The 288,358-nt window shown below is 42.8% G+C and overlaps 1 long non-coding RNA gene and 1 other non-coding gene across 2 annotated transcripts; one reads left to right on the forward strand and one right to left on the reverse strand.

Annotated features, from left to right (window-relative positions):
• The first annotated feature begins 26,839 nt into the window (after positions 1-26,839).
• On the forward strand, positions 26,840-26,946 carry LOC128575659 (U6 spliceosomal RNA). The gene has a single exon (XR_008377080.1). It is a non-coding gene; the product is annotated as a U6 spliceosomal RNA (small nuclear RNA).
• A 19,074-nt stretch (positions 26,947-46,020) lies between these two features.
• Positions 46,021-202,862, reverse strand: LOC128575221 (uncharacterized). Its single transcript, XR_008376953.1, has 5 exons — positions 202,753-202,862; positions 140,358-140,470; positions 60,954-61,079; positions 57,039-57,344; positions 46,021-46,225 (listed from the first exon to the last, which is right to left on the reverse strand). It is a non-coding gene; the product is annotated as an uncharacterized LOC128575221 (long non-coding RNA).
• Between the last annotated feature and the right edge of the window lie 85,496 nt (positions 202,863-288,358).

Here is a 288,358-nt window from a genome sequence, read left to right on the forward strand (position 1 = left end):
ATCTAAAGAGAACTCAAATTATTCAACAAAGAAAGAGCTAATAATCCCATCTATCACTGGCAAAGGGACATGAAGAGTGGTCAACAAACATTTGAAAAAAATGCTAATTGTCCCTAAGCATTAGAGAAATGCAAATCAAAACCATCCTGAGATATTACCGAACCCCAGTAAGATCAGCCCCTATCACAAAGTCCTAGAGCTGCCGTTCCTGGCAGGGATTTGGAGAGAGGGGAACACTTTCATACCATTGGTAGGACTGCAAACTAATACAGCCTCTTTGGAAAGAAATATGGAGAATCCTCAAAGAACTCAAATTAGACCTCCCATTTGACCCTGCAATCATCCCTAAATTTTTAGTAAAAGTCTACAACTTATACAAAGCTGCTGTCACTGGTGCTTTAGAGAATGAAAAAAATCCCTGTCAACAGATGGGACCAGGGAGAGAGCCAGGAGGAGAACTACCAGAAGCAGAAGGACAAGCTGGTTGATCAAGAAGTCAAAATTCACACCGCAGAACTACAGGAGAAAGCCATAAATTCACGTGAAAGCTATAACCCAGTTATAACCCAAGAATGGGGGAAGGGGGAAAGGGAGGGGAAGGAGGGCGATTGGTGGGATTACACCTGCGGTGCATCTTACAAGGGTATATGTGAAACTTAGTAAATGTAGAATGTAAATGTCTTAACACAATAACTAAGAAAATGCCAGGACGGCCATGTTAACCAGTGTGATGGAAATGTGTCATATGGTCTATAAAACCAGTGCATGGTGCCCCATGATCGCATTAATGTACACAGCTATGATTTAATAAAAAAAAAAAAGAGAGACCTATAGGAGAGTGTGAACAGCTATCTCCGAATCCCCCTAACTCTTCAGGCGTGCACTGGCCTGCCCACCGTAGACAGGCCAGGGGCTCTGAGCCATGTTATCTGGACATTGAATTAAAAAGTGGCCTGTAGAAGGCCAAAGCACATGAGATCGTCGAGGTCCCCTTCACAGACAGCCAGCTAGATCCTGCCAACATCAAACCCGTGTAATTTCAGGCAGGTATGAAGAGGAGACGTGGTGACTTGGTCTGGTGATAGCACTGGCGTCCTCCCAGCACAGCACAGGGCAGTGAGGAATGCCCGGCCTCTTCTCTCCCTCCCTTCTCTTACTCCCAGATGTGCACATGCTTGGTAGGTTACAGGTTGTTCTTTCATGTTTTTCTACTAAAAAATGAAAAACTGCATCTTGAAAAGCAGCCACAGGGCTTTTCTGTAATTACCAAGAAACCTATCCGTTTTTTAGACAACCCAACGAATAACATACAGACAGACCAAAACTGTTTGGTGGGTTTTTTGTGTGGATTTTTTTATTGTTGTGGTGATTTGTTGGTTTTATTTTTGAGCACTTTTTTTCTTTTTGATCTCTGAAACCAGCAAGATTTGGAGTGATATTTTAATTTATTATTATGAAAAGGATAGCAACTGGTTTTTAATGGTTACAGAATGGTGACTGGCAACCCCAGCCCAGCTGCTGTCACTACCGTGCCTCGAGCAAACTCAGAGCATCTTGTCTCAGGCACACATCAGTGCCCCTGCCTGCTGCCTGCCTCCCTCCTGGGGGACAGGCCACCGCCTGCTGCTGGCACAGTGCCGGCCCTTCAGGGAACAAACGTTCTCTTGCTACTGGGCGATAGGACAGGACAGACACTGGATTTTGAAAGAACCAGGCAAAGGCACCCTGGAGCCGGCCGCCCCTACTCCCGGCCCATCTGCCTCCCCTGCTTAGCAGAGATCTCACTCATCAGGGCCACAGGAGAGTGGCTGTTTTGATCAGACTGCAGTCTCAATTGTTTTGTCTCCTTGTCCCTACCAGTCTTGCTCAAGGCTGTAGTAGCCATTTATTTATTCAGGCCACAAGCATTTATTGAGCCTCTGTTATGTGCCAGGCAATTTGCTAAGTGCTAGGAATACACACATGAATACCTCATTCCCCATCCTTGAGAAAGTCACAGTTTAGTGGGGTAGACAAGACATGCCAGCCAATATATTATAATCAATACTGAGAACATAATCACAGATTTAAAAACAAAAATGCACAGAAAAGGGGTGTTAAATTATCACCAGGCATACACAAAACAAGTGGGCTTTGGAGACTGTCACTCTCAGTGGAAACCCCAGATTTGCTTCTTGCTACCTGTTTGACTTTGGATAATTGATTTAAATTATCCACAGTGACTCATCAGTAAAGGATTATGTGAGATAATCCCATGAGGTACTTTACCATGGTACACGTGACACTCAATAGATGTGGGCTGTTAGTACCCAATGCAATTTATATCCAAATACCTCCCCTAGAGAGAGGGAGTCCCAGCCACTGCACCCAGGCAGGGGTTCTGGAAGCCCAGAAAGGCTTAAAGGGTTAGCTAATGGGCATCTGAGTTTTGAGCCAAAAAATGCCCAAACATCTGTGCTCAAGGACAAAACTGGAGTGAAAAGTCAAGTAAAAAAAACCTACCTAGGTTGTAACTGGTAGGTTTTTTTACTTGACTTTTCACTCCAGTTTTGTCCTTGAGCACAGATGTTTGGGTAGGGAGAAGGGGGAAAGGGACGGGAGGGAGGGGGGAGGGAGGTGGAGGGAGGGGGATTAATGGGATTACACCTGCAGTGCATCTTACAAGGGTATATGTGAATCCTAGTAAATGTGGAATGTAAAGGTCTTAGCAAAATCACTAAGAAAATGCTACAAACGCTATGTTAACTAGTATGATGAAAATGTGTCAAACGATCTATGAACCAAGTGTATGGTGCCCCATGATCATACTAATGTACACAGCTATGATTTAATAAAAATAAAAATAAAAAAAAAAACCTACCGAGACTGTCAGACAGGAGAGGCCAGTCACAATGGAAGGAATTAAATACAGGGATTGGAGGTATCAGGCACAACCCGCTCAGAAGGAAGCATACAAGCAGAGGTGAAAATCTGGAGCATCAGAGATATCAGGAGACTAGAAAAACCTTCTCTGAGGATGTGGCATTTGACCTGGGTCCTAAAAGATGAGTAGGAGCTTGCCAGGAGGATGATTTAGGAAAGGGAAGTTCCTCAAGGGGAAAAGCCTGGACAGAGTCACAGGGGTGCTCAGGGGAAGCGCAAGGATGTCACAGTGGCTGGAGTGTGTGCCGTGAAGGGTATGGAGGTGAGGCTGGAACCGGGCAGAGGCTGAGACCCGGAGGAGTTTGTGTGCCAGGCCAAAGGAGCAGGCTGACTCTGCAGGCCAATGTGGCCACATATCAGAGTCACCTGCCAAGTTCTTACAGTGCCCCCAGTACTCAGGGGTCAAGAATCTGAGTTTAACTGGTCTGGGGCAAGGCCGAGCCACTGGTATTTTTTTAAATCTCCCCAGGCAATGCTACTGTGCATCCCAGGTTGCAAACCACTGCTATGGCAACCAATGAAGATTCTACTCATGTGCCCAGAATGCTGTGAAACTAAGATCTTCATTTAATCTCAGCAAGCATTATTAAGACTGACTCAGTGCAGCCCTGTCCTAGGCCTTGTTTAAATATGGAGATGAGAAGACACAGCCCACTGATCTCTGTTCACCTCTTCAAGGTCCATGAATCACGTTCACCTTCACTGTCTTACCCTGTCCGAGAATCAAGAGGGAATGTAGTTACAGTCCTTCAGGGGAAGTGGTGCCCATAATAAACTCAGCCATCGCGGGGCCTACCCTGAGATCTGGCATTGGGCTGCGGCGGAGAAAATGAATTGAGCAATCTTTTATAGAAAAAAATCAATATGGTGCATCTTACAAGGGTATATGTGAAACTTAGTAAATGTAGAATGTAAATGTCTTAACACAATAACTAAGAAAATGCCAGGAAGGCTATGTTAACCAATGTGATGAAAATGGGTCAAACGGTCTATAAAACCACTGTCTGGTGCCCCATGATTGCATTAATGTACACAGCTATGATTTAATTAAAAAAAAAAAAGAAAAGAAAAAAATCAATAGCATGAGAGCAGTCAAGAAAGCCAGTAGCAGGGGTGTCAGGAGGAGGGGAGAGGTGAGGGGGGCTGCAGGGAACACCAGGACAGTGCAATGCAAAGCAGCAGCAAAGGTAGGAGGAAGGGGGCCCGGTGGGGTGGGCTGGGCAATGAGGTGGGAGTTCCTGAGACATTTGGGAAAAACCACTAGATCCTTTGTGTCTAAGCCCCCTCCACTGCTCAGAGCCTGACTGTAGAGGTGGGTGTGTGACGGTATAAGGGAGAAACCAGCCCTTAGCTGGTTCCTGCCCCTTTGCTGGGAGTTTGCACACAGCAGTATAATACGACCTTCACCAATTACTGATTTTACAAATGTTTCCAGTTTCTACCAGAAATCCTAAGGTCACTAGGTGCCTACACTTACGTGTAGTAGGGACCTTCATCCCTCGTAGGCTTAGAGAGAAAGGTATGTGGGAGCAGCTTTGTAAAAGAACAGGCACTTCTGACAGAAATTTTCCACCTTTAGCCCCTGTGTAACACCAGGATAAGGTTCCTCATGGGATGGGACCTCACAGGTACCTGGTGTAGATGTGAGTGAACCCTGAACTGGGACCTCATTGACCCCCAGCTCCAGACAAGACCTTCAGCCTGGTTGAAATGCTGTTGTTCAGGTTAGCTGCGGCAGAGGAGACAGATGGGAACAGTCAACATGCAACCACAACATCAGCTGTTACGGGTCCTCAGGCACAATATCCCTCCCCCCCAAAGGGAGTTCTACAGGAGTGACTGTGGCTGTCCCCACGGGGGCTGAGGAGGCCTACGGGGTGCAGAATGAGCTCTCAGAAACCCAGAAGAGTAAGACACAAGCCCTGTGCGAAGGCTTTCCTGAGAGCAGCAGAGTCCAACTTGGTCGCTCTACACTGCAGAAGTGCATGACTGGGTCTGTCGTGACTGCCTTAGACACACACCCAGCTCTGACCAGGTCAGGCAATGGGGGAACTTAGTGGAAGGATACTGTGGAAGTGTTTGCTATGGCTGGAGTGTTTGTGCCCCACACCCAACATTCATAGCTGAAATCACAACCTCCCAGGTGATGGTATTAGGGAGGTAGAGCCTTGGGGAGGTGATGAGATCCTAAGGCCCAAGCCTTTGTGAACGGGATTAGAGCCCCTGGAAGAGGCCTTCTCCCTTCCACTATGTGAGGACATAGCAGGATGGCATCATCAGTGAACACAAAAGTGGAGCTTCCCCAGATACTGAACCTGGCAGCACCTTGATCTTGGACTTCCCAGCCTCCAGAACTGGGAGAAACAAATTTCTGTGGTTTATAAGCCTCGTAGTCTGAGGTATTTTGTTACAGCCATTTAAACAGATAAAGACAGTATTGAGCAACCAAAGTTCAGGGAGGGGGGTTGTAGTTGGGCCCTGGAGCCAAGAGAATCTGGATCATAAGCCATCAAGACTTGCCCCAGACCTTCTCTGCCCTTCTCTGCAGGTGCCCTGGTCTATCCTACAGACCGCCTTCTGCACAGAGGAGGGAGGAAGGCCACTGGCAGCTCCCAACCCTCACGTTGCAGATTCCACCTCCGGAGAGCTCTAAGTTTATTTCCGTAGTTATAGCTTGAAAAATCCCAGAGAAGTCATCTATGAAGGATTTTTACTTGGTCAGCTTGGGGTGGTGCCTTTCCTGGCACCAATCGGCTGCATCTGGAGAAGCAAGGTCACGTTCACACTGCCGCAGCCCTGACCACGTCCGTGCACATGGAGATGGAGACAGGTCCACCACACAGCACAGCTCATATGCAGAAACGATGTGCATGGCAGAGGGATGAGTGGGACCTGACCCAAGTCCTCCAGGTGCTCCCAGAAGCAATGTGGTAGCTTTTCACACACCCCTTTTTTTTTTTTTTTTTTTTTGCAGTTTTTTGGCTGGGACCAGGCTTGAACCCGCCACCCCTGGTATATGGGGCTAACACCCTACTCCTTGAGCCACAGATGCCACCCCCCACTTTCTTTTTTTTCTTTTTTTTTTTTTTTTGCAGTGTTTGGCCTAGGCTGGGTTTGAACCCACCACCTCCAGCATATGGGGCCAGCGCCCCACTCCTTTGAGCCACAGGCGCCGCCCGACACACCCCTTTCTTTCCCCAGCACCCAGTAGAGTACCTTTCCTGCCCACTTGTGGTTAGAACAGTGACGTGACTGTTCACCACTGACATGTGTGAGTTGTTTCTAGACCTGTTCCTTGCAACTGTTCCTCAAGCAACCCCCTAGAGCCACGATTTTCAACCAACGTGCGCCCTGAGAGGACCTTAAGTGTCCTGAAAAAAATTTTAAAGATTATTAATTGAATTATTTTTAAAAGAAGTTCAAAGAACAATAAGTATATTCCTGTTTTTTACTCTTTATTTTGATCAATGTAATTTAAGTGTGCTGTAGAAGTTTAACTACAGATTCAAGTGTGCTGTGAGATAAAAAAAAAAAAAAAAAAGGTTGAAAAACACTGATCTAGATGCTTCTCCTTTTCCAGCCTAGTGGAATGGAGATGACAGCCAGGTGACCTGGGAGTGCCACATATTTAAGATCGGAGAACTCCGGATGGAGGGAGCCTGCCTCCCTGAGTCACTGCACAGGGAAGAGACCCACTAGCCACACGCGGGCACATTAGGTTCTTTCATTAGCAAGAAAAAAATGTACAGTGTTAAGCATTAAGGTTTAGAGATCATTTATTGCAGCTGCTGGCTCTGCCTCCATTAATAATACAGTCAGTAAACCTTGCAGTACCCGGAACTAACTGCTTTGAGCTCTACCTCTGTGCAAATGTGCCAGGTGACATGGAGAAAGTCACTTCCCTTCTCTGAGTCTCCCCATCGAATACATCCACATTGCGGGACTTTTCAGTAATGAATACAAATAATAAATGAGAACAAACATGGAAACAAACAATTTCAGGATGGGATTTTAGAAACTTGTTCTGCATTGGCACTTGTCAAGTACATCAAAATACAATTTTAGTGGCTTAGTGGCTTGAGTATCTTGTTGAAAATCTCCCATTGAATAAAGGAGGCAATATAGGTTGTAAGAATGTAAGTTTTCACAGAGAACTTAATAAAGTTATTTTCATTTCAATCTTTTTTTTTTCTTTTTTTTTTTTTATTGTTGGGGATTCATTGAGGGTACAATAAGCCAGTTACACTGATTGCAATTGTTAGGTAAAGTCCCTCTTATTTCAATATTTTTTTAATAACTGGCACCTAAACATCTTTTTATTCTTATTTCTTGCATTAGCATTAGGAGAAAAAAGCTTGCTCACCACGGATATTATCAAGCTTCATTAAGAGCATGAAGAAATCCAGTCTGAATTTGGGGGAGATTTACAACTTTGAGGTTAGTAATTGACACTGCTCAACCTCAAACTTGGAACTTGGAGCTCCAAGTTGCATTCCTCCCCATTCGCCCTCTAATTCCTCTCGGCCAGGGGCTCAGAACTGCCCTGGTTGTGGGAAAGGGCTCAGTCCCAACTGGTGCTTTCCTTTCCCCTTAGCAGAAGGCTCTGAGTAGATTCATGCACCCTGCTCCATCAGCTATCTTTAAACTGTGTTCCTCTGAGCTCCCAGGAGCCATTTGTGTTTGTGTTTGGGGAGCAGAATCTCCACCTCCACTTTACCCACAGCAGTGCTGACTTGATCCGTTTTACACACCAAACTCCTGGATAAGATTTCCTTTGAACAAAAGGAAAACATTCTAAAACAGAGAACATGGAAAACCACTGAACCAGAAAACTGAACTTTGGGGTCATCATAGGGTGGCAAACAAAGGAGACAAGTCCCATACTCACTTTATGACTTTTTAGCCTCAGTTTCCTTGTCTGTAAAATGGAAAATTTAGCAACAAGGCTGCATAGAGGTGGAAGGAGGGAGGTGACTCACTGTGAGAGGAGGAGTAAAAGCCCAGAGAAAGAGATTTCAACTCGATTTAAAAACACGCCTGAGCTACAGCGATGTGCCAGGCCTTGGGAAGGCATTTGGGGATGTAACACTGAACCAAACAGATGCCGCACTTAGAGTGCCATATGCAACTGTGAAGGATGTCAACACCAAAGGGCTGCCGGGGAGAGAGGGGAGAGCACGGGGGAATGGAGGCGTTTTGTTTGTCTGGATTGTTTTCACGGTCTTCTTTACCAAATCCTAACTCTCTCTTTCACCCTTTTAGCCAATTCTGCTGAATCATGGTGGAGGCTGGAAAAAAAAATCAAGTCCTTCCTTTAATCATTTATTCCCTCCATCATGGGTCATTCATGCAATGCACACTTACTGAACAACTCCCCATCCACTATCCCACACCCGGCCCTGAGGATCAGAGATGAGTTGGTGAAGTTCATGTGATAGTACACTTCACAATGCTCATATCGATTGCAGACCCTTGCAAAGCAATGTACTAAGAGCCTGGATGGAGGGTTGGGCGGGAGGGTGAGGGAATCATGGGTGGTCCTTCCTTATTCTTCAAGAGACTTCAGATTCCTGCCCCCCACCTATCTGTCCCTCACCTGTGCCTTTGGGATGCACCCCCTTTGTGCTAAATCAACAAGACAAGGCACCCACATCTGCAGTGAGAAAGTAATGAGGCCACCAGAAGGTCACTGCAAATAGGAGGCAGTTATGTTGCTTCATGATTTAAAGTACTGAATGGTACATTTATTTCCATTAACTGCAGGGAGATGGTGTTCACGCAGTTGATAACAGTGGGATTTTCACGACATCACTTTAGCCTATCCGGTTGGAGAACATACTAGGTTTTCTGAGTATTGAACATTCCTGAAACATCGAGGAATAAAGGATAATCAGTACTTTATCTTCCTCACTCTCCTCGACCTGATCTTTTTTAGTGGTAGACAAAGTCATCCCTATTTTTCAATCTTTCCATTAAGAAATACTTAACGAGCCCAAGTGCATTCCAGACACTCTGTGTTTCACAGGTATATAAATGAAAAAAGAAACGGTCCCGATCCCAAACACGTAACAATCTCATGGGAAAAAGAACAAAGATGATTAAATTCAACGTGACTGGTGCTTCATTAGCAGTAAGGCCAGTGTGAGGAATTGCAGGAGGGGGCAGACCTCCAGATGGGCAGGCCATGCAGGCTTTCTGGAAGAGAAACCCAATCTGGAGACTCACAGCTAATAAGTATGTGGCGCTTGCAAAGGTGTCTAAGCAGAAGGAGTTTGAATTGCCCAAAGTGGACATGCTGGTGGCTCCAGAGACTCAGCTTGCCCCATGGACTTGGGAGGCAGAGACTTTATTCTCACTTTGGGTCTGTCTCTTCACCTACTGTGAGGCAGGATTTCAAGGTGAATAAGAATATAAAGCAGGCTGTATGCTAGTACCAGTCTGCCCTCATAAATGATGTGAGGGACACATACGGGTATGTGAGCCTATGGATTGGAGAGCAGAACCTGGGCATGTCTCTGTGGAACTCAAGGCTTGCATTATCCACTATGCTTGTGTCTGTTTTGCATTTGTTCCCTCAGATCCCCTCCTGAGCCCTGGTCACCAGCTCTGTGCCCTTGGAGCTTGGCGAGTTTGACTCCATCAAAGGCTTCCTCCCTGACTTCCAGCTGAGTGCAGCAATGGACAGCACTGTAGGGAGCAGAGGGAAGGAGTGAGGTTAACCTTGGTCCTGCACGGTCATTGCAGGCTGCCACATCCCTGCATGGGTTACAACTTCTGCCGGAGGACCTTCTCCATACCTTTTTCTATGTCAACTACGGTCAACTACTCCCTCTCTCTATCTCTCTGACACAAGATTGAAAACAAGCAGCCGTCACTAGCCACAACCATTGCACTATCTTTGTGGCTTCCCTGCAATGCCGCCCATACCTTTGTAAATGAACCCTTTATTCAGTTCTCTAATCACTTAGTTTGAGTGTGACATCTATTTTCTTCCAGACCCCGGAAAGACACATATTCTGTAAGTCCTGCGAAGGGACCCCAAATAAATATGTGAACACGGGAATTCATGAAGAGGGCACGACTGCCTTACTCTTTCCTCTAGGCTAGCATGTACAGTGTTAGGGACAGACTGAGGACCTAATCAGCTGAGGGCCAACCCAGCAACAGGGGAGGCTCTCCTTCCTATCTCTCTTCCCCCCCTGAGCTGAATAAATTAAGAACACTACCCAAGCTTTAATCCGCTTTTAATCTGTATCCCTAATATCTAGCTTAGGTCCTGACACACGGAATCCATTTTTGATATAGTATGTATGTGTGTTGAGTGGAGTGGGTTTCTACTCCAGGGTAATAGAAAAGATGAGGGAGGTAAGAAACATTAAATGATATAGCTATATCTGTTCTTTCTGCACGCACACAGGCATGCACACTCATACCACAAGTATGACTTTTTGCTTTCAATATTTTAAGAAAACTTGTCTTGGTCACTCCAATCCTGATTAAAATAACACCTCTGGAGGTCCATGGGAAAAACTCTTCCTCGCCTGTGGTAGTGGGATCCCAAACTGCAATACTTATTCAACAAGGAGTAGAAACCCCATCAAGGACCTCAGTGCCATTAGACAAAAAATGGAAACTCCATCACTGAATCAAGGACCTCGGTACCATTGGACAAAAAATGGACACTCTACCACTGAATCAAGGACCTCGGTACCATTGGACAAAAAATGGAAACTCCATCACTGAATCAAGGACCTCGGTGCCATTGGACAAAAAATGGAAACTCCATCACTGAATCAAAGACCTCAGTACCATTGTACAAAAAATGGAAACTCCATCACTGAATCAAGGATCTCGGTGCCATTGGACAAGGAGCGGAAACTCCACCACTGAATCAAGGACCTCGGTGCCATTGGACAAGAAATGGAAACTTCACCACTGAATCAAGGACCTAGGTGCCATTAGACAAGGAATGGAAACTCTACCACTGAATCAAGGATCTCAGTGCCAGGAGGAAGCTGGAAGGCTCTGTGGCTCAGCCTGCACGCTGCTGACTGCTCTGCTGGGCAGTCAAGGGCAGCTTTGCTTCCTCCTCACAGTGCAAGCTCCTCAGTGGTTGATCAACCTTTGCTGATAGGATGGGCTGCCTTGAAGTAATTCAAACTCTGTGGCTTCTCTCTCTAAGAAGCAGACATTCTCCTGACAGACACCATCGGCTATATCAGGGTCTGGAGTTGATGGCTTCAGACAAACTTCCTTATGGCTTAAGTGGTGTGATTTGGAGAGAACCAGGAGGACCATGCATCTGAGGGGACTTCTCCGTGCCTCAAGCCCGTGCCTCACCACATTAGATATCTCCAGTTGTGTTCACAGCTGCAGAGAGAGACTGCATCCAGGGGCCCCTCTAAACAGACACGGCTCATCGTAACTTTCTCCAGGGACGGGCTGCGTCTTCTGTGTGTTCTACTGTGCTCAGACGTTGAGGAGTGCAGAGCTGAGAGAGGGTCGGACGAGGCAGAATCCCATAGAAGGAGGAGGTCCCCCAGGCCATCCTGTAAGTGGGTGTCCTGACATAACCACCAGCACATGCAGAAGCACGGGAAAGGACACGGTCTCAGGACCCTCGAGGGCCACAGCTATTGGTGAGATTGTGGGAGGTCTGCCGAGAGATCTGTGCCACGGTGGGCAGAGAGGAAGCAAGGCCAGCCCTGCCACCCGTGAGCGATGACCTTGGGTGAGTCACTTTCCTCTCTGTGAAATGAGAAAGTGGGTGGTTGCTACATCATTTCTAAAGGCCTTCCTATTCTATAAATCAGAGATTCTAAAAACACCTCACATTCTGTAGCTCTTCACAGTTCATAAAGTACATTACCTCATTTCACTCTGCAGCACTGAAGGCAAACTTGGCAAAATTCAGAGCTGACCTTACTCTGTTCTGTGACTTTTCAGCTGGAATGCAGAACTCGGGGCCTCCCCACATTTTTGCCTCTGAACCACTCACTCAAGTACCTGTCATCTCCTTTGCTTAACACACACACACACACACACACACACACACACACGAGTTTCTTAAGGACAAAATAATTAATTCTTAAAAGAATCACCATGATTAAATTTCAAAAAGTGGCCTGCTACCCCCAAACCCAACTCCAATTAAAATGCTAAACGGGAAATGTCACTTCCAGTGCCTGGAGGCCAGACAGGTCAAAATCCTGAGTGATTTGGGAATTCAGTAGCATTTCTGACCACACAGTCTCAGAGTAGCAAGGAAGGGATTTCTAATGGTGTAGATGAGGAGAATGGGGTCAGAGAGCACTTAGCTTCTTCAGTCTAGAATTTAAAACTGTACAGCTGATCTAAAAGGGAGATAAGAGCTGAGACTCTGTGGTCATGGGAGAGCCGGGAAAGCTACTGTTAGCCTGTTCTCTGATGCTGCCCAGCTGGGAGAGCTGGAGCAGGTTAACTAACTTCTTTGGGCCTCAGTTTTCTCAGTGTAAAAGTAGGGCTTGGGTTAAATTATCAGTCAAATGCTTTTCAGTTTATCATTTCTTCATTTATTCGGGGCACATTCGTTGAGCATCTGCCCTATGTCAGACATTGTGAGAGGTGCTGGAATAGAGCAGAAAATGTTAATTGAAATTAAGTGGGGTGTGTGTGTGTATGTCAGAAAGAGAATGAGCCCACTCCACGCCCTCAGAGCTCACGTTCTGCTTGGGGAGAGAGTTGTGGGCAAACACACAAATGTAGTAAAGGATCTTTCCATGAAAGGATAATCACCCACACTTAGGAGGACAGGAAGGGAAGAATTCTTCCTGGAGGAAGAGTTGGGGACTCTTCGGAGAGAGTCATTTTTAAGCTGACTCCGAAGGTGAATAAGGCAGAGGGAGGCACTCCGTCACCAAGGAGCAGAGCTAGTGGGGACAGAAGGAACTGTATTTAGAGTATGGGGCGATGAGAAGGGAGACAGGCAGCTGGAGACCCAAGCAGGAGGCAGACCATGAAAAGCCAAGTTGGTCCCCCTGACATTATGAAGACAAAGCTTCAAAGCTGTAGACAAGGGAGCAGCTCTGCACCGGGTAAATGTCACTGTGGCCGCCATAGACAGTGTGGACCAGAGGAGTGCAAGGCTGGAGGCAGGACCTCACTGAGAATGGAAAGCGGTGTGTTATTCCAGAGGAGACAGAAGCTGAGCTAAGGCAGCATCCATGGGCATGAAGATAGTTATGGGGATTGAATAGCTTTTCTGGGAACATGTACGTAATTCAGCTATTCACCAAGCATTTACATAGCTTCACTGTGTGTGAGGCACTGTGCAAAGCACTTAGAAATATTAACTCATTTAATCATCACACCATACGTTTGAAGTTGGGACTTGTGTCATCCCCACATTGTGGAAGAGAGAAATGATACTTGGGGAGGTTGGGCCACGTCCCCAGGGTCCCACAGCTACTGACAGGTAGTCTTTTCTCCCGCGTCTGAGTCCTTCACCCTAACACCAGGTGTGAGGCCACGTGTGACTTCCAGCCCTCTGGCTTAGTTGCCAGCTGGCTGGATGGTTGTGTAACTTACTTCCTGCCGGGAAAGAATCAAGTTCAAAGGTGGGGGATGGGGAAAATGTTACCCAAGTGACATGTGACATCGTGATGAAAAAGCCTGGAGGAATTGGTCACATGGGAGTGGAAAGGTGAAGAGAGCTTTAGGCTGGAGAAGTAGATTGGGAAGTCATCTGTGCACAGTTGGCAGCGATCACCAGTGGCCACCACTGTGACCACTGCTGCTGACCGGCCTAAGAGTGCAGGCCGGCCAGCCTTCCTCGTGCTGCTCATCTGGCTCTGCCCACATGTCAGGAAGGGTCCACACTTCCTAGGAAAGCTTTGTTGTTCTACTGGTTGTAAACTAACTCTCATCAAAGAACGTGGCTATTTTCACTCCATGGCCATGTGTAAAATATTTCAACATACACAGAAATAATAAGCAACTGACTTGTTGACAGGAAGCAGGACTTTGACAGAGAACCTGTAATAGGAATTTGAAGTCTTGCAAGCCTGGATTTCATAAGGTCCCGCTTAGTAATCCCACTCTTTAATATTTTAGAACCTAAATGTAATAATGGGTACAGAACATTGGACTTGTAATTTGGTCATGCTGGTTCTGTACTTACATTTCTTTCATTAAAAATTTAGTGAAAATGAATAATTAAAAGAGCAGAGCTTAACGAATTTTGCACTACAAGTTAAAGGTTGAAAACTGGTCTACTGAAAAATGACTCTACCCATTTAAAAATTCAGAGCATTTTGTTTTATTTTTGAAGCTCAAAGAATTCTGATAGGACATTATAGGAAAGAAAGAGCAGACTCACGGGCTGTGGGCAAGTACCTCATTCACAAGTACCAGGTCCTTGCTGTGTCTTAAGCACGGGGCTGTGAGCTTTCCACCCATTGTCTCGTTAAGATCTCACAACTCTGGGCAAGGGCAAAGTTATGCCTTCATCTTAAAGATGAGGAGACCAGAGGCTAGAGAGGGGAATTCAGTTGTCATAACTCTTTCAGTGAATAAATGACAGACCTGAGAATTCCTCCATTGTACGAAGTCTGCACTAAGATCAGGCAACCAAGTGTCCCAGACTCCGGATCACAGCCATTTCCTCAGTGCCAGCACTCTCTGCAAGGCTTGCCGGTGTTCTTCAACAACCCACTTTATCCATCCTTCCAGACAACATATCAGCACCCCTATCCCCCCCAACTGCAGCTCATACTAACTCCTTTTTGGCCTTTCCTCAGCCTGACTGCACCACCCATGTTGTCATGTGGAGCCGTGGCCCTGCTGTGATTAAGTCCTGACCCCTTCACAGCACTTCCTACCCTTTTGACCTAGAATTACAAGCCCCTTGCAATGTGTGTCTTGCTCGTGTTGTTCAATAAATATTGCCAAATTAACTGAAAACTGCTTTGGGGGGTCTGTGCTGGAGCGCACAATACACTGCACCCCCTTGCTGTCCTGAGTGCTGAACAACTTGGAAAAGAAGCAAAATGGCAGCAGATGTAAGTCAAAGGTCAAGTTCACAACATCAGCACCCGGGCTGCGAGGAGGAGGCTGCGCACCAGGGTGAGCGTCACATCAAGACAGGAAGTACAGACCCAGCAGCACACGCCCAGTCACAGCAGGCACAGCCAGGGGAGGCCTGTGGGACACTCGCTTGTGGGGAGGCTGAGCAGGGGCTAAACCAGCTGCAGGAGAGTGGTCCAGCTCCTTCCTAAGGGGCAGAGGCAGAGCATGCCCAGTTATTCTTGCCAAACTTTTCATAACTTCTTGCCATGTCTCCTGGGGCAGAGCAAATCATTCAGAGTGAAGCCAAGGCACAGGAGAGAGGAAAAGTTGTCCCTTCCAACAGTGTTGAGTAGGTCACCACCGAGCTCCCATCCCATTCTGTGTTTACCAAGTATACACAAATGAAGAATGACAGTGTCCTGCCTACGAGACTCCTCAGAGTAACTGAAAAAGCATTAAAGGTTCAATAATTATAATCATAATTATAATTATATTGAGCACACTAGGAATTACACTTCTACTCCTTAAAATTGCCATATTTTTATTCCCGTTCTACGGATGAGAATAATCAAAATTAAATAAAACTTCCAAGGTCACACATCAATTACATGATTGGAAGCAAGATTCAAATTCACTTTTTCTAATTCTACAGGCTTATACTGAAGAAAGCACGTAAGTAGCCGTGCTCATTTTTGCTTATAACACAAATAACTCCAATGCTCTTATATATAACATATTACCTCTGTTAAAATATGGTTCTCATGGGCAGCAACTGTGGCTCAAAGAAGTAGGGCACTGGCCCCATATGCTGGAAGTGGTGGGTCCAAACCTAGCCCCAGCCAAAAACTGCAAAAAGAAAGAAAGAAAAGAAAGAAAAATATGGTTCGCAGAAGAGAACGTTTACTGACAATGCTCTTATATATAGCATATTACCTCTGTTAAAATATGGTTCTCAGAAGCTGTTATCCTTTTATTTTTAACTTCTAGTAAAGGGATGATCAGTGTCAAGAGCAAATATAATGCACGCTGGGGAGAGGCATCGTCAAGCCATGTTGGTACAATGCACTTGGAGACCACAGACCCCAGCGTGAAAGGCAACACTGGCCATGCCAGGCTGTTTTGTGTGTCACACGTTATGGGGGCAAGACATGATTGCAAGAGGGACTTTACCTAACAATTGCAATCAGTGTAACCTGGCTTATTGTACCCTCAATGAATCCCCAACAATAAATAACTATATATATATATATATATATATCTCATACCTATTTTTTAATGGGATAATAAAACTTAACCATGCTGGACTAAATTAGATAGTCCATTTAAAGTGCATAGCAATATACCAACAATAGTCAAGTTGAAAAAACAGTTAAGGACTCTATCCCATTCACAGTAGTGCCAAAGAAGATGAAATACTTGGGAGTTTATCTAACAAAGGACGTGAAAGATCTATATAAAGAAAACTATGAAACTCTAAGAAAAGAGATAGCTGAGAATGTTAACAAATGGAAAACTATACCATGCTCATGGTTGGGAAGAATCAACATTGTTAAAATGTCCATACTACCCAAAGCAATATATAATTTCAATGCAATCCCCATTAAAGCTCCACTGTCATACTTTAAAGATCTTGAAAAAATAATACTTCGTTTTATATGGAATCAGAAAAAACCTCTAATAGCCAAGACATTACTCAAAAATAAAAACAAAGCAGGAGGAATCACGCTACCAGACCTCAGACTATACTACAAATCAATAGTGATCAAAACAGCATGGTACTGGCACAAAAACAGAGAAGTAGATGTCTGGAACAGAATAGAGAACCAAGAGATGAATCCAGCTACTTACCGTTATTTAATCTTTGACAAGCCAATTAAAAACATTCAGTGGGGAAAAGATTCCCTATTTAACAAATGGTGCTGGGTGAACTGGCTGGCAACCTGTAGAAGACTGAAACTGGACACACACCTCTCACCGTTAACCAAGATAGACTCTCACTGGATTAAAGATTTAAACCTAAGACATGAAACTATAAAAATACTAGAAGAGAGTGTAGGGAAAACCTTTGAAGAAATTGGGTTGGGCGAGTTTTTTATGAGAAGGACCCCCGGGCAATTGAAGCTGCTTCAAAAATACACTATTGGGACTTGATCAAACTAAAAAGCTTCTGCACAGCCAAGAACACAGTAAGTAAAGCAAGAAAACAGCCCTCAGAATGGGAGAAGATATTTGCAGGTTATGTCTCCGACAAAGGTTTAATAACCAGAATCCACAGAGAACTCAAACGCATTAGCAAGAAAAGAACAAGGGATCCCATCGCAGGCTGGGCAAGGACTTGAAGAGAAACTTCTCTGAAGAAGACAGGCGCATGGCCTTCAGACATATGAAAAAATGCTCATCATCTTTAATCATCAGAGAAATGCAAATCAAAACTACTTTGAGATATCATCTAACTCCAGTGAGATTAGCCTATATCACAAAATCCCAAGACCAGAGATGTTGGCATGGATGTGGAGAAAAGGGAACACTTTTGCACTGCTGGTGGGAATGCAAATTAATGCATTCCTTTTGGAAAGAGATTTGGAGAACACTCAGAGATCTAAAAATAGATCTTCCATTCAATCCTGTAATCCCCCTACTCGGCATATACCCAGAAGACCAAAAATCACACCATAACAAAGATATTTGTATCAGAATATTTATTGCAGCCCTATTCATAATTGCTAAGTCATGGAAAAAGCCCAAGTGCCCATCGATCCACGAATGGATTAATAAATTGTGGTATATGTACACCATGGAATATTATGCAGCCTTAAAGAAAGATGGAGACTTTACCTCTTTCATGTTTACATGGATGGAGCTGGAACATATTCTTCTTAGTAAAGTGTCTCAAGAATGGAAGAAAAAGTACCCAATGTACTCACCCTTATTATGAAACTAATGTAGGACCTTCACATGAAAGCTATAACCCAGTTACAACCGAAAAATAGGGAGAAAGGGGAAAGGGAGGGGAGGGAGGGGGGAGGGAGGGGGAAGGAGAGGAATTAATGGGATTACACCTGCGGTGCATCTTACAAGGGTATATGTGAATCCTAGTAAATGTGGAATGTAAAGGTCTTAGCAAAATAACTAAGAAAATGCTATAAAAGCTATGTTAACTAATGTGATGAAAATGTGTCAAACAATCTATGAACCAAGTGTATGGTGCCCCACGATCATACTAATGTACACAGCTATGGTTTAATAAAAATAAATAAATATTACATAAATAAATAAATAAATAAATAAATAAATAAATAAATAAAAAATAAAAAAATAAAGTGCATAGCAGAAATTCCAGCATAGTCAATATAAATCTATAAGAAATTCCTGCTAAGAGGAAGCCAGAGGGAGAGAATGGGAGAGAAGAGGAAGGGGCACCCAGGCTCTATCTTGGTGGTGTTTTTACTGGCTGAGAATTGAGGGGAGAACAGAAGGTGGGAGGGGAAAGGGACTAAAAGCTACAGCAAGAAGGTGCAAGTGTAAACTGTTGACGTGAGAGCTAAGGGTAGCTAAGGGCAGCTCAGCAGTGGGAGACACGTGTTACTGGTTGGTCTCCAGGGGCAGTGGAATGTGCACTTAGATCAGAGCTCCATAAATGCCCAGTCAGACTAGGCCCGGGGTATTTATCAAGCAGTTCTCTGCTGAGATCTGCCTCGATTCTCCGTCTGACCTAATTGTGGCACCTTTCTTTCACCAGTGATGTTACCAAAGGACACAATCCTCTCCCCGTCGCCACAGCCTAACGCCAGTAGTTCTCTCCCTGCGGATCTGCCCGCAACTGCTGTGGACACAGTACTTAAGCTTCTGGTCTCAGCCGTCTGGACTGTGAAACACAGGGCTTCCCATGGCTGCGCCTCCAGAATGTGGTAGGACCGTGATGATCATCATGTTTAAGCCGTGCCTGACCGACTCTAGGGCCTCCCTTTCATGCGCGTTCAGTCCCTCCTCACACTTCCCACTCATTCTTTACCCCTCCTGGAAGGGAGAAGTCGAGTTTAGGTAAAGTGACAACCTCTTGTTATTTTGCACTACAGTTAACTTTCCCCCATACTTCTTGGTTCGGAAGAATTTGTCATATTATTGGTGAGTTAGGTTAATGTACCATGTTTTCTTCTCAGTTTGCAAACAATATAGGGCTCAAGTGTATATTTAAATACAGTAGTACCTCGATAGCTGACCATCTCCCTACACTGACCACCTCCTTAAGTTGACCTAATCTTCATAGAGCTGACATGCACCACGCATACGGCAGGCCTGGTTCCTTATGTTGACCACCTGTGTGTTGGCTGGTTTGTTATATTGTTACAGTCCCTTCCATGGTCCACTTACAAAGATTCACAAAGATTCTACTTGGGCATGTGTGCGCGCACGAGTGTACGGATTGTATTAACACCTGGCCTTGTGTAGTGCTTTCTGGCTGTGCCATCTGTATCATCCTTTTTCATTTGTCCTTTTCATCAGATCACCATTTTGCAGGTGAACAATAAGCCAGGTTACACTGATTGCAATTGTTAGGTAAAGTCCCTCTTGCAATCGTGTCTTGCCCCCATAAAGTGTGACACACACCAAGGCCCCACCCCCCTCCCTCCGTCCCTCTTTCTGCTTCCCCCCCAAAACCTTAATTGTCATTAATTGTCCTCATATCAAAATTGAGTACATAGGATTCATGCTTCTCCATTCTTGTGATGCTTTACTAAGAATAATGTCTTCCACTTCCATCCAGGTTAATACGAAGGATGTAAAGTCTCCATTTTTTTTAATGGCTGAATAGTATTCCATGGTATACATATACCACAGCTTGTTAATCCATTCCTGGGTTGGTGGGCATTTAGGCTGTTTCCACATTTTGGCGATTGTAAATTGAGCTGCAATAAACAGTCTAGTACAAGTGTCCTTATGATAAAAGGATTTCTTTCCTTCTGGGTAGATGCCCAGTAATGGGATTGCAGGATCAAATGGGAGGTCTAGCTTGAGTGCTTTGAGGTTTCTCCATACTTCCTTCCAGAAAGGTTGTACTAGTTTGCAGTCCCACCAGCAGTGTAAAAGTGTTCCCTTCTCTCCACATCCACGCCAGCATCTGCAGTTTTGAGATTTTGTGATGTGGGCCATTCTCACTGGGGTTAGATGATATCTCAGGGTTGTTTTGATTTGCATTTCTCTAATATATAGAGATGATGAACATTTTTTCATGTGTTTGTTAGCCATTCATCTGTCATCTTTAGAGAAAGTTCTATTCATGTCTCTTGCCCATTGATATATGGGATTGTTGGCTTTTTTCATGTGGATTAATTTGAGTGCTCTATAGATCCTAGTTATCAAGCTTTTGTCTGATTGAAAATATGCAAATATCCTTTCCCATTGTGTAGGTTGTCTCTTTGCTTTGGTTATTGTCTACTTAGCTGTACAGAAGCTTTTCAGTTTAATGAAGTCCCATTTGTTTATTTTTGTTGTTGTTACAATTGCCATCGCAGTCTTCTTCATGAAGTCTTTCCCCAGGCCAATATCTTCCAGTGTTTTTCCTATGCTTTCTTTGAAACAATAAAACAATTTTTATTGTTTCATGCCTTAAATTTAAGTCCTTTATCCATCTTGAATCAATTTTTGTGAGTGGGGAAAGGTGTGGGTCCAGTTTCAGTCTTTTACATGTAGACATCCAGTTCTCCAAACATCATTTATTGAATAGGGAGTCTTTCCCCCAAGGTATGTTCTTGTTTGGTTTATCAAAGATTACGTGGTTGTAAAATGTTAGTTTCATTTCTTGGTTTTCAATTCAATTCTAAGTGTCTATGTCTCTGTTTTTGTTCCAGTACCATGCTGTCTTGAGCACTATGGCTTTGTAGAACAGACTAAAATCTGGTATACTGATGCCCCCAGCTTTATTTTTGTTACAGAGAACTGCCTTAGCTATACGGGGTTTTTTCTGGTTCCATACAAAACGCAGAATCATTTTTTCCAAATCTTGAAAGTACAATGTTGGTATTTTGATAGGAATGGCATTGAATAGGTAGATTGCTTTGGGAAGTATAGACATTTTAACAATGTTGATACTTCCCATCCACGAGCATGGTGTGTTCTTCCATTTGTTAATATCCTCTGCTATTTCCTTTCTGAGGATTTCACAGTTTTCTTTATAGAGGTCTTTTACCTCCTTCGTTAGGTATATTCCTAGGTATTTCATTTTCTTTGAAACTGTGGTGAAGGGAGTTGTGTCCTTAATTAGCTTCTCATCTTGACTGTTTTGGTGTACACAAAGGCTACTGACTTGTGGACATTGATTTTATATCCTGAAACATTACTGTATTTTTTGATGACTTCTAGGAGTTTTGCGGTTGAGTCTTTGGGGTTCTCTAAGTATAAGATCATGTCGTCAGCAAAGAGGGAGAGTTTGACCTCCTCTGCTCCCATTTGGATTCCCTTTATTTCCTTGTCTTGCCTAATTGTATTGGCTAGAACTTCCAGCACTACGTTGAATAGTAAAGGTGACAGAGGACAACCTTGTCTGGTTCCAGTTGTAAGAGGAAAAGCTTTGAGTTTTACTCCATTCAGTAAAATATTGGCTGTGGGTTTGTCATAGATAGCTTCAATCAGTTTTAGAAATGTGCCACCTATGCCTATACTCTTCAGTGTTCTAATTAGAAAAGCATGCTGGATTTTATCAAATGCTTTTTCTGCATCTATTGAGAGGATCATGTGATCTTTATTTTTGCCTCTGTTAATATGGTGGATAACATTTATGGACTTGCGTATGTTAAACCAGCCTTGCATCCCTGGGATGAAGCCTACTTGATCATGATGAATGACTTTTTTGATGATAAGCTGTAATCTATTTGTTGAGAATTTTTGCATCTATATTCATGAGTGAGATTGGTCTGAAATTCTCCTTTTTGTTTGGGTCTTTTCCTGGTTTTGGTATCAGGTTGATGTTTGCTTCATAGAATGTGTTGGGGAAGATTCCTACTTCCTCAATTTTTTGGAATAATTTCTGCAGTACAGGAATAAGCTCTTCCTTGAAGGTTTGCTAGAATTCTGGAGTGAAGCCATCTGGACCAGGGCATTTTTTGGTTGGAAGATTTTTTTATTGTTTCTTTGATCTCAGTGCTTGAAATTGGTCTGTTCAGGAGCTCTATTTCTTCCTGGCTGAGTCTAGGGAGAGGGTGTGATTCCAAATATTGATCCATTTCTTTCGCATTGTCAAATATCTGGGCATAGAGTTTCTGGTAGTATTAAGAGATGATCTCTTGTATCTCTGTGGGATCAGTTGTTATTTCCCCTTTATCATTTCTGATTGAGGTTACTAAAGATTTTACTTTTCTATTTCTTGTTAGTCTGGCCAATGGTTTATCTATTTTATTTATTTTTTCGAAAAACCAACTCCTTGTTTCATTAATTTTCTGAATGATACTTTTGTTTTCAATTTCATTGATCTCTGATTTGATTCTGGATATTTCTTTTCTTCTACTGAGTTTAGGCTTAGATTGTTCTTCTTATTCCAATTCCATAAGATGGCTTGTGAGATTGTTGATGTGCTCTCTTTCTGTTTTTCAAATGTAGGCATCTAAAGCGATGAATTTTCCTCTCAAAACTGCTTTTGCAGTATCCCACAGGTTTTGGTAGCTTGTGTCTTCATTGTTGTTATGCTCAAGGAAGTTAATGATTTCCTGTTTTATTTCTTCCTGCACCCATCTGTTATTCAACAGAAGATTGTTTAATTTCCATGCCTTTTGGTGGGGTCGAGCATTTTTTTTAGAGTTGAGTTCCACCTTTACTGCCTTATGGTCTGAGAAGATACAAGGTAAAATTTCAATTCTTTTGATTCTGTTGATATTTGTTTTGTGTCCCAGGATATGATCAATTTTGGAGAATGTTCCATGGGGTGATGAGAAGAATGTATATTCTTTGTCTTTGGGGTGGAGTGTTCTACATGTGTCTATCAAGCACAGTTGTTCTAGGGTCTCATTTAAATCTCTTATATCTTTGTTTAATTTCTGTTTAGAGGATCTGTCCAGCTCTGTAAGAGGAGTGTTAAAGTCCCCTGTTATTATGGTATTATCAGATATCATATTGCTCAGACTGAGTAAGGTCTGTTTCAAGAATCTGGGAGCATTTAAATTGGGTGCATAAATATTTAGAATTGAAATGTCTTCTTGTTGTATTTTTCCCTTGACCAATATAAAGTGACCATCTTTGTCTTTTTTGACTTTAATTGCTTTAAATCCACATGTATCTGAAAATAAGATTGCAACTCCTCTTTTCTTCTGAATTCCATTTGCCTGAAAAATTGTCTTCCAACCCTTGACTCGGAGCTTTAATTTGTCTTTTGAAGCCAGGTGTGTTTCTTGCAGACAGCAAATGGATGGCTTGTGTTTTTTAATCCAGTCAGTCAATCTATGTCTCTTCAGTGGGGAATTCAAGCCATTAACATTTATTGAGATAATTGATAAGTGTGGTAGTATTCTATTCGTCTTATTTTGTGAGAGTCCATTGCTTAGTTTTATCTTTAGCATCAGTGTGGAGGTTAGGTTCTATCCTTTTATTTCTGAGTTCTTACTTTGCTGCTGATCCATTGTGGTGGTCAGTGTGCAGAACAGGTTGAAGTATTTCCTGTAGAGCTGGTCTTGTTGTGGCGAATTTCCTCAATGTTTGTATATCTGTAAATGATTTGATTTCTCCGTCAATTTTTAAGCTTAGCTTAGCAGGGTACAGAATTTTGGGCTGGAAATTGTTCTGTTTAAGTAGATTAAAGGTAGATGACCATTGTCTTCTTGCTTGGAAAGTTTCATTAGAGAAGTCTGCGGTCACTCTGATGGATTTGCCCCTGTATGTCAACTGGCACTTACTCCTGGCAGCTTGCAGAATCTTTTCTTTTGTCTTGACTTTGGACAGGTTCATCACGATGTGTCTTGGAGAAGCTCGGTTAGAGTTGAGGCGACCTGGGGTCTGATATCCCTCTGAAAGCAGTGTGTCAGAATCTTTGGTGATATTTGGGAAATTTTCTTTTATAATATTCTCTAGTATGGCTTCCATTCCTCTGGAGCATTCTTCTTCTCCTTCTGGGATTCCTATAACTCGTATGTTGGAACGCTTCATAAAGTCCCATAATTCTGACAGTGAACGTTCTGCTTTCTCTCTCTTCTTTTCTCCCTCTTTTACTGAGTTATCTCAAGAACTTTGTCTTCTACCTCTGAAATTCTTTCTTCTGCATGGTCTAACCTGTTGCTGATACTTTCCATTGCATCTTTAAGTTCCGCAATTGACTGTTTCAGTTCCTTCAGGTCTGCTATATCCTTTTTATATTCTTCATATTGTTCATCTCTTATTTGATTCTGTTTTTGGATTTCCTTTTGGTTATTTTCCACTTTATTAGCAGTTTCCTTCATTGTTTCCATCATTTCTTTCACTGTTTTCAACATGTGTATTCTAAATTCCCTTTCTGTCATTCCTAAAATTTCTTTATAGGTGGAATCATCTGCAGTAGCTACCTCATGGTCCCTTGGCGGGGTTGTTCTGGACTGGTTCTTCATGTTGCCTGGAGTTTTCTGCTGATTCTTCCTCATGAGTGATTTCTTCTCTTTTTTTTTTTTTTTTGTAGAGACAGAGTCTCACTTTATTGCCCTTGGTAGAGTGCTGTGGCATCACACAGCTCACAGTAACCTCCAACTCCTAGGCTTAGGCAATTCTCTTGCCTCAGCCTCCCAAGAAGCTGGAATTACAGGTGCCCGCCACAATGCCTGGCTATTTTTTTGTTGCAGTTTGGCTGGGGCCAGGTTTGAACCCACCAGCATATGGGGCCAGCGCCCTACCCGCTGAGCCACAGGCGCCACCATGAGTGATTTCTTTTATCTGTTTCCTTGCCCTAATTTTTCTTTCACTTCCTCTTGCTCTTTAAGTTCTCGTGCCTGTGGACTAAGGGTTATAGGACCAGAAGGGTGAGAAGGTTGAAGAACAAAAAAGGGATGAAAGAAAGGAGGACCGAGTGATAAGAAAAAAAAAAAGAAAAATAGAGAAAGGAGAGGGGGTGGGTAAAAGGAATATTGACAAAAAAAGAGAGGCACAGAAAGAGGGAGACAGGGCAATATAGGTGTACAGTAGGGTACTTTGACACAACCTTAAAAAAAACCCACCTTCTGGGGGTGCCCAGTTGGGTGGTTCCCTTGAGGTCAGCAGCTCTTTGCTAACCTGATCAGACACAGTACCCCACCTCCACCAAGTAGAGAGGGAAGACAAAAATGCTATAAATCAAACCAAAAAAAGCAAACAGAAAACTTTACGAGATAAAATTGGGTGAAAAACCAAATAATAGCGGTAGAAACACTAGCAAAAATGAAGTTCTAGTTATTGAAACAGGCAGCAGTGGGAAATTATAATTAAACTAGAAAAATTGAGAAAGAAAAAGGATCTGTATGGAAAAGGTTGAAATTAAAAAACAAAACAACATCAACAACATCAAAGTAAACAAACAAAAAAAAACAACCAAACCAAAAAAAAAAAAAGACACAACCAAAAACAAAGCAGTATGTATATGTTATTGAATATTGTCTGGGCAACACGTGGTCTGCTGGGGTATGAGATGTTAATCACAGTTCTGATACGACTGGAGGCTGCTGATTTCTCAAACCCCAGCTGGTAGACACCCTAAATCTCTCTTCAGCCCACTTAAAAGGCACTTTGAACTTGTAAACTTGCTGAGCAGAAGCTTTCCCAGTAAAGTGCTTGTCGCTGGAATCACTGCTGAAGTGGCTATCCACTTACCCAGTGTGCCAAAACTGGTCTCACTCTGCCCCTGAGGGTTAGGGCTGCAAGGTGGCTCAGACCCCACCCTTAGACTACTTGGTCGCTGGGTTACCAGCTCCCACCCAATTCCAGCTCTGCGACCCTGAGGGCGGAGCTTGCCGGGGCAGATCGCTCACAATGGCTCCCTGTGACCCACAGCCAAACACTATTAGCTCCGTCTGGCTCAGCAGCTCCGACTGGGGCCCTAGACAACGGCCAAAGTTCTCCGCACTCCCGCTCAGGCTCTCCCCAAGGCAGTTCAACTGAGTGTCAAGTCCAAAGACACCAAAACAGTTCACAGGTAAGGCCTTTCTGGTTTGCAGTCTCGCTGCTACTGAACTTACAGTTGCGGGCGGGTTTAGACGGATTGAACACACACGACGACTTGCCGTTTTTCCACTGTTTTAGTCCTCCTCTTGGGATCCAGAAGTCTCTCGCTGACTCCTTGTATCCTCACAGGGGTGATGATAGGCAGATACCACCAGCCAGAGATGCCTGGAGTCCTATCTCCCCAGACTCACTGTGCCCAGATGCAAGGAAGCTGTTACTCGGCTGCCATCTTGCTCTGCCTCCGTTCATCATATTTTTTTATGGCCAAGTAGCACACCATGGCAAACAGGGGTGTCCACAACCTTTTTATTTTTCTGCCACACATTGGAAAAATAAGAGTTTTTCTGGGCACTCACATTAAATACACAAACACTAACTAGAGCTGAAGAGCCAAATAAAGGGTCCATGCATAATTTTCTCGATGTCCAACACCACAGATAAGCAAAATAGGCCTCAAATAATCTCCATGTGGCCCATAATCCACAGGTTGGACACCCCTGCATGAGGACTGGGGGGCACAGTAAATATAAACCTATAAGAAATTGCCACTAAGAGGAAGGCCAAGGGTGAGAGAGAATGAGAGAGATGAGGAAGGGGCGTCCAGGCTCTACCTTGGCAGTGTTTTCACTGCCTGAGAATTGAGGAGAGAAGAGGAGGAGGGAGGGGAAGGGGACTAAAAGCTACAGCAAGAAGGAGCAAGCATACACTGTTTACGCAAGAACTGGGGGCAGTGCTCACTTTGGCAGGACATATACTAAAATTGGAACGATACGGCAAAGATTAGCACGGCCCCCTCACAAGGATGACACGCACTTTCATGAAGCATTCCATATTAAGAAAGAAGAACAACAACAACAACTAAGGGCAGTGTAATAACGGGAGGCATGTGTTACTGGCTGAAATCGCACCTAATAGGTACAGTGCACACTGTCCGGGTGATGGGCACACTTACAACTTTGACTCAAACTGCACAAAAGCAATTCTTGTAGCCAAAACGTTCATACTCCCACTGATTCTCAAACATTGGTGTGCACCTGAGAGTTAGAAATCCGGATTTCTGGGTTCCAATTTAGAAATCCTGATTCAGTAGATCTGTGGTGGGGCTCGAGAATCTGCAGCCTTAACATCCATCCTCCTTTCCAACAATTTTGGGCTGATGGTGTTTGGAGTCCCCTTGGAAAGCACTACTTTGACTCATCCTCACAGGTGCTTTTGATTTGCAGCTCCCTCTGGGGTTCCTTGTGTGTGGGGTTGGAGGCCCCAAGTTCATTACATTGCACTGATTCCTCTACAACAGTGAACATTTGTGTGATGTGGGAAGAAAAATAAATAAACAAAAGAAGTATGGACTTTGGAGAGAAGAAGACTTGTGTTCAAAACCAAGCAAACATGGTAATTCTCTGAGTTTGAATACGTCATCTGTAAAGTAGGCCACGTTCCTGCCTGGGTCGTTGTGACCATTAAGCTAAGGTATGTCCATGGCCACACAGCATCTGGCTAACACAAGGTTTCCAGTGTATGTTAAGTCCCCCCAGGTCATTCCTCCATTCTCCCAGCTTATGCACATATCTAGGGAACCTGATCCTTTTAAAATGTTGCTGGCCTTTTACCCCTGTCTTTCTCTTAGCAAATGGAGCTCAACAAGATGTGTGTACAGGAATCCCCTGGGGAGAATTTTAAAAGTGCAGATGCTGAGGGCTTGTGCCAGATCTTTGGGTGAAAAAAGCACCTCTAGAAGTCAAGGCTGGGAAGTAAAGAGCTCCCCAGATGATTCTGATGTGGACCCTGATTTTTAAAAAATCACTGATCTAGGTAATTGGTAATACTGTGGTTCACTATATATCAAAACCCATAAAATGTGCAGACCAGACCCTTTAAGCCATAAATATTCACTTTTAGAAATGGACACTAAGAAAATAATCCTGGATGAGTTAGAAGATGTGTTTACAAGGATGCTTAATACATAGCTCTTTCTAACTAGAAAAGGGCAGAGGAGGGGAAGGAGTTGAAGGAGAAGGAAGAAAAGAAAGGAAAGAAACTGCCCAAAAGCCAGACATTGGGCACCATAAAAAGTAAAAAACAGAATGCGGCACTGCTCACCACACGGTAATATTATACAGCCCTAAAACAAACCACTTTACAATGGCTACAAAAGAGTATGAGAGGTATGATCACACTTTTGTGATTTAAAAATATAACTATGAACTACTTTGAGATATCATCTAACTCCAATGAGACTAGCCTATATCACAAAATCTCAGGACCAGAGATGTTGGTGTGGATGCGGAGAAAAGGGAACACTTCTGCACTGCTGGTGGGAATGCAAATTAATACATTCCTTTTGGAAAGATATATGGAGAACACTCAGAGATCTAAAAATAGATCTGCCATTCAATCCTGTAATTCCTCTGCTGGGCATATACCCAGAAGACCAAAAATCACAACATAACAAAGATATTTGTACCAGAATGTTTATTGCAGCCCAATTCATAATAGCTAAGTCATGGAAAAAGCCCAAGTGCCCATCGATCCACGAATGGATTAAGAAATTGTGGTATATGTATACCATGGAATACTATGCAGCCTTAAAGAAAGATGGAGACTTTACCTCTTTCATGTTTACATGGATGGAGCTGGAACATATTCTTCTTAGTAAAGTATCCCAAGAATGGAAGAAAAAATACCCAATGTACACAGCCCTACTATGAAACTAATTTGGGACTCTCACATGAAAGCTATAATCCAGCTACAACTTAACAATAGGGGGAAGTGGGAAAGGGGTGGGGGTGGGTAGAGGGAGGGGAATCGGAGGGATCACACCTGTGGTGCATCTTACAGGGGTATTTGCGAAACTTGGTAAATGTAGAATGTAAATGTTTTGGCACAGTAACTGAGATAACGCCGGAAAGGCTATGTTAACCACTGTGATAAAAATGTGTCAAATGGTTTATGAAGTGAGTGTATGATGCCCCATAATCATATCATTGTATACAGTTATGATTTAATAAAAAAATTAAAAAAAATAAAAAATAAATAAATAAAAATAAAAATATAACTATGGAAGACAGACAATAAAACATTAGCAATAATTTTAACTAGGTGTTAGGGTTATAGGCTATTGTATAGGCATAGCATGTTTTATTGTACTTTGCTTTACTGTTTTACGGATACTCGTTTTTGGTTTGGGTTTGCTTTTTTGTTTGTTTGTTTGTTTTTTGCTCTATTATCTTTTTTTAATTTTTATTTCAGTTTAGTATAAGGGTACAGATGATTTGGTTACACTGTTTGCGTTTGTTAGGTAAAGTCCCTGTTGTAGCTGTGCCCTTCACCCAGGAAGTGTGCCATATACCCCTACATAGTGCCCGTTAGGTGAAAGCTCACCACTACTCCTCCCTCCTCCTCCTTCCCCCTCCTTCCTCCCCTTGACCCCTAACTTGAGTTCAATTCTGTGTTTCTCTCGTGTGGGTGTATGGAGAATCCTCAAAGAACTCAAAGTAGACCTTCCATTGCTCCTGCAATCCTGTTACTAGGTATCTATCCAGAAGAAAAATAATCCTTTTTCCATGAAGACATAGGTACTAGAATGTCTATCACAGCTCAGTTCACAATTGCCAAGATATGAAATCAACACAGACACTCAGTTCTTTACAAATCATAGGTTGGAGCAACCCTGTGTTGACCAAATCTGTCAGCACCATCTTTCCAACAGAGTGTGCTCACATTGTGTCTCTGGGTCACATTTAGTAATTCTCACAATATTTCAAATTTTTCACTATTGTTTTATCTCTTGTGGTAATCTGTGATCACTGATGTCACTATTGTAATTATTTGGGGGGCACCGTGAACCACATCCAAGTAAGACAGCAATCTCAGTCAATAAATGCTTTATGTATCATCCTTTCCTGTCCCCTGGGACATAACAATATTGAATGAAGTCAATTAACAACCCCACAATGGTCCCTACATGTTCCAGGCAAAGGTAGAGTCACACGTCCCTCACTTAACTCAAAGCTACAATGATGAAGCTTAGTGAGAAAATTGAGTAGAAACCTGAGATAGGCTCAAACCTAGGCCACTTGTGCTGGGTTAGTCAAGGCGTGAACATAAAGGAAAAGTTCTTGAAGGAACATTTATCACTCCAGTGAACACAGGAAAGATAAGAAAGCATAACAATTTTATTGGTGATTAGAGAAAGTTTGAGTGGCCTGGATAGAAGATCGGAGCATCAACAATATTCCCTTTTGCCAAAGCCTAAGCCAGAGCCAGGCCCTGACTCTCCTCAATTCTATGAAGCCTGAGAGAGGTGAGGAAGCTGCAGAAGAAAAGTATGAATCCAGCAGAGGTTGGTTCCTAATGTTTAAAGCTAGGAGCCATCTCCATTAAAAAAAAAAAAAAAAAATGCAAGTGCTGATGTGGAAGCTGCAGCAAGTTATCCAGAAGATCTAGCTAGGATCACTGATGAAAGCGCCTACACTCAACAGCAGATTTTCAATGTAGACCAAGCAACCATCTGGTGGAAAAAGATGCCACCTAGGACTTCATAGCTAGAAAGAAGACAATTCCCGGCTTCACAGCTTCAAAAGACAGGCTGACTCTCTTATTAGGTACCAATGTGGCTGGTGTCTTTAAGTTGAAGCCAATGCTCATTTACCACTCAAAATAACCTGAGGCCCTTGAGAATTATGCCAAGTCTACCCTGCCTATGGATCAACAAAGCCTGGATTATAGCACACTTATGTATGGTATGGTTTATAGACTATTCTCAGCCCAATATTGAGATTGATACAATCTAAAGAGAAATCAGAGTACACAGCCCAATATTGAGAACAACTGATCAGAAAAAAAGATTCCCAAAATGTTGCTGTTCATTGACAATGTGCCTAATTACTTAAGAACTCTGCTGGAGAGTAATTTAGTTTTCATCCCTGCAAATGCACAATCCATTCTGCAGCCCATGGATCAAGGATTAATTCCAATTTGCAAATCTTATTGTTTATGAAAGACATTTTATAAGTCTATAGATGCCCTAGTCATTCTTCTGATGGATCTGGGCAGTTAATTGAAAACTTTCTGGAAAGGATTCACCATTCTAGAGGCCATTAAGAATATCTGTGATTCATGGGAGGTCAAAATATTAGTATTAGCCCAGGCATGGTGGCTCATGGCTGTAAACCTTGCAGTTTAGGAGGCTGAGGCAGGAGGATTGCTTGAGGCCAGGAGTTTAAGACCAGTTCTGGCAACACAGTGACAGTCCATCTCTACAGAAGAATTCAACAAATAGCACAAACAGGAGTTTAGAAGAAGTTGATGCCAGCCTTCATGAATGATTTTGAAGGGTTCATGGTTTCAGTGGGAAAAGTGACTGTAGATGAGACGGAAATAGCAGAAGAACTAGAATTTGCTACATATGTGACTGAATTGCTGCGATTCCATCATGAAATTTTAACAGATGAGGATTTGCTTCTTATGAATGGATGAGCAAAGAAAATGGTTTCTTTTCATTTCTTTCTTTTTTCTTCAAATTAAAATGAAGGTACAAATTTTTGGTTACAATATTCTCACTTCCAGACTAAAGTTCCATTCATAAAAGAGTCCCTCACCCTGGGAACATGTTATACACTCTCACAATGTGCACGTCAGGCGAGATGCCACCTCATGCACTCCCTAATTCTGCCAATTTCCATCATCCCCCACCTCCCTCTACTCCTGTACTAGACTAAATTTGTGTTTTATTGTTCTTATGAACATGTAATTGTTTATATATTGGTTCATATTAGTATGGAGTAAATTAGATATTTATTTTTCTGTTCTTGCGATACTTTACTGAGAAGAATGTATTTCAACTCCATCCAGGTAAATGTAAAAGATGTAAAGTCTCCCTCTTTTTTAATGGCTGAATAGTATTCCATTGCATACATATACCACAATTTGTTGACCCATTCATGGGTTGAAAGGCCTTAGGTTGCTTCCACGAGTTGGAAGTTATGAACTGAGCCACAATAAATAATCTGGTTCAAAATCTTTGTGGTAGTATGATTTTTGTTCTTCTACGTAGATACCTAGTAATGGGATTGCAGGATCAAATGGAAGGTCTATGTTTAGATCTTTGAGGATTCTCCATACTTCTCTCCAAAAAGGCTGTACTAGTTTGCAATCCCACCAGCAGTGGAGAAGTGCTCCCTTCTCTCCACATCCCCATCACCATCTGGTGTTTTGGGACTTTGTGATGTGGGCTAATCTTGCTGCAGTTAAGTAATATCTTAGAGTGGTTTTGATTTGCATTTCTCTGATGATTAAAGACAATGAGCATTTTTTCATGTTTTTTGGCCATTCATCTGTCATCCTCGCAGAAGTTTCTGTTCAAATCTCTTGCCCACTCATAGAGGGGGTTGTTTATACTTTTCTTATGCTTTAATTTGAGTTCTCTGTAGAGTCTAATATGTGAGGCGTTTGTCAGATTCATAACATGCAAAAATATTCTCCCATTCCAAAGGCTGTCTGTTCTATTTTTTGTGAAAGCTTTAGCTGTGCAAAAGCTTTTTAGCTTGATCAAATCCCAGTTATTTATTTTTGATGTTGCTGCAATTGCTGGGGCGGTGGGGGTGGGGGGGCAGCAGGCTTCCTCATAAAGTGTTTTCCCAGGCCAATATGTTCAAGATTTTCCCCCATACTCTCTTCTAGAATTTTTATTGTTTCATGTCCTAAATTTAAATCTTTTATCCAATGAGAATCAATTTTTGTCAGTAGTGAGAGGTGTGGGTCCAGTTTCAGTTTTCTACATGAGGATAACCTGTATTCCCAGTACCACTTGTTAAATAAGAATTATTTTCCTAGTGCATGTTTTTGTTAGGCTTATCAAAGATCAAATGACCATATGTGGCTGGGTTCATCTCTAGATTCTCTATCCTATTCCATAGATCTATGTCTCTATTTTTGTGCCAGTACCCTCTGTGCTGTTTTGATCACTATAGCCTTGTAGTATAACTTGAAATCTGGCAATGAGGTGCCTCCAGAATTTTTTTTATTATTTCTAAGAACTGTATTTGCTGTTTGGGTTTTTTCTGGTCCATATGAATCTAAGTACTATTTTTTTTCAAGATCTTTTAAGTATGACATTTATGGTTTGATGGGGATTGCATTAAATCTGTAGATTGCTTTGGGTAATATGGACATTTTAACAATGTTTATTCTTTCCAGCCATGAGCATGGTATATTCTTCCATTTGTTGACATCTTCTGCTATTTCCTCTCTCAAAGTTTCATAATTCTCTTCATAGAGATCTTTCACATCTTTTGTTGGATATATTCCCAGGCATTTCATCTTCTTTGTTGCTATTGTAAAGGGAATAGAGTCTTTGATTTTATTAGATCTTTGAGGATTGACAATTGTTGGCATATATGAAGGCTACTAATTTGTGGGTATTGATTTTGTATCCTGAAATGCTGCTATATTCCTTGATCACTTCTAAGAGCTTTGTAATTGAGTCCCTGGGATTTTCCAGGCATAAGATCATGTCATATGCAAAGAGGGAGAATTTTACCTCCTCTGTCCCCCATGGTATTCCTTTGATCTCCTTCTCTTGCCGATTGCAATGTCTAGGACTTCCAACACTGTGTTAAATAGCAGTGGAGACAATGGGTATCCTTGTCTAGCTCCAGATTTGAGTGGAAATGCTTTAAGATTTACTCCACTTAATATGATATTGGATGTGGGCTACCTGTAGATAGCTTCTATCACTTTAAGAATATTCCATCTAAGCCTATTTTCTTAAGTGCTTTTATCATGAAAGGATGCTGGATATTATCAAACGCCTTTTCTGTATCAATTGAAAGAATCATATGGCCTTTGCTTGTCATTCAATTTATGTGGTGTATTATATTTATGGATTTGCATATGTTGAACCAACCTTGAGACTCTGGGATAAAACCTACTTGGTCATGGTGTATGACCTTTTTGATGTGTCATTTTATTATGTTTGCTAGTATCTTATTGAATATTTTTCCATCAATATTCATTAATGATATTGCTCTATAGTTTTTTTGTTGGGTCCTTTCCTGGTGTGGGGAATCAGGGTGATATTTATGTGTTGGGGGAGGATTCCTTCCTTCTCTATATTTAGGAAAAGTTTGAAATTATTTCCTCTTTAAAGGTGTGATAGAATTCTGGCATGAAACCTTCTGGTCCAGGGCTTTTCTTTTCTGGGAGAGTTTGTATAATTGATGTTATTTCAGTGCTTGATATTGGTCTGTTCAAGATATCTAAATATTTCTGGCTGAGTTTTGGAAGGTATTGTGCTTCCAGATCGTGGTGCATCTCCTTTACATTTTCATATTTCTGGGAATAGAGTTTTTTGCAGTAATTGTTGAGAATTTTTTTATTTCTGTGGGATCTGTTGTTATTTCCCCTTTATCACTTCTGATTACAGTTATTAGAGATCTTATTTTCCTGTTTCTGGTTAGTCTAGCCAAGGGTTTATCAATTTTATTCATCTTTTCAAAGAAGAAACTTTGTTTTGCTGATCTTCCAAATAATTCTTTTATTCTCAATTCATTTAATTCTGTTCTAATTTTGGTTATTTCTTTTCTTCTGCTCGGTTTGGGATTACATTGTTCTTCCTTTTCCAGTTACTTGAGATGGCACATTAGGTTGTTGACTCACTCTCTTTTTTCTTGATGAAGGCATCTAATGCTATAAAGTTCCCCGTAAGGACTGCCTTGGCAGTATCCCACAGGTTTTGATAGTTTGTGGCTTCATTATCATTTTGTTCCAGAAATCTAATGATCTCCTTCTTGATCTCATCTATGACCCAGCTATCATTCAGCATTAGATTATTTAGTTTGCATGATTTTATTTGAGTATGAAGATTTCTGTTGCTCTTGAGTGCAACTTTTATTCCATGATGGTCTCAGAAGATACAGGGGATAATCTCTATTCTTTTGAATTTGTTGATATTAGCCTTATGTCCTAAGATATGATCAATTTTGGAAGATGATCTATGGGCTGATGAGAAGACCATGCGTTCAGTTTTGTTAGGATAAAATGTTCTATGAATTTCTGTTAAATCCACTTGTTCTAGGGTCTTATTTAAGTCCATTATTTCTTTGTTTATTTTCTGTTTAAAGGATCTGTCCAGTTTGCCAATGGTGTTTTAAAATCTCCAACTATTATAGTGCAGAAAGATAGCATATTGTTCAGATCAGTTAAGGTTTGTTTTATATATCAAGGAGCATTCAGATAGGGTGCATAGATGTTAATTATTGAAATGTCTTCATGTTGTATATTTCCCTTGACAACTATGTAGTGTCCTTCTTTGTCTTTCATTATTTTGCATGGTTTGAATCCCATTGTATCTATAAACAAGACTGTAACTTAGCTGCTTTCTGCTTTCCCTTGGCCTAGAATACCATCACTCATCCCTTCACCCTGAGTCTTGTTTTATCCTTTAAGGTAAGGTGAGTTTCTTGTAGGCATCAAATATCTGGCCTACATTTTTGCATACAGTCAGCCAGCCTATGCCTCTTTAAAGGAGAGTTAAAACCATTCACATTAATTGAGAGAACTGATAGATATGGCAGAATTCTGGTCATCTTGTTTTTCAGAGGTTCAGAGCTTATTTTTATCACTTTCATCATTATGGAAGCTAGGCTTTGTTCTTTAATTTCTGGGTAGGTTTACTCTGGTATTGTACCTTCTTGTTGCTTGTTATCAAGAATGGGTCTGAGTATTTCCTGTAGAGCTGGTCTAGTCATAGCAAATTTCCTCAGCATGTGGATGTCAGTGAAGTATTTGATTTCTCCATCACAAATGAAACTCAATTTAGCAGGATATAGGATCCTGGGCTGGAAATTGTTTTGTTTAAGAAAGTTGGCTCAGCACCTGTGGCTCAAGTGGCTAAGGCACCACTCACATACACCTGAGCTGCTGGGTTCACATCCAGCCCTGGCCTGCCAAACAACAATGACTGCTGCAACCAACAAATAGCCAGGCATTGTGGCAGGTGCCTGTAGTCCCAGCTATTTGGGAGGCAGAAGCAGGAGAATTGCTTGAGCCCAGGAGTTGGAGGTTGCCGTGAGCTGTGATGCCATAGCACTCTACCCAGGCTGACAGCTTGAGGCTCTGTCTCAAAAAAAAAAGAAAGTTTAAGGTTGATGACCATCCTCTTCTGGCTTGGAAAGTTTCAGCTGAAAGATGTGAGGTCATTCTGATACTTCTCCCTTTGTAAGTAATACTTTTCTTATGCCAGGCTACTTGTAGAAATTTCTCCTTTATATTAACATTGGCAAAATTAATTATAATGTGACTAGGAGATGCTTTATTAGTGGTGCTGGGGTTCTGAAACTATCTACTATTTGAATTTCTGTGTCTTTTGCAGTGCTTGAGAAGTTTTCTGCCATAATATCTTGAAGCAGAGAATTTGTTCCCATGGGACCATCCTCTTCTCCTTCAGAAATCCCTATAATTCAGATGTTTCATTTCTTGGAATGATCCCATAACTCTCTCAGGGGATATTCTGCTCTTTTTCTCCATTTTTCTGCCTCTTTGCTTGGGATAGTTCAAAAGCTTTGTCTTCTTTATCTGAGATTCTTTCTTTGCAGTGCTCAACTCTATTTCTGAGGGACTCTACTATATTTTGTAGCTCCTCAAATACCTGTATCAATTCCTTAAGCTCTGCTATATCTTTCTTCATTATATTCATATCCTTGGTGACTTTGTCTTTGAATTTATTAATTTCTTGAGACAACTTCTGAACTATTTTTTGGTTCTCTGCTTCCATCTTTTTCTCTATTCCAATTATCTTATTTGCCATCCATATTCTGAATTCTATTACTGACATTTCAGCAATTTCTCTGTGGATGAAATTTTCTGTTTTTTTTTTTTGTTTGTTTGTTTGTTTTTGGGGAGGGGTTTGATCTGCTCTGATTTTTCAGGTTGCCAGAGTTCTTCTGTTGATTCTTCTGCATAAGTATTTTCAGCTTCCTCCTCTCTTTCTTTTTGTTTAATATGTTAATTATACTTTTTTAAATGAATTAATAGGTTGTCCCTTATGAGTCCACTCCTCACTGTTGCCGTGTCACTGCCATACTAACAAAAGCAGACAAGTAGTGAATCTGCAGCCCCAGACACTGTTTCCAGGGGGACAAGAATCAGTAGATATCACTGGCCCAGAGTTCCAGTCAAAGTCACTCTACCAGCACTGGCTCCACCCACCAACTCAAGCTCACAGGGCTGCACAGCTGACAGCACTGGCCCAGTGTTCAGGAGAGATACTTATGCACTGGGCACCATCCAGCCAATTGATTTCACAGGGCTGCAGCTCTGTGGAGAGCATAAGGCCCAACACTCAGACAAAGATGCTCAGGAACTAGGCACTGCCCACACAGTCAAGCTCAAGGGGGCTGGCCCCAGTGCAGGGCACAGTTCTAAAGTTCAGATAAGAGTTGCTCAGGCACAAGGCACAGCCTACCCAATTGAGCACAGACAGCCTGCACCCAGTGGAGAGTGTAATCCAAAGTCCAGTCCAAAGTCTTTAAACACCAGGAAGCCCACCCAATCAAGCTCAAAGAGCCCGTGTGGGTGGAGGGGGCAGGTCCAAAGCTCAGTCAAAACTCAAAGTCATTTAAGCACCACTTGCCCACCCAGTTGAGTTCAGAGGTTGTCCTGGAGGTCAGAAAACAGATCTGCCTGAGAATTCTTAAGGAGCTGGAGATGGATAGTTCACCTTCTCCCTGCCAAAGTTAGAACTACCATGATACTGTTCTCATGCTGCAGCTCAATTGAAGGCAGACTTCCAGAGCTTCTCAATGAACTCACCAAATACTCCAGCCTCATCAGAGGGCCATCCTTCCAGCAACTATGATGGAGGAAGGGTGAACTGGGTCCTCAAGATTGTAGGACAATATTAGTCTTTTGTACCAGGCAGGATGGGACCTAGGCTCAGTCATGGGACTTCAATAATAAAGGAGGACTGGGATTTAGTGACTGCTCTCCCATACAATAAGGTGAGCAGACTTTTGACCTCTGTTTGCTGGTGGGCTGGTCACCCACTGCTCGGAGGTCCCATTTGGGGGAAGGGGTTTCCCTTCCTCAGGGAGCTGGGCTCATACCTGTTGTTTTTCTTCCACTTTCTTGTTTCTGTGCTTGACTCAGCCTGGGTGATGTGAATCTCACACAGTCCTCTCAGTGAGCAGCTCCTCACATTCAGCTTCCATCCACTTCAATCCAATATCTCTCCATTTGGACATGAGCTTCCAGCAAAAGCTGCTTCTAGTCACCCATCTTCCCACAATTCAAGAAAGTGGTTTCTTGAGATGGAATCTATCCTGGGTGAAAATGCCACTGACATTGTTCACTAGACAAAAAAGGATTTAGAATATTATATAACCTCACTTTATAAAGCATCAGCAGGGCTTGAGAGGACTGACTGCCTCTGATTTTGAAAGAAAGTACTAGTGTGTGCAAAATGCTATCAAACAGCATTGCATACTACAGAGGAATCCTTCATGAAAAGAAAAATCAATCAATGTCGCAAATTTTATTATTATCTTATTTTAAGAAATTGCTATAGCAACCACCACCCTGACCAGTCAGCAGCCAAGAATATCAAGGCAAGACCCTCCACCAGCAAAAAGATTATGACTCATACGAAGGGTCAGATGACTACGAGCATTTTCTGGCAATAAAGTATTTTTATTTAAAGCATGTACATTGTTTTCTAAACCTAATGCTATATTGTAAACTTAGTAGATTCTACATATAGTCTAAATATAACATATACATTCACTGGAAAACCAAATTGTGTGTGGCTTGCTTATTGTGATATTGGCTATATTGTGGTGATCTGGAAGCAAACCTGTAGTATCTCCTGGCCTGTATTTTATGCTTCTCTATGTTTATATCAAACATAGCACCATATTTATATCAAACGTATATCTGGAAAACACTAGGGATTCTACTACAAAACTTTTAGAAGTGATCAAGGAATACAGAAATGTCTCAGGCTACAAAATCAACACCCATAAATCTGTAGCCTTTATACATACCTACAATAGCCAAGCTGAAAAAACAGTCATGGACTCTATTCCTTTCACAGTAGTGCCAAAGAAGATGAAATATTTGAGAGTATACCTAATAAAGGATGTGAAAGATCTCTACAAAACGAACTATGAAACTTTAAGAAAAGAAAATAGCTGAAGATGCTAACAGGTGGAAAAACATACCATGCTCATGGCTGGGAAGAATCAACATTGTTAAAATGTCCATACTACCCAAAGCAATATATAATTTTAATGCAATTCCTATTAAAGCTCCATTGTCATATTTTAAAGATTTTGAAAAAATAATACTTCGTTTTATATGGAATCAGAAAAAAACCTCGAATAGCCAAAACATTACTCAGCAATAAAAACAAAGCAGGAGGAATCACGCTACCAGACCTGAGACTGTACTATAAATCCATACTGATCAAAACAGCATGGTAGTGGCACAAAAGCAGAGAAGTAGATGTCTGGAACAGAATAGAGAACCAAAAGATGAATCCAGCTACTTACTGTTATTTTATCTTTGACAAGCCAATTAAAAACATTCAGTGGGGAAAAGATTCCCTATTTAACAAATGGTGCTGGGTAAACTGGCTGGCAACCTGTAGAAGATTGAAACTGGACCCACACCTTTCACCATTAACTAAGATAGACTCTCACTGGATAAAAGATTTAAACTTAAGACATGAAACTATAAAAATACTTGAAGAAAGTGCAGGGAAAACTCTTGAAGGAATCGGCCTCGGTGAATATTTTATGAGTAGGACTCCCCAGGCAATTGAAGCAGTATCAAAAATACACTACTGGGACCTGATCAAACTAAAACACTTCTGCACAGCCAAGAACATGGGAAATAAAGCAAGCAGACATCCCTCAGAATGGGAGAAAATATTTGCAGGCTATACCTCTGATAAAGGTCTAATAACCAGAATCCACAGAGAACTCAAACATATTAGCAAGAAAAGAACATGTGATCCCATCTCAGGGTGGGAAAGGGACTTGAAGAGAAACTTCTCTAAAAAAGACAGACGCAAAATCTACAAACACATGAAAAAAAGCTCATCATCCTTAATCATCAGAGAAATGCAAATCAAAACTACTTTGAGATATCACCTAACCCCAGTAAGAGTAGCCCACATAACAAAATCCCAAAACCAGAGATGTTGGCGTGGATGTGGAGAAAAGGGCACACTTCTACACTGCTGGTGGGAATGCACACTAATACGCTCCTTCTGGAAGGATGTTTGGAGAATTCTTAGAGACCTAAAAATACACCTGCCATTCAATCCTATAATTCCTTTACTCGGTTTATACCCAGGAGACCAAAACTCACAATATAACAAAGACATCCGTACCAGAATGTTTATTGCAGCCCAATTCATAATCACTAAGTCATGGAAGAAACCCAAGTGCCCATCGACCCACGAATGGACTAGCAAATTGTGGTACATGTATACCATGGAATATTATGCAGCCTTAAAGAAAGATGGAGACTTTACCTCTTTCATGTTTACATGGATGGAGCTGGAACATATTCTTCTTAGCAAAATATCTCAGGAGTGGAAGAAAAAGTATCCAATGTACTCAGCTCTACTATGAAGCTAAATTATAGCTTTCACATGAAGGCTATAACCCAACTGTAGCACAAGACTATGGGGAAAGGGCCAAGGAAGGAGGGGGGGAGGTTTTGGTGGAGGGAGGGTAATGGATGGGGCCACATCTACGGTGCATCTTAGAATGGGTACAGGCGAAACTTACTAAATGCAGAATACAAATGTCTACATACAGTAACTAAGAAAATGCCATGAAGGCTACGTTGAACAGTTTGATGAGAATATTTCAGATTGTATATGAAACCCGCACATTGTACCCCTTGATTGCACTAATGTACACAGCTATGACTTAACAATAAAAATAAATTAATTAAAAAAATAAATTAATTAAAAAAATAAAAGTATTCTATTTTTCATGATAGGACTAAGATCGAATAGTCTCTCGATATACTGCTAGAGACTCTCCAGATTAATATTTCTCTACTCATCAGAATTATTTGGCTACCCTTATATACTGGGTATATAATATATCCTGGATATAGTAATATATATTATATACCCTTCTATAACTGGTTCTGAGGAGAAGATCTGCATACTGAGGGCAAGCTGGGTTCTACTACTGTGCTTTCTCAGATCTTTAAAACAACTCTACATGTTATGTGGTATTATTACTCTTACTTTACAGATGAGGAAAGTGAAAGTTAGATAGATTAAGAAACTAGCCCAAGGGCAAAAGGCAAATGATGAGAGAAACCAGGTGGAGGGTCCACTTGATCTCTCTGCTTCATTTCTTATATCTGCCCGTGAACTAACATCAAAATAAAAAGTTGTTGTTGTTGTTGTTTTTTAGCAAGCATTGGTCAGAGTAAGGACTCACATCTAACCCTGTCTGATGCCAGCACCTACACTTTCTCAGTCACTGCAGTGCTAAACCAGACTCCTATTTCTGTTTCCAACCTCTCTCTCTCAACCTTGCCCACTCAGATACTCCAGGTGACTGTGGCTGAACTTTGCTAAAGCCCAGCTCGTTGTCCTCTACCCTGTGACTCTGCTCAAACCGTCCACGAAGGCACTTTGCCATGTCTGCAGGGAGTGGTGGAGGGGCAGCCTGCCCGTGCTGGTGCCGGGAGGAGCAGAGTAAGGGAGGCAGGAGTCAGTGGGCACTCTGCCTGACTGAGGACTCTGGGACGGGCCCTCAATAGAAATGCAAATTGAATTCTGTGTAATTTGTGCTTCTCAATAACCTCAGCATGTGTTGGATGTGTACAAAAAGAACTGTAAAATAAAATTGCAGACAAAAGGGGGAGTCAGAACACAGAAAGGGGAAGAATTGGTTTATTCCACAAACCAAACAATGGGTCATAATAAATTCGCCAGCCATTAGCTCTTTGGTTTCATGGAACAAAGAGATTGAAATGAAATGGAGAAGGCGGAAAAAAAGAAAAAGATCACAGTTAACCGTTAGGTGCCTGGCCGCCTTCCATTTGGCCAACCAGACAGATCACAGGATGAGCCAGGGAGCTGCTTGGGGGCATCTGCCACCTCAGGGGCAGCCCCCACCCATCTGCAACCCAGCCCTGGCTCTTCATATGTTCAGGTGCCATTGGAGAGATTTTTCCTTAAGAAAAATGTGTAAGAGAAAGATCCTATTGTGTTTTAATCAGCCATCAGTTAATGCAGGTCCTAAAAAGAATTATAAGATAAAGAGGAATAAAGTGAAAAGGATAACAATCTGCAATGTAAAAAAAAGGGAAAGATACACAGAAAGAAATCAAAAGAGGGTCAAAGAGAAAGAGAAAGTGAGAGAGGAAACTACTATGGCTAGTACTGCCACTCCCACCATCAGCTCCTTCATCATTTTTGACTATCAACTGTGGCCTCACAGCCAGGGGCAGCTTTGTCCCCAGGACAGGGCCGTGGCAACCTTCCATGCACTCCTGGGAGCTCTAAGAAGATTGCTGTGAATTCTCCTGGGGGACTCCACGGTCCTTGAAGCAGGGTCTGGAGTTCCTGAATGCTGTGTATCCTAAACACCAAGTACTGGGCCTGGTCCGTTTTAGGTATTCCAATAATGTTTACAGAATGAATGAATGACTCCTGCACAGGTGGATGGATGAACGGTGTGTGAATGAATGCCAGGCATACTAATCCTTACACAAACCCAGTGAGTTAGCTGTTATTAATCTTATTTTACCAATAAGGAGACTAAAGCACAGAGAAACCCAAGTAGGACTCATTATCTTGTGAAACAGAATCAAAGAGGACATATATTCTGAGGAACAAAAGAGAACAAAGGTTTGGAGAGGTTTGTGGAGCAAATGGATGGAGAAAAGGGGGGAAATGGGAAGAAAGGGGGTAGAGGAGAAATTGGGGCACAGCTCAAAAGGGGTTCTACCTGGGACCCTCAAAATAGAGGACCAGGCTTTGGCTTTGTTTGAAAAGTGAGTAATAAAGTCCAGTGTGAGCATCAGCTAGAAATGTATGACATCATATTAGCACAGAATCAGGAGTTTAAGACAGACTCCTAGATCACTCTTGGCTCTGACAGTAGGTGGACTGTTACTGGGTATTCACAAACTGGCCAAGGTCATTCCTGGTAGTCCTCATGCAAAATGAAGGTCAACAGAGATCTGATAAATAAACAGAAGTGCTCAAAGATTCTGGTTGCTATATTAAAAAGAAGAAAATAGTGTGGCAGTTTTGCTTGGGTGAAGCTAGAACAATCTCACTCTTAAAGACATAAGCCCCATGGACCCTCCTTGCCATAATTTTCAGAGTAATATGATTTTTGACAAATTCATTAAGCAATAAGACATGACAGACTGTAAATTGCTCTCTGTTAATTTATGTCCACTATATTGTTGGGCATTCAGCCAAAGCTTGGTCCTATCTGAGAGCAAAGATATAAATTACCTTTGTGTAACCACAGCCTGGAGTGCTTTGTGAAGATCAGAGAATGTTTGAATCCTAGAGTCCTCAGCTTATAGGATGGGCATTCCATCCCTTACCCCGACATTAGCTTCCACTGAGCAGACACTTTGGCACAGCCAATGCCCTTGAGGAGTTTATCAAGATTTCAGGAAGGCACACAGCTTGCGTTCCATAAGGTAATAAGCCCCACACTAAGGGTAAACCATCATTTCTTACAAAGCACAGAAAAAGGTGATCAGTTTTAGAGCAGTAGGGACAATGAAGGGATCAGAGAAGGCTCCAGAGAGAAGATGACTTTTGAATCAGGTCCTAAAATAAATGCAGACATTTCTCAAACGGAGAAGCATGAAAGTTCACTGCAGGACTAATCCACAGGAACAGGAATCTATCGTGCTCTCAAAGAGCTTGGAATGGTTCAGTGCAACTGTACTCGGGGTGCAGGAGGGAAATCAGAGCCAGGTTATACGGCAAGAGAGCATGTTTGGGTTGAACTGAGAAGCTGGGGCTCCTTGCAAAATATCTGTGAGTTTATTCAATGGCTCCCTTCTCTGTATCTCTGTTGAATTATTGTCACAATGGGAGATTGAAGATTCCCCTCAAAAACAATTGTCTGACAACTAATGAATCATTACTTATCCAGAAGGATATAAACCCTGAGGCTGCTATGCTATTCAGATCATTTAGGCAACAAGCAATAGTAAGCACGGTAGCTAATCTCTACTGATTCCACTGTCATAGTCACTCCTAGAGAGAGATTCTGCTCAGGCTGGGGCACTAGATTAAAACACAGTCATTCAGGGGCACTTTTGGTGAGGATGTTGGCCAGACCTATTGCCTCATTACCCAATGAACAAGTTTCAGGCTTTCTTTCTCTCTAAGCATTTCAGGGAAGACAAGGAGGAGGCCTGGGTCTGGACCCTATTCCCTATTTATTGGGAAGACCCCCTTCCACGCGCTCAGGGACTGAATCAACAGATTCAACTTCATGAACTCTAGGCCTCTTCAAGCTTCCACTAGACATAGTGAGGAAAGGAAGAGGAAGGGGAAGAAATTGTGGGAACTTCTTGCTACCCTCAGGCAGAAGAATCAAAAGATTGGATTTCCAAAAGGGAACAGGACACCTGAGTTGTATTCCACCCGCTCACTTGCTGGCCCTAGGGCCTTGAACAAAGACATCTTGCCTTTCCAAGCTGCCATGAGAAATAGAATGAGATGATACATGTAGGACTTGAAAAGATGGTATTGAATCTCAACCTATAGTCAACTGATACTGATCTCGAGAAATAAGCAGAGTTCACACGAGAAGGGTCCAGTATTTTGGAGAAGGGCTGCAGGCCCAAGGAGTGAGCTGGAGGGAATCATCAGCATGATTGATGTCTTGGCATTGTGAGGGATTTGGTTAGTATTTTGTCCAGTTATTTTTAGCCACTGGAGATCATTTATGAGGTCACATTTTATACTGATATTATTAGTGAAGTTGGCAAGCTTTTTTAGTCTTCTTCAACCTACATACAGGAGACAGGTCCCAGAAGGTTGAGGGAGGTTTTGTTTCACGGGAATCTGACTATGGCTATGGTGCAAAACAGAGTCCATGGAGATTTCTGACATGATTTAAACATTCTTGGCCTGCCCACTGCAAGAGGCTTTGCAGAAACGGCATTCTGTCATCTCACTACCGAGTAGGAAGCAGATGAGGTGGTGGGGAGAATGCCCGTCTTGGTCCCAGGGACCTGGGTTTGGAGGCTCAGCCCTGTCACCTGGGAGGCCTTAGGCAAATTAACTTTTCTGAGTCTCAGTTTGCTTGTCTAAAATGTAAACAATAGGACTTAGTATTGGGGATTATTTCTTGACTTAAATGATATAACTTATGTGAAAGCACTTTATAAATCGTAAAGTGCTAACAACTGTGAGTGTTATAACGCGCATAATTATTATTTATAGTGATGGAGTGTACAGGCTTTGCGGCCAATTAAATCTTCAGTCTTAGTGTCCCTGGTGCCCTTGGCTATTGCCTCTATTACTCAGGATCACTGCAGAAGGCATAATTCATTCCCAGGTGGTTTAAACGGGAGACTTTAATGAAGGCCCCCACTTAGAGAGGTGTGGACAGAGCTAAGGGATAAACAAGGGATTGTGAAGAACCTGGAGACCAGCAACAGCTGGAAGCAGTTACTCCCCACCCCGTGGCTGAAGGGACAGAGAGAGGAGATGCTTTACCAGAGCTCGGTGAAAGCTGGAACCCTGATGAGGAGATGAGCAGCTGTCACCACATATGGGCACCAAGAAAAGGGGACCTTCTCTCTCTTCCTGCCTGCCAATCTCCCGCTGCCCCAACCCAATCAGAAGACAACCAGCAAGGGATTCAAAGGATGTGAGTCACAGGATCAAACTTCAAGGAGACAAGTGTGTGCGGCCACCCGCTGTTTCTTGCATCTTCTCTTCATGGTATTTGCACGTGGTGTCTGGGCAGAAGTATCACTGCTAGTTACAAGCAACATTCTGAGGTCTGGGGCGGCGCCTGTGGCTCAAAGGAGTAGGCCGCAGGTGGCCCCATATGCTGGAGGTGGCGGATTCAAACCCAGCCCCGGCCAAAAACTGCAAAAAAAAAAAAGATTCTGAGGTCTATGTTTGAATTTGCCACTTTCTAGTTGTGTGAACTTTGGCAAATAGACTTAACCCTCTCACGACTTCAGTTATCTCAGCTGCAAAGGCAGCTTTCTAGAGCACGGATTTCATAGGATAATGTAAGTATCAAAGGAGTGACATTATATCAGTAAAGCACTGTTCAAGATACATAGCAAGGCTCTGTAATTATTAACAATGTTGCCATTTCACATTCCAGGAACCCATTTTTTTACTGCTTCCTTCTCCCTCAAACCTCTCCTGGAAAGCCTTTCCATGGACTCCTCAGACTCATACATCTTTAACCTTTTGTTTTTTCCTGACTGAAACTTGAACTTCTCTGCTAGGCTTCTTTTTTTTTTTTATTACAGAATATTAGGATTCCACCTGCTTTGTTTACATACTTTGTTTTTGTACAGATTGAGTCAAAATTATAAGTGTGCCCTCACCCAGATAGTGTGCGTTGTGCCTGGTAATATGAATTATCCGCCCCCTTCATCCTCCCTCCCCACCCTTGATTTTTATTGAGACTTACTTTCATATCTGCACTCAATTTGGTTTAAATACAAGCATTTGTTTCTCCATTCTTGGGGTTTTTCACTTAGAAGAATGTTTCCAGTCCCATCCGCATTATCACAAAATATACTAGGTCATCATTTTTTATGGCTGAGTAGTTCTCCATGGAATGCGTATACCACAACCATGCTTTATTAACCCATTAAGGTATTGGTGGGCACTGGGGTCTTTGTGATTGTGACTTGTGCTGCGATAAACATTTCAAGTTCAGGTGTCCTTTTTACAAAATGACCTTTTTTCCTTTGGGTATACACTCTGTACTGGGATTGCTGGATGATATGGTAGGTCTACCTGCACTTCTCTGAGGCATCTCCGTGCAATTTTCCATAAAGGTTGTATTAGTTTGCAGACCCCCTGACAGGATGTTAGACTTTCCTTCTCTCTGCATCTATGCCAGCATCTGTTGTTTTGGGACTTTTTAATATAAGCCGTTCTTGTAGGAGTTAGGTGGTATCTCAATGTGGTTTTGATTTGCATTTCCCTAGTGATTACAGACATTGAGAATTTTTTCCCGAGTTTGTTGGCCATTAGTATATTGTCATTTGAAAGGTTCATATCTTTTGCCCACACTTTAATAGGCTCGGTTGTTTTTTTCTTGCTGATTTGCTTGAGTTCTTTGTAGATTCCTGTTATCGATTGTTTATGAGATCTATCGCATGCAAATATTTTCTCTCCTTCTGTGGACTATTTGCTCTTTTGTTTGTGTCTTTGGCTATGCAGAAGCTTTTTAATTTGACTGGGTCTCATTTATTTATTTTTGTTGTTGCTATGATTACTCTGATGTCTTCATGAATTCTTTGCCTAGGCTGATATCTATAAATAGAGTTATTCTGACATTTTCTTCTAGAACTCTTACAGTTTCCTGCCTTAGGTTTAAGTCTTTCATCCATTGTGAGTTAACTTTTCTAGGTGGTGAGAGGTGCCGTTCCTGTTTCAGTCTTTTACATGTGGCTATCCAGTTTTTCCAGGAACATTGATTCAACGTGGATTCTTTTGTTCTTATCTGTTTTGCCAAATCAAGTGGGAATATGGGGATTATTTCATCTCTGGATTCTCTGTTTTGATACATAAGTCTATGTTTCCATTTTTGTGCCAGTACCATGCTGTGGCCTATAGATTTTTAGAAAGGCCAAAGAAAATGTTCTTAATAATTTCCTCAAATAAGGTATCTCACCCTCAAGGATGAGGGATGCTTATGATTCTTACCTTTGGCCTTGAAGTGTATCTGAAAGTCTGATAAGGTGAAGCCTCCTGTTTTGTTCTTATTATAAAAGGTTGCCTTGGCCATTCAGGGTCCTAACTGGTTCCATATGAAGCACAGAACTATTCTTTTCTAGATCTGAAAAAAAAATGGTGCTGGTATTTCAGTGGGGACTGCAGTGAATCTAAAAATCAGTTAGGGTAGTATAGACATTTTAACAATGTTGATTCTGCTCCGCTGTGAGCATGGTATATTTTTCCATCTGTTTACATCCTTTGCAATTTCTTTACTCGGTGTTTCATATTCTCCTTAGAAGTCTCTCCCCTCCTTTGTGAAGTCTATTCCTAGGTATTTTATTCTCTTTGTTGCTACTGTGACAGGTATTGCATCTTTGATTTGATCCTCCAGCTTGACTGTTAGTGTATATGAAAGCTACTGATTTGTGTACATTGATTTTGTAACCTGCAGCTTTGCTGAATTTATGTATCAATTACAGGAGCCTCTTAGTTAAAACTTTCAGTTTTCTAGATGTAAGACTGTATCATCAGCAAAGAGAGATAGCTTGATCTCTTCTTTATCCATTTGGACCCTCTCGATTTCTTTCTCTTGCCTGATTGCTCCATGGAGAACTTTCCACACTATGTTGAATAAATGTGGTGAAAGTGAGCAACCTTCTCTGGTCCTGGTTATAAGTGGGAATGCTTTCCATTTTTCCTTTTCAATGTGATGTTGGCTGTAAGTTGTTATATATAGCCTTTATAATTTTGAGGACTATCCCATCTGTACCAATTTTGTTGAGCATTTTAATCATGCAAGGGGATTGAATTTTGTCAAATGCTTTATTTGCATGAATTGAAAGATCTTTGTTTTTGGTCTTTTGATATGGTCTTTGTTTTTGCATTTATTTATGTGGTAAACGACATTTATTGATTTGTGCATGTTGCAACATCCTTGCATCTCTGGGATGAAGCCCACTCGTTCGTGATGAATTGTGTGTGTGTGGTGCTAAATTCAGTTTGCTGGAATTTTAATTGAGAATTTTTGCATCTATAGTCATAAGGAATATTGGTCTACGGTTTTGTTTTTTTAGTTAGGTCTTTCCTGGCTTTGGTATCAGAGTCATATTGACTCATAGACATCTCGTTGGGACTCCTTCCATCTCAATGTTATGGAATAATTTCCACAGCATAGGTAAATTTCCTCTTTGTGGGTTTGATAAAATTCTGTGTGATGCCATCTGGTCTGGGACTTTTTAATTGGAAGATATTTTAGTGCTATTTCAATTTCAGTGTTTGATATTGGTCTGTTTGGGAGTTCCATTTCTTCCTGGTGGAGCCTCGGGAGGTTGTGTGTTTCCGAGAATTTGTCCATTTCTCCATATTTTTACCTTTATGAACATAGAGATTTTTATAGTTTTCTGAGATGACATTTTGTATTTCCATAACTCAGTTGTGATTTCTCCTTTTTCATTTTTAATTTAGTTTCTTAGACTCCTTATTTTTTTGTTTCTGGTTAATCTAGCAAGGGGCTTGTCAATTTTGTTTATCTTTTCAAATAACCCATTTTTTATTTCATTAATCTTCTAGATAGTTCTTTTGTTCTCAATTTCATTTAGTTCTACTGTGATCTTGGTCATTTCTTTTCTTCTGCTGTGTGTGAGATTGGTTTGCTCTTCTTTTTCCAATTCCTTGAGAAAATTCATTAGGTCACCAATTTGTGGTCTTTCTGCCTTTTAGATGTGAGCATTTAAGGCTATGAGTTTGCTTCTTAGGACAGCTTTTTCTGTGTCCCACAGATTTTGATAACTTGTGTCTCCAATGTCATTTTGTTTGAAGAATCTTTTGATTTCCATCTATTTTGTTTGAAGAATCTTTTGATTTCCATCTTTACCTCTTCATTGACCAACCATTATCAGCATTAGCTTGTTTAGTTTCCAGGACTTTATGAGGGAATGTGTGTTTCTGTTGTAATTGATGTCCAGTTTTATTTAACTGTGGTCTGAGAAGATACAAGATATATAAGAATATACACACACACACACATATATACACCCTGTATACACACACACACACATATACACCCTACACACACACACATATATACATCCTGTACACACACACACACATATATACACCCTATACACACACACATATATACACCCTGTACACACACACACACATATATACATCCTGTACACACACACACACATATATATACATCCTACACACACACACACACATATATACACCCTATACACACACACACATATACACCCTGTATACACACACACACACATATATACATCCTGTACACACACACACACATACACCCTATACACACACACACATATACACCCTGTATACACACACACACATATATATCCTGTATACACACACACATATACGCCCTATACACACACACACATATATATACCCTATACACACACACACACATATATACACCCTGTATACACACACACACACATATATACATCCTATACACACACACATATATACACCCTATACACACACACACACATATACACCCTATACACACACACATATATATACACCCTGTATATATGCACACACATATACAATATATATGTATGTATATATTGTATGCAATTTAAAATAGTTGATTGTGTATATGTGTGTATATATAGAGAGAGAGGGAGAGAGAGACGTGTTTTGTTTCCTAGGATGTGAACAGTGTTCCATGTGCTGGTGCGGTGAATGTATATTTGGTCCTTTGGGGGTTTGGGGGTATAATGTTCTGTAAATGTCTGCGAGGTCCGTTTGTTCTAGAGTCCTGCTTAGGTCCATTGTCTATTTGTTTATGTCAGTTGGAGGATCTGTCCAGTCCTGTCAGTAGGGTGTGGAAGCCCCCCACAATTATAGTGTTACTGTCTTTCAGTTTGTTCAGTTTGAGTAAATTCTGCTTCAAGAATCTGGTGCTCCCATGTTGGTGCTTGGTTAAGTCTTCTGGTTGGATTGTTCTCTTCACTACTACATAGTGACCACCTTTGTCTTTATTTTTCTTGATAAAGTTTATGTTGTCTGATTTAAGAACGGCTACACCAGCTTTCTTTTGGTTTCCATTTGCATAGAATACTGTTTCCCAACCTTTCACCTTGAGTCTAAATGAGACCTTGTGGGTTAGATATGTTTCCTGAAGACAGTAGATACTTTTTATTTTCTTATTCAATCAGCCCACCTATGTCTCTTCGGTGGGGCACTCAAGCCATTTACATTTATTGAAAGTTTAGATGTGTGGGGTGGGCTTTTGTTCATTCTGCTGGGTAACCCTTATTGCTTTGTTTTCTAGAGTCCAGGTACTGCTCTAGAGCCATTGCAGAACCTGGGCTCTGAACTTCAGCTGAAGGGTGATTTTACATTTCGGGTGTCTGATGTGCTGTTATGAGCATATGCAGGTCTGCGTAATTCCTAAGGGTCGATCTTATCTTCACAAATTCCCTCAGCAATTGCTTGTCTGTGAAAGTCTTTATTTCTCCCTTTATAGAAAACTTAGTTTTGCAGGATGTAAGATTCTAGGCTGGCCATTATTCTATTTTAGAGGTCTGAGGATGGGTCACCAAGTCCTTCTGGCTTATAGGGTTTCCCTTGCAAAATCTGTAATCAGTCTGATCAGTTTTCCTGGTTAAGTTACCTGCTGTTTCACCTCACTGCGCCTCGGATTGCCTTTCATGTTGATTTCAGCCAGCCTAATGATTATGAGTTGTGACTGCATCTTCAGAGGTATGCTTTGTGCTTCTTGAACATGAATATCTAGATTTTTAGAAAGGCCAGAGAAACTTTTCTCAATAATTCCCTCAAATAAGTTATCTCACCCTCAGGGGTGCTTATGATTCTTACTTTTGTCCTCTTTACATAGTCACACATTCCTTGTAGCTTTTGTTCCTTCTTTTCATTTCTCTGCTCTTTTTCTTTGACTGACGTGTTTAGCACAAAGGTATTATCTTCCGGTTATGAGATTCTTTCTCCTGCCTGATTGCACCTGTTCCTAAGGCTTTCCACAGTGTTTAGTATTTCCTGGAGCCAATTTTTCATTTCCAGAAGTTCTGTCTGGTTCTTCTTTAATATTTCAATTTCTTTTGAGAAATTTTCTTCATTTCTTGTGTTGTATGGTAGACTTCTGAGTCACCTTCTTGGCAGCATTATACTGTTAATTCCCCCCTTCTAGAAGCCCTTCTTCCCTGGCTTCTCTGTTATAATCTCCTAGTTTCCATTTTGTCTGGAAAGACTGTGTTCACACTGAATTTATTTCTTTTCCCACAAAATATGCTTCTTTCCTCTTACCTTAATGACACCCACATCACCCAATTTCCTACCCCGGGATACCTTACCTCCTCGTTTCCCGTATCCAATAAAACAGGCAGATATACACATTTAAAATCTAAACTATACCTAGAACCCATCTACTTTCTCTATCCCTTACGGCACTGTGTTTATGCGAGCCATCACCATCTCCTGTCCACTTCATAGTAAAAACTTCCTAAGTGACCTCTCTACCTCTTGTCATTTTTTTTCTTTACCCATTCTTGACATCATGGTCAGAAAGGTGGTTCTAAAGAACACATTTCCCATGTCACTCCCCTTATTACAAACTCCACAGTAACTGTGCATTGCGCTCTCACAATTGCTAGCAAGACCCATCTGACCTAACCGTTGACAATGACTCATTCACAGACACTCCTTTGTCTTCTTCAACCCCAATCATAACAGATGAATTGCAAATCCCACAACTCTCCAACTTCTTTCTCCTCTATGTGGTGAACGAGCTGGCCAGGAACCACCCCGAAATTGCTCTTGGCTAAGTCTCCTTTACCCTTTACATCTCCTCCAGGGGTGTCCAACCTTTTTTCTCTCTACTTCATTGGAAGAAGAGTTGTCTTGGGCCACATATTAAATACACAAACACTAAGGAAAGATAATTAGCAAAAAAGATCTGAGAATACTTTTTGTGATATCTGACACCACAGATAAGCACATGTTGCCACTAAATGAGCACGAAGCCCCTGGACCACAGGTTGGGCTCCCCTGGCTTAGTGGTTGTTTCCTCCAGGAACTCCTACCCTGAAGGTCTGGTTTAGTGGGTCATCTCAGATTTACCTTCATGGCCTTGAAGGGTTGATTGCATGAAAGCAAATCACACTGACCTTTGATCATATTTTTTAACAATCATGGATAATACCTGGCATTTTTTAATAAAAGAGGATTCAGCAATGCAAGATAATCTCTGTGTTATCTTCATTTTCCCATAAGCTCATTCCTGGGACTCTAGAATTTTCTCCCAACTGGAGATAAAATTATGAGGGATCAGCTGTGGTCTTGGTCTTGAACCAGTTAAGTCCAAGACACATCACACCATTTTAGATGTGTCAATCCACAAAGAACCACAGGAACTCCAACCAAGTTCACAGGCAGGAGAGGGTCAATCGGTGGGAAATGAAAAGCTCACGCATTCAAAGAGGACTGTGAAGTGAGTGCAAAGTTGATTTGACCTGCAATCAGCAACATAAACATTTGTTTTCCTGAGTGGTCCTATTCACTGATAGGTCTACTTAAATGCATAAGTGTTGCCACTGGACCAAATTATATATGTCCATATTTCTGTCTGTAACACAACTGCTCAGCCAAAAAGAATAGTACTGAATGTTTTGGTACACCCATGATGAAAAGGTCATTTATTGTACTTTGCCTTCTTTTGTTTTCAATTCCTAGCTAGATTTCCTTGTGCCACGAGAAGTAATTCTACTAAATAACAGCTGGTTATACAGCAAGAATGTATCTTTTTCTTTTTTTTTTTTTATTGTTGGGGATTCATTGAGGGTACAATAAGCCAGGTTACACTGATTGCAACTGTTAGGTAAAGTCCCTCTTGCAATCATGTCTTGCCCCCATAAAGTGTGATACACACCAAGGCCCCACCCCCTCCCTCCATCCCTCTTTCTGCTTCCCCCCCCATAACCTTAATTGTCATTCATTGTCCTCATTTCAAAATTGAGTACATAGGATTCATGCTTCTCCATTCTTGTGATGCTTTACTAAGAATAATGTCTTCCACTTCCATCCAGGTTAATACAAAGGATGTAAAGTAAGAATGTATCTTTTTAACAATGAAAAATCTTTAGTTTCACACTTAATAGGGCTTAACAAGTTATCCAAACTAGAGACTATAAAATGGATACATGCTGAGTTAAAGATTTCTAGTCTGTGTAGAAGGAGTATTTAGTTTATCTCTAGGGCACCACATAGCTGCACAAAGACAAATTAAACCCTAATATTAAAAAATGGGGCTATGTTCTAGTTATTACCAATGATAAGTCATTAAAAGAATCCCGGGCTACTTCCAATACACTGCAGTGTCTTCCTCCAGATAATGAAAAAGAAATGATCGTGTTTTCTGCATGCATTGAGTAAACAACTAAACAAGCTTACAATTGCTAAAAGATGGCAGGCACTGCGTAGTCAATTATGCAGTTCTGGGAAGAGGTGCGGAAAGAGGAAATGGAACGCAGAGACTTCCTGGAAACTTTTGAGAAGGTGAAGTGGAGGGGAAAAGGAAGGGGAATCCTCAGAGTGGAAATTCCTTAACAAGGCAACAGACCAGGAGTAAGCAGAGCATGTTCATGAGCAAGGGCAGAAATGCATGTGGATAAAAGCGTTGGGAGGTAAAACTAGCCATATAGAGATGGTCCACACCTGAAAAGGGAAAGGTGACAATCAAATCCACATCTTTCCTTTAGAAAAAAAAAAAGAGAGAGAGAAAAACACCTTCAAGGAGAAAATGAGAGCTGAGTCCTCACTGCCAACAGATGACACTGCCCCAGACTTGTCCTCTACAAGGCACAGTTGACATCTGGCTTTGCTGTCCCCTCCTGATGGGGACCTCCTGACTATGGCACCTTTCAGCCCAGGGCAGGCTTGGCCATTCTTCATGAGGGCTGGTTCTTCCTCTGAAGAGGCAGAATTCTTTTAACTTCACAAATAAAGTGTATCTATCTGCTGGTGACCTCACACCCTCTGCATTCTCAACATGAGACTCAGGCTCTTTACCAGAAAGGCCACACCAGCTCAGCGCCCATGGCTCAGTGGTTAGATTGCCCACCACATACATGGAGGCTGGTGGGTTCAAACCTGGGCCGGGTCTGCTAAACAACAGTGACAACTGCAACAAAAAAATAGCTGGGCATTATGGTGGGCACCTGTAGTCCCAGCTACTAGGGAGGCTGAGGCAAGAGAATCACTTAAGCCCAAGAGTTGGAGGTTGCTATGAGCTATGATGTCACAGCACTCTACCGAGGGCAACAGCTTGAGACTGTCTCAAAAATAAATAAATAAATAAAGGCCACATGGAGGCCAGGCATAGTGATTCATTCCTGTAATCCTGCTACTCTGGGAGGCTGAAGTGGGTGGATTGCTTGAGCTTAGGAGTTGGAGACCAGCCTGAGCAAGAGCAAGAGAGAGGAATAGAAAAACTAGCTGGGACTTGGTACCTATAGCTCAGCGGATAGGGCACCCACCACATACACTGGGGCTGGTGGGTCCAAAGCCAGCCCAGGGTCTGCCAAATAATGGTGACGACTACAACAAAAAAAACAGGCAGGCCTTGTGGCGGGTGCCTGTAGTCCCAGCTACTTGGGAGGCTGAGGCAAGAGAATCACTTAAGCCCAAGAGTTTGAAGTTGCTGTAAACTGTGACTGTCACTGCACTCTACTGAGGGTGATATAGTCAGACTCTGTCTCAAAAAAAAAAAAGAAAGAAAGAAAAAGAAAAACTAGCCAGGCATTGTGGTAGGCACCTATAGTCTACTTGGGAGGCTGAGGCAAGAGAATCACTTGAGCTCATGAGTCTGAGGTTGCTGTGAGCTATGATGCCACAGCACCCTACTGAGGGCAATAAAGTGAAACTCTGTCTCAAAAAAAAAATAAAAAAGCTACATCTAATGAGCTCAGCTCTATTCAAGCAGCTGGCTGTCAGTTTGCCTTTTAAAAACCCTGCACCCCGGCCACCTACCCCTCAGATTTTGTCCCAAGGCTAGGGATTATTAACGTGTGTGTAAGGCTCAGGCTAAGCCAACAGTGCCCAAGGACCCCTCCCCTTCCTGAAGGCCAACCACGTGCCAGCGGCTCGGCTGTGGGCTTCCCTTCACTTGGTCATTCATTCACTGAACAGGCATTGAGTGCCTGCTGTGTGCCAGGCACTGGGCTGGAACCTTTCACAGATGCAATCTTATATAATCCCCCCTACAATGCCAGGAGGATGGTGCCAATATGCCCATTTTGCAGATATGGAAACTGAGGTGCTGAGAGGTTTTGGTATCTTGTCCAAGGTCCTTTGGTCTATGTGTAATAAAGAATTAACTTTGTCTAAGGAGAGATCTGGCTTTTTCCATTGGCTCCAGGGAGGTGCTCTCTAATCCCTTGGAATATTCTGCCTGGTGAGAGGGCCTTTGTTTCCCTCGGGGCCTTGGGCCAGGCCTGATAGTCTAACAATGTGACTTATGGTAGAGGCTTTGGATTGTGCTCAGCTGGACCTTCAGAAGAGCTAGGGATTGTCATCTCTTGGAGGGTCTGCCACATCTATGTGACTGAGCCCCAATAAAAACTCTGAACACCAAGGCTCAGGTGAGCTTCCCTGGGCAGAGATCTCCTTGCATATTGTCACATATCATTGTTGGGAGCTGCTAGTGCCATCCACGACTCCACTGAAAGAAGACAACTGGAACTCTGTGGGAAGCCCTCCTGGACTCTGCCACATGTGCCCCTGCCCTTGGCTGACTTTCACCTGTGTCCTTTCGGTGTAATAAACGTTAACAATGAGTATAACAATGACAAAAATCCACATCTAACTCAATACTCTGCTCTGGGAGAAGGCTATCTTTGAGTTTAAGTATCACTGTGAGTAAAAAATGCTACATGTCTGCAGACACTCTTAATAATTTTCAAAACTGGTATGAAGTAAAGAGATTTTACTGAGGACTTACTGTCCCACTTTCTCCTTTGCAGTGTGTTGGATACATTTTCACAGGAAATCCACACAAAAGCTCTGCATGGCAAGTGCAAATGTGCTTCTCTTTCACCACGAAGAAACTCAGGCCAGACGCATTTCCAAACCACAGAGTAGTCAAGCCAGGAGCCAGGGCAGGTGTTTCTAATTCCAGAACCTGAGGCTTTAACGTCCATAGACTTCAGCCCCCAACAACATTTGAGGGACAATGACATCTGGCAGTCTGAGGGAGGGTTGCAGTGACTCAGCCTTCTTCCCCTTCAGGATTCTTTAGCTAAGGAAACTGGTCACACAAAGAAAAATGACAGAAAACAAACAAAACAGACTCAAGTGAGTGATTATACAATTCAGGGTTTCTCTAGCAAGCTGGGGTGAGGCTGGGAATTAGAATGTGAGCTTCCCACTTCTGACTGTATCTAAGATGGTCACACTGCCAAGTGGACCAAGCCGGAATATCCATCAAGAAGAGGCTGAGCTTGAGGCCAACCAGCCCCTCTGTTTAGAGCAGGCCCTGTGCGGGTGTGATGGCCACAACAGCAGGAAAGGCAAGCCAGCTAAGAGAGACTGAGTCCTCTGGGGCACTGTAAATCCTGCCCACCAGGACCGTGGACATGTCTGATCAAAAAGTCTCCCTCCCTTACCCACACGGAGGGATCTTGGAAGAGACAGGAAGGCAGTCTAAGACGTGACCTTCTCTGTAGGCGGGAGCAGAAAGATGGGGGACGAGGCAGGACACCCCCACCTCACCCCCCAACACCCACAGTTAAGTATAAAACCATACATCCAAATAGCTCCTAAACTTCCCTAAGTATTTTAACATTCATTATTTCACTTGAACTTCACACCAGAGGTTAAGTGACTTTCCCAAAATCAGATAGCTAATAAATTACCCATCCAATCTCCCTAATAACCTCATCCTTCTGAAGTTGCAAGCACAATTCTCCTCTCACTCCTGAGCATAGGGAGTGTAAAGGTCAGGCGGGAGAGGTGCGCCATCATTCCAGTTTGATTGGACTGCTTAGACACATCCCTCCATTACAGCATACCCTTAAGACCTACTTGAAATTTTAAATGATTTTAAAAAGTAAAAAAGAAATGTTACAGACATCGTATCTTTGATTCTCAACTAAACTATAACCTGGGGGGTTTAATACATAATTTTCAAGTATTTCAATGGTTTTAGTTATTAAAATCAACTCTTAAGAACAATTATTCACCCAAATAAGAAAACTATTTTGTTGTAATTTCCAAGAATGTCTTTTCCGGATCCACAGTTTTGTTCGGTTTATGTAAATGGCTCCTCCTGGGTTGTTCTGTGCATAACCTGCGTGGCCCCCATGGTCACATAGTCTCTGCCTGGTTACACCATACTGACCCAGTTCCCACATGATTATTGAACCAGTGAATCAGAGTGATATGTTATTCACTCATTCAGCTTAAAACAAATACTGAACACATACTATTAATATGTGCACATCCAGTGCTGGGTTCTGGGTAGGCAACAACCAACAAGGCCCATTACCGCCACCCCTACCCGTCAAAGCCTCACAGGTCTCCTGCGCTTCTAAGTGTCAAATTAAAAAAATAATTGCCAAGACCACTGTTAAGGAGCTTATTCCTTACATTTCTTTCTAGGAGTTTTATAATTTTAGGTCTCATGTTTTGTCTTCAATCAATTTTGAGTTGATTTTTGTGCCCAGTTTAATGTTTTTGCAGGTGTATGTTCAGTTTTCCCAGCACCATCTGTCAAAGAGACTGTGCATTCCCCAGTGGACGGTCTTGGTGCCCTTGCCAAAGATTGGTTGGCTGTGCAGGCACAGGTTTATTTCTGTCCATTGGTCTACGTGTCTATTTTTTATCTACGGTTTTGATTACTGCAGCTTGTTAATGTAATTGGAAACCAGGAAGCATGATGCCTCTAGCTTCGTTCTTTTTCTCAGAACTGTTTTAGCTATTGGGGGTCTTTTTTGATTCCGCATAATTTTAAGGTTGTTTTCTCTATGTCTATTATGAATAAGTGAGACTATGCCAAACTAAAAACTTCTGCACAGCAAAGGAAATGATTAATAAAATAAAAAGACAAATGGAAGAAAACATTTGCAAACCATATATCTAATACAGAATTAATATCCAAAATATATAAATAACTTACACAAGTCAAATAGTGAAAATATATAAATAACTTACACAAGTCAAATTGTGAACACAATTTCAAAGTAGTCAAAAGATCTCCATAGACATTTATGCAGAGAGGACATACAAACGGCCAATAGATGTATGGGAAGGAGTTCAGCATCACTAACGATCAGGAAAACGCTGATCAAAACCATAATGAACCATCACCTAACCCACGACTGGCAAGAAATGTTGGTGAGGATGTGGAAAAAGGGGAACCCTTGTGTTCTGTTGGTGGGAGCATAAATTGATGTAACCATTATGGAAAATGGTATGAATATTCCTTTAAAAATTAAAAACAGAATTACTATATAACCAGCAACCCACTTCTGGGTTTATATCAAAAGGCAGTAAAATCAGTGTGTCATAGAGCAATCTGTCCTTCCATGTCTATTGCAACATTATCAACAATAGCCAAGGAATGGAAACAACCTCAGTGTCCATGAAGGAATGAAGAAATTATGATAATGGGGCAGTGTCCAGCCTTAAAGATGGAAGAAATCCTGACTGTGAGAACATGGATGAACCTGGAGAACATTAAGCGAAATGAACATCAATCCAGACACAGAAAGATAAATATAGCATGTTGTCACTTACATGTGCAATCCCAAAAAAAGTCAAACTTAGGGAAACAGAGAGTAGAATGGTAGTTGTCAGTGACTGGGGGTGGAGGGGATGAGAACATGTTGGTTAAAGGTACAAACTTTCCACTTTAGCATGAAATTCTAGAGATCCAATGTGCAGTACAGCAGCCATAGTAATAATAATGATATTCTAGAGCTCTAATATACGATATGGCAGCCATAGTTAATAACTAGAGATCTAATGCTCAGTACAGCAGCCATAGTTAATAATAATGAAATTCTAGAGCTCTGAGGTACAATATGGCGGGCATAGTTAATAACTAGAGATGTAATGCACAGTATGTCAGCCATAGTTAATAATAGTGTGTTTTATACTTAAAATTTGCTATGAGAACAGATCTTAATTGTTCACATCACCAAAGAAATGATAACTTTGTGAGGTTATAGATATTTTAGCTTAATTGTGAAAATCATAAGACAAAGTATACTTACATATCAAAGCATTACAATGTTCAACTTAAATATATATATACAACTTTTAGATTTTCAATCAAACCTCAATAAAGATGTGGGGTTTGAGGGAACCTTACAGATTAGTGGAATAGACAAACAAGTCAAGATACATTTACAATTCACTGTAATAACAGTTTTAATATTTAAAAACATATTAAGCATGTTTGAGCATTTTTAGTTATAGTCATTTACCTTGTATGGTTGCCCTAAGGATTTAATACACAGGAAGCTGTTTGAATAGTACCAAGCACCGTGCTTCTTTTTTTAACAAAGTGCTTATTTCACGTGCATTTTATTTTTTATTAGATCATAACTGTGTACATTACTGCATTTATGGGGTACACTGTATATGTGCTGACTCTAGAATGAACATCTAGAATGAACATCTAGAATGTTCACATCAAACTGATTATCAATATCCTTTTTCCCACACTACCACCACTCAAGATCTTAGTTTCACCATTGCATTGATATATTTTTGACATTTCACCACCTTTATAAAAGTGTGTCTATGTCTGTGTGCATAGACCGCCAAATACATAAAATAAACCATCATGGCACGGAGAATAATTAACACAGAAGACAATGACGACAGCGCCCTCATCCTGTCCCCATCTTACTAGACGTCTGAGGAACCGCCATTTAGGAATACACTGTTTTCTTGTTCCAAACTCTGTTTGAATAGATATCGTACAGATGGGGGTTGTGCTGTTTCTTCTTCCTTCCTTTTCTTTGTGGCGAATGTTCTGTCGAGGAAGAAGGAAGGAGGGGTGAGGAGAATGAAAGGACAGAAGGGAGAACAACAGCGACGCTGACAGAAGACGCAACGAGTGGGTGTCCTGCCATGTGTCTGACCTCATAGCAAGGGAGTCTTTAATGTGTTCAGTCCTCACGTCGACTCTCAAAGCAAATACCATTATGGAACCCACTTTATAGCCCAGAAAAGCAGGGCACAGAGCAGATGAGCGGTTTAACAGACCGGGAGTGCCTTTGTGGTAGCACTTGGCTCTGAAAGAAGGTGCTAGATTCCAATGCCCACAGGTCTAATCAGCACCCACACCACCTCCCCAAGGGCAAGCACAGAGCAGTGAAGATGGAAAAGGAGGAAATCGCAATCATCCTAGCTATCAGAGAACGATGAGCGTTTCTCATCTATGTCCCAAATTCAACCTCTGTTTGTGCTCCTACTAACATGAACGCTCAGGGCTCACCCCCTCCCAAAGCAGAGCTCTGCCTCAGAGCCACACAGGTGACTGGCACTGGCCTGTCATTTTGTTGGTCAGTCAGGCCTCAGGAAACTGCGGAAGAAGTGGGTGTCAGGACACCATTTGTGGTATAGATGTGATGGTGCGCAGGTGTCAAGAGCATTGACTTTCTCACGTAGAAAGAAGAGCATGTCTTGAGGGAAATCTCTCACAAAGCCCACATTTCAGCCAAGGGGAAGAAGATAAGTAAGCATCAGCAGGCTGAGGAAAGGTGGATGGAAGCAGAGGATGGACGTCTGGGCTGAGGAAAGGTGGATAGAAGCAGAGGATGGACGTCTGGGCTGAGGAAAGGTGGGTGGAGGCAGAGGATGGACGTCTGGGCTGAGGAAAGGTGGGTGGAAGCAGAGGATGGACGTCTGGGCTGAGGAAAGGTGGCTGGAAGCAGAGGATGGACGTCTGGGCTGAGGAAAGGTGGGTGGAAGCAGAGGATGGACGTCTGGGCTGAAGAAAGGTGGGTGGAAGCAGAGGATGGACGTCTGGGCTGAGGAAAGGTGGGTGGAAGCAGAGGATGGACGTCTGGGCTGAGGAAAGGTGGATGGAAGCAGAGGATGGACGTCTGGGTTGAGGAAAGGTGGGTGGAAGCAGAGGATGGACGTCTGAGCTGAGGAAAGGTGGGTGGAAGCAGAGGATGGACGTCTGGGCTGAGGAAAGGTGGGTGGAGGCAGAGGATGGACGTCTGGGCTGAGGAAAGGTGGGTGGAAGCAGAGGATGGATGTCTGGGCTGAGGAAAGGTGGATGGAAGAAGAGGATGGACGTCTGGGCTGAGGAAAGGTGGGCGGAGGCAGAGTATGGACGTCTGGGCTGAGGAAAGGTGGGTGGAAGCAGAGGATGGACGTCTGGGCTGAGGAAAAGTGGGTGGAGGCAGAGGATGGACGTCTGGGCTGAGGAAAGGTGGGTGGAAGCAGAGGATGGACGTCTGGGCTGAGGAAAGGTGGATGGAAACAGAGGATGGACGTCTGGGCTGAGGAAAGGTGGGTGGAGGCAGAGGATGGACGTCTGGGCTGAGGAAAGGTGGGTGGAGGCAGAGGATGGACGTCTGGGCTGAAGAAAGGTGGCTGGAAGCAGAGGATGGACGTCTGGGCTGAGGAAAGGTGGGTGGAAGCAGAGGATGGACGTCTGGGCTGAAGAAAGGTGGATGGAAGCAGAGGATGGACGTCTGGGCTGAGGAAAGGAGGGTGGAGGCAGAGGATGGACGTCTGGGCTGAGGAAAGGTGGGTGGAGGCAGAGGATGGACGTCTGGGCTGAGGAAAGGTGGGTGGAGGCAGAGGATGGACGTCTGGGCTGAGGAAAGGTGGGTGGAAGCAGAGGATGGACGTCTGGGCTGAAGAAAGGTGGGTGGAGGCAGAGGATGGACGTCTGGGCTGAGGAAAGGTGGATGGAAGCAGAGGATGGACGTCTGGGCTGAGGAAAGGTGGGTGGAGGCAGAGGATGGACGTCTGGGCTGAGGAAAGGTGGATGGAAGCAGAGGATGGACGTCTGGGCTGAGGAAAGGTGTGTGGAGGCAGAGGATGGACGTCTGGGCTGAGGAAAGGTGGATGGAAGCAGAGGATGGACGTCTGGGCTGAGGAAAGGTGGGTAGAGGCAGAGGATGGACGTCTGGGCTGAGGAAAGGTGGGTGGAGGCAGAGGATGGACGTCTAGGCTGAGGAAAGGTGGATGGAAGCAGAGGATGGACGTCTGGGCTGAGGAAAGGTGGGTGGAGGCAGAGGATGCACGTCTGGGCTGAGGAAAGGTGGGTGGAGGCAGAGGATGGACGTCTGGGCTGAGGAAAGGTGGATGGAAGCAGAGGATGGAAATCTGGGCTGAGGAAAGGTGGATGGAAGCAGAGGATGGACGTCTGGGCTGAGGAAAGGTGGGTGGAGGCAGAGAATGGACATCTGGGCTGAGGAAAGGTGGGTGGAAGCAGAGGACGGACGTTTGGGCTGAGGAAAGGTGGGTGGAAGCAGAGGATGGACGTCTGGGCTGAGGAAAGGTGGGTGGAAGCAGAGGATGGACGTCTGGGCTGAGGAAAGGTGGGTGGAGGCAGAGGATGGACGTCTGGGCTGAGGAAAGGTGGGTGGAAGCAGAGGATGGACGTCTGGGCTGAGGAAAGGGGGATGGAAGCAGAGGATGGACGTCTGGGAGGAGGAAAGGGGGATGGAGGCAGAGGATGGACGTCTGGGCTGAGGAAAGGTGGCTGGAGGCAGAGGATGGACGTCTGGGCTGAGGAAAGGTGGCTGGAAGCAGAGGATGGACATCTGGGCTGAGGAAAGGTGGGTGGAAGCAGAGGATGGACGACTGGGATGAGGAAAGGTGGGTGGAAGCAGAGGATGGATGTCTGGGCTGAGGAAAGGTGGGTGGAGGCAGAGGATGGACGTCTGGGCTGAGGAAAGGTGGGTGGAAGCAGAGGATGGACGTCTGGGCTGAGGAAAGGTGGGTGGAGGCAGAGGATGGACGTCTGGGCTGAGGAAAGGTGGGTGGAAGCAGAGGATGGACGTCTGGGCTGAGGAAAGGTGGATGGAGGCAGCGGATGGACGTCTGGGCTGAGGAAAGGTGGGTGGAAGCAGAGGATGGACGTCTGGGCTGAAGAAAGGTGGGTGGAAGCAGAGGATGGACGTCTGGGCTGAAGAAAGGTGGGTGGAAGCAGAGGATGGACGTCTGGGCTGAGGATAGGTGGGTGGAAGCAGAGGATGGACGTCTGGGCTGAGGAAAGGTGGGTGGAGGCAGAGGATGGACGTCTGGGCTGAGGAAAGGTGGATGGAAGCAGAGGATGGACGTCTGGGCTGAGGAAAGGTGGGTGGATGCAGAGGATGGACGTCTGGGCTGAGGAAAGGTGGGTGGAAGCAGAGGATGGACGTCTGGGCTGAGGAAAGGGGGATGGAAGCAGAGGATGGACGTTTGGGCTGAGGAAAGGTGGGTGGAAGCAGAGGATGGACGTCTGGGCTGACGAAAGGTGGGTGGAAGCAGAGGATGGACGTCTGGGCTGAGGAAAGGTGGGTGGAGGCAGAGGATGGACGTCTGAGCTGAGGAAAGGTGGGTGGAAGCAGAGGATGGACGTCTGGGCTGAGGAAAGGGGGATGGAAGCAGAGGATGGACGTCTGAGCTGAGGAAAGGTGGGTGGAGGCAGAGTATGGACATCTGGGCTGAGGAAAGGTGGGTGGAAGCAGAGGACGGACGTTTGGGCTGAGGAAAGGTGGGTGGAAGCAGAGGATGGACGTCTGGGCTGAGGAAAGGTGGGTGGAAGCAGAGGATGGACGTCTGGGCTGAGGAAAGGTGGGTGGAGGCAGAGGATGGACGTCTGGGCTGAGGAAAGGTGGATGGAAGCAGAGGATGGACGTCTGGGCTGAGGAAAGGTGGGTGGATGCAGAGGATGGACGTCTGGGCTGAGGAAAGGTGGGTGGAAGCAGAGGATGGACGTCTGGGCTGAGGAAAGGGGGATGGAAGCAGAGGATGGAAGTTTGAGCTGAGGAAAGGTGGGTGGAAGCAGAGGATGGACGTCTGGGCTGAGGAAAGGGGGATGGAAGCAGAGGATGGACGTCTGGGCTGAGGAAAGGTGGGTGGAGGCAGAGGATGGACGTCTGGGCTGAGGAAAGGTTGGTGGAGGCAGAGGATGGACGTCTGGGCTGAGGAAAGGTGGGTGGAAGCAGAGGATGGACGTCTGGGCTGAGGAAAGGGGGATGGAAGAAGAGGATGGACGTCTGGCCTGGGTCTGAGAGTCTGCAGAGAATGCCTGCACTCTCGGAAGATTCGGGAGGAACCTGTCAGTGCCAGGCAAGCTCTCCATAGCAGCATGCAGGTGACAAATTCTGCAGGCACTGACCAGCGCCCTCTGAGTAACATGCCCTCTGTTTTTCAAGTGGCACACGAACATCGCAAAGAGGACCCAGTGTCTGGAGCTGCTCCAGGTCCTTTCTATTTATCACTTAATCCTCATAGGAACATTGCAGGAAATTATCTGGCTCTCTTTCTTGCAATGAAGTCAATGAGTCTCAGAGATATGCCCACGTCAGGGTTATCAGCACACAGAACGTGCACCTGGCCACCGCTGAAGCCCTTTCCACTGCTGCCCGCTTCCCTGGCAGAATTCTTAGGACTCTTGCATCACTCATCACACAGCCTTCAGGCTGGCTCCCACAAACTCCATGAGGGCAGGGACCATCTCATCATGCTTACTATTTAATCCCAACTGTATTGGACCTAAAATAGAATAGATGCCCATACATTGTTTTTGAATTTTTAATAGACCATGTTTTCAAGAATAGTTTTAAGTTCACCACAACAAAACTGAGTGGGAGGTGCAGAAAGTTTCCATGTACCCCCTTCACCTACAGGTGCACAGCCTCCTACGCTACCAATGCCCCACATCAGAGCAGGAGATCGGTTCCAATCAATGAACAACATCAACACACAGCTTCCATGAGGGTTAACTCTCAGTGTTTCTAGGGGATTGAACAAATACATAATGACATGTGTCTGCTCTGCTATTTGGCCTTCACTCCTCCAGACCTCTGAAAACGACCGATCCTTTTACCTTATTTTTGCCTTTCCCACGATGTTACATTGTTGGAATTACACGGCAAGTAGCTTTTTCAGATTCACTACTGTCACTTAATAATATACATTTAAGGTTCTGTCATGTTTTTCATGTTTAAAGAGTCATTTTCTTTTTAGTGATTACAATATTTCATAGTCAGGATGTACCATAGCTTATTTATTCATTCACCCACTGAAGGTCAAGTTGGTTGTTTTGAAATTTTGGCAATTATGAATAAAGCTACCATAAACATCTATGTACAAATTTTGGCATGGACAAACTTTTCAGCTCATTTGTAATTCAAAGAGCACAACTGCTGGATAGTGTGATAAAAGTACATTTATTTTTACACGAAACTTCCAGACTGTCTTCTCATGTGGCTGTACACTTTTCAGTTAATGAGAGTTCCTGTTACTCCATATGCTCGCCAACATTTGGTGGTTTTAGTGTTGTAGATTTTGGCCGTTTTAAAAGGTGCTTAGTCAATAAATATTTATTAATAATTTTTAAAATCATAAATTAAAACCAAAATCACCAAGAAACTAGATTTATAAAATATACTGTTTGTATTATCACTTTTAAAAGACTGGGGGTAGAGAGAGACCTTCCACCATCAAGCCCTAACCTGTCACTCATAGACCAGGCTGCTGAGCAAACTGTCCCATCTGCTCCTGGCTGTTGAACTGCTGAGAGTGTGCATGTCTGCGCTGGGTGTTCATGTGTGTGCACTATGAGTACATGTGTGTGCACTGTGAGTAAACACATGTGTGCGCTGTGAGTATATGTGTGTGCACTGTGAGTAAACACACGTGTGCACTGTGAGTAAACACGTGTGTGCTGTGAGTGTATGTGTGTGCACTGTAAGTAAACACACGTGTGCACTGTGAGTAAACACGTGTGTGCACTGTGAGTGTATGTGTGTGCACTGAGTGTACATGTGTGCACTGTGAGTAAACACGTGTGCACTGTGAGTGTATGTGTGTGCACTGAGTGTACATGTGTGCACTATGAGTAAACGCGTGTGTGCACTGTGAGTGTACGTGTGTGCACTGTGAGTGTACATGTGTGCACTGTGAGTAAACACATGTGTGCACTGTGAGTAAACGCGTGTGTGCACTGTGAGTGTATGTGTGTGCACTGAGTGTACATGTGTGTGCACTGAGTGTACATGTGTGCACTGTGAGTAAACGCGTGTGTGCACTGTGAGTGTACGTATGTACACTGTGAGTGTATGTGTGTGCACTGTGTGTGTACGTTCGTGCACTGAGTGTACATGTGTGCACTGTGAGTAAACACGTGTGTGCACTGTGAGTGTACGTATGTACACTGTGAGTGTATGTGTGTGCACTGTGTGTGTACGTTCGTGCACTGAGTGTACATGTGTGCACTGTGAGTAAACACGTGTGTGCACTGTGAGTGTATGTGTGTGCACTGTGAGTGTGTGTGCACTGAGTGTACATGTGTTCACTGTGAGTAAATGCGTATGTGCACTGTGGGTGTATGTGTGTGGACTGTGAGTGTACGTGTGTGCGCACTGAGTGTACATGTGTGCACTGTGAGTAAACGCATGTGTGCACTGTGAGTAAATGCGTGTGTGCACTGTGAGTGTATGTGTGTGCAATGTGAGTGTACGTGTGTGCACTGTGAGTAAACACGTGTGAGTAAATGTGTGTGTACTGTGAGTGTACGTATGTGCACTGTGAGTGTATGTGTGTGTGCACTGTGAGTGTACGTGTATGCACTGTGAGTGTATGTGTGTGTGCACTGTGAGTACACATGTGTGCTGGGAAGGGGGTAGAGAGGAGGACTGTGATAGAAATGTACGTGGAAATGTACTAGAATTGTAGCCTAACACCTGTGCTACGTTTTATTCTTCTCTACCCACTATATTCTGCTTTCTCAAATTTGAGACCCAAATATAATAACGTCTCTTTCATTATTACGATCATTTGCTATGGAGTCCACTACCATTATTACAAGGAAAAACAGTAGCTCCATATTATTTAATGATATAACCCTACTTTTAAGCCCTCAAGATATTAAGACATAGGAAATCTACAATAAATTAAACTGGCACATATATAAATAGAATAATGTCAAATTATGAAAAAACCAAATATATGAGGAATTTAGTATATTATAAGCAGCATTTCATTTGGGAAGAAATTGTTCAGTGAATAAACAGAATTAGTGCTGACAGATGCACTTGGGAAGGGAGCTGAATCCCTACTTCATACTTTACTCCAAATGAGTTAAAAAAGTACCGAAACCATTAATAACTTAAAAGTAAACTATAAAAGGGTTAGAAGAAAATAAGTGATTTATTTAAACAATGTAAGCATAGGGAAGGGCTTCTAAAGAATAATGCAAAACCCTAAAACTTTAAATGTATTGAGTTTTGACCATGTAAAAATAAAACCATTTTAGCCATGTATAAAAAGCTAAGAAATAGAAGATAAATGATTATTTGGAAAAGATACTTGCAACTCATATCACATGAAAGGAATAACTTCCCCAATGCATAAAGAATGATCAGAGACCAGTAAGAGAAAACATCACTCACTCATTTGAAAATGGTCAAATCATATGCACATAGTTTACAGAAAAATACAAATGGGTGTTTAAAATAAGAAATGATGTTCAGTCTCACCCATAACGAGAAATACATTGAAGTGCCATTTCTCTCTTAAAAACTGGCAATGATCCAAAGCTTGAAAATACACTCAGCTGGTAACAGTGGGGGAACAAGTGTGTGTGCTGATGTACAAGTGCTGCCAAAGGCCGGTGGGGACGCCCACCACAATCACACAGGTATATGGCTTTCCACCAGGCCACTCCACGTCCTTGTACTCCACCAAGGGACACACTTTTGCACATGCAAGAGCTGGTTTTCTTGCAAGCCCTCCCCTCACCCCACCGTGTCAGAAGGGAGTGGGAGGCCTGGTGCTGTCTTACAACACAAAGCCATGTGACTGTGAAAGAAGGTAACAGAGCTCTTTACGTTCTTTATCTTTATGAGAAACAGTCATCAAGGCATAAGTATATATTGAAACAGCACATCATATTTGACTGTTTATAAAGGCATCCCAAACCAGAAGAAACTAAGAAACGGTGATAAAATTGAGGATCACGATTATCTGTGAAGACAACAGGAAAAGGCACAGGAAGACATGGGAGTGCTGGGAATGTGTACCTTGATTCACAGGCACACACTCAAATAAAAATTCATCATATCACTCACAAAACTTCTACCCTTCACCGCACGTGGCTTCTTGTTTACAAAACAAAAATACAAGCAAGATGCAGAACAGTATGTGTAACATTCTATACTTTCTGCAAAAAAAAAAAAAAAACAGAGAGAGAAAATAATCTCTACATGTTTTTGCACATGCATAGAATATCTCCAGAAGGCTCCCGCAGAGACTGGTAAGGCTGGTTGCATCTGCGCTGAGTGGCTAGGGCTGGGTGAGAGGGGGACTCCTCACCATGTACTGCTCGCTTCTTCTGCATTGTAAAACATGAGAATATTTTGCCCTATCAAAACACACAATGAATTAAAGACACACCACCTAGAATTGTCCAAGACCTCTGGACAATTACAGTCTTGCTTACAAATGCCAGGCCAGAGGAAAACCAGAGGGTCTGAAGTCATTCCTGACGTTGCCTCTCCCACCACTAGGTGTCACTGTCAGAGGCTGGGCCTGGGTCTAATTGCTTAGACCTTCAGGTGGACCAAGGGCAGACACCCAATGGCCTGCTTTATTCATTCACTTAACAATACTTATGAGTGCCTATCAGGTATCCACTGTGTGTGCCAGACCAGAGGACATAATGGCTTATATTTCTAGAATTCTGCTATGTCTTGGGGAACCAGACAAGAAAACAAACAAATATATACATAACATGTCAGATGGTGATAGGTACAAGAAACAGAAAAAAGACAAGTTATGAAGTACCACGAGTGGAGAGGGCAGGGGAGTCCTGGCTATTCTAGGCAGGTGGCCCATCCAAGGCCTTGCTGGCTAGGTGCTGCCTGAGGTCTGCGTGCAGCAAGAAGACAAGCACTGTGGGTACCCGAGGAGCGAGCGGCTGAGGCGGAGAGGATGGCAGGTGCAAACGCCCTGAGGCCAGAGCATGCCTGCCGTGGCTGAAAGGCCAGTGTGGCTGGAACCAGCAGAACCACATAGAGACTAGCAGGAGGAAGGAAGGAAGATGGGTAAGCAAGGCCAAGATTGCAAAGGACCTGGGAGGCCGCGGGAGGACTTAGACTTTCACTCTGGGCAGCATGGGAGACTCACAGAAGAATTCAGCAGAAAGAATCAGGAGAGGGTTTTTGGACCCATTAAATGGACGTATCAGGTTGGATGTATATAAGTCTTGGGTTTAGAAAAGAGATACAGGATAGAGATTTAAATCTGGAAGGTTTCCCTTCCCTCCAAATAAATTACTCTTTGGGGTCATTGGGTTCTTTGAGACCCATCATCTTTTTTTTCTAGAGACAGAGTCTCACTTTGTCACCCTCAGTAGAGTGCCATGGCATCACAGCTCACAGCAACCTCCACCTCTTGGGCTTAGGTAATTCTCCCAACAAGCTGGGACTACAGGCACCCGGCACAACACCCGGCTATTTTTTGTTCCAGTTTGGCCAGGGTCAGGTTTGAACGCGCCACCCTTGGTATATGGGGCCGGCGCCCTACCCACTGAGCCACAGGCACCACGCAAGGGATCCATTGTCTTACAAGAACATTTTGGTCAGGTCCAGTTCATTCAGCTGGTCCCCAGCATGGGAAGGAATTGAGTATCTGCTCTTTGATCTCAGAAGGTAGACTGGGCTATCCCCACACAAACACTCTGCATGGCAAAGTACTAATTTGGCTTTTGCTAAATTGTACATGTGTACCCTGCACACAGATCCAGTTACATTCTTTTTCTAGGTGCATATTCACCTTAATTATTTTATATTTCCTTAATCAAGAGGGACCACTTAACAAATCTCCTCTGACCTCGAAAGGGCTGCTTTCTCTACCAAAACATTGCTATATAGATGGCTTAATGTCACTAAAATTTTCTATGTATGCCTTACTAAGCCTCCCAGGACATTTGTATGACCTTTCACAACCTTTTTTAGATTTCTTGAACATTTTTCCATCATTGTCTTTTCTTTCCTCATTAACGTTTAGGTTATCTAATTTGTTTCTCTTTAAAACTTTGTTGTGACATCAACCTTTAAGGCACTGAAATCAAGGCCTACCCTCCTTACATCTCAGCTAAATGACCGTGAAAAAGGTATTCATTACTGTCAGCCTCAGTTTTCTTACTTAGGAATTCATCTCCAAGAATCGAATGACACATTTTTTATTATATCTTTCTGTACTTTTTACTTAAATTGATGATGATCCAGATGATGATACTTACCTGGTGACACTCCAATGAATTAGAGGCTTTCTATGCTTTGCAAGGCAAGGAGGAAAAAGTTGGCAAATGAAGATGGAAAGTAAGAAAGGAACATAATAGCACGCACATAGCAGAAAGAACAAATGTGTTATTATTACTACTACTAATCTGAACTGCCCGTTAATTAACTAGCTGTGTGACTTTGGGGAAACGCTTAACCTCTCTGAGACTCTGACTGCTAATCTATGAAATGTAGAAACGGTAACTCTATTCAGGAGATTGATACAAGGAAGACTTAAATGTGGAGACAAAATGCACTTGGTACTATCCCAGGGCTGATACCTGGAGTGATACCATCAAAACCCTTGATGAGCTTAGAATATACTTATCTTCAGAGAGGAGGGTTGAACAGGATAGATGGGGGATCCAGGGAGGAACTGAACACAGATAAGGACAAACCAGGAATTCAGATGCAGAGGCCAAGGGAGCTCCCACTCTGCAGAAGTTAAGCAAAAGAAGGAGATTCAGAATGACAGCATTTTGTCCAGGGCAAATGAGCAATGAGCATGTATTGAATTTGTACCAGGGAGGCATACAACATAGTGATCCAGAGGCTGGGTTTTAATTCTGATTCTGGGACACACCAGTTCCCAAACCTCAATTCATCATCCATAAGGGAAAAGAAAAAAATGATAAGACGTGGTCAACAAGTCCTGCACCAACTCCCCAGTGGATGTCATGCTCCCTGTGGCAGGAAGGGGCTTCCAAAGAGTCCAGCAGCCTGGAAAGAGCCAGCCAGGTCCCAGAGGCAAAACTGTCTTGAATACTAGCTTAGACACATATCATGCAACTTTGGACAAGTTTCTTAATCTTTCTCAGCCTGAGTTTCCTCACTTACACATTGGGGCTAATAATTCTAACAAAGGAAGGGAAGCGAAACACCATTGCAGTGACTGGTACATAATAGGTGCTCAAGAGATCACGATCACTGTTGCTTACAGTTGCCCTTTCCAGGATCTGTGTTATGTGTTGGGAAAATGATTACTACACAGGAATACATTTCATCTCATCTTTCAGATATTTCAAGATCAGAGAGGACCCTGGTTTCTTAGCTATTTCCCCATGACAAGTTTTCCTAACATGACCATCTCTTCCCCGGCCATTGCTGGATGAGCTCCATTTTATCAATACCCCTTGGATATACGGCACCCAGAAAAGAGATGACAGTCAACCATGTGATCAACCTGAATATCACAGGATAAGAATTTGGTACTGACCTTAACACCATACTTCAGCTAACCCAGCCAATATTTCTCTTGGTTTCTTTATTCCTGCAACAGCCACAGAGGAGATTACCATGGAGGTGCTGAGCTCATTGGCATAGAGGAGAAACTGAAAAAGAATTCAATTATTTTATGTAAGCTTAACAATAAAAGAGAAAAGATTCTGTATTAGGATCCAAAATAGCATCGTGGAGCAGAAAAAGTAAGTACTATACAGCCTTAATTCTGTAGGCAGTCAGAATCACTCTATTTTTTTTTTTTTTATTAAATCATAACTGTATACATTGATATGATCATGGGGCATCATACACTCGCTTCATAAACCATTTGACACATTTTTATCACAGTGGTTAACATAGCCTTTCCGGTGTTATCTCAGTTACTGTGCCAAAACATTTACATTCTACCTTTACCAAGTTTCGCAAATACCCCTGTAATATGCACCACAGGTGTGATCCCACCGATTCCCCTCCCTCTACCCACCCCCCCCTTCCCACTTCCCCCTATTGTTAAGTTGTAGCTGGGTTATAGCTTTCATGTGAGAGTCCCAAATTAGTTTCATAGTAGGGCTGTGTACATTGGGTACTTTTTCTTCCATTCTTGAGATACTTTACTAAGAAGAATATGTTCCAGCTCCATCCATGTAAACATGAAAGAGGTAAAGTCTCCATCTTTCTTTAAGGCTGCATAGTATTCCATGGTATACATATACCACAATTTATTAATCCATTCGTGGATCGATGGGCACTTGGGCTTTTTCCATGACTTAGCTATTATGAATTGGGCTGCAATAAACATTCTGGTACAAACATCTTTGTTATGTTGTGATTTTTGGTCTTCTGGGTATATGCCCAGCAGAGGAATTACAGGATTGAATGGCAGATCTATTTTTAGATCTCTGAGTGTTCTCCATATATCTTTCCAAAAGGAATGTATTAATTTGCATTCCCACCAGCAGTGCAGAAGTGTTCCCTTTTCTCCGCATCCACGCCAACATCTCTGGTCTTGAGATTTTGTGATATAGGCTAGTCTCATTGGAGTTAGATGATATCTCAAAGTAGTTTTGATTTGCATTTCTCTGATGATTAAAGATGATGAGCATTTTTTGATATGTCTGAAGGCCGTGCGCCTGTCTTCTTCAGAGAAGTTTCTCTTCAAATCCCTTGCCCAGCCTGCGATGGGATCCCTTGTTTTTTTCTTGCTGATGCGTTTGAGTTCTCTGTGGATTCTGGTTATTAAACCTTTGTCAGAGATATACCCTGCAAATATCTTCTCCCATTCTGAGGGCTGTCTGCTTGCTTTGCTTACTGTGTTCTTAGCTGTGCAGAAGCTTTTTAGTTTGATCAAGTCCCAGTAGTGTATTTTTGAAGCTGCTTCAATTGCCCGGGGGGTTCTCCTCATGAAATACTCACCCAGACCAATTTCTTCAAGGGTTTTCCCTGCATTCTCCTCTAGTATTTTTATAGTTTCTTGTCTTAAGTTTAAATCTTTAATCCAATGAGAGTCTATCTTAGTTAATGGTGAAAGGTGTGGGTCCAATTTCAGTCTTCTGCAGGTTGCCAGCCAGTTCAGCCAGCACCATTTGTTAAATAGGGAATCTTTTCCCCACTGAATGTTTTTAATTGGCTTGTCAAAAATCAAATAGCGGTAAGTAGCTGGATTCATCTCTTGGTTCTCTATTCTGTTCCAGATATCTACTTCTCTGTTTTTGTGCCAATACCATGCTGTTTTGATCACTATCGATTTGTAGTAAAGTCTGAGGTCTGGTAGTGTGATTCCTCCTGTTTTGTTTTTATTTCTGAATAATGTCTTGGCTATTCGAGGTTCTTTCTGATTCCATATAAAACGAAGTAATGTTTTTTCAAGATCTTTAAAATATGACAGTGGAGCTTTAATAGGGAGTGCGTTGAAATTATATATTGCTTTGGGTAGTATGGACATTTTGATAATGTTGATTCTTCCCAGCCATGAGCATGGTATGTTTTTCCATTTGTTAACATTTTCAGCTATTTCTTTTCTTAGAGTTTCATAGTTCTCTTTATAGAGATCTTTCACGTCTTTTGTTAGGTAAATTCCCAAATATTTCATCTTCTTTGGTACTACTGTGAATGGGATAAAGTCCTTAACTGCTTTTTCAATTTGACTGTTGTTGGTGTATATAAAGGCTACCGATTTATGAATTTGATTTTGTAACCTGAGATGCTGCTGTATTCCTTGATCACTTCTAGGAGTTTTGTAGTAGAGTCCCTAGTGTTTTCCAGATACACAATCATATCATCTGCGAAGAGCGAAAGTTTGATCTCTTCTGACCCTATATGGATACCCTTGATCGCCTTTTCTTCCCTAATTGCGGTGGCTAAAACTTCCATTACAATATTGAAAAGCAATGGAGACAATGGGCAGCCTTGTCTGGTTCCTGATCTGATTGGAAATGATTCCAATTTAACTCCATTCAATATGATATTGGCTGTGGGTTTGCTGTAAATAGCCTCTATCAGTTTAAGAAAAGTCCCTTCTAGACCAATTTTCTTGAGTGTTCTGATCATGAAGGGATGCTGGATATTATCAAAAGCTTTTTCTGCATCAATTGAGAGAATCATATGGTCTTTGTTTTTTAATTTGTTTATGTGCTGAATTACATTTATAGATTTACGTATATTGAACCAGCCTTGACACCCTGGGATAAAACCAACTTGGTCATGATGTATAATTTGTTTGATGTGTTGCTGGATTCTGTTTGTTAGGATCTTGTTGAATATTTTTGCATCTATATTCATTAGTGATATTGGTCTATAATTTTCTTTTCTTGTTGGGTCTTTTCCTGGTTTGGGGATCAGGGTGATGTTTGCTTCATAGAACGTGTTGGGTAGTCTTCCTTCTTTTTCTACATTTTGGAACAGGTTGAGTAATATAGGTACTAATTCCTCTTTAAAGGTTTGGTAGAATTCTGACGTGAAACCATCTGGTCCCGGGCTTTTCTTTTTAGGGAGGTTTTGTATAGTTGATGCTATTTCTGAACTTGATATGGGTCTGTTCAACATTTCTACTTGATTCTGGTTAAGTCTTGGAAGGTGGCATGCTTCCAAGTATCGGTATATTTCCTTCAGATTTTCATATTTCTGAGAATAAAGTTTCTTATCATATTCATTAAGGATTTTTTGGATTTCTGATGAGTCTGTGGTTATTTCGTCTTTGTTGTTTCGGATTGATGATATTAGAGATTTTACTCTTTTTTTCCTGATTAGGTTGGCCAGAGGTTTATCTATTTTATTGACCTTTTCAAAAAACCAGCTTTTTGATTTATTGATCTGTTGTATTATTCTTTTGTTTTCAATTTCATTTAATTCTGCTCTAATTTTGGTTATTTCTTTTCTTCTACTGGGTTTGGGGTTGGAATGTTCTTCCTTTTCCAGTTGCGTGAGATGTCCCATTAAGTTGTTAACTTCCTCTCTTTCCATTCTCTTGAGGAAGGCTTGCAGTGCTATAAATTTCCCTCTTAGAACTGCCTTTGCGGTGTCCCAGAGGTTCTGATAGTTTGTGTCTTCATTGTCGTTTTGTTCCAAAAAATTGGCAATTTCTTTCTTAATCTCATCTCTGACCCAGCTATCATTCAGCATAAGGTTATTTAACTTCCATGTTTTTGTATGGGTATGCAGATTCCTGTTGTTACTCAATTCAAGTTTTATTCCATGATGGTCCGAGAAGATGCATGGAATAATTTCTATTCCTTTAAATTTACTGAGGTTAGACTTGTGACCGAAAATGTGGTCAATTTTGGAGTAAGTTCTGTGGGCTGATGAGAAGTATGTGTATTCAGTTTTGTTGGGATGAAATGTTCTGTAGATGTCTGCTAAATCTAAATATTGGATGGTTAGGTTTAAATCTAAGATTTCTTTGCTCAGCTTCTTTCTGGAGGATCGATCCAACACTGCCAAGGGAGTGTTGAAATCTCCGACGATTATGGACCTGGAGGAAATCAAGTTACTCATGTCTGTTAGAGTTTCTCTTATAAATTGAGGTGCATTCTGGTTGGGTGCATAGATATTAATAATTGAGATCTCGTCATATTGAGTATTACCCTTAACAAATATGAAGTGACCATTCTTGTCTTTCCTTACTTTTGTTGGTTTAAAGCCTACTGTATCTGCAAATAAAATTGCAACACCTGCTTTTTTCTGATTACCATTTGCCTGAAATATGGATGACCATCCTTTCACCCTGAGTCTGTATTTGTCTTTTAAGTTGAGATGTGACTCTTGTATGCAACAAATATCTGGCTTGAGTTTTTGTATCCAGTCAGCTAACCTATGCCTCTTTAGAGGACAGTTTAAGCCATTCACATTGATGGAGAGTATTGATAAGTCTGGTGGAATTTTGGGTATCGAGTTTTTCAAAGGTCCAGTGGACATTTTTAATCCTTTCGCCAGTGTGGAAGTTGGAGTTTGATCCGAAGTTTCTGAGTGAGTTTACTTTTGTGGTATAGCATTGTGGAGGATAGGTCTGAGAATATCCTGAAGAGCTGGTTTACTTATGGCAAATTTTTTCAACATATGAATGTCATTGAAGTATTTAATTTCTCCATCATAGATGAAACTCAGTTTAGCTGGATACAAGATCCTGGGTTGAAAGTTTTTTTGCTTTAGGAGATTAAAAGTTGATGACCAGCCTCTTCTGGCTTGAAAAGTTTCAGCAGAGAGATCTGCAGTTATTCTAATATTCTTACCTTTGTATGTTATAGTTTTCTTTCACCGGGCTGCTTTGAGAATCTTCTCTTTAATGTTAACTTTAGTGAAACTAATTATGATATGTCTGGGGGATGACTTATTGGGGTTGAATCGTGCTGGGGTTCTGAAGCTGTCTGCTATCTGAATTTCAGATTCTCTAGGCATGTCTGGAAAATTTTCTTTCATAATTTCATGCAGAAGGGCCTCTGTGCCCTTGGAGGCCACATCATCGTTCTCAGAAATTCCTATAATCCTTATGTTGCTTTTTTTCGAATTATCTGAGAGTTCTCTGAGTGAGTGATCCGTTTTTGCTCTCCATTTCTCTTCCTCTTTGAGAGATTGGGAGCGTTCGAAGACTTTATCTTCAATGTCAGAAATCCTTTCTTCTGCTTGCTCCATTCTGTTACTGAGGGATTCTACTGTATTTTTCATATCTTTGAGGGCTGTAAGTTCTTGCTTCAGTGTGTCTAAGTCTTTGGTGGTTTTGTCTTTAAATTCGTTAAATTCTTGAGACAATTTTTGAATTTCTCCTCAGATTCCTAATTCCATTTTATTAATCTTGTCTGCCATCCAAATTCTGAATTCGATTTCTGACATCTCAGCCAGTTGTTTATGAATGGGATCTTCAATCACATCTGCCGTATCTTTTCTTGGGGGGGTTGATCTATTCTGGTTATTCATGTTACCAGAGTTTTTCCGCTGATTCTGCCCCATGGTTTACTCCCTTTGGTTTTTCCCCTGGGGTTTTATCGAGGGCCCGTACAGTGTTGTGGCCTGAGAAACTGGGGCCCTGTCTCGTGTGGTGGAGCAAAGTGGTTCTGTCTTATTTTCAGCTGGTTTCTGTTCGATCCTATTGCAACTTCTACTCTGGCTTGAAGTCTCAGCTGTGTGGAAAAATCAGCAATTAAGTCACCCCGCCTGCCCACCTCTGGCCCCAGTTGGAAAAGGAGAATCAACCTTCCTACAACCATACACCCAGGGCACCGCCTGAAAAGTCCTCAGTCTATTAGCCCAGTTCAAAAGGTCCGAATCTACTGTCTCAATCGGCACTTGTCTTGGGTGAGAGAGTTCAAGAGGTCTCTGGGAACTGGATCACAGGGGCCTGGTGACTCCTCTGACACGGCTCACCCCAGTGCAGCGTGGAGTCAGGAGGAGCCACCCAGCAAACAGAGCAGTCTAGGAAGGTTGACGTCTCCTTCCCCACTTTGCCCCTCCGTCAGACCCAGTCACTGGTATCTCTGCAGATGGCTAACCCAGTTGCCTACAGTGAACAGACACTTCAGGGGTTTGCACCTGCCTGAATCGCAAGGAAGTCTGCCAGGCCCCCGCAGACTGCCGCTATCTAGCAGGAGGAGATGGGGCCTGACATCTATGAGTGTTTGATGCAGGTGATGGGAGGGAGGTGTTCACTCAGGCTTAGCTCCGTCCCTGATGGATGCTGCCAACAGAACAGAACAGACAACTTTGCGGGGTTCTGTCTCTGTTCCTGTCGAAATCGCCTACAGAAGACGAGCTGTTTTGAGTTCAAACGTCTTTGGTGTTGGAGGTTTGAGTCCGATCACCTCTCTGGGTCGGCCCCACCCTGGAAGCTTCCCGGGTTTGTGAGCAGTGTCAGGAAATCCCCCGCTCAACGGTGGCCTCCTCTGGTTGCCCAGGGAGACAAGGGGGTGTGGCCTCAGAATATCCAGAAGTGAGCATTCTGCCGTTAAAGAAAAAACGGCTGTTGATCTACCTCCAGGGAACTGCTGCTCTGGTGTGGGCACTCAGGCGACCCTTTTCTCTTCTGTCTCGCGCCCCAGAGTCAGCACTGAGCGGCCGCAGTTTGTGCTGGGTCCACACACCTGAAGAGATCCCCCAAGAATCAGAACTCTTGGGGGATAGGACCCCAGACCCCGAATGGGAGTGGGGAGGCAGAAGCTAGAGTTTCATTCCGTTTTAGGCAACAATACGCCCGGGGAGGGCTCCTGCACTGCACCGCAGGGAAGTGCCGCCAAGGCTTGATTTCCCCTCAGCAGAGTGCCCTCTCCTCGCTCACGTGTCCCAGAGTCGGCGCTGACCTGACGCAGCTCAGGCACTGTGCACTCCCCTCGAGAGATCACCCAAGGAGCCAAACTCCTGGGGGATAGGCCCTCAGACCCCGAGTGAGAGTAGGGGCTCTCAGCTCTCAGCGGGGAAGCTAGAGTCTTATTCAGTCTTGGGCCCGGGGAGGGTTGCTGCACTGCACCGCAGGGAAGTGCCCTCTCCTCACTCGCGCGCCTCAGAGTCAATGCTGACCAGTCGCAACTCGGGGACTGTCCACTCCCCTTGAGAAATCACCCAAGGATCCGAACTCCTGGGGGACAGGCCTCCAGACCTCAGTGGGTGGGAGGGGAGCGCCGGGAGGGTTGCCAGCGAAGGATTCCCAAAGTTTTATTCCATTTTATGCCTGGCAGGAGAACAAAACGGCACCCCAGTAGGGGGGGTAGGTCCAGTTTTTAGAAGGTCTCTCCCGTGGAGTGTAGTGGGAGGGCCTTTAATTTCTGCCCGCTTGTTTAACTGTGGGGCTCTTGAGCCGGTCCCATGGGGGAGGGGGACTCCCGTCCGCTTGGTGGTGGATTTTGTACCTTTTGTTTGCGTCCTTGTGATCGCAGCTTGCCTCAGCGGTGTTGATGTGCGTTCTTCAGCCTTCTCTCTTGGTGAGGCTCAAGTCCACCAGGATACTTACTAAATTCCTGTCCCTTAACTCTCCTTCTGGACGGGAGCCTCTGTTGAAAGCTGGCTTCAGTACGCCATCTTGTCTGTCTCCCCCAGAATCACTCTGAATTAATACCACCAAAAAGATGGATGTTTCCACCTGGGGGAGGGGAAGCCATAAAAATACTTAACAAAGGAGAAATAGAACTACTTAACAAAGGAGAAATTAACTTCAAGCATATTTTAAAGGCAAACTCCATAGTAAAGTTGAGAAGATCTTTATTATTAATGTCATATTTTTTTCAAGTATATAAATCCTAGCAGTGGAATAGGGTGAATGAGAACAGATTTGTGCCCTCCTACCTAGACAGAGCCTTCTACCTTCTCCTACTGAGGCAGAGCCTTCTACCTTCTCCTACTGAGGTGGAGCTTTCTACCTTCTCCTTCTGAGGTGGAGCTTTCTACCTTCTCCTACTGAGGCGGAGCCTTCTACCTTCTCCTACTGAGGCGGAGCTTTCTACCTTCTCCTAGTGAGGCGGAGCCTTCTACCTTCTCCTACTGAGGCAGAGCCTTCTACCTTCTCCTACTGAGGCGGAGCCTTCTACCTTCTCCTACTGAGGCAGAGCCTTCTACCTTCTCCTACTGAGGTGGAGCTTTCTACCTTCTCCTTCTGAGGTGGAGCTTTCTACCTTCTCCTACCCAGGCAGAGCCTTCTACCTTCTCCTTCTGAGGTGGAGCCTTCTACCTTCTCCTTCTGAGGTGGAGCTTTCTACCTTCTCCTTCTGAGGCGGAGCTTTCTACCTTCTCCTACCCAGGCAGAGCCTTCTACCTTCTCCTAGTGAGGCGGAGCCTTCTACCTTCTCCTTCTGAGGTGGAGCTTCTACATTCTCCTATTGAGACGGAGCCTTCTACCTTCTCCTACTGAGGCGGAGCCTTCTACCTTCTCCTTCTGAGGTGGAGCTTCTACCTTCTCCTAGTGAGGCAGAGCCTTCTACCTTCTCCTAGTGAGGCGGAGCCTTCTACCTTCTCCTTCTGAGGCGGAGCCTTCTACCTTCTCCTAGTGAGGCGGAGCCTTCTACCTTCTCCTTCTGAGGCGGAGCTTTCTACCTTCTCCTACCCAGGCAGAGCCTTCCACCTTCTGCCCCTGCCTGCAGATAGCCCAAGGGGTCATCAAAAGCCGTGACTCTTCAACAATCAACAGGTAGTTACTGTGACTCAGAACTTACACAATCCCCTTTTTTCATTAAAATTAAAAGTTTTAAAACATAGATTATATTCTCCAAACAGTCAGATGTACTGTTTTCTGCCCTTTGCTTTATTTGCTTAGGTCTGAGTGTCAGAGCCCTGAGAAGGCCCAGCTGGATGACTAGAGATGAGTTTAGCATGAAAGTCAATTTTGTTTTACAAAAGAAACTCAAGCATCAGGGTTAGAATGGCTGGGCAGCTCTTTAATCAAACCAGGCCTGCTCATCCAGGGCTTTGTGAGTGAGCTAATTAGTAACATGCCAGAGACCTACCTGATTAATCAAATGATTAATCACTTCGTGGACTTCATTCCTCTTGTTTCCTGCCTGTGTTTGGCTTCCATATTTGGTGTTTTTGTATTTATTTTTTTATTTGAAATTAGCATTTTAATGGCTGGCAGTCACCATTCAGGGTACTAAATGGCATTGTCACATTTTAACCCTTTTTTGTAGAAACAAAAATGAGACAGAGAGGTTTCTTTTCTGGAACTGATTATGGCTTGACCAAGAAATGTTAAGCCATGTCTGAGGAAATAAAGGTGCTTGGGTAGCAGAGGATGTGGAGTTCCATGGGAGGTCTGTGCTTTCCTTCCCATAAGCAACCTGGTTAGAGAAAAGACTGCAACTTCGATGACTGGATTTCCATGTTTCTTCCCTCTTTAACTTAATTTTTTTTTTTTTTTAACTAAGAGAGAGGGAAGGAGAGAGGGGGTGGGGCCTTGGTGTGTGCCACACCTTCTGGGGGCAAGACATGTTTGCAAGAGGGACTTTACCTAACAAATGCAATCAGTGTAACCTGGCTTATTGTACCCTCAATGAATCCCCAACAATAAAAAAAATAAATAAATAAAGTACCTTTTAAGGAGACTAAAGTTTGGCCACTTTGGCAAATTCTAATTTTAAGAAGAATAAAGTTGGGTTATTTCATAATTTTGTTGAGCTAATTAATAAAGTATGCACTATAGTTTAAATGTTTGTCCTCTCCAATCTCATGTTGAAATCTAGTCCCCGTGTAGTGGTGTTGGAAGGTGGGGCCTAGTGGTGTTTTGGTCAAGGGGACAGAACCCTGATGAAGGGCTTGGTGCCATTCTCGTGGTAGTGAGTTCTTGGTCATTATTTCCCCCCAAAGCTGGTTGTTAAGAACAGCCCAGCACCTCTGCTCTCTCTCTCCTGGCTCCAGCTCTCTGCACACACTGGTTTCCCTGAACTTCTGCCATGAGTGGACACAGCCAGAAGCTGAGAGGATGCAGTCACCATACTTCTTATACACCCTGCATAGCCATGAGCCAAATAAACTTCTGTTTTCTTTAGTATATTACTGAGCCTCAGGTATTCCTTTATAGCAGCACACATGGAGTAAGATAGTACGTTAACTTTAAGTTTCTCTCAAATGCTTTCTGGAACAAGGCCTATTAAAAAAGAACAAATACATTTCTTCAGCAAAAGTGAACTAACTCTGATCATTGCCAGATTAATATATTCTTAAGGATCTCAATTATGTTTATAATATTACAATCTAATGGCCCTACTTTAATTTAATATCTTAAAATAGTTGTCATAAAAACATGTAAACAGCTAAGGAGTGTAACATATCCATCAGTGGCTGTACCATGTTCCATTACGTCATGACAGTCATCCATGGCCATCTGCCCTCCTGCCCTGTCCATGCGATTACTCAGCACATCCTTCCTGTCCCTGTGGACCGTCACCATGCACCACAGAAAAGCATCCTCTGATGAGCCCAGTGTCATTTTAAACGGAGGACAATATGATAACAATTATAAATTTGTTTACACTACTTCCCTTTTCTGGTTGCTTCTTGTGTTTAGTCTCCAATGTAAATTATCTTCCATTGCCACATATGCAGAATTCCAATGTGTAGTGCAGACAAGATAATCAAATAAATATTTTGCTTTCTTAAAGGCCAGTATAGCTGGATAGTGAATGGATGTGTAAATGGCATAAGGGTCAGTAAGATTCCATCAAACAGCTACGTTCCTAGCTGGAGTTCTTCAACCACATGGCTCGTCCCATCCTCAAGGTCCCAGATCCTTTGCCATAGTGTGCCACCATTTCTTGAAGGAGACTGTCAAGCCTGCCAGGGGTGGTGTGAGTGTGTGTGTGCGTCTGTGTGTGTCAGGGCAGTCAGAAGGGTGGTAAATATTACTAGATGCACTAAAAAGCAAACAGTAGAGTGTGTTCAAGATTTCAAAAATCCTATGTGAATGAATAAATAAATTATCTTTACCTCAATTTAAAAAAGAAGTTTTAAGCGAGGGAGAAGACTTAACGATATTAGCACAAAATGTAGAAAATGCTGAAGCACTGAGACTCCACCTGGAAGGTTATACAGGCCTTTCATTTATTATTTCTTTCTTAACTACTGCCCCCAGAATGATTGGATCTTCTTGAAGCCTATAATATGGGCAGAACTTAGTTCTTGAGACAAATGCTTTGAATATCAAGAAGACTTATAAAAGGAAGGATCATCACTAAGGACTCTAAGTTCAAGTCCTCTTCAATAACTGGAAACCAGAGCCATCAAAGGAGAATTCAGGGTGAAAACTAAATGTTCAGCACATTCTCTAGATAGTTGGTCCATCCAAGTCGAGGTCCCTAGGGACTAAACGCAGCCACTTCCTGAACCAGGCATACCATGTGGTCAAGAGCACCCCTGGAAGTGTTAAGAAGTAGCTCAGTTTATCCACTTTTCCTCCTTCAATTCTACCCATTCCAGCCTACCAGCCATCAGAATTATCTTTCATAAACACAACACACTCCTAGTGTTCGTGATAGATCCAGGCTCCCGTGGGTGTGCTGCGGGGTGCCCGTCGTCCTTCCCTGCCATCGTCTGCAGCCTTGCTCCCATCAGCCCCCCACCTTTCTTCCTCCTTCAGGATTATATTGACCCTGACTGCCAAAACTGGGGTGGCATCTGGTTCCCACTGGACTAACATGGCAATTTCGATCATTGTCAAGACTTCTCCACCAAATAATTTCCAGACTTCCACAGGTGAGATCTCCTTTCATAGCATTCCAGGGCCTGAGCAAGTCCACTCCTGCAGGGCTCTGCGTCTGGACACGAGACATCCAGGTGCTCCCTGGACCCACCTAGCCAAGCCCTCGGCCAAGGTTCCATGGCTGTTTCATCTCTGCTCTGCCTAGCAATGACCCAAAGGCTTTAATGTAGTAAAGATTCAAAAACTATGGCAGTATTATGGCCAGAGGGAGAACATATTCCTTTTGTGTAAACCTCCAAAGGTGGAGGGAAGGGGTACCCAAATGTATGCCTTTTATCCCAAAGTTGGTAGAGATTTAAACAGAGCAGCTATTTTTATTTTTGTCTATAGCACCTGTGTGTCCCCTAGGACTTACCCTTCAAAAAAGCCTAAGGCAAGCTTAGGAGAGAGACCCAAATTGCAGCCAGAGTCTAAGTTGTTTCTCAGAGGTCTTCCACCCCCTCCCTAAAACCTGAAGCCACTCTCTCTCCAGACATGGCCAGTTGTGTCTGTCTGGATCCCACAAGTGGAAACATCATGATTTCTTGCAAAGGAGGATCCTCGATACCCCCATAAATAGAGTTCCTTCGGGCCCAGCGTTCTCAGACATGCCTGGACCTGTGAGCAGACGTGGCTCTGCTCAAACTGGGAACTGGATACACCTTAATTTTTGTGTTGGGGGAGGGGAGATAACACTATATCTGCAAAACAGTAAATATTTAAACACATTTTGAAAAAAAGGTCAGATTTATGCAAATACTGTGGCAGCAACTCCTGAGGAGGAAGCATGACAGAGAAAACCGTCATTGTCAAGGCCAAATATCAAACAAACCCATTTTATCAAAGCGTGTTGGAAAGCACAGTCGGATCTCCATAGGATTCTTTGAGATCATATTGACTTATAGTAACAGCTAAATTCATATCATTGAAGGAATCAATGGGTGAGTGAATGGCTTCATTTTCTTTGAGGGCAGGGAGAATTCAATTCTGGTCACCGTTTAAGAGGATTTGCTTCCCTTCCTAGTGTTTTAAAGACAATTTTGGAGGTTAATGTGCTCCCCCCAAAACTGAGAGATGACTCCAAGCTCTCACCATCCTTACAGCTGTCTGTTCTGTGTGTAATGCTGCTGGGAAAACTTGCTCTCCAGCAGCTAGCAGTAACGACGCTCTAGGTGAGAGCAGAGATGCGTCCAGTGGTCCTCTCCATTTCACTGAGACCCAGCCACAGCCCCGGACTTGCTGCTAACACCTCAGAGACAACAACAGGCCACCAAGATCCTCTCATAGACATTGTCCCACGCTGGACACGCTACCTGCTTCATACACGCAGGCCACAGATCTCTGCCACTCACGAAAACACTCCCCAGCTGTATCTTAGGCAAAGAAAAGGGAGATCCATCCTTTTGCTTCTACATGAGGCCCTTCTATTTCCTGGGCCACAGCGCCCAGATAGGATTGTGCATGTTTCCCCAGGCGTTTCACAAATTTTGCTGTTAACCCCAGCACATGACATCTATTAACATCCTTTAGACAAGGAACTCACACTCAGCAGGGAGAGATTCAGCTCTTTCTTTACGGTAAAGAAGAGGAAAACTCGGAGTAGGGCACCAGCCCCATATGCTGAAGGTGGCGGGTTCAAACCCATCCCCGGCCAAAAACTGCAAAAAAAAAAAAAAAAAAAAAGAAGAAGAGGAAAACAAGTCTCTTAGAGTAGCCAGAACAAAACCCAAAGTAATGTTACAGCATATTATTTTGCCTGCACGATCACACTAATTCCCATGATCCTGTGGATAAGATGTCCAGGAGAAAATCCTGAGTGAGAAGGCTCCACCATTGTGGGCCCACATGAGCACTCGTGCCTCCATGCTGTCTTGCGTAAAGTTGTCCTGCAAACTTCCCAAGACTCTCACAGAGATCAGATGAGAAGAGGGAGTTAACGAATGCTGGGGGCTTGGAAGAGAGTGTGTGCTAGGGTGGTGTGGGCCGCTCCAACAGTCAGCAGAAATCTGGATTAGCTGCGCCTGCTCTTTGTGACTCTGAATAAAACATCCTCAGAGTTCCAGCAGCCCATCTGGCCTTGGAAGAAGTGCCTCATCTCCTCACAGGCCACTGTCACCCTCGCCCCCACAATTCTGGAAGAACAGGCCCTGGTGGTGGCCCACAAGAAATGCCAGGCAGAAATGCAATCCTTAGGCCATGACAGGGCAGAAAAGCAGGTCGATCACGTGTTCTATGTTTGCCATGGGGCCTGAGCCCTGAAGGCAGCTTTGTTCAGCCACCAGGTAAGTTGCACGAGGAAGGTGCCTCTCCAGCCACTGCCACTAAAACCTGCACAAAGCAGTCATTCAGAGCCCCAGCCCTGGCCATGCCCTCTGCTGCTGCCTCCGACTTACTGGGTTGCCTGGACGGAGATCACTTCCACACCTGCACCTCCCCACTGCTGACCCTGCTACTGCACAATGGCACTTACAGGGCACAAGCAGAATATTACATTCCAGAGAGAAAAGGCAATGTTCAGGCTAAAAAGACAAGGCTGCAGTTGAGGACACTCCCCTTTCCCCACAGAGCTCCTAGTGTCCCTGCAAACAATAGTCCTCTGTGCAGCCCCATCTCCTAATGCAAGGGCTCCTTACAAGTTTTCATCTTTGGAAACTTCAAACTGCTCAGGCCCCAGGAACAAGGAACTGTCTGTCTAGGAGAGAAAAGGAGAAAGGAGGTGCAATTTGTCCCTTCAAAATAATCTCCTAGCCACGTTTATTTATTCCCCTGGGCAAGGCCAGGTTTTGCCCGTTTATTCTTGAATTCATTTTAACAGTCACTATCTACAGATCACTTGCCATGTGCTAGGCATGTTGCTGAAACACGCCTATTCCCAGAGAGAAAAATTAAAATGAAAGAAGACCGCCCTGCCCTCAAGATAGTGTCTAAGCATCTGCAAAAGCATGCTGTGAATTTGTTTTGGATGAGGATCATTTTTCCCACTGACTTCTACACTTAACATTTGATCTTCATCTGTCCTGGCTCCTGAACTCCTTCTGATTTGTCATCATGTGAGAATAAAAGTCAGGCTAAGTTAGGTTTCCCAGACACTCTCTTACTAGTGGGAATGCAAAGTGGCCTGACCCCTGGGGTGGATACCCTGGCAATATATTTGAAAAACTACCTATGTGTTTACCCTTCAACCTAACAAAACTACTTCAAAGAATTAACCCTGAATACAGACACATATGCCTCTGATAATATTAAACTACATATGCATAAGGCTATCTAATACAGCCTCATTTTTATTTGTAAAATATTGGAAACTGCCTACATCTATTCAAGAATGGAGATTGGTCAAACCAACCAGAGTGTATATGTATGTGTGTGTATATGTAACATGTTATATATGTTATGCAATATGTTACATATACACAACATATAATATACATACACAGGAGTGTTATGCTGCTGTCTATAGGGAGTAATTTCCAGGAGATATTGTTAAGTGGCAAAGGCAAAATGCAAAGTAAAATACATAGAATGCTATCTTTTGTGTAAAATAAGAGAGGAAATAAGAAAACACAAAAGCCTCTGCTGTCTTCACCTTTAAAAAGTAAGAAAAAAATAAGAAGAAAAGGACAAACCAAAAAAGATGAAGTTGGCCCCCACGGGGTGAGGGGACAGGGGGGAGGGGAGAGGGGAGACAGAGATAGCCCTCCGAGCAGAGCTGCTTCTAGAGTTTCGACTTTTGCAAGCATGTTAGTGTTCTACATATTTTAAAAAATAAAATGTGACCAGTAAAGACGGGAAGAGCGAACAATTCTAAAAGCAAACCTTATGAATCACCTCAAGTGTGTTTCAAATGAATTGGGCGACCTCATTAAAGCTAGGGAAAAGGTGTAACAGTGTAATCCAAGTTACATGAACACAGGATTTGACTATGTATGCCCAGTTTTAGGCAGGTATAGAGGAGTAAACAATAAATTCCGAACTCTTTTTAATGACTTTGGTTGTTACAGTGGTTCAGGTGAAGCAGTTCTGAGACTATTTTAGGTGCATTATAGAAGGGAACAAATAATGAAATGTTCTGATGTTAATAGGCTCCAGGGTTTTCGTTGTGAGAGCAGAGACGCACAAACCTGGAGTGGAGAGGGAATTATAGAGTCCTCTGGGAGGGAGGTGGAGTCAGAGGATATTAGTATGGATGCAGGCTTTCAAATGTATTACACGTTTGTGTATCTCTATCTTCCCTAGAGCTGTCTGCTGAAAGGGTCTAGAAGCAATGACACTCCAACAGCAATTAGCATACTTCGCTCCCAAATGTTGGTTAATGCTTTTCTAATGCCGTTCCCCACTGGATTGAACCAGAGAGAAATGGTTGACTTGAGAGCAAGGGCAAGACAGGTATGAGTCTGGAAAACAAGGAGAACCTATGGAGATGTTTCAGATTTTAGGGGACTAAAGATGCACAGCAGGGCGGCACCTGTGGCTCAAAGGAGTAGGGCACTGGCCCCATATGCCAAAGGTGATGGGTTCAAACCCAGCCTCAGCCAAAAACAACAACAACAAAAAAAGATGCACAGCAAATATTGGTAGTTAGTTGGACCATAAAATAAGATAGTACTCAAAAAGTGATCAAAAAGTAAAGAGAAGCCAACTTGGAGGGGCTCCCACTGACCAAATACGGGATGATTTGAATGTCCAGTTAATTCAGGGCAGCAACAAATTATACAACATTAAAAATAAGAATTCATGTTAATAAACTGTGGTATATGTAAACCATGGAATACTATTCAGCCATAAAAGATGGAAACTTTACATATTTTATATTAACCTGGATGGAGTTGAAGAACATTTTCCTTAGTAAAGTATTACAAGAATGGAAAAGCAAGTATCCAATGTACTCAATACTAACATGAAACCACAAGAGAAAATACAATTAAATTCATTTGTGGGGAGGAGGGGAGGGAAGGGGATTGGTAAACTCTCACCTTATGGGCACAGTGCAAGGGTATATGGTACACCTCTTGGGTGAAGGGCTCAACTACAACTTGGACTTTACCTATGAAAAGCAAACAATCTAACCTAGTTGTTTATACCCTCATATTAATCTGAAACTTATAAAAATGAGAATCCATGAGTCTATTTTGATAAAAATCTAGATATCTAGACATTTAGATAGACGTATAAATAGACACAAAATAAAGGGAGGCTGTCTTGCTGAGTGATGACTGAGAATTATGGAGGAAGCTCTGGATTTGGAAAAATCATCACTTGTAACCATAATAATAATATTGGTTCAGCGAAAAGTCCTCAGTAGATGCTAAACCTATGGGGAAGTTCTGTTAAAGAGGAGGATATATATTTGCATGGTCTTAAATGTCTTTCCACGTTTTGCTAATCAGCAAGAAAAGTGGGGAACAGTAATTACTTAGTAGACAAATCAGACCATGACCTTGACTGGGTGATCAAAGTTAACCTCACCAGTGAGGGCCAGATGGACATGATGTACTTCCAAATGCAGGCCCTGAGAAGGACACTGCATCGCTTCTGTGGCCTGCACTGCATAAATTAAAGCCAATTATGAGGAAATATAAAATCAGCCATCCCCCAAATTAGGTACATTCTGTTTTAAGGGGGAAGGAGGCTGTACTTTTTTTAATGTCAATATCATAAAAGACAAAGAGAGCTGATGGAAATGTTTCAGATTCGAGGAGGCCAAAGATACCTCGTAAATAAATGTGATATTTGACCTGTGACTGGATCTCATAAGGGAGGTACAAAAATGCTATAAAAGGCATTATTGGGTCAACTGACAAAGTTGGAATAAGAGTATATCATCAAAGTCTTACAAAGCATTTACTGAAATTAATAACCATATATTGGTTATGTAAGAAAATGGCATTATTTCCAGCAGGTAGACATTGTAATCTTCAGGGTGAAGAATACAATATATGGACTTGCCCTCAAATGGTTCAGAAATAATTCTCTGTGTGTGCACATGTGTATGAGAAGGAAGGAGGAAATGGTAAACAGGGCAAAATCTGAAAAATGGGAAAATCTGAGTAAAGGGCATATGACCATCTTTTTCAGTGTTGTTATTCTGTGATTTTTCTTCCAATTTGAAGCTATTCGCAATTTTTTAAAGGTTTATTTTTAACATTGGGTTTCCAGTGATTTCATTTCAAGGAGAAACATGAGCGCGAGTGCCCCCACTTCCAGCTGCAGCAGCCTGTGCCCAGCCCCGGGCTCTGCCTGCAGCCTTGCTCCTAGGATCTGACAGGTAAGGGACACTCTAGCTACAGGTGTCATTCTGTGCACAAAGGACAGGCAAAGGAAGTCAAAGGAAGTCCTCGATCAGGTGAGGACTGCTTGGCACCCGAGTCGCATTAGGTCGCTTGGGGTAAGAACACCTGCTACCCAGAGTGCAGGAATTACACCAGAACATTGTGCGTATTGTCTCATTTAATCCACAGCCCTTACAGTACAACAATAATGCCCTGGGGAAGGAAGCTGAGATACAGGGGCTTAACCTGTAAGAAACGACAGAGCCAAGCCTGGAATCCTGAGCTCTTGAATCTCTGCGACCTATTCCCTCCCCAGATGTAGAGAAACCAGCCCCAGCTGGCCAGTCTGACATAATCTCCAGCTGTTGGTGCAGAGACATCCTCTACAGAGTCCTCTGTGAACCCCAGAAAGGCACCGAGGCTTCTTTTCCTATTCTCCCATCTCACTTGGTGCACACCACCAAAAATTGGATAATCATGTTGCTTTATTTATTGCTTTTGCATATATGTTTTACTTTCCAGAACTTAACTTCCTTAAGAATGAAATTATAGGCCAGGCATGGTGGCTCATGCCTGTAAGCACTCTGGGAGGCCAAGGTGGGTAGATTTCCCTGAGCTCAGGAGTTCAAGACCAGCCTGAGCAAGAGCAAGACCCCATCGCTACTAAAAATAGAAAAACTAGCCAGGCATTGTGGTGGCACCTGTGGTCCCAGCTACTTGGGAGGCTGAGACAGGAGGATACTTGAGCCCAGAAGAGTGAGGTTGCTGTCAGCTGCAATGTCACAGTACACCAGGGTGACAGAGTAAGACTCTTTCTCAAAATAAAAAAAGAAATGGAAATTGTCTTTTCCTTTATAGATTCCTAGTACCTGTCACAGGGCCTAGCCCATGACAGATGTTCTGTACATCTATCTATAACTACTACTGAAGTTATCTTGGGTCTGGCTAAGTGCCTACTGAGCCTTTAGAACTGCTCTATAATATTCTCATCTCATTCACACAGAAACCGAGGCATTAACTTGAGCCTTGAGTCAACAGATGGATGACACTTCTTGCAAAGGCTAATGCGATCTTAAACTTCATTAATTGAAGAGACCTGAGCTAGCACGGCCAGGCCCCTTGCTATGTGACGCCCTGCACTGTCTTGGGCCCCCATCAGCAAGAAGGTCCTCATGAAATGTGGCCCCTCAGCCTTAGACTTCTCAGCCTCCATAACTGTAAGAAATAAATTCTTTTTAAGTTAAAAAAAAAAAAAAAAAAAAGAAAAGTCATGATGGAGAAAGAGAAAACGGATGACCTTATAAACTCTAGTTAGTCAGGCCAAACCCAGAGACTCAAACCGAGTTCTACATGCATGTGAAAGGAGGCAGAGACAGACTGGAAGGAGCCTGAGAGCAAGCTCGGAGCCAACGGTGCTCAGCGCCGATGCCGTCAGAGTGAAGACAGAGGTTAAAGGCAACAGGAAGACACGGTGTCTGTTTTCAAACACTTCAGCACATCCGACTGTTCTCGTTGAGCACCCAAAGGTGCATTCAGCTAATGGATAGATGTCTCTGAGAAAAGAATTTTATTTAAATACACAAAAGAATAATACGGATATATTCTTTTGTATCACTGTCTAAAGATGGACTGAGCTGCTTCAGATAAGAGTGAGCTCTGTTACTAGAATCAGGCAGGCAATGAAGAAAACACTTCCGGCCAGGGGTGTTTAACAGGGGAGTTGAGTCTGGACCAGTGTGGCTCCTAATGGTGGTCTTTGGACCAATATAAATCTTCTACAACAAAATAAGCAAAAATACAGGTGGAGTAACAAGTTTTCCACAACACTGTATTAATTCAATTTAGATTATGGCCCTTTATTACAAAAACTTAAACTTTTTAGGGCCAAATTTCTTTTTTCAAATGAAATGAAATGAGAATGATAGGAGATAGGTTTCTTTAGTGTCTTGAGCTAGTTAAAAAAATAATAAGTAATAAAACTCAGTGCTGGTTGCCAACATGTCTTTTAAAATTATAGCAACCTATAAAGTCCAAAAGTTTTATCAGCTAATGGACCAGACAACCTCTGAGGTTCCCTCTACTCCCAAGAGTGAATGACTCTGCATATCACAGACGCTGAACTCCAAGTTTCTGCAACCAGGCTCAGGAGAAATGTACGGGTTGAAGTCATAAACACCTGGCTTCCCATCTTGGCTGCTCACCAGCCAAGAGACATTGAGCAGATTGCTTAATATCTTTGAACCCAGTTCTGTCATCCTTAATGTAAGGATCAAAATAAAATTGTGCACTACCAGATCATGGGCTTTGAAGGAGCCCAAAGTATACAGGCTTGTGTGATCAAGAACAAAACTTCTTTACACTACTTCCACCAAAATGTGGAATCTACTTCCCAGTCCTTTACATCTGTGTTGGACTTAAGTTGCTTTGGCAAGAGAATGTAGCAGAAGCCATGTTCTGAGCTCGGGCCTCAAGTGCTCATTTGCCCTGGGTCTGGAACACTCCCTGTCAGCCCTGTGAACAAGCTCCCTACTTAGTAGGACCCAGTCACTCCCACAGCTCCAGTCAACACCTGGCCAACAGCCAGAGAGCCCATTCCAGATCAGCCCCTCTCAGCAAGGCCTCCATCTGACCACAGGTGCAACAGAAGCCCAGTTAACATCAGCCAAGCCTAGCACAGATCATCAAAAACACACAACTGGCCCTTAACTCACAAGTAATAGCAAATGGTAATTATGTGAATCCACTGTGCTTTAGGGCGGTTTGTTATTCAGCAACAGCTAACTGATACTGTTCCCTTTCCAGAGTTTATATGTTCTAGTAATTCAACAAAACCTTGATCGAGTTATTTACAGTGCTTTATCTTCAACACCCTTATCTGTACAATAGAAGAACAATTCCCACTTGATTAGTTCATTGTGAGAACAAAGTAATACCATGTAATTAAAATATCAGGTACACAGGGACTAGTGCAAATCAGATCCTCAACTACTAAAGGCAGCAACACGAAATAATGGGTTGAAAACACTGTGTGGGTTTCTAAAACGTCTTTTTTAAAATTATAGTGACCTGTGAAATTCCAGCAGTGAATAAGCAGTGGTAATGACAGTAACAGTAAAAGTGACAGAGCTTCCTGCCCACTCTTCCTCCACAGGGACCCCAGCCCCAAGAAACAGCCAACAGAAGTTGTTTGAAGTAGCTACTCATCCTGTGATTAGTAAGACATACTATGCAAAATTTACTCAGCCGGGTTTGATTGAGATTCCTGACTCACAGTCTGAGCTATTTAGTAAAACTATGAGGTAGGTGGTAGGGCAGCCTGGGATACAGAATTCTCATCAGGTTGACAGAGAACCTTCTAAGACCAGGTATGTGGGTGGCTCATTTTGAAGGGTCATGGGGGAGGCATTTTCCCAGGAGCTTTGGATGTATTAATTCCAACAATCTTGAGCTGAGCATTTTCATGTCCATGGGCTGCTGAAGAAATCGAGAAAAAGGCAGTTCAGTGCCTCTCCCACGATCCTACAGACAGTAAGGGGCGGAGACACTGCAGTGCCCAGATCAGAGGCACCAGAGGTGTTGATCTTTTCTCTAAAGACTCACTCTCTTTGAAACCATCTCAAACATCTCTCTTTCGGTGGCCCCTTCTTCCCCTGCAGTATCCACTGCCTTCCCTATCCATCAGGCCTGCACCACGGCTGTCCTGTCTCACCTGCACACTGACAGTAGCTTTTTGTCTCTGCGGCTAGGCTCCCCCTCTGACATCAGCCCCCACTCCTGCCACAGTATCCAAATGTGGTTATATCAAATTCCCCTTTCAACATTATACCCTGTCTTTCCTTTACCAACACAACAAAATTGAAACTTTCTTCCATGGTATAGACAACCCTGCCTACCTTGTCAGCCCTGGACTCCAACTGTCCTCTGTCCAGGCCATGCTGAGCTACTTCTAGTCCCCACAACCCACACCTTTTTCATTCTGTATTTCTTAGGAATTCTGTGTTGTCTTTTGTACTCGACTTCCTGATAAACTCTGACCTGGTCTTCAGTCTCCCTCCAAATGCCAGAAATTGGTGCAATCTTCCCTGAATCTCCTTAATAGATTTAGATCAGCTTCTCTGACCCTTTTCCTCCCTCCCAGTTAAAGTAATACTCAAGTTATATTTGCTGCTCTCTCCATCTTTCTCAGGGGGCAGTCATGGCCCAAAATCCAATTAGATTATAGTGAATATATTTTGAATTTGTATCATGCTAATAAACATGTTTATTATAGTGGCCTCTGCTGTTGAGCCGTGGACAAGAGACCAAGGGGGAAAAAAGGTTAGACGTCACTGATTAGTTACAAGACTCTGAGCCACTAGGCATCTCAGAGCTGTGGGCAAACAAGTTTCTGAGAAATTCTTCATTTTCAGATACAACAAAGAGCTGCTCGAAGCAAGCAGCTAAATCCCACACTGAAGAAATGCCTAAAAAAATAGAGAGAGAAAAAGGACAAGTAAAATCTTAATGGAATATGTAGCAAAACCTTCAGAAAGGCTTATAGTAATCATTTGTTTAAATTTCCAGAAGTGCCAAGGGCAGAATGCATTTTCCTTGTGAGTAAGGAAGAGAAAATTTGTGAGAAAAAAAATCTTTCCAGAGCTAAAGAAATTATATCTCACAGAGAATGGTCCAGAGCCAGAGTTACAACCCACATGGTAAGGAAGTAGCCGACATCTGTGTGAGCCAGGAGCAGTAAGGGGCTGGAGAGAGATGGAATAACATGTAGCCTAGACTCACTACAAGCAAACTCACTACAAACTCACTACAAGCAAAGTCTCCCACTTAGACTTCACACAGGATTCTGAGATACACCTGTGTATTTGGAATGAGAGCCACTCCAAGTCACTCGGAAGAGAAATAGTAGCATGCTCTCATTGCCTGGATTATAAAATCATAAGGATAATTCAATGGCCTTTCCCCAGATTCCTCAAAGAACTAAAAGAAGACATACCATTTCATCCTTCAATCCTATTACCAGGTATTTTCCCAAAAGGAAAAAAAAAAGACATTTTATCATAAAGACATTTGCACTTACATGTTTATAGCAGCATAATTCACAATAAGATGTGGAAATAACCCAAGTCCCCTTTAATACATAAATGGATTAATACATTATGGTATATATATACCATGGAATATTAGCCATTAGAAGATGGAGATTTTGTGTCTTTTCGAACAACCTGGAAGGAACTGGAGACCATTCCCCTAAGCAAACTATCTATGGAAGACAAACAGCGCGTGTACGCAGTAGGAAATTAGAAGCAGTGGAGTAACACCTGCACGCTCGCAGGAGAGGAAAACACTCAGTGAAACTCAAGTGTGGTGAAGAAAGTGGTGGGCACCCAGTGCACACATAGCACGGGCACATCTCACACTCCCTGGGTGAAGGACACAGCTACAACTCGGGCTTGAACCTTACAAAAGCTAACCATATAAACAAAGTGTTTATACCCCCCTATTAATCCAAAATTCAAAAAAAGAAAATTCTCCAGGACATTCAAAACTGAAAACACAGTATCCAGGAGACTTTCTTGAAGAAGGGGCTTGCTAACAAAATACAGCAAACCAGGGATGCTTTGAAATAAAAGACTCAATGGAAAATCCAGGGTGAAAAGGCTGGTAGTGAGCATGGCATTAATTTGAATGTTGAATGAAGGTTGAACAAGTGCGAGAATTTTGGTTACAGAATAGAGTACTAAGGTTGCAAAGTCTAGGAGCATAAAACAAGCTTGGTAAACAAAGCCAGAAGGGGACACAGACACACAGATGACTTCCTATTCTCATATTTTTAAAAACACACTACAGTTGATAGATGTTACCCAATTTGAAACATCATTTAAAAACAATTTTTCTGATCATCTTCACATATTTCATAATGTTTCCTTAGCCTTTGAAGTATCTTTTAAGAATGAATATTTCTTGTTGTAAGGAAACAATTGAGAGTCAGCAATTCTCTCTTTCTAATATTCCATTAGATTCAAAGAAAAAAATATATTTTTGTTTACAGGGATAGGCATAAAAAATGATTTTTATCAAATCATTTATTTGTACTTTGCTTTATCTCTGTTCACAGCGAGATATACAAAACAATGCTCTCTAGAACCTAACAACGCTGGTGTCTGGGAAGAAGAATTTGGGATAAGATTTTACTTTATTCCATGAACTTTTCACTACTCCACTATTCCTTTATTTATTTATTTATTTATTTATTTGAGACAGAGTCTCACTATGTCATCCTGAGTAGAGTGCTGTGGCATCACAGCTCACAGCAACCTCAAACTCCTGGGCTTAAGCGATTCTCTTGCCTCAGCCTCCCAAGTAGCTGGGACCACAGGCGCCCGCCACAACACCTGGCTATTTTTTGGTTATAGTTGTCATTGTTGTTTAGCAGGCCTAGGTCAGGTTTAAACCTGCCAGCCTGGTGTATGTGGCTGGTGCCCTGACCACTGAGCTATCAGCGCTGAGCCTTGATTTTTATTCTTAACATGTACCATTTTGCAGAAATAAGAAAGATACTACTCTTTTAAAAAAAAGATACAATTTTATCAAAATAAAATTGATTTTGGCTCTCATACTCTGGTTGGTTTGAGATGGTTGCCTGGAACACCATGTTAAAAATGATTTTGAGCTGCATCAAAGCTCAGCAGAAAAACTTCTCCCATGGCTCCCAAGAAGGAATGAGGCTATACAGGCTATATGTACAGACTGTGGTCATACATGTAGTCATATAGCCAACATTCCAACAGTCTAATACAAACAAAAGTGACATTTTGTATATAACAATCAGAGAAGTTAAGCAAGGACATAGGATTACACCATTCACTCAACAAAAGCTGACTAACAAAGTCTTCCTGAAGCTGGATCGGTTAGATACAGCTGGACAGTACCCTTTATGGGCAATGATAATAAGAGGCAAATGATAATTGTATTAGACTAATGTCTCTCCTTAACGTGCATCATAATATGAAATATTTTAAAAACAGAAAATTAGAATAGAATTACTGTGGAAGCCTCTGTCCGTCTAAAAATAAATGGTATTCATTGGTAAATATATAACCTACATGAAAAAAATCCATTCATCTCTCAAGAGAGTCCTTTTCAATAAAATTTTCATTTTATGTTTAATAATTATCGGTCAACATTTTTCATGTGTGCAGATTTTTCGATCAAATGGGAACTAAGAATAATTAGAGTAATGATCTGGAAGGGAGAGTATTAAACTGAACTCAGGAAGGGTAGCTGGATCTTTTTAAATTGTTTCAAAAAGGAAAGAAAACACAAGTTAGAAATGAGTGCACGTAAATGGTTCCATCATTTCCCCCTACAAATGCTGACTGAAATAAACGACAACCAGTTTCTGTGCTTGTTGCTGGAGACAGAAGAAAAATGCAATACTGCCGTCTCTAGGAAGGGACACAGGGCCGAACAAAACTGTCACTGTCATGTAGTAGAAGGGAAAACCAGGAGAGAGCAGTAGCAGAAAGAAGTTTTTAAACATGGCTACAAAGAAGTGATAAGTTGGTGATGTGACAGATTTGTTAGTTTGAGTGACTCTTTCTACCACATTTACATCCATCAAAACAGCACCCCGTACTCATCAATACACACAGCTCTGTTTATCAATTGAAAATAAGTTTAGAAAATGTTTTAAACAACATTAGGTTATGATTATAGTTACGTGAGTCTGCACATACACTTAAAATGCTTGAAATTAAAACACATTATATATGTTTTTTTTTTTTTAAATGTGACTGGTAACCTCTGCAGCTGGAAGGAAAGGGTGAGGCGAAGCTGACAGCTCCCGTAGCCGGTCACTGGGTGTTTCAGGGTAGCAGGAAGCAAAATTCTTTGTTCTCAGTGGTCTGGGCTCAACTTGCAAAAGGCTATGATTAGGTTAAACATTTTGTATTCACAGGCCCCAGTGTAAGGGCACTTAAGGGAGGGCAGGGGATGATCTCTAACCCCACCTACATATTATCTGCATCTAGGAAACCAAATGAACGAGGCAGATGCTGGGACTTTCTGGTAGGGGAACCTGGGGCCCAGAAAGGAGAGTTGGCTCAGTGGACAACACCAGCTGTAAGTACCCTCCAGTGAATTTGCTTGGACCGAATTTCCTAAGATCCAGGATGAAAAGAGGTTTTAGGGCTGCCTAGCAACACTATGTTTATGCAACGGTCCTGGATTTGAAGGAAAGAGGAGGAAAAAAAGAAGTCCGGTTTTGGGAGAAAGGGGCTGCCAGAGTGTGGAGCAGCCCCACCTGGGAGCAGGCCAGCCCGGGCTGAGCCTGGCCATGTGACACCCAGGCTCTGCAGGCTGAGCCCGACATGGGAACAGGCCTGGAGGGGTCCCAGATTGCCCCAGCACCCCCACTAATCACAGCAATCCTCAGCTTCTCCATTGTTTTCACAGCTGTTCAGCCGCTCCTGCTCCGTAAGGGGACAGACAGGCTGACTCCAAACCATGGAGCGGAGACTAACACTCTGGCCAAAGAGACAGTGCGCAGAAAAGGATTTTACTGGTGGGAGGCGGGAACAGGGCAGGGAGAGGGACACGCACAAATATTAACCCTTTTATCGGCTTGATCACATGGCAGTTTATTTTTAACAGAGAAGAGACTGTACTCAGGATTCACATTATTCTGTGGCTCTAAAATGTGTTAAGATTGGTTTTTTCCAGCTGAGAGCCCATTTACCCATAAAAACAACAGTAGAAATGGTCGCCATTGGTCTAAGGTTGACCACAGAGCCAGTTTAATTCTCAACGTATTCAGTTACAATCACCAACCTAAGAAACTAGGACCTACATCAGGAGGCCAGAGAGAAAGAAGAAACAATAATAGTCCAAAGGACTATAGCAAACATTTACAGATGGCGTCCATATAGTCAGTAAAATCTGTATATAATTTCACAAAATCCACACTCTTAAACCCCTGAAGTTGGTATAATTATCTTATTTTGCAGATGAGTAAACTGGGGTCACTCACCCAAAGTTATAGAAGTATAAAAAATAAGGACTCAATTATGAGAGAGGCAGTCTAACTCTGCAATCAAGATTCTTTTCTTTTTGTTGTTGTTGTTGTTTGTTTGTTTGTTTGTTGCAGTTTTTGGCTGGGGCTGGGTTTGAACCCACCACCTCCAGCATATGGGAACGGCGCCCTACTCCTTTGAGCCACAGGTGCCGCCCTGAAATCAAGATTCTTAATCATCTCATGTAGCTTCCTTTAATACCCATGTGTTAGCTTCCCATGGCTGCCGTAACAAGTCTCCACACATACAGGGGCTGAAACCAATATGAATCTGTTATCTTACAGTATGGAGGTCAGAAGTCCAAAATTAATTTCACTGAGCTAAAATCAAAATGTTTCTTCAGAAGCCTCTAGGGAAGAATCTGTTTTCTTCTCTTTTCCAGATCCTAGAGGCTGCCAACATTCCTTGGCTTCTGGCCCCTTCCTCCGTCTTCAAAGCAAGCAGTAAAGCATCTTATTCCTTCTATTCCCATCCCTGTATCGTCACTGTCATTTATAAGGATCCCTGTGGCTACACTGAGGGCACAGCCAGACAGCCCAGGATAACCTACCCTTTTCAATATTTTAATTACATCTGCAAAGTCTCTTTTGTCATGCAAGGTAACATATTCATAGATGCCAGCGACATGAACATCTTCTAATAACATCAATGTAAGCATATTTTTAACTAGTCCAGGCACCATGCTCTGTGTGTGTGTGTTGGGGGGGGGGGTCTGAGTATCTGTCAATGTTCTCCTCCCAACCACAAGTGTTTTCAGGACAGAGACTATGTTGTACTCATCTTTAAATCTTTAGTTCCTAATGAACACAAAATAGGTGCTCATACATGTTGACTGTGTCCGTCAAATGCATAAGGAATCAATAACATGAATAGATACAAGGGTGACAGTAATTTAGCTACATGTCACTGATAAAGAAAAAAACAAAAAACATAACTGAACATAGGCCGGCCGTCAGTAAGCACCGCCCAGCGTGCTGAATGCTTCACCCATCACACAAACCCCGCTGTCCTAGGCCTCCTTTCTTTGCTCAGGCTGTCCTCCTGCCTGCGATGTTCTTCCTACCTTTCTTGGCCTGGTTGTATCCACCCTTTCAGACCCACATCAGGGGTTCCGTCTCCCAGAAAGCCTTCTGTGACATGATCACGCACACGTGTACTCACGCATGCACGCGCTCACACACTGCTGTGCTGGAGGTGGCTGGAAGGAGCTTGCCAGAGCTGACTGCGCACATTTCTCCTCAACTCCTCATTTTGTACCAGCCTGTTGATAGCTACCAGAGGAGCATTTACACCACAAGTATTGACAAATGCTACCAATGAGGGCTTTTCCTTCCAGACAGCCATTATTAAACACTTACCCACTGTGCACACTCCCCACTATGGGCTGAGTCCCTCACTTGCAGCTTGTGTACTTATAGCATCCCCTGCTCACCTCTTCACACTATTTTCTCATTCTTTTACAATCTGTTTTTTTCTCTGCTGACAAATACACACTTGCTAGAGTCTAGTCAAAACTATTAAGACTAAGGTATAAATGTCTCAACACATGAAACAAGTAAGTGAGGTGAAGGTTATGTTAACCAGTTTGATGTAAGCATTCCAAATTGTATCTCAAATCAGCACATTGTACCCCATAAATGCATTAATGTACACAGTTACAATTTAATTTTTAAAACGGCAGAAACCGGGCCACATCTGTGGCTCAAAGGAGTAGGGCGCCAACCCCATATGCTGGAGGTGGCAGCTTCAAACCCAGCCCCGGCCAAAAAATGCCCCCAAAAAGGCAGAAACCCTGTTTCTCTTTCTCTATTGCTAGCATATAACAAAGTTCCTAACACAGTGCTCAGCAAATATGGAAAGGACCAATAATCAGTCATAAAATTAGAGCTAAAATGTAATTAGTACTTACTAAATACCTATACATAAGAAGTATCTACTCCAGAAAATACAGAGGGGCGCTGTTTTTATTTTTTCTAATGATGGCAATTTCTTTTTCAAGTATCACCCACCCACACCCTAGTGGAGTGGAGGGAATGGTTTTAAAGTTGTCAAATGACCACTTGGCATTATCTTAATCCTTCTGATAACTCAGCCCGGTCCATCAGTTTGTGGACTGATCCAGTTATTGCAGCCTCAGATTCGCTGCAGGTAAACACTGCTCTCCTTGTAGGATTTATCATCGTCCTTCTCTGCATCCTCCACTGAACTACCAGAACTGGACCAGAGAACCAGCATGGACGTGACCCTGTGCAGGTGATGCCAGAGACACTGAGAGCACCATCACTCTGGCTGCAGCCCTCATCTTTGATTTCCACAGCAGACTCTAGCAAATTGTAGAACCCCTTTTGCAGGGGGAATATTTCACTGTTCCTCCAGAACCCATGATAACAGGTGGGATGGTTTTTGCCCCTTTCCAATATTCTGCACCACTTCAATTTCCAAGCCCCAGGATCCCAGGGCTATGTCTTAAACCTAGCAAATGTCTATCTGGAAAATGAGCTACCAGTTTTTCCTTCTTGCAGAAAAAGAACTCAGAGAGAAGGAAGGAGACTAACTTCAACACTGTCCATTAAACTCCTCTAAGTAACATCCCCACCCACACATACCCCCCACAGCTTTATTTTTTTCCATTCTTTTATTTTTTATTTTTATTTATTTATTTATTTTTTGAGACAGAGTCTCACTTTGTCACCCTCCATAGAATGCCTTGATGTCATAGCTCATAGTAACCTCAAACTCTTGGGCACAAGCGGTCCTCTTGCCTCAGCCTCCCAATTAGCTGGGGCTACTGGCACCTGCCACAACACCCAGCTAGCTTTCTAGGAACAGGGTGTTGGTCTGGAACTTCTGAGCTCAGGCAGTCCACCTGGCTCAGCCTCCCAGTTTTCTCCTTTCACTTTCTTTTTTTTTTTTAATTTATTTTTTTATTATTAAGTCATAGCTGTGTACATCAATGCAATCATGGGGCACCATGCACTGGTTTTACAGACCATTTGACACATTTTCATCACACTGGTTAACATAGCCTTCCTGGCATTTTCTTAGTTGTTGTGTTACGACATTTATAGTCTACATTTAGTTTTACATGTACCCTTGTGAGATGCACCGTAGGGGTGGTCCCACCAATTACCCTTTCCCTGCCCATCCTCGCCCCTTCCTCCCCTCCCTTTCCATATCCTTCTTAGCAAAGTATCTCAAGAATGGAAGAAAAAGTATCCAATGTACTCAGACCTACTATGAAACTAATTTACAGCTTTCATATGAAAGCTATAACCCAATTATAACCTAAGAAAATGGGGAAGGGGGAAAGGGAGGGGAGGGAGGGGGAGGATGGGCAGAGGGAGGGCAATTGGTGGGACCACACCCACAGCTTTATTCGATCAGACAAGGGGGGGAGGGGTCTGGCACTGAGCATTATAGCAGGTGTTTCTTTGGCTTTAGCAGCTATTAGCTTTGTTTCCAGCTGTGAGCCACGTCCCATTGTCGTATTGCTTCTTACTGTATGTATTTCCGTGTACCAAGCACTATGACAAGCATTTGTTTTAGGGATTATATCACAACAATATTCTTAATACAGGTGGGGACATTGATTTTCACAAAGGTTCAATCATTCACTCAACATCACGCAGCTAATAAGGTCCAAAGTAGAATTCAAATACAAGTTGGTCTGAAGAATCCTGATACTTCCCTACTCTCTTCTGCCATCTTAAACCAGGTACCCCCAAATCTGCCCCTCTCTGTGGGTTCCATATCTGCCTTTGCATAATTACATCTTCCTTTGGTTATATTATTAAATATTGCTTTAAATATGGTATGTTGCTGCCTGGAAGGCAAGCTCGTTAGCTCTTCTTATTACAAGGGTTTTCATTGCTCACCACTGCCAAGAGGCAGGCAAGGGGTCATCAAAATAGTGACCAGTAGGAAGATTACAAGGTGAAGGCACTTACCCATCTCCTGCAGGGCTCACCCTGTCTGCTTAAGGTAAGATAAGTGGACACTTATGGAGATCCTCCCTACCCTAACCCAGGAGAGATCTTGGTTTCCTCAGTACAATTAAGGGGCTCGCACCAACCTCTTAGAAAGTTCTGGGCCCTCACTGAACAAAGACAGATGTATTTGCGAAACCTACTACTAGTCATATCAGTGAGAGATGCTGGAGTTGGTTAGTTTTCCGGCTGGGATCCCTGGTCCCACAACTTCCAACTCTGCCCCCATCACGACCCTCACTAACCCCAACCAAAGGTCACATACACCGTTATTAGAGCAGCTCTTCCTGGCCAACTATCTTTTTTCCTCACTTGTATCAGCCCTCATCAGCCTTTTCTTTGTGCCCCATTCTGACTCTATAATGACTTCCGACTTGGGGCTCTGACGACTCCTCGGTGAGAGAACCCTGGGGCGGTCTTCCGTCCCCACCCCAGAGGAAGAGACGGTCCCACATGAAGTGGAGAAACAAGAGCTCATGACATCTTTTCCCCTCCCATCCATAAGAAATTCCAATCATTGAGGTTCTGGGTGAAATTTCCAAAAAAAAAAAAAAAATCAGTAAACAGCAAAATTATCATTTCAACCAATAATTTGTTTGGACCACATTATGTGTTCCACGTCACCATGCCATGGCCACTTAACCCACTTGGCACTGTGGGCTCCCAGGCCTGAGCCGTGCATGCTTCAATACATCATCTATAGCTCTGGAACAGTGGTTCTCAACCTTCCTAAGGCCACGACCCTTTCATACAGTTCCTTACGTTGTGGTGACCCCCAACCATAAAATTATTTTCTTTGCTACTGTGTTTCATATAAAGGGTCACAGCCCTTTAATACAGTTCCTCATGTTGTGGTGACCCCCAACCATAAAATGACATCATATAGTGGCAACAAAACGTGACCTGTTTTAAAGGGTCACGGCATTAGGAAGGTTGAGAACCACTGCTCTAGAATAAGAAGTAGAAACTGGAAATCAAAATGAATGAATGTTGAATTAAACATCTACACAAATGTAACATTTTGTCAGCTATGAAACTACAACTCAGTTCATAGGGTTATTTATAATGAATTAAATAGGAGATGCAGTTGCATTTTAATACATCGGAAATGATCTTAGGTAGGGTCTCTAGAACAAAGACCGCCCAGGTATGCTAAAGCATCTCTGGTTCCATGGCCCATGGCATCTCCTTGACCAAAATCTGAGTTCATCTCCTCTTCAGGAGTGAAGAAAGGACAGGGAGAAAGGGAAGCCCCCCTCCCCCATTACATGTGTGGAGTGGAAGACCGGATGTCCCACACTCGCCACGAACCTTCCCCCTGCCCTGAGCCCTTTTTGTCTCTATCTCCCCTAGTCTCCCTCTGGTCCCCCATCCCTGTGATAATCCCAGGTGGAGGAAATTACAAACCTCATTTGTTTCAAATGAGTAACTTCACCACAGATGTCTCCAGAACGGGGCACACCGGTCCCAAAGGGGACACCAGTCCCAAGGAGAACTAATGGGCAAAAAGTGAGAGCCACCAAATAGTATGCAAATAACAACAACACATATAATAGTGACCACTTAATGCCAAGCACCATCCTAAACATTTTTTCAGTTGTGCCTTTAACCCTATTATTACACCTATTTTTTAGATAAGAAAACTTCAGCAGAGAGAGTAAATATCGTGCTTGAAGTCCCACAAGAAGGAAGTGTCAGAGTCTTCCAGTCTGACCACTGAACTGTCTCATTGTGTCACCCCAGGAGGAAAAGCGAAAGCCTGGAGCTGACCCCCGTGTGAGAATGGCTGGGGACACGGGAAGCCTGGAACCGGGTATCTCTGAGTAACTGCTTAAGAGAAACAGACTCCTGCCTTATTGGCATCGTGTGATTGGGAGCCTCTTGGTCAGAGGACGGCCTATTTCCTAACACACCTTGTCTCAAGCCCCCATGACTCCTCAGTAAGAGAAACCTGGGACACCCTTACCTCACCACCTCAGGGCAAAGAGACAGGCCCAGATCATGCTTCCAAGAAAGCATGCCCAGTCCCTTTGTCTAAAAAGTGCCCACCCTCCCTCCAACTTGCCGTCTTTCTTTTTTTGTTGTTTTCTTTTTTTAATTCATTGCTACTTTTTTTTTTTGTAGAGACAGGAGTCTCACTTCATCACCCTCAGTAGAGTGCTGTAGCGTCACAGCTCACAGCAACCTCCAGCTCCTGGGCTTAGGCAATTCTCTTGCCTCAGCCTCCTGAATATCTGGGACCCGAGTGCCCACCACAACACCCAGCTACTTTTTGTTGCTGTTTGGCCAGTGCCGGGTTTAAACCCACCACCCTCGGTATATGAGGCCAGCACCCTACCCATTAAGCCACAGGCACCACCCTCATTGCTACATTTTTCATAGATTTTTTTTCTTATTTCTTTTTTTAATTTTTTTTATTAAATCATAGCTGTGTACATTCATGGGGTACCATGCATTGATTTTATATACAATTTGAAATATTTTCATCAAACTGGTTAACATAGCCTTCCTGGCATTTTCTTAGTTACTGTGTTAAGACATTTATATTCTACACCTAGTGAGTTTCACATGGAGCCTTGTAAGACACACCGTAGGGGGTGGTCCCACCAATGACCCTCCTTCCACCCATCCTCCTCCCCCCTGCCCTCCCTTTCCCCTTTCCATATTCTTGGGCTATAATTGGATTATAGCTTTCACCTGAAAGCCATAAATTAGTTTCATAGTAGGGCTGAGTACATTGGATACTTTTTCTTCCATTCTTGAGATACTTTGCTAAGAAGAATGTGTTCCAGCTCCATCCATGTAAACGTGAAAGAGGTAAAGTCCTTGGTTCATGTCCCATCTCTTCTCTCCAACTTCAGTTTTCAGAAACTTCGGCTTTTCTGAACTTCCCTGACACCATATGTGGCTATAATCCAGAGGTTCTCAACCTTCCTAATGCCACGGACCTTTAATACAGTCCAAAGGGGTCTTGACCAACAGGTTGAGAACTGCTATTATAATCTCTTGAACATTTAATCACACATAGCCGGGTTGGGCTAATCAGTTACCCCTTTTGGTAAGTCTCACCTCTCCAGAAAGATTTAAAGAAAAGTTATTGAAGGGATGGAGCTGGTCTTAGAAAACATCCCTGTGGATTCCCACTGCCTGGGCTTAAATTCCTGCTCCCTACTTCCCAGCTGGGAGACGATGGACAGAACACTCGATTTTTCTGCACTTCAATCCCCTCAACAGTGAACGAGGGATAATAATAGTATCTTACTACTGGGCTACATGAACAGTAGTAAATGGGCTAATAATTCACGGCCTCCTATGGAGGATTTAAATAGAGTTGGTGGCATTCCTCAATTTGTTTTTGTGTGATTTAAAAGTTACATTTTAAAATCTGAGACCAGATCTTTCACACTCATCAACTGTCACTTATAATAAGAATAAACAAAGATAAAATGTTTACTATGGGCAAAGAACCGGGCTAAGGTGATGTCTGTTTTTTTTACCACCAACCTTCTTTGAGCCCGGGGGATTGCAGGGGAGGAAGAAAATACATGTGCTAGTGATATCACAATATTTCCAGAACTGCAAACTATGGGACAGATTGCGTTTGCAATATTTGTTTAAAAGAAGCCTTTAGTAAGTTATACCCCAGAGACTAGTCACTGCAACTAACCCGTCAAAAATAACCAGGGCAAAGAATTAGAGGCTCCTGATATAATCTGTATATTTATAGGAGGCTTCGCTTCAAAAGGTAGCTCCAGCCCCGGATCTCGAGACCTTTACTTGAACTCTGGGCTGCAACGTAATTGACAGAGAGAATTAAAGGGGATATGAAGACCTGGGACTGAACTTTTTCAATAGTCTCAGCTCGGCTCACGTTGCTCATGATGTTAGAGGCTGCGGCGATGATATTAAATGATGCCACTCCGACAGAGATTAACAGAGTATGCAATTAGATTTAAATGCTGTAATTGGAACATGCTGTTAAGTGCCTGCCATCAGTCCTGAGTCTCCCTTTATGGAAAGCAAGTCTCTTCTTGGGTCGCTCTGTAAATTTAACACTGTCCTCACCAGCCACGGTCCTCTGCCAAGCGACCTACAATTATCATGGAATTGCCGTGTATTCCACGCTGCGTGTGACTGTGTGCCTCACACTTCAGAAATGTTTTCCAATCCAGCTAGACCTTTTGAACTTCGTAACAGTCTATGAGGACAGCAGGACAGATACAGCATGGGACGCAGCTGAGGATGGACACGGTGACAAGACCTGCCCAGCGTCTGGGAGGCGCTCTCTGGTTGACCTGGGACTCTACACTAGGTCTTAACCTCCCATCTATGAGCCTTCCTCTACGCCGGGTTGCCTCCATAGTGTAATGTGACATTAAATTTGCCAGATGAACACTCTTCTCTCAGGAGGTAAAGGCCCTCAGGCCAGAAGCAGGACATGCTACCATATTTTGACATTTATCCTCATCCTGCACCAACAATATTACTTTTATTAGTCACTAGCAATACCACTGAGGCCATTAGTCACCATGCACTTGAGGCTCTTTGCTATGTGTCAAGACTTTGATGAGCACATGAGAACTACTAAACAAAGCTTACATGGCGTTGACTATCTGTATGATTCAATTTGCCCATGTAAAGACTATAAAAGGAATAGCTAACCTTGTGCCAAGGTACTTCCTATATGCCAGGCCTTATATAGATGTACCATATGTGTGACCTCTTTGATATTAAGAGTTGGTTTTCAAACTATTCTGGGGGTAACCCACAGGATTGGGCAGCGCTGCTGCAGAGTCCATTGGGAAGGGGAAGGGGTTAATTGGACAAGCCTCTGGGTTCACCCCCTAAACATCACTCAGAATGAGAACTTGAAAATTTTGAGTTTGTTCATTCATTGTTTTCAGATAGAGTTTTTAAAAATAATTTCTATATTATACAAGGTTTAAAATTTAAAAAGTAGAAAGATGTATCCAATGAAAAATCTTTCTTCTCTTCAAGGCCCCACACGACACCTTTCCCAAAGGAAATAGCAAACACAATAATAACAAAAAAAAAATGTTTTCCACAATAATTAATTCCTTGGATGCCCTTTCAGAGATATTTTTAATGAATATAAAAACAAATATGGGTGTTTATTCTCTTTTTGCATTTCCCTTCCATTCCACATACACTGTTCGACATCTTGATTTTTCACTTAAAAATGCAACTTGGAGATCTTCCTATATCAGTTCCTAAAAAAAAAGCTCGACTGGCTAATCTCACTCACCCGATCCCCTGTTGATGAACATTTAGGTAATTGATAATCCTTTGCAGTGAAGAATAACGTTGCATATGTCGTTTTCACACAGGCAAATATATTGACAGTATAATTTCCTAGAAAAGGAACTGTAGGACTAAAGAATAGATGCATTTTTAATTTTGTTTGTTACTGTTTAAATCATATTAATTTACCACCCATCAGTATCATATGTTTCCACGCAGTCTTGGCAACATGAGCCCTCATCAAACGTTCGGATTTTTTGCCAATTTGATAGGTTAAAATAGTATATGAGTATAATTTTAGTTTTCATTTCCCCCGTTATGTAAACAGTCAAGTGACATTCCCTTTTCAAAAGAGCCTAGAGTTGTAAATTTTTCTTCTCTCTGGCCCATCGAAGTATATCCTTTGCCCATTTTTCTAGTGGGTTGATTATCTTTTCCGTATTGACTAACATGTAAGTAGAAGCTACTTGTGTATTAGGGACCTAAGTCTTTGTGACAATTATAGATATACTACTGACAGTCATTTGTCTTTGACTCTGCTTATAGAACTTTTTGCATGCAAATACTTTAAATACCTAAAGCCAGATTTATACATTTTTTTCGTCTGGCTACTGCATTTTATAAGATATTGAAAATATTTTACTCATTCCCAGCTAATAAAATATTCTTACATGGTTTCTTTTGCCACTTTTATGATTGCATTTTTCACTTCTAAATATTTGATACATTTGGAATGCTTCTTGATGTACAGAGTGAATAAGAATCCATTTTTTTCCCCAAATGGCTACTCAGATATTACTTTTATGAACGAGTCTCTTCCCTCAGCTCTTCTACACACACACACAATCACATGTACACACATAAGAACACACACTGATTTGAACTACCAACTTTAATATACACGAATTTCTATATATATTTAAGTCCTGTATATATTTAGATTTTTTATTCTGTTCTACTTTTTTAGTAAAAATTGATGTAATATTTTAGTATTCCCTAGAGCAGCTGCTCCCTTTGTGATTCTTTTTCTGTATTTTCCGGCTGTTCTTCCTTGTTGCTTTTTCCATTAAAACTTGCTTAAAGGGCATTTGGTATTTTTATTAGAATTGTATTCAATGTATAAATCACTTTAGGGAAAATCCATCTTTATTGAGTCCTGTCTCTTAGAACTTGGTACATGCTTTCTGTTGGTTCAGTTTATGAGTGTAGATGTGTGTATGTGTTAAACACACACAGACATGTGCACATACACTCAGGCATGTGTCACCTGATGGCAGGGGTCTCATCATTATGAAAGCATCCCAGAGCATGCTCACACAAACTAGACGGTGGAGCCCACTGCACGCCCAGGTCACTCAGCCTGGCTACACTCCTGGGCTACACCCTGTAGGGCAGGTTACCATACTGAATACCACATAGGGGCAACTGTAACACAGTGGTATTTGTGTAGCTAAATATAGCTAAATGCAGAAAGTGTACAGTAAAAATACACCATTGTGATCTTATGGGAGCATCACGGTACATGCAGACTGTCATAGACACGGGGCATCACTGGCCGAAACCTTGTTAGGCAGTGCGTGACAGCATGTGTATGCACATGACCACATTTACACGTGTCCTATGTTATATGCAGTTAGCATGTACACAAGATCAATGCAATGTTGCATTAGTTGCCTCTAGAGAATGTTCATAAAGATTTTGTCATTGGATTTTGTCATTGTCTCCATTAATATGGAGACTTATATTAATTTATGTTATTGATTCATCCTTCTATTCCTGGAATAACTTCCTTCCTCCTGGTGTAGTTTTCCTTAAAATGCTGCTGGATTCTGCTAGCTAGTATTTTATATGAAATATTTGCGTCTTGATTACAAGAACCTGTTTTTAGCATGGAAGCATTGACTAGATCATCCTTAGGATCCTTTATGTTCTAATATTCTTCAGTATAATCCAACAAACAATGTGAGTGTAAGTAGCACACAGTTTGGTCCTAAGTATAAGTGAAAAAAGGAATTAAAAGAATTCTCCACTCTCTGTGCTTACTAGTGTCTAGCACAAAACAAGTGTACAAACAATATTTGTTGAATGAATAATAAATGAACAGATATTTACTGAACATTAGGAGGCCGACGACACGGAGCAGGATGTACGACACTGGCTTCATTAGAGGGCTTGAGAAAACATAGGGAGACTAGGAAGAGCACAGGACGTGGCCGCGGGGGCTGCATCCCAACTCTCTTCCTCAGTAGGTGAAAGACTTTGGACCCGATACGAACATGGAGAGAGGAACCGCGGCATGAAGTTTGAGGAAAATGTTAAGTGAAACAGTCCATGGAATTAGCAAGAACATTCACTGTGGATAGCAGACTTCTACAAAATAGTTAAATTCCCTGCCCTGCTCTCTGATCCTCCATTAGGAACAGACCATGAAGTAAGAACACACAAACTAAAACAACCACACAGAGACACACAAGAACAAACACACACACAACCACACACAGAGACACACAAAAACAAACACACACACAACCACACACAGAGACACAACCACACACAGGCACAACCACACACAGAGACACACAAGAACAAACACACACACAACCACACACAGAGACACAACCACACACAGACACAACCACACACAGGCACAACCACACACAAGAACAAACACACAACCACACACAGAGACACAACCACACACAGACACAACCACACACAGAGACACACAAGAACAGACACACACACATCCACACACAGAGACACAACCACACACAGACACAACCACCATAGACACATAAGAATACACAGACACAACCACACACAGACACGGCCACACACACACAGACACAACCACACACAGAGACACAACCACACACAGACACAACCACACACATAGACACATAAGAATACACAGACACAACCACACACAGACATGGCCACACAAGAGACACAACCACACACAGACACAGCCACACACACAGACACAACCACACACAGAGACACACAAGAACAAACACAGACACAACCATACACACGGACACAACCACACATAGACACAGCCACACACAGAGACACAACCACACACAGAGACACAACCACACATACAGACACAATCACACACATAGACACACAAGAACACCCAGACACAGCCACACACAGAGACACAACCACACACAGAGACACAACCACACATACAGACACAATCACACACATAGACACACAAGAACACACAGACACAGCCACACCCAGAGACACAGCCACACTTAGACACAGCCACAGACAGAGACACAACCACACACAGACACAGCCACACACACACAGTCACACACATAGACACACAAGAACAAACACAGAACCACATACGCAGACACAACCACACACAGACATAAACACACACAGACACAGCCACACACAGACACAGCCACACTTAGACACAGCCACACACAGAGACACACAAAACCACATACGCAGACACAACCACACACGGACATAAACACACACAGACACAGCCACACACAGAGACACAACCACACACATAGACACACAACCACACACAGACACAGCCACACACACAGACGCAGCAACACAGACACACCACACACAGACACAACCACACACAGACGCAGCCACACACAGGCACAGCCACACTTAGACACAGCCACGCACAGAGACACAACCGCACACAGACACAACCACACACAGACACACAAGAACACACACAGATACAACCACACACACAAACACAAGCAAACACACAAACTGCAGTTAAAAGTAAAACCATCCCAGGGCCGTGGTAGGAGCATTTTGTTTAGACCCACATGGAATTGGGTTCTCACCGCAAGACAGCCACTGTCTTAACTGCGTGACCACAGGCATACTAGCCAAGCCACTAAGCCTCGGTTTCCCAGTCTGTAAAATGGGAATAACAATCCTCACTGTTTCCTACAGCTGGTTTGAAGACTGACACAACACACAGGAAGCAGCAGCGGGACCCCCAAGTCCTTGCTTCTTGCTGACAACGATCCCAGGGTTGATAGCTGAGGGGTGACTCACCTACCGCTGCCAGGGACGCTCTCCAGTCAGACCCTTCCCACAGAGCTGTGTGGTTCAGCTGTCTGGCTGGGAGATGAGACTCCTCCGGGAAGGCCCAACCTACCTCCAGTAGTGTTGAACCACGTGCCGTCGGGTGTGGGGACTCAGCTTGGTGGCCTGCGTGTTCCACTCGCCAAAGTGCCCTGTCTCGCGCTGTTCTTCTATTTCTCAGAGCATCCCTCCTTGGGTTGATCCAGTGTCAGCAGTATGTAAACGCTGTAAATCATGTAACTTTAGGAATGAATGTTTTCTGGGAGGTGTGATAGGAGTCCCTCCAACTACACTTTATTAAACTGTCTGAGAAACTGTCTGAGAGATTCTCCTTCCTACCACAGCCCGCCCTGCTAGAGCCTTCCTCCCACCTCGGGGCCTTTGCACAGCTCTTCTCTGTCCCTGAAACACCCATTTCCTTACCCTCTCTTCCCATTGTCTAGCCCTACTCCTAAGATACTGAAAACTCACGGGTGACTTGCCTCTTCCTCTGAGACATCTTCCCTGACCCCCAGGCTAGATCAGAACTGGCCACCCAGACCACCTCTACTGCTGCTCCAGGGAACTTGTGGTCTGTGTGGATCTGAGTATGAGTGTCTGATGTGCACACCTGGGTGGGGTGGGAGCGAGACAGGCTGGACCACTTACCTAGGAGACAAGGGAAGATGGATTCTTCCAAAATAGTAAATCAAATGTCTGTTTAGTTACTGCTAGTGGCCAACCATCAGGGTACAATATTTGGAGTGGACGTTATTTGTTGTTTCTGTATGATAGTCACACTTTTGCCACATTTGAGTGCAATGTTGGGAGGCAGAGATCCATGCTAGGGTTCTGGGCGAGCCTCAGGCCAGTTTGCCTTTGAATCCCTCACCTACCCCCTTTCTGCACACACAGGGCTCATCTTTGCAGGCTGCGAGCCTTGGGAAAGGTACTGCTGAGCCCGGAGGGCGAGAGGAAGGCGAAGTCAAAGCATCCTTCGTCCCACCTCCACACTCCAGAGCGGCATCACGCCCATGCTCCGGCTTGGGCTGGCAGGCCTGCCACAGTCCAGCTTCCCCTGGTCACCACTGCCCCAGGGCTCCAAAAATACTCTTTTCTTGTGGTCCTTCAAAATTATGAGAGTCAGTGACTTCCTGCTGTGCCCCTATGTGCTGAGTCTTCATCAACATCTCCTCTTTTCTATCATCTGTGTTACCATGTCCCTACTTTAAATTCCCTCCAAGTAGCTTTTGTTTCCTCAGCTGGACTGCCACACATGAAGATGAGACCAGAGAACTGGAGCCTCTCTCTTGCCATCTCCCCTCGTGGTTATGTCTCCCTTCAGGAGGCAGCACCAAGGGTCACACATTCTCCACTTCCCTGCACCAACTCCCAAAGCCCCTTCTTCACATTAAAACTTCCACAAATGTTTGTTGAATGAATAAATACATGAAAGAATGAATGAATTGAACCTTGGGAGCTATAATATCTTCAGCATTCGGAGTTTCTATGTATGACATGAACTTGTTATACATTAATTGGAATCAGTTGATAAGCACCTTCCTCTGTAACATACAAATCTGGAAGTAATGTAATGAATTCAGAATTACATAAGCAATCAAGGTGTGCTGACTTTCCCATAAATCAATACGTAATTACTTAGCTGTGAGAAAGCTTAAAAAGGGCTTGTGTAGCCTTTAACGGGACTTACACAGCATATGACAACTCAGGAATCAGCAGAGCATTGCAGCAAATACTAGACAATTAAGGCTGCTTAAATGTCAGGCATGACAGAAAGGTCTATTCCTTCTCAGACACCAGTGTAATTTTTCTAACAGAATTGTTTGAAAAGGAGACAAGATGTACTGTTTGGATGCAGCTACACACACACCCTGATTAGACAGATAAACAGACAGACAGATAGATAATAGACAGATTTTATTATCTGATCAAAGAGACAGAGCGATAGATTAAATAATGCCTCATCTTAGCCGTATTCCCTTGAAAAATAGAACAGAGGAAAGGACTTGTAAATAATTTGTTTAGGACGCTACCCTAGGGACCAAGAGTAAAGTTTGGAAGTAGAGGAGAGAATGTCGAAAAACCGCTTCCATCCTCCGCCCCTTGCATTACATAGTTTGAGGTCTCCTTGTCACCAAACATTCATTCATATAACATTTATTAGACCACTAGGAAGGGCTGGTGCTTCATGGTTGGAACTTGGCTACATGACCCAGCTTGTGTTTTCAGAGGCCCTTAGGTCATACCTCACAGGATCCAGTGACCCCAAGAACTCACACACCCTACCCAGAGCTAATCGGTGCGTCCTCCTTCCAGAATTCTCTCGGACATCTCATGCATTTAGACTTAACCTTATTTTTTCTGACATCATCATGAATATTGCTTAAAAATCTAAATCACATATTACCATAAATAACACTAATGCCTCCAAACACTGGCAAACTTTAACAGCGTTGTACAGTGACAGGACTCACTTCCATTTCCACTTTTCTGTAACCTGAAGCAGGAGAGGAGGAAATACGATGTCCATCATCTCCAATATTGCTGGTCACCATGAAGCTGGCTCTGCAGCCTTCAGAGAAGGCCACTGCGGCAAGGCATGTTAAAGCCACAAAGGAAGGACTCTGCCCAGGTGCCCTGCCTGAGCCCAGTCCAATGCTTTGCAGATGGAAAAAATGTGGGCAGCAGAGCATTATAGAAAGTGCCTAGCTATTCAAGGTCATACATATCCAAGTCCAAAAATCCTCTTATCCACTAAGTAATTCCCTGGGCAACCTCAACCAAATCCCTTCATCTCTCCTAGATGAGTCGAGGTGCTTCATCTACAGGTAGAGCTGACACCCAGCTCAGAGAGTGGCTGTCATCGCCCAGAGTGGATGATGTTTTTCCTATCTGGGCTGTGTTAGCTAAAATTAGATAGATAGATAGATAGAGAGAGAGAGAGAGAGAGAGAGATATAGATAGATAGATAGATAGATAGATAGATAGATAGATAGATAGATAGATAGATAAATAGATATAGATAAATAGATAGAGAGATAGATAGAGAGATAGAGAGATAGATAGATAGAGAGATAGATAGAGATAGATAGATAGATAGATAGATAGATATAGATAGATAGATAGATAGATAGATAGATAGATAGATAGATAGATAGATAGATAGATAGATCGCTAACATGATTGGATAGATAAATAGCTAACATGATTAGATAGATGGATAGAGAGATAGATAGAGAGATAGATAGATAGATAGATAGATAGATAGATAGATAGATAGATAGATCGCTAACATGGTTGGATAGATAAATAGCTAACATGATTAGATAGATGGATAGAGAGATAGATAGATAACCCTCCCTAGCTCTCTTCTCTGCTTTCATCTTCTCCTTAGCAGTTATCACCCTCTGACACTTCGTACATTTCTGTGTCTTAATCTCTCTTTTCACTTGTATGTCACCACCACTAGAATGCAAACGTGAAAAAGGCAAGGATTCTTGACAGTTCATTTATTTCTAATCCTTTGCACATAATGGGAACTCAGTCATCGCTGAATGTGTCTATGAATGAATGAATGGGTGGGTGGATGAATGAAACATTAAAAGGTACTCCCTGGATGTTAGCTGAAAGAAGCAAAGGCCCTGGTAACCGGCATAGTGATTCTAGCACCAAATAAAGACAATGACAAGTGCTGACTGTTCCCCGTGGGGGAGACTAAGATTTGACAGAGACTCGACTGCAAAGTGCTTTTGGGGCAGCAGCATAAATTATTCTGCATGAGTATCTTCTCCCCGTCATCCAAAATTTCTCACAAGTACCCAGCTGGCTGGCAAGCAGCCCTACTTAATGACAACCTCTGACCCTTGAAGACCAGATTCCCCTGCTCAAAGCACTTCTGCATACACGTTCTATTAAAGCTCCGTAATCTCTGCAGCGAAAGGCTCTTCCCACCTCTTCTGTCCCATGTGCTCACATAGGGAGATGAGGCTTACAGCAGAGCCAGTCACCAAGAGAAATGAGGTCAGTAAACTAGAGAAAATGTGTAAGCACAAAAAGGGAATGAGACCAAAATAATAATAATAATGGTAATGTCTGTTATGATTAACAAAAGCTTAGTTTTAACCCTCAGGCTGATGGTGGCCTGGGATTCGACATGAGTTGCACAGGACCACGCAGCAAGGGGAGAAAGGGACTAGTCACACACCGGCTAACTCAGGACTGGCAGGCAAGGGGATGATGAGTAAAGGGTCCTTTACTCTAAACGGGAGGTGAACAGGTGTTTCTCCAGGGAACAGGTGAATGGATGAATGAGTAAAATGTTTGTTTCTATTCATATTTGTTAAGCACCTCTGCTATGCCAGGGGCTGCAGCAGGTGCAGGATTACGAAGATGAACAAGATGGTAGACATTTAAAGGGGCTTTGGCTTATACTAGTGACTATCAGGTTTTTAGCCTTAAAATTGTCCTTCAAAAGAATCAAAGCCCAGTATGCAAAGCAGTTCAAGCCTGATCTGCTCCAAAGTGGAACGGGCTGTGTGTGGAGAAGGGAGGGGAGGGGAGGGGAGGAATAAACCCTCACCCCTGTGGGGTCTGGAGGAAGCTCCATAGCTCCCCAGAGCCTAACTGAAAATGGCATCCTACGTGGCCACTCAGGTGCTCCCCAATAGAGATGCTAGGATTCCGTGGATGACACACTGACCTCACTGTAAGAGGCAAAGACACTCGGGATTGGGAAATAAGAGGGAGAGACTCAGAGCTTAGCATCCTCCAGAGGGGATGGCGCTAGAGGATTCCTTCAAAGCAAGGGTTGGTGAAGTCCAAGGCTTTGTAGCAGGAAATTGTCATGGACATTCATCATTTTTGTTGGATACCCCATATGGTTCTTGGGGGATAAAACTGCTTCTCCTTAAAGGGGCAGAAATGCTAGCTACTTGTTTCCCAGGCTTATTTTCATCAAAGGCCCACGGGTGAAACTTAGAGACACTAGGAACGCAACTCTCCTTCCTGCTCTTCTCTCATTCTCTTTTTTATCCCCCAGCCCAGTGGCTGAGGCCGCAATGTCAGACCCTGCCTGAAAGAGCAAAGCTGGGGGCTCAGATGAGCACTTCCTCATCAGACTGCCCCACTGAAAGCTCCACCCTACACCTGTTCTGCAGCCCTCCAAGGATTCTGTGAGCTCCCCAGTGCCTTCTAGTAGCCCTCTCTGCTTCATCAACCTGAGCCACAAGAGGCCCAGGCCGCAAATGGGAAGACTGGAGACAGGCACCCTTATTCTCCTCCAGAAGCTCCCCAAGCAGAAAATCACCTCCAACGGGACTGCAAAAAGAAAAAGCTGAGGAGTTTTCAATGGTGTCATGTGGGAAGAGTTCTAACTTATTTTTCTTTCAATATAAAGTTTTAAAAAAAAATAAAATTTTCTGCCCTTCAGCCTCTGTATTTATATTTTGGAAACTGTCAGCCAAAGAAAGTTGCTTCTTCCTGCTCAGAACTTCATGCGATCTAAGGGTCAGATGTTCTGAGAAGCCATTTTTCACATAGAGAGCTCCTTAAAGAGGAATCCAGGCAGGCTTCAGCCTATTGCCAAGTTGTTGACAAAGCACAAGAGTTTCTGATATTTCCTGGACACCAAGCTTATTGCTTTAACAGGATTTTGTTGCATTGAATTTAATATTCCCTCCAAAACCATTAAGCCACTCCTAGCTACTTCTTCTGGTGAAAATTGCCTTGGCAGCTAGATGTAAGATGTAGGGACGTTCAGAGAAAGGAAAATATTCTTCTGGTTTAATTAAACAAATGTTGACCAGGAAATAAATTCCTGGTTAGGGAATTAAAAGTTAGGAAACTGGAGTTCTTGTCCTAGACTTGCCAATTTCATGTTCAGAAGTAGGGAAAAGACACTTCTTGAGATTCTTGAGGAGATACAAGGACACTTTCAGTCTCGTGAAGACTAATATATATGTTTTTACATATACAGACAGATGTGTGCAAGGGTGGTCTTAAAATATTGGTGGTAGAACTGGGGATAGCACATGAGTCCCTCACTATATTTTATCTTTCTGCAGTAGAGCAGCATCAACTATTAAGGTGAGATCCCTAAATTCATGGGCCTTCCAGTCACCAGGTCATGACGGATAACTGTGACTGATTGTCCCCAAAGGGGATGATCACATGGCCATAAGGGCTAGTAGAAGTACCTCTGGCCAAGGGAGAAAAAGGGTTCTTGAAAGTTTTTATAATTATGCTAATTTTCATTGAAGGATGCTCTACCTTTCCAGAAGATTTGGGTAGAAAAGGCAGTGTCATTTTTAAGTTTTTTTTAATGCCTTACAGAGTTCCTTTATAATAATAGTTCCTATAAAATGTGTGTCTTGATCATATTATATTTTATAATATAAAATTTGAATACCTCAGGTTGGAAGCAAAAAAAAAAAATAAAATCAAGCAGCTTTTTTAGCATCTGAAAAGGCTGTAGCTTTTTGGCAAGGAAACATTTCAACATCAACACATCCTAAAAATAGACATGTAATAACTAAAACATATTCAAGCCCCGTGGAGAGTAGAAGATGGAAAAAAATCCAGCTCTTTTTGCATGGGCCTCAATCTCTATTATAGCTACCTCTTTGGGAAGCAGAGGTAGCATCTAGAAGTTTCTTAACTTGTCCATTTTTAAGGAAGATTCCAGTGGAAGTAAAAAGCCCTTTTTCTCCAAAGTATCTCCGAGTCAACTATTAGTACAAAACCCTGTCTGCTACAATATGTATGTATACACTCTGGTCCTTGGCCAGTTTACAAGTTCTGGTAAATATAATAAATTCCGTCATCTAGGCTGGTTTAAGTAGAGAACTATATTCTAAAGAAGTGCTTAAATCAGTGATGGCATCACAACTAGCGTCTATTTTGAGTATGATCCATCAACAAATAATATCAGAACCAAAATTCTTCATGGGAGTTTCTTATTAATCTGATAAAATAAAGTAAGCCTCTTAACTGAGGGAGGAGAAGGATGACCTTTTCCCTTTTCTGGTAGGAGCAGGACGTTTCCCCTTTTCTGGTGAACTACAACAAGAGGGGAAGAAAGTGACAGAATCTCATCAGTTGTTAATCAGATGGCTGAAAAGTGTTGTGTTTTCCCAATCAGTAGTGATTCTGTGCTGGGTAAGAAACCAGGAGTCAAGCAGAGAGCCAAAACTAGAGTTTTTCAGAAGTAGGGATGAGTTTCTTTTTTGTAAATTTCAAATTAGTATGCAGGTACAAATGTTTAGGTTACATTACTTTCCCTTCTAAGGTGAAGTTCAACTTGTAGTTGTGCCCTACACCCAGGGGGCATGCTGAACACACTCCTGTTGTTGTGCAGGTCAGGTGAGATCCACCAGTCACCCTCACTCCTCTCCCTCGCTCCACCTTCCCCTTGCTAGACTGGATTTGTGTTTAAATGACTACATGCCCATGCCAAGTATGAATGAATTTTGTTGAAAGAGCTATTGCCCTAGATACGGGGATAAGTCTTCGTAATGGGATCAAGGTGAGACTGTGGTAAGTGATGGGGTTTTGATAGCTCCTATAAAGTTGAGTTCACATCTAAAAGCTTGCCCAGATCATTCTTGCACAAATAGACCAAAAGGCTTTTGTAGTTAGGGATGCCTCAGGCAGGAGGCTGTTGAAGAGCCTTCTTCAAATTACAGAATATCTGTTGTGTTTAGGTTCCCAGAGGAGCAAATCTGTTTCTGGGGGCTTACTTCATAAATATCAAAATTTCAGGAAAAAAATAAGTCACTCCTCTGTAATATTCAGCTAAACTTGAGAATTCTCTCAACTTTCATTTCAGATAAAGTTTGATGGTCTTTAGCCTATCAAAAGATCATGTTTTTTCCTCCATAGATAGGTCTGGTCCCAAATAATGGATGATGTTTTGGAAAAACTGTCATTTTATCTTGTTTTCAACTTAGGCTTAGAGGAAGTAAATGGAATCCTTTTTACATGCTTCCTTGTTCTCTGAACAAACCAAGAGATCATCTACAAATTATTTCAGAACTGAATCATAAGGAAAATTTAGATCATTTTAAGTTTTTGTTTAAGGAAAACTTAGATCGTTGATTAAGAACCTGAGAAAAATAGGAGAAATTATCAGTGAACCTCTGGGCATACTGTTCAAGTATTTGTCATCTTCCCCCGGTGGAGGCAGAAATATTTTGTCTGTCTTTGACTATGGGCAAACTGAAAAGACAGAGCACAGGTCTACTATAGTGAAGCAAATGTCCCAAGGAAAATAGATGTTATCAGTACTCAAAGAATTACAGTTTTGTTGATGGCCCTGAGATCTTAAAACATAATATCCTCATCTATTTGGGTTTTTACTGAAAGGATGGAAATATTACAAGGCCTACTTCAGAGTATGAGAAGGTCTTTGAATAAAAAGCCTTTAAATTTAGATTTGAGTTCTTTCTGTCTCTCTCTCTCTCTCTCTCTCCAAGGGATCTTAGGGAAGTTTGAGTAACAGTTTGGTAGGATGCAATGAAATTTAAATAGGTTCTATTCTAAATATTTTCCCTGTATTAGTGGAACTCTTAATTCATAGTGTCAATATCTTTACACGGGTCTGCTTCAATTATAGTGGAGGACGCAAAGAGCAACTTGATTATGAGTAGAGGAGACCTTTACGTCCTAAAGAAATGGTCCCTCTGTTGTGCATTTAAAATTACAATTCCAGTTACAAAGTAAGTTTCCTATATTTGCAAGGGTGGAATCACAGAGCAGGAAGGAATAGTTTTCAACTGGGGCCCAAGGAATATGTAATAGTTAGGGGCTCGGTGATAGGGAATCTGTGCATTAGCTGAAATACCTACCACCTGTGTGGTGTGTTGACTCCAAGAAAAAAGATGAGCAAAAGTGGCAGAATCAAGAGTAAAACAGTAGCAGACATATCTACCAGGGATTGGTGAGGTCGATCACCTATAGCGATGGTAATTCAGCATATGTGTTTAAGACTAAGGCATAATATTCAGTACTTTTTTTCTTCCTTTGTGGACCCTGATGGATCTGAGTTGAGCGATTTTTCTTTGTCTTTTTGTTTTGAATATGGGCTCATCTTTTTTCCATTGTTCCCTTTGTTTACAATTTCTGCAGACATCCTTGTTAATAGGTGGTCTGCTACGAAGTTGGCCGCCCAGCTATTTAGTCTGCAGGATCGTAGGTTTATTTGGCGTCCTGTCTTCTTGTTTGTGTGTGTGTGTGCGTCTTTTCAAAATATTCTGCAGGTATTATAGTCTAGGTAAAAGAGTTATTTCCCATTCTAATTTCTATTTTCTTATAATGTCCCCCTAAAAAAGTGCTGCTGTCCTATCAGCATCTTCTTTAACCTCCAAAAGTTCTCAGAAGCAATTTTCTAGTCTATTACAAAATCCTGCATACTTTCATCTTTTCCAGATTGGCATGATTTAATTATGGCCTAACTGATTTTTTTTTTTTTTTAACATTTCAGGTACAGCTTTCAGGAAACCTTGCCCTACTTTCCAGACCTTTCTTTGATGCTGAGATTTACTGTGGAGAAAGAGATCCCATCAGTCCCTTGGTGAGTAATCCAACTCTTTTTGACCTCCACAATTCCAACCTATAAGTGTGCGAGTGAATATATGTCATGCAACCCTATTGAGTGTGTACAGGTTACATGCACGCAAGACAATTCTAAATTATTCTATGAAGAGTTGCTGGCCACGTCTGGGTTTAGCAAAACCCTCTATTACAGTTTGTAATTCAGCTTGAGTCTAAAGTTCCAATTCTGTTATAGCTTGTATAACTTGCTAGTGGGCAAGAACGATTTTTAGAAGCAGTTGGCATTTTGAGGTCTTTAAGAGTCTTTAGTAAAAAGAAGGGTATCCTGATGAGGTAAAGAGATGACTTGGTGGAGATACAGAAAGAGTGAAATTGGAAGAATGGCGGTAAAGTGGGGTGGACAGAGTGATATGGCTGGAGTGCAAGAAGGGAGATGGATGATTTACCAGAGAAATGAGCACAGTGTGCTGTTGTTTCAATTTGTCAAATTGCTCATTTGATTTGGCCAAAAAAAAAATCTTTCAGTAAAGAAATCTTTAAACCAGAATTTTGTTTTGAGGCCTCTGTTATCAATCAAATTTTTAAATGTTACTGATTGAACCTGAGAAAGCTTAATTTCTTTTATTTTCTAAAACATCTCTTAATTGAACAATTTTGTTCAAGTTCGAACATTCAGAGTGGCCATGGAAAACCCAAATCATCCTTGGTAAAGTTATACTGTTTAGGGAAACACACACAAAAGTTAGGATCGTAACGAGAATACATATAAGATACAGGAGTTTTTTCCAGGAGCTGGAGAGTATTTCTGCTTAGGTGACCCTGTGAGGGGGGAGCCGGCAACAAGCAAAGTATGATTTTGGCCTTTTTCCTGCAGGACCCCAACCTGACAGCTGACTGCCTGCAAACACCGGCAGCACCCCTGCAGGTATAAAACCAGACAAGAGCCTCTCTGGATCAAAGCAAACCTCTCAGGACAGACAAAAGTCCCAATGAAAGAAGAACATTGGTGTTATTGGTGACACACAGAAAAGTGCACCGTGTGGGTGCTGGTCCCGTGAGAACCGCACACTCACCCTTCTGAGAGGGGCTCAGAAAACAGGCCTATAGGACCAACATAAAACATAAGAGAGAGCAAAAAGAATAAAAATGGATTCCCCCCAAGAATGCCCAACAAACAGAAACCAATAACAAAGTCTGGAACTCACCTGAGCCTAGGTGGGAATAGACAGACAGGAGCAGCATGGAGCTCACACCCAGTGCTGGCTCACCCGGGGCATCCATTTGGCAAGCTGTGGGCAGTGGGCACAAGGGGCTTCTGTGGCCACAGTAGCTCGTGGAAAGATGCAATCCCGGTGGCAGTGGTACAGCCCAGATGTCAGAGAAACCTCCAGAAAAACTTTAGAAATAAAGACAGACTGCCTAAGTCAGAACAAGGGGAGGTTACTTATTCAGAGCTTTGGACAGCAAGGGAGTTAGTCACTGTCACTTGCACTGGATAATAACTCAAAGTCAGGTAGGTGAGCTAGAAATATATTTTTTTTAACTTCAGAATAAGAGAGTAGAAACAATTAGGTTACAGTGTTTGCATTTATTAGGTAAAACTCCTGTTGTAGTTGTGTCCTGCACCCAGGAGGTGTGCCATATACCCTCACATTGTGCCCATTAGGTGAAAGCTCACCAAACGCCCCACCCCCACTGCTCTCTTTTCTTCTGCCTCTCCCATCTTGAATTGAATTTACTTTTTCTCTTATGGGGCTGTATATTAAATCATCTACTGGCTTCATATTAGGATTGAGGACATTGGATACTTGCTTTTCTATTCATGTGATACTTTACTAAGAAGAATGTTATCCAACCCCCATCTAGGTCAGTACAAAAGATAGAAAGTCTCCATCTTTTTATGGCTGAATAATATTCCGTGCTATACACACACCACAGTTTATTAATCCATTCCTGGGTTGCTAGACACTTAAGATATTTCCGCATCTTGGCGATTGTACATTGAGCTGCGATAAACAATCTAGTGCAAAAGTTCTCATGATGAAATGATTTTTTTCCCTTTGGGTAGAAGGCTAGTAATGGGGTTACAGAATCAAATGGAAGATCTATTTTGAGTTCTTTGAGGATTTTCCATACTTCTTTCCAAACAAGCTGTGTTAGTTTGAAGTTCCACCAGCAGTGTAAAAGTGTACCATATCACAAAGTGGGACTTTGTGAGACTTTGTGATCTTGGCTAATCTTCTTGGGGTTAGGTGGTATCTCAGGGTGGTTTTAATTTGCATTTCTCTGATGATTGAGATAATAAGCATTTTTTCATATATTTGTTGGCCATTTGTCTGTCCTCTTCAGAGAAATTTCTGTTCATGTCTCTTCCAAGTTATAGACGGGATTGTTTGCTCTTTTTTTGTTGATTAATTTGTGTTCTCTGTAAATTATAGGTATCAATCTTTTATACAGATCATTTTGGTTTTGGTTGAGTTTAGAGTTTTATAACCTTTATGTCAAACTCTAACACCCTAGAATATAAAAAATGTCCATTAAAACCTAGGCAAAATGTATGCTGACAATTTGGAAGCATTTTTACTCTTAATTTACTAATAATATGTTTTTTTAAATAATCCTATTTATTTACCAAAGATTACTAAATTCATGTGAACAATAAAAGCATTTGGGTGTATTTAATTAATGTTTGATTTATGGTGGTGATGTGAGGGCTGCTGCACAGCTAGCAGAACTGGGGTCCAGATGGCAGCACATGCTTCAAGCTCTCCCCCTGCTCCAACCCACCAGCCCATGGACCCAGCAGCAGCACCAATAGCAGCACCATGGCTGGGTGGAACACCTTCATTGACAACCTCATGGTGGATGGGACCTCTGAGGACACAGCCATCGTGGGCTACAAGGGCTCACTCTCCATCTGGGCCGCCATCCCCAGGAAAACCTTTAGCAATGTCACACCAGCTGAGGTCAGTGCCCTGGTTGGCAAAGACTAGTCAAGGTTTCTTGTGAACAGGATGACACTGGGGGACCAGAAATGTTCTGTGACCCAGGACTCACTGCTGCAGGGTGGGGAATTTGCCACATACCTTCATACTACGAGCACTGGTGGACCCCATCTTCAGTGTCACTGTCACCATGACTGCCAAGTCCTACAGTTTGTACAGAATAGCTTGAACCAAATTTCTTTTGACAATCTGGACCATGTTCACACGGTGAAGCTTGAGTTGTTCTGGTAGGTAACCTAATTATGCCAGTTCTGCCTGAAGACAAGCTTGGAGTCAGGGGCCCAAAGGCAGCCATGCTAGTACCTAGCACCAAATTTGGGCTACTCCTTTGGGTGTCCTGAGTCTTCTCTGAGCTCCAGGTCAGCCACCAGCCTGACTGAGGGGAAGAAGTCATACTCATATTCTGACTTCGTGTAGTCCCAGCATCCTCCTTACAGACACCATACTGCCTGCAGGTTACAGGGCCACACAGGGTGTGGCAGAGACACCTGCACCTTCCAGAGTGAAGGAGAAGAGGCACTGAGCACACTGACCATGAATGGAGCTGCTGGGCTGGCATGAGAGACAAAGCCCAGGCCAAACTCTAGCTGGAATTCTTTATGGCAAGAACAAAAGTGAAGGCGCAGGTGTGCTCTGATTAGGGGTTGCTGGCATGGGGGAGCTGGAGGCAGGCTAACTAGTAGAAGGGCACCTTGTGTCATTGGTTTGGAAATGTATTTGGCTTTGTCTGAGTGGCCCTGACATAGAAGTGGGGCCAAAAGTGGGACAATGGCTGTCACCGCTGGCCACATCTCGAGCCGACCACTGCAGATTGGTGCGTTGGCTTCGTGGGTTGCTTGTGACAGGGGAAGTGTGTTTCATCGTCACATGTGGTACGGCTGCTGCCTGTTTATATTTTCAGTTTCTCAGTCTTTCAATTTTCTAGTTCATTTTCCACAAATTGTCCTTGCTCTTTGTATTTCTAATTGCAAAAGTTTGGCACAACTGAAATGTCGAACCCTAGGGGATTATTGATGGCGATTTAATTTGTACCATCTCATCCCCTCATGTTGGCCATTTAGAATTCCCCGGAATCTGTTCCAAGTGGTGAAGGGAATGAGAACGATGCTTCTCTGGGCTCCCAAATAGTCTGTCGCCGGATTAAGGAAATGCTAGCCCAACACATATTGACCACGTCTTCAGCAACACAGGTCAATGGAAAAGCGAGGAAAACAGAAATAAGAGGGTGAGGATAAGAAGTAATAACTGTGCTGAGAGCTATTACTTTCAAGTCACTGAATCTCACAATGACATTTTTAAAGATGTTATCTTTACTATCTCTATTTTACACGTGAGGAAAATGAAACAGAGAGGTTAAGTCACTTACCCAAGATATTTAGTGAGTGACAGCAGGACTCAAGCCACGTCCGAACAAGCTCTCAAGCACCTCATTTTCAGCCAACTTAACTAGGGAGATTGCACGTGAGGACAGACAGCACTGGGCCCTGCAGTGAGTTAGACAGCTGGAGTAGGAGTCACATAGACCTGAGTTCAAATTCCAGCTGCAGCACACTTGGCAGTGTGGCCTTTATCAAGTTCATCAACCCACCTGAACTACGAGCTCCTCATTTGCAAAATGGGGTCAATACCCTCAGCCAGATGGAATGTATCAACCTTCCAGGCAGTTATTTAGGATGCAGCAAAACATCACTGAAAATGAAATGAGATGGGAGGGGGGAAAGTATTTCCCTGAACTTCACAAAGAGGAGAATATCTGGCTAGAAGGAACATTTTAATCAATCACTGGAGGGAAGGGCAGTATTAAGTAACAATGCGTAGTTGCCAAACCACCTTCCAAGGACAGGTGTGTCTCGTTAACAGTAGAGCTTTTGTCTGGCAGGCTGCTTTGTGAATTCCCAGGCCAGAGCTTAATTGTTCTGTAAAATAGAAGAATGGCTAGCATGGCCAGTAGGAAACTCCTTTTTCCACATCCCCCATCATGCACTCAAGTTCTCTGTAAGAGCTAGAGATTTAAAGATGATCACTTTGAAGAGGCACAATGTATTGGACTGTCACAATGCCCATGTCTGGCCCGGCTCAGGCTTAATTCAGAGAAACATTGTAAAGATGAAGTGACTTTACCCATAACCATGCAATTGCCAATATTTAACTGAAAAGACAGAAATTTTATGTGGTTCAACCCACATAAAGTACTGAGGCTACTTTAGCCAGGACCTAGACCAGGGTAACCACTTACCAGGGTAATTCAACTGCCAAAAAGAGGCCAGCTCACTGGGGAAGCTTCTGGCAGGCAGCATTTAATATCCAGTCTAAGAGGGTGGTGATTCTTAAATTGGCACAGTGGTTTGGAACTTCAGTCCTTTTGAAGCAGAATTCGTGCAGTATCTATCCATGAGATACCTTACAGGACGCACCACCAAGAACAGGGTCCTAGCAAGAGTGAAGCTAGATTGTCTGAGTTTCCCCACTAGCGGACTAGGGGTCAGAGCCCTTTCTGCATTTCATCAAGAAACAGAAACGCACACAGACACCAAGGCAGAAGTCCAGACCTTGGACAAGGCCAACATAAAGGAGAAAGGGAGGGATGGAAAAGGGATGCTTGTATTCCCCCTTCTGCTCTCACTCCCAAAATACTCTCCATGGCAATTCAGGTATAAGGTGCAAGAAAAGGAGCCATGAGGCAGAGAAGTCTGAGGAATGCACCTGCTTTACCCTCCCTCCCTCTGCCTTGGGGACGGGCAGTCCACGTTCATCCAACAACCTCATTCAGCAAACATTCAGGGCCAAGAGTTGCGCGGTAAAGGCTCTAGAAAGTCTTACGACAAAGACCACATTTGATTGTTCAATTTTATTGAACCGAGCATTTCACAAATTTAATTTGAGAACGTAACTTTTTCCTTCATAAAACAATTAACAATCTGAGAAAGACAAGTTTTTTTTAATGCTTTAGGAAATATTTCCCAAGATTATAAATCTCTTGTAAAAATAAGAGACATTCTGAATATTCTGTGAACTTAACTAACTCTTCATCCTCTGTAGTTAACATAATGACTGGTATAGCTGAGTTCCAACTGAATCTGCAAACTTAAGGGTATCAACGACATCTCTTCTCATACTCTTTTCAGCTTTTAACTCCTACGGCTTTGTCATGCATACGAGAGCATACGAGAGCATACGAGAAATACCCATTGCTCGCATCAAGGAGCCAAGAATCAATAAGGATACTCTGGTTTCTCTTTAGTTCAGTGAAACCTTTTTCCCTTTATTAAGGGACTAACAGGCAGCTGTGAGTAAAATAAGGAAAGTAAGGGAGAGTTGGCAGGAGGAGGGAAGTTGTGGTATCAGAGTAAGGGTTGACAGGTGACAGGAGGCCAAGTTGTGAGCCGATACAAAAAGGGAAGTCAGGTGTATTAATTAAGATGGTTATGACTGTTCAAATTTCCTAATGGTCACAAATTCTTTGAGATTCCTTCTATCAATTGGTGGGGCCCATGTCCCCTCTCCTTAATTTCTTCCACCAATAGAGTATATCAGAAGTGACACGATATGACTTCAGAGTCTTCACACCTTGTCTCAGACCCTTGCTCTCCCAGTACTTCTTGGGACATTCCTTCTCAGAACCTAACCACCAGCCTGGGAGAAACCCCAGCCACACACAGAGAAGCCACACGCTGGTGCTCCAAGTAACAGCCCAGGTGAGCTCAGCCTTGGGTCATTCCAGCCCCGATGCCACAGAAGTAGGTGAAGGAGCCGTCTTACTAGTGGGAACTTCAGCCCCCTTGTTCTAGCCCCACCATTTGAGCCAGCTGAGCCACCCTCTATTCAAGTCTCCTTAGCGGAGGCTTCAGAAACCGTGGAACTGGGAGACACTATTTCCATCGTACTTCATCATAGATGTACCTGATCCACAGATCCACGACAGAATCCTTGTGGCTGCCTTATGCTATTAAATTTGGAGGTAGCTTGTCATGCAACGACAGATAGCTGAAAGAGCTGTGATGGCTGCAAGTGCGAAACTCTGAAACTCTGACCAAACTAGAAGAAGCAAAAAAAGGGAAGCCAGAGGCTCGTGAGTCCATAAAGAGCAGGGCTGAGCTGGCCTCAAGCTCAGCAGTCCAGGGTAATTTTGATCCCAGGACCTACTCGTTACCTATTACCTCTGCCTGCCTCCACATTCACAGGAAGAAAGCGTGTCTCTCCTCCGAGTCAGCATTCACTTAAACTTAAACTTCCAAAGACATTGGCCCAGATGGATCCTGTGCACATTCCTGGATGGTAACTGTGGTTGGAGGCCTGGAAGGCTATGAACAGCCTAGGCCAGTGGCCAATTCCTCCAGCCCACAGCAAGATCTGTGCTAAGCAGCCTCCAGCAGACCACATCATTAGAGTGAGAAAAATTTACCCCCCAAACAAGTGGCTATTCTGGAGAGATGAAGAAATTTGCAACAATTACAGTGGTTTATGAAGCAGAGTAGCTCGCTTTCTCCATAGGTAAAGTAAAATGTGGGATGAGGGGACCCTTCCCAACTGAAGATAAGCAGAAAGTCTCACGCTCCCCTGGATGTTTGGAAGCTTCGTGGAGTCCTAAACCTGGTGAGGTTTTGTGAATGAACATGAAGTACCTGCTTTCACACTGTTCATTTCACTGAGCCCTCGCAACTGCCCTAGGAGGCAGGTAATGCTAATCCCTGTTATGAGTTTAAAAAACAAAGCTCAAACAAGTAGAGTTACTTGCCCAAAGCTATATGTTTCTAGGGGTCAAAGGCAATACACAAACTTGGTTTTTGGTCTCCAAACCCAGACCCATATCTAATTCACATTAAAAGCATTGAAAACCCTGAACAAAGAATTATTTACCCAAACCAAGAAAAAAATTGTATACATGAAATCTAAACAAACGTATCCTAAAGTGCTAGTCGTTCAGATATAAATAAAGCAACAGCAGGTTAGGTCTTCAGACAGAGACATTAACCACAACTTCAAAGACTTGTTTTCTCCATTGTCTAAGTGCCCTTGGACCTCAGACAAACCCCATATTTCTTGGAAACATGTTTTCCTATGAGAGCAAGAGAAGGCGTGTGGTCCAGTAAATGCAATTAGCAGTCTCCTGCCTGTTCCCGGCCCGCTATGTCCCAGAGCCCAGCCACCAGAAAGCTCACAGTTCCCAAACACACTCTGCCGACCAACCAGAGTCGCCAGCAGATTTTAAGTAGGTCTGAGATGTCTGTCGAGGGAGTCTTTGGAAGAAATGAGAACATTTACGAAGCATCTCCTATGAACAAGACACTACCCTAGGCACAGAGGAACACGGAAGAGTCAGAGAGAGAAAGACACAGGGATAGAGACAGGCGGGGCCGGAGATGCCCAGGGATACAGGAGGGACTCCGGTGCTGCGCGACTCTGCCCATCTCAGCCTGCTAATCCAGGGTCGCTAACAACATGATGATGACACACAAAATCGTATCTCTGGCCCGGCCACACTTGTAGCTCCAGGGCTTTTGTCCAAACAGCTACTCAGAATTTGCTCTCAGATGTTTCCCTGGAGCCCCCAGATCTGACCAAATCTGAACTTTTAACTGTCCCCCCTCAGTTATGCATCTTCTCTGGGGTTTCCACCTTTATGAAAAGTTTCCAGCAATTCCATCCCCATGTCGCCCCCTAAGTCCCTCCCCAAGTGGGGGTCTTAGACACTAACATGGAACACACTTCAAACGCCCCATCTTCTCAGTTCCATAAACTCCAAACCAGCGGCAGGTCTGCACCCGTCAGCCCCGTGGCGGGGAGGGGGGCAGTGTGTATTGGTGGTGCTCCTTATCCTTGACTTCCTGACCTCTCAGCAGACAGTGACACCTGGTCTCAGTCACCATGTCTGGGACCTGCAGCCCTTACATACAACACCAACAGTCTGATTCTGAGCAATAACACTCGGTAAGAACCACGGCAGAGAGCAAGACCACGCCGGTCACAGCTCAGAGTTTCTGATTTTTTTCTTCTAGGCAATGTAGTCAGGATGGACTCCTTGAAATAAGCAAGTTCTTTCATAATAAGGAATCCTTGACTCAAGTACAGGAGTGACTCCAATGGGGGAAGAAAGGCCTCCTTGAAATCAACAGACCTGGGACTCAGAAATTCTTAACTCGTACCTCCATATGGGGTAAGACCAACCATGCTTTAAGTGTCACCTTTCCAGGTACGCTGTCACCAGCATAGCACACAGCTGTGCGTGTGAGGGTCATAGCCACAACAAGGGCCATGAGCAGAGGCGGCACTGGGGTGGGGCGAGGGCTGTGGAGTGTCTCCGTCGGGTCCCTGGAGTCAGTGTGGTCTCACTCTCCCTCATGGCCGTGCTGGGGCCCCGAGTCTGAATTTGACCCTGCACAGCTGTCCCACAGGCTCACAAGCATGGGTGTGCTAAGTCAGTGGCTCGACTTTTTTTTTTTTTTAAGCTAAAATCCAAATGAACTGGAAATAGACTTTAGAGGGAAAGCATAACAAGCGTGGCTGCCTAAGGTATTTCCTCCTTCCACAGATAGTACAATCCTATTCCCCAACAGTAACCAAAGGCTGGAAAGTGTTACGGGATGACCCTACTAGAAGGGCCCCTTTGTCTGCATCTTCTGTGCAGACTGCCGCCATGTCCTCCAGCACCACACCTGCCTCTCCATCAGACACAGCACATCAGCTCAGAGGATGGTCCGAGTGGCTGCTTCTGCTCACATCTTCGTGCCTTAACCACTTTCTGTGTTCTGTGGCTCACATCTCACACTGTTCTGACCTAGGGTATTCTAGTTAATGACTTCAACTTCCGTGTTTGTGTTCTGGCTACTTAGATTGGCCTTTTGTAGTCGTGAACCCTAGTTACTTTGAAGGTTCCTCTACATTGACCATGTTGTTTTTGGCTGCCCTATTCCCACCAGCTCTCACTCCCCAGCCCTGGATCTCTTTGCTACCCTCCTAGAGAGGACTCCTACCAAACTCACTGTTTGGTAAGGGCAAGGCCTAGATAGACCCTTGAACCTTTAAAGCAGCAATCTGATAATATAGCACCAAAACGTTTAGGGGACAGGAAAAATATGGAGAATAAACTGAGATAAAATATCTGAAGAAAAGTTATAAAAATGATTAAAGACACGTCAAGGGTTAAAAATCCTTCCAACTTTTTTTTTAAATTCCAATGCCCACCAGAAGATGGACACAGCGTATCTATACCCGTCATATGCACAACATTTTCATGTTAAGCAATATACTTTCAATTAAAAAACTTGGAGCTTCTGTCACCCTCTAGAAGGCATAAAGAATTTCTTTCTTTGAATAAAAGAACTAAAAGTGAAGCGAGAGCCTGAGTGAAAAATTACCTCTACATGCTAAGAAAGTATAGCGATCCCTGCCACTACCGTACATTTTTTATTTTAGCTTTACTGGGGTTCCGTGTAACCTATTCTGCAAATCAATCAAGGAAGTTAGTGAAAACCTGAATGGAGGAACGGAAAAAGAGGATGTTGGAGGATGGCCCATTGGGAGAGTCACCCACCACTGGGATTACCATGGATTTTTTCTCCTAAACAAGAAAACACACACACGTGAATTCAATGCCGTTCACAGAGACTGAGGACCTTCTATATATCAGACTCTCCCTTCAAAAAGAAGCCAAACAAAATACACCTCCTGATCTCAAGCAGCTGACAGCTGATTAGATGGAAACAGAGCTAATGATTTTAGGATAGTATGGCAAGGCCCCTCCACAGGCACCTAACCCAACCTGTATTTCCCAAAGGACACAGCTGAGCTATGTCTTGAGAAAAAATTAATAACAACTCAGCGCAGTGCGCTCTGGGGCTTGGAGACCCGGAAACCTCTGCATTGAGTTCACAGTCTGGTCCTAGAGAGAAGACAGACACACAGAACAGTTAGGGACCACCACCAGATTGTATGCACAGGCCAGACACTATAGTTCTAACACACTCGAGTGAGTATTTCCAGTGCCTGGAATATAGTGTGCAAGAGATATAATATTTGATGCATTAATTAGAAACTGCTCTGAAGGATAAAGTTAAGGCAATCTTAAAGTGCTGATTTCTAAAGAGGCAACTCAAGATGAAGAGATTATAATAGATCAATGCAAAAGAAAAAGATTCTAGTCCTTGAATGAGCTACATATGGAATCAGATTTCAGAGGCCAAAAAAAATAGTCCATTTCCAATGGCTTAATGTAGTTTAATCAAGAATTGTATTCTTGGATACTATGAACTTCATCTCAGGAAATCTTTTCCAAATACCTACTGTGTGCCAAATATTTACTGCAACTCTGGGACATAAAGATTAATAAACCAATCTGATCTCAGGGACTTCACTTTCCAGCCAAGGAGAGAGTAAATACACCCTGCATGGATAGCTAATTTCACAGGCTCGAATGTGACTTGTAGGGACCAAAGGAATGAAACTGTGGTTTCATTTGGTTTTAATTTAGGTGTATTGATGAAGGCTCCATGGAAATGAGAGCATTTGACCCTGGCCTTGAATTGTGATTTATGTCTTAGGCAGGAAGAGACAAGGACATCCTAGGCAAAGGGAACAAAATGAGGAATCAAATAGAACAGTGGTTCTCGACCTTCCTAACGCTGCGGCCCTTTAATACAGTTCCTATAAGTCGTGACCCACAGGTTGAGAACTGCTGAAATAAAAGCAAGGCGATGTTGTTCACACCTTGGAATTGGTGAGAGGTCCACTGCCATAGCCCAAGAGGAATGGCTCCTATGAGGAGAGGAGCCCGGGGGTTCCTGGGAGGAGCATCTATCCAGAGACATAAAGAGTCTGGGTCATCAAAAGACAATGCTAGGCGGTGCCTGTGGCTCAAGGAGTAGGGTGCTGGTCCCATATGCTGGAGGTGGTGGGTTCAAACCTAGCCCCAGCCAAAATCCAAAAAAAAAAGACAATGCTAAATCCACGAAAGTCTAGGTCATGTGGCAGACATTGTTTGGGCCCCACCTGCATCCCCTCAGCATATGTTCTTTCAGGATAAGCCAGACCAACTTCCAACTGCTGTCACCTGCAACTCCTTACCTAAGGGCATCCCCTGGCTGCTAGAGCCCACTCTTCCTGCATGCCAACCAGCACAATGCTAGGGAATTGCTGCCATCTCTCCCCCCCTCCTCAAGCTGTGAACAAGAACAGTCCCTGTTCCCCCAGAAGAAACCCCAGGCATGTGCACCCAGGAGGATTAGACTCCAACTGGCCACATGGCTGACCTGCTGACAGTGACTCTCTGTCACCCCTTCTCCTCCTTGTTCACGTCTCTACTTCCTTTCTGATGCCTTCCAGGATCACCCCCAAATTTATCATTTGCCCACTGATTTGGAGTCTCAAGGTCTGCTTCTGTGAGGAAGCCAAACTAAGACATTTAAGGTAATTACCATTAATGACAAACTAAATGATTATCGAGAAATAGAGCCCGTGGTCAACTTGATGGTGAAGATACTGCTAGTAAGAGGAAATAGAAAAGAGAAGCCAGCCAGGTGGAAAGTGGCAGACGTGGGCTAGGAAGGTGGCGGGCACAGCAGGCGAGGGCTTCGGGACAAAGGCTATGAAACAAGAGCTGGCTGTGCCCGGCCTTTGGTTCAAGGGCAAGCCTCGTGCATTCATGGGCTCATAATCGCTTTGATTTTTAAACCCCTCTGAGAAATGGATGAAAGCTTTGGACTTTCTATCCAGAAAAATTAAAAAGTGTGTACAAACAATTTTGCCTGGAACTTCATGAGATTCCCAAACCCCAGATTAAGAACCCCTGATTAAAGGCTCCATTTGAGGCTGGGCTCTGGGGGCCTTGGTTGCCTGCAGAGTGCTGTAGCCTTTATTCCGTAGGCAATGGGGAGCCAGCAAAGGTTTTTACTATCAGAGAGTTCCCAAGTGGTTATAGTTTTCCATTCTAAATAAAACCCAAGAAATCTGGATGTTTTTAACAGATTGAAAGAGAGATTGGAAAAAAGTGCATAGATAATTGAGCTCCTTGTTGGCCAAAAACATTTGCAACCAGATGCAGTATAGGCTTCAAAGGCTGCTTGCTGACTGCAGAATCCAGACGCACCTCAGCAAATGCCATGGGAGTCCCTTCCGCAGCCAAATGTTTTGGCCTCAAAAATTCCTGGAGCAGAATGGACGCTGGATGGAGCTGGAAACAAACTTGGGGCAACACAATTGTTTATATGACCACATCTAAAAGGTCTGGGGCAAAAAAGCCCCTGTTGCAGAGTGCACAGACTGAGAGAGAGAGAAAAAAGAGGGGGCTGAGAAGGGAAGAATCCACTTGAAGGGATAAACAGAGCTGGGAGAGAAAAGCAGAGAAAATATAGAGAAGGACCTGTCAGAAGCATCATTCCAGAAAATACAAGCTGATTTGAGGACAAAAGAGGAAAGTATAGAGACAGAAAAAAAAATAATAGTAACTGGACTTGAAGGATCTGGAGTACTAACAGGAAGAAAGAAAAGTTAAACTATTTTTTAATTAATGAATTTAAAGAATAGCTGTCATTTTTAAGCGTCTACTATATGCAGAAACTCCATCACTACTTCTGAGAACCCTACAAGTGAAGTATTCTCTGCATGTTACCAGTGAAAAAACTGAAACCCAGAAGAGATCTCTGTGGGCCTCTGAACGAGCAACGCAGGTCTGCCTGACCTGGGGCCACACATACTCTCCTGTCACCTGTATCCCAGAGCTTGCACTACAGCCCAAAAACTACTGAAATGAAAACAAATTGCATGGCCTGGACACCAAAACAAAAGGAAAGAATTCTCCATGCCTAGATTTTTACGGACTAAGAGATGAGATGATCTCTGAACCATCAAAGTCCAGGTCACCTTGGCAGGTGCAACCGTCAGGGCAGGAACTGTGGGCAGTGGGGAGCCTGGGTATGCCAGGTTTCTGGAGTGGCCCATGGTGTGGCAGAAAGAACATGGAGGCTAAGCCAGGCCATGAGATTGCAAATCCAACTGTTACCTCAGCGATGTGTCAAACGTCTCATGGACTCAGTTTCTTCACTGGTAGAAACCAACCCACCTGTTTTTCAGGGTCAATGCCATAATTGTATAAAATAGTGGATTCATTGTGTCTAACATAGTGCCAAGTACAAACAAGCTCTCAAAAATTCAGAATTTTGCATTTCAGCATCGTTTCTTTACCCTTTTCTTATATTTGTCTCTTCTTTTTTAATGTTCCCTAAAAACCCACCACCAAAGCGTGCCAGCATCCCAGTTACAGCTCCTTCCCTCATTTCACTTCAATACACAGATATTTAGTGTCTATTGGAATAGGTAAGCAAATTTTCCTGGAATTGTATAACTTACAAAACTTCCACCTCTGTTACAGCATTTGCCTTTACCATGCACCTGGAAGTGAGCACACAGGAATTACTGCCCCTTGGTTACCCACATTGGAAAAAGGCTTAGGAGAGTGTATGTGATGTGCCCAAGTCATATAGCAAATTAAGAGTTGAGCTGACTTAAAGGAACAGTGTCAAAAATTATACAGGTGACTTGGACAAGTTACTTGCCTTCTCGGGGACTCATTTCCTCGTCCCTTTTTTTGTAAGGTAGTTTAGGATAGCTATGTCCAAGACCCCTTCCTACTCTGATCTTCAGGAATTCTACCCCAACTACATGTGACAGCGATCCAGCAGATGCTGTCACTGATCTCCGCACAGCAGCCCCTGGTGCTCTCATTTCCACCTGCCTCGCGGGAGACTGTCACATCTCCACCATCAGTGAGTTTCCTTCCCTAGCAGACCTGTTGATTATTCAGTCAACAAGTGTTTGATGAGTGCCTGCTGTGTGTCAATTATTAATATAATAATAGAGCCGAGGATATACGTTTAAACAGAGAAAACATCGCTGCTTTCCAGGAGCTCATAGTCCATGGTTAATTAAGAGTAGATAATGGAGTGTTACACAGTATCAGTTACAATGCTGTCACTGCAAATAATAGACATACAAACCCTAACTGAACACATGACCTGACATCTGTGCAGCTTGTACCCTGTTTCCCCGAAAATAAGACAGTGTCTTATTTTAAGGTGTGCTCCCAAAGATGCGCTAGGTCTTATTTTCAGGGGACGTCTTATCTTTCCTGTAAGTAGGTCTTATTTTCGGAGGATGTCTTATTTTCGGGGAACAGGGTATTATCTTATGTAAGTTCAAGGTAGAACTCCTTTCAGAATGGGTTATGCAGTGGCTCAATGATGTTATCAAAACTTAGCTTCTTTCCATTGCCAGTGCACCAGCCCTTCTCATGGACACAACACAGCTCCCTTAGCTCCAAGAACTCACACGTAGAGTAACAGAGGACGAAGAGGAAGCTGAGGAAACAAGGGCAAATCCTCTCACTGTCTCTTTGTGGGTGAGGAAACGTTTCCCAGAAGCCTTCAGGAGATCTCTGCTCTTAGCCCACCAGCCATTATGGCATTATTGCCCGTCCCAAACCAGTAACAGAAAAAGGAGCTACCATGAATAGACGACTGTAACTTATTCCTAGAGCTGAGTGGGGTCTCCTCTCCTGGGCTGTGTGGGAAAGAGACAGATGAATAAAATTAAGGTCTTCTAGAAAGGAGAAGAAGGGAAATGGCTATTGGGTGGTGACCAGCAACACCTGCAGCACTCAATTCACCAAGATGCACAGGACAGGCTCAGCCACTGTGTCTGAGTGAGCCTACATGAGCTGTGCTGAAAACAGAAAGGCATGGGTTGTTAATGTTTTGTTTTGTTCTATTTCAGATAATATGAGAGTACAAACAATTAGCAAGCAACACATTGCTTGCCTTTGTTAGGTAAAGTTGAAGTTGTAGTTGAGCCCTTCACCTAGGGCTGTCTACCATCATGTTGTAGCTAAACTTTACACAGCTTTAGATGAAAGCTAAACAATCCCCCTTTTTCCTGCCCTCTCCCTTGAATTTAATTGTTTTTCACTCATGTGAGTGTATAGTTTTTTATCTGTTGGTTTCATATTAGTATCAAGAACATTGGATGCTTGCTTTTCCATACTTCTGATACTTCACTAAGAAGAATGTTCTTCAACTCCATCCAGGTTAATACAAAAGATGTAAAGTCTCCATCTTTTTATGGCTGAATAGTATTCCACGGTATACATATGCCACTGTTTATTAATCCATTCATGAGTTAATGGGCACTTAGGTTGATTCCACATCTGGGCAAGTGTGAATTCAGCTGCAAGGAACATTCGAGTGCAAATGTCCTTCTGATAAAATGATTTTATTTCTTCTGGGTAGGTATCTACCCTGTGTCTCCGAAAATAAGACATCTTCTGAAAATAAGACCTACTTACAGGAAAGATAAGACGTCCCCTGAAAATAAGACCTAGCACATCTTTGGGAGCACACCTTAAAATAAGACACTGTCTTATTTTCGGGAAAACAGGGTAGTAATGAGATTACAGGATCAAATGGGAGGTTTGCTTTTAGCTCTTTGAGGAATCTCCATGCTTCTTTCCATGGAGGTTGTATTAATTTAAAAAGCCGTGCAAAAATGTTCCCTTCTCTCCACATCCAGGCCAGCATTGCAGCTTTGAGACTCTGTGATGTGGGCTATTCTCACTAGGGTTAGGTGATATCTCAGGGTGGTTTGATTTGTATTTACCTAATCATCAGAGAAAGGTATTGCTTTTAAACACTAGACTTTCAGATGAGGTTTGAGGCAGCACCAGAAGTGGGCCTGCTTTGGGGTGAAGCAGTGATATTTACAGACTCTCATGTGCCTTTTGCATCAGCTGACTGGAGCGGAATATTGTTAGCCCCTTGCAGCAGTGTCCAAACCAGGGCTCAGAGCCCGGGGAGAAGGCCACCCGAACGGAGTGCAGGTCCCTGAAGGAACTAGCAAAGGTCAACATTCTAATCATGAAACCAGAGTCAGGATTTAACGTGCTGTAATTCAAGGGCTATGGCTTCTGTAGCCAACTTGAGTTTTAATCCAAGCTCTGCTATTTATTAGGAATATCATGTAAACTCTTTGGGTCTCAATTCCTTGTTCTGTAAAATGGGGATGTCTATTTGGATGGTAGAGATTAAAAATGATGCATGCAAAGCAGAAACATAGTGCCTGGTGCACACAGTAAGTGGTACCTATGATCCTTACTAGAAGAAAATGCAAATAGAAATGGATCAAGAAGGACAGATTCAAGGAATGAACAACCCTGAGCTATAAATTCAGAGTTCAAAATTCAAAATGAAATCCTATTTTCCTATTTCTCTGCACAAAATCCCATTATTAAGCATTGTCTCATTGGATCTTTACAATCAAGGTATATTGGGACTTCCCCACTGATCAAAAGAGATTCAGCTGAGATTTCAGCAAGCAGAGGGCAGGGCTGGGACTCTGCTCCCACCTCTGCCATCAGCTCTCTCTGACCCAGCACCCTACTTCTGTTTGTGCCAGGGCCCTGCACAGGTCAGTCAGGATCACAGCAGCAGGCCAAGGAGAGGGTGAGGTGGGATGCCGCCAGCTTATGCTCATGGTTCTAGAAACCCCAGGGTGCACAAAGGACCATTAATTTATTTACTAAGCAAATATTTGAATGTCTGCAAATTGGTTGTAGGCCCTGGGGATACAATGATCAATAAGACAGATTTCATCCCTGTCCTTAGAGAGCTTCAGTCTGGGAGGAAAAAAACTACCCAGTAATTAAACAATTTCAGTGAAGTACAAACCACAGGAGCATAGCCTTAGGGGGATCATCATATCCAGCATGTCTTTGAAGGCCTCCAAAAGGAGATGGTGATCTTGAAGAATGGGAGAACACAGTCAGCCAGGGAGAAGAGCGCTGTAGGCAGAGGGGAGAGCAAACAGATTAGGGTTTAAATTTTAATTTCAGATACACAACAAGTACTTTTTAACATAAGTATAACCCAAATATTGCATAGCACACACTTAAACTAAAATATATATTTTTTGGTATCTAAAATTCAGCAAAAGAGTAAGATCCTGTCTCAAAAAAATAAATAAAATAAGATAAAATTCCAATTTAACTGTGTAAACCTAGGCCAGAGGTGAAAGAAAATGATTCATTCAGCAAACTAATAAAAGTAGCTCCTCAGAATCACAACATTAAAGACGAAAGAAGGCGGCTGGGAATTCATTTCTCAGGAGTCTCAGGCTTCCCGTGAGACTTGACTGCAAGTTAAAAAGTCAGAAACAGTGAGACGCTAAGACCAATCCATCCCTGGGTCGCAAGGTCTAAGTTGCCTTAAAAGTCTCCTGTCCAGAACAGTGTTTCTCAAACTTTATCATTCATCAGAATCTCCAGGAAGGCTGATTAAAGTACTGATTGCTGGGCTGACCCCAGAGATTTTCATTCGCTATGTCTGGGGTGAAGCCTCATAAATTGCATTCTAACAAGTTTCTAGATGTTGCTAATGCTGTAGATTGCTTTGAATAAAATAGACATTTTAACAATGTTGATTCTTCCTAGCCAGGAGCATGGTATGCTTTTCCGTGTATCTTCAGGCTCACTAATTCTTCATTCTGCCTGGTCAAGAGACTCCGATACATTTTTCAGTTTGTTGATTGAATCCTTAAGTTCTTGAATTTCTGCCTTTTTAATTATTTCAATCTTTGTTAAATTTCTCTGATAGGATTCTGAGATTTTTCTATGCTTTCTTGAAGTTCATTGAGGTTATTCAGGATAGCTATTTTGAATCCTTTGTATGAAAGGTCACCTATTTCCATCACTCCAAGATTGGTCCCTTGTAGCTTATTTAGTTTGTTTGGTGAGGTCACATCTTCCTGAATGTTCTTGATGCTTAGTGATATTCATTGCTGTCTGGGCATTGAAGAGTTTGTTATTTATTTTAATCTACATAGTCTGGACTTCTTTGAAACCATTCTTCTTGAGAAATCTTTCCAGATATTTAAAGGGAATTGAGTGCTATGATCTAAGTCTTTGGTCACTGCAGCCATCTCAGTACTGGGGGTATCCCAAGCCCTTGAGGACTCCTGGTGGTACTATCTTGGCTGACTTGGATAAGATAGAAGATAATTCCCTGGATTACCAAGCAAAGTCTCTCACACCCTTCCTTCACTCTTTATGCTGGGGTGCAAGAGTTGGAGGATGAGTGATGTGAACATTCCCTTGTGGCCACCAGCATCAGGTCACACCTGAAGCCAGCCTAGTTTCAGCCAAAGATAACTGGTTGCTGTTGCCTGCCTACCTCTGATATTTATTCAAAGCTAGCCCAAGGGCTCTTTAGTCAGAAGGTGTTAAATCCTTGTAGGACCAGGTCCTTCCCTTCAGGGCAGCATGTTCCCCTCTGGCACAGGATTGCTCCAGAAATGGCATCTAGGAACTAAGGCCTAGACTCAAGGGTTTGGGAATCTGGTTGGTACTTATTTTATTGGGGATCAGCTGGTACCCAAGATATAGAACAAAGCTCTCTGAGCTCTTCTCCTTCCTTTCCCCAAGTGAAAGAAAACTCTCCCTGAGCTTCCTTGTTGTAGTTGGAGGAGGGGTGATTCAGGCACTGGCTTGGCAGTCATGGCTGGTGTCTCACTGGGTCACATGCACCCAAGCCCAATGGCTCTGAGCCAGCACAACCACAGGAATTGCCTAAGAACTGCCATCTTTGTGGCTGGACTGCTTTACAAATTTAGTCCAGACCTCACGCTGCTTTTTGTCAGCTGGTGGGGGGGCTGGACAGAACTTGGATTTTAGAGTTCCCCTCTGCTCAAGTCATTTAGAATGCTTTCTCCATAGACACCAGCAGAATTCTAACCTGTGTTGTGTTCTCCTGTGCCAGAGTAGCCCTGAGTTTCAATGCAAAGACCTCCTTACTCTCCTTGGTCTTTGGCCACAAGGATTCTCTCTTCACTTAGTGCACTGCGGCAGCACTGCTGAGGGATGGGGAGAGGGGTAACTTAGTAAAGACTGTCTCTTCTGCCCTCCTAGAGGTTCTTTCCTTGATATAATGTCAAAACCAGTTAGTTTAATCACTCACCTGATTTTTGGTTCCCCAGAGGGTGCTTGCTTCTGTGGATAGTTAATGAATTTGGCATTATATGTACATAATATAACTTCCCCGGAAGTTTCTATTTGACCATCTTGCTCCACCCTTCTCCTTGCCCACTTTTTAATGAGATTGGTTTTTTGTTTGTGGGGGACAATTTTGCCTTCTCTTTTCCAATTTGGATTCCTTTTATTTATTTCTCTTACTGATAACTCTGGTTAGGATTTTCAGTAGTATGTTGAATAAGAGTGGTGAAATGGGCATCATTGTCTTTTCTAATTCTTAGAAAAAAAGGTTTTTAGGTTTTCCACCTACAGTATGATGTTAACTAAGACTCTGTAGTATATGCAATTTGCTTTGGTGAAGTGTGCTCCTTTTATTAACTGTTGAGAATTTTCATCATGAAGAGGTTTTGAATTTTATTAAATGCTTTGTCTACATCTATTGAAATGATTGTATGGTTTTTGTTCTTCATTCTCTTGATGTGATGTATAACATTTGTTATTTGCATATGTTACGCCATCCTTGCATCCCTGGGATAAATCTCACTTGATCTTGAAGTATCCTCTTTTTTGGGTACTTTGGATTCATCTTGTTATATTTTGTTGAGCATTTTACATTAGTTTTCATCAGTAATATTGGCCTAATTTTGATTTTTTGTTGCATACTTCTCTGGTTTTTGTATCAGGATAATACTGGCCATGTAGAATGAGTTAAGAAGAATTTCTTCCTCTTTAAGTTTTTGAAATAGCTTGAGAAGAATTGATGTTAGTCCTTTTTTGTAAATTTAGTATCATTTGGTATCATTTAGCAATGAAGGCCTCTGCTTGTGAACTTTTATTTGTTGGAAACTCTTATTTTAAAAATTCCTCAAAAAAACTGCCTCAATCTTATTACTTATAATTTGTTCAGGTTTCTATTTTTTTTTCTGATTCTGTTTAGTAGATTTGATAGTCAAGTTGTTCGTATGGTCTCTGATGATCTTTTATATTTCTGGTAAAGTTTCTTTGTTTCTGACTTTGTTCATTTGGGTCTTTTCTTGGTTAGTCTAGCTAGATATTTATTAATTTTGTTTTTCTTTTCAAAAGACCAACTTTTCATTTTGTTGATCCTTTGTATTGTCTTTGTAGCCACTATTTCATCTAGTTCTGCTCTGATCTTTATCATTTATTTTCTTCTGATTTTTGGTTTCATTTGCTCTATCTTTTCTAGTCCCTTAAGGTGCACTGTTAGATTGTTTATTTGAAATCTTTCTATCTTTTATGAAGGCTTTTATCACTATAAACATGCCTCTTTTTCTTTATCACATAGATTTGGTATGTTGTATTACCATTTTCATTTGCTTCGATTTTTTTATTTTTACTTTCTTCTTAATTTCTTTCTTAATCTGATGGTCATTTAGTGCATGTAGTTTACCTTCCACGTATGTGGGCAGTTTCCAAAGTTCCTGTTGTTATTGATTTTTGCTTTTTATTTCACTGAAATCCGATAAGATACTTAACATAATTTTGATTTTTTAAAAAAATCCGTTGGACCTCTTTTGTGTCTTAACATATAATCTATCCTGGAGAATGTTCTCTGATGAGAAAAATGCATATTTTGTAGCTTCTGGATTAAATGTTGTGTAATGTCCATTAAGTCCATTTGGTCTAAAGTTATATTTAAATCAAAAGTTTCTTTGTTAATTTTTCTGTCTAGATAGTCTATCTAAACCTGAGAGTGGGGTGTTGAAGTCTCTAACTACTATCGTATTGGAGTTTATCTCTCCCTTCAGATCTAATAATAATGCATCTGTGTGCTCTGGTGTTGGGTGCATATAGGTTTAAAATTGTTGTATCTTCTTAGTAAAATGAGCTCTTTATTATTATATAATGACTATCTTTGTCTTTTTCTAATGGTTATTGAATATAAGTATGAAGTTTGTGTACTTGCCACCACATGCTTACTTTAGCAGCACTGTACAAACAACTTAGTAAGGTTTCATAACCTTGGTGTGTCAGTGTCTCACAGTTGTGTTTGTATTGACATGCAGCAGCATTTTGCTGAGAATCATTTATTATTTTTGTTGTGTGCTTTTGTGTGCCATCATGAGAATGTCAGAGCTTGAATTAGAACAATGAGCAAATATTTGTAAACTTCTAGTTAAACTTGGCAAAAATGGAAGTTTTTCAGAGACATATTAGCCCAAGTTTATGAAGATAATGTCATGAAGAAAGTGGCAATGTACAAATTGATTCAAATTTTTCTGAGTGGAAAGAAAGCTTCACTAATAAAGAGAAGTAAAGACTGCCAGTAATGAGCAGAACTGATGAAAACATTGCAAACTTTACCAAATTATGCATCAAAGTCACTGGCTGACTGTCAGAAGCTTAGCAGAGTAAACATTGATAAACAGTTAAGACGATCTTAACTGAAAACCTTGTCCAACAACTCATAGCTTCTGCATCAAGACAATGTACCAGCTCAGATGACACCGTATCTGTGAAGGAGTTTTTAGCCAGGAAACAAGTAACTGCATTGAAACACCCTCCAAATCCATCTGATCTGACCCCCAGCAACTTTTTTCTTTACCTGAAGGTAAAGGAAATATTGAAAGGAAGACATTTCAATGACCTTCAAAACATCAAGGGTACTACAATGACAGCTTGATGGCCATTCCAGAAAAGTAGTTCCAAAACTGCTTTGAAGGCACTGGTGTTTTTCTGTAGTGGTAACATTTGAGTTCTTTCTCTCCCTTATTTGTGTGTTTGTTGTACCAGTGGGTTTTATAATTTCATGTGTTTTCATGATGATATTGTTCTTTTGCTTCCACATCTGGAAAAGAATTTATTTCTCCTTCATTTATGAAGAACAACTTTGTTAGATATAATATTTTTGGTTGACAGTTACGTTTTTTTTTTTCAACACTTTGAATATATCATCCATTTTCCCTGGCCTGTAAGGTTTCTGCTGAGAAATTTCCTATTATTTTGATGGCAATTCCCTCATAAGTCACTTAACTCTTGCTGTTTTCAGGAATTTCATTGTCTTTGACATTTGACAGTTTGATTATAATGAGTTGTGGAAAAGACCTTTTTAAATTTTATCTGTTTAGGGATATTGGCACTTCCTACATCTGTACATCTAAGTCTCTTGCTATACTTGGGAGTTTTTTAGATATTAGTTTAATAAGTAGCTTTTTCTGTCCCTTCATTTACCTCTTTACCTTCAGGGACATTAAAATTTGAATTTTTTTTGTTTTATGATGTTCCATGTATCATATAGGCTTTGTTCACTCTTTTTTATTATTTTTTTTATTTTTGTACAACAAGATTATTTCAAGAGATTTATCTTCAAGATTGGAATTTTTGCTTAAATTAATCAATTCTGAACCTCTCAAATGTATTTTTTGTTTCATTCAATGAATCTTTAGTTCCTAGATTTCTCTTTTGTTCTGTTACATCTATCTCCTTAGTAAATTTCTCATTCATATTCTGAATTGTTTTCCTTGTTTCTTTATATTATTCTTCTGTGCGCTCTTATATCCCACTGAGCTTCTTTATTATTATTTTTAATTCTTTTTCTGACAATTTATAGGTTTCTATTGAATTATTTGTGTTCCTATTGGAGGTGTCACATTTCCTTGACCTTTCATATTTCTTATGTCCTTACATTGACATCTGCACATTTGATCTTACAGTCACTTCTTGCCATTTTTTAAATTTGCTTTTGTAGGAGAAGGATTTTTTTCTAAAGATTTATGTATGGTGTTGGCTGAGTAGGGCACTTTGGTTTTGATTCTACATACATTGCAGCTTTGCTATCTCCATAAAATTTCTCTGACTATAAACAGCATCAATGTTGTCTGTGGCTTCCTCAGTGATTTAAGGTATGGTTCTTAATGGAGACTATGGTAGCTGGGGTTAGAGATGCAAGGTGGGCCAGTCCTTGAGCCCCAGTGGTGTTAGCAGCAGGTTGATCATGCTTGATTTGGGGACCTTGGGGCAATATATATGTGGCACTGGTGTTAGGAAGTCAATGATGGCTGATTCTTGCTGGCTTGCTAGTAGTGGCAACAATGGACCAAGGATACGAGTGGGTCCTTGGGCCTCTGGGCAGCAGGTACAGCACGGGTGATGGCAATAGCTGTGACAAGACAACTCTTTGGCTCCTAAACAATCTATGCTAGTGTTGGGCTAGGTGGGCCTGCAGTGTGCCTGTTATGGTGGTGGCAGCAAACCCATCCATATTCCCCCAGGAGGAGCACTCAGGTGCCAACAATGCCATGAACAGTTGTAGAACAATCCCCAGGTCCCCAGCAGAGTCCTCAGGTGGATACAACAGTGACTGTGTAAAGAGCTTCTAGGGAGGCAGGGCTGCTTTCAGTGGCAGCAACCATAGGCAGGTGGCTGGGAGCACATGTCTCTGCCCAGGTGGCAGCTGCAGGCAGGAAAGCCTGCCCATAAGGTGCTTTCAAATGAGCAATAGGTCTGCTTCTGGGGTGGCGCCGTTACTGCCAGGGGCTCCAGCTTCAGCCCTAGCAGTGGCAGCCTGCAGCAATAGTCACTTCAGGCAAGGGAGTCTGTCCTAAGGGTGTTTATAAATGTGTGGTGGCCTTGAGCTGGATACATTGGGTCACTGGCAGTGGGTTGCTCTTTGGCCCCAAAGGCAGCAGCCAGCAGCAGTGGCAGCTACAGGAGGGGTTATCAACTGGGCTCCAGGGATGTGGATACACAGGGGCTGTTGGGGCCCAGGCCAGGATGCAGTCTGGCAGGAGCTTGGCTCTCAAAACAGGACCATGCTATAGGAGTCAGGGGATGTAGGGGTACCAGTGTGGGTGTCCTCTCTAGAACAATATCATCACATGGTTCTGGGAAGCTTCCTATGTCAGTCTCAGTGCCCATGAGGGTCCAGGGTTCTCCCATGGCTGGGACTAGAGGAGTTTGTGGTAGGTATGTGGACCACTGCAGATCTCATACAAACCCCTTTTCTGAACTAGGGGCCTTTCCAGGCTCTCAGCCAATCTTGGCCAAGCAGGCTGCCTCAGGCTTTCCTCTCCTTCCTTGCCTTAGGTATTTCCTAGCACTTCTCTGTCAAATTCCAGTGTTCTTTCTTAAATGCGTTATTCCAAGTAATTTTTTTTTTTTAGAGAGAGTCTCACTATATCAATCGCCTTCAGTAGAGTGCCATGGCGTTACAGCTCACAGCATCTCAAACTCTTGGGCTTAAGCAATTCTCTTGCCTCAGCCTCCCGAGTAGCTGGGACTACAGGAACCCACCACAACGCCCGGCTGTTTTGCTGTTGTTGATGCTGCTGCTGCTGTTGCAGCTGTCATTGTTGTTTAGCAGGTACCCTAACCACTGAGCTACAGGCACCAAGCCAATTCCAAGTATTTTTATCTACTCACTTTTTTTGTTCTTTTTGTAGAGAATGCATGTGACAAATGCCTCCAGTTAGCCATTTTAAAGGTCCTCCCTCTTAATGACATTATTTTAAGTCATAAGTCTTGCCATACCCCAGTGGAAAGCTCTGCACTTCTAGTTTGGAGACCACTGGACTGGCTAAGTGCTGCTCAGAGTATGGCTCACAAACCGGCAGCTTCAGCATCACCTGGGATCCTGTTAGAAGCACAGATTCCCAGCCCTGCCCCAGCCCTGCTGAATCAGAGTCTCTGGGGCTGGGCAATCCATGTCTGAATAAGCTCACCATGTGATGTCATGGAAAGTAAACTCTGAGACCCACTGATGGCTAAATCTACCATCTCAAAGTAGATGGCGGCGGGTGGAAGGCAAGTGGCCTGTGTAAGCAGCACAATAATAAGATGAAAATGAGCTGAGGCCAAATTCTCTAACTTTGAGATACTGGAATTTCTCATTGGAATTAACTTTTTCTAATAAACTTTGAGGTTTATATTATATTGGTGATTTTATTATTATGAGGAAACCTAGCATTATGATGCTGTATTGTTGAAATAACATTGTCCCAGAAAATTTATTGATTTCTATGAGATTCAAAAATTTTCATCTGGTTAGGGGAACCAAGATTCTAGTCTTCCCAAGGCTAAGGTAACCCGAAGACCCCGGTCTTTCAGTATCCGTCTGGGAAAGTCCAGGGAAATCAGAATGAGTTGGTCACCTTACCTGGACTCCATTTCAGTGATGTTTGCTATCTTTAAGACATCAGATTCCTTTCTGTGCTCCTGCCAACTCCATAACCTCTACACAGGGTGGGCGTGGACAGGGCAAAAGAACCCTGGATGTCATTTAATAGTAGCGTGATATGTGGCAAGTCAATTAATTTCTGCAAACCTCTGATCCTCTGAGAAAGGGAGACAAAAGCCCCTGCCTCCACACCCCCCAGGACAGTTGTCAAGGGCACGACAGTCAGTGTTCTGAAAGCACGTTGGGCCTTGCTAAGTACTCTAGGAACATAAGGGACAGCCACTTGATGTCATGGGAAGCACACAGGCCAGCTTTGGGACAGCCAGATCCTGGTTTCAATCTCAGCCCCAGCACAGTCTCGGACATATTATTTTATCTCTGATGTGATCTTCCTCTGTAAAATGGAGATTCAAATTACCTTTATCATAGAATATTGAGAAGATTAAAAGAGACGCTGGTCACCAAGTGCCCGGTATATTTGGAGCTCCAAAGTATTAGTTCCCGTCTCTATGATTATAAGACATTCAAAGACTTAATGATAGTCTTTTGCAGTTAATGCCATGAATAGCATCATTATGCTTGCTTCCTGAAGTGAAAAGCCACAATAACACTCCTCCCTACTCCCAGGACCCCTTTGATGTGGCAGGGGGTGGGAAAGAGTGTTACTTCCACTTGGTATAACCAAGTCAGGAAAGGCTGCCCCGCTCCTACGCACAGAGGGGTAAGAAGCCGTGGGCCTTAAGGGCCTGAGGATGAAATGCAGGATGACCTTGGCATCTGGGAGCACCAGATCTCTGACTGCCACACCTAGTTAGCTATTCCTTCAGCAAATCAAACCTAATATAAACAGATTTTTAAGAAATAATCCCCCCAAATACATAAATATACAAGCCCAGACTGTCCTAGCAGAGAAAGGGGGGGGGAAGGACGGGAGTCTTAGCTGAATGTCTCTTTTCATGCTGGGATTTTGTAACATTTCATTTCTAAAGAATTCCGTTCATTCACCAACTATTTTCTGAACTAGATATCCTGTGTTTTGAGCATCTACTTTGTACTAAACTTGTCATAGAATAGGTCTGAATAGGTTCTGTTTGGCTAGAGGTTCCAAAATACAAAGAAATGCGGAGTTACAATCCAGGGGCAGAAAATACGTCAGAAAGTCTGAGGATTGATGGTAGCAAGAGAAGGTTTAGAAACTCCACTGGGGGCAGTGCTGGAAGGGACCACACTCTACAAATACGTGTGAACGCGTGCACAGGATTAAAGGAAGTTTCCCTCAGCATCCATTGTCTCTGCCGTGGCACACAGCCTCTTCCAGGGACCCTGACAGTGAATCACGGGCAGTGGGATTTGAGCACAGGGGGTGATATGTAGGTCCACAAGGCTCTGTAGCAACAGGGGAAAGCATGCTGGCCTTGTCCCTTTGTAGTTGCTGTGCACATGGAGCTCAGGCATAGTAGTAAGTGCTCTAGGACCGTCAGCTGACAGCAACACTCAAGAATGGCTGAAAAACAAGAGAGGAGAGGCCTGGATCTTTCCTTCATAAAGCAGAGCCACCACAGCAGCAAGGACATTGATGTGACAGAGAATTGAACCTCTGTCTTGAGTACACCTCTATTATCTCCATAACATGTTGTCTGTTCCATTACTCCTGTCTAAAGTGCATGTTATTTATCTGGATAGCCTCTGCATAATTCTACAAATCAACTTTCAGACATTACACACAGCAGAGATGTCCAAACACTCGCTGTTAGGAAGTGATGAATTATTGTGAGAAGCCCAGCTGAGCCCCTCCGTGAGCCCTCTAGGAGCCTGAATAGCACTCAGGGTTGATGCAGCCTAAAGCCTGCAAAGTCTCTATGGAGGAGGCCGGTGTTGGCTGCTTCCCGGACATAACTTTCTGCTGCTCTTCTCCTTTGAGTGAGAGAAGTCTGAATCCCAAAGCTGTGTGAGGCAGGCGAGTTTGAGAAGCCACCTCCTAGGCCTCAGCCTCAATTCCGTCTAGAGCAGCAGTTCTCAACCTGTGGGTTGTGACCCCTTTGGGGGTCAAATGACCCTTTCAAAAGGGGTCACTTAAATACATCCTGCATATCAGATATTTACATGACAATTCATAGGAGTAGCAAAATTATAGTTATGAAGTAACAATGAAAATAATTTTATGGTTGGGGGTGACCACAACATGAGGAACTGTATTAAAGGGTCACGGCATTAGGAAGGTTGAGAACCACTGCTCTAGGGACTAGGGACTAGGGTGCATCCTCACAATTCCTTTGCTGGTTTTCTGCCGATTCAGTTCCTGAGCTCCTGTGTTGGGTCTAATGTATAGATCAAGGTCCTCAAACTCCACATGAGGCAGTGTGATTGTATTTGTTCCTGTTTTGTTTTTTTACTTCAAAATAAGGTATGTGCAGTGTGCAAAGGAATTTGTTCATTTTTTTTAAGCTATAGTCCAGCCCTCCAACAGTCTGAGGGACAGTGAACTGGCCCCCTGTTTTAAAAGTTTGAGGACCTCTGGTATAGATCATGAACATTCAGATGAAGAAACTGTTTAATTCATATTTCTATCCCCTGTGAGCACAGGACCTAGCATGACACAAACACTCATTGAATGTTCAAAGGGGAAAAGAGCCAATGACTGATATATTTCCCCACTGCCCTCTAAGCAGCCTTCCGTGTTTTTCCCAGGCTCTCCTCCAACCACTAAGAGGAGTGTCAAGGAGTGGCTGAGTGGCTGGCACCTTTCTGGATATCCTTCTGCAGCTCACCTGGATTCTCAGGCAGATTATCCAACTTTCTTACTTAGAGTTTCATTTGCAGTCTTTTCTTCCAGGTAAGAAGGTGCCTACTGATTTGACCAAGCTGGGATTCCAAAACCCAAGGCTTGGCCAGGTGTGGAGGCTCATGCCTATAATCTTAGCACTCTGGGGGGCTGAGGCAGGTGGATCACCTGAGCTCAGGCATTCAAGACCATTTTGAGAAAAAGAAAGACCCCCATCTCTAAAAATAGCTGGGTTTTGTGGTGGGTGCCTATAGTCTCAGCTACTCAGGAGGCTGAGGCAAGAAGATCACTTGAGCCCAAGAGTTTGAGGTTGCTTTGAGAAATGACACAATGGCACTCTACCCCAGCAGCAAAGTAAGACTCTATCTCAAAAAAAAAAACAACCAAGGCTAGAATTGAGCCAAGTGGCCAGGATCACCAAGTACAGTGGGAAGGAGGTTCAGGATCTCCCATCAGGACAGTGGCCAGTGAGCAAATATGACTCTGGATATAGAATCTGCTCCAGGAGAACAGGTAGGACAAAGCTAGAGGACCCAGCAGGCGGAGCCTGGGAAGGCGGGGCAGGAAATCAGGGAAGGGGTGTCTCCAGGAAGCTCCTGGCTGGACAGAGAGCCATGGAGGGCTCTGAGATAAATCAGCCAGGCCTGGCTCCTGGCGTGGGCCACACTGTGGTCATGCTCTTTGGTGATCCTAATTCAATGTCATGAAGAACAATCCCAATGTGTCAGTTCAGCTTCTCCAACGGCAGGTGTCAACACAGAGTTAGAGGCGTAAGGGAGCAGTGCCTGTAAGAGTGAACGGGAGGAAGCAGCAGGCAGAACCGTCTTTACTCTGCATTGCAAACCAGGTACTTTTGAAAGGAGAGGAGGAGACTGAGGATTGGGCAGAAGAGCCTCAGATTTGGTACAGCTCAAGTCTCCACAAGCTCCAGCAGGAGCTTCCTTAGAAAGATTCCCATGTAAGAATCCCAGGATGGACAAAAATGACATCTGGCTCTGTCCCTACCACAGTGTAACTTGCTTCCCAGTTTCCAACCTGACTCAGAGAGCGTCGGGGCAGAAAGTACCTTCGAGATAGTTGAGGCAGCGTTGTTGAAAGGAGCTCTCTGTGCTGTGGAAACTCCCATATCCACCCCGTCCTCTGTGGTAGCCACTAACCACAGGCAGCTGTAAGATGAGTGTGATGGGAAATTGATATTTTCATGTAATTAGATTTAATGAATTTAAATTTAAATAGTCATATGTTGCTATTATGTCCAACAGCCCAGATGCAGAGTCCATTTTTTTTTAACTGCAGAAATTAAGGCAGAGTGAAGTCTACTAAGAAGTGAAGGGTAGACCTAGGACTTGAATCCCATCTGTTTAAGTGCAGCCTTCGATACATCAGCCACTCCTGAGTCAGGGTGTAGAGCATGGAACTCCCATTTAGAAACTTAGACTTTCATTTCCAAGTCACTTCACATATTTCCAGCATCATAGACTCTGATGCTCCTCCAAGTAATTTGCAGTTAATGTCATGCCTGAAGATGTCACTCTCTTCCTGCCCGCTCCTTGTCTGTCATGCCTGTGTATTTGTGCACGGCTCCTGTGACCTTTGCTGCTTAGGTAGTCTTCTGACCTACTTCTGCCTTTCCATAGGCAGGTGTTGTGTTCCTCCGTTGTTGTGTAGGCTGCCACCGCCTGCTCCCAGCACTGGACCCAGGCAAGCTGCAGTGTGGAATTGGAAGTTCTGTCTGCCTGGTCCTGACTGCAGCCTTTGTGTTAATCCACCCAGATCCCCTGCTGAGCCCAGGGTCACAGATCCTCTCCTGGGCCTTTTTCTCCTCCCGATCTAATCCATCACCTGCAGCCCAGATGCGGAGACCACAAATCTCCAGGAATGCATTCCTAGCTGAGGACATGTGATTGCTCCAAGGCTTACCATTCATTCCAGGACCTGGAATCTGCAGCCTTGGACAACACACACTTCCTCTGGACCCAAGACAGGAGAGCCCTTTCCCTGCAGCATCTGAAACAGAGCCTTCACCGGAACCGAAAACATCTCAAACAAATCATCCCAAGAAAGGATTTTCAGAGCTCTCCTCCAATCTTCCAATCCCACTCACCCTGAATCCCCCTTCTTTTTGAATAAAATTATCATCACTTGCAAAACTCCCACAGATACCCTTGTCATGTGGGATCTCTCCCCCTTTGCCTCAGATGGCTTCGGCCACTAAACACTGCTTACACCTCACTCTCTCAGACCTTTCTTTTTAGCAACAGCATCTTCTGTTATTTTAACACTTGCTTCCCTGTATCTAAAAATGAACTACAGAATTGATAGGTAAAGCGATCAGGCCATAGAAAGTATATGTTGGTCAGGAAGGTTTCGGACTTAGCTTGAAGATGCAGAGTGTGTACCAGAACCCCTGTAACACAGAGCTCAGTGTGTCCTCAGGGTAGTGCGCATCGCATTCAGACGCTGTACAGGGCTGAGTCACCATGTGTCTGCTACCCACATCAGCCCAGGTAACATGACGAGTGACCAGATACAATAATAAGGTTAACTTCCATTTATTTATGCTTGCAGTGCAACACAATGCAATCCTGGTCTGAAAACCTCCATAAACCATGAAAATTCATCAGAGTCAGATTTTTTATTTGCTGTGAAATCCTGAGCCTTTTGAATACTGGGTGTAGTGTGATACTAGAGGACTATTTCCACAAGACAAAAGAACATTATGTATAGAGCAATGATATAATTTCTTTACTATTTATTTTTATTTCAGATTAATATGAGATTACAAATGATTAGGTTACATCGTTTGAGTTTCTAAGGTAAAGTTCAAGTTGTAGTTCAGCCCTTCACCCAGGAGATGTACCATATATATACCCCTACCTTGTGCCCATTAGATGAGAGGTTCACAAACCCCTCCCTCCTTCCCTCTCCCCCTCTCCTCCCCTCCCCACTTGAATTAAATTGAATTGTTGTCTGTGTAGGCATGTAATAGTTGCTCTACTAGCTTCACATTAGTGTTGAATTACATTGGATACCTGCTTTTTCATTTTTGTGATACTTTACTAAGAAGAATGTTTTCCAACCCCCATCCAGGTTAATACAAAAAAAGTCTCCATCTTTTTTATGGCTAAATAGTGTTCCATGGTATATTCATAATCCCAAGGCATGGAATCAACCCAAGTGCCCATCAATGCAAGTATTAATCTGTTCATGAGTTGATGGGCCCTTGGGTTGATTCCACGTCTTGGTGATTATGAACTGAGCTGTGATAAACAATCTAGTGCAAGCGTTCTTATGCTAAAATGACTTCTTTTTTGTCTAGGTAGATACCTAGTAAAGGGATTGCAGGATCAAAGATGGTAGAATTTAATCGTTCAAATCAGGACATTTTGAAAGTGAAAGGGGGCAATACTAACAATATGCTAAGCAAAGAATATAAACGAAAGGTATTCCTGGCAAACCAGTGTGTGGTCGCTCTTGTTTTCATGAGAGCTCTTACCCTGCAGTGGTCAGGAAGCCATGGGACACTGGGGGACTAACAACGCCAGTCACCACTGTGCAGTGCACAGAACATTGGCCACGGACAACAACCCTGTGGGGCCATGGCTAAGGGAATGGGGATGCAAGGAAATGAGAGACTATGTCAAACCAAGGACCTTGAAAAACCTGGGGTGCAGATGCTAAGTGTAGAGGGGCCATGTAACTGAGTAATGACTGGGGACCAGAGGCTGTCACTTGGAAAAGTCTGGTGAGATTGACGGGCACAGAGGTACACAGTCTAGATCATGGCTTCAGCCACCCACTGACCTTTGAGGATCGTATGGTTCTAGGTAGGAATGACTTAAGGCCTGTGAGCAAAACCCCTGCCCGCTAGATGCAGCTGCCACTGTTTCACACAGGCTGTTCATTCTAGAAGGAGGCAGTCACTGTTAAAAATAGAACAGGCATCCTGAGAAAAAGGTCCTTAACCTTTAATGGTACACAGAGGTTCCTGGAGGTTGGACTTCATTTATCCGGTAATATAGAGGGATGATAGCCATAGAAAATGTAAGATCATTTTTTATTTTTCTAGTTTTGCTGAATAGTCTCTTGAGATTCTGTCGGCATTAATATATATGGCCCCACTCCGAGGGCAGGTGACTAGGAGCATTCTAAATTATAAAAATAAATAAATAATGCCAACACTGCATTTCTGTCTCAGGCTGCCTGCACATATGAGGGAAATAGAATTCCTTTTTAAACACAGAAGGATAGAATATTAAGACCCTCAAATACTAGGCTTGATTCCTAGGGATATTCTTTCTATGTTCTGATGTCTTTTATTCGGCATTTAAAAAGAAAGATCACTATAGCAAATAGAGCCATGTCCTTACATAAGAACACTTAAGCTACAAAGAGTGAGGAAAAGAAGGCCCAGAGACATAACTAACACCACAGAAATAGACACAATCACAGTGGGAGTCAAAGTTCACTTCTGCTATTTACGCATCGGTCAGCGTAGATTGACCAGGAATTTGGTAAAGTGCAGGTTAAGTATGAGGCTTTGATGTCAATTAGACCAAAATTTGTATCTTTGGCCCCACTTCTTCTAACTCCAGGACCTCAAATAAGGCCCTCTCAAGGAGTACTTTACTCCCTACTTTATAACCTGATTATCAAGAAAAAAATGAGACTGTGTTGATAAATTGCCCAGCACTTTGCCTAGCATTCAGGAAGCTCCCAGCGCAGCCAACTTCTTTCTCCATTTCTTTGCCTGACACATTCCACATCCCATTGATCTTGAGGGTCAATGCTACTCATTCACATCTCTCTATTTGTGTACGATAGTAATTCTCAACCTCTGCTTTCATAATAGTCACCTGAGGCATTTGCTAGAAATTCAGTGTCAGCAGGATTATTGGGAAGCCCAGGAATCTAGATTTTAATATGCACTCCTTCCTCACTTCCCTTTCTCACACTTCCACCCCAAGACTCAGATGCAGCTGGACTACAGACCACATTGGAAAACTCCTAAACAGAGAAAATCACTTCACTGTACTATCTCAGTAATTCCTAACTTTTCTATGCTTCAGAATCAAATGTGGCGAAAATTCAAACTACAAATTTAGGAGTCCTTCACCCAAAGAGACATTAACTCAATGAGCAGGGACTGGGGTGTGCATTTTAATAAGTTCACTGGCAATTCTGATGATTGGCCAGATTTGGAAACCACTGCCTTATCCTGCAAGATTGTTGTCCTCCCCATTCTGATGTCAATGGCTAATTTGCATTAAATCACCCAAAGCCATCCCATGCTGGACATGATTTTTCTGCAACAGTGGAAGGATTTTGTTATCTAACATTCTAATCAGAGACACTCATGAATAAAGCATTACTCACAGGTGTTCATAATAATGACCTTGCCTTCCACAGCCAACTGGGATTTGAGGCCAATCTTCACTTCTTCACCTTTTTGTTTGTTTTAAAAAACACGCACACAGTGCATAGGTGATAGCAAAGTTCTTATGTGAGAATATCTCATGCAAACACATTCATGTCATCATGGAAGAAGGTGAAAAGAAAGAGGGACCATGGGGCTCGCAGATTCCAGCAGTTTTTCAAGATAGTGAGGAATGGCTGAATGGACAATTGTTAAGTAAACATCAACAGCTATTGAGTGTATTTTATGTCTGTACCAGACTAGTAATTGCAGCCCATCATCCAAGAAACCCAGCTAAAGGAGACTCAGGAAGGCCAAGAAAGATTCTGACATCTGTTTTAGCAAAAACCTCTATGACTGTCATCCGCATACTTTCTTTTCTTTTCCTTTTTTTTATCTTTGCAGTTTTTTGTGGGGTCCGAGTTTGAACCCACCACCTCCAGTATATGGGGCTAAAGCCCCACTCCTTTGAGCCACAGGCATTGCCCACATCCACATATTTTCAATCTTCCCATTTCCATTGGTCTCTAGGGTTCTCCAATCTTGGAACCACACTCCAGTTTCCAAGTGCACAGACCTCTTTTACCAGCTTCCTCCTCAAATCTAGCCCACATGTGCTAAGCTGCCAAGATTTTTAGCTTTGAGTGAGAAGCTTTCTATAGCACCAGACCTACCAACCAGGCCAACTCTAGTCCTTAACCGCTATAAGTGAGGCATTTAGACCATTTGACAGCATTCCAATAAATGCATAGATCACAGAGGCTTCCCCTGTGCAACTAGCAGCGTATTCCAGAAAAAAATAAAAATAAAAAACACTGAAACTCATCATCACTGCATTCTAGGTTAGAACCCTAAATTCCCATTGTTGTAGAAAATAATTAAATGCTTCTTTCTGCAACCATGTATTAGATTGTTCAGAAACTTTTGTATTTGTGTTTAATCAGAAGTCTAAAACACTGACTTCAAGAATGCCTTGAGGAAAGGAATAAATCAGTTTGCTGAAAGATAGGGCCAAATTTGTAAAATTTCTGTCTTTCTAACACACTCCTAGTCAACCCACCAGATGCCCCCTGAGGAAAGATGACTATTCCTAAGCATACAGTTTGCTTTTACTTGGACTATGAGCCTTTGTAATGTATGTTTTATGACTATAAATATTCACTACCCTTAATAATCTTCACCTACAAGAAGATATATTGTCAAAGAGCCCTGTCACCGACAAATCACTGGTTAACTGTGTAACCTTTTTTATTATATTATATTTTTGAATTCCTAAAAGAAATAACTACCAATAAGCAGTTTTTAAACATTTACTATGTGCCTGATATAATGCCTATGTTTTAAATCAGTATATTTCCCATTGCCCTAAAACTTCTTTGCCATGGAAATCACACTCTCTGACAGTCTTCTACCATTAAGGCTAAGTAAGAAAGATCAACCCAGGAAACAGGGAACAAACTACTCAGAGCTGATGCTCTTCAGTACTGAGCAAGTCTATATATGTGCATCTGACAATTAAGTTTGTGAACTCATCCTAGGAAAAGCACTACATACCTCATTGCTGACCATCACTACAGTCACATTTGAAGTACTCCCCTTGGGAAGCTATGCACTGACACTGCACCTAGTCCACCATTAAAGCAATTTTAGAACTCTTTTTCTGAAACAGCCATCAGAACTATCATCGTACAGCCCTTGATGTCCTGAATGTCATCAAAATGTCTTCTTTTCAATATTTCTTTTATCTTTGAGTAAAGAAAAAAGTCACTTGGGACCAGATCAGGTGAGTAGGGAGGGTGTTCCAATGCAGTTATTTGTTTATGGTCTAAAAACTCTCTCACAGACAGTGTTGTGTGAGCTGGTGCATTGTTGTGATGCAAGAGCCATGAGTTGTTGGTGAACAGTTCAGGTCATTTTCATCTAGCTATTTCACATAGCCTTTTCAGCACTTCCAAATAGTAAACTTGGTTAACTGTTTGTTGGTACAAATTCATAACAATCCCTCTGGTATCAAAAAAAGGTTAGCAACATTGTTTTGACTCTTGTTTTAGACTGACAGAAGCTTTGGTTGTGGACAACTGGGTGACCTCCATTGTGCCCTTCGACACTTTGTCTCAGGGTTGTATTGGTACATCCATGTTTCATCATCAGTGATAACATGGCCTAAAACATCAACTACATCAATTTGCCTCTCCAAAAGGTCTTGGAAAACTTTGACTCTCTTTTGCTTTTGTTCATCAGTGACAGTGAGCTCTTTCAGGGCCATTTTTGCACACACCTTTCTCATGCCATGATTTTCAATTAAGATTTTCCTATCTGTTTTCTATTGATGTTTACTTGGTCTGCTATGCTTCTCACAGTCAACTGATAATTTTAATGCACAACTTGATGAATTTTTGCAGTGTTTTTATCAGTTCTGTTTGTTACTGACTGTCCTAACCTTTCTTCATCAGTGACACTTTCTCTCCCCTCAGAAAAAAAAAATATTTAATCCATTTGCACACTGCCATTTTCTTCATGGTATCATCCCCATCAACTTGGACTAATGTGTCCCTGACGTCACTTGCACTCTTGCCAAATTTGTTCATTGCTCTAATTCAAGCTGTGACATTCTAGCGATGGCACACAAAAACATGCAACAATGGTAATGAATGCCACTCAGTAAGTCAACATGAACACAGCTGTGAGACATGAATATATAGAGGTTATGAAACCTTACCGAGTTTTTGTACAGTGCTACTAACATAAGCACAAAGAGGCAAGTTTGCAAACTTAATTGTCAGATCTTATAAATAAAAGCCAGCATTGGTAAGAATGAAATAGTTTGTTTGAATTCTAACAGTTCCCTTTACACATGTTAAAATCCAAGCTGACTTAGACCATAAGAAATACTATTTGTTCATTGTTAAGGCAATACCTCTATTGATTGCTCTTTTTATTACAGCCACCAATGTAAGTGTTATAACTCCTTTGAAACTTACAACAGCCCTTATCTCACTTGTTCACTAATATGCCCCAAGTTCCTAGCGTATAGCCTGGTGTACGGTAGGTAACAAATAGTGTTAACTGAATGAACATTGCGAAATACACACTCTACTGTGTACATTTTTCAGATAAAGAGACAGAGGCATAAAACAGGTATCTTTTCTAAAATTTTACCACCAGCAGTAGGAACTAGTATTCAGGATAAATAAACTGCTTCTCATCAACTTCAAGTGAACTGCTCAAATTTATTAGGGCCTAAACAACTCTAACTTCTCCAACTTCAATCCTATGCCTATTTCTTATGGCATAGGACTTATAGCCAAATAAAAGTAAGTTTTATGCACGCACACACACACAACACTGACATATAATTAGTGTCCATGAAAAGCCATAGCTTTTCTTTCAGATGTGTCCTAAAAAAAGAAAAAAAATGAAAAGAAAAAAAACAAGCAAAATCATAGCTGTAAAAAGTGCTTTGAAAAATGTAAAAACCTGGATGGAAGTGGAAGACATTATTCTTAGTAAAGCATCACAAGAATGGAGAAGCATGAATCCTATGTACTCAATTTTGATATGAGGACAATTAATGACAATAAGGTTATGGGGGGGGAGGAAAAGCAGAAAGAGGGACGGAAGAAGGGGGGTGGGGCTTTGGTGTGTGTCACACTTTATGGGGGCAAGACATGATTGCAAGAGGGACATTGCCTAACAATTGCAATCAATGTAACCTGGCTTATTGTACCCTCAATGAATCCCCAACAATAAAAAAATAATAATAATTAAAAAAAAGAAAAATGTAAAAATATACCCATGCAAGGTACTATAAAAATAATAATGATTAACATTTATCACAGATTTGCCCAGGGCCAGCCTCACAGGTCTTTCTTCTTCACTCCTCATTCCAATTGCCAGCTGCTTCCTGCCCTGAATGTTGAATGACAGCCAGGTTCTTCTCACATCTGTCAAATGAGGCTAGCAGCACCTGCCTCCTAGCAAACCCCATCCCTCCTACTACATTACCAATTGGTTGGAAAGGGAAGGAACCTCTACTTATTATGAATTTTATGCTTCAGGCACCATTTATTCACTGACTTAACCATCAATAGTTGGTGAGCACCCAGTATGTGCCATGCACTGTGCCACAAACCTGGAAGATCCCACAAGTGAGCAGGACTAATATGGCCTCTGGCCCTTCACAGAGTCTAGTGGAGCCTGGTCTTGTTTAATTCTACAAGTAATTCCTCAGGTCCTGTCGTACCCTCTCCACATTGCACGTGAGAAAATGAGGCAAAGTAACTTATTAATTTCACAAGGCTAAAGGACAAGGTTGGATTTAAATATGCAGATGACTCTAGGACCAATATAAAGTTTCTCCTTTTTTGTTAATTTGTGCCCTACTTTATCTACTTTTGCTTCAGGATAACACACAACCCTCAGTTCTTTCCAAAGTCTAAGAAAAACTAAAGGAGAAGGAGCAATAAGAAGTAAGCTTAAGCCAGAGCAAAGGAGATTTGGCCTTACTGCCTCGAACACCAGTCCCCAACATTTTTGGCACAGGGAATCATTTCATGGAAGGCGGTTTTTCCACCAACATGGAGTGGGGGGTAGATAGGACAGCAGATGGAGCTCTTGGGCAGCAATGCCAGATGCCAGCTAGTGCTGGGCAGCTAGGGAGTGGCTGTACACACAACGGAAGCTGGACTGGCTCACCTCAGTTGTGTGGCCTGGTTCCTAACAAAGGAGATTTGGCCTTACTGCCTAGAACAGCGGTCCCCAACCTGACTGGCATCAGGGACCAGTTTATTGGAAGACAATTTTCCCATGGGGGAGTGGGTGTCGAAGCAGGGAATTGATGGGACAGAAGGTGGAGCTCAGACTATGATGCTGTGTGACCTGGTTCCTAACAGGCCAGGAACTGGTCCCAGGCCATAGCCAGCACTTGGGCACCCAAGGCCTAGAACATGATTTATCTGACCCTGCCTTCTCAGTTCTTCTCAGGCCTGTCTTATCTCATCCCGTCAGCCCAGAGCTAGGAAGACGTACCAAAGGGAGCAAATACCTCAATGCCTGTAGTTTTCCAAGACAGAGGCAGGCCAGCAGCCAAATGACAACCTCCTAGAAGTAGCCCTCAAATTCACGTCTTTTCTGTAGTTATTAAGGGTGAAAATGTCATATATCTCCAACTTACTAAAAGTTTTCCACTAATTAAAGTTTTTACAATGTAATATTCATAAGCTAAAATTAACATATTACTAGAGTTTCCCAAGGATATGAATTCCATTTTCTACTAAGAAGGCTGATTTCTTCAAATTGTTGTACAGATCTACCGTAGCTCAAAGAGATAATTGGAATGCCTGCAATTTACAGGTATGCAAAGGGAACTTTTTATCATTGTATCACTTGCATTGCTTTGAGTTGATCATGGTTTTATTTCTGCCATTCTCACCTTGTAATTATCATTTACTGTGAGTTTAGTAGCAATAACTATTTAATCTATTGAGGGTTATCTGTTTTCCCCTGCAGTATGTAATGAGGGATATGTGCGTGTTTTGTTATCTAATGGTTATGATATGCATATAGCATTACAATTCAAAGATGAATCACCCATAAACTCACTGATGAATCAGAGGTATAGACAACCACAATCTTCTGTAATGTATGGAATACTTGATTGACATTGTCTCTGAATTTGAGCTATTCAAAGCCTTGATATAATAGTGTTGTTTTGGTATGGCTGAGTAAGCACCAACTGAATCCGCCATCCTGCAGATAACTACAAACTCCAGACAATACATGAAGAAACAGCTACCTACAGTCATTAGAGAGAGAGAAAGAGAATGTTCTGCAGAGAAGAGAGCAGCAGAGCAAATGCCACTTTTTTGTATAGATTTAACCATGAGGTCAGAATTCACTGTAACCACAGCAGCTGTAAAGTTAGGGGAAGAGGTCTCATGAGAGAGAGAACAAGTGAAGAAAGCACCAAATTCTATGTGTAAACTCTGTCCAAACATCTGGCTACAATCATGTACACGATCATGTATACGTAGAGAAAATTATTAACAGCTAAAATGAGAATAAGGGAACTTGAACTAAAATTTTCAAAGCTCAAAAGGGACAGATTGTTAACATTTTATCAGAACAAAAGTTAACACTCTTAGGAAGAATATACAAAATACAGGGTCTGCACAATGTAATGGTAACAATGTATAGGACTAATGGGAGAAGATATTTGCAGGTTATGTCTCTGACAAAGGTTTAATAACCAGAATCCACAGAGAACTCAAACGTAAAAGCAAGAAAAGAACAAGTGATCCCATCACAGGCTGGGCAAGGGACTTGAAGAGAAACTTGTCTGAAGAAGACAGACACACAGCCTATAGACATATGAAAAAATGCTCATCATCTTTAATCATCAGAGAAATGCAAATCAAAACTACTTTGAGATATCATCTAACTCCAGTAAGATTAGCCCATATCACAAAATCCCAAGACCAGAGATGTTGGCGTGGATGTGGAGAAAAGGGAACACTTCTACACTGCTGGTGGGAATTCAAATTAATACATTCTTTTTGGAAAGATGTTTGGAGAACACTTAGAGATCTAAAAATAGATCTGCCATTCAATCCTATAATTCCTCTACTAGGCATATACCCAGAAGACCAAAAATCACATTATAACAAAGATATTGGTACCAGAATGTTTATTGCAGCCCAATCCATAATTGCTAAGTCATGGAAAAAGCCCAAGTGCTCATCGATCCACGAATGGATTGATAAATTGTGGCATATGTACACCATGGAATATTATGCAGCCTTAAAGAAAGATGGAGACTTTACCTCTTTCATGTTTACATGGATGGAGCTGGAACATAGTCTTCTTAGTAAAGTATCTCAAGAATGGAAGAAAAAGTATCCAGTGTACTCAGCCCTACCATGAAACTAATTTATGGCTTTCGTATGAAAGCTATAACCCAGTTATAACCTAAGAATATGGGGAAAGGGGAGAGGAAGGGGAGGGAGGGGGATGATGGGCGAAGGGAGGGTGAGTGGTGGGATTACACCCGCGGTGCATCTTACAAGGGTACATGTGAAACTTAGTATATGTAGAATGTAAATGTCTTACCACAATAAATAAGAAAATGCCAGGAAAGCTATGTTAACCAGTGTGATGAAAATGTGGCAAACAGTCTATAAAACCAGTGTATGGTGCCCCATGATCGCATTAATGTACACAGCTATGATTTAATCATAAAAAATAAAATAAAATAAAAAAACAATGTACAAGACACAATGAAAAAAGAAACACAGAAAAATGTGATCTATTCTCAACAGAGAACAAGCCCAAGATGACTCAGAAATTGGAATTAGCCACCAAGTTTTTTAAACAGCTATTTTACTTTATGCCCAATGAAATAAGGGATGCTCACAATAAATTTGAAAATAGAAAATTTTGGTTGGGCATGGTGGCTAATACCTGTAATTCTATCACTGAGGCCAAGGTGGGAGGATGGTTTGAGGTCAGGAGATCACAAACAGCCTGAGCAAGAATGAGACCCCATCTCTACTAAAAACAGAAAAAATATCTGGGCCCTGTGGCAGGCCCTGGTAGTCCCAGCCACTCAGGAGGCTGGGGCAAGAGCATCACTTGAACCCAGAATTGAGTTATGATGACACCCTCACCAGGATGACAGAGTAAGACTGTTAAAAGAAAATAGAATATCTCATCAAATTTATAGAAATTTTTAAAAGAACCAAAAGGAAATCCTAGAAACAAAAATATAATACTGTATCTTAAATTTAAAACTTCACACTTTGCACTTCACAGCAGAGTGAAGAACACAGAGCTAGCCAACGTGAAGACAAATGAACAGAAACATCCAATCTGAAGAAGAAAAAGGAAAAAGAGAGAAAAAGTAAATGTGTCCTTGAGAACTTATACACCAATAGTAAGTTGTCTAACATATATGTAATTGGAGTCACAAGGGGAGACAACCAAAAAAATTTTTTGAAAAAGTAACTGAAATTTCCCCAAATTTCATGAAAGACAAAAATTTATAGAGTTAAGAAGCTCAATGAACTCAAAGCAGAATAAATACAAAGAAAATCTCGCCAAAGCACATCATGGTCAAACTACAGATAAGCAAGATGAGACAAGCTTGGAACTGGCCAGAGAAAAAAGAACACTTGCTAGGCAAGAGTGACTCAGATGATCGCTGACTTCTCATCAAAAACAATGGAGGCCAGAAGACAATGGATGGACATCTTCAAAGTGCAGAAAGAAAATAGTTGTCAACCAGAATTCTAACCTGGCAAAAATATCTATCAGGAATGAAGGTAAAATAAAGGTATTTTGAAGATGAAGAAAAGCTAAGACTGTTTGCCACTTCAAAAGAAATTCTCAAAAAAAATTCTTCTGACTATAGGCTGACAATAACATAGAAACTCAGATCTTTAGAAAGGAAGTATTAAATGCCTAGGTAAATATAAAAAAGTGTTTTTCCTCGCAATTTTTATATGTGACTATCTAAAGTTAAAAATTATAATGTTATTCTAGTGGGTTTATAAAATATATCATCTGAAACCAGAGCATATGCAGCAGCCGTGGTGGGACAGATCTCCTTAGCTGCACTTTTTGACATTTTTTTTTTTTTTACATGAAGTGGCAAAATAATGTTACCATTAAAATGTGAAATGTATATGGTAATCTCTATGACAACCCACTAAAAAGGCAATGCAAAAAAAGTATAACTAAAAGAATTGGGAGATAAATTCAACTGAATTCTAAAATTTAAAAAAAATGGTCAAACAGTTAAAAGAAAATAGAGAACAGTGCATCTTACAAGGGTACATGTGAAACTTACTAAATGTAGAATATAAATGTTTTAACACAATAACTAAGAAAAAAGGCTATGTTAACCAGTGTGATGAAAATATGTCCAATTGTATATAAAATCAGCGCATGGTGCCCCATGATTGCATTAATGCACGCAGCTATGATTTAATAAAAAAAAAAAAAAGAAAGAAAGAAAGAAAAGAAAATAGTGAAGGAGAAACAAAGGAACAAATCATCAGAGGGTGCAAATAGGAAACACAACCAAAGTGAATGTAATACTAGTTGTCAAGTTATTCTGAGGTCTTTGGACATGGTTCTATAATATTAGAGAACGAATACAAGCTCATGCTTTTCATTCAAAAAGTAATAACCTATTTTTTTTCATTCTTATAAGGTTATTTATGAGCATCAAAATTTTGGAGACTTGGAAAGTAGCAACATGCAGGGTAACTGGCCCACAGCTAAAACATTGGCAAGTCAGTGCCCTAAAGATAATCAAAAAGCTCCTGAAGTGTCAGCCCTCAGTATAATTTTCCGAGTCCTATGCTACATACTACTTCAACATTTTCTCCCATTTCACTGACTCTGTCTAGTCCGTGCCTTTGCCCATCGTGGTCCCCCTTCCTGGATACCTTCATCTCTTCACCTCTTGACGGCCTTCGCCTTTTATATCTACCTAACTAACCATTGCCCTCTTTCTTCCCTCCACTCCAGTCTCCACACAGCAGCCAGATCAGTATGGAAAGAAAAGGGATCATCTATTTAACAAATACTGAGTTAACACTGTGTGCAATGCATGAATGCTGGGAACGTGGTAACTCAGCAATAAACAAAACAGATTTTGTCTTTCTCATAAAAGCAATAGGAAATTATTAAAAGTCTTTGAGTGGTAGAGTGGCGAGATGAGATCTCTCTCCATGAAGAGCGGGCCGGAGAAAGATGATGAGGTATGCCGGAAGGAGGGGTGCAGGGCTGTTGATGTAATGCAGAGAGGTAAAGATCACTTGGATGTGGCAACCAAGAGTAAAATTGGAGACGTTGTTGTGAAATTAATGGATCTGAGAAAATTCTAGAGGGAAACTGATGGGCCGTGGTGATGAAGTGGTTAGAAGGGGTGAGGGAGAAGGAGGTTTCATGGGGGAATCCTCGTTTTCCTTTGTGGACATCCAGGTGAAAACAGGGCCCTTCGCTGAGCTCGGGGACAGGCAGAATTGGAGAGCATAACTTCATTTTAAGTTTAGGTGAGTCTCGATTCTCTATCTGGAGATGTCAGATGGACAGTTGGATTTGTCTTATTCAAGCAGTAACTCGTAGTCAGTACAGTACATATTTCAAAATAAACATTCAATGCATATTTGCTAAATGGCTATTTTGGAATCAGAGGAAAGCAAACCATCATTTGTTCAGTGTTGACTCCACGTGGCATTCTGACAGGCATTTTATCATTTAATCCCCCAGTAACAGTTGGTCACTCTGATTCTGTAATTTCAATTTTACAGAGTTTGGAACAGGCTCAGGGAGATAAAGTAACACAACAAAGAAACCCACAAATCAAGATGAAAATTCAGATTTTCTTATTCAGAAATCCCTTCCAAAAAAATCTTTGTTCTTTTTTTTATTATTAAGTCACAAATACATAGATCATGTATACATTGATGCCTTTATGGGGTACAATGTACTGATTTTATATACAGTTAGGAATACTTACATCAAACTAGTTAATATGGCCTTCACCTCATTTATTTAATTATTGTGTAAAGACATTTACGGAAAGTCTTTGTACCCGCCCTCCCCTTACCATATGACATTTACTTTATGAAAATGAAACCGCTTCTTTCACTCTGTCTTAGAAATCTCTCCCTCTTTCCTTCCCCATACTCAAGATGATGGGTTACACTGCATATTTTATTTCATTTAATTCTTGCCATGATCCCTCAAGATAAAATTACTCCTTTGCTTCCATTCAAGATTAAGGGAAGGGAATTTGTAGAAAAATGGAAAATGTTCCTCAGCGCTACAAGACCAGGGATGAACCCATTTCATGAGTATATGAGGGTGGCTATCCAGGAAGTGGACAGCCCTTGTAGTCTTCAAAACTTTCAGGAAAGCTGAAATCTAATTTAATCCATTACGTGATTGTACTAAATTACTTAACCACATCAAAGCATCGATGGCCTCGCACTCTGGGAAGGGACATTGTAAAATGGTTTTCAGATACATAATGCAGCCTCTCAGGTGCCTGAGACAGGGACACCCACCCCTGAGTATAAAGCTTCCCTTACACTTCTGAGATCAAAACAACAGAGCCATTATTTGAAAGACTGGATGAAATACCAGAGCCATTTCTTATTAGCTTTAGTCATTAAAGAGAATTTAGTAGCCTATTTATGCTTTTTTTTTCCTCCTTCCTTTAAAAAAAAAAAAAGCAATCTTAATGGAATGAAAGGGCAGGAGATTTTGAAGATGGAGACTCTGGGTAAATTTCCCACTAATTACATTGTTTTCTGCTTTCAGAAAAGAAAACCAAAACCAGTTTTTCAATTTCCCTCTGCCTCTCACACTAAACATTTTGATATCTTAGTAAGATATTAAGCATATAGTTCTTCACTAAGAGTGAGGAAAACTATTACAGCATCACAACTACCACCATCAGCACTAGTGAAAATACACGGGGTCAGTCTATTCTCTAGAATGCTGAGTGCATTTTCCCATAACAACAAGATTGTCAACACAAGTTGGATTCCCAGCAGGACCTCCAAAAGAGAAGGAAAATCATGGTCTTGACACAGGTGAACAGTGCTTTCCAACTAAAGCAAGACCTTAGGAATCTCAGAAACACTAAAATTGTATCTCATCTCCCTCTCTCTCCCATAAATGACTATTTTAAAGGCCCTGTCATGGTGAGAACTCAGCCTTTGTTAAGAGGAGAATAGCTGAGAAGATGGTCCTGCTTGGTGTTTACAGCATGAGCAGTGGGCAGGGCGGCCTAGGTTTAACTCTGTCTTTAATTTTTTTTTTTTTTAAGAGACAGAGTCTCACTTTATCACCCTTGGTAGAGTGCTGTGGCATCACAGCTCACAGCAACCTCCAACTCCTGGGCTTAAGCGATTCTCTTGCCTCAGCCTCCCGAGGAGCTAGGACTACAAGCGTCCGCCACAACGCCCGACTATTTTTTGTTGCAGTTTGGCTGGGGCCAGGTTTGAACTCACCACCTTCGGTACATGGGGTCCGCGCCCCACCCACTGAGCCACAGGTGCTGCCCAGACTCCTGTCTTTAGACACCTGTCCTCTGTGAGCACTGGACAAGGTCCTTTCTTTACTCGGTGCTTCAGCCTCAACATCTGAATGATGGAGACTAAAGTATCACCCTCGGTGTTGCTGTGATTAAATAAGTTATCGTTTCAACACACTGGAGTAATTCCAGGCACAGAGTGAGCACCCAGTTAAACATCAGCTACTTTGGGTGCCATGCTGAGTATTTTATTTCGTTTAATTCTTGCCATGATCCCTCAAGATAAATATATTTATCTTCCATTTCATAGATGAAGAAACTAAAGCCTAGGGAGGCTATATAGTTATCCCAGGGAAGAACAGCAATAAAAAATAGTGTTTAAAAGGCAGAGCCATATTTATAATTCAGCTCTGAGTCTCACGGTCCAGGCTCTGTAATGCTCAGCCATCATGTAAGGCCTGTTGAAGATGGAGGTTCTCAAAAACACATCTCTCTCCTGCTTCCCAATCTCCTTCCATAGTTAGAGAGAGCGAAGGTGACTGCTCATTTACAGTCAGGATCAGAATTAACTGAAATAGTACAGAGACTATGAAGCTGAACCACTGGGACAGCTAGGACCCACGATGTAAGCGGAACATGAAGACCTTCTGCAGGAACCAGTTGTGAAAGAACTAAGGTCTCTCTTCACAGGCTGGACGCCGGCTTGGTCCAGTTTTCCTTCCCTTTCAGAGATGGATTTTGAGGAAAATACAGCAAAGACAAAGAGAAGTGAGGAACAAAATCATTCGAAGCCTGGCAAACTCAACTCGCAGCAGTTTGTTTCCTTAGGAAGAAGATGGGAAAGGAGGGACTTCCCTTCACATCCTCCTGATTTCTGTGACCCTCTCCCAGCACCCAAAAAACCTTTTCGTTTTCTTGAAAAAATCGTTTTGATTATGGGAGTCTTCCTTAAGGAATTATAGAATCTCAAAACCAGGAGAGGGATTGTCCTGAACACTTGCTATGTGTTAGCCATTCTGCTCTCACCATGAATCTTCCAACACGCTTATGATTATCGTCCTCACACTGCAGGTAAGGCTCAGAGAGGGTAAGTGACTTTCCCCGGTCATGGAGCCAGGAATTAGCACACTGGCTCCCAGCCTGCCTCCCAGAACAGGCAGCCCCCGGCCCCGCTCACTCACAAGAAGCCAGTGGACTGGGGGAGACTTCTCCCACTCAACATAAAGCTTTCAAATTCATCGTGCTGTACCCTGTATGGGTACTTCACTCCTTGTATGATGGAATAATATTCCAGGGTGTAGCTATATCACATTTATTCATCCATTTGTCTGCTGATGGTTGTGTTATTTCTATTTTATGGCTATTGTGAGCATTGCTGCTATAAATTCTTTTTTTCCACAGAATATTAGGGGGTGCATGTGTTTGTTTACATTGTACAGATGAGTCAAAATTATAAATATGCCCTTCACCTAGACAGTGTGCACTGTACCCAATAGGTGTAAATTTACCCACCTCCACCTAGCCTGATTTTCACTGAGATTTACTTCCATATGTGGGCTTCAATTTGGTATTGAATACATGTGTTTGTTTCCCCATTCTTACGATGTTTCACTTGGAAGAATGGTTTCCAGTTTCGTCCAAATTGTCACAAAAGACACTAGATTGCATTTTTTATAGCTAAATAGTATCCCATGGTGTGCACATATCACGTTTTATTAATCCCTTCATGTGTTGGTGGGCATGTGGGTTGTTTTCATGTCTTTGCAATTGTGAATTGTGCTGCTATAAACATTTGAGTGCATGACCATTTTTCCTTGGTCAGCAGTGCGACTTGCTGGACTGAAAGGCAGGCCTACTTCAAGTTCTTTGAAGAACCACCATACTACTTTCCAAAGAGGTCGTACTAGTTTGCTGTCCCACCAAAAGTGCTCCTTTCTCTCCACATCTGTGCCAGCAGCTGCTGCTTTGGGATTTTATGATGTGCTATTCTCACTGGAGTTAGGTGATATCTCAATATAGTTTTGGTTTGCATTTCCCTGATGATTAGAGATGTTGAACGTATTTTCATGTGTTTGCAGGCCATTAATCTATCTTCATTAGAAAACTTTCTGTTCATGTCTTTTGTCCACTTTTTAACGGGGTTGTTTGATCTTTCCACGTTAATTTGCTTGAATTGCTATGAACATTCTCACACACATTTTAAACACCTGTTTTCAATTATTTGGGTCACACATCTAGAGTGGAATTGTTGGTTCATATGGTAATTCTATGTTTAACCTACTGAGGACCCACCAAACTGTTTTCTACCATAGATGCATCATTTATATTTTCACTCATAATCAATGTAAGTTCCGATTTATCCACATCCTTGACAACACTTGATATTTTCTGTTTTGTTTTGTTCATTTAATTATGGCCAGCCCAGTGGGTATGAAGAGGGAGCTCATTATTGTTTTCCTTTGCAAATCCCTGGAGGCTAATAACATTGAACATATTTTCATGTGCTGTTGGTCATTTCTGTATATTCTTTGAAGAAATTCTATTCAAGTCTTTTCTCCAGTTTCTTAACTGGGTTATTTGTCCTATTGAATTGTAAGAACTCTTTGTATATGATGAATATTAGACTATTTCTAGGTAAATTTGAAAATATTTCTCCCAATTTGTCTTTGCACTCTCTTGATAGTGTCCTTTGATGGAGTAAAGTTTTTAATTTTGATGAAGTCCAAATTACCTATTTTTTCTTTATGTGGCTATTGTTTTGGTGTCATGTGTAAGAAATCACTGCGAAAGCCAAGGTCATGAAGATTACCTTTAAGTTTTCTTCCAAGTGTTGTGTAGTTTTAGCTCCTATGTTTAAATTGTTGATTCGTTGTGAGTTAATTTTTGCATATAGTATGATGTAAGGGTCCAAATTCATTCTCTTGCATTAGGATACACAATTGTCCTGGCACCCTTTGTTGAAAAGACCATTATTTCTGCATTAAGTATCCATAGCACCCTTGCCAACACTCAATTGACCATATATGTATGGCTCTATTTCTGCACTTTCAGTTCTATTCCATGGACCTATATGTCTATCCTTATATTATTGCCACACTGTTTTTAGAACTGTAACTCACTACTTTTTAAGGCAGCCTGTCAACTTTCAGATATCCTCCACTGTCTTATTAGAAAATTATTTGTCTTGTTGTTGAAATACTTTACATTAGTGCTAACCACCGTTCCATTTCTGCCCTCTGGACCCTCATCATTATCAATAGCAGTGTGGCCACTAACCTTTTTTAGAGCTCTTATTATCTTCTAGGTGTTTTATATATATTGTTATCACATTATGTCTTCCAACACAGTAGGCACAATTATTGTCCTCTATTTATAGGTGAAGAAGCTGCAGCATAGAGAGATGAAGTGAGTAACCCACTCACAGTTCCCTAGTGAGTGGCAGGCTGAAAATGCAAACCCAACCAGTTCCCTGTCCCAGCTCTGGCTCCAACCTGCAGGGCAGTTGAAGTAAGAATCATCTTGTCCCTTCAGGGTCAGCCCCTGTGCTGGGAATAGAAGTACAAAGGTAAATAGGCCATGGGCTGCTCAGCTTAGTAGAGAAGACATAGATCATGGAAGTTTGCCTGTGAAAGGTGTTGCAACACAGGAATACCAGGGACAGATGTTCTCCCTGGAAAAGTAGAAAACCTCACAGCCAAGTAAACATCAGGACAGGTTTTGAAGCAAAAGCAGGAATTTGCTAGAATACAAGAGAGTGAAGGGCAGTGGAGGCAGAACCTGTCATAAAACTATTCTGTAAGATACATTTTGTTAAACTCAGTTACTGACTTTACCTGTTTTTCTCCTATAGTGTTGTCTTGGGGAAGTCAGTTTCTTGTTTGGGGTTTTGTTTGTTTGTTTGTTTTCTGAAACAGGGTCTTGCTCTATTGCCCAGGCTGGAGTGCAGGGGTGTGATCATAACTCACAGCAGCCTCAAACTCCTGGGCTCAAGTAATCCTCCTGCCTCAGCCTCGTGAATAGCTGGGACAACAAGCACATGCTGCCATCTTGACTAATTTTTCTTACTTTTTGCAGAGACTAAGTTTTACTAGGTTACCCAGACTGGTCTTGAACTCCTGGCCTCATTTTATCCACCCACAGGCATGAGTCACTACACCTGACCTCAATTTCTTAATCCTGCATACAAAGTCATTTTGAACTCTAACAAATATTTGCTTTCATCCCATCTTTGTGTCCCCTGAAAATAAGATACATTTGCCCTTTGTGTGATTATCTAAGCATCTATCCTAACCAGAAAAACACCCAGGTCTTAAGATGCTTGTTTATCTTAAGGAAAAAGGATTTTTATTTTGTTACATCTTGAAGCATCACCGGGCAGCCCTCATTTTCAATGTGCTTAAATTCATTGAAGAAATTCTAGGCTCCTCCTCTTAAAATAATGCAAGACATTGAAGAAAAATCACAGGCTAAGTTATAGTTTGTTATATTTGTTCATAGTATCAGCTTGCTTGAGAGACAGAGAAAAGATCTCTGAGGGAAAATACTGGTCTGTGTCCTTTGAAATCTACCATTTCCTGGAGTCTTGAGCTGTGTTTCCCTGGAAGTCTCTTGGTGCCTGGCGCATTTCACAGGTGATCTGGACTCTTCTCAGAGCGAGGATGTTCATCAGGTGGGGAGAGGCAGAACCCCTGAGGGGTCACGAGCTAAGGTGCTGGCTCTGTCCACATGGAGGAAAGATTCTAGGATAGGGTTTTCTAAGTAGCCAATCTGCCAAATGTTTGTATTTTTCCCAGACACAACATAAATCCAGGCATTGCTTCATTCATCCAAAAAGTCTTGCTAAAAAATGTATGTCAGTAGAATTTAGCAATGTACTAAAAAAAAAAAAAAACCTGATTTTTAGTTTGGCCCAAGCCTCCTTCTCATCACAGACCAGTAGCAATTTATGGACTGATGGTGGTTCATCCGAAAAGTCTTGCTACAGAAAGTATGTCAGAATTTAGCGATGTACTAAAAAAAAGATGATTTTTAGTTCGGCCCAAGCCTTCTTCTCATCACAGACCAGTTTGCAGATTGATGGTGGTTCAGGGATCTCTTGTTAAGGAGCACGCATGTCTAGGAGAAAAATTCTTCCCAAGAAGAGGATGAATTTCACCCTCTTTCCTCCATCTGTAATTTTGTCACCTCTGGTAGAAACAAATGACACTTTCCTTCACGCAAGACCTCTCACATGTCCACAACAGATCAGTCTTGACCCCTTAGCAAATCTAGGGATTTATAAAGCTCAGAAACAGCATAGAACTATGGAAAGTTCTCAGGAACTGGGGTTACACAAATTTCAAAACCAATATCTTCCACCCACTAGCTTTGAGACATCAAACTTCCTTATCTACAGACGGGATGGGAACATCTACCTAACAGGCTTTTTAAAGATTGTTTCAATTATTGTGTGATTGTCACGTATGATATTTTTTTCTCCTCTTACCTCCTTCTCCCCTTGTTTTTTTCTTTCCCTTTTTTATGTAAGAATATACTTTCCTATAACCATTGCTTATATTGCTGAAACTATAAGATATCAGCCCCTCTTACCTAAAACCCCTCCTTCGAATAGTTTGGTTTCCATTTTTAGGTATAACTTCACCTCTAATTCCCCTTTCTTGCCCAGAGTGTCTTGATTTAGCAACAGAATCTCTGATTTTCCACACTTTTCTCTCTCTTTTCCTTTCTCAGCAATTTAATCTTCTTCTTTCTAATTATTCCATGTATAGAGATCAAAGGGAACAGTAAGGAGAAAATTCTAGTAAGTTCACAGAAACCTGGACCCTTTCCTATCTCCAGTCTGTGCGCCACCCACCCTCACCATCCAGTCTAACTCCTGTCTGTGGTGTCACTGTTGCTGTAAGCAGCTCCGCCCTCCAACACAAACTTAAGAGTCTCTGGACCACTGGTGCCCTCCTGGGCATCGCATGACTCTACGTCGACCTGAAACACTGAGACAGGTTGTTCGCCAATGTGGGGGCTTTGACGTCAATCGTCTGTGCTCGTACCACCATTCCCAAAATGATTTACCCATCCATTTTTCCACAGTTCCTGAAACTCTTCCATTTTAAATTCTTTCTACTGGTAAAGGAATTTACTCAAAGATCGAACACCTCTGCCTGTAAAGAAGTAAGTAGACAACTGCAGTCACTGCTGGGCATTTTATACATTTTACACCTCATTTTATCCAGCAGAGCAACACAATGGGGTGAGCACTATCAGCCCCATTTTACATATGACAAGACTCACAAAGCTCAGAAGTGGCAGAATTAATATCCATACCCAGGACTACCTGATCTCCATGCAGGAGCCCTTTGATTGCTTCCCTGAAAGGGGAACATTCAGTCTATGTTTAACCACCCCCGGAACTGAGAGTTCATCATCATCTCCATATCTGACCCAACGCATCAGGGAGCCTCTTTGATTATTTGTAAGTATTAGCTTCTTGCAGTGAACGCATTCTGGAAATGAAATGGGCTGCTTGGGGGGGGGGGGAGGGTTGTGGGGAGGGGGTAATCTCCCCAGCTAGGACTTTCTCAGCTGTTCAGAGGCCTCTGGTTTGTGCTGAATGTAGAATCTCAGTCCCAGTCAGCTAACCCATTCTGTTCCCACCTGTGACAAACCAAAGGTCACAAGCCAGGGCCCATCTGAATTCCTAAATCACTCCCTAAAAGCAGGTAGGACAAAACCATCAAGAAAAGCCTTGTTTATTGTGCCACTTCTCCCAGAGGCAAGGGCACTGCAGGCAATAGAGAGTAAGAGGAAAATTAAACTATAAAGAAATATTTGACAGTGTTTCCTTAATCGTGGTCTACATCTGCTGATCCAGCCAAAAGCAAGGGGGCAGAGGTGATCTTTGCTATGCCACAGTGAATAATGCAATCTTATTTTTGATACCAAACTACATTTAACTGCCATATAAATCCTCCCTGCCTACATACCACACCTCATTATTTCACAAGAAATGTACAGTAACTGGAAAATCAAATGTGGTCAGGCCTGTGCCCCTGAAGCGAGCACGGAGACACAAAGCTGAGAGCCATGTGCTTGCCACACTAGCAGCCCACAGATCTGAGGGCCCCGGACAAGCCCCGCCCAGGCATCCTGGGCATTGACTTGTTAAGGGACATCAGGCGAATCACTCCACCTCTCCAGGATTCTGGCTTTTAACTTCAAAATGAGAGTGGAGGTATCATTATCCTCACTTTGAAAATGAGGAAAATCCAGTAGTGGAGAGGTTAAAAATTGCTCAAGGTCAAAGTCAAACATCTAGGTGAAGGGGATCTGAGTGTCACACCACATCTGTCTGCCCCGACTCACAAGCATGCTTTGCCGAAAATAAAAAAAAGCTCTAGCACTGCCACTCTGCACTACTTTGGCAAAAGTATTAGTTTCAGAAACTCTTAACAATGGCGTCCACAAATTGGGACATCTTATTCTTAACCACCTGAACTTCCCAGATTCCCAAAGGGAGGAAAAGGTGTGAAAATGAATACAATTATAAATATTCAAGAATGGCAGGCATAGCTGAAATGATTGATACCAAAAAGGGAAGACAATGCTTTCTCAATCTCTTCACAAGGCAGGAGGGGGATTTGGAAACTACTCTGCCCAACTTGAGAAGGAGAAGAAGGGAGCATCCTGGGTCATTTTTGCCTTGTTTCCAGCTGCATGAATTGAAAAGTCAGGTCCAGGTTCAATGCATCATTCTTGAAGCAGTGAACAAAATCCTTCTTTGTTCCCCAGTGAAACTTATCTCTGAAGAGCCGCACCACTTCCTGTGAGCTGTGGCCCTGCAGATGGGGTTGCGGGGAGACTGGCCCGGCTGCATCGCCTCCCATGAAAGTGCAAGAACGGGGACTTTGTGCTGCAGAGCTGAAAGTGACACTTGCTTCTCTGATCCCCACTGGGGTTACAAAGTGGGCAAAAAACTTCCTGCTTAGAGGAGGGGCTGTGGCCAGTAGGGGGGTGTGAGATTTTGTTGTGTTCCTTTGTGGATTTGTTCAGCTATTTATAGAGCTAAAGGAGAGAGCAAGGGAGTCCAGTGGAGCAGTATGCTTTTCAAACTGTACTCCATGGAACCCTTCCAAGGGTTGAACCTCCAGGGGCTGGAGGCAGAGGATGGGGCAGGTGAGAGCCACAGACACCTTTCCAGGCCCTTCCACCTGTCTTGCTCTTCCCACCAACATCAACCACACAGGGCAATTCTACTTCTAATGATTTAATGTGATGGGCTTGATACTATTTCATTCAAACAAAGACTTTTATTGTCTTTTATAGTCTTCCAAAAAAAAAAAAAGTGTTTGAAAAACACAGCTGCTATATAGAAAGATCCTATAGGATAAGGATCCACCCAGAATTCTATTCTCAATTTTCTTAATATATAGCTGTGGGATTTTGAGTCATTCCTTTCAACTGTGGTCTCAGGCTCGTCATTGAATGAGAAGGTTATAACACTGCATAACTCTGAAGTGTGAACACCCTACTATGCTTGTTATACTTACCAAACTGACTCCACCTGGGGTGGGGGGTCCTTCGTGCCCATTCACACTGATAAATATTTGTTAGCATGCACATGCAGCCAGGCATGGTCTTATTTGTGGACAAAAATGGAATCCTTGTCATTAAGACGTTCATAGTCTGAGCTACGATAGAAAATTAATTGAATCACTACAATAAAAGATGAAATGTACTATGTTCAGAAAAGGGGCAGTTATTTCTAACTGTGAATCTCAAGGAAAATTGCTGGGGGAATTATTGAACTGGCTCCAGCAGCAAAATTATGTAAGACTTCAAGTAAACAGTCCACTCTAATGTAGGCACAGAGACTACAAGAAATGTGTAACCCTATCAGAGGCAGTCAAAGGACAGGTGGTTACAACAGGAGGGACCTGACATGGCAACGATTTAGTGGTCAGGACAGTGCTCAAATCAGCCATCATTATGGTTATCGTTACCCGCTAAGAAGAAATAGGTCCCAAAAAGCTTACTTTTACTCTGTGTTCGGACTTCAGGTGCAACCTTCACGTTACACAAAACATAACTCTAGCAAGTCAGAAGTTGAACTGATGGCCCAGTGGTTCAAGTGAAATGGTAGAATTAAAATACCACTTGAAGCAAACAAATCAGGGCTGAAAATCAATCCCACCCTAACTGGCCATGTGACTTGGGGCAAATAGTTTAACTTCTGTTATCCTAAATTTTCTCAATTGTAATATGGAATGATGATACCGACTTTCTGGGATTGATTTGCTGCTATGGTCTAGTTTCCTCCTCTGTAAAATCCATGGATTATACTAGAGTCTCTCTAAGTCTTCTCAAGCCATGAAATTGTTCTTCTAAAATGGCTCCAGGAGTTGAAGGAAGCTCTTCAGTACAGGCTGAACTTTCATCATTAGAAAAACAGTGGGCAAAGCATCAAATCCTTTTGTATACTTTAGGTCAAAAGAAGAATCAGTTACAACAAAACAGGTACAACTTTCTCCCAGACAAAATTAGAAAAGAAAGAAAACTTCCCTGGAAGATGGTTTAATTTTCCATTAACACAGAGAAAAAGTCTCTTTGTAACATTCCTAGAATTAAATGAGTACCACCACACAGTGCATGGTACACAAAATGCCACTGTTGTTGCTACTAGATGTATGGGATATTTAAACAGTGCCTTTATAAAGGACATTAATTTTCCTCCATTAGATGAACTATATTAAATTGATGTCAAAATTATCAAAAAAGAGAGAAAGACTGTGCAGCAGAGGGAAAAGTAGCAGGACAGCATCGAAATTTTCTAACTGGGAACATGCAGTAACTATCGATGGCACAAGATATGAATGAGTTTATGCCCGACTGTTCAACTTGTTAAACTGGAAAAAAAAATTTCTCCAGAATTCCTTCGGTATTTGATTCTGAATTAAAGTTGGGCAAAAGAGGAACTTGCGTGAGATCTGAGCAGCCAACACGGAACATTGGCTTCCCCCTCTGAAGGTCCTGCTGTGGTCACATAGACACAATGATGCCAGTGCTTTCCAGCTTCTCCTCACTCCTCTCCTCTCCCTGTCCAGTTTCTCTTCCATCCCATAGGCTCTGTTGACAACAGCAGCCCCAGACTCTCGACAGCAGACCCGCCACTGCAGCAGCTCCACAAAAGCAACAGCTTCTGGCTGGTTGCATCACATGCTTCTTCCTCCCTCCCCGTGACTGGCCACGCTCAGCTTCTCAGGTACCCTGCATGCTCCAGCTTATCCATCTGCACCAGCGCTTCACAAAGACTGGTTAGTGACACATTTCTCTGATGCTTCAACTCTCCTTCTGGACCTTCACTTAGCTCCTTCCACAATTGTGTAAAGTCTAATTTCTATAATAAATCTCTTATCCAAACACTCATAGAAGCTCTGCGTCCCTTGACTAGTCCTAAGCTGGCACAAAATTTCTGCATAAAAGTCAAAAGCTGCCATAACATAAAAGCTAAGCTATATGGCATTGCCTTTCAGACAGGGCAGCAAGCAGAGCTTGGAAGGACAATTAAGAGATTGTTCACAGAGGCTATAAAAGTAGTGAACAAATTGTTCTTGGGGGGTGGATAAGGAGAAAAACAAATATGTAGTGGTGAAGCAATTGTCAAAGCTGCCACTTGTGGTAATTTGGAAGACATAATGTGTACCAAATAATCTTGCAGGTCTGCCTAAATATATTCGCAAGCAGAATTTCTATGAGCATCTTTTATCTACATACAATAAGGTGCATGGAGAAAGATAAAAGCTATGGAGAGAAATGACCAATTTTCAAACAGTTTTTAAAATATATATTCTCAAATCAAACTAATATAAGCAAACCCTTTGCATGCATGTACAGGCACACATGAATCCATGCATGTTCACATACACACAAACATATCTCAAGATTTGCCAAATTGTTAAATAAAACTCATACATTTCCCAGTCTTTCCATTCAGGAAAACTTTCTCAAAGTAAGAATTAGCCTTGAGGTCAATATTAAACTAAGCATGTAGTCATAAGATGAATTACTAAGAAGATCTCAGGAGAATTTAAGTGATTAACAGATTTTCTTGGTTATCAAAAAGGAGTTTTAAAATCTTAAGGGTGTTCATGAATGGATTAACAAACTGTGGTGTATGTATTCCATGGAATACTATTCAGCCATAAGAAAAAATGGAGACTTTACCTCTTTTGTATTTGCCTGGATGGAGTTGAAACACATCCTTCTTAGTAAAGTATCACAGAAACTGAGGAAAAAGTCTCCAATGCATTCAATCCAATGTATCCAATACGTAAGCAACCACCCAGCCCACAAGAAAGACAAACACAAGCATACTGTGGTCAGGGAAGGGCAGAGGAGGGAGGGTGGTTGGAGGGGTCTCACCTAATCTGCACAAGGTGAGGGTGTTCAGCACACCCACCCCCAGGTGAAGGGCTCAACTACAACTTGAACTATACCTTAGAAATAAAAACAATGTTTCTTGTAATACTCATTAAGGATTTTTTGAATTTCTGAGGAGTCTGTTGTTATTTCATCTTTGCCGTTTCTGTACACCATGGAATATTATGTGGCCTTAACAAAAGATGGTTATATACCTCTTTCATGTTTACATGGATGGAGCTGGAACATACTCTTCTTAGCAAAGTATCTCAAGAATGTAAGAAAAAGTATCCAATGTACTCAGCCCTACTATGAAACCAATTTATAGCTTTTATATGAAAACTAAAACCCAATTATAGCCTAAGAATATGGGGAAAGGAGAGAGGGAGGGGAAGGGAGGTGGAGAGGATGGGTGGAGAGAGGGTAATTGGTGGGACCACACCTGCAGTGCATCTTACAAGGGTACATGTGAAACTTACTAAATGTAGAATATAAATGTCTTAACACAATAATTAAGAAAATTCCAGGAAGGCTATGTTAAAGTGTGATGAAAATATTTCAAATTGTATATAAAACCAGCACATGGTACCCCCTGATTGCATTAATGTACACAGCTATGATTTAATAAAAAAATAAATAAATAAATAAGAAACAATGTGACCTAAACATTTGCACCCTCATATTAATCTGAAATTTTAAAACATCTTAAGGATTTTGGCCAATAATAATCTGATGTGTAGCATGAGACAGAGAAAAATATTTCTCAAAAGAACTGTGTCAAACGGTCTATAAAACCAGTGTATGGGGCCTCATGATCACATTAATGTACACAGCTATGATTTAATAATAAAAAATAAATTAATTAATTTTAAGAAAAGAACTTATTGATATGGCTTTTGGACATTATTATTTTAATAATAAAAAATAAATTAATTTTAAAAAGAGAACTTATTGATATGGCTTTTGGACATGAATTTTAAACCCAAATTTTAAGAGATTTGGGTTAAGAAAAGCACTGAGAAAATGGGCTTTAAAGACAGAAACCACTCAAAATGAGAAAAGATTTCTGGTCCCAAGATTTGTATGGTCAGAAAGTATGCTGATGATATACTCAGCTGCATATACAGGCTATCTTCAAGCACAAAAATACAGAGCTACAAGAGTTCTATTGAAAAAGAATAGTCAAGAGCAAGGGAGAGTAGTGGGTAGGAGAACGACACTGGGAGAAGAACTGACCCCTAGTCAAGAAACACACTTTAGAGCGGCGCCTGTGGCTCAAAGGAGTACGGCACCAGCCCCATAGACCGCAGGTGGCAGGTTCAAACTCCGCCCCGAACAAAAAAAAAAAAAGAAACACACTTTACCACTGGAGTAGAGTGCGCTGACAGCCTATGTCCCACAGGATTTCTATAGATCAGTGAAAGGTAATCTTACTAACAACCTAGCTAGCAGAGAAAAACAAATCATCAGACGGAAAGTAAGAGAAATAAACTCATAGCACACAACTGCCCCTCTGAAAACTCACAGCTACCCCTCTATTTTGTTTAATTAAAAACACTTGTGCGGCCTGGTCTAGTACCTCGCGTCTGTAATCCTAGCACTCTGCACGGCTGAGGCAGGTCTTGACCGCAGGAGTTCAAGACCAGCCTGAGCAAGAGAGAGGTCCCCATCTCTACTAAAATTAAGGGGGAAAAAAGGCAGGCATAGTGGTACATTCTTATAATCCCAGTTACCTAGGAGGCTAAGATAAGAGGATCTCTTAAATCCAGAAGTTTGAGGTTGCTGTGAACTATGGTAACAACATAGCATTCTAGCCAGGGCAACAGAGTAAAACTTGGTCTCAAAAAAAAAGAAAAAAAAAACCCCACCTATGACCTAATTTGTTATCTCTAAGAATTCATTCATTTTCTCAGCCCTGAAGAGCCCTAAGCAGACAGTAGGGGTACGAGCTCCCCACTCCAACTCTCTGCCTCAATTCTCACTGGCACCAGATTCCAAGGACTCGGATAGGCCAGAAAGAACATCTGCCACCATTTCACCACTTTCATTATCTGTCTGCTAAAGTGGGGCGGGGGTGGGGGGCATTTTTACCCTTTAAAACACCATCTGGTTTTCCTAAGCAGCTGGTGCTTTTTCCCTTTCTTCTTACCATGGCCTGTACCTCTGTCCCTGTCTCCATCTAGCTCTGTCTTCTTGTTTCTCAGGAAAACAGTCTTTGTACTAATTACTCTATGGGAATTCTTTCTCCAACTTATAGTGACCACTTAGTAAATTTCCACCCTGACAATCAGCTGCTGCTACCTACCTTCCAATCCTCCCCACTTTGAATGTGTCTTTGACAGTTGTCCTTGGCTGGTATCACTCCTGTACGTTGAGTGTGAGTGGGAAAGAGACTTTGTCTTTCTAGTTCATAGATCTCTGATCAAGAGCAGCCACTCTCAAGGGCCTGCAGTAGATGAATCTCATCTCCAACCAGACATGACACAGAGAGGAAAATAATGGACTACAAGCTTATGCCATCCTGGGGTGATACTTTGGTGGACTTTGTAGAGAGTTAATGTATTTTGAATGTGGAAGAAATGTCGTAAGTGTATCCCGAGGGTGTACTCTGTCTACTAACTGGTTCTTATTCCCGTCTTTGGGCATCTTTTTATAATACCTAGCTCTGCATATGATTAAGAGTGAAATCTCATGTTCAAGCTTGTATACTCTTTCCTAGGCAAAGTAACTCTATTTCCATGTTGTTTATACAACATGCTTTTTACTCCCTTTTTAGAGAAGGGCCAAGGAGAAATGGATACGAATCATTTGAAGTTCCTACTATCAAAACAGGGCATCTATTTCCGTGCCCCCATCCTCTGTGGTGGCCTCAAAGCTTGCTTTTATAGGAGACAGAAGACATGTCAAGTTTGTACTTCTTAACACTCCCACTGTCATCGTTGGGCAATGTACACTTTCCACTCTTTAAAAGACTGCCGTTTTATGAGTAAACCCAGGCTTGCCTCTGGCGGGGCTGAAACACTGGAGGTGAAGGAAATCAGATATCCCAACTGCTGCAGTCACCTCAGGTGAGCCCCGGACAAGGCTAAGACCCATGAATGAAGCCAGCTAGAGCAGGCACTGCCTACTGTCTGACCACAGAAATTTTGGGATCAGAGAAAGCATAATAAAGGGACTAAAAAGCATGTTGTATAAACAACATGGAAATAGAGTTACTTTGCCTAGGAAAGAGTTTACAAGCATGAACATGCGATTTCACTCTTAATCATATGCAGAGCTAGGTATTATAAAAAGATGCCCAAAGACGGGAATCAAGAACCAGTTAGTAGACATTGTGGGTATACTACTGTTCCCACGTCGGAATTCCTTCTTGCCATTCCTTGAGAAAAATCACACTTTTGCAAATGGTCAATCCCAAGAAAACTAGTCAAGAAATCAAAAAATAAATAGAAAAGAGTGTTACAGTCGTCCTGCAAAAACTTGAAAGTTTAACGATCGAATAGAAATGTTATGGCTCAAAGGAATCTACTGATGTCAATGTTGAAAAGCAAAATCAGAAAGACAGCTGCACTTCTGGGAACTGGGAGAAGAGCACATCAGAGAGGGACAGCCGTGATGTAACCGTCCGTCTTGCTGGTAGATGACACTGTCTTGTCAGTGTTGGTCTGTGGTCCTGCCCGCTCATGATGGTGAGTCGCTCTTGCATATAAAGTAATTTTTAATACTTTTTAATGCATAGTTTGGTACACTAACTATTTTAAAAGTAAAATTCGTTCCTAACATGGGAATTTTAATACACGATTTTATGTAGTGCTGTTAACCTTGCCAGGCAATCTTAATGTTATGTCATCTGAATTATTCAGTAATTTTTGTTGGTGTTAAGTGTTTGGGTATTCAATATAGACTTTTTTCTTTGTTCTTTGTAAATGAAACTGAACTTATTACTTCTTAATTATTAATAACTTTTAGATATTCATAACAGTAAGTAAAGAGTATGGGGCTGGGCAAGGCTCACACCTGTAATCCTCCCACTTTGGGAGGCTGAGGCAGGAGGATTCCTTCTAGGAATTCCAATGGCTTATTCTCAAGTCTCAAAATTTAATATCTGTTGGAAATTTGGAAACATGATTACACAAAGTTTTCTTACATACTTGAATGAAGAACTTTCTAGCAATTTTTTTTTCCGTGAGATGGAAAGGACTGTTGGTAAATCTTAAGTTCCTCACCAGTAGAGAGGTTCTAGCAAAGTATGATGACCAAGGAATTCAATCACATGAGGAGTTCCCCATCCTAGCATGTGTGTCTTTCAACCTTTGTCAGTGCAGTCAGTAGCTATGTGACCCCTTTATATTAGGGAGGACTCATGTACTTGCAAGTGACTTAACACCAATTCAAACTACCTGAAGCATGAAAGAGATTTCTTGGTCTATGAATGGGAAAGAGCTAGGACCAGAATTTTCAGGGAAGTCTAGACCTTCCCTATCTAGCTACTCTGCCGTCTTTTTCTTTTTTTTAAGACAGAGTCTCACTCTGTCATCCAGGATAGAGTGTCATGGAGTCAGCCTATGACCTCCAAATTCCTGGGCTCAAGCAAGCCTCCTCTCAGCCTCCAGAGTAGTAGTCTGTTGTTTTTAAAGCTGCCTCACATCTCATTCATAGACTCCCTGCACGATGACTAAAATAGCCACAAAAAATTTATCCTCAAAACCCAGTATCTCCAGTTACACTAGGCATCTTCCATGTTCCTGCTCCTTCTCCAGCCCTATTCATCCTGCTCTGAGCTCTGAGAGGCATAAAGAGGCCTCTGAGTGTCCAGCTTTTGGCTAGACTTGGCCAATAATAATCCAATAATAAGCTAGACTTGGCCAATAATAAGCAGGGTGAAAGAGGAAGACAGTGAGGGTAAAGTGTTCATTCAGCTGGCTCCCTCCCTAAGAGGTCATCTCAGACCCAGACTGGCCTATCCTATAGGACTCTATCTGCCTGAGTACTCGCAGCTGCTCCTCCCTTCATCCCCTTGCCAGAGGGTGACAAGTTTTATTTCACTCTTATTAGTCCCAGGGTACCAAATTCTCCCTTGTAAAATAAGAGTCTTTGTAAATAAATCTTTGAATCATCTAACTTGAACGTGTCACCTCTTTTTTCATGGGACACTGATTTATAGACCACTGGGAGATGCACTTCTGTTTCCCAAAGTTCTAGCAGAAGTCTCAGGGCTCATGTTTATTGGCTATCATGTCATAGCTTCCACCAGAAACTGTAGCCAGGGAAATGCAGTGTTTTCATAGGCCAGTCCTAATTCAGGTATCCATCCCAGAGGTGGGGTCAGCCTCTCTAGAACCACAGGGGCTAGCAATTTGGGAAAGACAGCTGCCCACCGCAAAATCTAAATAGGCATGGATTTTGAAGTTAAAACAATCTCTGCACGTCACAAATGTTTAAAGCAGTGGTTCTCAGCCTTCCTAATGCCACAGTTCCTCATGTTGTGGTGACTCCCCAATCATAAAATTATTTTCGTTGCTACTTCATAACTGTAATCTTGCTACTGTTATGAATCGTAATATAAATTCTGAAATGCAGGATGGTCTTAGGTGACCCCTGTGAGGTTGAGAACCTCTGATTTAGAGTCTTGGCTCACCCAGAAGACAGTACAAATTTTACCTAAATTGGGTAAATGGCCAGTGTGGTGGCTCACGCCTGTAATCCTAGCACTCTGGGAGGCCGAGGTGAATCTAAGAGTTTTAGCTCAGGGGTTTGAGACCAGCCTGAGCAAGAGCAAGATCCTGTCTCTACTAAGAATAGAAAGAAAAAAATAAAAAACCTAGTGGGGCATTGTGGTGGGCACCTGTAGTCCCAGATACTTGGGAGGGTGAGGCAAGAGGATTTCTTGAGCCCAAGAGTTTGAAGTTGCAGTGAACTATGATGATACCACGGCACTCCAGCCTGGGCGATAGAGTTTGAGGTTGCAGTGAACTATGATGATACCACGGCACTCCAGCCTGGGCGATAGAGTTTGAGGTTGCAGTGAACTATGATGATACCAAGGCACTCCAGCCTGTGTGAAAGAAAGAGAGGAAAGAGAGGAGAGAGAGGAAAAAGAGAGGGGGAGAGAGAAAGAGAGAGAAAAGGAAAGAGAAAGAGAGAGGAGACGAGAAGAAGGAAGGGAGGGAGGGAGGGAGGGAAAGAGGTGGGGAGAGAGAAAAAGGGAAGGAAGGAAGGAAGGAGAAGGGAAGGAAGGAAGAAAATTGGGTAAATGGGCCAGGTACTCTTTTAAGGATTTTTTATTATTTTTTTTTTTTTTTGCATCTTTAGAACCTATAGATTTAACTCCAATAATGCACACTGGTAGAACTAAACAAATAAAATTTTATTTTCAGCTCTGCCCCTGTTTATCTACATGACCTAGAACAAGTCAGGTAACTTTTCTGGGTTTCTGTTTCTTCATCTGTAAAGTGAGAAGGTTGGACTAAATGATCTCTTGGATGTATTCTAGATACTACGTCTCTAAGTCCATGATTATCTCAGAACTCCAAAGTTCTTTCAGGGTTCTTGGATTGCAAACATCACAAACAAACTCATTATAATGTAAGACTCTACCCCCCATGATCCCCATGAAAAACAAATGTGTTAAAAATATGAAAACAACAGAACATAAAGGAAAAACTATGAACAAAATGGGAAATGACAGAAACCAGAGCCTCTCTGAGATCTAATCAGTGGAGTGGTCACTTTGGGCGCTGCCTAAATGATGAATCAGCTTCATTTTCCATTCCACTTCATTCCACTCAAGATCCAAATTCTGCAGAGTGATGCTGAAGTTGGACTGGTGTGGGCTGCCTTCTCGTCTCCTGGCTGGGGGTGACAAAGCAACTTGTTGACATTGCCACCAGGACAATACCCCAGGAGAGAATGGGTCCCCAAAGTCCAAAAGGGTCATGACCAGGCAAAAACTACATTGCCCTCTAGACAAGCAAATAATAGCATCAGAAGTGGGATGCCACTTTGCTTTGCGTGTATTTTTAATATGGCTCTGTGTGTATTCCTTTCAAAGTTTTCATAGTCCCAGAATCTTAAAAAAAAAAAAAAAATGCTCAACCTCCAAAATTCAAATGAATTTGTTAGGCCACCAAAAGATTTAGAGATTAGAAATGATCATTTTAAAATGAGATTCACTTTTCAGGAACTTTGTAAAACAAAGACCAATGACTCACTTTTGTTTTCATTAGACTCTATTATTTTTTCATCTGCAGGCAAATGCTCATAAAATGAGATATTATTTGAATATATGAATGCAAATTCAAGAACTCAGCAGAACAGGTGAATAATTTATAAGTGTACAAAATGAACCCAGCCCTTTTCATCCACTATCAGTGCACACAGACCAAGAGCCATGCAATTGCACAGTAATTATCCCATTCCTGACTTGAGGCTTCAATAACAGCACTGAAAATTATGTACCAGTTATATTTAGAACTGTTTTAAGGTTTTAGAGCAGAATGACATTATCATGAATTAGCAACTTATTGGCATCTTTAAGGAGAATTTAAATATTTAGCGTTGAAATGGACATGTTATAGGGGTCTGCATATGCATCAGCGCACATATCATATGTGCATTTGTGTTATATTTATAGGTCTATGTTTGTATGAATATGGATTTATTTATCTCACAGTTGTAAACATTCAGAAAGATTTTTTTTTTTATTTTAGGTAAAAGTTTCATTTTCCTAAATGTGTTTAGCCTGCACAATTTAGTTAACATGTTTTGTTAATAAATTTAAATGAGTTTAAAATAATGTATGTGTGGGGGAAGCTTTGTAAAGAACTACTACTCTGTTATTCTGTAAACTCAGCACTGAGTTGTAGCCACTCAGCTAGAAGACAGGCTTTTAACAGGCTGCACAAGGCCCAACACCAGCCTTGGCACACAACGCATTCAACACAGAAGTGATGAATAGATGAAAGAATGCACTTAAAAAATAATTCACAGGAGCTCTGGGCTAGAGTTACGATCCCTTTCCCAAATAAGAGATCGTCAAGAGGCATTTAGAAGAGGCCAAAAGAGATCTAGAAACATGAGGTCTATCTCCAACCTGTAGACAATTTCAGATCCCTGGGAGGGCAGTGACTTGGGGCTTACGGTGTTTGTCATTGTCATGAACATTTCTTGTCATCTAACAGCTGCTCACACTTGGCATGAGAGCAAAATAAACATGGGGAAATAGGAAGTGTTGCCACCCTCGGGTCCCTCTCCAGTAGCCTGGACTCTCACCTCCACTCTGATAATGCTTCAAATGATGAGAGAAAAAGATGGAGATAAATTAGAGTTTGGGTGTCTTCAGTTCTCCATCCCCTCCTAAAAGCGGGCTGTGTTCACCTCTCCTAAGGAAAGCACCGTCAGACACAACTGCAAGCACTCCCTGAAAACCACAGTGCGTGATGCAGGTCTTGATGGAGGACGTGGTCTTGTCTCTTCTCTCACAGATGGGAGTATGTATTACAGTTAGAGGAAATTATAGAAGTGGTTGCTGAACACTGGGGCAATAAAAGGAGGCTTTGCAGACAAAGTGAGTTATTAGTTGGGCCATAAAGCATGAGAGAGTTTACATAAAGAGGACAGAATGGTCAGGCCATGTTAGCAGTACAGTCAATGAGAACCACAAAGTTTGAGATAGGAGTGAGAGCGGACGCTGGTCCCTGAGTAAGCCAGTGTGACTGCACAGATGGAGGCAAGGAAGCAATTGGAAATCAAGTCAATTAAGACATTGTTCTCAATTTGGGCTACTCATAAAATCATCTGAGAAGCTTTTGAAAAAACCAGACTTATGAACTATGATCACACCACTGCACTCTAGCCCAAACAATAGAGTAAGACCCCATCTCAAAAAAAAAAAAAAATTATTTTTTTTTGTAAAGAAAAACCAGACTCTGGGCCCCACCTATCCCTGGATATTCTCATTTAATTGGTTGGGGGTGAGGTCCAGGTGTGTTTGGATTTTGTTGGTTTGTTTTTCCTTTATACGCTCTCCAGGCAATTCAAATGTACAGCCAGGGTTGAAAACCACTGTTCAGGTCACCTGAACCTGCCAGCATTATGCAACTGGCATTACTTCCATGACAGTTTCAAGTACTCCCAAATATTTTGCAACCCCAGGTCTCAAGTCACGGGATGTAAGGGCGATAATATTTCCTAAACCTTAAATCATGTCACTCAGCTCCTCATTTTGCAGTCTTTTACCTGGAAGGCTGGGCAATAAGGCTTATTGTGGCACGGAAGGAGAGGGCAGAATACCCACTTGAAGAGTGGTGCTCTTTGAAAAAATGGTGCCCAGAATCCATGGACCAGAGATTCTGACTCGGGGTCTGAGGTGAGGCCAGGCTCTGTCTTTCCAAAGCTCTTCTGGCCACTCTAATGATCAGATCCACTCTGATGAACCAGAACACTGTTTCTAGCCCCTACCCCAGGCCACCCCAATTAAATTCTTGGGCTGGACCAGGCCTGCGTACTCTGTAAAGCGCTCCTGGTGACTGTAGAGTGCAGCTGACACTATTTATGAGATAAAGCAGAGATTCCATCTTTCTCTTTGACATGGCAGACATAGAAAATGCCTATTTATAAGATACACTAGGGTAAATTACAGGCAATTTAGGGACTCGCTATAGGGGGTGTGGGGCTTGGTTTTGCAAAATACATTGTAATTATTATACGGTTATGATTTTTAAAACATTTGGAATGGCTATAAATTTAGAATTTATACAAAACTTTCAAAAATATTTTTGCAAATTGTAAGGCAAGACTGGAACTTGTATCTCTGACCAGAACTTCATTATTGGATATTTTTATGCCTGAAATAATAGCATGCAGTCTTGGTCAGGATTTTTTTAAAAAGCAATCTCTTATTACTCACTGTGAAAAGAAATGTTATCTTTTAGAAATGAGTAATAAAAAAAATTGAACCACTTTATAACTGCTAAAAACATGAAACAGTTAAAATCATAAAGATTACAATTATTATTTATCAATCAAAATAAAAATTTTAAGAAGACTCCAAAAGTTCTCTGTTTTCTTTCACTGACAGAGGTAATACTGAAATTTATTTCAGAAGCGTGAACTGCTATGGATATCATTCAAACTTTCTCAAACCCGGTGTTTTAAACAGTGACAAAGCTGTACATGGGTTTGCGTGATCCGTGTAGTCATTCTGCACCCTGCTTGAGGTCACTCAAAGGGCAACACGTGCAAGGGGAGAAAAGGATCAGATACAACTCAAATTAGAAACCTGCAACAAAAAGATGTCACGCCAAGACCCTCAACCACATGCCCCTTTCCTGACCACTATGCTTCTAAAACATTCCCCAAATAGCTCCACCAGCATGCCCAGCAGGATGTTGAACAGCAGCTTCACACTGGAACACACTTGCTCGTCCACAAGTTCAGTGTCACCAGAGTGCAGTGTCAGCTGCTGTACCAAAACCTGTTCAGGCCAGTTCCGAACAAGTTGTGGGTTCAGGACAAGACCCAAATACCATATGTCTAAATTTAAAATTCATAATCAAGCTAGTAAACTGTTAAATAAAATGTATTCTATATCCCTACCTTGACAAACATACATAGATAGAATCAAAAATCTAAAAGTGTATGTAAAGCTATGGTTTCTATATGACTGAAAATAAGCAAAATATCAAAGACAACAGCATTGAATTATTATAGTAATACCTGGTTTTTCTATGGATTAATGATTGATTTTCGCTAAGAACTAACATAAAGACTCAACACCCAAAGCTCAGTGGTTGGGGTGCCTGCCACATACATTGGGGCTGGCAGGTTCGAACCCAGCCCAGGCTTGCCAAACAACAATGACGACTACAAAAACACCAAAAATAATAGCCAGGCATTGTGGCAGGCACCTGTAGTCCCAGCGACTTGGGAGGCTGAGGCAAGAGAATCACTCAAGCCCAAGAGTTTGAAGTTACTGTGAGTTGTGATGCCACAGCACTCTACCGAGGGCGACATGAGTCTCTGTCTCATGATATGCTAATCCCACAAAATTTACTTTTCTTTCCTTCATGTTGCCAACATCTTTAGTTATGCTACTTTTTTACTATTATTTTCTTGAGACAGGTTCTCACTCTGCCATCTAGCTAGAGTGCAGTGGCATCATCACAGTTCACTGCAAGCTCAAATTCCTAGGTTTAGGGGATCCTCCTGCCTCAGCTTCCTGAGTCACTGGGACTGTGGTGCACCACCACACCTGGCTAATTTTGCTATTTTTTCTAGATATGGGGTCTTACTCAAGCTGGTCTTGAGATCCTAGCCTCCAGTGTTCCTCCCACCTCAGCCTCCCAAAGTGCTGGGATTATAGGCATGCTACCATATCCAGCCCTAGTTTACTGTTATAGTCAAGATTATCACATAACTAATTCCTTTAATAGTAATGCTAAATTATATAATCATTCCTGAGTCACTGTGGTTCTTAGGTAAGTTAACTAAGTGCTGTATTAATTTCAATGTAGAGAAAGCTCACTCTTCAGATCAGGACTAATTAGAATTGCCAATAAAATTATGAAAGCAATACTTTCATTTAGAAATATCTATGAATTTTCAATATCATAATTCAAACACTGGAACAGGATTACATAGGACAAATTATTATCATAGAAAACTTTACAAACTGTCTTAATTTCATTGCAGAAATTATCACTTATCTCATGATTTTTACTGTTTTCAAAACAATAGCAGGATCCATACAGTAAGGTAAAGAATCATCATCATACTTTATACTTTACATACAAATTTGAGTAATGTGAATTTGCCCTTGCCCACCATATACACTGTTAAAAATACCACTTTAATTGATATTTCTCTGGAACTGCATTAGAAGACAGAGAAGCTATAAAAGGGCTTCCATATCATTGGAAAATGATTCTCTATTGAGCAAGAGTCCACTACATTTGAGCTAAGAAGAAAGAGTTGACAAATTGACTAATTCGCCTCTTCTTTTCCCTAAATGCTCTTCTGTTCAAGTATTCCCCACATTCTTAAATACAGACTATCTTCAATACTGGCAATGACACAAACTATAAACCTTTACAGCATGTTTCAAGGACATATGGTAAAATATATAAAAAAAGTTTTTCCTTGAGGTCGCTAAGGTGTTAGTCATGACAGCAGATGCTTAGGGTTGCATATGTCAGCCCTCAGCACCAGATTCTAAGTGACAGTGGTGGCCATGTGTTCCTGAATAAATCTGTCTCTTTGTGTTTGCATCCTCTGGTGCAAGGCCCTCCTATGGCTTTGGTCTGAAGATGCTAGTAAAACTGTTCATGGAACCTCAGGGTACACTTGCTGGGCAATGTGGAATGACAGGGCACTTGGAAGGAGGATTTTGTGAATAAGAAGGAGGCCAGAGGTAGAAGAGTAAGGTGAGCAAGGCGTATGTGTCTTTGCACATATGAGTGTGGAGTAAGCAAGTTTTCATTTCCCATTATTTTAAGACATACGGAAGAATGACATCAGCAAGATGGAAGAATAGGAAATCCCAGACCAGCTTTTCAGAGGGCTGCCCAAGGAGCTGGTTTCTGACTTTTCTGATTCAAAGAATTCACAGAAACTGACATTACTTTGATGCCTGGGGGTCACAGAGAACAAAAAAGATCTCAGAGGTTTGCAGCAGTGACAGAGAACCTCTAATACCACAGGCAGAAACTAGTACAACTTGTCATGATCAGAAGCACGTACCCAGTTTCTGGCTTCTTCTTTGTAAAAAGAGAGAAGAACAGTACACACATCCAGCCTTCCTGTTTTTCAGAAGGTTTCTTGAGGGACTGGTTCTTGTCTCATCTGACTCAAAAGTCCTGATGAGGAACCAGCCTACCTCATCTGCTTGGGGACCACAGAGGACAAAAAAATTGCTTAGCAGCTGCACCAGAGAACTTGTAATACGGAAGACAGGCACTAGAGGGAGGAAGATACTACAAGCTCTGAAAAAGCAACTGGCAAACCTCTATTAATTGGGAAATTGCATTAATAAGATCAGAGAAGGCACAACCCCAGAAAATATTTGGGATATCCCAGAATCTCTGGCTGGGGTAATTGGCAAGTTTTTTCCTCTGTATGAAACATTATGTAAAGACTGAGAGAGGTAGCTGTTTTGCAAATGCATGAATCAAATCCCAACATAAAAGTTACAAGGCACATAAAGAACTGGGGAATATAGCTCAATCAAAGGAACAAAATAAATCTCCCAGAGATGACCCTAAAGAAATGGAGATATATGCGTTATCTGAAAAAGAATTCATTCAAACTAACCATCATAAAAACACTCAAGAAGCTTAGAAAAATGATACATGAATAAAATGAGAATATCAGCAAAGAGATAAAAAATTCATTTTATGGGTGGCACCTGTGGCTCAAAGGAGTAGGGCACAGGCCCCATATACCAGAGGTGGCAGGTTCAAACCCAGCCCTGACCAAAAACTGCAAAAAAAAAAAAAAAAATTCATTTTACAACCAAACAGCAAATTTGGACCTTTAGAACACAATAACTGAATTGAAAATTTCACTATAGAGGCTGGGCACAGTGGCTCATGCCTGTAATCCTAACACTCTAGAAGGCTGAAGTAGGAAGATGCCTTGAGCTCAGGAGTTTAGGACTAGCCTGAGCAAGAGTGAGACCCCTATCTCCACTAAAAATAGAAAAACTAGCCAGGCATGATGGTGTTCTCCTATAGTCCCAGGTATCTGGAAGGCTGAAGCAGGAGAATCATTTGAACCCAGGAGTCTGAGGTTGCTGTGAGCTAGGCTGATGCCATGGCACTCTAGTTTTGAGATTCTGTCCAAAAAGAGAGAGGAGGAAGGGAAGGGAAGGGAAGAGAAGTAAAATCTCACTAGAGGGGTTCAAGCACTTAATTTCCTAACTGACTTGATCAAGCAGAAGAATGAATCAACAAATCCAAAGATAGGTCATCTCAGATTATTCAGTCAGAGGAGCAAAAAGAAAAAAGAATGAAAACCAGTGAAGAAATTCTAACAGATTTATGGACCATCATCAAGCAGACTAATTATGCATGAAGTTATTTCAGAAGGACAAGAGAGAGAGAAGAGAGAGAATGAATATGAGATGTAAGGAGGCAGAAAGATTATTTGAAGAAACAATGGCTGAAAACTTCTCAAATGTGAGTAAGGAAGGAAATGGATATCCAGAAATAAGAAGCCTAAATGACTCAAATTAATATTAACTTAAATAAATTCATACTATAATCAAATGGTCAAAAATCAAAGACAGAATTTTGAAAGGAGTAAGAGGAAAACAACTCATCACATACAAGGCAGCCTGCATAAGTATGTCGGTGGATTTCTCAGAAGAAACCTTGCAGGACAGAAGACAGTGGGATAACATACTCAAAGTGCTAAAAAAAAAAAAAAATCAAGAGTACTACATATGACAAAACTAACACTAAAAACTAAAAGAGAAATAAAGATTTTCCCAGATAAACAAAAGGTAAGATAATATCACCTACCTTGTAAAAAATGCTAAATGGAGTCTTTCAGGTTGAAACAAATGGATTTTCAACAGCAATACAAGGTCATGTGAAAGTATAAAGCTTGCTGGTAAAGATAAATATTTTAAATATATATACATACACATATATACAAATACAGAATACATGATTCTGTACTGGTGGTGCATAAATCACTTTTAATTATAGTATAAAAGTTAAAAGACAAAAATGTAAAAACTATCACTATTAAAATGTGTTATGAATACACTATATGAAAAGGTATAATCTGTGATATCAATAACAAAGTGTAAAGGGGGAAAGAAGTAAAAGAATAGGGAGGTTGTATGTGATTGCAGTTAAGTTGTTATCAGCTTAAAGTAGATTATTGTAAGTATGTGTTATGTAAGTTCTATGATAACCACAAATAAAATACCTATAGAAGATATACAAAGGAAAATAATAAAGCAATCAAAACATGTCACTACCAAAAAAAATTAACAACAACAAAAAAAAAAAAAAAAACACAAAGAAAGAAGAACAGAGATCATTGATTGATGTCAAACCCTCTTTGCATCCCAGGGAAAAACTTCACTTTCTCATGGAATATGATCCTTTCAACACACTGTCAAATTCTCTTTGTTAGTATTTTGTTAAACATTTGAATCTATATTCACCAGGGATATTGGCCGGTAGTTTTCTTGTAGTATCTTTATCTTTCTTTGGTACCAGAGTAACACTGGCCTCATAAAATGAATTTGTAAGTGTTCCTTTCTCTTCAATTTTTTGGCAGAATTTGAGAACAACTGGCGTCAATTCTTCCTTAAATATTTGGTAGAATTCTCCAGAGAAGCCATCTGGCCCTGGGCTTTCCTCTGTGTGAGGTTTTTGATTACTAATTTATTGCATTATTATTATTCACAACAGCCAAGAGATGGAAACAATCTTAAATGTCCACCAACAGGTGAATGGATAAAGAAAATGTGTTATGAACATACAATGGAATATTATTCAGTCTTTAAAAAGATGGACCTGGAGTATTTTACATCAAGTGAAATACGCCAGTCACTGAAGGACTAGATAATCCCATTGATGCGAGGTATCTAAAGTAGTCAAAATTTTGGACACAGATAGTAGAGGGGTGTTTACCAGTAATAAGGGTAGGAAAGAATGGAGATTTGCTGATCAATGGATGTAGAGTTTCAGTCAAGCAGCATGAAAAAGTTCTAGAGATCTGCAGTATTATAACATGTGTCCAGTTAATAATGCTGTACTCATGCTTATTAATTATTAATGAAGTAGATTTGAAATGTTCTGTACCACCATAAAAATAAATACAAATTTTTAAAGAGAGCTAGGAACAGTTAAGTAGCTACACTGTAAAAGCAGTTAGTGATCTACCATACTCTAGATTATCCAGTCTACCAGTTTTTAATTAACAGCGGGATTATTTTTATTTAAAATTTACTGGTGAACCCAATAAAGAAACTATAGAAATAAAACTACTTGTGTTGAGTTGGGCTCGCTGGGAGGGACCCCGATTTCAGGAAGCACACATTCCTGCCGCAATCTCTCCACTCTCCAGCAACCCCTGATATAATCCAAGCTCCTGGGTTTTTTAGATAAAGAGAACGAGGCTCTGAAAGGACAATTGAGCATGTGGTGAGTCAGTGGCATGGCCCTGCCTGTTGGTTCCCAGTTTCTTGCTCTCTGCATTCTCATTAAGTTTTTGAGCCTCACCTGGGAAACGTAGACAACCCAGATGAAGGTGCAGCCATGGCCTAGGGAGGGAGGGCCTTTTCTAAGACCAACAACCAGTTGACAGAGATTTCCCATTTAACAGTTTTTTAATGTTTAATTTCTTTCTATCATAGAAACAATACCTATTAAAGGGACTTTGTAAATTTCAAAGAAGCAAAAAAAAAAAAAAAAAGAGAGAGAAATTTATAATCTTACCAAGTATATACACAAATGTTAACACTTGAATGTGTTTTCTTTTTGTCTTTTAATGAATAGATTGTTGGATTTCACTGAGTTGTTCCCATTCTGTATGTTCAATTGTGAATCCTGCTTTCCTCACAATATCATAGCATAAGCATTTTCCATTTGTAAACATTTTCTTTCATGACTACATAATACGCTTTAAAGTAGTCATGTAAAGCAGAACTATTTTTTTCTAAATTTGTTTACCACTCCAAATGAACAATTATCTGTATAATGTTTTAACCATGGTTATGGTAGCATACCAGACGTGAAATTATGGACTTGAAGAATTTGAAGATTTTTTAAGTCTTTTGGTACATAGTGTCAAATCACTTATGTATTTTATTTATGCACAATTACATAAGCATTGTTTTAAAATTCTGTAAATAAAAACAAATACACATAAGAATAGTTATTTACCATCAGTCCTTTGATTTAGAGGCAGACATCTACTGAATATTCTGTTACAGTCCTTCCCCACCCTTTTTAAAATATGTATATACACACACATATGTAATTACCAAATTGAGACTGTTGTGTATGGGTGTGTAATAGTTCGGTTTTTGGCAGAATTGTTTGTAAGCATAGTCCCATGCCAATAAATAATACTTGAAGATCAGACTAGTTTTATTTGTTAATCACAACCAGTAATTTGGCTGTGTGACGGTGGCCCAAAAGCAGCCCTGAGACTTGAGTCTTTGGTTCTCATCAGACATTTCCAAAAGCAGAGTGGTGAAGACAGAAACTTTGACATTCAAATGTGTCAGGTTCAAGTCATGGCTTCTGCCTCCTACTGGCTGTGTGACTGGGATTAATACCCTCTCTTAGTCTGAGTCTCTCCATCTGTGAAACTGAAGACAGTAGTCACCTCACAGGTCTGAAGTAGTGATCAGATAAAACAACTCATGTGGAGTCCTCAGCTCCATGCCACAGTCAATTTCAGCTGTAATTACTATTTTGAAGAGTTCTGGCAACAGCCTTTTTTCTCTCTCACAAATATGACTTTCTCTTTTCCCCATTGATCTATTAAGAGAAAAAATACTTTTTTTAACTGATAATTCCCAAAGCAGTCATTCTGGCAACGAGGGCAGCAGTTCACAACGTTATCGTACTTATCTTATCACACGTGTTATTAATAGCTCAAAGTGGTTGAGATTGTCCTTAACTATTCTTAATAAATAAGTGTATTTCAGCACTTCCTATTCTCAGGAGCTTTGTATGACAATATTTTCCTTGATCTTCATAAGCCTGTGAAGTATTATTACTACTGTTTTGAAATGAGCACATTGAAAGAGACAATTAAACAGTTGCCTACCAAGGGCGGAGGGTTCAGGGGCCCTAACCCCTCCCCATTAGTTTGCAATTAAAGAAATTTGCTAAAAGTCACACTGTTTGAAGTTGAAAAGCCAAGATTTGAATCCAAACTTACTGGAACCCAAGCCCCACCTATAAGGCTAGGGATCAGCAAGTCCTTGGGAACAAATAGTAAATATTTTAGGCTCTTTGCATGCAGTCTCCATCTTCACTACTCTACTCTGCCATGGTAGTGCAAACGCAGCTATAGACAGAAAGGAAATCAATCGACCAGACTGTGAACAGCAAACTTTACCATGGATGCTGAAATTTGAATCGTATATAATTTTTATGTACCGCAGTATATCGTATCTTTCTTTTCACTTTTTTCCTCATTTTTAAAAGTAAAAACCATTCTTAACTTATGGGCCCTATAGAAAACAGTTGCTAGACTACAGATCCATTACAGAGAAATGGAGACCATCCAGCCACCACTGGACAATGTTCAGCTTTTTGGAAGCTACCAGTCTCTCCGTTGGGTCTTTTGTGTGCTATTCTTTTGGCCGACAACACTCCAATGTCACTTTTGCCTGCCATACTTCTTGTCATCCTTCCAACCTAAGTAACCTCACTTTTGCTTCTTGCAGGAAATGCGATGAGCCTACCCTTACCACCACCTATATGCTAGTTAGGCACCCTTTTCTGTTTTCCCTCAGCACCCTGTTGATTTCATTCCTAGGGTCTAACAGAAAGGGTTAGGATGAGTTGGCTACCAGTCTTTCTGCTCCAGGTCTAGCACCATGAATGCAGGCTTCTGTCTTGATTTTAATTATACCAATTTAGTAACTAGCACAGCATATGGAATATAAGAGTAGTTCAATAAATGTGCGGAGGAGGGCCGAGAGGGAGGAAAAGAAGTGGGGAGGGGGGAAGAGACAAATGAAAATTCTTAACTGGGAATACAGGCTCTGAGTGGGATACGGACAGATGGGGAAGGTAGGAGAGGAACCTACATCTGACCATTAGGAAAAAAGTAGAAGGAAAGTTGCCAAAGGTAGACATGGAAATCCTTTTTTTGCTTTTCATGAGGTGAAGTCCGTGATCCCCTATAAAAGTGGCTGTTCAGGAGAGGCACAGTGGCTCATTCCTGTAATCCTAGCACCTTGGGAGGCCAAGGCAAGAAAATCACTGAAGCTCAAGGACAGTCTAAAAAACACAGCAAGACTCATATCCACAAAAAAAATAATAATAATAATTATCCAGGTGTGGTGGTGTGCACCTGCAGTCCCAGCAACTAGAGAGGCTAGGCAGGGGTATCTCTTGAACCTAGGAGTTTGAGGTTGTAGTGAATAATGGTGACGCCACTGCACTCTATCAGGGGTGACAGCAAGAATTTATCTCAGAAAAACAAAGTGGCTGTTCATTGTATTTAAGATGGCTTCTTAAAAATATTATAGTCAATAAAAGAATCCCAGTAAGGACAGTAAAGGACAGTAAGTAATCCCAGTAAGAATCCCTTTCAAAGGAAAAAGGAATTAAAGAGCTTGGGTGGGGGTAAGAGGAAGTAGGTACTGTAAAAGCCTTCTTTTAGCTCCATTATCAAATAGATTTTTCTCTTTTTAAAAGATTTTGAGAGCTTGGATGTGTTCTCCAAAATGCTCCTTTGAAGCAAAGAGTTTAATCATTACATAACATTGACACTTTAGATTTTGGCGTTTCTCTTTTTTCTTTTTTTTTTTTTGTTTTTCTCATTTCTTGATCAGGTGCTCTATGGAAGAGCTTCTTTGAGATGAAAACATCTGGCATAAGAAATACCCATTTTTCACACCACTGCTGCCCTTTTCTTCCTCATCCCCTCTCCAGAACCCAGAGCTGCCCATACACACTTCTCCCAAGAGACTCTTCACAGGCTCAAGTAAATCTGACGGCAAGTGTTTGCAGTCATAGCCAAGTATCTCCTTCATTCATTCACCGAACTCTTCTATCTCCCAGGAAAAGTAACATTACTGGACAACTGAAGAAGCCAAGAAATGGCTCATTGCCATTCCTCTTTGCCTCCTCTACCTTTACCTGCCCCCTGTCAATTTCTGATGGAGAAGCAATACTCCCAAATGAGTAGATTCTATTCAAATACGGCACGCAGCTTTCTCCCTGCCAGTAGATAGAGCTGTGGACCTTATATTTCAAGTCCAACTCTTCCACTAACTTGGTGGGTGTCTACAAGTAAGCCATTTGACTTCTCAGGGCCCAGGTGAGTGCCTTGGCACACCATTCAGATGCCCTCCCAGCTATCAGGAATATTAGTACCTGACAGCTCTCAGCTGAAAACCCCCTGCATTTGTCTTTGTTTGAGAAGAGTTGACCAGCGCAAATTCCCTTCCTTTTCCGTGAGGCACCCCTCATTCAAGGCTGGGTGGTCATGGTGGGAATGCAATGTCCTGAGAGTGTGGGACAGTTCTACAATGTCATCCCAGTTTCCCTATTCCTGGTAGGATTAGCTAGGTTTAGCAATTCCGGTAGGTAGAATTGCACTGTTTTTAACTCTTTCCTCCACCAATTCTCCATCCTTTACTTGCTGCAGGTGTTGGTCCTGACAGCCACCCCAATGAGCTTCTTGCATACAAATCTCCACAAAAGTTTGCCTTTCTCAAAGTTTGCCCTTCATGGAGTCTACCCAGGACACCAGTCCTTAGCTTTCCCATCTACACAGTAACAAGGCTTCACTAGCTGACCTCGGTATGTGTCTGTAACGTGAGCAATGAACAATGATTCACCTGCCTGGCATGCGGAGCAACTGGGAGGAGCAGTGATGGCAAGGGTAGGGGCCTGCATGTGTCCAAAGACAAGGGGATCACCAAAGTCCTGACACATCTCTGCAGATGCTGCAGAGCCATCAGTATAGTGGCAAACAGAGATGCTGACAGTCCGGGTCTCTGGGTCAGAAATCTATCTCTGCTGCTAGCTCAGTCAGTGTCTCCTGGCAATCCTCTCTGCTGGGTCTCATTTTCTTAAATTACAAAATAAGAGGCTTTATCAGCTTTCTCCTCTCTCCTCGTTTTAAATAAATTCATGTGATTTCTGCTTTGAAAAGAAAAAAGTTCATTTTTGCAATTTTTATTAAATAATAACTGTGTACATTAATGCATTTATGGGGTACAATGTGCTGATTTTGTATACAATTTGGAATGCTTACATAAAGCAGAATTAAATAAATTAAAAACAAAAGAATCATTCAGAAGATCAACAAATCTAAAAGTTGGTTTTTTGATAAGATTAACAAAACTGATAAACCTTTGGCTAACCTAATCAGAAACAGAAAAGTAAAGTCACTAATATCATCAACCAAAAATGATAAAAGAAAAATAACAACAAACCTCAGCGATTCAAAAAATCCATAATGATTACTATAAAAAACTCTATTCTCATAAATATGAAAATCTGAAGGAAATGGACCAATACCTGGAAGCTTGCCACCTTCCTAGACTCAGCCAAAAAGAATTAGAAATTTTGAATAGACCTATATCAAACACTGAAATGGCATCAACTATACGAAATCTCCCAAAAAAGGTTAAGTCCAGCACCAGATGGCTTCACATCAGAATTCTACCAAACCTTTAAAGAGAACCTAGTACCTACATAACCTTTTCCAAAACATAGAAAAAGAAAGAATACTTCCCAACACATTCTATGAAGCCACTATCATCCTGAACCCCAAACCAGGAAAGGACCCAACAAAGAAAGAAAATTAGAGACCAATATCATTAATGAATATTGATGCAAAAATATTCAATAAGATCCTAGCAAAAAGAATTCAACAACACATCAAGAAGCTCATTTTTGGAAAAATTCTTCTCTTATTCACAATGCAAAAACAGCATAGTGAGGGGCAGGGCCCTGCAGCACCCTGGGCAGGCTTTACCTTGAGAGCTTGTGGTCCAGGGTGGCTGACTGCAAGGAGCCACCAGACCACAGGGAGCCGCCATGCCCACTCACTGTCACCTACAAGGTTACTCCTGGAAAGAAGAAGCCAGCATACACTGAGCACCTGCTAAGGACCTATGAAAGGGATTTTTGTCCCTTTCACGTGGGTTATAATTCATTTAATTTTGGCAACAATCCCTGAATGTCAATCATCCTCATTGGAGAGATGAAGTCTGCAGAGAGGGCATGAAAACCCCAGGCACACATCAAGCACTCAGAAGAACCATGCTGTGCCGCACTGCAACTTGGTCAGTGAAACGTGTGTGGGGGGGGGAGATGCTGGGGGCAAGGCCCCATAGCTTTCATCTTCGTATCCTCAGCACCTGGCCCAATGGCAAACACCCCTCACTAAGTACATGTTTATAACATTCCTTAATTAGTTTCTTGAGTTCTCCTTTTGCTATTTTTATCACACTATCACAACAATCATGAACCAGCCTTGCTCCTTCACCTCCAAACTTTTCTAAAAATGATGTCTTGAGACAGGCTGAGATCAACCCCAAATAACAAAGATGTAACCATCTCTTACCATCTCCCCCCCAACTTACATAGTAATACCCGTCCCTGGGCCCCTTTGGGATTTAGCAGCTGGCTGGTGAGCCTTGGCGCTGTCTGCTAACTCAAGGCTGGCTCACTTGGACCAGCCAAGCAAGGGCTCCCAATGATTATTCCTAAAAAAAAAAAAAAAACCATTATGCTCTCAAAAGCCATTTCATTTTAAGATGGTTTAAATAGGGGGGTGGGGCCTTGGTGTGTGTCACACTTTATGGGGGCAAGACATGATTGCAAGAGGGACTTTACCTAACAATTGCAATCAGTGTAACCTGGCTTATTGTACCCTCAATGAATCCCCAACAATAAAAAAAAAAAGATGGTTTAAATACATCCTTATTATCATTTTTAACCAGGCCCACAAAAAAAATCCTAAAGATACTTGATCATTCAATTAGACAAAATGAGGCCAATGTATATGCTGCTGCCTCAGACGTTATCATGCTTAATAAAACATACTTTATAAACCCCATGAAGGCTGTAATTGAATTGATAAACAGCCTTCCCCACAACTTTAACAAAAGCTGTCTGACTGTTGTGTGTGTGTGTGTGTGTGTGTGTGTGTGTGTGTGTGTGTGTGTGTGTTTTTAAAACCCTATTTCATAAGGATTATAGCTCCCCTGCTGTTTGGAAAAGATAATTTCACTTGTAACACTAATAACTTGAGCAGGGGAGAAGCTGGCCTGGTGAATGGAATGCACTTCACTGCACATCTTGGCTCAGCTAGAAATCGGAAACAGATGGTCCTTGCGGCTGGTTTCCCACTCGAGCCCGCTCACTGCCAGCCTGTGGTCTTCTGTGGGCTGCTGCTGGCAGTCTGTGACTTGAACATAGTAGGACAGTGGCAAAAGAAATCAAATTTTTTCCAATGAGCAGCAAGTTATAATGAAATTTGACAGATCTGACATTCTATACCCAACATCTAGTTAGAATATATTAACCTTTTAGTTTTCTTAAGCGCCTTGCATAGAAGTTGTGAATATTCTTATTAGAGGGTTGTGTTGTATGTGGGGTTTTTTTTTCCTTTCTTTTTTTTCTTTGTTTTTTAACAGGGGGCAGAAGGTTTTGTCCAATCTTTGGCGGCAGCCGGATAACAGAAAATGCAAAGAAATCAAAAGTCAAAGAATTTCTAAATGGAAATGAGACACAAGAACTGCCACCAAGGAGAAAACTATTCTTTGTTGGGCATACTGAGTGGGTGTCTACTGTATAAAAAAAAAAATTATCAGTATTTTTTTCTTGAGAAGAAATATACAGATAAAATATGGATATCCATATCCATGTATAAGCACACATACCAGATCAAAAATCTGGGCACTCTCTGCCAATGTTATTAAAATGAATGGGGCTGTCTGGACCCCCTGGCATTTTCTTCAGTTCTGCCCTTTTCAGCTTTGTGGCGTTCCCTTCTGCCATACGGTGAGAAAACCATGCCAGGGGATGCAGGACGCTAGTTTATTTAAGTCACCACACTCCTGCCCAGTAATGTATGGTACCTGTGTAGAGGCCTTTGCTGCTTTCCTCAAACAAAAATATAAATCTCACACCAAAGATCTTGACATTTCTCTAGGCTTTGAAGGAACCAGATTTTCTATCCTTTTGTGTTGATTTTTCCTTTTATCTCAAAGCTTACAGGTGAGTACCCAGTCATTTGAAGGTTTAGACAGGGGTGTCCTGAACACCATTTTAGGATTTTCCACCTGATTAAGGTTAGAGGAAAGACCTAGGTGTTAATAGTAGATAATCCCTCTTTAATACAGACTTTTCTTTTCTTTCTTTTTTTAAATCGTAGACACCTATTACCCTAAACTGGACTTCTCTAAAGCTTCAGCGATGGGGTATTTTTCTAATTTCATATTTTCCAAGAGCCTGGAGAGTCAAGGCCATGCATATCTGTTAAGACCAACATTCAGCTCTGCAAAAGAAATGTCAATATCTTCTGAAAGTAGTAGCTAGTTGGAACAGGAAAAGCATGGGCTTTGGTATCAAAGAGACAAAGGCCAGACCTTCGCTTTCTTGCTTAGGCCTGTGTCTCCAGGCAGGACTCTTCACCTTGACTATGACCTGCAAACTGGAAATAGTAATACCAACTGCTCAGAGTTGTTGTGAAGATTAAATGAAATGACAAATCATAAACAAAAGTCCCTTTTAAAAGTGCTTGGCACATAGTAGGTGCTGGATCCTGTTATTTTCCCTTATTTTTTCTTGGTTTAGGAGGCAACATCAGAGGGGTGAAGCTCTGCCATCAGCATTCCTAAGCTTGAATCCTCCTTTTGTCCCTAACTCTGGAGCCCAAAACAAGCTACTTCTCCTCTTAGAGCCTGTTTTCCTGTTTGCAAAGTGGGTCCTCTAAAGAACTACCTGGAAAAAAAAGATATATAAAGATCTTGAGACAATGCCTGGCCAAGAGGAAAACACTCAATAAATGTTAGCTGTTACATGCTGCATTCAAAATCAAGTTAAGTTCTCCTCCTAGAGTTTCAAATTTCCAATGGTCTGGAAAACAAAGTTTGAAAAGAAAAAACAAATTTTACTTGCCTGCCTTGCAGAAGTTGCTATTAAAGGACTTAATGAATGAATGAAAGACATGTGTCCATCAAAGACAGATAATAATACAGTCTACCTGAAGTACATTAATGGATGGTACAGATAAGGGAAGCAAGAGGAAGCCACAGATGGAGCCGGAGGTCCCTGTGGACTGGGGTCCTGCGGGGTACTAACTGGGAAGGGCAGACACTGCACTCAGAGGGCCCAAGTCAAAGAAAACACTCTGCAGTCATGAGCAGAAGGAAATCAGATTTCACATCCCTTGTACTCCACGCTTTCTTTGCTCTCTTTTCCTGACCGTGCATGGAACCCCTACTATTTGCCCAGCCCTGTGCTTGGCTTGTAGTTACTTACAGGAGCAAGGCAGAGTCCTGCCCTCAGGAATCTCAAGATCCAAAAAAGAAAACAGATTAGGAAGCAGATGAGTCCAGAGTGCTGAGAGCTGCAACAGAGCAAGGCACAGGAACCAACCCCACCTCACAGGACAGGACCAGCAGGGAGAGTAATAAAAACCAAACACCAATAACAATACAATACAACCTTGGTTGAACATTCATTCATTCATTATGCATCAGGGACGATGTACTCTTTATACTTGTTTTTGTTTCTAAGTGTGACTATATCGCTCTCGCTGTATGTATAATGCTTAATATATGCACAATTACACAAATTCTTTTTTAATTAAATCATAACTGTGTACATTAATGCAATTATGGGGTACAGTGTGCTGGTTTTATATACAATTTGAAATACTTCCATCAAACTAGTTAACATAGCCTTCACCGCATTTTCTTGGTTATTGTGTTAAGACATTTATGTTCTACACTTAGTAGATTTAACTTGTACCTTTGTACGATGCACCATAGGTGTGGTCCCACCAATTACCCTCCCTCCACTTATCCTCCCCACCCCCCTCTCTCTCCCCTTTCCCCTTCTTCTTCGGCTATTACACAAATACATTTAAAATACACACACACACACAAATACACTTAACAACTATTATTATCTTCATTTTCCTGATTAGAGTAGGACACAGAATCAGAGAGGTTAAGTAACCTGGCAAAAGCCACACAGTAACCAACAGAGCTGGGATATGGACAGTGGATTACAGAAATATTATTCTCTATGGCTCTACTATCCTGCTTCTGAAAATCACTAATATTCCATATAACATTGCCTTTTAGCAACATATAACAAAACCCAAAACCTTCCCTTAGCATTGTACACCTGTTGATAGCAGAGTCTTTGAACGCTTCATCCAAATACATTGCAGCAAAGACACAGAAAGGAATCCTCCATCCTCTGGGCTCTTTTGGGTTCTTCCTACTCAATAAAATGGGGTAGTTTATTTGGGGCGATTGGCCAAATAAGTGACCTGAAGGGAGAGGAAAGTGACGTGCACTTTGTCTGAGGCTCATGTTCCAAGGAGACAGACAAGTCCCTCTGTATGCTCCCCATGTCACCTGGAGTGCATCCCTCCCCACGACCCTGTAGCTAGGAGGATTCCATGTCTTATACAAACATATATATATATATGCTCAAAGGAAGCAAGAAAGTCCCAATCCTGACAGGCTTACTTCTTGACGAGAACATTTTTTTTTCCTCAGATTCATTCACGTGCAATAGGAAGACGTATTCAAATGACAAGAGTTAAATTCAAAACATGTAGCCACTTTCTGTTATATTTTTTCTTTTCCTAACTGAAGGCAAATCATTTAGATGTTTGTTTCCAAAAAGGCATCTGTCAGCAATCAAAGGGGAAAAAACGCATAAAGCAAATGCAATTGTTTGGAGTAGCATTTCCTGGATCATGTTAAATGCTTGAATTGCTCCCCATTATGCTCACCAAATAATTTTATTTCCCACAATAATTGCAATATTTAACATGTTTTATTTAATCTTGTTTTAAGGCTATTAACAATGGGCCACACTGTGAAAAGACTGATTGCTGCATGGGCGAGAACAGCTTCAACCAGCCTCTTAGAGAACAATGATAAAGTTAAAAGCACCTAATTGTTCCAGATTTAAAACACTATTATCTAATAATATTTATCATGTCTTTGTTCAGAACTACACGCCATCTCCTGCACAATCTTCCCGGGTATTCTGTCATTCGCAGAGCGAAATCTGGACTGCAGGTTACCTTCTGCCCCATTCATTCATAAATAATGGGCGTGCACAGAAACGCGGCTGCTCGGACGAGATACAATTCCACTTTCAGAGGCTGTGCAGGACAAACTTAGCTGTGGTGCCACTGGGTCCAAGATGTCCATGTGCTTTTTTGCCTTGGGAGTAGGCTGAGGAGACCCTAGAGCAAGGAAACTCTGGTTTTGTCTGCTTGTCAGAGACAAGTAGGAGTGGGTGAAATGGAACAGGAAGTTGATTCAGAGACAGAAGGCTACTTCATTTCTTTTTCTCCCCCCCTCCCTTTTTCCGGTTGAGGCTACATCTTATGCTGAATTTTCGATTCTTTTCCTTATCTTTCTCTAAATAGCAAGCTGAAGAAAAACCAGATAATTTTAATGATGCTACAGTTGCACAAGGCAATAAATGTTTTCATTGCTAAGTTCAGGGCAAGTGCCTGGTAGAAGGTCCCTTGGATATTCAGTGGACAGTAAAGGTAGCATTTCCGTTCTATTGCAGACACTTCTGAAAAGACAGGGGGTGCCAGGGTAATAGAACATACACAAATGCTGCTGGTAGTGACGGTAGTACCTATATTTGATAGTAATTCCCAATGCCACTTCCTACCATATTATTAAAAAAAAATTCATTACAATGAGGGAAGAGAAAGAAAAAAATGCCTCATTTATTGTATTTTTGGTTCATTCCTAAAGCAAACTCATGCTTTAAATGAGAAAACATTCCTGCCAAAACCGGATAAAAATTGCTTTACTGAAATTATTTTTGCCAAAACAACTATATACCCCTGATACTAAATGATTAAATTAATATCTACTAAGGAGGAGGTCAGAAGCAGAAAAACAAATGCACCCAAACTTAACCTCTTTGGGACTTAAAACATGCCTTAAATAAGTATATTTAAATATTATTCAGTCAAAAATATTATTAGAAAAACATTAGTGGGTAGTTGAGCTGCAAACGCACAATAAATAATCGAAGTTTAATAGCCCCGAGAAATGATGCCAGATAAATTCTCCCCTGTTCTGAGTCCCAAAACTGCAGAATTACACTGCTAGGTTCTCCAAGATCAAAGACTCGCTTATATTAAAAAAAAAATAATGCTATGTTTGGTACACTGCTCTTTTAAAGATATTTCTGCAGTTCCTAGCATCACACGATTTGAAAGAATACAATATAAGAAATGCAAGGCATTCTGCTTCTGTCTCCCTTTTAGTCCCTGAATAAAATAACTTAAAATTCAGCAATTGCCTAGACTTTTTCTCACTTAAAAAAAAAATGATAATTTTTCCAGCCATTCTTATTGGTAGGACCGTGTGTGCTTTATTTTTTTTCATGCCAAAGAAAGTACGCGTAGTTAAAAACTCCTGTGAAGAAGGTGGCTGGCTTACAGGAGGGAAATCAGAAGTGATTTTTCTCTGACTAAGGAAATACCCACATCAAGTTTAGCCTGAAGTGGGTTACACTGAATAGATAATGATCAATCACTTCTTTTTACAAAGAATGGAGAAGTCCAAAATTATTTTTTTAAAGACCAGACATAAATACCTAGGTACCTCACCTAGGTCAGAACTTACAAAATATCAATAATGTATTTATTTACTCACAGGAAAACACACAAACACGATGCCAGCCAAACCAAAAATCAAGAGACTTGAATGCTACCATCTCATGTCTATATTCCTTTACAACTAATCTATTCATTTTTTTTTAATATAGTAAGGAAAGGGAAATATTTTTCTCCAGAATTTTTTTTTTTTACTCCTTAGAAAACCTGTTCAGTTGTTCCAAGATTTAGTTTTAGACTTTTCACTTTACTTCCAACAGAGATGTGTAAGACAGCAAAACTGAACTAAACATTTTTTTAAATGCACAGCTCACGTTCTTGAGAAAAGTGGCTGTGAAAAACAGATACTGGATCAGACTTGAAGTGGAAGAAGGGGAGGGGGAGATTTGGGGAAAAAAAAAAAGCCCAAAACATTGCATGATAGTCTCTAAGCAGTTCCATCTGTCAAGCAGAAATTTTAGGCTAATAGCCTGTGGCGATCTCCCTCCGCAGTCCACTACCTGCCTTTGTCCTATTAAATCTCTTTATTCTTCTTAAAAAAAAAAAAAGAGGGGGGATTGGTTGTTGGAAGGAAAGGAAAAAAGCTTGCAGACCAAAATCATCTGAGTGATGAAGCCCTAATTTTAACCACCTCCCTTTGATGTGTGGCAGTGGGCTCTTGTTTTTTAAAAAGGAGAGAGAAGACAGTGCTGGGAGCAGAAGACTTTTCATCTGCACTTCACCTTGCCACTGGGTCTGTGAGAGATTGGTTCATTGTCAAGGAGGGTTTTTTTTACCCATGATTCCATATGGTATGGACCGGACTACATGCTGCCCCACATGCCATTGCAAATGTTTTCTCAATTAGGTGTCTTATCTCCCGTGAGTTAGCATCAGATGAAGCTTGCTGACAGCGTAATGGCAGGGAAAGCTTCCGACGGCTCCATCAAATGGCAGCTCTGCTACGACATCTCGGCCAGAACTTGGTGGATGGTGAGTTGGCAGCCGGGGCTGCTTTTTTTTTTTTTTTTTTTTTTCCCTTTTCTACTTTCCCTCCCTCTTTGACAAAATGTCCCAGACCTCACATTCATCAAACTCACATTTGATTTTTTTCACACTCTTCAGAGAGGCAGCCTCACACTGCTTCCTCCTGCCATCTCTCTGCACTCTGCGACTCGAGTTCTTAGGGACGCCTGCCCTTGTTTTCCAGGGGACAGCATTTGGGGCTTCTTTTTTTTTTTTAATTTATATTTTAAAGAGTAATCCTTTTAAAGTACAGATATTTTGGCCAAGCCAGTCTCAGGGTAAAAAGTGAAACATTGTCCTGGCCCTCGGGTTTTGCTGTCCCTCTCTCTCTCTCTGGTTTCATATCCCCTTTACTTTTGTTTTTGGGGACTACAGGGTGTGTGGTTTCCTTGGCTGTAGTTTTTTCTGAGGATGCGTGTTGGGCACTGGAGAGAAATAAGCCCTGAGTGAATTTCCATCCTAACCCTTTAATTGGGTTGCCTGAAGTCACCTGTGAGAGAACTCTGGGTCCCCACTCCCTGTTTTCCATCAGGGGACTCAGGGCTCTCACCTAACTTTTCCCCATTTATGTCAGAGCAGGTCTTCGGTCTCTAAGGGACTCAAGCTCTGAGTGGAAAAGACCTATACACCCTGACTTTCAGTGACCCTGGGTACATATAAAGTTTTAATAAAGTTCTACCATGCAGCCACAGAATGAGTTAACTCCCATGTTCTGGTCACCCAGGCCAGACAACCTTTGACATCCTGGATCTGTACGAGGTGGAACGAGCTGGGAGGATGCACAATAGCTCATTGTCACAGAGGATGCGAGTCCTGTGAGGAAGAGTGTCCTCAAATCATTACTGCCCTCGTTAGGGTGGTGTCCGTTAAGGATTAATTCGTTAGCAGTGCATTTCTAGTTTTCCGTAATTATTATTCTTGCGGCAAGCGTGAATTCTTCCAGGGAGTGAAAAAAAACTTTGCTGCCAGGACAATGAATGTATTATCCGTTCCTAACTGGACCGTGAACTTCAGCTCATTTCACATAGATATCAGTTTAAGAAAAAAAGAGAGAGAGAGTGTGATGTTGAAGGGGGAGACTGGCGAATGGAATTACAAAACAGGGCATGGTCGGTTTCATTGTATGATCTGCAGAAAAGAGTTCCCTTTTCCCCTTCCTGGACCCTGGTGTTATCACTTTGGCAAGTTTTAGGAATTCAGAAGATTGAGAGACTATTCAGAGTGAGCTACCGAAGGATTCTGCTCAGCTGCTTCTTGGGACACAGTGTGTCCATCCTAAGGACTCTTGAGTTAAAGTGGTTGTGGGTATGTGTGTACATGTGTGTTTTAACTTGCAATTTCTTAAGTAGACAGTAGAAACTTTACCAGTGATTTCAGGACAATGTTACAGGCAGCTTTTGGCTAATTAGACTAGCAGTAAACTATCTACTTCAACTCTGCACTTCTATTCAGAGCACTTGTTTTCCCATTAGAGTCTGTGCCAGCAAGAGCAGGGTTACTGGTGTGCTGCGAAGTTGCCTACCACTTTGCCTTACGCAGCTTGGTAAACACTAAAAAATGAATATACTGATTGGTTTGGCTATTGTTTTCTAAGTTAAATTCTAAGTCTTGTAAAAACTGCGTGCTGATGTCATATTCTGGGTGAAACTTTCTTCGTCCTTTTAAGAGCTTATAGATTTTATAGACTGTTACTTTTTATGGCAAATTGTGTCAATTTTTTTTCTTTCAAAGATAACCAAATGCTTCTCTCTTTTTTTTTAACTTGGAAAACTGTAATTTCTTTTTTGTAAACTTTACTTGGAAGTTGCTTTTCATTTAAAATTATTTTACAGATGTTGTACAATTTCTTTTTTGTAAACTTTACTTGGAAGTTGCTTTTCATTTAAAATTATTTTACAGATGTTTTACCGCCGGGAATATAACATATAAAAGTGGTGGAAATATTTAGCAATGCAGTTGCCTAAAAATAAACAACGTTGAGAGCTCGCAGGCTGCTGTTCGGTCTGCTCACTACAGGGAAGTTTTTCTCAACGTCAGTGTTTCTAGATCTGTGCTTTGAAAGGGGGTGAGAAACCAGAGCACTCTTTAAAGAAGTTATAGAAGTTACCACCGGGAATAAATCGATCTGTTTATTTTCCTCAAAGGTGACCACATATACTGTAGCATTTTAGATCTGCCAGTTACAAATAACTTGAATGTAAATTTCTGGTTATTCATGGGAAATTGAGGACTTTGATAGGAGAGAGGACTCATTAAAATAACACGAATTTCACATTTTCTCTTAGATTTCTTTCTCTGAACAGCACTCGCTCACTCTCCCTCGTACACCAACCTTGTTACACCCAACAATTTTCCCTAACTGAAAAGAAAAAACAAAACAAAATTAAAACTTCCTTCTGGCTGGTGTAGTTCTTTAACCAAAGGACAGTATAAGATCGGCGTTTCACACTAAAGGCAAATAAAGCTTTAAAATTACCTCATGCGTCATCTGGCTGCACAGACTCCGGGCTCATGGTGGGAACCTCCGGCTTGGTCCTCCCAGCACACAAAGGCAACGCAGTGAATGCCCCCTCCGCCCGTGGAGACTTGCCTCAGCTGCCAGCCACGGGATATGCAATTTTGCTTTTTAATGAATCGTAAACAATTTGTATGGCAAATGAGTTTGTTTGTTTTAGTTTTAGGGCATATGTTGGACCAGGTTGTAGACAGTCGTTACCTACTCCGGATTTTAGGTGAGAAGGGGTAGAGCCCTGGATTATTTTCATTTTTCTAAATAATAAAGACTCACTAGGATCAAAGAAACTGGTTCATAAAAGCCTGAGAATAACAACCTCTCTTCTCTTTCCTCTCTGTACCCACCCCTCTCATAACTCACTCTGGCTTACAAGTAGCATGCTAACTACACTTTCTGATAACTATGTGGAAATCAGTTGACTAGATTCATCTTTAATCTTTTTAACCATAAATGTTGGCTTTGTCTTTAAAATGCTACTGTAAGAAGCAGTTATTATTAAAATGTGAAATACTGAGTGAGGCCATCTCTGTCTTCTATCGCTTTTTTTGGTTGAAGCTGATGTTGTTTTGAGGAACACAGGATATACGCAAGGTTATAAATGTTTTTTAATATCAAAATGGAGCAAGAAAGAGGTATTGATATTAAAAAATCAAATAAAACCTTCATTCAAATCCACAGAGCTGTAAACAACTTAGGATTTAACAAGCGACCAGGGTTCGAGCATGTACATTTTAACAGTAATTACCTTTGGCGCTGCCACTTATGAGAAACCTTTTGATATCTGAGCCACTTCTCTAATGCTTTAATCATGCAAATCAAGAAATAGATATTACGTCTCAACTTAATCTAGCTATGTTGTGACATCTCTAGTAGAAACCTTTGGATAAAAATCTAAAGAAAACCCTCATGAAATTTTCCTGTGCTTCAAATGAAATGGAAGCACCCTATATACATCAAAAAATAATTCTGCCCAGTGGAATTACCTCCATTCTACACATGTGGCATTAAAATGAAGGCAAAATAAACATAAACATTCCGCTCTTCATAAGGATTTAGTGATCATGATGTGTTATGGGGCTATGTTTGTGAATTACATGTTACCCTTGCCTCGCTTCTGCCAACCAACTTAAAAACTCGTGGTAACTGTGAAATGAAGGTTACTAAATAATCCTGCAACCCCCCTCCCCTTTACCCCTTCCTAGGTCCCCAAGCATTTATTTGGGGCACATTCTATTTAAAATTTGCCATACCATTTTTCAATCAAGAATTGAATTAATTAATCAAATTTGGATTAATCTGTCACTTAATCCAAATTTTTTGTAACTCTAACTTCGTATACTGGGAAAATACGTGGGCAGGAAAGATATAGTAGGCCTTGTAATGTCAAGTACCTATGTTTTAATATATACATGAAAATAGCAAGGTACTTCTATGAAATACAGCCTTACTATGTTTCACAATCAAAAAAAAAAAAAAAAAACCTCAACTCAGCCTACTTCCAAAATGATTAGCAGCCTTACGCACTGAAGACCCAAAATTAGGACTCTTTACCTTTTGTTGTTTTTGGCTTGGTTTCACATCTTAAGTTGTATTTACCATTTCAGTTTTTAAAATGTAAATTCTCAGCTGACTGACTCTTGTTAATGATTGTTTTCTATATTCCTTTGAAAACATTGCGTAATGAAGACTTGTCTATGAATGCGCACTAGCTCTTTCATGATAATGGTTAAAATAACTGGGAAATTGCTACAATGTCTATAAATGGAACGACTCAAAATGAGGAGATTCAATAAATAATAAAGCATAGAATATTCTTAGCACCAGGATATTTATAAAAGACTCTATGATACACATAATTATATGCATTCTATTTCATGCAGTTGACACTCTAGTTTTACATTAATATGCCAAATACAGTGGTTCTACCCAAATTTATTCTTAAATGCACAATTTTTAATTTTTATCCACCATTATAAATATACATAACTATATTAATTTCTAAAAAGATGCATTAACATCAAAAGTTTGTGTACATTACAAACATTATTTTCTCACAGAATTAGTACTAACTAATTGCAAGCAAATGAAGTAGGGTTTTCTTTTTTTTACCCACGTACATTAAAATTTATCCTTATCGTTTTCTTTTAGGTTACGCTTATACAACATCTTTTAAAGTACCACTTACTTTTCCTAGGGAGAAGCAAATACATTCGACTATATTTCTATTTTTTTCTTTAAATCAAATTATGATCCAAATGTACTTCATTGAGAAATGCGATTGGTTACTCAAGCTAACCTATGTAGTTCTACTATCTTCTTTAAAATCTTGATTTCCTGTTGTTATGCTCATATTTCTTCTGTGAACTTTAGACAGTGAAATAAATGCTTTGTCCTTACTTATTTTCTAGTTGATTTTCCTTCACCTGTCCTGAATATTGTCAGGAATGTTTCTAATTTAAAACCAAAAGAATCAGGGGCTGATTAGAAGACAGGAAATTGGAGGATTAAACCGTCTGGTTGCACTTCCTTTACTTATCAGCACTCAGCAACTCACTCTAGATTACAAACTCAACAGGACAATTTTTATAATGCATTGTTCCTTCCAAATGTTTATACGTGTACAGTGCACATGAAGGTGCGTGTGTGTTGTTTGTGCACGCAGGCAAGCATGCACATGTATCCACGTGTGTCTGTGTGTGCACTCAGGAGAAGGACAGACAGTGGCCCAGCAGCTGGTTGTTATAAGTAGATGCTTTTAAGTGGGATAGTTTGAAACCAAAGGGGCTTATACTATAGGCATGAAAGTTCACTCAAAGACTATAATCCTAGGATATTCTCAAAACTTTCTTATTAAAACAGTTCTGTGAAACCAGGCAAATAATGAAATACAAGAACTATCAAGGAGAAATCTAGATGCACTATTTTGGGGATGGAAAATAGACTGTGGTCACTCTTAGGCAGTCCATCTCTCCTCAGCTCCGCTCACAGTTCCAAACACAGACGTTACTGAGGGAGCAGAGAAGGGGTCCTGTAAGGAGTGAGGAAGTCAACCTAATAGGCATCTAAAGCCATTCTGAGCCACAACTGAGAAAGGGCCCTTCCTGACTGTGACGGCAGGTGAGCATGCCCCCGGTGAGCATGTGTCATAAAATGGGTGCTCGGCAGGCAATGAAGTAGCAGATCAGAATGAGAAGGTAAGGACTTATCTTATGCCATCAAATCATTCAAAATTCAAGATAAATAATAAAAACAAACCACTGTTCTAGATTTTTACTGTGCCACGCATCTTTGCAGAGCTGTGTTCTAGAAACCATGCTGAAGAGCATCTCTCTGGACCTCACTCTGCTCACCTGTCTTGCCCTCAATAAGTATTTGCTGATTTGGCTTTCAGAGAGCACTAGATGACTGTGTGACAGTTCCTCCTGCTTTAATTGCAATACTGGGTTCTAATGAGAGAAAAAAAATGGGAGAGGAGTGCAGGATCTGGCAAAACAAGTTGGTTGCTTAGACTGGTAGAGACAGGAGTTAACATTCCTGGCAGTCCTCCCTTCCTTCATGTTTACCAAATAAGGATTGACCCTTACTCACGGCTGGAGGGGAGAAAATCAGCAGCAGCTTCTGCCAGCTGCCATCACTCAAGCTTTAAAGGCACTAAGAAATCCCTCAGCACCTAGCTGATACCATTGATAGGTAACTATCTGCTAGAATAGGTACAGCCCCTCACCCCTGTGCTAGGGGCTACAATCTTTAATATTCACCACAAAGCTATGAAGTAAACATTATTGCCCCACTTTACATAGATGAGAATCAAGACTTAGGAAACCACCCACGGCTATGCACTCCTGAGATGGGCTACCCACACTGCAGTGTCCACTTGCTTAATCTTAGACGAAATTTGCCTTAACTAATTCTTTTAGCACTGGAGTGTAATGTTACTCAGAACTCACAGAATTAAGACATTCCACTAGAATGGTAGTATTTTGAGGGGCAGAAGTCTGTTTCCCAAGGCAATAGAAGCAGAAAAATTATATCTTATGATGTCTGTTTTTCTTTAATAGAGTTGTCCATATTCCTGTTATGAAACAGAGAAATCTAGTCTCACCACCAACTAAAAACTTCATATGTTGAGTTTGATGGTAAAATGCAACTAGTCCTATTAAAATACACCTGTTCATCAGTAGATACACGATTCAGGGAAACCCAGTGTGACTAAGTTCTTGCCAAATATCAGGGACATTTTTTCTGTAAGTAATTTAATCCTTATTTAGAAAATATTTCACTTACAATTTCAAATGAAGCATGTCATTACCAAAAAAAAAAGAGGCTTTCTTTTCAAAGAATGATTTTGGCTCTCTCTCTTTCTCTCCTCTTTTAATAAACATAAATGTCAACATAGAACAGTGTTGGTGTTTAATATTTTTGTTGCCACGGAATTGCTAATGAAAGGTGTGTTTCTATGTAGCATTTTCTGTAAGAGAAAATATGATGCAGGATATATATTGTCTAATGGCAAAAATATGAACACACTCACTGGGAGTAAGCAGCTTCTTTCCAGACAACTGCTAACTGTAAACAATATGTCTAAGCCCAAGCTCTTCAATGGTGCCACATGTTGGACAGATTTTTCATTCCTCATAGTCCAAGTCCTTTTGTGATCCTTGCTGTGCACATGTTATTGCCCTGCTGACTATTTTAGATGAATGACAATTGGAAATAAATAATGACCAGGTCAGAGTGGCACTGTGTAATCCCAGGCAAAGCATCCCTCCCCAAAGTGAAAATGCCCGGGGGTCCTCCAGGCGGGAGCAGGAGCTGGTAAACTGTGTCAGACACTCCATCCATGCTTCCCACCTGCTAGGTACCACGTTATACATTCCATCTCCCCACAGGACTTAGATATACACAAAGTCTAAACCCACATGAAAACACCCTATCTCCACCCCACACTCCCAGACATCCCCCAGCCATCTGCTTCTTCACAGACGTGTGCTTTTCCATCCTGCTAATGCCATGCCTTAGCAGCTTGGTTTGATAAGCCCCCTTTAAACACTGAAAGATAAACACCGTTAGCTCAATAACTGATTTCACCTATTCATTTAAGAACCAATTATAATAGTGCCACCTATGCAAGGGGGTACATTTCAAGACCCCCCCAGGGGTGCCTGAAACCATACAAACCCCATATATACTGTTTTTTCTATATACCTAATTCCTATAATAAAGCTTAATTCATAAATTAGGGATAATAAGAAATTAACAGCAATAACGAATAATATAATAGAGCAATTCTAACCCTACACTGTAATAAAAGCTACGTGCTCACTTGCTCACTCACTGTCTCAAAATCTGTCCTCGTGCTCCGGTCACCTATTCTCAGACTTTGGCTGACCACGGGCAACGGGAGCCACAGAAAATGAAAACACGGATAAGGGGAACTTCTGTGGAATCATCATAAATTGTGTTGTTGTGTCTTATGTTTTAACAAAATCAGCAACCACAGTTCCCATGTTTGTGAGCATATGAGAAATAACCTGTCACGGTTGTTACATTCTGGACTCCCTCCTACTGCCCAGCAGGGAATCCTTGGACACTTGGAATGCACTGCCCAACTGTGTCAGGGTTTTTTTCTTTGCTGTCTGCTCCATAAGAATAAAATCTAGATCTTACACTTCTTCCTGTCTCCCCTGGCCAGCCTGTGGCAAGTATTTCCCCACCCCCTGGAAGCTCCACATGGGGGTGAAGGTGAGAGAGTGAGGCAGGAGGGCTGGGGGCCCCCACAGCTCTGCTTTCCTGCACAGCATGAGCCTCAAGGCCACAGGTGAAGGCCTGCCCTGTGTTTCTGTAGACTGTGACCCCCGTGTGTTGCCTTCTTGCAATGAGCAGGATCCTGCCCAACACACACACTGCACGCTCGTGACCTTTCCTCAAAACCCCTGTAAGGTCAGCCTCATTATTTCCAGGCCCCTGGGGAGGATACCAGGGCACAGAGCTAAAATGTGCTTCTCTCCTACCTGGTAATGATGATGCTAGGCCTACCCATGCCCAGCACCGTTGTGACGATGGTTCAAAAAATGGCGAGGATAATTAAACAGGGGCAAATATTCATCTCATGTTACAGAGCATAAGACTAACACCCTAGAGGCAAAAATTCCCAAGTCAAAATTGTCTGGAAATCTGGGGTATTTAGTGATCTTTCTACTGAATGCCCGTGGTGGTATAGTCTCACTGTGTAGCATAATCTAATTAAACACAAGTGAGCAGGCTCAGCGCCGGCCCCATACAGCAGGGCCACCTGACCCTGCTAAAAAATAATGTCAACTGCAACAAAAAACAGCCAGGCATTGTGGTGAGCACCTGTAGTCCCAGCTACTCGGGAGGCTGAGGCAAGAGAGTCGCTTAAGCCCCAGATTTGGAGGTTGCTGTGAGCTGTGATGCCACAAAACTCTATCAAAAAAAAAAAAAAAAGAGCTATCGACTATTTCCTCCCTCCCCAGAGTTACAGGTTAACAGGAGATTTTCAAATTTCTCTTGGTTTCCCTGCACCTTTTTATTTTTCTACAATGAGCATGTATTTGTTACTTACAAAAAATGATATATGAAAAAATCACACTCACTGAAAATATTAGTCCTCGTCTCGCAGATCTCTTAAAAACGATGGTAGCACCAGCTGCAGATGAGGGTAGGCATCCTGAGAGCGAGGACGTGCGCGTGAGTGAGGGGGCGGGCCCTGAGGACATGTGCGTGAGAGCCTGGGCACTGAGGACGTGCGTGTGAGGGGGCGGGCCCTGAGGACAAGCGTGGGCCCTGAGAACGTGCACACGTGAGTGAGGGGGCGGGGCCTGAGGACGTGTGCGTGAGAGAGGGGGCGGAGCCTGAGGACTGCGTCAGTGAGGGGGCGGGCCCTGAGGAAAAGGCGGGGCCTGAGAACGTGCGTGTGAGAGAGGGGGCGGGCCCTGGGGACCTGCACATTTTCAAGGTTGATTAGTGCCCTCTGTCCTCACCTGCATCAGGTGGTTCTTCCCGTTTCCCAGTACAGGGGTGGTTAAGAGCACAGATTTTAGATCACAAGGACCTGGGTGAATCCTGGCTCTGCCGTGCGTGAGTTGCGCGACCTTGGAATGGATGGATGGTAGCAGAAACAACCAGAAACAAATTGGCAACTGCAAATGTGAACCGTTATAACTATGTGTGCTGAGAGGAGCGTGTGTGGGCGTCCGAGTCCCTCCCCACAGGCCGGGAGGGACTCGGACGCCTTCCTCTTGCTTGCTCCTCAGAGGCAAATCAGAATAAAGTCTGTTGCGTTCACCTCCTCAACAAGTCCCAAACCCGTCCACTTTCTCTGCGGCCCCGCTCTGCCCAGTCCGAGCTTCTGTCTTGTCCAGCCCTCATCACCGCAGAGCTTCCTAACTGCTCTGGATACATTCTTCTTTGCCCCGTGCTTTTTATTCTCCACAGTTCAGGCTAAAGGATCTTTTCGGAGACAGGCTATCTGTCACGTCATTGGATTAGCCTTGCTTTTAGACCAAGAGCAAAATCCCTAACAAGGCCTGTATGGTTTTTGTCTTTCCAACCCTGTCCTGAGCTGTTCTTCGCCCTAAACATCCTCTGGCTGGTTAACCTTCTGTTGGTTCTTCAAGAAAAACCCAAATCTCAGACTCTATGCATATTCCTCTGATTTGCCTAGAAAACATTTCTCTTTTGGTAGTTAACACTTTCACATCTACCATTCGCAATATGAACAGGGCACAGGTGGACACAGTCACATTCCTTTATGTACATAGTATAAACGTATACAGCGCTGTGTGTGCTTGTAAGCGTGTGCACCTGCTCCATGAGTTTCTGTTTCTAACAATGTAACACAAGCTCCATGAAAGACAATGTTTTGCTCACATGTTTTCTTATGTCCAAGACAGTCCATGCACATGGTAGGTGGTGAGTAAGTATTTATGGATTTAACCAGCACATGGGTAGTAAGAGTATCGACTATGGTGAACACTGAGATATTGTTACTCATTGTTATCATAATATTTTCCACATACAGAAAGGAGTTTAAGAGCAGATATATATCTTATGTATCTTTAAAGAAAATTCAATTCCCCCTAGTAAAATGAAAACTAGAGACTAAAATTAAGAGCCGAGAGCCCTGAGCTGGGTTGACACCTGGCTGTGTCATGTGCAGGAAGGTACTTTGGCCGGGTGATTTCCCGTCTGTGATGACTGAGAGTTAAACCGTTGATGTGATTAGCATGGTACTTGGCACAAGGTAAACATTTAGCAAACACTTTATTATTACTATAGACATTAAAACAGTCCCAACTATTCTTGCAATAATCTGCATGACCTTTAAAAAGTCCCCTAACCTCTCTGTTGTCCCTTTAGTCACCTTTGAAATAATAGCATCGGTTTCCTTACATCTTTATGGGGCTGTTTTGAAGATCAAATGAATGAGCAGGGAGAAAAGCCTCTCTGAAATTTACAAAGTAAGATCCAAAGATAAGAGCCAGTTAGGCTAGCCCTAAAAACACAGGCTCCAAATAGACATATTCAGCAAAACTCTTCATGGCCTTTTATTTATCTTCTCTTCAAGATACAACATTCTGGGTGGAGTGAGAAGTGGTTTGACACACCTACACACTTCGGGTAGTTGATAATTGGGCATAAGCATCTAAGTGGGAGAGGGGTTAGAAATTAAGAGTTTAGTTTAGGAACACACATTCTAGAATAAAAATGCCTGCATTGAATCCCTTCTCCACAACTTCCCTGCATTGTGACCTCCAGCAAATTGTCTGATCTGCTTATCCATAAGTTGGATAAATAATAGTACCTGCCTCCTGGATTGTGGTGAAGATTAGATTGTGTGTATGAATCATGGAGAACGGCGCCTCATACATGTCGTACATAAAATCAGCCATTATGAAGGTTGTAATTATATTGATGTTGTTATCATTATTTTGTTAAGTATCATGTTTTAGGAGATCAACATTCAGGGGTGTAAAAAGATATCAAAGCAGTTAAAGAATATCTAACAAGTTTATGCCTCCAAGATGGTATATTTGGGTTTTGAGGCATAGAAATTGCTTTCCTACTGTGCTAGTTTAACCTGCCCTACCCACTTGGTTTGAGCAACACAAGTCCCACGTGGCTGAGGGACTGTCTCAGAAACAGAGAATTTATGAATAAATGTCCAATGAACAATAGCTTTACCTCATACTGTAGAAACCACATGATTCCGTGATAAAACTTTATCCAAGCAAATAAAGTACCTTTCTCAAGATACCATCCCATTTCCCCCAGACAATTGCTCAATGAGAGAGGCCTGTGGAAGAATTCCTGTGTCACTTAAATTCACACTGAATTGCAAACATGTTTTCTGTACTTGGAATTGTCACATGTACAGTTCAGATCAACAACCTTTACTCAGTAGTTTTCCTGGAACATCAGTGACTTTCTGTTCCCTCAGGAGATGGAACCAGAACCCATGTAGAACTCTTGAGGGGTGTTGTTGTTGTTGTTGTTGTTTTGGTTTTGAGAAAGAGTCTTGCCCTGTGACCTGGGCTGGAGTGTGCAGTGGTGTCATCATAGCTCATAGCAACATCAAACTCCTGGGCTCAAGTGATCCTCCTGCCTCAGCCTCCTAAGTAGCTTGGACTACACGCATGCACCACCATCCCTGGCTAGTTTTTCTGTTTTTTCTGGAGTTAATGGTCTCATTTTTGCTCAGGCTGGTCTCAAACTCCTAAGCTCAAGTGATCCTCCCACCTCAGCCCCGAGAGTGCTAGGATTATAGGCATGAGCCACAGAGCACAGCCAACGTTCTTTATTTACTGCAGGGATCAATAAGAAAATAATAATAACAATATCCCCTGATTGAAGAAAACTATATTAGGATACTATAAGAGTGCTTTAACACTCTTTAAATATTGTGCTATAACAATATTTAAAATAATAATCATAGATAATATGTGTTGAGCACATTCATGGACCAGACCCTCCACTGACTACTTTTCCCATTTTCCAGATTAGAAGCTGAGATGTTAAGTAAGTTCATAAAGGTTAGTTCATAAAACTAGTTTCTAGGCCAGGAGTGGCTCACACCTGTAATCCTAGCACTCTGGAGGCTGAGGCAGGTAGATTGCTTGAGTTCAGGAGTTCAAGACCAATCTGAGCAAAAGCGAGACCCTGTCTCTAAAAATAACTGAGTATTGTGGCAGGCTCCTAAAGCCCTAGCTACTTAGGAGGCCGAGGCAAGAGGATTGTTTGAGCACAAGACTTTGAGGTTGCTATGAGCTATGACACCATGGTACTCTACCAAGGGCAAAAAAGGGAAACTTTGTCTAAAAAAAAAGCTAGTTTCTATGTCACTGATCTGAGATTGAACCCTGGTCCAAATGGAAAAATCATAACCACAAAATCGCCATTGGTACCTAGGACTTAAGATTGCAGAACTTAAAGACCTACTAAGGTGTCGTATTAAACCTCTTTAGAGTCAGTGAAAAGAAGTAGAGATCTCTGGCTTAAAAGGGCTTCTAACTAGGAGCCCCTGATGGACCTTTCAAGCCTTGCAATACTTAAGACAAGAATCCTTAAAAATGAATGGCCCATGACTGCTATGTTCCAAAAATAAAATAAAACAAAAGGCCCACGTGCTAATGGAAATAGGTAGGAAGATCTCATGTCACCCTTCACTGTCTTTCTCTTAATTCAAAAATACAAATTCTAAAATGCATGGACAGAGCCATTCCTGTTTTGCCAGTCATATTTCTACACTCATGAGATAACATAAACCCTACCAAGCGATTAGGTACAGGTAGCAACCAGGGACGCACTAGTAAAACCCAAAAGGCAAGAAGAAATGAGGAAAATCCTAGTTTCTTTGCATAGTGGGAATTTTAATTTTATGTGCTCCATTTTCTCTGAAAATTAGGAAGTCAGGCATTGACTAGGTTAAGAAAAAAAAATCCTTCTTAGTGATCAGCAGAAGAGCAGAAAGAAAATCAGACCAGGAGATGAATGTGAGATACCACTATAGATCTGAGAAGGGGATTTCGCCAGAACCCAACTGGAGACTGGGTGGATTGCGAGGGTCAAACACAGACCCTAGATGTGAGCGAATGCTAGATCCAAACAATTCCCTTCCCATTTAAATGGATAAATGGAAAGAACATGCAAAAATGAAAAAGATTAAATGCTCCTGAGGAAGAGTAAAGGGTGGCCAAAATGAAAATATCTGAAAATCATGAAGTACAAATACTACCAGAAAAGATGGAAACAATGATGTTCTCTAAAGCAGGAGCTGAAAGCCAGGGGAAGGAATAAAGGTGAAATTAAAACTGGAGGACAAAATTTTAAATGAGATGAACAAGGCAGCAATTAAGAAAACAAATAATGCACTGGTAGTATTAAGACCACTATCGAACAGAATTATTGCTGTGAAAATGGATCCAGCGATTTGAAAGCCACACTTCCAATAACTTTCCCAGATACAGAAAAAAGCACGTGATAGACAGTGATACCTGTCCCAGAAAGTGAAGCCCCGACTCAAGAATTACAAAGGAATTTCCAAAGAACACAAGAACAATTGGATAGAAAGCAATAATCAAAGACATAACAGGGTGGCGCCTGTGGCTCAACGGGTAGGGCGCCGGTCCCATATGCCGGAGGTGGCGGGTTCAAGCCCAGCCCCGGCCAAAAATAAATAAATAAATAAATAAAGACATAACAGAAAAAAAAACTTTCTGAACTAGAAGAGGGTAAAGAGGGGAGAGCCTGCAGGACACTGGCAGACGGAGCCCAGCTTCCCGCACTCCCCACCAGCATTAATGACGCAGCCGCACAGAGACGCAGCCTGTGCTCTAGAAAGGAGAGAGAAGAACCATCTACAAAATTAGGGGGGACAAGGAGTAAAATTTCACTAAATGTCTTATCTCACATGGAAGCAATTCTAAAATTCTATATAATTGTTGACTCCAATAATTAGAAAAATAAAGATCAAAGACTGGATTCTGGAAATTTAAAGTGAAATAGAAAGGAAGATATTAATCTCAGTTATTGAAGAAATTTAAAACACAGAAAACTTCCATATAGGCAACCCCTAAACCAAAAGAAATAGCAATATATATAAAAAAAAAAAAAAGAAAAAGAAAAGAAATCATGTTGAACCAAATAATAGAAGTTTAAAGAACAATTCATATGGCAATAAGTGGTTTAAATCTTATTAGGAAACAAAAGTTCTCAGACTGAAGTAAAAAATTAAATCCGTATATCTGCTACCTCTAAGAGACAAACCTAAACAAACGTGTTCACATTACAAATAAAGAAAGGGCAAGGAGCTATAAATATAATTAAATAAAAAAGTAGGAGAGATAATATCAATTCCTGGAAAAGCAGTCTTAAAGCAGAAGTAATTAAATAGGGAGAAATAGAGTATACAATATTTATATTATTTATGTTGATAAATTAAGAACGATATATTGAAGCCACAACCATAATTAATTTCTTTAGGCACCAGTTATCCTAATATCAAATGATATCAATTAAAAACTATTAGAAAGGCAAGAAGAAGCTGGGAAGACCATAATTTGTCTGTGTGCTTAATTTGAACATAAATTTATCTAATTTCAATAGTTCAACTGGGCAATAAATATGACACGGACAATTTGTGTTAATATAATTAATAATATTAAGGCTGCTAAATAACATTGGCTTCGATAAATATAGAATATGCCATCTTTAAAAGTATTCATAAAACCTGTACAAGAAATGTATGACATCATGCAGCTATGTCTAACAATACACACACACCAATAATGCATTCCAAGAGTAAAAATTGCAGACTTTCTTGTCTACCCACACACTATAAAGCTAGGAAATGATAACAGAGAATAGTCAGCATCATACTTACTGGCAAATCAAGAATCATTCCCATGGGTGGCTCCTGTGGCTCAGTGAGTAGGGTGCCGGTCCCATATGCCAGAGGTGGCGGGTTCAAACCCAGCCCCAGCCAAAATCCAAAAAAAAAAAAGAATCATTCCCATTAAAATCAGTACCAGGGAAGGACGCCCACAATGTCACATTCTGCTGGAAGTTCGGACCAACTGCAAAAATATGAAACAGACACACAAGATACAGCTGTTGAAAGGAGTCTAAAGTATTTTTGTTTTCAGGTAACCTGATGAAATGTTCAGAATATTCAAAAGCACCAAATTAAAAAATGTTGAAATTAACAAGATAGATGACTAAAGTGCTGGCCACAAGCTGTAAACAATGGCAGTTAAAAGACATATGGGAAAGTGACTCCATTCTCCACAATAACAAAAACAAAACCACAGAAGTGGGCAGTGCCCATCGCTCAGTGGGTAGGGGCTGGCCACATACACCAGGGCTGGTGGGCTCAAACCCGGTCTGGGCCAGGTAAAACAACAATGACAACTGAAACAATAACAAAAAAAAAAGCCGGGCATTGTGGGGCACCTGTAGTCCCAACTACTTGGGAGACTGAGGCAAGAGAATTGCGTAAGCCCAAAGAGTTTGATGTTGCTGTGAGCTGTGACACCACAGCACTCTACCAAGGGTGACATAGTAAGACTCTGTCTCAAAAAAAAAAAAAACTACAGAAGTAACCCCAACAAGAAATATGTGCAACCTCAATGAATAAACTATATGTCATTCCTAAGAAGATTTTGTAAACACGCTTCCCAGTGTGGGGGTGTAACACTATATATATCGTAAACACTGCAAAGATAACAGTTTTTGCTTAATCTAACTTACAATTTCAAGGCCATTTATGTCAAAATCCTGAAGTATTAGTGTTGTTTGTTTGTTACTTTGTGGGAGCTTATTGGAATTTACATAGCAGAGAATAAAGATTTCCAACAACTTTATTGAGATACAATTTCCATGTTTTTAAAACTGGCCCATTAAAGTGCACAATTAAATGGCTTACAATAAATTCCCAGAGTTGTACAACTGTCACCACAATAGATTTTAGAACCTTTCTTTACCCCTAAAAGAAACCTCATGCCCTTTAAGCCAAAATTCTATAGAATGGTAAGAGATAAACAGTACTATCGTCTTCACTAGTATCAGAGTATCATTATTTCAAGTTTCAAAGATAACGGTACCACCAATGTGGTTTCTAATGTGGAAGATATTTTGCTCACTGAGTGTAGAGACCCCTAAGAGGTGAACAAAAAGGCCCGGGCCTCAGGGAGAACACAGGCTCAGCAAGGAGGCAGACTCAGCTAACCTTCCCAGGGCCTATTACATTCCTGAATATTTTGATTACGTTATCCATTAAAGAACTGTGAAACAAAAATTTAACTTTTTTTCATTGTATAGATTATTGATACACAAAGAAATTTAGCAATTTATCTAATGTATGCAGATTACAAATAAGAGGTGTAGAGGGATGTCTCTTGAGCTGGAGAACCTCCCCACCCTGGCAATTCCACAGAAGTTGCCATGTTGGGGCGCCTGGCATTGCTGGCACAGTAGTCCGCTCCCTGGAAGTGACCTCAGTGCTAGGATTTCACACACTACCTTCCTGAGAATGGCACATATCACAAGAAATGTATCCTTGGCTGGCCAGTACAGAATTGAGGTTGTGCCTGGGGTTACAGTTTGGACTAGGTTTACTTGCAGGCGTCCTCAAACTTTTTTAACAAGGGGCCAATTCACTGTCCCTCAGACCATTGGAGGACCAGACAATAGTTTAAAAAAAAAACTACAAACAAATTCCTATGCACACTGCACATATCTTATTTTGAAGTAAAAAAAACAAAACAGGAACAAATACCACCACACCGTCTCATGTGGCCCACGGGCCGCAGTTTGAGGACCCCTGACTTAGAGTAAGGGTTAGAATTAAGCTGAAGTTAGGGTCAGGGTTCGCATTGCAGTCACAAATGGATTAGGTTAGGATTTGAGTTAGGGCTAAAATTAGGGTTCAACTTGGGTTTAGGCTTAGGTTTAAGAGGAAGTATAAGGATGGAGAAAGAGATAAAGTTCAGTATTAAGAAACAGAACAGGTGACAATTATCACTGAACTTTGAATGTTGATGGAGTTACGGGACCTTTTGCCTTGGGAGTAGAGACCATGACTCAGAGGAAAACAACACCCAAAATCCCAGATGAAGGAGGTCTGTGCATCGGAAGAGCTGGTCAGCGGGTGTACCCAGCATGAAACAGGCAGGGACCGTGAGGTGCCTGAAAGAAGAGCCTTTACAGGCATGTGAAAGTCATTCTGTAAGGGCCCGACTTGTTCAGAACATTAAACAGGAAAGTACATATGATAAGATCCACATTTTAAGTGATTGCTGTGGCAGCTGGGTGGAAGCAGGCTGAGAGGGAATTGATACTGGGGATACAGAGGCCAGCTGGGCCTGCCCCACGCCCCCTGTGCCCTCCCTTCCAGCCATCTACCTCTCACTCACTCCCCCGTCTGTCTACACGAGCCTCTGGCTGTTGTGCCCTCGCGACAGGTACACCCTCCCTCAGGGCCTTTCCACTCGCTTCTCCCTCCACCCAGAAGGTTTTTCTTCAAGATATCCAGAGTTTATTCCCTTAATTCCTTGAGGTCTCTGCTCAAACATCATCGGCCAGGTGCTCTCCCTGCTAAATTAATTACAGCACATACACAAACGTACTGCTTTCCTCCTTACAATTTTTTTCTCCCTTCTATTTTTCACCATGTACTTGGGATCAGTCTGAAAAAGACACTTTAGGAAGACAGGGATGCAATCTCCTTCGCTGCTACAGCTCCTGTTCTTAGAATAATGCCTGGCACATAGTGTGCCCTTAATAAATATGTGTAGAATAAATTAATTTAGTAAATATTTATTGAATTATTATGAAATGCCAGGTAAATTCTATTAGGAGACCCAGACATGGGAACAGATAACCCCGGGACAGTGAGGTGGGTGGCACAGACGGGGTCTCTGCAGATGTAAAAGGAAGATCCCAGCCTCAGGCAGATCAGAGAATTCTTTAAGAACAGCTGGATCCAAAGACCAAATAGAAATTCACCAGGAAGAGGTGGGAACATCTCAGAGAGGTAAACAGAACCTATAAAACACTACAATGAAAGAACAGCGGAAAGAGCCTCCTGTGTGATCCATGCAATGTAATTAGGGCCAGAGTTGGAGGACATGGCGAGAGACGAGCTGATGAGATAAGCATTTACATAGTTTTATTTTATTTAAGTTTCTGTGCTCCATCCATGTGTACTACTCAAGAGTTTTTAAGTCAATTATCAGATCTCTAAGGAAGATGCTGTGAAAAGTGAAGGGGGGTGGATTTTTGTTAGGTGACCATCCTTCCCCATCCACCTTTCTGTCCAGAAATGTATTTGTTTTCAAAGTTCAACTCTTAAAATGCTGACTTTTCTTTTAAAAAAAATGTACATTCTGTGCTTGTGACGGGGTGATTCTGGAGAACTTTACTATTATCTATACACCTTTTGCCTTCCCTGAACCAAATCATTCCCTCGAGTTGCTGCTTGGAGCAGTTATCTGTATCTACAACAACACGACCAGTCAGTTTCTTTAAGAAGAGCTAGTCGGCTTGTCCTTACCATCTAGACAGCCAAGAGTGACCCCCAAACCCCTTTGGTTTTCCATCTGGAGGCTGAGATCTTTTGTAGAATATAGTAGCATATTTTTTGCCTCAATAGGCATTGTGTTGAATCCTTAAAGCCTGAAGATTTTCAGTTTTCATAGTTACTGTTCTGAGCATCAGCGTATATGACTTTAAATTCAGAAATGGGATGAAATTAACATTTATTGGACACTATACTGTGTGCCAAGAATTTACCCAACATTTTCAAACACATTGATCTTCACTTTCAATTTGTAAGAAATTGTGGTCCCCGTTTTCCAGGCTGAAACTCAGAGTTTAATTTCCCTATGTCATGCAGGAGTGTAGGAGCCATCCCAACTCCCACAGTCTTTCTTTGAGCCTAAGCTGGAGGCAAACCACCTAAAAGTGACTCCAGATCAGAGCATACCTGTCAGTGGGGACTCCACTCAACCTTCACATTCTGATTAGCTGTCCAAGACTGTGGGGGGCAGGGTAGACACGCAGGTGCACCAGAAAACACTTTCCCAGTTAATTTGGATATACCAAGTATCACTTCTGAGAAAAACTCATCTACCCTTACAGTTGCCTATTCCAATAATTAGAAAGCAAGAGCAATATGTACATTTCCACTTAATTCAGCTCCAAATAATCGAGGTGTTTTGTTTACTCTGCTTTTGAATGAATTATCTTGTTACTAGAGGTCCTGTGTATTAGATGAAGTCTACAATAAGCTCAATGGGAATAAGAGTCACAGATCTGAACTGAAGCTTACAGCAATCTGTGCACGCTTATGACAAAACTTGCAATCTCCTCACCTACCCGTGTTATCACTCAAACTCCCTCTACCCTCACTACGTTATATTTTATGCACCACGACACTGTGGTGGGCTAACTGGTCTTCCATATGTTCCATTTTTCTTGCCTTCTTTCTTCCTCCTTCCGTCATGTATGAGTGCCAGTGACGAGCTCTGAGATTAGCGAGGACTAAGGTGTCACCAGCTCATCGCTTTCCCCGTGAGTGTTCTCTGCTCTCTCCCTTTGCCGTCATCTGCAAGAACTCAGCAAGGGTGCTGTCCTCTCCTGTGCAGCAGGAGTGAAAGTTGCCCCAAACCTCCTCTCCTGAAAATGAAGGCAATGACTCCATTTGTCCAATTCCTTGCCTAGCTCTTTCCCTCCAGTCCATGGTAGTAAAAACTAAACGATCCAAAAAATTTAAATAAAGAATCTGCCATTTTACCTTGTTCACATTATGTCCTCAATGATGACACATAGGTGGGGTAGGGAGTTACCTAAACACTATAGTTTGAGTTGCAGGCTCTAAATTCTTTCTAGAACATGCTATCACGTGGCTGAAATGCCACCTGTGGGCACAGTGTGTCCCTTGCCTTGTGAGTGACTTAGTTTACCAGCTTATTTCCCGGCTTCTCAGCCTTCTCTTGGCTCTCAGTGGGGTCCCAGGGCGGCCTGAGCATTTGGGTTGGTTCACCCACTCTGCACACACCAGGGAGGGAGACAGAAGACCAAAAAAGGGGAAAGAAGAAATTAGACAACAGAGGAGTATGGCTATGAAGACTAAAAAGTCAAATACCACCCTCTTCTCTTTTCAAAGACCCATCTTTAATTCTATTATCTTATCTCTAAATTTTTTAATAGTACAGAATACTTGTTCTTCCACTGATCCTCTAATAAATGTGCATGGATAGCCAGTGACTGTTTCACTCCTGGGGCATCCTAATTCCAGTGTCATTTATTTTACCTGATCTTCACTTTAATTTTCTTCCTTTGGTTCCCCTCTAATTTTGTGAGACCGCACTTACTGGACGTTTCACAATGAGGGTTGCTTTCTCCCTCTGGAGACAAAATCAACCTTAGTCATATAAACCCCAAACCCAATGTGGGAGTTTGGAATCTTCAGTGACCATCTCTTCGGAACATAGAGAGATTCACAGGATACTATGCAAGCCCCTGGAATTGTTACTATTTCAAGACTAATTCCAGTTATTTTTAAGCATCTTTGTTTGGGTGCAAATATACCATTTAAAGTCCTCTATGTGACTAGGGATAGGGCTGGTCTTTGTTACATTAAGCCAGGTTTTCCAAAATATATTTGGCAGAACACTAACTTCTAATTACCAGGAGAAAACAGTGTCTGTGGTTAAATAGTGTCTATTAGGAGTATGGTAGACTCGCTAAACAGTGCCTTTAACATGCTGTTGGACTTTGAGATTCTCCAAGAATATTTTGTAATTAATGACACTGGTTTCATGTGACTTTATTTTGAATGAACCTCAGCCTCTGCCTCCCTCCCGTCAACCTGTGGCTCAGTGGATAGGGCACCGGCCCCATATATGGAGGGTGGTGGGCTCAAACCGGCCCCGGGCCAAACTGCAACAAAAAAATAGCCGGGTGTTGAGGCAGGCAACTGTAGTCCCAGCTACTCCAGAGGCCGAGGCAAGAGAATCGCCTAAACCCAAGAGCTGGCGGTTGCTGTGAGCTGTGACGCCCCAGCACTCTGCCGAGGGCAACAAAGTAAAACTCGGTCTCAAAAATTAATTAATTAATTAATTAATTAATTAAAAAAATAAATTTAAAAATAAAAAAAAGAAGTTAGCCTAGATCATTTTCTTATTACCCTCCACCTTCCCTTGGAAAGAGGCTATGACAACTTCACTGAAACAAGGGTATCTCCTGGAGATATGACCTATCACGTTTCTCCATTGTCTACTGAAAACTCCTTCCCAGCTATGTTGACTGTGGTTGGTCAAGATGGGATGAAGGTTGTCTACTGGGGAACTTCCTCACAAAGAAACTTTCTAATCATTTCCAACAGGATGAAAGGCGGGGTGGGGGAGGCTGCTTGGGACTATTATTAATTGTGATAACAACAATAAAAACTCTAGCTCTTTTTTTGTTCCTCTCCATTCTTACCAGTTTTAGCATTGATCTTTATCTGAAATTACAAACATTTCTCTGACAATTTGCTTCCATCCAGAACATCTGGTATCTGGCCAGAAACTGTAAATTGATGCTCCCGCTCTAGTGTCTGACTTGGGAAAGGGGCCGGGGGGGTGGTGGGAGCAGGGGAGCTGTGGAGACAGACGCTGCTGAGCCATTTAAAATGCAAGCTCCCCTAATAGGAAACAGAGCAGACTGCGCTGATAGAGAGAAGGGAATGAGAGAAGCCGCTGGCTGGGAAGGGGGGCAGGGGAGGGAGTGAGGTGTCCAGCTATCCAGGGCTGCGCCTGCAGGGAGGCCTAAAAGGATGGGCCTTGCAGTGTGCAACAAGAGTGGGTGCCTGATAAGACAGTTATAGACAACCATGCGATAAAAGAAGTCTGGCCAGCAGCAGCCTGTCTCGAAGGTGGGCACAGAGTCAGCTGACAAGAGGTGACAGAAGCTGGTCAACCAGAGAGCTCAGCACAAGAGGAGGGGTGGCAAGGTTCCCGGTGGCACGCTGGGGTCAGAGAGGAACGCTGTCCTCTTGCCAGCTTCCAATCAAAGTGCATCTTTTACCCAGGGAGAAACCCACCAGGCCAGCGGCTGATTGGCTAGGCTGAATCTAACCCTACAGGTGGACAGATTCTCCAGAAGGAATTCAGTGGGAAGAATTGCTGTTTAGATCAAGGTGTGGTCATAGAAAAAGCAGAAGTTCCAGCCCCTGCTCTCCTTACTACACAACTTAAGCAATTAACCAAAAGTCTTTCAGGCATTCCCTGAGTCAGTCTCTCAAGGAGAATTTGTGGAAAACCTATTATGTTCCAGCCTGGGGTGGCAGGCCAGATATTGCAGTCCAGTGACAAGACACGAGCTGCAGTCTTTAGGGACTTCTGGCAATGTCCTGCTAGTAGACTGGACAAGACTCCTGCCTTGCCTCTTTCACAGTTTTATGGCGAGGATCTTAGTTCAAGAGATGTTAACCCCAAGCCATAAATACAGAAAACAGCGCCAACTGGGACAGCTGCATGACATTATCCATGGAGCTCGAAGTGCTAACACTTTGGGTCTGAAGGAACCAAAATTCAATTCTGGACCTTTGCTCTTCTTCTTTACAAAGGTTTCAAGATTCGTGAACAATTGTGTCACTTCCTGTAAAAGGAACTGACCTGGATTATCGGAAACGCATTAGGCCACTGATTGAGGCGACCTTTATTAATGCCTCATTGTAACTAGGGAGAACTTGCCACAAGGGACGTCCTTGAAGGCAACCTAAAACAAAAGGTACTGCTTTGTCTGGCACAGAAACCATGTTAAAAGCCAGAGGCAGTGATGAAAGGGAACCCGTTCTTTAGCCCAGAGATTTTATGCTCAGCTTCCCCAGACTCACTCAAATTCAAAAGGTGTTCAAAGCAGAGATTGGGAGCCCTCGGCCCTGTGTGCCAGATGGTGGGTCCTACCAACAGGCTCAGGAAACACCCTCAGGGCTGTGCAGCTGCCACCCACTCCCCAGCCCCCAGAGCTCTCCAGGGGCCATCAGCACCCTCGCCACACATACTCTCCTCCCAGCACAAGGAGCTGGGAGTTTGTAAAGTACCAGAAGGGCCTGGGCCTGTCCCAAGCTTACAGCCAATTTCACACATCCAACCCACTGCCCACTGACTCTGGGGGCAGGTTGTATTATTTTCATTGTGTTAAGAGATACCTAACAAGAAATTTACTATCTTAACCTTTTCTGAATGTACCGTTGTGCAGCCATCACCACGATCCCTCTCCAACACGTTTTCATCTAGAACTCTGAATCTGTTAAACAACACCTCCTTATTTCCACTTCTTCCCAGCCCTTGGCAATCACGGCTCTACTTTCCACTTCTATAAAGTTGGTCACTCTAGGTACCTCAGGTAGATGAAAACATGTACTACATGTAATTTGCCCTTTTGTGCATTGCTTAATCTGGGTAGCACAGCAGTGTCAAGGCTCATGTGTGTTGCAGGGTATGTCAGAATTTCCTTGCTTACTAAGAATAATATTCCATTGTAAGTATAGATCACATTTTGTTCATCTGTCCACCCACTGATGGAAATGTGGGTTGTTTGCATCTTTTGGTTGTGGTGAATATGTACATAAGCCTGCAAAGATCCATTCAACCCCCCCCTTCCAATACTTGTGGGTATGTAACTAGAAGTTGCGTCTCTGAATCATATTAGTTTTCTGAGGAACCACCGTGCCATCTTCCACAGCAACTATGGCATCTTACGCGACCACCAGCAGTGCACAAGGACTGCAATTTCTCCACATAATCCTCAACTCTATTTTCTACTTTTGGGGGGCGGGGGCGGCAGTGGAGGGGAGTGGACATTAGCTATTATAGTGGATATAAAGTGGGCATCTCATTATGGTTTTGACTTGTATTTCCCCAGTGATTAGTGAGTGACGTTGAACATTTTTTCATGTGCTTATAGGGTTTGAGTTGAGTCTTTGTCTCTTTTCCAGAACTTCCATCATCCACTATCACCTCTTGTAAACCAGCAGCAGGTTGCTCTTGAATTCTTCCTCTAACTAGTAACGATATGCTTCACTCCCTGTGTCACCTGTCACATGCCCCACTCTCCCTGGACCTAAGCATGGGTTACTCGGGATGATGAATTTGCTTGCCCTGAGTACACGAAAACTAGTGGAAATGGAAGGCTGGCTCAGTGCCTGGGAAATCTAGCCACAGTATTAAAAGTTTTCACCTGTAATTTATTGATGGGTCCATGTGTTTCCAGGAAGCAAGAGCCGTTTCGTTTATTCATTCATTAAATGAACTTTTGTTGAGCATGTACTTGTGAGCAGCGCTGGCTTACTTACTAAGGAGACAGAGGTAATTGTAACATAGTCCCTTATTCTTTTGGAGGGCTTGTGAAAGATCAGTCCAGGGGACCAAAGGCAGGTCTTCACAAAGAAATGATGTTATGTGTAACTATTTTATTGGCTCCCTCACTCTCTTCTTATTTTAATTAGACCATACTAGTCCACATAAGTAATATCCCGTCCTTGGGCAATATAAGCAGTGATTAAGAGATGAACTCCTGTTAGGTAAACTCTCTTACGTTCAGTTTTCTCATAATTTTGAAAGGGTTTAAGCTTACCAAATGTCTAGCACAATGCCTGGTGCATAATAAATACTCAAAAATCTTAGCTATCATCATCACCACTGTTACTAGACAAATAACATTCTTTTGTTCCTTTATTTGTTTGGAGTTCTCTGGTTTCTAGTTCTGGTTTTTTGTTTTTAACAGAAGGAAGGAGGGAGCTCTGATTCTTGTCTTTTTCCTCCTATGGCCATAGGTGGTCCTCCTAAAATTAAAAGGTCAACCACCTGCTGAGCCCTTTCAAGTATCTCTCTGGATTTCCCTGCGTGCTGGGTCTCATCAGGACTGTAAGAGCAGCCCATCCCATAGACACAAATCTGTGTAACTGTGATATCACAAAGGGAGTGTATTTCAATTAGCTATGGGAACCTAACAAACAAATTGACTTTTATAATTTCCAGAAACTTTTTCCCCAAGAATCCATTGTGTCCAAATCAGACAGGGTGTCACACAAGGCCTGTTGCAGCAAATTGAAGTCGGACTTCAGAGGGCACGGAACAGGCAGGAAGTGAATGGTTCTTCAGGAAACCTCCAGGCTGGGACAAGCTCAAGGACTTTAGAGGCCTGATCTCAGGACCTCTGTGTGTGCCCTCTTGGAACTCAGGCTCCTAAGAAGTCGTGCTGGGGGTCAAATCTAGCAGCTGAGGCCTTATGTGAAACTGTCCTGGGTGACACTGCTGTGAATCACATCTATCTTTCTTGGATTTAGACTTTGGAAAGCTGTCCAAGCCAGCTTCCCAACCACCTCGCACCAGTTTCCATCACGGGAGCGCTACTTGTTGGTTTCAATTCTAAGCTGCCCACGTTTTACTCTTGGAAATAAAAACATCCAATTCAGGAACTCACTTCCCTGGGTTGTGACTTTTCCTGGTTTGCGTTCCAAGCTCTATCCAAAAGAGATACACAGAAGAAAGTTGGAGCTCGTTATTGTTAGAGCCAACAGTTAGATTTAGCAGTTTCAGGGGTGAAGGAAAGTAAAGGGAAGGGAAGGGAAACAAATCCTTTTCCAATGCTGTCACTGAATAAGGCCACCTTTAAGTGCTGCAAGTCACTTGTCACTGAAATTAAAAAGAGAGAGAGAACAGTCTCCCCCTCCCCAAAGAAAGAGTGACAGCGCCTTGAGTTCAGTCGACTAGAAGTCAGGAGCACCAAGCGTCTGCATTTGTGAAATGGTAATGATGTGCCCACCACCTGCTTCCGAGGGCTGGTGTGTGGGTCTGTGTGCGTATCTGAGAGGGGCTTGAGATCCTTGAGTGAAAGGTGTGATGCACAGTATTAAAATTCCCACCACAGGGGAACATATGGAGAGGGAAAGAAAGTGTATAGATACGTATGTTTCTGTTTAAACTCTGTGTGCAACGCTGACTTTTATCTTATTTTGCCTTTAAGCTAAACTGCATGGGTCACATTTAGAGCATATGTTGTTATCATTCGCCTTTTTTAGCTCAAGAAAATTGAGTGAATAACGGGCATTGTTTCCTTGTTTGCCATGGTTAGTGTGGTTGGCTGTTTAGAAATCTCTGATTCGGCTCACAAAATAGTAGCTTCTCTTATTCTCGTCACACGGAGGGTGAGGGGCTTCAGTCTACATTTCCCCCTGTTCCATCATCTGTGGATATTACGGATCCAGTCTTGGATATGTGAAAATGGCAGAGTATTAGGTTTCAAGGGAAAATTTCTTTTCACTTTCCGCGATAGAAAGAATGGACCATGAAAGCGTGGTGCTCTTACACACCCAGAGGCCTCTCACTCCCAGCCTCTTAATTGGTCTAATGTGCTTCTCACTTTTTTCGCTTTTTTTCCTATAATGAGCTTCCACGTTCGTGTTCTTATATTTTTAAACCCTTGCCAAGGACACCGGCCCCGTAAGCATGCTAGGGAAAAACCGATGCTTCTGCAGAAGGCCTCTTTCTCAATTGGATTTTAATTAGAAACCAGGTGGTATAAACCCCAAAAGGTTGATGGTGTTCTTTGGATGCGAGATGTGAAATGGGTTTAAGTAACACTGTATTAGTCATGAGGCAGAATGGAGTGATGTTGACATGACTTGAAAGTAGCATTGTTGAGTAAACCAATATGTGAGAAGCACTTGCTAAACTAAATGAGTTTTGCAGTTGTGCACACATTTGTGTGATCCTGTTTATTGATGCCTGAAACAATTTGCAAAATAGAAACAAATCCATGAAGAAGAAATATGTTTGGAATTATTTGTTTATATGACAATTTAGAAAAAAACCACACAGGAATCCAACTGCCACATTTAGTTCACTAAATATACCAGACGCGGAAGCTTCCCCTTGGAAAATACAACAGCAACCTTTTCTGTCTGACGCGGAACACCACGGAACCACCCGACATCTTTTACTGGTTCACTCACCTGCTTTTAATGTGACAGTTGGTTTTGTAAATGTTTTTCAGCCAAACAAAATATTCGAATACTTGTACTCTTGTTGTCTTTTGGAAGCTGATGAGTTTCTCTTAACGTAATATGAGTGAGAGGAATGATTTTAACTGTAAAATATGTATTTGTACATTTTCCTAAAAATAAATCCAAATATTTTGAAGGCAATCCTTATAAGCTTACGATGGTCCCTGTTCTGAAGCACTTCACAGATATTCATTCATTTAGTTCTCATTTCAATTCCTCCATCACTATGATTATTTCCAGTTGACAGATGAGGAGCAAATGGCACAGAGAAGTTCAGTAACTTCCTCAAAGTCACACAGCAGTATGTGGGCGAGCCAGAGTCAAGCTCAGCATGCATGCTTTAACCATTACATTGCTGCCTCTCCACAGAACACAGCCTCTGTGTATTAGAGATTTTTTTTTTTTTTTTTTAGAAGACCTCAGGCTCCTGGTTTAATTTGTCATCTAGACCACCAGCATTTTGTTTCTGAAGCTCCCTGGCTGGACAAGGTCTGCCTGCAGGCCTGCTGACTGTCCTTGGTTCAGTGAGACTTCCCTCTTATCCCCCTTTCTCTGGGCCTCCGCATCTAGGGAAGAACACTTGTTGCTGTCTGACTCAGTTAAGAAGGACAAGTAGCCTTAGCCCTGCCAGCTGCAATCCCACACTGGATTGCTTCTCCAGATTTGAGGTTAATCAACTGCAAATTCCATTAGCTTCATACCGGGTGAAAATAAAGAACAGACGGCCTCACGTGGGAGCCCGAAGGCAGGTGCGGCCCCTCCGGGCTGGCCTGCAGGTACCCGTCTTTCCTCCTGCCTAGGAGCAGAGCCTTTGATAGGGAGGCGGATCAAAGAAAGGCTGCCCCAGAAACACGCACCCCCACGTGCACCACAGATGGTTTTTTGTTTTTTTTTTCTGGAAAGATGTAGAATTTGAAACTTTGGTTCGTTACATTCTGGCTGTGGTGGGAACGTTTCCTAGGTGCCGGGCAGTATGCAGCTGCGGTAGGTTTGCAGTGCTGACAACCGATTCCCCGGCCCACTACATAAGATGGGGAAGAGTTCGGTTCAAAAAGGCTGCTGTGACTGTGAGGTGGTCCTTACTTGAGCTTTAGGTTTCTTTTCACTAGTCCTGATGTAGAATGGCACCAAAACACAAAATAAAAGCCATTTTCCAAAGATCGCTGATGTTTTTCAAAGAAGAACAAAAGTGAACTTGCTAAGACATATTCAAATACAAGCTGTTAGTTTCTCATTAATCTAAGTTGCCCAAACAAAAGCTTTGCTGGTGGAATGAAAGAAGTATTATATAGCGGTATTGAGTGAGTTAGCAATTTCCTTAAAAATGCACAGTTCCATTGGCCTCCTCATGTGACGCTTCCCCAGGATCAGGTGAGAGTTCAATTTCCATTTGACTTTTTAAATGCCATATGGCCATTGTCTAAGCCCCTTTCACTTTCCACAAATCCCTGCCCCACACTCTCGGTTTTTATAATTTTTGCTTTTATAATTTTCCCTTGTTTCATTGCTTATCTCTTCCTAGCCCACATTAAAGAAATATCGTCACTGTTAAAAACAGAAGGAAAAAATAGCAATAATGCCACTGGTGGGAACTTACAAGCTAACCAACCCTGATCACAAATGGTCCCTTTCTAATCATAGTTTGTGGTAGAATGAAAGATGCAATTGTCTGGAAGGGATGAATATGGAATCCATGCTGGCTTGGGGGTCAGAGGCCACCGCGTGCAAAGGTCCCTTTCTCTGGCACGGCCCGCTTTGTGTAGCATAGTTTGGCAGCTATCCCCTCGCTGCGGTTACCTGCCAGTGCAGCTGGTACTGTGTCTGGTGCAGACAACAAGCGTCACTCAGCAACCAGCAGCCCTGCATGGGGCCGCTTTTCTCAGATGACAAAGAAAGATGGGCTATACATTCTACCACCGCTGCCCATTAAAAGGACTCTTAAATTGCATTACTACAAGTTATTGTTAATTATGTAGTAGTCACTGGAGATGTAGGAGCTTTCCGGGGAAGACGGTTCAGCTAGATGCCCGCAGGAGAAGGAAGTTAGGGAGGGGGTGACCGTGGGGAGAAGCCGTAGCCTGGAGCACAGGAATTGGCAATAGGGGACAAAAACTCATCTGCCACGTAAAACCCAAGTGGCATGAATAGGGGAAGCCCTTGGTTCTGACGATCAGCTCTGAAGGTTGGTAACGTGACTGGTGAAGAAAGACTCAATCAGCTGAAAGAATCTCTGATATATGCAGTTTGGAAATTGTCCTGCCCACACTCCATTCAAAAAGCCGCATTTTTTTCCCCAGCATTTTCATTTAAAAATAATTTCAAGCAATTTATCACTTGGCTGTAATGCATTCACTCTGAGCTGAAATCAATACGTCCTGCACGGTGGAGATAAGGCCTGCTCGAAGGTTGGGGGAAGAGGACCAGAGGGTGCCTATTGTCACATAGCCAGAAAATTCAAATTAAAGTGACGTGTTTACTTCATTTGACCATCTGGGGTAGAAATACTGCTGTATTGGTGTCATGTTTTTCAAGGGTGGATTCTTTGAGATATTTTTATTGCAAGGGTCCAGTTCCGTCCACTATTTTGGGAATCAAATCAATATCTCCCTGGGCCCTCAAACAAGGGGCGGCCTCTCGAGGGTGTGTGGGATTCCCTTGTGCTGTCTTCACCCGGTATTTGTTCCCTCTCCTGCCCCTCTAATGGCCCCGAAGGCAGTGACTGAGGTTTTCAGGTCTGGTAATTCATTTGCTTGTCCCTCAACAAAGAATAAAAACACACACACAGTTTCCAAAAAGGGTTGGCCATGGGGCTTTATCAGTCTTCTTTGGCTTATTTTGAGGGTTTTTTTGGCCATTGAAATGAGATGACGCTGCTCTCTAAATGTCTGGCAAGTTTTTCATGATATGTACCAAACTCTAGCAGGGAGAGGATCCCAATTTGATGTAATTTCATTGCAACAACCCAGTCATGCTACTGTTCCCTGCTCCCTATCCCCCATGCTTCTCCGCACTACACCCACACACACATACCCCAACCCCTCCTACCAATCCTCTTCAGATTAAAAGGAAATCCAAGGGAAACAGGGCACAGTGGGGGCAGATGAAAGTCCACGGTCTTTAGTTTCTATCTTTCCTTCTTGTGTCTAATTTTCCGCTTCTTGGTTGTTCTGATCTCAGCTATTTGCAATAGTTATATATAATTTAACATTATACAAAAGTATTGTCATATCAAACATAGTGAAATGGATTCCAAAAACACCATCTGGTATTTGGGAATGCACTGTGAGTTGGGAACGTGAGAAGAGATATTCTTTGCCACTTTGCTTGGGACCCAGCCATTAGCAGTGTAATTGCCAAGAAAAGGTGACAGGCTCCAGGCTTAAAACAAGTGGGTTCCTCCCTCCCTTTCGCCTATTAACTCTTGTGAGTCCTAAACCATATTAAAAAGGACTCCGAGGATAGAGCCGTTTAGAACAAAAAGAGCAGAAAAGAAGAAAGATAAAGGACTGCGGAATCTAATGAAAACGAGAGGAAATACCCACTGCATGGTGGTGGTTGTCTAACGAAGAAAGCAGAATAAGGGGAAATAAAATGATTCGGAGGGAGGAGGATGGGGACTGGAGATTGGGTTAATTGTGCTTTCAAGTTATGGGGGTTTTCAGTGGATTTGCATGATGAGAGTTTTAGTCCAAAGCCTGTTTCAAAATCCTCATTAGTTTCCTCTAATCCACCTAAAATGATGAAGGCCTGGTCTGTGAAGGTCATCGGTGACGATTCGAAGCTTTTTAACTTCATGGCGGTTTGCACCCACTTTTCTATATGAAAAATAAGAAGAACTTGGTATTGTCTTCTGTAGCTATGGTTTTGGAGACTGCTAGGTGAGAGAAACAAAGAAATAGAGACTGTACTCTCTTACAGACCTACCCTTTGCTTAACCACTTTAAAATGAGAGCAGTATTTAAAAAAAGAAATTCTTGTATAACAAGGAAAAGTAATTATCCTACTGGACAGAAATCAGAAAGAGGACTTCTTAGCAGGAGATAAAAATAAGGGAACAGCAGGAAAAAAAAAAAACACTTAAACCTCTTATAGTTATGTTCAATCTGGCATTCACAACCTGGTCTGTATCAGTTTCAAACTACAAAAATAGTTTATAAGGGTCACAGTCGTCTTTTTCTTTTTTTCCACGTGGTGTGTCAGAAGTTAGGATGTGCGACCCAGAACTGCCATTCCATTACACAGAACAAAATGATATCTGGTGGGTGGATCGAAAGCCTGCCAAAGAAGACACAGTGAAAGCGAACCGTCTCCGTCTAGCTCCTGTTTTTAAATATTTATATCTCTGGCAGACTTTTTTGGGGTAGAGGAAACTGAAAGCTCTTTTGCTATCTGTCATTTCACCCAGGCAAACGAGAGTCTCACGACTTGATTTTCCTCGAGTTTGGCACCAGGAACAGGCGATGGCGTTTCTTTGGGCCAGTGAATTTCTCTTTGTGGAAAAGTGGCCTGGACCAAGGATTTTTACAAGAGCCAACAGCCGCTTTCCATACCCACTTGGGGCAGGGCCAAGTTCCCATTAGCACTGCTGCTACAGCTCAGGCCTGCCTTGCAGCCGGCCGGTGCCAACTACGGTCATGGCCTGTTAGGAAATCTACCAGAGATGCCGCCATGGGCCTGGGTGGTGGGCAGTGTGTCACTCCTGGAAGCTGGGCACTCCAGCTCTGTAGCCTGCCTCTGTCTTGAATTCTCTGGGTAATGGTCACTTTTCCTCTTCCTGCACCCACCCCGGATCTCCCTCTCCACGGAAGCAGTCAGCAGACTCAACTGCCTCTTTTTTTCTTCTCTGTCTTACAGTCACCTCTGTCCCCTCCCTAGTTCAGGGCCTGGGATACTGCTTAACCTTCCAATGGCAACATCACAGTGTGCAGAGCCGTGGTTAAGAGCATGGATTTTATGAAAAAATGTTCATCATCTCTATATATTAGAGAAATGCAAATCAAAACAACCCTGAGATACCATCTAACCCCAGTGAGAATGGCCCACATCACAAAATCTCAAAACTGCAGATGCTGGCGTGGATGTGGAGAGAAGGGAACACTTTTACACTGCTGGTGGGACTGCAAACTAGTACAGCCTTTCTGGAAGGAAGTATGGAGAAACCTCAAAGCACTCAAGCTAGACCTCCCATTTGATCCTGCAATCCCATTACTGGGCATCTACCCAGAAGGAAAGAAATCCTTTTATCATAAGGACACATGTACTAGACTGTTTATTGCAGCTCAATTTACAATCGCCAAAATGTGGAAACAGCCTAAATGCCCACCAACCCAGGAATGGATTAACAAGCTGTGATATATGTATACCATGGAATACTATTCAGCCATTAAAAAAAATGGAGACTTCACATCCTTCGTATTAACCTGGATGGAAGTGGAAGACATTATTCTTAGTAAAGCATCACAAGAATGGAGAAGCATGAATCCTATGTACTCAATTTTGATATGAGGACAATTAATGACAATTAAGGTTATGGGGGAGAGGAAAAACAGAAAGAGGGATTGAGGGAGGGGGGGTGGGGCCTTGGTGTGTGTCACACTTTATGGGGGCAAGACATGATTGCAAGAGGGACTTTACCTAACAATTGCAATCAGTGTAACCTGGCTTATTGTACCCTCAATGAATCCCCAACAATAAAAAAAAAAAAAAAAGAGCATGGATTTTAGACTCCAACAGATTCTGCATCTTAAGTATGATCTGCTACCTCCTTGATGTGGCCTCTGCCTCAAAATAGCAGAAAAGACAACTTCTAACAGGAGTGTTGTACTACTGAGGCAGTTGGTGACAAATCCAGGGCCCTGCAGTGATTGCTGAGGTTGCGGTTATCATAATCAGCAAATGCACACAGTTACACCAGCAAGCCTTTCAATACACCCTCTTTCTGTCCCAAGTATGCAGAGATAGATAAGACAAAAAAAAAAAACCTGCCCTCCCAGGGTTGTCCATTGGGAGAGACTGGTTCATCAACCACAGAATGGTTTCCACTTTCTTCCTCGATTCACAGGCCTTTTAATTTCCAACTTTTATAAGACGTTTCTATGGCATTATTTGGCAATAACAATAGCCACAACTGTAACAACCGTGGCCGTTGACCCAGGCTTCGCCACATTCCAGACCCTGTAATGACACCTGTATACCTATTACCTCATTCCGTTTGTCAGGTATACACCACTAACCGTGATTACAAGAGAAAACCTGGGGGCCTGGAGAGGCTACGTCACCAACCGAGGGTCACGCAGCTGCCGATGTGTACCCATCAATGAGGAGCAGGCATAATTTCCTTCTGTTTCCTTAGCTGAAGGGATGAACTTGATTCAAAATTCTAGGATTCTATTCTAACCCTGACAGTGACTGGCTCGTCAGCTGTTCCAGACAGAGGCAGAGTGAGCTATAAGGGCCACACAAATTATTCTTTCCCTAAATATTTTTTTCAGCATCTACTATGCACTTTGGATGCTCTGATAGACACACAAATAACTCAACACAAATTCTTCCTTCCCTCAAGAATCACACAATCTAAAAGAGTCATGAAAGCCTGTTTGTAAGTAACCATGACCCAGCAGAGGAGCGACGCGCTGCACTAGAGGGTCAGGAGAGGGAGCGTCTGGACTCCGTCACCTCCAGCGAGGACTGGGTCAGAGGAGACGTCAGGAAGGGCCTGACCTACAGGTGAATGTGCAGAAAGGACGAGGAAAGCTGTTCCAGGTGGAAAGAAACAGATGAGCAGAGGCTCACAGGTAGGAAAGTGTCAGGTGCATGATGATGAGAGTTCAAGGCTCTTGCAATAGACCCAAGAAAAGTTAATGAGGAAATGGACTTGGTTGGTGCCAGAGCTGAGAGGAGAGAATAGATGTCAGAGACAGTGGTACCTTGCCAAATTTTATGCACAAATTTGTTTCTTAATAAATATTTCTTGATGAGGACAACATATGCTGTTACTTAATAAGTATTCCTGATGAGGAAGTCATGTGCTGAGCTGATGGAAAAAAAAAAAAACTCAGTCAGTCAGGCTCAGGTTTTTATTCATTCATTCACTTACGCATCCAAATGCTTCTGACTAAGCTCTCTGCACTGGATGAGGCTCTACAGATACAAAAATGAACAGGGCCTGGCTTGTTCCTCTTAGGCATCCGCAATCCAGGGCTGAGGCAATCACGGAAAGAAGTAATTTTAAAATGGTGTGGCAGAACTGAATGACAAAGCCAGGGCCCTGGTGACCTAGACATAGCTGGGCAATGCTGCCAAGGGCTGTAAAAAGGCAGCACAGAAAACTTGAGGCCAGAGCCAGACCGAAATTCATTCCCTTCCTTCGAGTAAAAGCACTTTGTGAGTCTGCAAAGCCCTGCACGGATGTTCCTTGTCACTTTCCTATTATTTTTCACAACCACAACTTGGACATTAAGTCAGCCCAAGGGGGAAAAAGGACGTATCTTTAGAGCTGAAGGAATACCCTAAACCGTGCGTGGTCCCTTGGCTTTCAGATGCTACAGAATCAATGTGTGTGTTTCATTTTTATTAATAAAATGTTATTTTATAATTTCAGATTGGTAATAGTTACTTCTTTGAGTTCAGCCTTAAAAAACAATGGGTTTATTCTGATGAACCCAACACTAGATGTCAGAATTATAGCTGATACTTGCAAACGCCTCAGCCTCTGTGTTGTCTTTACTTGGGTGTTTTGATTAACGCCTGGCCTCAAAAAAACTCTGACTGCACTGATAAGTAGAGAAAGTGGTAACATCGGTGGTCCTCTTGTTTGTCTGTTTTTTTTTGTTAACAGCTTGACTCACAATCTCAAGATACTTCCTTTAGTGTGGGTCAGAAGCTTGAGTGGAAGGCAGGAGAGTGAGCCGTGTCTGTTTCAATGTTGAACCAGTAATGGTACTTACGAAGGTTCTCTGTTTTTCGGTGTATGTATGTCACAGTCAGACGTGGGAACCCAAAACTCATCTTAACACTAAATGTGTCTATAAAATATGACTCATGGCAATCAGCATGTCACAGGTTCACAAGTAACTGAATTAGGCTGCCAGACCTTGACAGAAGGAGTGGCCAAGCACCCAATGGAATACGTGCCTGACATTTACTTGGGGAGGTCTGACTTGCTCATACACTGTTAGATTAAAAGTCTGAATTCCAGAAAGACCACTGCAGAGCTACCATCTTCTTAATCAATTCTATTTATAAGAAATTAGAATCACATGCAGACATGTATTTTTTTAATGTCAAGGGATTCTGTGGACAGGGGGATTATTGGCCATGTATGCTTTATTTATTTGTATTGATCTGTACTAAAACTTTGATGAAAAAAAATTTTTTAAATAAAATATAGTCACAGGGATTGTTGAAGTTTTCTTCTGAGCTCATATGAAAATTAGTAACCTAACAACTCAAAAAATTATGTTAGTGGTCTCCAATATAATTGTGTGTGTATATATACATATATATAATGTAATCTATACCTAGTATATGCATACACACCAACTTTAGTATGTTCTTTGACATAAATATGAAAATAGGACATAAGAACCCAAACCTTTCACGGACCCTAAATACAGACTTTTTATTTCAATCTTCAAATTAACAACATTTTGGTCAATGAAGAGCTACATGCATGTTCTCATAAGACCTTAATACTATATTTTTCTATATATTTCTATGTAATACTGTGCCTTTTCTAGGCTTAGCTATGTCCAGATACACAAATACGTACCACCGTGTTACAGCGGCCTGCAGTATTCAGCACAGCACACACCATGGGGACTTGCCCCAGGAGCAACAGGCCTCAGGATATATAGCCTAGGGCCACACCACGTAGGCTCAGGTGGGGACATTGTGATGTTCACACAATGAAAACATCACCTAATAACATAATTCTGGGAACATATCCTGGTCATTAAGAAACACATGACTGTAGTTAAAAGATAAGATACTTCAAAACAAAATTTGCATCTAACACTGCCACATTGAAACAATCTTGTTCCATAAAAACACAGCTTGAAAATCATTCATCAACTCCCAGACTTTCCCAATGGGTCCCTTGCCAGATAATTTTTAGATGGTACACAGACATTTTGATGTCTGTAATGATGGATTTATTTAAATGTCCATTAAATGTCTGTTAAATATTGTCTTCCCATTTGAGATCAAGATATGCACCTTATTTTACTATTAAATGCTTTGTAAAACTAAGGAATACAAGTTAATACAAAATGTCAAGGACTTGCTAGTACGGGTGAATATAGAAAAAAAATTGTGAGGTTAATAGCAAAATGACTGAAGTTTGGTAAACACTAATTTAATAGGACCATTTATCAATCCAAGTGGGGAACAGGAAGACCAGAAAAGGAATTCTTTGGTGGTGAGTGAAGACTTGCCTCATTTACCCTCATTCCTGATCTAGGGAAACTATCTTTTTACCCCAAGGGCGAGCTCAGCATGCCCAGCCCCATACTCTAACGCATGTGACAAACCAAAAAAAGACTTTAAGTCTTAATTGACAATCTAACAATACACCAAAGCCAATGTCTGTACATCCAACTTCTTAGGGCTTCCCTGAGCATATCTGGACTTTTTCAATTGCAAAATATGGAAACCATGACCCAAACAGGCTTAAAATGTACATGACTGTACTGGCTCTTATTATTGAAAGTTCACACACAGCCTGGTCTTCAGTCCTGGCTTGGTTCAGCAATTTACAGCTACCCAGTTTCTCTGTTCTACCTTCTGAGGAAAGTTAGCACAGCAAGCTCCTAAGTTACTACCCATTCGTCTCTAAGAAGAACACATCTCAGCAGGACAGCAAGAAACTTGAGAGTTACACTGTTTGAATCCATGGGCCCTACAACCCATCTTTAAACCCAAACTGTGGCCACAGGATGAAAGAGCCTGTTTGAATGAGGCCAGCCAGTGCTCCACACCTGGGGTGGAACTTGAGACCAGTGAGGCTCCAAAAGGTCACTAGAGGCTGTTGGGACTGGACAGGGGTGAGAGACAAGGCAGACACTGCCACTACAAGTACCCACTATAATAGAGAAAGAATAGTAAGGTCACCTAATGGAAAGTCCTCAGGTTTGAGCTGAGAAGGATGTTGGATATAGCCAAGGATGCATCAGTCTTCAGCTGTTTATGTGCAAGGGGGAGAAAGGGCTTCCAGCTTCCTCACCAGCATGCACAGCCACTGTCCACAAGGGTATACAAAGAATTTCTTTAATACCATGATGAGTATATCCTCCTGGTGCCTTTCCGGCTGAGCCATGGCCCTCCCTAAGAATCTACTTCCTAGTGGCTTTTTAAAATGGAAGAGTAGTGATACAAAGATAATCCAATAGAATGTTATCTAGAAGCAAAATAAATAAATAAATAAAACCATAGTTTCACTGTTAACATTTGAAGTTGAGATTTGAGGTAGAGGAGAGTCAGAAGACCCAAGAGCTGTTTTCCAGTGACAGTATTGGCTCTCCACCTGGAGTTTTTGGAGTTTTGCTTGTTTTGTTTTGTTTCGTTTTTTGTAGGATCCCTCTATCCCTTTAAAAACAGCAGCAACAACAACAACAACAACAAAACAACCTGTCTCAAGGGCAAACTCTTCAAAGTTTTATCTTTGGAACAGAGTCTGCATTTTAATAGCAGTCAAAAAAGGGCGCAATTCTCATCTGAGGTGAAATTCATCCAGCCCAGGCAGGGATGAAAGGACAGGGTTGGATCTTTTCCAAAGCCTCCTGAAAATGTAACGAGTCCATGGCTGCTTTCAATTATTACCATTGGAAAACTGAGAATCACATTCAACTAAAATGTAATTAACAAGGGGCATTCATTTAAATTATTTTATCTAACTCTCACATCAGACCCAAAAGGTGTGCACGTTACACCATTTCACAGGTAGGTAAATAGAGGCTCAGAGAAACCCAATGACTTGTTCCCTGGCATACTGACAGCACACTACTGCATGACCATAAGCCAATCCTGTCTCAAAATTTGGTCTCATCTGTCCAAGGAGGCCCTTGGCCCCAGAAATGCCTTCCCAGCTGCCTCTAGGCTCTCAGGCCTCAGAATGCTGCGTGGAGCCTTCCTCTTCCAGTCTGTGAGGTCCAAATCCTGGGCAGATGTCTCTCACCATATGCTGGGGGTGATTTAACAAGGCCAAATGGGCAGCCCCGTGGTTAGAGGCACTCTCGTTACACACGCGCGGGTTGCTGCCGCCTGCCCAGCTGTTCCGGCCCTCGCCGCTCCTTCTTGGAGACAGCAGCCTGCCACTGCAGGTGCCAAGCAGTGGCAGGTATTTTTAAAGCTACAGCATCTGGCTCCTTGGCAGCCTCTACCCACTGGTGGGCCGGGTGTTTTGGAGTTGCCTCTGGGCACTTCACGTAGTTCGGCATCTGATCCATTGTCTAGGCTGTCTTTTAGAGCTCAGCTTTCTTCCTGGGGTGGGCATGGGGGCTCCCTGAAACCAGCTTCTGAGGATGACCTGAGTCCCCCTCTCAGTGACAGCGGTGAGACGCTGGATATTTTGTAATTGCTTTTTGGTGTTCTTTAACATTCCTTCAAAAAGAGAATACGAAGTGATGAAAGAAAGCACACTTCCCCCTGCCAGAGTGGCTTGAATAGAAAACCGCTGGGCGGCGAGCTGTGCAGCTGCCCAGATCTCACCCACCGTGTCCGCGTTCTGACCAGCGCAGAACACGGCTTCTTGGCATCCAAACTTCCCTCAGGCTCGACTGTTCCTCAAATGTTTCCCTGGGGACGTGAAGGATTTCTTTTTCATTTTTTCCCCCTATTTTTGCAAAAGACTCTAAAGCTTCCTGTCTACATCCAAATTGCTGTTCCAAAAAAAAAAAAAGATGCTGCACTTAATCCCCCCTGGCAAGCCAGCTGTATTAAGTTTTTCCTTTTTCTTAGAAAGGTACATTTTAGGGAACAGCAGGTCCCCAGCCTGCAAACGCAAGCTTGAGGACTTGGCTCTGTTTCAGAACACCAGTTCGAAGATGACTTGAGTGAAAATTTCAGGCCCGGTGACAAGGAAATTATCTCAGTTGGGGCAACAGGCTCCTGTGTCAGGGGGCTGGGCAAGGCACCAGCTTGCCTCTCATCCAGGACCTGGCGAAAGTGCCAAGCTTGGGCTTTTCTCCAGCCAAAGGCATAAGCAGCGACTATCAGAGGAGGCCAGTGAGTGAGGGTGATCCCCAGGACCAAGCCGGGCTGGCCAGAGGGTGTGTTTTTAAGTAACCAGCATCACTGGGCAAGGTTCTCTCTCTCCTTGTCTTCTCAACAATATTGAGACTTACAATGCAAGACCCAGAAAATCATTACACACCCCCCAGAGCAGGGATGGCCATTTCTTCTGCTTACAGTCAATGGGGAGATAGCAGTATGCACCCCAGCTGAGTAAGGGGAACTCAGGACACTTCCTGAACACCTACTCCATACTGTTCAGAATGCATCACGCATATCGGCCTGGCTAATTCTCACTATGACCCCACAAAGTAGCTATGACTATACCTCAACCTTATTTGAAACAAAAAGGGATTGGTGGAAGGTGTTAAACGTAGGATATGGGGGCTCAGTGTCTGTAGCTCAGCAGCTTACACCAAGATGGCGGGTTTGATCCCGGCCCGGGCCTGCTAACAACAATGACAACTACAACAAAGAAATAGCCAGGCCTTGTGGCGGGCGCCTGTAGTCCCACCTGCTTGGGAGGCTGAGGCAAGAGAATCACTTAAATCCAAGAGTTTGAGGTTGCTGTGAGCTGTGATGCCCCGGCACTCTACCGAGGGCGACATACTAAGACTGTCTCAAAAAAAAAGTACGTATGAGATTGGCTTTAAATATATAGCCATTTTTCAGTATACTCAATAAAGCCAGTCTTCTTTCTTTGTTCCCATTGGGCAGAATATCTGACCTCAAACTGGCCAGCAGGAAAGAGCTTAATAAAAATGAGCAGAGTCTGAGCAAGAAGATCAGGCATTGCAGAATTTTGAGTGGCTGTGGAACATCCAGTTAAAGCAGCGGCTACTCAATTGTGTTATTTCACTCAAAACCCTGCCTGACCATCCTCTCCACATCAGGCACAGGTGTAGGCACTGTGAATACAGCCGTGGGGAAGGTGGGAGGACAGCAGGTAAAGGAAAGTTCTCAGTTTTAAATGGGTGATCAGGTGAGTCCAGTCTGAAAACTTGACATTTGAGTAAGATGCTGAGGGAGATAAGTGACAAGCCACAGGGGCGTCTGGGGAAAGGGAGGGAACAGCACCTGCAAAGGCCCATGGGGAAAGCACGCCTGTCTCAGGGAACATGGGGGATGCTGATGGGCCTGAGGCAGAGAGAGTGGGGGGACAGTAAGAAGTGTGGCTGTGGGGGGACGCAGGAGAGATCATAACCATGACCTACTTAAATAAACATCATTTAACAAGACACTCCCTACATACTCTGGTAAAGAGACAAAATATGAGTAAGGGCATTCTCCAAGAGTCAAAAAAATTCACAAGCCTGGAGGCCAAAGCACGGTGCCCTTGGCCCCACCTTGGCTTGGCCTAGTTCTCGGTATTTGCTTTCATGAAACAAGACTGGCCGTAGGAATTGAGTGGGAAGAAATGGGGACCTCACGGGAATGCCAAAGGCTCTGCTCTCAGATGCAACTAGGCAAATCCTCTGTGTGATTTGACAGTGAAAACAACAGCCCCGCACCTGCTGCAGCACCGGGAACCGCACCTTTAAATGCCTGGCAGCCCTCTGGGTCCTGGAGGCAGTAAATGGAGGTGAGAGGGCTCCCAAGACAAACCGTACCTATGTTGAAATGTTGTCAAACACCACCGTACGCGTCATCTAACTCCACTCTCTCACTTCTAAGACCTCTTCTTCAGCCTCTCACAGCCTCACACCCGTGGAAATGGGTCCAAGCATTATTAACATCATAGTTTCATAAAGCCCAAATCTACTGGGCCCAAAATTCTCACATTCTCAAAACACTCAATGTGTTTTAGTCCCTTAGTAAGCGTCTAATGTCCTCTGCCCTTCCTAGTCATTGCCTCAAACTAAATGCGCAACAGCCTAAGAAACTCAAGAGAAAACACATTTTACTGGTTTCACTCTAGGATGACGAATCCTGAGCTATCATTCACCAGCTCTGGGCTTTAGTCTTCTAATTCATAAAACAAGACTCATAACTCCTACATGCTAGAGATGTTGTGATGTTTAGGTTAAAAGTCCATAAAGTATCTGGCACACAGCAAAGCAGAGGAGAAGGGGACACTGGCACACAAGTCCTGCATCCTTCCGGTCTGTGACAGGAAGGTGTCGGCTGGATCATTCATTCGCAGGGTTTGAGACATTTTGTGAACACCTGCCCTGTGTTGGCTGCTACCCTGGCACCCACGGCCTCCGCGTTGTATTCCTGGGGAGGGGGGGGGTGAGGACGGAAGTCCAAGGGACCCCAGGAAGGTGCTGAGACTGCCGATCTGGCGTAGTCACTATCACTGGGGCAAGATTAAATGCTGCCTGGTGTTTTCCTCCTCCTCGATTTCATTTCATTTATGGCTATGATTCCAGCAAATTTTTTAAATTAGTTATAAAATGATTGCATCGCTTCATAAATAAAAAGTTCACCATTTTTCATTTTTATAGCCCTGGGTGATAGACAAATACTCATTGTTCTATTAGCATCCACCCCCTCTTTAGAGCCCCATAGGGACCTCCCCTGACTCTGCACGAGCTGTGGGGTCATTCTCTGGTGAGTTTTTATGACTTCTTGGGGTTGAGTAATGCCACTTGCTCTGCAACTATGTTGTTAGAATGGAACTGTGTTTTGGGGCAGAAGCAGCCATTCTAAATGCCCTTCTTAGGAAGAAAATGTTTGTTTGTTTTATTTAGTTATGTACTTCTGCATTTTGTAGCAAAAGCCATATTTTCCAAAGTACCCTGCACAGAACAAGAGTTACATTCGAGTTTAGTCCAAGACAAGTGTTTTGTGGTCAAGTAAGTTCAATAGTGAAGTAGATGACTTGCCTAGAGGTTTAGTTTGCAGCCTTTCCAAAAATTATGACACTGGTCAATTTAACTAGAAAGGGGGATCTCCTGGAGGGTAATCCTGGAAGCAGTTGTGAGTGTTTTGTTTCCCCTGGTTTCACTGTAGGTCTGTGTGGCCGAGAGTTTAGCCACTCCCCTGGACCTGAGGGGCTTTTCTGCTGTCTCCTAGGCAGCAACTCAGCACGGAGATCATGATGTGTCTGTCCATATTTCAGTCCCCTGGGCTGTGCTGTGGCTTGGTGGCACTCTGGGTGTGACTGGTTTTGTGCTCACCTGCGTTCCTCCGTCTCGTCCCCCCAGCTTGCTAACCCTTCATGGTTGCTGGAAAAGGGTGTGAGAAAGTTCTCACTTGATAGGAACTTTCCTTAGATGCCTTCGTGATCTCTGGGCCTGGTAGGAGTTGTGAGCTGGCCACTTTCATGAGGCCGCAGAGGGCCCCTGCTAGGTCCCCGCTGCCTCGCTCTTGATTTTACATCCCTCCTTCTGTCCACTGCCTCTGACCATCCTCAGCTGCAGCCACTGCTGCACAGCCCTGATGACCTGGAGGGCCTTCTCCACTGCAGGCTGCCCAAGATGCAGGAGCTTTTTTGCCAAGGACCCTTTGGGAGACAGGGAAAACTCAGATGCAACGATTGAAGAGGGTTTAGTGAAGGACTATTTACAAAGGAATGAGCAGCTTACGGTGGCACCAACAGGAGAGGTGAAGTGACCTGAAACTGGGCAGAGCAGAGAGCTGTTACTACCTCTAACCCCAAAGGGATGAGCAGAGGGCCACCTGGAGTAGGCAACCCCCCGGCAGGAGGGAGGCCTTCCCTAGCGCCCCGACCCACCCAGTCTACCAACCTGCGACCCAGCAGGGAGGCAGCCCAGGGAACTAATACTCCAACCTCTCTCCTCCTGTTCCCTAATCTCTCCTGAGGCCTCCTAGTGTCCAAACCCAACCAGACGTCAGAGGGCACGTGAGCCCTGTCAAGATGGCCAGGAGCGGTCAGCTTCCAAAAGGGCGGAGCAAGCCCACTGTTTATCCAAGACCTCAGGAAGAGATTAAGGAGGTCTCCAGCTCCTGGACCTGCCCCTTTCACTGCTCTCTCACTCTGCCCTCCCAACGGCTCCGGACACCTCTGCACCACTCCACCTAAAATGCCTTGCCTCTCTCTTCACCTAGGGAAACACATTCTCATTCTTTGTGACTCCTTTCCATCATCACTTACTTAGGGAATCTTCCATTGAAAAACCTCTTTGACACGAGGATTTGCACATTGGGGGATTCATCACTTTCCATTACAACCTTTTCTCTCCTCTCCCCCAGGACACGAGCTCCTGGAGGGCAGGGGTTTGGTGGGCCTTGCCCACTCCTTTTCCCCTCGAGCCTGTACCTAGTAGGAGCTCAGGAAGTGTCTGCTGAGCGGCCAACTCCTGCTGTCTTGGCCTCAGTTTCCCCAGATAAAGAATGAGCAACCTGGGCGGCGCCTGTAGCTCAAGGAGTAGGGCGCCGGTCCCATATGCTGGAGGTGGCGGGTTCAAACCCAGCCCCGGCCAAAAACCACAAAAAAAAAAAAAAAAAAGAATGAGCAACTTACCTGAAAGGCCCCTTTGAGCTCTCAAATTCTCTGAACTGTAAATTCTTATCCCACAGGTGAGACCCTCTTGACTTCTCTGTCAGGAAACTTCTTCCAAGTTTATACATTTACCAGATAATACAGGAGGGCAAGAAGGTTAGGAAATCTCAGGTTACTCACAGGAGGCGAAAAACGACATTACCGTGGACGTATACAGTTTCACAAGGAAATGAGCAATCTCTTCTCTGATGGAGTACTTGGAAGCCAAAGTGGAAGGAATAATTAGATTAAAGGGTGATGTAAACTGGAAGGAAGCATTATTTCCCAAATGTCTTACAGGTGTCAGCGCCCCACAGCGCAGTGATTGGGGTGTTTTAACGTCGCCACTTGACTACGTGCAAGTGATCGAAATCCAGTTTCATCGAGACCCTGCTGAACATTTTGGTGAACTGAGCTTTGTTCTTAGTTACTTGAGGTAAACTTAAAGAAAGAAAAACAGGATTCATGGTCATTGGTTGTTATAACAGCTTCTCTTAACACACGCAACCCAGGCCTCTGCTAGTATGTGCCACGGGGATTATAGTGACCCCAAAATGTGCATACCCTAGGTGTGCCTCAAAGGTGAAGCCATAATGCAAAACTAGAATTTAAAAGTCAGCAACGTTTTGTCCAGACTTGAGCTTCTCCACTAATGAGGTGTGCAATCTTAGGAAAAACAGCCCCTGAGATACTGATCCACCAGAGGCAGGCCGTAACACTTCTGACGTGCAGAGAAGTCCCCGGCGTACATGGAAGGCACCCCAACATAATGAGAAATGTTATCTCCAGAGCCAGGCAAACTTGCATTCGAGGCTGGGCTTGGGCACTTGCAATGTGGATGACCTCAGGCAAGTGCCTGTCCTGTCCCAGGCTCAGTTGCCTTGTACGAAAACTTGGGTACAATGACACCCACCTCACAGATCTGCTCGAACAGCAAGTTAGTAGGTTCTCTGTAACATGTTAGCAACAACAAAGCTATAACAGGCAGACAGGTTGGCCCTACCATATCCAAAAAGCCATTCTCTTTCTTCATTCATTCTTTAGCAAATATGTGTTGCGTGTCCCCTATGTGCCTGGCCCAGGTCACACAGAGAGATAGCCATAGTCCTTGCTCTTGCAAGCTATAAAGTTGTAAGTCCAAGTAAGATAGGGATGAAGTAGACTTCAAATAAATAGATACAATTCTGTAAAATAAAATGCATAGATCTGTAAAAGAAATTACTGGTGCATGTTATCTAGATGACAGAGCTCAGGGGACAGTGCTCCATCAAAGCGTCATTTAAGCTACAGCTGAAAGGACGAGTTGGCATCATGCAGGTGAAATGTGGACAAGTTTGTTGCAGATTGTGGGAACAGCATTCATGAAGGCCCAGAAGCGGAAAGGAGCTTGGAAATGAAAGAAAGCTACAGTGACAGGAGTTCTGTGAACAAGGTAAAGACAGGTGCAAAATTAGGCTGGGAAGGCTAGCAGAGGGCAGCCCATGTGGATTTAACCCTCTATGCAGGAAAACCTTTCCCCACACTCCTTTTATGGGGCAGAATCCCTGCCTGCACCCCTGTCTCAGTGATTTCCAAGGCAACCTGGGAGAGTGGATGGTACCGGAATGGACAGTTGAAGACCTATATCCAAGTCTCAGACTTGCCCTTAGCCTCATAAAGTGCTTCTTTAGCACACAGACTCACTGGTGATGCGTCGGTGTCCCTCCACCAAAACATTCGGGCAAAATCATCCCAAAGACATTGTCCAACCTCAAATATTCAGATTCCAAATTTCTCACCAACTTCCTTAGATCTGGTGAACACTAGGGCAGTCGCTTTCACTGACAAAGCATCTGCTCCCCTCGTTCCTGCCCTCCTGCCGTCCCCGGAAAGTCTCAGGGGAAGTGCTTAGGAAAGAGGAGGAAACACCAGGGCCCCAAAAAGAATGTGCTGTCAGCAAGGGAAACAGCTGGCACAGACAGAATGACAGTATTTGGGGCTCCTGCCAGCCTCTGGGGAGCGGGGGGTACAAGAGCGGAGAGTGCAATGTGACCCCCCCCCCAAGGCGAGGCCTCTCTGAGGACATTTAGAACAAAGGGCTCTTACTTAGACTTTCTCTGGGGCCTGCTCTGTTCTGTGACCGGTTTGGCTTCTAGTCTACCTGTCATCAGATTAGCCAAACCTCTAGTGAGTTTGGCTGGGTCGCTAAAGGCTAAGTCAGGTGGAAAGCTAGGGTAATTATCTAGATGAACCAAAAAAAAAATTTTTTTTTTTTGAGACAGACTGTCAAGCTGTTGCCCTGGGTAGAGTGCCTTGGCATCATAGCTCACAGCAACCTCTAGCTCTTGGGCTCAAGTGATCCTCTTGCCTCAGTTTTTCTATTTTTAGTAGAGACGGGGGGTCTCGCTTTGGATCAGGCTGGTCTTGAACTAGTGAGCTCCAGTTATCCACCTGCTTTGGCCTCCCAGAGTGCTGGGATTGCAGGCATGAGCACGGCACCTGGGCCTAAATGAACCAAATGTTTATTTAGGAAGGAAGGGAGGGATGGAGGGAGAGAGGAAGGAAGGTTGGAAGGAGCCTCATCGCACAGCTTGGCCCTGTAAGCACTGGCCATACCAGATCCCTCAGATCTCCACATCACTAGGTCACATTATTATCCATCCAGCAAAGCTTTATTGAGTTATAACAAGTCAAGCCAATGCTAAACCCTGGGCATCAGGCATCAAATAAAGTCATGGTTAGTCACTTTCCCTGAGACTCAGGAGTTTATGGCCTGGTTAGACAAAAACAAACAAACAAACCAAGTAGCACACAGAACTAATGAACTGTAAAATAGTTAACCCAACTACAAAATGACCTTAAATTGTTATGACGTTTTAAGAAAGCAGCAGCCGGTGTGGGCTGGAGGAGACGGGGGTGAGGAGGACAATTGGCAGAGCTGTGAGGACGTAGCAGCGGTTTCCAACCTGTGGGTCGAAAGACCCTTTCCCAGGGGTCGCCTAATATCATATATTTACATTATGATTCATACCAGTAGCAAAAATTACAGTTATGAAGTAGCAACGAAAATAGTTTTATGATTGGGAGTCACCGCAACTTAAGGAACAGTTTTAAAGGGTCATGGCATTAGGAAGGCTGAGAACCAAAGAGAGAGAAAGACTCCAGCTCCAAGGAAGGAAGAGGATAGTCTCGATTGTGAATTAGATGAACCAAAGCAAGGAGGTCAGACAGAATTTAGAGGAAATCAGGTACAGAATGTAGAGGGAAAAAGCACCATTACTAGGAAAGCTTGGAAGTCTGCAAACTCCGAATCTAGTCCAGTTTGGGGTCTCAGGGTACTTCGTTACTGGTAGAATTGTGCCATCTCTTCAAAATAAATAGTATTGACACCCCAAGCTTCAGTAGCTGTAACCCTATTTGCACATGGGGTCTTTGGGGTGTAAAGAATCACCATATGTAGACAGGGACACACAAGGACAATGCCCTGTGAAAGGAAGACAGAGACCACAGAGAGGTGGCCTCAGGCCAGGGAAAGCCAGGCAGGCACCGGAGCACAGCCCCACCGATACCTTGGTTTTGGACGTGCAGCCTCCAGAATGGTGAGGCAGTAAGTTTCTAATGTTGAAGCCACTCCATCTGTGGCCCTTGTTACAGCAGCCCCCTGGAAACCGACACACACCCACAGGCACACACACTGTCTCAGGGAAGGTGCAGTCACATCCATCACAGAGGCTACATGAGGGGACACAAAATGACCCTTAGCAACCTGCTTTACACTCCACAGAAGAAACCACATGACCAGATAAAGCAACTTCATTCCCACTGTTGGGAGGACACAGGTTTAAAGGTCGAGGAGCAGAACGGACAGTTTGGTTCACAGGGAAAGGTCCGAGCTTCAGAATCAGATCCCCACTGTGACTCCCACTGCCAGAGTGAGCCGGGTCACATTATTTCCTTCTCTGGGCTTCCATCTTTTCAGCTATAAAATGAAGATAGTAATTTAACTTAACTCAGACAAGCAAGAGACTTTTAAAAGAAATAGTGTGCACAAAGTCCTTAATACAAAGCCTGGCCTCCCGCCTACCCAACCTCAAGCTCTACCTTGGGGGTCTCCCAAAGTCACCCTTCTTCCCTCAGCTGTGCTCCTGTCCCTACAACACACACAAGCTGCAGTCCTCCGAAATGCCGTCCTCCACCTCCCTCCCCAGACTCCCTCTCATCCCTAGGGAGGCTCCTGTCCCCTCTACCAAGCCAGCCCTCATGGTGTCCCCTCTGAAGTCCCAGCATATAACATAGCCCTTGTCACCATGAGACTCCATATTATTGCCTGTTTTTATTATTCCCTGCCTCCCACCAGGTGGTCACCTCCCACCTGAAAAGTCAGAGAAAGAGAAAAAGAACAGAAACACACGTTCTTTAATTTTTCTTTTAAGAGACAGAGTCTCACTTTGTCGCCCTGGGTAGAGTACTGTGGCGTCACAGCTCACAGCAACCTCCAGCTCTTGGGCTTAGATGATTCTCTTGGCTCAGCCTCCCGAGTAGCTGGGACTACAGGTGCCCACCACAACGCCCGGCTATTTTTTTGTTGCAGTTTGGCCGGGGCAGGGTTCGAACCCGCCACCCTCGGTATATGGGGCCAGTGCCCTACTCACTGAGCCACAGGCGCCGCCCGAAACACATGTTCTTAATGCTCCCTCTGGGCCAGATGCTGTCCCGGGCACCTCACATCACCTCCCATTCCATTCCGTCTTGTCCCGTGTGTGTCTCCTCCTGCTTTAAAGTTCTGGACTAGCCCCTGGCGCATCGCAGGTGCACAGGCGAAGCTGCTCTGCTCCAGTGATGCTTTCAGTTCTTTGCTTGGGCTGTGGGAGGGAGGAGCCACAGAAAAGAGGGGACCCTCTGTGTCTCTGGAAACTGCCAGTGGGACGCTGCTCTCCACACAGGCTTGGGAGCCCAGCCTTTCCAAGGGAGCCCCTGCCTGGCACACCTCACCCCAACTCCCCTTCCAGGAGGACCCCCCCTGCCAAGCTGCGGGTCAGGAAAGTAATCCTCTTACTGGTGACCTCCTGCCCACACGGCCTCACTGCAGGACAGCACGTTAGGACCTTAGTGCTGGTGGCAGCACCATGAGTGTGGCTGGTCCAGAGCCCTGTGCTAAACGCTCCATCTGGACCTGCTCTCTCTGAACAATGACCACGGCTGCAGCCCTCACCTTCAAGCCTTCTAAAGAATGGCTTCAGTTTCCCAAAGCCGCTCAAAATGACGATAGCACCCACAGCCCAAGGCCCCTCACCCTTACACAGACAAACCGAGAAATAATTGTAGGCATTTATTCTTCCTGCCCTGATCTTTTTGTTTTGGGGTATTTGGTTGGTTGGTTAGTTGGTTAGTTGGTTGGTTGGTTTGGTTTTTTGGTTTTTTGAGATAGAGTCTCACTCTGTTACCCAGACTGGAGTGCTGTTGTGTCAGGCTAGCTCACAGCAACCTCAAACTCCTGGGCTCAAGTGATCCTCCTGCCTCAGCCTCCTTAGTAGCTGGGACTACAGGTACCTGTCACCACGCCCAGCTAGTTATTCTATTTTTAGTAGAGATGGGATCTCACTCTTGCTCAAGCTGGTTGCAAACTCCTGAACTCAAGGAATCCACCCACCACAGCCTCCTAGAGTGCTAGGATTATAGGCATGAGCCACCACATCCAGCCCCTGGTCCTATTTTGAATATGGGCACCCTGAGAGTAGATTTATTAATTCTCTGTCTTCTGATAAATTTACTGGAAATATTCATTGAACAGCCACTATATGCCAGGCGTTGTTCTGCTACTGAGGTGACAGCAGTAAACAAAACAGAAAAAAAACAACAAAAAAAATCTCTGTGCTACAGGAAGGTAGAGTTAAATTTAATTTTGAGAAAATACGTTATAGAGGATATATATTCATTTGCTCGAGCTGCTGCTGCAAAAAATACCACAAATTTGCTTAGATGATAGCAACGTTTTGTCTCACCCAGAGGTGAGGTAGTCTAACATCTAAGGGGGTGGCGGGTGGGGGAGGCTCCCTCTGAGCGTGTGAGGAGACATCTGCCCCGGGCTGCTCTCCCTGGCTTGTAGATGACCCTGGTTTCCCTGTGTCCCTGCACCCTGTCCCCCTCTGGATGGATCCCTAGGTCCCTGCACCCTGTCCCCCTCCAGATGGATCCCTGTGTCTCTGCACCCTGTCCCCCTCCAGACAGATCCCTGTGTCCCTACACCCTGTCCCCCTCTAGACGGATCCCTATGTCCCTACACCCTGTCCCCCTCTAGACGGATCCCTTTGTCCCTGCACCCTGTCCCCTTCCGGATGGATCCCTGTCACATTTCCCCTTTGTGGAAGGAGCCCATTCATTCTGGATCAGGATTCGAACCTCATTTTAACTTAGTTACCTCTGTAAAGACCCCCACCTCCAAATAAGGTCGCTTTCTGAGGTACTTGGATTTCAACACAGGAATTTGGGAGAACACAATTTAACCCATAACAAGTTAGAAGGTAAAAGCCATAGGCAGAAATGAAGTAGGTGAGAGAGAGAGAGAGAGAGGCGAGCCAAGGCCATGGGGAGCGGGTATGAAACGGGAAAGACAGGAGGGAAAGCCAGGAGAGAGCTCTAAGGCAGCAGTGGGCCTGGAACATTCTAGCAGAGCAAGGAGACATGTGTGGCTGGCGTAGGACAGGCAAAGGGGAGAGTTTGGGAGCTGAGGGCAGACAGGTGAGCCTTGCCCTTAAGCCTCAGAAGGAACCAAAGTGACCGGAGGATGCTGAGAGGGACATGAGGAACATAAGCTGGTTTTGCGGTATAAGGAATAAGTTTTGGCTTTGGGGTAAAGAAATGGCCCTTCCCACTAGTGCGTCTCATTTCCGCAGCAGGCACGCGCCTGTCCCATCTTCGATGCATTAACACTGTGTCCCAGCACTCCCTGTGCTCCACACACCCCTTCCTCAGATTCCTTGAGCCAGCAGTGTCACAGACCAGCAGCGTCACAGGCCATCAGCCTCAGGTGTCATGTTGGTCATGGGGACCGGAGCATTTTAACATGCCAGTTGGTGTCTGCCTGGTCTCTTGTTTCTACCTCATACTATGCATGCGAGAGAAAGTAAAGATTCCTCTGAGCCACGCCTGAGCTAATAGACACTTCTAAAACAGTCCAGAACCCTGGATGAGCTGTTACTAACATACAGCGAACAGACAGTGAAAGGTAAGGACAGTTCCATTCCCAGACATGACCAAGTCATGTGTCGTTAGAGGGAGGGACGGTGCTGGTGAGCCGTCCCCTGTGCCCCAGAGAGGCTGCGAGTTCCCATGTGTTTTTTTCCTGATTGATCTTGGGGACTTGGACCCCAGTGTATATCTTTCTATCATAAGAACTGCTAACATTGACGGAGGGCCCACCATGTGCCAGGCACAGATTAGATCTTTCCTCCTGTAATTTCCACAGATGTAACTGTAGATAGTACTGTTTCTGTTTTACAGATGCAGAAACTGAGCCTCAGACAGGTTATGTTTCCAAATATCATACAAGTGAGCTCAGGAATGAGAAAGCTGGGATTTGAATGCAGATTCGAGTGGCCTCAAAGCCTATTTCCCCCACCCCACCCCACCCTCAATACGCCGTATGGCAGACAGAAACCCTGTTTGCAAAGCCAAACTCTCTATTCGGTACTTTTATTTACTATTCATGTGAAAATTTCCTTGTACGTTTCCTCTCTCTCTCTCTGATTACAAACCTTATCCCACTCCAAGGTCCCAATTTTTAAATATTAAAATAGTCTCCTCCTCAGCACCTATATCCAGTATTACTCTATGAAGGCTTTCTGATAACCCCTGGCCCTCAGCAAAAGCTGTATCTATCCTCCCTAGACTTAAAAATTATAGTAGATATAATTTTTACAACCAATGGATGTTGGTCATTTCCCAGTTTTGTGACATTGGACAAGTTGTTTTTCTTCTTTGCATCTCACCTCCTTGTAAATACGATAGGTATAAAATCCCTACCTCATACCGTTTTCATAAGGATTAAAAAAAGCAATGTGTAGAAAGCAGCTGACCCATAGTAGGTGCTTAAGAAATGTCGGTGCCTTCTCCTGCCTCTCGTGTCTAACCTCAAAATATCCTGCCCGGTGGAATAATTTTGTGCATCTTGCCTTTAACAGTACAGCTTATGTCTTACTGCTTCTTATAACCTCCACAGTAATAACTCAGAGCTGGCAGTCTGTAAATACTTATGGAATGGATTTAAGTCGCAAGTTATTAATTTGTCCTGAAAGGAGGTTTTAGAAAAGATAAAAGGAAAGAAAGAAGGAAGGAAGGGAGGGAGGGAGGGAGGCTAACAAGATAGTAAAAGAAATTGAGGCAGAGTATGGTGCCCCATGATCGCATTAATGTACACAGCTTTGATTTAATAATTAAAAAAAAAAGAAATTTAGGCAGAGGATTCCTCCACGGGAGAGAGGGAGGGAGAGAAAGGGACGGAGAGAGCAGAGAGAGGGAGGGGCTCGGTGCCACTCACACCTGTAATCCCTGCCCTCTGGGAAACTTGGAGGGTCTCCTGAGCTCAGGAGTTGGAGACCAGCCTGAGCAAGAAGGAGACCATGTCTCTACTAAAAATAGAAAAACTAGGGCAGCACCTGTGGCTCAAAGGAGTAGGGCGCCGGCCCCATATGACGAGGTGGCGGGTTCAAACCCAGCCCTAGCCAAAAAGAATAACATAGAGAGAGAGAAAAACTAACCAGGCATTATTGTGGGCACCTGTAGTCCCAGTCACTGGGAGGCTGAGGCAAGAGGATCACTTGAGCCCAAGAGTTTGAGGTTGCTGTGAGCTGCGACACCACGGCACTTACCCAGGGCCACAAATTGAGACTCCGTCAAGGAAGGAGAAGGAGGAAAAGGAGAAAGATCAGAAGAGAGTGACAGAGAAAAAAAGGAGGAAAGAAAGAGGGAGGGTGAGAGAGAAAAAAGAAAAGTAAAGAAGGGAATGAAAAAGGAAAAGCGAAACCGTGAGGACAATGGCTAGGAGAAAGAGAAACCCACAGATGGAGACCCACACAGCCTAGGAGGCTGAGAAATCACACGGCGAGTCTGCCTGTTTCTCGAGTGGTCCAGAGCGAGTCCCATCAGGAGCCACATCCCCTGTTATCCACAGGAGTTGAGCCCACAAACTCACATTCGCTCTTCAGTGGCTACCAAGATGGTAAAAGAAGGGACACGCAGGCAGAGCCTTCCCCCACGCCAGGAAGGGTAGCTCTGTCAGTGCCCAGAAGCTCCATCTGTCTCTCTCAGTCCGCCTCTCCCTGGAAGCCCTGGCGGGAAGGGGCTGGCGCACACAGGACTGAGGCAGGCTCCTCTTGCTCCTGGGGAAGGAAAGCCACGTTCCAGGCGAGAGCTGCCTGGCTTCCTTCCTCTCACTCTGCTGGTAGGAAGTGGAGAAGAAATGGGGCGCTCTGCTCTTGCTGCGTGCAAGTCAATTGGAACACGCTGACTGTTCTAACAGGATCACCCCTCCTTGCCCTCCCCCAGAGCCTGCTCCGTTAATGAAGTAATCAGTGCACTGTCATTTAGAGAGGCCTCTGTCACTCACACGGTGGACTCCTCCACAACCCTGAACAACCAAACACGTAGTAATTCTTATTTTTAAAGTCATCTTTATGGCCCTTTTGCTTCCACCACCACCACCCCCCCGAAAGTGTTTTAACACTAATAGAGATACTTCGTTTTTCTGTGGACGTGGCTGCAGTGTGGATTATTGTACCTGAGATCATTTCCAGCAGCGCCAGGCAGGAAGAGAGCAAGAATGAGAACATATTTCATTCATGGGTGAACAAAGAGTGTTCTCCCTTCCCCACAGAACTCACCAAACACCTGGAAGTAAAGGATGAGACGAACTAGAAAGTCATGGGGAGTATTTAATGATACGTCAGAGAAATCAAGACATGTCTGTAAAAGTATTAGCAGAGAATGCCAGAAATCCCTCAAAACGCACTCGACTCAGCATGATCTTCTTAAACCACAAATAGGATCCCTTCGTGACCTGCTTCAAACTTCCCAGGAGCTTCCCATTGCTGAAGGACAGTCCCATCTCCCTGACACAGGCGACAAGATGTTACCATCACTCGTCCCCACCACGTTCCTAGCCTCACCTCAGCTAATTCTTCCTCTGCAGCCTCCACTGTGCCACGTACAGAAACACACACACACAGACGCACACATGCACATACATAGGTGCACACACAGATACACACACTGATACTATGCACAAAAGCACATACAGGTGCACGCTCAGATGCACACACACTCAGATGCAATACATAAATGCACATACAGGTACACACAGATACGCAGGTGCACACACCACATACATAAATGCACACACACGCTTTCCCCACTATTCCCACTATCTTCCAGGCCCCTCAGCTTCCAGGAAGCCCTACCAGAAACCTTAACTCTAGGGGAGATGCCATTCTCATCATGTCCACGGTACCTTGCGCTCCTCTGGTCTTGACCCTTCCACACTGTTCTGTAATTATGTGTCTGACTAACCCCCCTAACAGGCTACTAGTGGAGGAGGACTGCCCAGCTCAATAAATATACTTTTTAACTTATATTTATTTGAAGAGAATGAATTTAACCCTTTTCAATCCAATCTTTCTGCCACACTCCCATGCTCCCAACTCTTCTTTATTTGGGGCAGGAAAGAGGTCAGTGGATAACTCGTAATTATCCTACAGCTTTAAAAGAGAAAAACAAGGCTGAGCCAGTCCAAGGCAGGTGGATCGATTGAGCTCAGGAGTTTGAGACCAGCCTGAGCAAGAGTGACCCAGTCTCTACTAAAAATAAAAACTGAGGCAAGAGAATCACTTGAGTCCAAGAGTTAGAGGTTGCTGTGAGCTATGATGCCATGGCCCTCTACCCAAGGCAACAAAGCGAGACTCTGTCTCAAGTCAATCATCAATCAACAAAGAAATAAAAGCGAAAAACATAAGTATGAATTCACTAGATGATGTTGTTATCTATTTGAGGTTACATAAAATATTAAAGTGTTTTTGTCCGACACAGGACCAGAAAGGGATTTATGACCTGGAAAATCTCAGGCAGGCCTAACATACAGTAGGTGCATAATAAATACTTATCATTTGGAAATGAATTGAATTACAACTTGGATAATCTTGGAATGTATACCTGAGGATTAATTATATTTCAGGAAGCTGATTGATGGTTGATAGTATCAAACAGCATTGTCGAGTATGAAGGCAGGCAACATTCACCAAAACAGGAGGAGGGATCATGGAATAGGCAAAAAGGGAAAAAATATGAAGGGAAGAAACAGCTATTTTTGCCTGGCCCTGATGAACAGAAAGCCACAGGATCAGTCAATGACCCTGGTTGGCCGTGGGAGAAGATGCCCAGCTGCAGACAGGGGACATTTGTCAGGCCTTGTCACCCTGTGAGATGCCAGCCTCCTCTTTTCAGATCCACCAAGCATCCCATAAACTTCCCAGCAGATTTTCCTGTGCTGACCCAAGCATTCCTGTCCTTTTGGCAGTTCTGTTTCTCATTGAAAGTGAATAAATTGACCCAGCTCACGCACCAGGCTAGTAGGAATCTGTCCTGAAACGCTTGCTCTATTCTGACTTTAAGAACAAATGTCATGTTTCTAAATTTACAGAACTGAAAACCAGGCCTTTGGACTCAGCAAAATGCACTGTCTTGTAAGGCCCAGCTTGAGGGGTCTCTGTCCCTCCTCCCTGGAAGATGCTCAGTTCTAGACATGAGGGGAGGCAGTCCTCAGAGCTGCATCACTCAGTGAGCACAGGGGCTGAGGGGACAGACCATCGAGGAGCTGGCAGTGCTGGGCCAATCAGACAGTCAAGGGGTGGCTTTGAATCAGGGCTGTCCAACAGCACCAGAGACACAGTGGTTGGTGGTAGGAACCTTGCCCCTAGGCCAGAATAGGCTAGACCAGACAGGCTCCCGTCATGGGTGGCACAATTGAGCCTCAAGAGGGAATCTGGGACAAGTCTTCTTTGGGGAGTAGTAGAACCTGAGCAATTATGTCTCCTAATGCTGCTTCCGTTGACTGATCACAGGCCGTGTTCTCATTGTCTTTATAAACATTGTGTAACCTTTCAGCCACCTTATGTTCTAGGCACCAACAGCACCCTAATTTATAATAAGGACACCACCCTGAATATGATACTGAGGGTGTTGATATATGAATGATGTGTAGTCCCCAACATTTGGCTGTTGTTTACCCGCGCACCCCCACAAATGACCGTTTCACATGGTTCAACCTGGCAAAGTTCCTGTCTCCCGAGGGTTGGCCTAGGAACCAGGACAGAATTGAACACAGGGGTGGCACCTGTGGCTCAAGGAGTAGGGTGCCAGCCCCATAGACCGGAAGTGGCGGGTTCAAACCCAGCCCCGGCCAAAAAACTGCAATAGAATAAAATAAAATAATTTTTTTAAAAAGTCAAAATTTTTTTTTTAATTTTAAAAAAGAATTGAATAGGTGGTGGGAATGAGCGGAGAAGACAGAAGTAACTGAGGAGGATCAGTCTGACACCAGCTAGGACTCACTGGGGTGAGAGGCACAGGGGCGTCAAGACCCGAGAGCATCATGGTCAAGGCCCCTGCATGGGGTTTATGACTGAAGGGTCTGGGCCCACAGAAAAAAGCCAGGTGCTGTTTACCAGTCAAATCCCAAGAGAAGGCTCGGGCTGAGCCTCCCCCTTTCCCGACAGCCAGGCGGTCTCTGTCAGCCCTTGCCGCGCCCTTTCTGTGAGCAGAAATCAGATCGCATGTCGCCTAAAGTCAGATCTGTGACCAGCCTCCATGCACGGTGCAAGATTTCAGCCATGACGAAAATAACTTTCTCCTGCTGGATTTAACATCTGGTGTCACAGATTTTCGCTGAGAGCCATAAAATCACTAACTTGCACAGAAAACCTCATTGTTGAAAAGTACATTTTATGGGAGCTGGGGGGCGGCAGCCAGAGCCTGGCCTCATGTTCTGGGGCTGCCTCCTCATGGGTGATGAATTTCAGGAGGCCTTGGGAGGAATGTGAGGCAAGAGGAAAACAGACCAGGCCAGCAGCTCTGCCCCTGACTAGCTCAGGGACCTTGGACTGATTCCTAACCCTCTGCAACTTCCATTTCTTTATCTATAAAAAAAAAAAAAAACTGAGGATGAAAATAGCCACCTGCCAGGCTTACTGTGTGCTCAGTGTGGTAACATCCGTGGCAGCGCCTGGCACGAGAGAAAATGATAGCTTCTCTTTCCTTTCTTTTCCTTTTACTTTTTTGTCTCCTGACATTTCCTTTAGACCCAAGTCTGCCTGACGCTGTGGCATTTGTTGAAGACGTGGTCACACAAGTCTCTTGGCCCACGTCGCCGCTGATGGGGACCCCGTGCTTTGCCTTAGGAGGAAGGGGTGGTGTTTGCGTCTGTCTCTCCCAGTGAAATGGAAGGTCTTTGGGGAAAGGACTGTGCCTGTTCCCCAGAGCCTGGCACACAGCAGACGCTCAGGCACATGCTGGATATGGACGTGAACCATGTGACATCAAGAAGCAGCAGGGGCCGGGGCGGTGGCTCAGGTCTGGAATCCTGGCCCTCCAGGAGACCAAGATGGGAGAATCATGTGAGCTCAGGAGTTTGAGGTTGTAGTGAGCCGTGATGATGCCATTGCACTCTACCCAGGGTGACAGCGAGACTCTATATAATAAAGAAAAAAAAAGCAGCAGCAGGAAGGGAGACGTGGTGCCCTGGTGCCCAGTGCTGACCTGCTCCCATTAGCAGGTCCGTTCTGTCCAGGTCTTGTGTTGGGCCTGGGGGTACCGAGGAGTAATGATAAAATGAAATGAGCCCTAGCAGCCCCCGCTTAGCTAGTGAGAAGGAGCTGGGGCAGGGGAGCTCACCCTTTTGCAGCTTTCATTACACACTGGGCACTAGGGCCAGCTGCCTGGCTGGCCACATGTGAGTCATCCTCCTCTGATGCCTTCAAAATTCACATCAAGTCAATTTCCCTTGTGTCTAAATGCTGGCAGAGGCATGTGGAGGGGCCCACAGGATGTGAAGGGCCCTGCCCCTGCCACCCCTGGAGCACAGCCCGGACCTTTGAACCTGCTGCTGTAGACACTTGCTCTGGGCACACACAGCCTCCCCCCTGCCTCCGTCTCCTGTGGATGTTTCTGTCTGAGTGTGTCTCTCATACTCCCTGTGTCCCTGTCCCCTTGTGCCTCTGTCTCTCCATGTCCCGCGTGCGTCTCAGAGTGTGGGCACCCCTCTCTGTTTCTGTCTCTCTCAGCCTGTCCAGCATCAGTCCCAGATTCCCACTATCTGAGCCACTCCCCCAGCTAGCTGGGGTCCCACCGGCCTAGCCGCCCTTCGCATATTTTTAACTCTCACTTATTATCTTTGCCTTCACCAGTTTTGGCTTCAGGCCACAGCAAACAGAATGTGAGAAAGCAGAAACTAATGAGCTCCTCCAAGAGAGGAGAGGGAGCTCCTGTTATTTCACGTAGTCCTGGGAGTCTAACTCCTGGCACTTCCGTCACAGCTCCACATGGTACGTGAAGGTTGTTCCTTTTCAATTTGGTTGGGCTGTGTAGCACATTTCATCAATTAAAATGCACCCTCGGTGCAAAATCACAACAGGGCCGGCAAGGAGGGTGCTAGTGCATGAGGAATTTTTTTTTCAAAGTTACTTTTGTTCCATACTCCATGTAGTTAGGAGCTGTTACAAAGCAACCGTGTGCTCCAAACACCACCAGTGTGTGTAGAAAGCAGCACAGGTAGATGGCGACACAGCGCCCTGGCTGGCTGCAGCTCCTATTGGACTGGTGGGGCTGGCCCCAGGGCTGTACCCAGGTCTCTGGATTCATCCCTGAAGTTAAACTGGCCTCCCAAGCTATGGCGTGATGGGGAAGGTCTCTCAACCTGTCCAGCCCTTTCTGCCTGACCAGTTCCTCACCTACAGGCCACACGAGGTATTCTGTAACTGAAAAGATCTTTAGGAAGGGAAATGGATTAATGGCATAATACATAAGCATCACGAACCACTCAGATATTCATTCAGTCAATAGATACTTCAGGGAACTCACTACATCGCAGGTGCTCCGCTGGCCTCCATATTTGGAAACGTCAGAAGGCTCAACATCTCCCTCCACCTTCCCCTGCCACAAGAAGGGAGGACGGCAGGTTTGCATTTAGTGACCATGAAGGCAAACTCCCTCAGCCTTCCTTTCAGTCTATCTATAGAAATTGTTTGAAGAGAGAACTAGTAACTTTAAAAATAAATCATTGTTTCCTGGCCAGATGAGAACCTGTTAATCCTAGCACTGTGAGAAGTTGAGGCAGGTGGATTGCTTGAGATTGGGAGTTTGAGACCAGCCTGAGCAAGCGCAAGACTCCATCTCTACTAAAACTAGAAAAATTAGCCAGGCATAGTGTCACATGCCTATAGTCCCAGTTACTCAGAAGGCTGAGGCAAGAGGATTGCTTGAGCCCAGGAGTTGGAGGTTGCTGTGAGCTATGATGACACCACGGCACTCTCCCCAGCACGATACAGTGAGACTCTGTCTCCAAAAAAAGAAGAAAAAAATCATTGTTTCCTGATTATAAAAGCAATTCATTTATCAAAATATTTACTGCATGCCAAAAGAAGGCCCAAAATGTGAAAAAATGTGAATCAGTCACAATTCTAACTCCCAAAGATAACCACTATTTTCAAAGGAACATTACTTTTAAAATGCACAGAAACCAGCAAGCCTGCTAAGAGAAGCCTGATCCCCCGAGATAAAAACCTCCATTTAATTTAATTTAACACTACACACTTATCGAATACCCACCTCATACCAGCAATCAATTGCTAAGGAGTCACAATTAGTAAGGTAGGGTCTTGCCTTTCCAGAACTTGGGAAATAGTGATTTACTGGTCATTTTTGCCCAACATCTGAAATCCAGGCCTAACGTCTCTAAATCAAGAATAAGAGAGAATATCTGATTTTCAGTGCGAGTTTTACCCATTCTGAAGTTCCGTCCGCATGTCACTCTGCCCACAATTAGAGCTTTCTTATACTGTGAGTCATCCTTCCCACTGGGTCTCTTTCCCAGTGTTTCCCTTTCAGCGACTCTGAACACTTGTGCAATGCCAGGGGGATGAGCAAGGACACCTGAGGAGGACGTGGACCACAGAACAAAGCCTGGTGGAGGGCGAGCCCCGTCATACTTGGACGAGGCCTCTGCACCTGGTGCTTTCTTATAGACGAGGACCATAAATGCTCTGAACTAGACAAGACGTCAAAGAACATTCAAGTTCTGTCCCCCAAAGTGTGCTGCTCAAGACTCTAGTCCTTTGCAATATTGCCGGGGCTGGGAAGGTGGTAGCTGACACCTAAGTTTGGGAAGTGCTTCTGGACCCATCCCGGTCCCAGAGCCCATCGACACCCCACAGGCTCCATGACTCCTGATGAACTCAGTTTAACCAGCAGTTCCCAAAGTCTGATCATGGATGTTGGAAACATTCAGGGACATCCTAGGAAATTTATTTGGGAAAATAAAATATTAGTTATTCTTATCATGTAAGTTATTCATACTCATATTGACGTTAAGAAAAACATTGAATTTGGTGTTTTTATAACAACGAACAGCTCTCTTCTCTGATCTTACCTCTGCCAAGGGCTTGATTCCTGCATACAACAGGTCTTTGCTGGTCTGGCCTCTGCACAGTTCACTAGCCTCCCCATCGTATACTCCAGCCTTCCCAAAGTGCTTTAAATGCCCCCCAAAACAATGACTGCTGCTTTTCATTACTCTTTCCTTGGAATGTTCATCTAACTTATTCATGCAGCCAACCCCTGCCCATCCTTTAAGGCTCACGTTTTCCCCTGTGTAGAGCCATCCCCGGGTCCTCCCAAGAGCAAGACACCCCCCTTGCCCTTGACCCCCTGGGCGGGGTTGTTGGCTTCTGTGCCAGGCTGAGAACTCCCAGAGGGCACAGGCCACGTCTTATTCATCTCAGTTTCCATAGGACTTAGTACAGTGGGTGGTTCACACAAGTTTCCAAATGAAGAAATGAAAATGGACAAAATCCAAAGATTAGGCAAATGCCAGTTAAAGAGAACAAATGAAGTCGATACTTAAAATAGGGGAAGTATGGACAGAGAAGCAGCTGGCATCTGACAGCTTTAGCTATAAGGGACATCCTGGTTCTAGCAGTGTCTGTCAGTGGCACTGGCAAGACTCAGACATTCACGGGGCCTGGAGTCTGGGGGAGAGAGAGGACAGGGTCCTGGGAAACTGGACTTCAGACACAGCCTCAGGGCGTCAGGATGGAATAAGCTCTAGAAAAACCAGAGGAACCAGGATGCAAATCTGAGTCAGTGGATATTAGTCATCTGTTCATTCAACTTAAACTCCCCTTAAATAGGCAGAGGCCTAAATCCAGATTCCAGGGCAAGGCTGAGCCTACAGGTGCACATTAAGTGCCTGCACCTGGGGGATTAGAGGCCTCCAGGGGCAGAGCGCCAAGCAGCCATTCCAGCCTCCAGCTGCCTCCCTCCATGTAGCCTTGCCAAGGCTCGCCTTTGTCTCTGTCACACAACCTCAGACAACCCACACTATGGATTTCTATCTTCAGAACCCCAGTGGAAACTTGGCTTCAACCCATTTTTAAAATCATTTGTGCCCAAGAGTTGAAATTCCAGGCTGAGACTCACGGAGCTGTAATGCAGAGAGCTATTCACCACAACGTGCTCAAACCCAGGCTGGGAGCCTCCAAAGCTCCCTGATAGAGGGAAGACCACCCAGCAGAAATGAAAATGGACAGCAAATAGGAGTGGGATTCTTTTAAGAAGGGGAAAAAAAAAAAAAAAAAGCTTCATTTTCTTTTAATGGCTGAAGACAATCTCCTAAAGATCCAAACCCATCCCAATAGTTAAGGGCAAAATATAACAGATTCAGGTCGCGCTAAGAGGATGTGAAATATAGCTTATGTGACTCAGTAGCTTCAAAATGGCTAGAAATGGATTATGATTAAGTTCTGAAGAATTCAACCTGTGTCTAGATCACAAAATGTGAGGGGAAAAGCCAGCCACGTTAGTTCAGGCTGATGCTATTGGCAGTGCAGGTAACTATCAGGAAACTCTTCAGTAAAACAAGGCAAGGGCCAAAAACTCTATAGGTCCACCCTTTTTTTTTTTTTTTTGTAGAGACAGAGTCTCATTTTATGGCCCTCGGTAGAGCGCCGTGGCCTCACACAGCTCACAGCAACCTCCAACTCCTGGGCTTAAGCGATTCTCTTGCCTCAGCCTCCCAAGTAGTTGGGACTACAGGCGCCCGCCACAACGCCCAGCTATTTTTTGGTTGCAGTTCAGCCGGGGCCGGGTTTGAACCCGCCACCCTCAGTATGTGGGGCCGGCGCCCTACCAACTGAGCCACAGGCGCCGCCCTAGGTCCACCCTTTTTTAATGGAAATTCTGAGAAAGGCAAGAAGATTGCCTGGGTTTTTAAATACTTTATCATTTAGGACTATAGAAAGCAGTGAGAGAAAGAGAAATGAACGGAGGAGTGGGTGGGTAGATAACACTTTTTTCATGCAGATCAAGTGGGTAAGGTTCTAACTCAGGCACCTGCTTGGTGCTTCTCCCAACAGGCCACATATGTTTTCCCAAAGTTCTTGTTCTTCTTGGCATAATCAGGGCAAATTCCAGATGCAAATAAAACGTCCACTGAAATCACTTCTGTTGTTTGAGGTTCTAATAAAATTGCCGAGATGCTATCCCCACTCTCGCCCCACATCAAATCTAACACTCTCCCCAAGATTTCCATGGATTACAGGGTTTATACATTCTTGGTCTTTTGATAATCAGACATTTTGTTCCTGCTAAATCTAGATAACATTATTGCTTTTCCTTCCTGGATCTGTCCCCTCCTTTCTATTCTGTGCTAACTTTAATACAAAATTCAACTTTTTCTTTGATTTATCCCCAAACATCACTCCTGAACTGAGAACATAGGAAAACAGTACGGGGAGTTTACAAATCAAAAAAACACAACAGCACAGCAGATAACCTGAGTGGCTATTAGGCAATTAGACAGTCACATTTAAATCTCGGGGCCCTCCCTAGCATTGGAAATTCCAACTTGTTTACCATCTCCTCAGAATTCCTGGCCTCCTGCCTCTCTCTCTCTCTCTCTGTCTCCCCACCTCATTCACCCCATATCTTTACATTTTTCTCTGTCGGTTCCTAATCCCCCAAATTCCCATTTATTTCACATTTGTTTGGACCTCTCTTCCCCGCAGCCCTTCCTGGCTGTGCCACAGAGCCTCTGTGACCAAACACCCCCATGCAGGTGTGTTCTGAGACAAAGACTTTTCTCCCTTTTACAGGGATTTGGCCATTTATCTCAAAGTAACAATTTTTCTCTCTCTTCCCATCACCACCTACTTCTATTCCATCAATAATCCTCAGACACACAGCACCCATACGGACCGTCTCCTGAATCTAGGGCTGCGGGTCTGTGCTCCTGGCCTCAGACTGTAACCCTGTAACCCCACCCTGGCTCCTCTCCCAGCCTCCTTCCTTGAAATTCATTCAGCACTTGGGCTTCTTAAAAAGAAATCATCTTGAAACATAAAGAATGCATGGACCAGGTAATGCCTGAGCCATGACCTTAGGTAATGTCACAGCATATTAGATGGGTAACACTCCTCATTTAACAGAAGAAGGAAGTGAAGCTCAGAGAAGTTAAATGATTTTTCCAGGGTTGCACAGTTTTTTCCTTCCAATTTATTTTCATTTTTGTAGCCAAAGTGGCTTTTCATTTCTGCAGCCAGTTATTTTTCTAAAAGAGAAAATGTCATCATGTCACTTCTTTATTCAAACACTTCAATGGGTCCTTGCTGTCCTCCTTAAACACACCTCCCCTCTGGGGCTGCGTACGCGGTGTTCCCTCTACCCGCCCTTCCCTCCCCTGTCCTCACTGCTGTCACCTCTCACACAGCAGCTCTCACAGCTGCCAGCCTGTCTCTCTGGCCTGTCCTCCAGGCCTGTTGCTTCTTCCGGGAAGTCGTCTTCACACCAGTGAGCTTCAGACCCCCTTTAAGCTCCCACAGACCACACCAGGCCTACGTCTATCATGGAGCTGTTGTGACTGTGCTGTTGTTTTCTCTCTACTCGTCTGACTTGTACACTGGACAGTAAATGGACCTGTCTTGTATAACACTGTGGTATTCACAGTGCCAAGTACACGCTCCGGGGGCTGCAGTTAGAGGCTGACATCTGTCTCTGGGACCAGTGTACACAGCCACCACAAACATGGACTCTTAAATTCCAGATTTTTTTTTTTTTTTATTGTTGGGGATTCATTGAGGGTACAATAAGCCAGTTACACTGATTGCAATTGTTAGGTAAAGTCCCTCTTGCAATCATGTCTTGCCCCCATAAAGTGTGACACACACTAAGGCCCCACCCCCCTCCCTCCATCCCTCTTTCTGCTTCCCCACCCCCATAACCTTAATTGTCATTAATTGTCCTCATAGTGTGCGCCTATAGGCCCAGCTACTTGGGCAGGTGAGGTGGAAGGATCGCTTGAGTCCAGGAAGTCAAGACCATCCTGGGCAACACGGAGAGACCCTGTCTGTAAAGATAAAAAACATGCTAGAGCAATGGGCCCAGGGGTGGAGGGGGAGCGAGCATAGTTACCTTCCTATGGATACATCTGCCCTGGCTGTGCCACCAGCCAAGGACAATGCCCAGTGTGTAAAATACAAAATGAAAGAATGGGCGAGGCAGCAAAGCAAGTGTCGGGGCTGCTTTGTTCCACCCTCCGGTGGCTTTTCTACCTTGGTGCCACTCAGCAACCCCTTTTCCTACAGTGCTATGACCCATATGGTGGAATTAGAAAAATGGCATCCAAAACATTTGGGCCTAAGAAGATGTGCTACACCAATGTCACTAGCACACAGCTTCTGACTCCACCACCCGTCCTGCCTCCGGGTAAACACGTGATGGGTTTCAGGAGGCCCTGGACGAGCCTGCCCCTCTGCCTTCCCCGCTACAGTCTTCTCTAAATGCAGATGGGCTGCCTTCCCTCCAAGGCCCACCTCCCACAAGAGGGTCTCTGGGAAAGAGAGTGCTATAGGCCTTGCTTAAAAGCAAAACTCCTTCTCCACATCAAGAATCTGTTGTCAAGAATTTGTCGGTCATGAGCACTCTGGTTGAGCCTAGACCACCTTGCCACATTGTTTACTGTGAAATGTTCCACTGCCTCCTAGACTATAAATCCCACAATTGATCCTGGACATAAACAGTGGGCACCTGTGAATCCTCTAAAGCACCCAGGGTGACCACAGCTTGGCACATAATGGAACTCAGGATGGCTTCCTGCTGAACTCCCCTCTTCTCCACCACCCTCATGTTAAAAATCTCTCTTTCTGGCTTTAGAAATTCAATGTGATTCAATAACTAGCCATTGGGATTATGTCCAATGGGCCCGAACTGCAGGTGGCAGGGAGGCCTTCTATTTCCTGGAGCCTCATCTGTCCCAGGCACGGGCCATCCTTCCATTTCTAACTTTGCCACAGGCCTGCAAGGTAGAAGTTACCAGCTCCATTTTGCAGGAGAGCAAATTTGCAGGGCTTTCAAAAGGTAGAGTAGCTTTCCAGGACATGTTGTTTAAAGTTTGAGACATGAGTTTCAAAACCTTGTCTGATTCCAAAGGCCATTCACATCCTTTCTACTTGACCTATGGAATATAAGATTTTATTATTCTTTTTGACAAAAATATGTTTATATCACAAAATATTTAATACATTATATGCAAGTTCATTATATAATATATAACATATAATATAGATTATGAAACCAAAATTGTTATACATCATTTCAGAAAGACCCTGTCAAAACACACATGTCCTTGTGAGATAAATACCAAGAGGGAGAAAAGAAGAGAAGAAATACAATAGCAAAGTGACTTGGCAGAGAGCATGGCACAAAAATTCAGGATGGGAGAGCTTCAGCGGGGTGGAAGAATCACCGGAAGGAGAAGGCGCCGAAGGCTCGCCAAGCCCCTCTGGCACAGCCTGGGTTTTCACGTTTTCCCATCCAGGCCTCAAAACTGTGTGTGGTTATTACCATGAGGAAACTGAGGCCCAGAGAGCTCAGTAAACTCTTCGAGCTCATCAAGCAAAGAAGTAGCAGAGCTTGGATTTGAGCCCGGCTCTTGCTGACCTCAAGGTCCCCTCTCTCTTTCCTCCTAGGCTAATTCTAGAACAGGCCCCCCATAGGGTCCTTGAAAGCAAGAAACACAAAAATAGGAATTGAGTGAGGAGAGGAGAGCAAAAGTGAGATGGAAGGGAGAGGCTGTGCTTAGTCCCTCAATGAACTCAGGTCCTGCCTGCCGCTGAGAGCTGGGCGCCAGGAAGCCATAACTTCTCCGGGGTTCGATTCCTCTTCTATAAAATCAGATTGTTGAGCAAGGTGTCTAAGACCATGAAGCCCTGAGGTCCTGAGCATCTACTCAAAGTAAGAGCAAAATATAAACCTTCCGCTCAACAGGCAGTTACTGTCCAAGGTCCTTCCTAAGCACGCCCAGACTGAACTGTGGGCCCAAAGGCTGCTTCTGCAGCTGTGCTATTTGTCTATCTGGGCCTAGAATAGGAAATAAATGTTGATTACAACTTCACTAAGGAAAACACATGAGCATACGGGACCCCCTAGGTGGGGAATCCACCTTCGTGCCCAGGAAGACTTTTTCTATTTGGTCAGAAATGTTTCCTGAGGTCCCAGACACAGCACCCTGCTCTGTGCTTCATGCCACAGACACAGAAATAAACCAAAGTCGGTGTTAAACAAGTAACTGCAAAAAGAAGGTGGCAACAGTTGTGTTCCCCTCTGAGCCCCAGGGAGCTGTGGAAGGATTTAGGCAGGAAGCCACACTGTCAGGTTTGGGTGACTTGGTTCCCATTCAAATTAGAGGTGGCCGCGTTGGAGGCAGTTAGGACAGCCATTGCAACCATACCGTAGAGCCATGTTGAGGCTCTGAACTAACTCGGGGCCATTGTGGAGATTGACAGACTGACATTCTTGGGAGGTAGGGATGTGAGCAAGGCAGACACGTGATTATTACCGGCACCCCTACCACCGGCATTGCCGAGCAGGAAGGGTGTGTAGTATAATCAACGGACACATGGCTCACTTGCTCCACCCACCCAGGGAGGCGAGATGCCCAGGGGCACAGGTGCTCCCTGCCATCCACAGAGGCCTCTGCCCTCTGCTGCACAGACACACCTGCCCCACTTCCAGCATCACCCCAGGGAGGGAGGCGTCTCGTTCAGGGTGCTCTCAGCAGAGTGGTGGAAGGCCTGATGGGGTCTGAGTGAGGAGGATGAGGGCTCCTTATGGGCATACAAAGCAGAAGGCTGTGGGTCCATCCTGTGGGCCCGGCATCGTGCGGTCCCCACACTCACTGCCATCTGTTTTCTATAGAGGCTGAGCACCAGATCCTGTGTGTGGTCACAATCGTACAGAAAAATCACTCTGCAATAAATATGGAAATCTCTCTCAATCTCTCTCTCTCTCACTGACTTACAAAATGGACACTGGAAATTTGGACCCTTTTCTAAGATGCCCACCCCCATCCTCGAGGAGAGCACAAGGGCGTCAAATGCCCTGGCCGTCCATACTTTACTTAAAGGCTGGGTGGGTGAGCCTCGCTGCAGATGTACAAGGGCCAAACCAAAGTAGGAAATACGGGCAAAGTGGTTGCATCCTTTTGCAATCAACTGTTATAAAAGCTGGCCATCTCCTGTTCTACAAGATGTGGGGTTTCCAACCAGCCCAGTTTTATTTTACATAATTGTAACCATCTCGGCATGTCAATTAAGATAGAATGTTACCTTTGGGATGGGATCAATTAGGGCCCTGAAGATTGAATTTGGAATCATGATTAGCCTGTTTTACATTTTGCCTTCATTTTCTAAAATATACAATTGTCTGATTCAGCTCAATTTTTTAAAACATATTGTAAACTTATTTATTTTTTTAAGCCAAAACAGACGTGGGAGGCCGGTGTGTAACAGGAACCACAGCAAAAGAGAGGATGGGGTGGGGGGGAGGGGGTGCCATTTGATTAGATTTGATTCTTAAATTTCCACAGCAAGAAAGTATTGAATATAGTATAATGGTTGCTGGATTTTCTTAAGAAGTGAAATCATTACTCTGTGGCTGTGATCCAGGTTCTTCCTTTTTTTAGGTTACGATTTGAAACGGTGCAGAACATGCTATGGTGTTGTCGTCATTTATGTAATGTCGTTGAATCAAGCTTCTGGAAATAGACAAAGGACTTTGTGTCCCAAAATGTTCTTCTGGCGGAAAATTGATAGCAACACGAGATTTGCTATTACCAGGTTTGGTTCTGTCTCCAAATTTGTGCTGACTGAAGTGATCGTGAGAGAGAGAGAGGCAGGGCGGGAGAAAGGGTGGGGGAACGCGTAAGGTCTCAGAGAAGCTGAGTACTCAAAACAAATGCTGTGGGGAGGGAAGGCAGAAATGAGCAAGTTTCTCAGGGTCACCGAAGTAATGTGAACTTCTTTGCTTGCGATTCTTTAGTCATGTCCTAAGTGGAGACAATGAGCTGACGTGGTCTGAAACACCCAAGTAACTCTCCTAAGACTTCCCTTCCCATCCCTGCCCTCCAGAGTGTCTCCCGTTCATTGAAAGCCCTCGCTCATCTGGACCTTTTGCCAGATTCATCAGAATGACAAGCGAGTCCAGCTTCACCAGCCAAGAATGCTGCCTGAATGCAAATCAAACTGAGGCCTGGATGCTCTGGCTGGGACCCATGGTGCTGGGCACAAACCCATGCCCGGCCCATTTTTGCCCCTGATGGCTTTCCAAGATTTGCCATCTTTGTCATTACAAGGAAAAGTTAGAGCCGTTTGGGCATGATGTGAAAGAAACATCAATAAACCCCCTTTCCACATAAATAGCACATCAAAATATTACCAAATAATGCTGTTGACTTTGCCAGCAGGCAGAGGACTCCATATGGAGATAATATCTTCCAACTGAGAGGCATCAATGTGCCCTTTCCAAGGCATCAGGCAAGGTGACTGTTCTGTGGCTAAACCCCATCCTCTCTGTACACTTGAACCATCTCCTCTTCTTTTGCGTCCAGGCCACTGGCGCTGGACCCTGGGGTCCTCTGTGCCCACCCAGAAGGGGCTCGCTGATTCCCTCTCCTTTGTGAAGGCAACAGCACCACCATTTTCTAGCCTCCCTCTAGTTAGATACAAGTATCATCCAGAGGTGTCCGAATCAACACGTACTGGACTCTGACCAGAGACAGAGCTGGCTGTCCACCAAGTGCTCTCCATTCTCCTGCTCCCATTGACTCAGGGACAACAGGAAAACTCACTGTCAGGTCAGCTCTCCAAGGTGTCGGAAGTGACCTTCTACTCCCCCAACACACAGGTCTCTCCTGTCTGGGAATTCCTGCGTAATTAGGTTGGAGTCACGCAGACACGCTCCTTATTGTTCTCCTTAGTTATTCAAGTTCTTGCTGAGCATTTATCACACGCAAAGGACAGGAAGTCTACTAAAGTGAGTCAAGTGTCCGTAGGGGCACCCCAGCTCTTTCTCACCCATCGGAGTCCCTACTTCTGAATTCTTTTTTTTTTTTGTTGTTGTTGTTGTTGTTTTTGTCATAGTTGTTTATTTTTTTATTTATTTATTTTTTTTATTAAATCATAACTGTATACAGTCACTCAAGTTCTCAGGCCATTCAGGTTCCTAGTCCCTTTTTTTTTTTTTTTGCAGTTTTTTGTCCAGGGCCAGGCTTGAACCTGTCACCAGCGATGTATGGGGCCAGCACCCTACTCTTGAGCCACAGGCACCACCCTTTTTTTTTTTCCCCAGGGTCCCTTCTTAAGTTCCACCTCCGCTTCAGCCTCTGTCCACCTGCTTATATTATATTTATGTCTATTGATGTGAAAATTCCTGCAAAGCCTTTGTGAGTTTGATTGATTTTTGAAAGATATCACTAGGGTGTGGAGAGAAGAAAGGGGAGTGATGTGGCCTCCAGATACCACCACGTTAAGCCTTAAATGTGAAAGGTCGGATCATCCCCATGGCAGGTTTCCAGTGGCATGCCTCTCAGCCTTCCCTTGCTCATGCATTTTCTTCCCACCAGCTAAACCTTGCTCTGGATAATTCTCTGCTCCTTTCTTCTCTCCCTTCTCAGAGGAAAAAAAAAAAATCTTATTTTTCCAGTTCCAAAGTTGCAACTGAATCATTCTCTCTTGGGGTTGGAGGGTGGCAGTTGCGGAAAGTCAGGCCTACAATACTCATGCTTTCGGATCTCAGATATACTTAGTGAATCATCAAGAGTTTTTCCCAAACAAAAAGAGTTTCCTCCCAAAGACAAATGTGAATGCCAATCTTAAAGCAATAAGTAGGCAATTACTTGCGATTGTTTAGTCATGTCCTAAGTGGAGACAATGAGCTGGCGTGGTTTGTTACACGCTTTGTTACACAAAGAGGCATAATCTCTTTCCATTCTGTCTTCCCAGCCATTTTCCAGTCACCCACTGTGTGCCAGGCACTGAGCTGAGCCCTCCAAGCACACAAATTCACATGACTCTTGCCACAGTTGACTGCAGTGGGGTCACCAAAGATGGGAGCAGTGATGTTGCCCAGGATCCCCCAGTACTGTCTGCTTCTAAAGTTGTTCTCTTAATCAATAAATGACTCTGCCTCCCACAATTCAGCAAGCATTAATTATCGCAAAAAAAAAAAAAAATTATCTCTTTGTGCTACGAGAAATACAAAGATCAACAGGCAGGGTCCAGCACCAAGTGACGTGTAACCAAAGTCAGCCATTAGGACTAGGAAGAGACAGGTGGAGCTGGGTTTGCATGGCAGCTATGTCATGCATTTGTTGGTTGATATTAAAAAGTGACTCAACCTCTGAGCCTCAGATTTGCAAATATAAAATCAAAAGGGTGCTAGTATATATCCTATCAGGTTGTTTTGGAGACATCAGGAAATAATGCACAGAAAGTATTCAAGGCAGAGCTCGGTTCATGACCAGCCCTGAGAGAATGTCGCCACTCATTATTGTCCTGAACAGGACTTTACAGCTTTCTTCGCAGATTTAATACTTTATGATAAGAATCTTTCTGCTGCTGAATATTCTTTCTAAAAGTCATTGAGATGGTGAATGTGTTATCGTATGGACATACCGTAACTTACCTCTTTATTCCCTTGCTGTGTGTATCTATTGGGAAATAGCTTTATTTGTCTTAATATTACGTACTCACGTATTAAGGTTATTAAGTCTTTGTTTCTATCTGTTGCAAGTGTTTCCCCATATCTTTAATTGCCCTTTAATTTAGCTTAAAATACTTTTTTAGCCTGCAATTGTTAATTTTTTATGCAGCCAAACCCATCTAAATTTTACTTTGTGATTCTTTCCATCACCTTTACCCTTAAAAAAAATTCCGTCTTACATAGAGATGAAAGGGCTATTCACCAACATTTTTTTTCCTCGTGTGAAGATACAATTTGAAATGTAACATGGTCCACAAGCTAAAGAGATTCTGAATGTTCATGTGGACGGGCTCTTCTATTCAGGAGCAACCTCAGTATCTCATGACTTGTAGCAACTTGTAATATTGTTAAGAATGACTTTTCTCATGATCCTGTTTGGGGGGTTAAGTATTAATTAGATTTGAGTTGTTCATCTTAGGAGTCCTTCCGTGAGTTGGTCCACTATCCCCTTCTCAAGTAGAGAGACATCTAGAATCTAAGAAGTCCCATACATCTCCAATGGTGCACTGTCAAAGGTCAAAGATCTGCTCAGAGCAGTCACAGCCCTCCAGGGCCTCTCTTTGTTTTTCCCACAATTCCGATAATTTGGAGAAAAGACTTCTGTGGGAGGCTAACGCAGGTTAGAAGTTCAATCCTGCACTCAACAACATGACTGCCTAACTGGGTACAAGGGAACTCTCCTGAGGAAATCTGTATTTCCTCAATTAGAAAATCAAAGACAATAAGGGGACAGACTTCATAGATCTACTGTGAAGACTGGATAAGGAAATGCATGTAAATCTCTTGGCATAATATATGACAAAGAATAACTGACCAACAGTGTCAGCTAATTTTCTCTTTTCTCTACCACGAGATAACCATGGTAGTTCTCAAAGGCCCTGACACCCAGTGCAGACTGTGGAGCAAAACCTTCACACCATAGAAAGAGGCCTCAAACTTGTGGACAATTCTAGCCTGACAGAAGAAGATGAGGTAGTCAGTGGAGGATACTGAGCCCAAAGTAGAGTATATTCTTTTCCCATGGTGGTCACAACAAATTGCCACAAACTGGGTAGCTTAAATAACAAAAACGTACCCTCTCACTGTGCTGGAGACCAGATGTCTGAAATAAAGGTGTAGGCAGGGTTGGCTCTTGGTGGGGGCTCTGAGGAGGAACAGTCAGCTGACTGCCTCCCAGCTTCTGGCACCTGCAGCATCCCTTGGTGCTCCTCGGTCAGTGACTCCAACCTCTGCTTCCATCTTCACACCACCTTCTCCGAGTGTGCCTTCTCTTCTTGTAAAGACACTCATCCCTGGATTTAGGGCCCACCCACGTATTCCAGGAAGAACTCATCTTAAGATTCTTAACTTAATTGTAACTGCAAAGACTCCTTTTCCAAACAAGGTCACATTCCCAGATTCCAGGCGGATGTACGTTTGGGGGAAGGGACACCATTCTATCCATTATACAAAGTATATCCACCCATTAAGTGAAAGATGCCTGGTACAGAGAGGTAGCAGTCAGCAATAACTTTGGCTATATCCTTGAAGAATAAATCATCATTATCTGAGTTACAACATTTTATCATCTCCTGTAAATGTCTAGATCAATACAAATGCAGATATTGAAATGCATGAAACCCAGAAGAGTGAATGATGACCCATGGACTAGACCAAAATCCATGATCACCTCCTGAAAAGTCCAAAAATAAAAGAATCAGGATATCCTCCCAATTTATTTTTTTAATTTAATTTTTTTATTAATATTAAATCATAGCTGTGTACATTAATGAGATCATGGGGCACCATATACTGGTTTTATAAACAGTTTGACACATTTTCATCACACTGGTTAACATAGCCTTCCTGGCATTTTATTAGTTATTGTGTTAAGACATTTATATTCTACATTTACTAAGTTTCACAAGTACCCTTGTAAGATGCATCACAGGTGTAATCCCACCAATCACCCTCCCTCCGTCCATCCCCACTCCCTCCCCTCCCTTTCCCCCTTCCCCGTATTCTTAGGTTATAACTGGGTTACGGTTTTCATATGAAAGCCATAAATTAGTTTCCTAGTAGGGCTGAGTACATTGGATACTTTTTGTTCCATTCTTGAGATACTTTGCTAAGAAGAATATGTTCCAGCTCCATCCATGTAAACATCTTTCTTTAAGGCTGCATAATATTCCATGGTGTACATATACCACAATTTATTAATCCATTCGTGGATCAATTTATTTTGAAGGGCAAAGATTGACAAAGATCTCTTGATTCTTTCTGCTGGTGGATTTCTATTGATTAGGAAGGAAGCTCTCATTAAGGAAAGACTCCAGGTGATCAGAATAGTATTTGTGAAAATCCCGGTGCTTTGAATGGCAAAGATAAAACACTCCAGCTGCAGAGAAGAACCAGAGAGACCTCCTGCCCAAAGAAATAATCTGCTTGTGTTGAGTGTGCCATCTTTACATCCACCTTCCTGAGAAGGTTCTGCACACTGGTTAAGGTGGTTATAATTGCAGTTACTCAATTTCAATTTTCCAAGTCAGCTCCAAGTGAATTTTAAAGGATTCCTCTTCATCGGGTATTATAGGATATCCTGAGTACCTTGTAATACTCAGAAACATGTGACTTTTATGAAAACATTAGAATAAAAATTAATAACTCTTTAATAACTTTGTAATAACTTCACATCTGTGGTGTTATTTGAGAATATGAAGGGAATTTCAAATTAAAAAAAGAATCAAATCCGATAGTTCATGAAAATCATTTGGTCTTTCTTTAGTATATATGATGAACAAAAGCTTACTAACATCACTTACATGTGTTTATCTAATTCTGTGTGACCCAATCTTTGAAGACATTCAAATGTTACTGAGTGCCTATTGTGCCGGAGACCATGGTATTTTCTTTTTTTTTTCTTTTCTTTTTTTTTTTTTTTGGCTGAGGCTGGGTTTGAACCCACCACCTCCGGCATATGGGGCCAGCGCCCTACTCCATTGAGCCACAGGCGCCGCCCACCCTGGTATTTTCTTACTATTCGGGAGGTTTGGTGGGAGAGTCCGACATTTGCCCAGTGTGAGCAGTCCTGCGGCTGCCCAGTCTCTTCTACACCCTGCCATGATGGGAATCACTACCCTTCTAGAGTAGCCAAGCCATGGTTGAACCTTCCCAGCTCCCATAGAAAACAAGTAAGACAGTTGGTGAAAATGCAGGTTCCTGGACACACCCTGGGAATTCTGAATCAGTCAGCCTGCTATGGGACCCAGGAACCTGCAAATTAACATGCACCTGGGTGGCACTGGTGCCATTACTCAGTGGGGACAGAGGGCTGCCATGCTGTCAGGCCTGTTGTTAGCTTGAGGGGGGCACAGGACGAGCCTCCTGGTGGTAAATCACAGGGCTAGAATGTGTGCTCCAGACAATCTCCCTGGAATCAGCACCCACCGTCAAAGTTGTCCCTTTGGAGCAACACAGAGTGTGGAGTGCAGGTATGTGCCTACACCGTTCTTGGTGGGGGGGTCTACAGCAAAGAGTGGAATGGTCAAGTAGGGGATAATTCTCAATTATCCTCCACTATGTTCATTCACTCATGTGGGCATCACACATCTCACAACCATGGATTAGACCAGGCATAGTGGGAGTGTGCTATGCCTCAGAAATAAGCACCACAGTCCCCATCTTCTAAGGAACCCACAGTCAGGAGAGGGAAACAAAAAAAGTGACACCCTCAAGAGCAGGGTGTCAAGTGCAAAGATGGAAGAGTCTACAGGTGGCACAAGAGCTCAATCAAGGAAACCCTCCCAGAAGTGACAGTACACTTGAAGGACAAGCAGGAGTTAACGGCAGGCTCAGACACATCTGCCTGCGAGGGGAAATCCAGGGCGCTGGGCTTGATTGAAACTAGAGTGGGAGGCCGAGAAGCTGAAGACGCAGAGGTAGGCGGGACCTTGACCAGGAAAGCTGATTTGATCCTGAAGGCCAGGGAAAGCCACTGAAAGGTGTTCAGCAAAATGCGCTAATGTGCTCTGATTTTAGGGCGATTTCTCTGGACTCAGGAACAAGAAATGAATTAGAGGGAATAGAGTCAGAAAATGAGTTAAGAACTTATTGTATGGGCGGCGCCTGTGGCTCAGTCGGTAAGGCGCCGGCCCCATATACCGAGGGTGGCGGGTTCAAACCCGGCCCCGGCCAAAAAATAGCCGGGCATTGTGGCGGGCGCCTGTAGTCCCAGCTGCTCGGGAGGCTGAGGCAGGAGAATCGCTTAAGCCCAGGAGTTGGAGGTTGCTGTGAGCTGTGTGAGGCCATGGCACTCTACCGAGGGCCATAAAGTGAGACTCTGTCGCTACAAAAAAAAAAAAAAAGAACTTATTGTAATATGACAGCCACAGTGGTGAGAGCTGAATGCACTGTGTGCAGATAGAGAGTGGGGAGAGAACTGAACGATATTTAAGAAGTGGGATTGAGAACCTTCAGGGCCAGTGCAGTGTCAGGAGCAGCCAGGGGGACAGCCCCTAAAATAGCTGGATGACAACCGTGTCTCCCAAGTTTCACTAGCCTTCTCTTAGGATTAACAATCTGGTTTTCAATTTTTACATCGTCCTATTTCATCCCAATCTTATTGCTCTTCACCCAAAGAGAACTGAGTCGATGGAATGAATGAATGCTTGGCCAACGTCTCTGTAGAACAGCGCACTCAGGTTGAAGCCACCTGCTTCCCAGTTAAGTTTAACTTATCTTCAGAGGGTCAAATCAACTAACAAAAAAAAATGAACTCAGGAATGATCCAAGGGAGAAAATCCAAAAGAATTGGAAATTCTCCTTGCTGAGTAACCGAATCTAAAGTTCAGACAAGGGTGGTGTCTGTGGCTCAACGGAGTAGGGCACTGGCCCTATATGCCGGAGGTGGCAGGTTCAAACCCAGCCCCGGCAAAAAACAAAAAAATAAAGTTCATACTAACCAAATTGAACTCTGTGGTGTTCAGAAAATGATGGCAAGACTGCAAATGCAAAAGACCAGTCACCTTAAGGGAAGGGTAGTGGTGCAGGCCTGCAAATCCGGGAGGGAGGTGGAGCAGAGGAAACGCAATTAAACGAGGGGAACAGAGGGCTCCATTGTAGCTGGGATGTTTTCTTCTTTTGCTGATGCGGCACTTGGAGATATTACACACTGTTTGATGGCTTGAAATGCTTCAGGCATATCTGGGATCACTCTAGGGCAGATCACGACTTCCGCTCACTACTTCTGGGATGGGGCAAAGGCTCCGGGAGACACTTGCACTTAACTGTCTCTTCTCCACCTGGGTGTTGGTAGATTCCTGCGCATCTGAGGGAGTCTTGTCTGTGTAGAGAGTGATGCCTGCAGCTAGTTGCATTTTAACAGCTCCTTGGTACACTAAATACATGTATCTATTATTACAGGGAACAAAACTTTGCAAAGTAAATAGTGGTAAGAGAGACAACAGAGATAATGATTTAAATTCAGGTTTTCATCTCACACACCTGCCAGTCCTAATGCTCTTTGGAGGGAGAAGGCTGATGACTTGCTGGCCTCTGACCCCACCTTCTTATCAGTGTTCCCACCTGATTATATACAATACTGACTCTCCACACAGTGGAATATTTCAATGATAATTATGAGTTCTACAGTTTAAAAGAAATTTCATAAATCAGAGATCTTGAAAACTAAGAATTTTAATTGCCTCCATCTCTCTTTCACAGCCAGAGATTAGGCATGGCTAGTCTCTGTGTACACATGCGCACACACCACGGATACATACACGGGGACACGGTTAGCATAGCTGGTGACCGAACATACCTGACAAACAAAAACTACAGAAGAAAGACCCCAATTTATCAAGGAAGAATCTTTGTTAAATATACACAGATATAATCACCTCTCCATGAAGCCTTTGGTAATCCTTGGAGACATGCTAAGTTCTCACTGAGGGTTGGTCCAGGAACCTACTCCTTATGTTTTGCTGACAGCTCTCACTCTACAAAGCCCGCCATCACCACTCTGGATGTGTCAAGGGAGTGAACGAATGAATGAAAAATGAAAGTACAGAACAATATAATAGATGAATGGTTCAACAATTTGGTCAATTAATTCACACTTTGTGCTCTACCCTCTTTAAAGTCATGGGTCATCCACAATATGAACACATATACGTAAATTTCTACAGGTGTTAATTTCCCAGCCGGAACCCATGCCCAACATTTTCTTTCTTTTTTTTTTATTATTAAATCATAGCTGTGTACATTAATGCGATCATGGGGCACCATACACTGGTTTTATAGACCGTTTGACACATTTTCATCACACTGGTTAACATAGCCTTCCTGGCATTTTCTTAGTTGTTGTGTTAAGACATTCATATTCTACATTTACTAAGCTTCACATGTACCCTTGTAAGATGCACCGCAGGTGTAATCCCACCAATCACCCTCCCTCCTCTTACCTCCCCCCTCCCTCGCCTCCCTTTCCCCCTTCCCCCTATTCTTAGGTTATAACTGGGATATAGCTTTCATGTGAAAACCATAAATTAGTTTCATAGTAGGATACTTTTTGGATACTTTTTCTTCCATTCTTGAGATACTTTACTAAGAAGAATATGTTCCAGCTCCATCCATGTAAACATGAAAGAGGTAAAGTCTCCATCTTTCTTTAAGGCTGCATAATATTCCATGGTGTACATGTACCACAATTTATTAATCCATTCGTGGATTGATGCATGCCCAACATTTTCATGTGGGCACGCTTAGAA

The sequence above is a fragment of the Nycticebus coucang genome, chromosome 22 (genome assembly GCF_027406575.1).
Source record: "Nycticebus coucang isolate mNycCou1 chromosome 22, mNycCou1.pri, whole genome shotgun sequence".
NCBI classification, from domain to species: domain Eukaryota; kingdom Metazoa; phylum Chordata; class Mammalia; order Primates; family Lorisidae; genus Nycticebus; species Nycticebus coucang.